This window comes from Apus apus, chromosome 2, assembly GCF_020740795.1.
Source record: "Apus apus isolate bApuApu2 chromosome 2, bApuApu2.pri.cur, whole genome shotgun sequence".
Taxonomy (NCBI): domain Eukaryota; kingdom Metazoa; phylum Chordata; class Aves; order Apodiformes; family Apodidae; genus Apus; species Apus apus.
In genome coordinates this window covers 72,088,641-72,354,654 of record NC_067283.1, presented here as the reverse complement: position 1 = coordinate 72,354,654, position 266,014 = coordinate 72,088,641, and the positions used below count along the sequence as shown (strand labels likewise).

Below are 266,014 nucleotides of genomic sequence, written 5' to 3'. Positions count from 1 at the left end.
GGTTCCTTTTATCATATTGATTGTATCTGAGCAATCACACCTTTGTGTCTATTATAAAACAGGAACGTGCTGAAGGATGTCTTTGTGCTAATCAGTTGCTTAATAGAGCTCTAATTTTACTAGATCACTCCATTCAAACTGGGTAGTAGTGCCCCCTCACCACCACCCTTGAAAAGCCAGCTACAACAACTGGAGAATTCACTTCTGCCAGCACATGATACTGGGCATGGCAAAATGGCTGCAAATTATTAGTGTGGAAAAGTTATTTCTGGAATCTGTAATATGTATTATTTATAGACACTTAATAACAGTCACTGGAAAATTGAAGTGTATTTGACCAAGCTGTCTGAGGTTTCTTGCAAGGAATGCTGAACCACTCCAAACCTTACAAGCTCGTTTTCCAAACCTCCTTCCAAATGGCTGTTGCCCTTTGCAGTCCATCAGGGATACTTTTGACCCAAAAGGCACATGCTAGGGCCATCTCCCCACAACCTGCCCAGGGTGCTGGTTTGCAGCACTCTTGCGTGGAGACGTGGGCACCACAGAGCTCCACCTGGCAGCACTTGGCCTATGAGGATTCCTAACCCCTGCTCCCCAAGATGCTGAATGCCAACAATTTGTATTCACTCTGGCTCAGTTGCAGTGGTATCTCTGGGAAAATTAGACGGGTAATCTTGTGGCAGTCACACTCCTTGCTGAAGCAAGGGGTATATGATCTCAGGTGCTGATGGGAACAAGTCCCATCTCAGACCAGAAGATTGTTGTGAAATGTGTTTCTACTCCAACAAATGGTTTCTCCCACAGCTCTGCCATGCAAGTTTACTCTGCCTTTGTGCTGGGGTATCAAATACTTTGTTGAGTGGGAAGGTTGAAACAGAAAACCAAACACAATCAAGCAGCTCCTTAACATCCCAGTTTATTTAAGCTAATGCCGCGAGAAGAGGTGTTACTTTACATGTGATTGCTGAGTCGACGTTCACAAGATGTTAAAGCAGCACTCCTCCCCCCAAATCCAGAGGAGGAACTGCTGTTGTTTAACTGGTGCTGCTGTTTAACTGGTGATTGCATATGATATCCATACCTGAGAAGATGGTGCAGGAGAAATTCTTCTCTCTTCTTCATTTTTTCCTGTTGTCGCAGGGGATTTTTATACTTTCTTAATTCCTTCCTGCCTTCACCATGTATGGGATTATTTACTGGAGCTGAATATATGTTATTTTCAGTTTTTGTTATACCTTCAAACCCATTCTACCCAGCAATCAAGGCTGCACTCTTCCATGGGCAGCGTGCAGTTTTTGCATGTACCTTAAAAGGCCTCTGCTGTCATCCAGTGTTTCAACTTTAGGGGATCCCATGAGGATCCTCTCCTTGACAAACCCTACCAAATACCTGTGTTTCCCACTGCTCTCACTTCAGTAAGTCTGACTGCCCAGTTTTGCCTTCTGCAAGGTGTCAAACCTGGTTGTGGCCACCAAGTGATAGTGTCATCTCTGCAGCAAGGCTTGCTAGCCTTCCAGTCTTGCTTTCAGGCTCTATTATATGCAGATGATCATACACGAAATTACTCCTTACTTTAACTTCTCAGGAAACTGTTAGAAAGGTTCCCAAGGAGGGCAAAGGAGCTCAGGAGTGCTGGGAACCACGTGTACAAGCTGGACATATACAGGCCCATGTGTCTCGGCAGAATGTATCTGAGGCTGCTGAGAGGGTTGGCTGACATAATTGCAAAGCCACACTTTTAGCATCTTTGACATGTTACAGAGTTCAGGGAAATTCCCAGCTGACTGGAAAAGGGCAAATATTACATCCATCTATAAAAAGGGTGAAAAAAAGAAGATTTGGGAAATTACAGATGAGTCAGCCCCATTTGAGTTCCTTGAAAAATTACAGAATGGGTCCTCGTGGAAGCTGTTTCCAAGCATGAAGGAGAAGGCAACTGGAAGAAGCTGATACCTACCTAAGCTAACTCGGCCCCCTCTCACCAGCAGCAGTTCATTGCTTGCTTCATCATTCCTTCCATAGAGACTTTGATGCCTGACCTTACTCATTAAGATCAAGGCAAAGAAGGCATGAAGGATAATCTTGAAGTTTACTTCTAGCATTTGTAAGTAACTTGCCAACCCCACTCAGTGGTGGACCTACCTTTTCCTTCCTGGACTTACCTACCTTCCGCTTCCTAATATATGTACAGTTTGTTATTACTTTCTTGCCACTCTTGCCATCTCTTGCCAGTTTGGCCACCATCTGGGCTTTAGCCTTCCTCTCTGCATCTCTGTGTGCCCAAGCGGTATTTCTGTATTCTCCCTTGAAAGCCTGCTCTCTTTTCCAAATCTCTTGTGTTCCTTTTTTTCCATCTCGGTTGCATCAGTAGCTCACTGTTTAACCAGGCTGTTTTCTTGCTGTGGCAGTTTCTTTGCTTGTCTAGGTGGATGGACTGCTCTTGTGCCTCCAGAAGGCTGTCACTGAAAGTCTTCCAATACTCCTTGAACACCTTTGGGTTCCAAGGAAGACACTTTTGGGATAAGTCCTAACAGCTCCCTGAGCAAGTTAAAATCTGCTCTTACGAAGTTCTGGAGTTTTATTCTCCTATTTATCTTCTTCACACCCCTTAGGATGCTAAACTCTATGCTCTTACCACTGCAACAAAAGCTGCCAGTGTCAGTCTTTGAGTGGTCTGAAAAAGATTCATCAATTTCTCTTTTCCTATCAGGTTGTTCATGGCAGACACCCATCACAAGCACTCCCGTGGTGGTGACACCTCTGATTTTGACCCAGGGTAATTCAGCTGACCTGTCATTTTGCCCATGTCCTCAAATCACTATTTTACATGGAGCATCATAGCCCCTCCTTCCCTTTCACCTTTTCTGTCTTCCTCAAAAGCTCATAAGCTGTTGCTTTTATTCTAAGAGAGCTATTTCCTCAGCCAGTTTCTAAAATGACAGAAAACCCCCAATGTTTCAGTAAGTTCCCCACTGTTGTTCATTTGTCTGGTTACAGGTCTGAAAGCTTTATCTTGTGCCTGGGAATGGGCTTTCAGATTGCCCACCTGTAGGAAGGGGAGGGCAAGAGGCAGGGGCTGGAGCTAGTAGAAAGTGGTGACGCTGAAAGAGCTGTGCTCCCTCTTCTCACTGCCCTGTGGAATGTGGGGAGAAGAGAGCAACTTGCTGCTGCTGGAGATGATCCCTGCCCCTCCAGTGGAGGGAAGCACGGTAATAGCATCCGGAGGACTTTGCCATCCCCGGTGCTCAGCACCAGGTGTCACCCACTGAGACCTGGGTCTCTTTTTTTTCCCCGCAAGGAAGAAAGCAGCTGGCAAATTTTCCAGGGTTCCCATCACATGAAACAGGCCCTGCTTGTCTCTCCCTCTCAAAAATAATCAGTGTATACAAAATGAAGTGAAATTGGCCATAAGCAGCACATGGGGACCAACCATTTCAAATGCAAACACTGCTATCCTAATAGGCTGTTCCTATTGATCTGCACTGGATTTTAAGGGCAGGCCATTTAAACCAAGTCACAATTATTTGAAGCACCGGAAATGAGGATTTAGAAGATGTTTTCCAGCATGCAAGCCTGCCATTACACTCTCAATTATTTAGCCTTTATCAAGCAGCTTGCTTGCTTTATTCTCTCTGGTTTTGATCAGTTCTAACGCTTATTTCTCTTTTAGCATTGCAGGCACTTCTAAAGCACAGAAGTTCTTGCTCCCTGTGGGAAATACAAAACACTCTTTCCCCAAGGACATTTGCTCTTTGCATCGTTTCAGTTCCTCATCGGGTTTTTTGCAAGCTTAGCCACTGATAAATGAGCTAGACAGCAGATGGTAGGACTCATGCTATAACACAAAAAATTTGTCTTTAACTGGGATGTCCACTTAAAAATACAGCTGCCTGCTGGTGCATGGCCAGATTTCTTTCTGAGAACACTCTTTAAATGTACCAGAGAATGGGATGGATGCAAGCAGCTCTAATGATCATCTCAGCAGTCTGCCCGTAAATGTTTCCTGCAACCGCTGTTCTTTTCACCCTCACCCCAGGGACCCGACTTGTCTGCTGGATGGGCAACACTTCATGGCCCCATTAGAAGCATGTCCAGTTCACTTACACAAATAGTAACTGCAAGGGTTTTGTCCTCTTTGTGTGAAAGCATGACATAGAGAGGCAAATGCAAACAAATCCACTTCAATGCTTGGGTTTTGTCAGTTGGGCCAGCCTGCAATATTTAATTGTTGATGCATGTTAAGTCTGTCGTCTTCACAGTCATGTTCTGTGTTAGGTCCCATTCAGGTCTACCACACTAGATATTTTTATCTGCTCTGTATTAAACTTTGCAGCTGGTGCTTTGTTGATGAAAAATGCTAGTAATTAGTTAAGAATTTTTGTTCTTTAGGAGGAGACAGAACATGAGGAAAAGCATACTCAAGAATTCCATCCCTTTAACCATTTTAAAAAGTCTTGAAGACTTGTTTGCTTTTAGATCTCCATATTTTGGTTACTTTGACAGCAGGCATTTCTGCATGACACCATTTTGTTCCCTCACAATGTTGTTTGTTGATTTTTTTTTTTTTATGCTGAAGATGGCTGAAGGGCAGGGTTGCTGTTAATTAAAGATGGAATCTATTTCTAAATAAAAATCTCACATGGTACCTTTACTGGATGGATGGACACACAAAGCTCTGCCCTGCTTTCCTGTGACCAGAACATATTTGCTGCAGGGACTGCAGTGCCACTGACATGAGTCCCTTGGGGTTCATGCAGATACACGAAACAAACCAAATCACAGCAACAACGTCTTTAGGTCACATCTGAATGAGAGCAGCTGAATGTATTTAAAACAGAAATAACATGCTTGGGTTTGGGTTCTTTTTTTCCCCCTCCCTAGTTTTCTTTCCCTCTCCTAGGCTTATCATTCCCTTTTCGGTGTAAATACAAAGGTCGTGGTTTTAAGTAGGGTAGGTGACTCATTCTCATGTTTGACCAATGTGATCAAAATGGAAACTTAGAAGTGCCAGTGTGGTGTGTCTTCCCTGCAGCCAGCATGCATGAAGAATGCCTTTGTGGACATCAGCCATTCTGAGCAGTGCCAGTATCATGGATGATTGCTTGTGGACTTCTGACTGTGTGCAAGATCAAAGAAAATGCTTTTAACCTGACAGCATTGTGTAGAAATCAGCAGGTTACTTCTTGCACATAACATCTTTAGCAGCCATGTATATGTATATACATAGGAGATTAGACTACGCCTAGCGTATTGATAACTCCTCAAGACTGGGATCAACCAAATAAGCCTTCCCAAAGTGCTGTGATGATACCTATTGCCTTGCCCATTCATGGAGTGTGTGAAAATGCCAACACTGACTCTTAAGGCTCAGTGGCAGGAAAGGCAGATTGAGCCCCAGTCTTTGTGACCTCCTCCAATCTGCCTGGGAAACAGCTGTTTGAAAATGACCTGAAGTTGGAGTTGCTGCTACCACCAGAGGTGCTGGTCCAGCTCATCCTCAACCACCCCTACAGAGAATAAATTATTCCCGTGCTCTTCAAATACTTCTTTTAGTCTGTTTCACCTATTGACCATTCCTTAAGTGAAATATATAAATTTTGTGCCAAAAGCCCAAGAGGTTACTGTCATGGGGCTTAACAAAGGTCTATAAAGAGGGTAACTGGGATTCTTCAAGGAAGTGTAAAGAATATACACATAAACCAGAAAATGTACCTTAATCCCTGAAGGTGCTTTGATATCTTTATCCAATGAGGATAAGCAACCACAACAAATAAGATAACTGAAATCAGAATGGAAAGAATAATAACATATGAACAGATGCTTGATGGTCTTAAAATGAGATCTTATCAGCTGTGAAAGTCAGTGGGACCTTGGGCTGCACACACACAATGCCCATAGTTATATATTTTATCAAATTTTGTCAGACTCTGGAGCTCAGTGATCTGGGCTGCAGCCAGCCCTGTGTGCCACTCACTAACATGCTTTACAAGAACAGACATTCAATTAGTAGAGAACAAAATCTGAAGAGGAAATTATTTGTTTTATCAGTCCTGTGTCAGCTAGAAATTAAAGCTTTGAAGTCAAAGACTGTTTTGTGCCAGTATTAAAGCTTTCTTATCTGACTCTTGTCATACAGGGGCAAGAGTTGCCTCCATTTTAAATCTTTTCCTAGAAGTCTTCTCATTTCTGAGCTGCTTTTGAGAATAGAAATTCTGGGGGAAAAAACCCTTTTCTTGTGAGAGAAAAATAATCCCTGAACTTTAGTGTATTGAAAATTACAATAGGGAAGTAGTTTTTGCCTCTTGAGTCTAACCAGGACATACTTCCCCAAAGTGAGAATTGCATTGTGTGTAATAAACTTGACAAAAACAAAAAAAAAGGCAATTCCATTTATAGCTACTATAACCTCTGCACTTTAGAGTCTGAATGATGAGACAGCATTAAAGATGGAATACACTTGTGCATATTTTGCCATTGCTGTTTCTGTAAAATACAATGTATGAATAAAATTTAGCTTATATGTGAAGAGTACACACATATCCTAAAAAGAAAAGCATTAATATAATATTGTTGGCTTGTGAACAAAGACTACCTATTGAGGCAAAAAAATGGCATGGGAATGCAACACAGCTACAACAAAAAATTAAATTTTTAAAGCAAACATGGGCAGCCTAGTAATACCCTGATAGACTTTGATTGCATTAGCAGATACCACACACAGTGTTAAAAAAAAGAATATTTTTGTTTAGATTCAAGCTTCATTGATAACAACAGAAAAAGGACTTGGTTTTGCCTATGACAGTTTTAATGGAGCAGAGGCTTTACATACTGTTGGTTAAAGAGTGAATGCTGTGGTGCTATGCCAATACTAAATATTAATAAGATGCAGAAAATACACATCATTGAACACAAAAGAAAATGCATTCATTCTGAAACAATTTTTCCCCTGTTTTCTCCAAAGTTACATGCATATTGATTTAAAGACAATGGCACCAGAAATACTTCCTTGCTGAAGATTTTTTCCTACTTTCTAATACCTTGACGGCCTGTGGTGAGGGGTTTGATGTCTCATGGGAATCTGGTGAGCCTCAAATGTTGAGTGACCACAGAGGAATCTGGCAGGACAGAAGGATAAATGGTGAAACAGAGGGAGACCCACCAGGGACCTCAGGAGAAGCAGAGGAAAACGTCAGTGATGGATGAGGATATGAAGTTCCGAGGAGGAGCAGCTATAGAGGACACAGAATTAGTTATTGGGAGAAAGAAGCAGCAAACTGGGAAGGACGTCAACCCAAATACAATGGTCAAGTCATGTGCAGCAGCATGCCTTGAGGTCAAAAAGTGGAATGAGTTCCTAGTCCAAAAGGTAGAGACAGAGGGATGGCCAGAAGGTCCTCTCTGACCTCTCTGAAGCTGCCACAGCCCTCAGCAGTTATCCAGATCCCATTTGATATGTCCTTCCATCAGTGCTCCTGGTGAAAGACCAGCATTTCTAAAGTCTGTCTTCCAAATAAAAAACTTCCCTGGAGGGCACAGTAGCAGCACATCCTTTCAGCATCGTGGCTGTGCCCAGCAGTGGGTCTCCAGGTATGTCCTCCGAGAGGCAGCACTCATGAAGGTGTGACCTGGTTACACCACACTTGGTTTCAGAGCACATTATCTCTTCCTTTTCTTTTCTATACAGAAACAAATCTTTACACCAAACAACAGCATCGAAATCACTCACTGCACCAGTCACTGAACTAACATTCAGGGGGTCCCTTGCTCTGGCAGAGGATGGGGAATGTCCACATGGGCACTGCCAGAGACACTGCCCCACACCTCCTCTGATACTCTGGCTGTTTTGTTCAGAGCTTGTGCAGCTATCACTGCAAACCACCATGCTTCCTTGTATAAAAAGAGATGGTTAGGACCTTTTTCAGTTCTGTTTCTGATGCTTATAGGTAAAAAAAAATAATTAAAAATCAGTTGGCTTCTTTGTGTTCAAACCAATCTCAATAATCCAATTCCGTAAAAACAGGGTCCCATTACACAAAAGTCCAGGCTGCTCTTTTGCCTCGTAGACTAAAGAAGGCCTTAATGTCCTAAATATCAGGGAATGACCAAAGGTGGGTGCAATGTTAAACCCACTGTGTATGGCTCTATAAAGAAGAAAAAGCCTAATCTCAGGGGTATAGCCTTACTTCACCCCGTGCCTTGAGAGGTAGCACATACGGAGGGCTTAAACCCTCATCCCAGTAGGATACTACCTTGTTTGCTGCATTTTCAGTAGACTTTGGTCTGCTGTCTGTCCTCATGCGAGTTTACAATTCAGCTGTGAAGATTCTGGTTCTTTTCACAAAAGGTTTTGTTGTAGACCTCAATAGGTACAAATTAAGTAACCATGGCTCTGCTACAGAGAAAAGAATCAATTACACTTTTCAGATTAACAGTGAGAAAAACATGTGTCTGCAAAGAGCAAAACTTGAGGTCTTTCTTTTCCCTCCCTAAATGGATGTTAAATTAGAGCAGCTTATTCCCTATTAAGACCAACACAGTATCAAAGATGTTATGTCAGGGCAGGGCTCCTGGATTTTGCAAGCAGCCCAAATATGATATTCCCACTTAAAGCATTGGTTGTTCCCAAGCACTGCTTATGTGACTGGCTCTCAATTTTGGCCCATGTCAAGAAAAATGCCTTTGTAAACACCTCACAAAATCCAAGTCTGTAAAAAAAAGTAATAATGTTTCCTCACCTGAAATTTTTACTCCAGCACCAAACATCGGCTTTGCTACCAGCCCTTCCGCCCCTCCCACCATTGCCTGTCCTCTGCTGCTACCTCAGTGGCTACAACATTAATGTGGCAACTTGGTGATGATGAAGGGACTCACCTCCAACAGTTTTACAGAGAATAAAGATCTAAAGATGTGTTAGAATTATGAACAGGGGACTTCTTCACAGGTGAAATGCTAATTGACTTCCGGGAAACTTTTGTCTGGCTTAAGATTGCTTCTCTGTTTTCTGTTTTAACACATGGTGATGCTCACTGTTCAGCGAACATACATCCCTGTTTAACACACACTGATGTTTCACCTAGGGACTGTTTAACATACAGTGATGCACCAGTTTTCTGGTGGATTTTGTCCCCCAGAGCAGTTACTTTGCTGCTCTCTGCCCAACTGATGTGGTGTGACCCACTCCTCTACCTGTCCTCTCATTTCAAACACTGCCCAGCAAATAGGACCTGAGCAGCAGACAGTGGAGGTGAGCTTGTTGCACCACTGTTGAAAAGTCCTGGTCACTGGTTGCCAGTTGGGTGGAAACAGTTCAAATCTTTCCAAAGTATTTGACAAGGTCACGATGTTTTCAAAGAGCTTACTGCTTTTGCTCATTGCATCTACATGGAAAGTGAGAAATTATCCGTCAGTGAATTTAGGTGCAATCTGAGGGCTCTATTTTCCCACATAACTTGCAATCCTACATGAATTTGATCATGTTTTTGATACTCATACCTCCTCTGGCTCTGACCTGTATTCACTGAGCCAGCAGCTGCAGCTCTTCATTGTCACATCCTTGTCATTACTCTTCTGTTGGTGGCTTTCAACCCCATAACGAAGTAGAGCAGAGCATGAACCCCAGCTCCTAGCTGCCAGACCTCAGACATCTTGCTACAGGGCCACTTTTGTTCAGGTTTCAAGCTAAGGTGTCAGCCAGTGAGGTGAGTGACCCAGGAGCCAGCACATGGTCCTTCAAAGGAATGCAGTGCAGTGTTGGAGGCATAGGACTCTTCTTCAGTTTCACAGAAATTCTGGGAGTCTGGCTGACATACAGATACAGGAACCAAAAGGATCCTTGTGCAAACCCTAGTGCATTTCTTTGATAAGTTTATGAAGGACTGAATCTTCTCAAGCAGTAACCAGATGTTCAAGCAGTAACCTCCTAGACTGACTTCTCACCAGTCTCCAGGGATTTACATTGCACAGTCTGTATAAATGTATTTCCTTTGTTTATGTTGGGTCCTTCCAATCTTTTAATTTGCTGAATATTCCCTATTTGTATTACAGAGAAGGAAAAGGAGAAGCTCCTGATCTCTCTTCTCCAGTTAGCTTCTCATTTCCCACGCTCACCCTCACGTCGCCTCCTAGTTCTCTGCTTCCTAAGGAATATAGTCTCACTCCTTCAAATGTCTCTTTGATTGGAAAGGTTTTTCATTTGCTACTTTTTGTGAAATTCCTTCCAACCCTTGTGATATCTTTTCTGAAATATTTTGACCAGTGAATACAAAATATTATACCTGAATCTGCCCAGTGCTTACTAATTTTAAATATTATTTAAATGCATATATTTTAACTTGCAGCCCGTTCTTTAAACTTCCTACCAACATGTCAGCATTTTTGACTGCATATTGAGCAATGATTTTCACTGAGCTATGCATTGCCACCTGGGTCACTTTATGAAATTGAGGCAGTTATATCAGAGCCCTTAAGGTGCCTGAATTGCTCTCACTACTCCTCTAGTGTGTATTACTTTACATTTACTGAGACTGAATTTCATTTCTGCTCATCTAACTAGTTCGTGTCTCTGAAGATAAATAGCAAAGTATTCCAAGAGGGCAATTTGCTGGGAAAAGGCGACCTTATGTTAGTTACCAACTAGCCTGTTAAATGAGGAAAACATCCTGAGGAAAACATCCCAAGGAAAACAAAACTCTGCAGACTTCACTGAAGGAGCACACTGAGGTGAAAAACCTTCTGGTTTTAGACACTCAGATTTCATATGTAAGCAGTGTAAGAAAGCAGTGCCCTTTGTGGCCAGGAAGACAGTGTTGCTTGGATTAATGAAAGATGCCTTTTGCTTGCGTAACTGGAGCTGGTAAGTTCCTGTAACAGCCTGATCTTAAAGGTATTTTTCATGAACTACAACAGATGGAGCAGTGGTGCTAGCTTTCTTTTTCTCTTTCCCAATGTCTGCAGTTTTGAGTTAAGTAAGAAATGAAGGCTTTGTCCTAGCTATGCAGAGAAAATATCTGTGCAGGGATAATCCCGGCGAATGATATTCAGACAGTATGCAGATCCAGCTTTTCGTGAGGATTTATTAACACAGATTTTCTGCAAGCCAGGAAAAATGAAAAAAAAAAAAGGTCAGACAGACATTTTGGGCATAAACTTGCCCTTCTGGCAGTCTTGGATGGCTCGCTGGGAACACCCACTCCTCCATACTGTCTAGAGTGAAGAGGTCACTGGGGTGTTTCTGTGCACTGTAATGACTTTTTACAGGGATGACAAGCCACCGTACACAGCCTGAAAGCTACTTGCTTGCTAACAGATCAACTATTTATTCTGAAAAGCACCAAAATAATCAGTAAATGATAACTGTGCATCATTCTCTGATCTGCTTTGTCTCGTTACATTACATCACCAAGGCACAGTGTCACTTGTGCCATTAAAGTGATGGTATTTAGGATGTGAGTGTGTTCAGGCTCACAACAATTCTGTTCACCATGATCTTTTCTCCTCAGTATACCACCCCCTTTACTTAGAAAACAGTTTATAGCTCCGAGCTCCTTCTTCCTTTTCTGGGGGGGCTAGGGAGGTGGGGAAGGGATGGGATGGCTTACTGTGAATATAGCTCCAACATGAATGCCAGGCATCCCCTGTTGAGCATCCCAAGTATTGCTGATGCTCACTGGCCAGTAATCCTGCTGCAGGCAGATGTAAAAGGGTAATGCACCCAGAAGCTTACCCAGGCTAGTGTCAGGGCATCCTCCTGCCACAGCCACCTTTGCCATTCACTGCCCCACAGTGCTGTTGTACCTTCTGCACTTGCCTCTGCTTTACAGAAAAGCTATTTTAGAGCCTGCTGAATTCAGGAATGTTGATCTATTTCTTATCCTTCTCCCTGTAATATCTAGTTGCCGTAGTTACCTCATGTATCTAAGGCAACCAGATGTTACAGAGAGAATCACTGAAATAGCATCAACAAGTGCAAAAATTAAGTGTTGTAACAAGTTTGCCAGTGTGAAGCCTCCCAGGGCTGTTTCCTTCTCAGCTCTGTAATTTGCCACCTCTGATCAGACCTGCTGGCCCGTTCCCACCTTCCTCCTCCAGCCGTTTAAGACCCCCCTTCCCCTGGAGCAATGGCAGTGGGATCATTTTATCAAGGTTGTACTTCTGGGGCCACAACAGATTGAGGCTGCTGAAGTTGGGAGCAACAAGTGTTTACAGGTAGGGCAGAACTGGAAGCAATGACCAGATTTTACTCAGTTTGGGAAAAATCCACTCGCAAAACAAGGAGAGTTTATCTGATTACCTGGTTTCACGGAATATGAAAGTGCTTGCAAGTCGGCCAGATGGTTTCCGCTTTCTAAGTAATGCCCCATGGAGTACGTGGTGACTGTGGGACATCAACAATATTGCTATTTTCACAGTTAGGTTTGTCAAACTCAAAATATTAGGCAGCTTATCCCTGTTCTCACCTGATTAAGAATCCTACTGAGCCAGCAAGGAGAAAAGAAAATTGTTTCTTGTATTTCATTATTTTCCTTTATAAAGGAAAAGGTGCAATACAGCACACAGGAGGCATCAGAAATGAGGGAAGCACAAGCTGCTGCAAGAAATGACAGTGACTATACACATCCCAAAAATAACTGTTTCAGGGTAACTACTCTGGGTAAGTAATATTTACAAGCTGTAAGCCAGTCCCAAAGGAAACTTATTTCCCAAGTGTTAGGGCTCTGTGCGAGTCACAAAACTTTTTAAAGATCAGGGTGTGGGAATGGTTAAGTCTCCCTGCCAGCCTTTTCACCAAGCCACATGATGGATGGAGAGGCACCTGCATACCACTTTGTAGAGTCACACGATGGGCTGGAGCTGTGTCACCAGGCTGCTGTCAGAGGTGTCCCCAGAGACCCTTGAAGGGCTTTTTTGAACATGTGGCCCCTTCTAATCTTCCTCTGACTGCAGTGCTACAGGGGCAGCTTTGCTTCTGCTCCCAGGTGGCACACACAGGTAGGGCTCCTGCTCACCTGACACCACCTGTGCCTTGCCGGAGGGTACCTGCTGGAGGTGGGGGGATGTCATGGCACAAGGGGAACCCAGAAAAAAGAAATTCCCTTGAAGAGGGTGAGATGGGGACAGGCTGGGTGAGGTTCATCAGTTCTGAGCTTTGTCAGCTCTTTGTGTGCCTAAATTAGTTTGTTTTAAACATGGGGAAAAAAGGAAAGAGAATTCAAGTTGGAAAAAGAATAGCTGAGCCATGTGAAGTTTTGTGGTTCTTATTTAGATAAATTATAATGGGAAAGGCAGTGTTAAACAGATGAAAAACAACTATGCTAATTGTGGATGTATTGCAGGGAAAAAGTAAAATTAATTCTCTAAGATGCTACCTTTATTCCATCATGAGTCTCATCTTACAGCTGTTGTCTTTAACTCCCTAATTTTTTCAAAGCCTCCGGTTTCCATGTGAGGGCCCAAGGAGGGCCCCTAAGCAATTAACTTCACATAGTAAAAGCACTTTCTCTCAAGGTTGTAAAAGCACAAATTAGACATAATACCCTTCTAAGACATGTTTCTCACTATTCAAAGCAGCAGGTGCTTAGTGTTACATTAATTTAAAAATCATAATTAGCGTAACTTGAATCCTGGACCTCTTCCAGTTTAATTCATTATATTCCTGCAAACGAGTCCCCTCCCCCTCCCCCACACTGACTTTAGGTGAGTGCAGCAGGCCAGATTTCCAGCTATCCCAGCCTTTTCTTATGCTGTTCAGGTGCAGGAAATGAAGTGTCAGGGAGCTGCCTTGGGGGTTTCTGTATAGCCCTTGTAATTGATTTATGGCTGACACAGCCCATGCTCCAGCTGCTCACTGGCCATTAAAGCCATGTTGGTGGCCCACAGGTGGCTGGTATAAGAGAAACCTGCCTTCAGCTCCTCTCATTGCTCTGTGAACTCCAAGAGCTAAGATCATCGGAAGCTGTGTAATGAGGCCTCTACTGCATGCTTTCCTTGCTCTCAAGCTGGTGGATCCCCTTTGGACTGTCTGAGTTTGATGGAAGGTTTTTTTCCTATCCTGCTGCAGTTGGTGTGAGTGTGCTGGTGGGGCTGCTCCTGCCTGAGTGGGAGCTATAGTTGTCATCAAGGAGGAGGTATTGCAAACACCTTCTATTTTACTTGTTGCAGGGAACTAAAAGACCAGGATGAGTACTGGATAAAGTAAGCTGGACTGTTGTCACCAATGGAGTAAGGAATTGCCTTGATTTGCCTTCTTGGAAGCAAATTGGTATCACTGGGAAGTATTTTATGTTGGAAGATGTGAAGTGCACTGTCTCAGTCTGGGTTGAGGCAGGGAAGGGGGTGGAAATGAACCATGCCTTGATTGTTGAGAACCACAGTCCTTCTCAAGAGACTGTTAACAAGCAACACTGACAGCAGAGAGTATTTTGCACCTTTTGCCTGTGTTTCCTCTGTGGGAAGAGGTGAGGAGTTACAAGGGAGGCTCTGAGGAGCACTACCTGCTGGTGCATGCTGTTGTACATAGGAGCCAGCAGCCTGGTTACACAGCCAGTCAGGGTGGGTCAAGCCCACCTCTGGTTTTACTGGCTTGTTGCTAAATATCAGCTGCCTGATGTAACACTTGCTTGGTACAGCTGCTGCTTAGCAGAATATACCTGGGACATGAGAAGAACTGGAGGGGAGATGAGGGCAGGAAGGACTTGGCATGTTTTAGCTGGTATTTCAACTTAGTTGAGTACTGGACTGATCAGAAAGGCACAAAACAGCCATTGTGTAAAACTGGCTTCAGAACTCACTCTCCTTCCAGGAGAAAGCCATAAGGTCAAGGTGAGGGGAGATGAAGGCCTGGGGGATGCTGAGGAGGGAGCTCAGTGCTGGAAAAGGCTGGAGGATTTGCATTCTGACACGGAGTAGAAAACATGAAGTACCATCGTTTACTGGGTATTTATGAAATTGGTAGGACATACGTTAGGTTTGCATGAGCAATTAGTGCTGATTAGCAGTTCCCTCTGCTGGCTGAGCTAATGAAGTTACTCCTTTGGTTCCACAGGCATATTTCTCATATTGCAAGTGTGCAGTTCAGCTGAGCAATGTGGTATCTCCACCTATAAATTAATAAGGATGGCTACATAAAGCAGTGTCACAGGGGAACTGTGCAGCAAATAAAAATGTGGTTTGCTCTACTGCCATCAGACTCTTTTTCTGGTAATCAAAAGAGCAAAGCAGCCACGAGACTCTTGTTCCAGAAGTGATTCTGACATTAATTTCCCTGGACCATTCAGAGCCATTGCCAATGGTGCTTTGTTTTGGGTTGCTTGCTGCATCATTTTGCAGGTTTCTTGGTATGAGTATGTGTGCACATGCTGTTAGTTATGGGGCTTTGAGCAAGGATATAAATCTACTCATTATTTCAATTTTATAAAATATTATTTTCAGAAAATGCATTTTTTTTAATGGAGAAGAATACTCATTTTCTTCAAGGAACAATAAAGTAGACCATTAATTTGTCTTCTATATCTCTTTGGCAAAGTGGAAATGTGATGACTTACCACAACATTAACAAGTTATGAGCTAATTGGTATAGATCTCTGAAGGCTTATGTCACCCTGAAATAAGAAACGAAGTCAGGTTGTCAGCATCCAAGCCACGTTTCCTTCTGTCCAAATGGCTCTTCCTAATGTGGTTCCTCAAGGAAGGTGTGCTCACTGTGAAGCCACTGTCTGCTCACTGACTTAAACAATATATCAGCTGGAGTCACAGCTCAAACAATGATCCTATGAAAACATCTTTACAGACAAATTTACAGACCCTAACCCTTACCTTCCATGGATTTAATTTATTTATTTTTTTTTAATCTGGCCTGTGAATGAGAAGCCCTGGTTTCTCTTTACAGTTGTGCAGTTGATGCGCTGGGTGCTTTTGGTCAGCTCTGTCTGCTTCTGCTCTCTGAAGAGCAGGGTTAAGGATAACTTGCTTGTTACAAAGTACTTTACAAATAGATTTAAAGAAGGCTATGGAAACTGCTAAGTAGTTGTTTTCACTTCCAGGGAAACTGGCTCAAGCCCAGTGTCTCAGGCAGCTGAAGGTTTTCCATGAGGAGATTCCTGTGGGTTTTTGTGCAGAGATCTCCTACCTCCCCTGCCACCGCCCCTCACTGTCCAGCCAGAAGATGGGCCCAAGGCAAAGAGACTGCCTTTTCCCCCTGCCAGAGAAATCCTGCCCCAGTCTGGCCCAGGCTGCATATCATTTGAATATGTGCTTCCCATGCCATGGCTCGAGTTCCTCAGGAAAACTTTAGCTACGTCCAAAGTAATAACTGAAAGCAAGCATCCCAGGCTTACTGTGGGAACAACTGGACGCTGCCAGAGAGAGCGGCTGCTGTGGGAGGTGAGGACAGCCAAGCTAAACAACTGCTGTCTGGTCCCACGTCCTCCTCCTCCTCGAGAGCAGCAGCCTTCCCAGCACTTGCCATGAGGCAGGGATTGGGAAGCCTTACTTGTTTGCCCTGCTAGCCAAGGGACCACTTGCGTGCCCGGCTCCGATGGTGCTGAGGCTTCAGGCTCTGGCTCACCCCAACAACATGTGATGCTCAAGTGCACCTGGCTTCATCCACTATAAATTGCTTTTGCTTTCTTACTTGAACCACGGGAATTAGCATGCTGGAAACCCTATTGGGCCTGATCAAAGGATATTTAGATTGTTGGTGTTGAATAAGCAGAAGCAGTCAGTCAGGTTGTGAGTTGAATGTGTTCCCTGTCTTAAGGTGAAACATTTGGTCGAGTCATAGGAATATTTTACTAACCTGTTAAGAATAATTGCATTGCTTTTCTTGCTAGGTTTTCACCAGTACATTAAAATCGTATTTCTGTAATGGCAGGAAGTTTAATTTCAGGCAAGGTAAAATGTCATACCATTTTTTTTTATTTAAAATATTTTCACATAAGGTGTTGAGCATTGTTTACAGATGCCTTTTTTAACCATTATCAAATGAAATTAATTTGATTTATGCTACTAATAATATTAACCAACCAGATTATAACGGTAATAGAGCTATAAATTCAACCACTTCTCTACAAGTCTTCATCTGCTTTGCGGTCCAAGCTACCACGTCCTTTGTGATAAAGACTAGATTATAGCTAGTTAATCACCTCCAAGTAACTCCTGGTTTACTGAAGGATAATCAATGCTCAGCTTACAAATTTCTTTATACATTGGGCTAATAAGCCACTAAAATTTAACCCTCCTGATTTAAATGGGTCTGGAGGCTTGGTTATAGCAGAGAAAACAGAGACCAAGTAGAGCAAGCATATGTAGGAATACTTTCTTGGTGTGTGTTTGCTTTCTGGTATGTACCCACACTTTACATATGTCAGTCACAGGTGAAATCCAGAAGTCCCCATGTGAAAACTGAAAAGTATTAGTATGCAAATGGAGAAGCACCAGTAAATAGTCTTGTCATTCCCAGAGTCTTAAATGAAAAGCGTTAGTACTTGCTGCACATGTGTCACAAATGTTTTGTGCCCAATCAAGCCATTTCAACCACGGTTGAAGTGGTTGAGTGTAGGTTTGGTGTATATAGATACACCAAATCAAGACTAAAAGAAGCACTTCCCCTTAATTAACTCTTACCATTCTATGAACTAAACAATGTTTGAATCAGTTGCTCCCTGGGATTTGGTATTGAATAACTCTTATGCCCTAAAAGGGATTTTCAGCTTTTCAGAATGGGACAGAGCTGACTCTGAGATGCTCATAGTCAGAAAATTGAGGAATCATGGAATGGTTTGAGTTGGAAGGGACCTTAAAGATAATCTAGATCCAACCCCACTGCATGGGCAGGGACACCTCCTTCTAGATCAGGTTGCTCAGAGCCTCATTCAACCTGGCCTTGAATGCTTCCAGGAATGGGGAAGTGGGATGACTGTCCCAGCAGGGTGAGGGAGGAGGATTCAGGCCTGGAAACAGGACGGGAAGGAGACAGCATGCAGGCAGGGACATGCTTGGCAGAGAAAGATGTAATAAGGTGCAGTAAAAAACTTGTGTTGGACTTCAGGGACAGCCATGTGCTGTCAATAAACCTGTGTGTTTTAGAGAGAAAAGGAATGAAAATTCATTCTAAAGACCCGAAAAAAAAATATTTTGGAGCAAAGCTGTATTTAATTTGGTTATAATGCCCTGAATTGAGATATATTTCAAGCTGACTGAAGACTCCTGAGAATGGCTCACAGAGGAAACCTGATCATTTTTGGCAAGGGAAGAAAAACTGTCTGTCAGAACTAAGTTCTCTCAGCTGGCACGTTTATCACCAGAGATCAATGAAAACCAGAGGATAAATAAAAGCAGATTTTGAAAATGAATGGATAGACATTCAGGCGCCAATTTTTTATTATTTTTTTTCTGAGTCTCTTATTTTTCTGCTGTAGAGAAAATTAAATTTAAATTTATTTTATTGACAAGCCTGTATCTTATTTGCACATTTGAAAGACTGATAAATGAGTAGCTAGTGTTGCATAGGTCTTAGATTTGCTGCCCCATCCAACCTATTAGATTACCCCACTAGATGCAGGCACATGAACTTGGTGTCTTTCAAGGTGGGACACAATGTTCTGCTCTAACAGGAAGCACATGCCCTGGTTTTTAACCACATAGCAGGACTTAGAGGGACTAAAATTACCTGTGTGCCAATAAGTTTATAAAAGTTAACTGTGTTTTCCTGGGGTGACTTGATATTTCTAAAGGAATGAGAGAGTAAACAATATGTTTGTAATTAATAATAAGACTTTGAAATGTACTTGGAAGGTGGGTAAACCTTTGGAGGCACAGAGGGCAAGAGTGCCCCAGGCAGACCTTGGCAGACACAGCTAGATCACTCCCAGGATTTTATGCAATGTGGAAGTACCCTTGATTATTGTCCTTGCATGCATCATCTTGTATTTTTCCTTTCTTTAGATTCAAAAGTACTGGAATAGCTGTGCTCCTCTCCAGTGTCTGCCCCACCTGACCTCTCACTGCTGTGCTCTTTTTCCTGTACTACATAGCATAGCATTTTATTTTCATCCCCTTCAATATTATTGCCATATGTTGTCCATCTTCCATTTCTCTGTCGAACCACTCCCACTTGGCCTTCCTCCTTGATGTTGATTCTGGATTCCTTCCTCCCTCTCTCTGCTGTCTCCTGTGCTCATGCTTAGAGCAACACCATCCCCACAAAAAGGGCCAGCCCTCTGAGCTGTTCTCCACTAGACACTGCTATCTCCACTTTCTAAAAAGTTAATGAAATGAACACCATCAGGTTTCTGCCAATGCCACTTTTCCTACTTCAGTGGAGTTCACTGAAGGCGTGCACAAGGCTATTTTATTAACTGCTTTCACTAGCTACCTTAAAGCACCCTGCATCTTTTATGGTGCTGATAAAAAGAAAGGACAAGGGCTAAGCCACTAGGGTGCTGAGACCAGCACATCTCACACAGATCAATATCATTTCATTGGTTCCATGTATTTCCTCAATTATTGCCCATTGCAGCTGGCCTTATGGATGTGCTGTAAACTCACCATCCTTTTGTTCTGGATTTGTGCTGAGTGCAATGGGATCCACACCCTTGACTGAGATCCCAAAGGTTTCCTGCTATTAAAGAGTTAAGAAGAGTAAGAGTAGTTGAAATCTATCAATTGCCAACTCTTGTTACAGTGCAGTAAGTTTGTAATACAGAATTCCAATGTGGGAGTCTTTTATTCACTGGTTATTCCTGTGCTTTTTGTATATAAATGTATGCTTTACTGTGAATGGCTTATAATCCAGGCAGGTTTGTATCCATATTTTCTTCAAAGCAACAGCAAATCAAGAAAAATGCGGTCAGTGTGAAAAGGTAGAGTGTTTACTATTCTACTGAAGTCTTTAGATATTACTAGAAAGGTGTAATGCAGGGGGGAAATGAGCTTGGATGAAACAAAGGCTTGATTTAGTGAAGTGTCATGATAGAAAAGAAGTCGTATTTTTTCTGGTTGAAAGGAGGGATCTTATTGAGACTGTGTCTTTAATTTCCCCATAATATTTGAAGCAGACTCCGAGTGTTTAATGAGGTGCAGAACACAATGACAGCTATAATTTGGCTAATTAAAAGCGCCAGGCAAGGATCCTTCCTCAATGACAGGAAAAAGCCCACTCATTTCTCTTATTAGTTCATTGGCAAATCTGGATTTTCTCATCAGCATGACCTACTGAAGTACTTCTCTGGCCAGATCAATGTCTGGGCCCATTCCCAAGAACATATCCCAGCTGTGTGATGAAGTGTCATGCAGAGACCTGCGAGGCAGCTATGCACCAGCTGACTTTGCAGCTGAGGCTGTGTGGTGGCATCCTCTCAGGTCCCAAGCAGTATCAGAGGTATTGGGAGGCAACAAGTCTCTGCCAGTTAATGGATTCTCTGTTAGTCTGCACTGCCATGTTTTTGTTGCTCTTGTTACCTGGGTCAGCAGATTTAGACATAGCCTGCATATCCATATGCTCCAGTCTAACCATATATGGGTTTTTTTAATACTTTTGCTGGACAGTTTATTGTTATGTCTAGTAGAAAAACATCGCATCAGTTTAATCCCACCACCTCTCCCTAGCCTACCTTCCTTCACTGCTTTCTTCCCTCTACATACACGTTCATTATCCAGTTCTTCATATTCCTGTTTTCTACTCTAATTTAAAACTAAGCTTAAAATTTGGTCAAAGCAGCTTTCTCTTCTTGATTCTTGTTTCCAACTTCAGGGAAGGAAGGTTCTCATTTTTCTGAGCCAAGTCTGAGTTGAGAGTTACTGGTCTGAGTTGTGCTGAAGCCTCTGTGGCTTAAACCAGGTGCTTAACATCTCTCAGCACCTCAACTTGCTATCTGCAACATGTGAGAAAAAAACAACAAGCATGCCTGGCTTAGATGTTCTGACCTTTACCATGTTGCTCTTTGCAGTTTCTTGTAAGATATGATGAGGGAAGGTTTTGTAGGGACATAAAATGCTCTTTTCTGGGTGCCATTAATGGATTAGCAGGGTGTTTTTAGTAATCGCTTATGTTTGCACCGATGAAGAGCAGGTGTAAAAAGTAATGAAGGTGAACAGTGGCAACCATTTTGTGCTCAGATTGCACTGCTAAAAACATGAGTGAAAACCAGGGACTGGGTCTCCACAACTTTGTGGTAGCATGACAAGCTATAAAAATTACTTCCCTCCCCCTGTTCATTTTTATATCCCACCCTTCTGTCCTGTGTATTTTTTACCCTTTATCTCCAAGGGATATATCCATTACCTCTACCCAATAGTTCAGTTAGTTTAGTTTATCTGATGTGTATCCATGTCACTCTAGCCTGACCACTTATCCTGCCTGCCTTCCCCTGTTGCTGAGCATTCCTGCTTTCAACTGGTGGCTCTCAAGTCCCACTGGAGAGCTACTGTATCAGAGCAGCCCCTTCCCTGCCTGTTGGCATATGAAAATGATTACTCAGACTAGAATGCAATAAGTTTTACTGTGCTAGTCCAAAGAGAATGGATGCCTCTTGGAGTAGCAAAGCATTCATAACTTACTGTATACTGTATGTATAAGGAATAAATTCCTCAATGATGAGGCTTAACCATGTTCATTTCAATGTCTGCACCTTGAAAAAGAAGACAGCAATTTCCCACTGGTCCCGCAGGAGAGCGTTAAGATTAAGTAAGTCAAGTTACTCTGCCTCTTGCAGCTCTTTAAGTAGAGCAGGATAACTTACCTGTACATTAGCACATACCAATGCAGTATATACCCATGCCCTTCTATTAATGTATCTGAAAAGTGAGCACAGATAAAAACACTTGAAATTCTCTGGTTTTTCAGTATTATGGCTGGGCTGGGATTCAGAAAAGACTCTGGATTTGCCTGGATTTAAGCAAAGAACATTGAAAATAAAGATTGAATAATTAAAGGTATGTGTAACAGGGGATAAGGCCTCTGCCAAATCAATTTCAGGCTTAAATAAGCTCAAATGTGATACCTAATAACTATTACGTCTGTGATGTCTGCTTGGTGGTCTCTGCAAAAAAACACAAGTTTTGAACTTGTAGAGATTCCCAGTGTACAGCTAACAATAGGTCCAAACCAACCCACGCTGACCCAGGCCTGCAGATTTCACGTTGGCTTAGAAAACATTTTGGGTGTATTTCCATGACGTTTCCAAGCTGGAGCAAGCATAGTTCCAGCCAGACACTCGCTTTGCCCCAACACAGTTTGTCTGATGGTGAGCTAGTTCAAAGAGCAAAACAGAAAATTGCTGGAAACAAAACTGAAGTTGCCAAGTTCAAAAAGTAAAATAAAATCCAGTAATATTTTGCTCACTTCGCAGCCTGGACCAATTTTCTGTTGGATCAGGAAAATACCAGCAGCTGATGCTGTCATCCTGCACCCTTACAGAGCTGAGGCATGTGGATGGGTCAGACATGGGAGCAGTGCACAAGCCTCTCTTCTAAGCACTAAGCATTACCTGGCAGCTTTTCTTGCCCTGTGCTTTCTTCTTAACTTTGCTCTCCTTCTGCACAGCCTTACCATCTTATCTGCCTTGGTGTGGCTGAAACCTGGACATTTAGCCTCCCGCCCCCACAGCTAATTTCTCCATAATTGTGTCCTGTAACTGATGCAACCTGCTTTCCTGTCAGCTCCTTTTCCCTCTGGTGAGGTCTGAAATTTGAAAAACATTTCCCCTCCCTCATGCTAAAGACAGAATGAGGCTAATAAGCAGCATTTTCCACCAAAAATATACATGCTTGTTATACCTATAGAATAAACAGTATCCAGAGCTTGGTACTTTTATGGACTTTCCAGAAGGACAGCAGTTCTCTTATGTGAAATTATGATCTAAAGGATGGGACAGGGTCTATTTCTTTCAGTGGTTCTGGTCTTTTTTATAGGCTTTTTGGCATAGAAAGCTGCATCTGTAAAAGCAAACAGTATCCAATACTTACAACGTGGGTGTATATACAAGCTTCATTTGAGACGATACTCCCCATGTTCTGAGTTAGTTTCATTTAGGCAACAGCAATTTTGCACCCTTGTAGTCACGTAAATGGGCTTTTAAGAAGACATGAGGATAATTTGTAGCTAGCCTCAGGACAAGATTCCCTCCCACCATTTGGAAATGTGTTATCAAGCTGTATTAGGCTTGGAAACAATTTTTATGCAACAGAAAAAGATTGTGTAGAAGCATCTATTGCAAGATTGAAAAATCCTGATGTTTTACTTTTGCTTGTGTCCTGCTTGCTTGGCAGTAAGAAGGTAATGCTAGTTTTCTGAGACCATCAAGAATTTAATCATAACTAATGCATCCCTACAAATAATTTCAAGTTTGACAAAACAACATTTTTCAATGCAAATTAATTTTGTAGGATGTTCTCATTGGTTCCAATCATCTTGCTTCCATTTTAAGCTCTTGGTTTTTATGTGGCTACAGTACAGTAAAATGCATCTTCGTGTTGACTGTTGATGGGGTCAGGCAATGCAGTTCAGGAATACAGAACTCCTAACATGATATCCTGCTTCTGCTGCCCCACTTACAATTTGATAGAGGATTTGTTGCAATTAATATTGTTTATGAAAAACATTTATTTGAATGTCTGACATAATTTGCTCATTTATACTGAATGCAATGCAGTATAATTTTCAAAAGCTTTTCTCTTTTTTTTGTTTTGTTTTTTAAAAAGTCAAAAGTTCAGACTGCTCTGATCATCTTTAAAAGGGCAGATACTGCTTAGGGATGAATCAGTCTACTCGAGCACCTACGAGCACGGTCTCATGTTATCTCATTGGCAAAGTTCCTGAAGTTGCATTTTCAATCTGCAATTAATTGCACACTGTGGAGCAATTCTACCAGGCTTCTCAGACTAAAGCTTTGAGGTGGTCACAGGAGAGACAAGCCAGTGGGAAGCAAGCTGCTAGGCCTTACCTACAGGGTCTTCCAGCCAATGCATAAACCACTACTATTCTAGTTATATTGCATGGCAAGAAAAACATGCATTCTTCAGATCTGCTGTCCAGGCTTCTCAACCTTCAGATTTTTTTATTGCAAACAGGTATTTCGGCATAAAACAAGATAACTGACAGTGCTAAATTATGTGTGCTAAGTACATATATCTTTGCAGCAGCAATATGAGATGGTGGTCGGTCAGTGTTTGACTAACCAGAGGCAATGAGGTGCAGCTCTATTTCTCACTTCCATCATTAAACGCCCTCCTTTGTTCAATTTTGTCACAGTGCTTTCATCTCCCTGAGTAAATGTGTGTATCAGAGTATCAGGTTCATTTTACAGACAGAGAAAGGCAGACACAGACACGAGAAGGGTTAGTGCCACAGCCCCAGGCAGGCTCTGCCGCTCCTGCTGTGCTTCCTTGAGAGCACACTCTCCTCTGAGGCACTGTCTTCTCTTTCCCCACCCCCACCAGGCCTGCAGACTTCATTTTACTTCTCAGATGTTTTACAGAGCATCTAAATAACTCTCTTCATTGCTGAGCACGATTCCAGTTTACATATTTTTCTTCCTTGATCTCTGTTCACCCTTCTCCTGCAAACATTCTGATTACCCAGTTCTTGTCCTCTCCAATTGCTCCCTCCAGGCATCGCTCTGGAAGGTAGAACTGCTGAAGAGATTACATCTGCTGGGAATAAATTCCTTCATGATGAGGCTTAACCATGTTCATTTCAATGTCTGCGCCTTGAAAAAGAAGGCAGCAATTTCCCACTGGTCCTGCAGGAGAGGGTTAAGATTAAGTAAGCAATGTTTGAAAAGCACTTTGCAGATGGCAAAAAAAAAAAAAAAAAAAAAAAAAGACCAGGCATTTCCAGAGCACTAGCAAGAGGAAACCTCTTATTAAGCTGCATGTCTCCAATTTTGACAATTCTTTTCTTTTTTTCCTTTATGGTTGCAAGCTTCTTTAAAAAGAAAATAAGTGTTCACTTTTTTTGACACTTGCAGTTGGAAATTCATGTCTCTGTCACATTTCTTTGGCTTTTCTCTCGTGTTCATTACTATTTTCTCTAAGTGCTTAAAAAACATGAGGTCTTAGGACAATTGAATTTTTAAATTAGTAAGAGTGTGATGTTCAGAGGAATTGAGGGAGCTGGGAACCTCTTGGAATTCATTAGATGCCAGCTTTAAGCGACATATCCAAGCTAGATGTTCACATTTCAAAGATATTTTTTTAAGTATTTAAACAGTGTCCAGAATTGAAGAAGGGCGATCCCTGGAGAGCCTGTAAAATGGGAGCAGAAAAAGAAAGAATTGGGTAAAATTATCGTGCAGCAGGCTTCTGACACTGATTAGTAATTAAATTGGTAAAAACTTAAACTCTTGCAATGATTCAAAATGCAGGTACAGCACATTCTTTCCCAAGGTGCTGGAGTGACTTTTTAGGGATCCCACAAAAGGCTGCAATAGTAATTAATTGGGTTTAACTGATTTTGCCACCTTTTCTCTGGGAGATGATAAAGCTAGTTGTCAAGATAGAAAAGAATGTTGCATTGTGGACTGTGTGTTCACAACGTTTTCCAATCTAAGTCCTCTTATCAGGGCTTTTTCATCATCTTCAGGCAAACTCAAAGTATTAGTTTGCCATCCTTTTAGCGTCTCATAGCACAGCAGGCATATCAAGGATATAGAAGGCAACATGTGTCACTGACTAAGAGAGGATTTATGAATTAATTATTTCATTATATGTCTTATTACATTCTAGAGGCTTTGATCAATGCCTTAGCCACGGCACAAAAGCAGAGGAAGGCTCAGTTGGGGCTAGATGAGTTTGGCACCAAAAATGGACGATTCACGTAGTATGGCAGAAGAAAAGGAAGTTCTTGAATGGGGACCTGTGGCAAACACAGCAGTTTATGCTGGTCCTGAGCCAGCCAGCTCTGGAAGCATCCTGTCTGTCCTTCTTGGAAGAACTCCAGGCCCCACTTGAGGCAGCCTGACTTCTAAGACAATGTCTTCCCTTGCAGCAGGCAATACTGGGACCTCTACAGGAAAGACACGGAACAGCGTTTTTTGGCCAACGTTGCAGAAGTGGAAGTGGTAGCTGAAGCTGGAGGGACTGAGATTTGGCACAGGTCACAGCAAGAAAACATCAACTGGACTAAGAACAGATTTATTAAAGGAATTACTTTCATAGGCCATCAAAAGGGATCTAAAGGTCATTGATACCCAATGGTGTCTATTTAAGGAGGAAGAGCAACGGGAATACAATGGCATAAAGAGGAGGAGGAAGTGGTATAAATGTAGAAAAACATCAATAAATCTTTAGTTGCTTAATTGAAAGGAAGATGCTAAAAGGTTTTTGACATAAAAGTTTTTACATTTATTAATTAAAACCCAGTCTGTTATAAATTGTTTTTTAGCCAGGCTTTTTACATCTTTCAGAGCCTGTAATGCTTTCCAGGTACCTGGGAAAGAAAGGGCATTCCTCTTTCACATACTGATTACTCTTTCAATGCATGCTAGAGAAAGCTAGGCATGACTAAACTATTATTTCAAAACTTAGTGATGATTGTAGATGATAATTATATCCTGTTGGAAACATTCCCTGAGGTAGGGATGAAATGGGGGCAGGGTGAAATGGGGTAATTTTGTAACCCTTCACTTGTCTTCAATCCTTAAAGACAGCCTGTAACTGAGGTAAAAAAAAATATATATAAAAAAATGAGGCTTTGGGCTTCAACCGTGTGAAACTTCTCTGCTAAACAAATCACAAGCATCATCACTTTCATATGGAAGTTCAAACTTAGCAAATGCTGGAGTGCCCATGCTGAACTGGAGTGAGAATGAGGTGAGTGTCTATGTACGTGTGGAAGATGGCCTGTATCCTCCACACTGAAATTACTCTTCTTCCTTAGAAAAAAAGAAACAGACCTGCTCCCAAGACTGGGCATGACCAGAAAAATAACCAGAAGAGGGCCCTTCTGTGGGAGTTTGTGTTGCCCCAGGGCTTGAGGGTGGCTGAGCTGAGGTCAGGGCTGGTGGTGCAAACACCATCCCGTGGGCTGCCCTAGTAGCTCCAAGGAGCCATTCAGTGCCCAGGGATACTTTAGATATTTTCTGTACAACAGCCCCCTACTTCAGGTTTGCTCAGTATTCCAGATTTTCACACTGAATACCCAATTTGATGCCTCAGTCCTTTAAAAATACTGGAATCAGGGCTAATAATTTCAGTAGAAACAAAAGCTTATGCAGGTTTTTTTTTTGTTTCGCCGCTTTTTTTTTTTTCTGTAGGGTGTATCCATTCTACTGATTCACTGAATTCTTATTTTTTTCCAGAACAAATTTAGTGATGCCTTCCCTCATATACCCCAGATTGTAAGCGATCCTGCTTATATGCCATACAGTCCTAATAAATACACACCAGACTTAAAGAGCTTCCACAAATGTCATTATTTCAAGGCAACCTACTCATTCTTCAGAAGTGGAAAGTCAGAAAAACCTCCAGTATGAAACACCTACCCATCAAGAGATTTCCAATTTCTTGTTTTATTCCCGAGAGGTTGCCAGATGGAGAACTCCCACGTTCCAAGCAGGGATTTGTATCTGAACTGTGTGCTGGACACCCACAACGAGCAAATAGTAAAACTTTTGAGGACCGGTAATTTGAACTATGGGCATCTCAATATAAATACACATGTTGTGGTAGGGAGCATGAGGAAAGTGAAGGCTGCTTCTTTGGATTTACATATTTTCACAACCTACTTTAAAACAACTTAATGTCAGTGTGTAATACCTTCTCTGGTAAGCACTCCTGCATTGTTTTCAGGTTAATGCATGCAGTGGATGCAAACAAACAGCAACAGGGTACCCAGCTGAGCTGAAGCTTGAGCATTCTTGAAACAGCAATGTCATGTGCCCTGAGCCAAACAAATTGTGTGGAGCAGAAGACAAATGAGCAGTAGCAGCTGTCCACCTCATACTTCCAGTAACACTGTGAGCTGTGCTGCTGAGGTGTTGATTTTTCCACCAGACTCCCTCTCATCCATAGGTCCATGACAGCAGCTCCTACTTGAGGAAGATCTCTCCTTTTGTCCTTCAGCCTGGCTTGCTGGCAGAGACCTACAGGGTCCTGGCATTGACAAATTGCCTCTGGCGGTTGCAGCAACAGTTCCTCCTTTAAGGGGTTCAGTGGGACATAAGCCACACTTGGCACAAGGAGGTCTCCCTGGCTGTAGGTGAGATGCTACTTGAGCAAGGCTCAAGCTCCAAAGAACGCTGCACTCTGAGCACTATCAGCAACCGCTTCGCACAGTGATGGTGAGAGCTGTGTGTCTAATTTGGGCAGCAGCAGATGGAACATTTAAGACAGAAAGAGACTGGCACTACCAGCAGAGCAAAAGGAGAACGTGTTCTTTCTGCAGTACAAATCTCACAAGTGACTCATGACTTCTGCAGCTCACACTGACATCCCTTGGTCTTTGTGACTGCACATTTTAAAGGTCAGGATGTAGCTGCTTCTTTCCCAGTACCTTTGAGTCCTTCCTGGCACGAGTTTTGCTCTGAAGAACATCCAGTGCACACGACTTAAAGTTCCTTAAGGTTTGATTGACAGGTTCCCCTTCCTCCTGGCTCAAGTGTAAAGATTATGACATTATGCCAATAAGCCTCTCAAGAGAGTTTGATTCCTGGGTGCTCATTACATACATAATTATCCTATGCATGACTAATATCAGGCAGGCCTGGTGCTGAGGCTCTTGTGTGCCTGAGCCACACCCACATTCCACCTGCGAACCCTCATTTCAGAACAAATTTCAATTAACTTTCATCAGATGTTTAAGGTGGCCTAAGTCTTTTCTTCTTTGTGTAGATGGTTAAGTTTCACTGCTTTACCTTAAGGATGTACTTCACAAATAACTAGAACAGAGACTGTTTTGGCCATGTGCTTAAATGGTCATCTGTCTAATGGTCTGGCAACAAAACTCCAGCATTAGCTGGGCTGTGTGTGCAGATTGCCCACAGGCATGAGATTGTGCATCACGAAAGCACAGAGATGGTTCACCTGTGACCTGCTGGAGACACAGGCATTTCACCACTGTCCTTGCTGGAATATTAGAAAGCCTGAAGCTGAATGGTGTTGGAAATCTCATTGCCTGCCTTCCTCCCCAAAACTGAATTTTCATCTAGATCAGGTAGTAGCTTTCCTTGCAAATTTCAGCTCGAGGTACAAAGTATCCTGGTACCACACAACTTATACTGGATTGAACTCAGCATGATTGGAATCACAGCAGGCTGTGCTCTCTGATGGCAAAATTCCACTGATAATTTCCACCAGCATAGGGAAACTACTGGCCAGAAGATCCACGGATGAACATATCCCAGTGCTGCTGTATCCTTAACTCTCCTTGAGTTCTCTTGATAGCTTGTATGTATTGTTTTACATGGAGAAAAGCAAAGAGATACAGGCTGCCATGCAAACCACAGGCTGGAGCATTGTGCAGGTAAGGAATCCACTCCATTTGCCTAGAAGGTGAAATAGCCACCCCTCCCTCAGCCACTTGGTCATGTTTCCATCTTTCATATGTTTCTGAGCTGCACCCAGCTGAATATAGTAATAATTCACCTTTGACAGTTATGTAAAAGAATGACTGTGGCCTCAGTTCAGCTCCCCTTGAACAGTGAGCTGAAATTTGCAACCACGTTTCGTAACAGTACCTTTATTGGCAAGCTTGCCAAAGGGGCCTGGGATAGGTGACCTTTGCAAATGAATAACCAACAACTTTGACTTTAGAAATAGTTGATCCTGGGAACATACCTTATGCCTCCACTGAACTTATCTTTCAGCAGCTTTACGTCCAAAACTATGTTTAAACTATTTAGACTGTGTTTAGAATTGTAGGTTTATTCCTGCCCAGAATGCTAACATAATTACGACCATGGGTCATCTTCTGCACTTTTCTAGTCATATTGAATATAAAGTCCTAAAAATGCCCATCTTGATTCCATAAATGCAGTTTGTAAAAATGTCATTTTTACACATCTTTAGTTTTCAAATATCAGCTTGTTCAACTCCTGCTGAAAAAGAGGACCAAAGAAAGAATAAACCAGATCAAATAGAGAGAACACATCAAAGCAGTAAGAATGAAAAAAGGTAATAAAACCCCAGTGATTTTTCAGGTTATGTTTTTAGCAAATTTCAACTTGTCATGTTTCCAAGACCTTTTCTTCCAGATCTCAGGTCTAAAATGTAACCTCCTCCTGTTTCAAGAAAGGTAACACGCTACAAACAAGTGCAAACTATCATGAAATAAATTACAAATCATGAGTCAGCAAAATTACTCCAAAGCTTTAGTGGGGAACTTTTTTTTCAGGTTGTTTTTTGTGTGACATTTGTGTTACATTGCCTGAAACAATTCCCTTAAACCTAGGGAGTTTGGCTGAGAGACCTGACACTAGTTTGTGTTACTGACAGTGAATGGAACACACAAACTTTGTATAAGAGGTGAGTGATCTTCCTACATTCTGGGAAAAGGAAGGAAATGAGAAAAGGAAGTTTCTGTTTCCCTATTTATGTAACTTCTACCGTGTAGTATGGGGATCCGTGCAAAGATCCTCATTGAGCATTTGTTTCAGCTCTTTGTAAAAGTGAAAACACTATTAGCAGAGACAGCAGCTGGGGAACAGTATGAACAGGAAAAAAAAATATTATATTCTGATACACATAAAAAATAGATATATCATACTCTACATGAAATATATATATACATATCCTACAGCCTCCCTATCTGATTTTTAAACGGGCCACAGATTAATCTCATTCACATCCTTACAAACCAGGTTTTATCAGATCCTCAGTAGTAGTTAAGGAACAGAGACTATGAAACTGGTTTTATGTGTTGCCAAAATTATTAGAATGTCTTTGTCTTGGTCAGAAGTCAATATTTAAAAAAAAAAAAAAATTGAAAAAACCCAAACCAACAAACACAACAACAAAACCAAAACAAATGTGTATGGATAGTGTTGAAGGCTACTTTATTAACTCCTTCTTTATCTTCAGCATTCAGTCCAGTGTCCCAGTGTTGCGCTTTTTATTCTTCTTAGTGGCTTTCTCCCTTCTGAAAGCATTGCTGGAGAAGTTTTAGGCCAGCTGAGCAAAAAACCCAAAATGCCAATGACATCTTTGTAAGAACTTAGGAGGCTGTTACACTCAAAAGACCTGTTGTGTCTGCCTGTAGACAGACTGGTGACAGACACACAGAGTACTGGAAATGGGGGCTCCTTGGCTTGTGTCTCTCTTGGTGTTCTTCAGAGCTCATGCAGGCAAACCGTGATGGTCACAGCTAGGCATAAAAGCTGAGCCAGCAGCTTGCTGCAACCAGGTTTATGGAGGGATCTATCAATAATGACACTTCTACATCAGCAACGAAGCCTCTGTGTGCTCAGGAGGCTCCAAGGCTTTGACAATTTGTACAGGGGTTATGCTGTAGAGGTGAAAAGACAGCAGGTGGAATAAGACTCAGAGAAGTCCCTAGTCCTAACACTGCAAATCCAGCTGAGGCAATGACATGGCATGTTGCTCCACATGGTGCATTTTTGGCTCTTGACCCTGGGTGCTCGACCAGACCTCTGCTGCACTGTAACGAGCACCACTTCCCCAAGCAGAGGGGCAGGGCTCCCACACCAGAAGCACTGCCCGGCCTGCTCCTCTGCCTGCTCTGTGTTGCATCAGAGTTCACTTGGCTTTCACCTTAGAGAGAGATTACAGACATATTTTCCCCTCTAAGGCTTTGTACTGTGCTCAGCCTAAGTCAGCATGTCTGTGGGCCCAACAGCCATTAATGATCTATGCCAGCTGTATTTTTTTAAAGAAAATCAGATTAAAAAATCTCAAGGGCAGCTTGAATTTTATAGTGACCTCTCCTGTTGTGCTGCCTGGTCAGTGTTTGTGCATTTCCCTATGGTGTTTTTCTTCCATCCACAGCCCTGAGTTTCACTTTCATTTCTCTTGGGCTCTTGAGTTTCAGTTCTCTTTCCATGTTGTCCTCCTCCTTCTTGCTGCTGCTTCCCTCAGCTACTGAAATATTTGGAAGTCAACTTGGAATATCTTTGTCTTCTCTTTGCTTTCTCGTGCTATTCCTTCTCCTGCTGTGGTTTTTTTTTTTTGTGGTTTTTTTTTTTTTTTTTGTTTGGTTTGGGGTGTTGGTGTTGTTGTTTTGCTTGTTTCTTTGTTCTGGTTTCTTCCTTTCTTCCTTCTTCCTCCTTCCCTTTCCTTCCTTTCCCTTCCCTTCCCTCCTTCCTTGACTTCACATCTTTCCAGTGTTTTTCTCAAGTACCATACTTTAGGCCATTAAGACAAGGAAAATTAACACGGTCTGAATTTATGAAACTAAGCAGCAGCTTAGGAACTATTACAAATAGAGATGAACTCATGTATTTTCTGGTCTTGGGGTGTGTACTTTCAACCATTATCCTCATGCGTGCACAATCTTACACTTGTAGATTTATGAATGGATTAGCAGACCTTTTTCTGTCATCCCCCTCCTCCCTTTTCTGCCAAATTAAATTCCCTTTTCGCTCTCCATGGTGTTATTTGTTTGGAACTATGTCACATTTTATTTGAATCACGTATTGTTAACTTAGGAAATGTTATTTCTAACATTCAGATCATTGTAATTCTGACCCTGCAAATTCTATTCAGACTAAATATCTGATCAAATTACTAAGCAGAAGCCTCAAGCCTTGCTTCTGTGCTTCCACAATTCCAGCTTGGCACATCCCCTGGGAGAGTAACAGTAATTTTTCTTTGAAAAAAAAAAAACACGTAACGACGATATGTCAAGAAATGCTGCAATTCTAGAGTTACTACTTTATAATGACAATGTAAGAAAATATTATCCTAGGGTATTATGATAGCTGCTTTGACTAATAATTGTAGGGATCTGGAAAAATTCATCGGTCCAGCTGGGCCCTAACCAGCAAACAATATAAAATAAAGGAGGATAAATGGGGTTATGGGACTTCCTGCACCTATTCTTCACCTTCTCATCCCTGGGATCAGCACAGAACTGCTAGCAATCCAGGATGCAAGGGCAGGACTTGACCCCTTTCCCACTCTCCACTGCATTCCTGATGACACACGTCCTGGAATAGGCTGTGATAATGGTGACAGCACGGGTGTGATGCTAATGAATATGGGGAGCTGCAGTGACCCAGGTTTAAGTCCATTTGTATTGCTAGGAGAGGACTGAGTACCAATTAGGAACATATAAACCTAAGTTATGTTACCTATGTTAGACCTTTTTTTTTTTCTTCCCCCCCAATAAAATGCATTTGCTGCTGCATGGATGGATAAATGCAGGCTGTGGTTCAGTCTGTAACTAGCACGCAAGACTGCTCTTCGGCAAATCCAGCTATGCGTATTATTATAATCTGTGTGACATTTACTTCCTTTTTTAATAAGCAGGCTCTTTCATTGTAGCACCATCAGCTTCTGGGCAGAGATAAGGGGGAGTTAGCATTAGCAGTTTATACTCTGTTGTTGTTGTAAGCAGTTCAGGGTTGCTGCTTTGCATAATTGTAATTAAAACAGATTTTATTCTTCACTGTTTTATTCTGCAAATCACAGGCTTGATGCTGTTTTCAAATGCCTTTATGTAAATGTGTGGGAGGCGAAGCAAGGAGCATTGCAACTTTCTGATTACTCAAGAGTACTGCTTAATCTTCTAATTGTCGCCTCTTTGTCGTCGTGGGTCGCAACAGTTGGGCGCAGAACGGGGAGGATGAGAACGAAGCAAACCCGCTACCTCATGGCAGACTACCCGTAAGCCGTTTTGCCACGCTTTTTTTTTTTTTTTTTCCTGAAACATTGCCTGTACCTCCCTCCCGTAAAGCTGCCTGCCGGGAAGCTACAACGCTGCAACAGGAGCAACTTAACAATGACACCTCTTCTAACGGTTCATCGTTTAAATGGCACGAGGGACGCACAAGCCTGCGGCCGCGGCGTTTGCCGCCAGCGCTGTGCCCTCGGTGTGCTGCGGCCCGGGGCCCAGTGCTGCCAGCGGGGGATACACCCCGGTGCCTCCGCACGCCGGAGCCGAGTCATCAGTCCGCACGTGGCTTTCTCTCGGGAAAATCTTGCAGCCAGCAGCAGACAGGGAGAGCTGGCCCCTCCGCCGCTCCCAGGCGAGCGGTGGAGCTGCTCCCGTTTGCGTGCCGAACTGAGCCCCCCGCGGCAAGGTGAGGCCGGGCCGGACGCCAGCCCGCGGCCCCCGGCCCGCCCGGGGGCGGACGGGCACGACTCCCGCCCGCGGGCGCGCCGGGCAGCGCCCCTCCGCCCCGCTCAGCCCCCGCGGCCGAGCACCGCCGCTTGGCACGCGTTCCCGCGGGCGGGCGGCAGGGCGGCCTGGGCCCCGGAGCCCCCGCGGGCCGGTTCCGCTCCCGCGGGGCCGCCCCCGCAGCCCCAGCCCCGCCGGCGGGCGCGGCGCGGCGCGCGCTGACCGAGCGCGCTGACGCCGGCGGCGCCGATAGGCGGAGAGGCGCGCGCTCCCCCCGCCCGTCCCCCCCCCACCCCCTCGGGCCGCTCGGGCTCGCCCGGGGCTGCCCGCGCTAACGGCCGCCCCCGCCTCGCCGCGCGCCCGCGCCGCCGGGAGCGCGCGCCCCAGGGGGGAGGGGGCAGCGCCGCGGGAGCCGCCGCCGCCGCCAGCCCGTCCCGTCCCGTCCCGCCCCTCCCCCACCCGCCCGCCCGCCCACTCCCCGCGCGCGCTCCCGCCCGCCGGCCGCGCGGCCCCTGCGCGCGCCTCTCCCTGCCTCCCGCCCGCCCGCCCGCGCCGGCCGGGCCGCGGCAGCATGAGCGGCTCCTCCTGAGCTGAGCGCCCGCTGCGCCGCGACCCTGCCCCGCCGCCGGGCCCGGCCCCGACGGATGCTGGCGTCCCCCCCGTGCCGAGGATGCTGAAGATGAAGCTGCCCCTGAAGCAGACGAGCAACAAGGCGGCGGCGGTAGAAGAGGCGGCGGCAGCAGCAGCAGCAGCAGCCGCGGGGCTGGGGCTGAAGGAGCCCGGCGGTGCCCTGGACTGTCACCTCCAGCTGCAGCAGGTGCCCCGGGCGCCGGCCCGCGGGGGCGCCGCCGCGGGCAGGGGGTGCGGGCTGGAAAGGCCGAGCCAGCCGCACGGCTTGGGGCCGGGGCCTGCGCCTGGGCCGGGCCCGCCGCCCCCCCCCGCCGCGCTCGGCGCTCCGGGCGGCGGCGGGCCCGGCTCGGCGGCGGCCCGCACCGACAAGGAGACGGTGTACGAGTGGTTTGGGCTGGTGCTGGGCTCGGCGCAGCGGCTGGAGTTCATGGTGGGGCTGCTGGACCTGTGCAACCCACTGGAGCTGCGGTTCCTGGGCTCCTGCCTGGAGGACCTGGCCCGCAAGGACTACCACTGCCTCCGCGACTCGGAGGCCAAGGCCAACGGGCTCAGCGACCCCGGGCAGCTCGGCGACTTCCGCGACCCGGCCGTGCGCTCCAAACTGATCGTCTACCTGGCCCTGCTGGGCTCCGAGAACCGCGAGGCCGCCGGTCGCCTTCACCGGCTGCTGCCCCAGGTGGACTCCATCCTGCAGAGCTGCCCGGCCCGGCGGCCCCAGGCGAGTGCTGCCGAGGAGGAGGGGGGGGCCGCCGAGGAGGAGGACGTGGTGGTGGTGATGGACGGAGCTGGAGAGAACGGGCAGGCTGGCCTAACCCCCGCCCAGGGCCTGGGCTTCGGCGCGCAGGAGGAGCTGCTCCTGCTCTTCACCATGGCCTCGCTGCACCCGGCCTTTTCCTTCCACCAGCGGGTCACCCTGCGGGAGCACCTGGAGCGGCTGCGGCGGGCCTTGTGTGGGGACCAGGAAGAGGAGGGCTTCGGCCGCCACCAAGCTCAGGTAACGCCAAGTCCTGCTCTTTCCGCCGCCCCATCTTGTCGGGCGGTTTCCCCCCCACACTCCTTTCACCCCCGCCTGATTTTCCGGGAGCCGGGGGCGGCCACTTGCCTTTCCCCGAAGCCCCCCCTGGGACGTCGCCCCCTCCTGCCTTATCTCGTTGCTCGTCCTGTCTCCTCCCAACCCTGGCAGTGTAGGCCCCGGCTTCCGAATCCTGCCTTGCTGGAGCGCAGAGTGCTGCTGCTGCAGCTTCACTGGCTGCCTCGCACGCTGTAGGCCGCTGGAGAAGTTGTACGGTGCCGAAGTAGGAGCGACAGCTTGAGCAAACTTGTAAAAATAATAATAACAACGCTAGGTAGAAGCCATACGGCCTAGGAAAGCGTTCTGTAGGGGCTTAAAGCAATCGAACGCATTGAAGTATTTTTAACCTGGAACCTGCTCTTTCCATTCCCCTTCCCTCCCCAGATGAGGCTTAGTCTTGGCAAGGATTAGGGTCTCTCAGGGGCTCTGAGGCTGGTTCTCTGAAAAGCCCCCATCAGTAAAGTGATTGTAAATGTTTTTGGAAGGGGTGGTCATCGTTCCCCTAAAGGAGCAAATTTAAATGTCACAGCTGGAGTTTCTGTTCAGAGTAGAGCTGATTTTCTCGGTGGCTGTCAGGAAACGGCAAAGCACATCTTGAAAGCAGATGTGCCACTTGTTGCTAGAAGGTGGCTGTCACCCAGAATGAAGAATTTCAGTGGGTGGCACTGAAGCATTGTCCTACACAGCAGCTACGTTTCAACTCGGGTTTCCCCTCAGTGCCATTCATTGCTGCCGTCTTGATGAACGTTGGCTTTAAAATCTGCCCCATCTTTATGCAACCAAGCTATCATCTTGGAGCTGTGCAGTTTTTGGTCCATTAGATGGCCTCTCGTGCAAAGGGGAAGAAAGGGCTGGAAGGTGGGTGTTCATAACGCTGTTACACGGAACACATCAGGTTGTCACCAAGCACTCAACAGAAAAAGGTACACAATAGTAGGAGTTGGGGCTTGGGGCTTTTGTTTACAAGTTTGCTTGCAGTGCTGTCCAATTCAGCCACTCCTAAAAAACTGTTTTGCATTGCCTGCCATACGACAGGAATGGCCCTTTTTTGCTGTTAAAGACAAGCTGTGCTCTTGAGGAGTACGTAGTGGAGAGAGGGGATGAATTTCTAAGCCTTCAAATAAGTAAATGCTTGGATCATTTTAAGGCCAAAGCATATTTGTCAGGTTATAAAATAATGCATAGATATTATGGTACTGAAAATCATAATGACTTTGTGGTATAAGTCCAAAAAGTGTTTATTTTGGCTCACTGACGTTAATCAAGTCTAGCTCTACCCGAAAATGAATCCTGGAAGTCCATCTCCAGGGGGAGAAGATGGAGTTGTAGGAGGTGGTAAGATGGGACACTGTTCTTGCTGAGTTTGAAGTGCTAACAACTGGAAACATGCTTCCTGCCTGATCCTGGCACATCAGTTGTAGCTGCTCAGTGTGTCCCACCAAATACAGTAGGAGATCAGGTTCTCATGAACTACGAGAATTCATGTCTGTTTTGTGCAGCATGCTGGCTTGGGTGTAAGAGCTGCCTTCCAAGTTACGGTAGTTTCGTTTACTCAGGGAACATGGAGAGATCCGAGTCAGCTTGGCTGAGAATGCACATCACATAGTCCCTAGTCCATGCAGGACTGAAAAGGCATTCTTTCTGTAGGTTTTTTTTCCTTTCTTCGTGGTTAAATGGTAAATTCAGCGGAGCCTCTTCTAGCAAGTAATGGCTGACAGGGAACAGGAATTAATGGGTTTCAGCTGAGGATTTTCAGCTCGCATTCACAGGAACGGTGAAATCTTTGGAGATAAGACACTGGAGGAAATGGAGTTAGTAGCATGGTTAAAAAGTTCCCTGGCAAAATGCAGCTGTACTGTTAAATTTGGACTTACTTTAAAATCCTGTCAGATAAAAACCCCACAGGGTTTTTATCCTCCTTTAAGCTCTGAAATTTAAGTGCCTTCAGGGCTCTGCATCTGTGAACTACAATGGTTCATAAAGAGTTCTTTTGATTTTTTTTTTTTTTTCCCTTCACCTGGCCTCGGGTGGGAAGAGCTGGGCTCCCTCTTTGGCTGTAACCTTCTCCGTGGCCCTGCAGCAGCAGCCGTGCAGCAGCAGCAGCCGCCGCTGTACCCCGCCCGCCCCGTGTCCCAGCCCTTCCCAGCCCCGGGCCGTGCCGCCGGGGCCAGCCCGCAGGCTGCCGCGGGAGCAGGCGGCTCCTGTCACGTTTTGCTGGGGCTGCAGCTGGAAGAAGGGCCTGGACTTTTTCCTCTCCCCCTTAAGTAGGGCCAGCCCGGTCCTACGGGGGCAGAAGAGCAGATGCAGGGTGAGGGGCCCCAAGGCAAAGAGCGCGGCGACGGCCCGGCGTGCTCTCCCTGAGGACGGCCGGGGGGAGGGGATGACCTCTCGCTTTGTTTGCGGGGAGGACGGATCGATCATGGCGCCTGCTTTGCCCCGTGAGGGCACAGCCCCTCTGCCTCTCCGCCCTCCCGCCCGGCTCCTCGGCCGAGGCCGCCGTGGGAGAGCCCTCCCCGGGCAGGGGCTGTGGGGACTAATGGTCGCGGCTGCTTCCCGCCCCCACTCAAGATGGCGGCGGCGGCGCCTGCGCTCCCGGTCACGTGCCGGCAGGGCGGTTTCCCCGCGGTTGCATAACGGGCCGGGCCGCAGGGCCGGGGGCTGCCCCCGCGCTGGGCCTCCTGCGGCCCCTCTCCTGAAGGGGGAGCGCCTGGGGAGCGGGAAGACCCGGGGGTCGTTGTGGGAAGGGCCTGTCCCGAGGGGAGCAGCGGTGTGCCCGGTTTACCGCCTAGGTCAGCCACGGGAGAAGGTTCGTGCTGAGAGGCTGCTGGCTCAGCTCTGGCCTTGCCTTTCTTAACACTGCCGGGCGCTCTCAGCTCATGCCTTCTGAGCAGCCTGCAGGTGGAGAAGGCTGTTGTTCACATGGCCCTGAAATAACACGTACCTGTGGCAAGCAAGGGTGATACGGAATCAACCTACAGAGGTGATGCAGGTCAGACCTGGAATCGACCCAGGTGGTTTGTCAGCTGTAGATTCTGAATTCCACCTGTGTTGTTGTATGTGGCATACCTAACAAAATGACTTGGTTTGTGTTTTCAGGGACCTATGACATTTAGCTATAATGAGCAGCAGACCTTGGGATATTCACCTACAGGTTGTAGGTGATTTACTAGAACACAAAGCGGTTCACATTTGCCCACGATGGGGATTATGTGTTCTGGATAGGATCTGTGCTGTCTTGATAAGGCTGAGCTCACATAAAGGTTGCTTATTGACAAAGGATTAATAGAATTGCTGCTCTTTTGGGCTTACGGTTTTAATGACAGTTTAGGAACTTAGCATCTCTTGGTGATACATTTTAACAAATGTAGCTGGAAATGGCTGATGAGTGCAAAGTTGTAGGAGATGGGACTGTTGAGTGGGATGGGCAGAGGTAGAATTGCCTTATAATTGCATAAGTTTTGTTTCTTTAAGAAAGTCTTTTGAAATAGTTGTTTATTTTTTTTAATTAAGGTAGAAGCACTTGGTACTATTTGCAGATTTTTAAATTAAAGTGCAGCTTTTAGTAACGTCTTTCAGAAAAAAGTCATTGTTACATGAGCTGCGCAGAATATGAACTTTGAATCTAAAGTTGCAGTACAAGAGGAAATCGGCATCATTCACATCTGTAGTCATAAAACAAGCATTAATGTGCAAAGAGTCTGCTGTATGTATTGCTTTAAGTAACAGAACACATAGCTTAATTTTTGGGTTAATTGTTTAATGAGTGCATCAGTATCAAAGCTTTTTGACTTTATTGCCTGTGTTGCTCCATCTCAACACAGATGTGAGATGTGAGATCAGAATGCTGAAACATGGAAGGAGGTCTGTGTATGTGCTAACATAATAGATGCAGCTTGTGTTAAGACACCGGAACATTTTATCAGGCATACTTAACAGTGATATAACTAAAGCTCTGTTGAAGTAGGTGATCTCCTGGAGATAATAGTTTGCTGAATAGCATTATAATTAGCTGGCTAGAGGATTCTTTACAGAAAAAAGTCTCTACTTACAAACAAAGGGAAAGTTTCTATTTACAGAATATTTTTCTTAGTAGGCTTCTATTTATAGGATTTTTTATCTGCAAATTAGAAGAGTGGTTTTATGATTGATTTTCAGTGACTTGTAGTAGAACTTAATTTTAGAATTCAGTAGCTCTCTCTGAGGAAACAAAAATACAGGCAATCCCATTTTGAAGCTGCACCATATAGTCTTCTTAGTGTCATAAAGTTGAGTATAAGGAAAAGGGTGTCTTCAGAGTCTGGCTTAAGTAAGTGACAGGAAGATTAAAAATACCATTTTACTCTTGGCAAAGATTTTTTTTAAATGGTGGTACACTCCAGGAATATAGTAGTGTTACAATTTTCATACTGAGATAAAAAGAATTCCAGCTCCCTCAGTGAACCTAACACCTTAGACCCTGAGGAGGAGTTTTTCTGACTCCTAGCAGAAGTTAGGATTTCCAGAAATGTTACTGGAAGTCTTCTGGAAAGGAAATCATAACTAGATAAAAATGCCTAAAATGAAAGCCTAAATATGTGTGCTCATGCTCCAAGAAATTGTGGACTAAAAACTTTCACTGCTCTCAGTCATTTAGTTCTAAATATGAGGTGTTAGGATAAGTTTATAGCCACACCCAGTCCCTCTATTCCAGGATGAATCAACCTCTTGCTGTTTTCTCTGCCAGTTTCTTCGAGATACTCAATGAGCACTGGGGGCAATGAAAGTATACCCATGGCTTCCTAATGCTTGCACTTAAATCACTGTTTTTAAGCTGGAGTTTGGTTTGCAGAGTTGCCCAGTGTTGACTGACTTGCAGGTAGCAGGATCTCACTGGGCTTGGAGGACCAAAGACAATCTCAGCCCTTTCTGAAGAGCTGCAGAAAAGGATGGCAGACTGCAGCAGTACGATGGATGTATCAGTGAAACCACTGAAGTCTGTAGAGTTCTGTTTAGTTAAATCTGTCACCTCATTTACTTGCCAATATCAGTGTCTAGCCATAGCTGCTCTAGAAAACACAACAGTTGATTCTCCATGAACTATAATTAACACTAAATATCTGCTTTTCCTCCCAGACTTGGTGAATTTCTGTAGTATCCTCCAAGTCTAAGGTTTTGTACTTTTCAAAGACTGAAGTTTGCTGAGGACAAGCTCAGAGATCTGTCTGGAAATTGCATTCTTGTGTGAGCTTCTTGCCTTTCCTTGACCTCTTAATTTTGTCCTTTTTGGGAGAAGAAAGTAAAAATACGAGAGTGAGATAAGAACATGACAGATTTTGTTATTCGGATCTGCCATACATAAAACAGTACTTCTAAACTATGCTGCTTGTAACTTGTAAGTTAATGAATTGGACAAAATGGCATATTACCCTCTGCTGTTAGTTAAAAATAGTCATGAAGGCTTCGTCTCTTCTCAGTACTAACTGTACTTCAGTGAACCACTCTTGAGTAGCAAATGCTTGTTAAATATTTCTGTCACTCTAGGCTGTTGTGAGAATAATTTTTTTGATCAGTCTGAACTAGTACATTCAAGTAGTGTCCTTATTCACTCAACAGACAATTGTAAAGTACTGAAGTTGTAAAAAGCTGTTGGATGAGCAGCCAACTGGCAATGTAGTAACAACTGAACTATTGGATTGCTGTCTTTAGCTTCACATTATCTACTTTGTCGTGGGCTGCCTAGGTGGGACTGAAACTGTGGTTTAAGTCCGGTTAAAAGCTCAGATGCAGATGAGAGTTAGAGAAAGAATGTGCTGTGTTTCTAGCCAACACAGGGGATGGTATTCCCCCAGCATTGTAAATCATTGCTGTAGCTGACATATCTGGTACTTAAGTTAGTTGCCACAGGCCTTGATAGCGGAAGTTGTTGATGCTGCATAAGAGGTTGGTATGCCCGTTGTCTCAAAATTGTCATAATTTCACAGTGCTACCAGTTAGTCAACATGGGATTGCTGAAGCTGTCTGGTGTGACTTTTCTCCCTGAATCAGCTGATATTTTTTCAAAAGGTTTCTGTCTCACTCTTAGTGTTTTGTTGCTGCCTCTTACAGGTGAAGTCTTAAAATAGTTTCACTGGACAAATATGCCATAAAGTACTCTTGGGCAGCTGTGTGTTCTCTCTGTGCAGTCCAGCATACTAGATAAAAGTTAATAGGGCAGTTGCACATTATCCGTTTGGACCGTATGTTCAGCCAGTCAGACTTTTATTTCTCATGCTATGGGATTCTATGTCTGGTCCCAGAACTGCAAAATGGCTGAGGTTGGCTGTGACCTCTGGAGGTCATCTTGTCTACTAGCTCCCCCACTCAAGCAGGGCCACCTGTAGCTGGTTACCCAGAACACGTCCAGAGAGCTTTTGAGTAGCTCTAAGGATGGAGACTCCACATCATCTCTGGGCAACCTATGCAGTGTTTGTTAATCCTTATGGTGAAAAAGTGTTTCTTAATGTTTGGAGGGAACTTCCTGTGTGTCATTTTGTACCCATTGCCTCTGCTTCTGTTACTGAGCACCACTGAAAAGAGCCTGGCTCCACCCTCTTTGCATCCCTCCTTGAATTGTATGTATATATGTTTTTGTAAGTCCTTTTCCGTAAAGTCCTTTCTAGCTGGTTGGCCTCAGCTTGTGTGGTGCCTGTAGTTGTCCGCAGCTGTAGGACTTCGCACTTCCCTTCATTGGACTTCACGAGGTTCCTGTCATCCCGTTTCTCCAGCAGCAATGTCAGTTGGGCAGTTGTCTTCAGTCTTGCTCTTGCATATGGCTAGCAGCTTCTCCAAGACAGCAGTGGATTTTTTGTGTGGGATACAATCTGTTGCATCAGCAGTTCTCAACACTAAATAGATTTTGAAGCATTGCTGTCCGGTATGTTTACATTTTGAATGTTAAATCCATGTGCTGGATTTCCATTTAAGTATAAGATGACGTGAGTGTTCTATCCCTATATCCAAGCAACAGCATGAATTAGATGATAGGGTGCAGACACAGTTGCACACAGTTTTGAGTAAGGCTTCCTCCTTGCTGCTGATGTCATCAAGAGAGGGTTAAGCAGCACAGAAGTATGCAGATGGTTTCAGCTGATTGTTGCTCTTTAAGAGGTGACGTTTAGGCTTTGTGCAGACATAGCTACATAGCTATGGATCTGTGTATCACAGTTGTGAAGCATTGAGAGTGGTAGCTTGTAAGGATTGTTTTAAGCAAATAATGACTTTGGTCTTGTGACTGGTACCACATGCATTAATGACTACTCTGACATCACTCAAATTTCTCTGAGGTACAGATGCTGTCGTTGCTAATTTGTGATCATAAGTTAGACCTTGATTTTTCCAAGATGCCTTCTTTCATCTGGTTTTGTTTGCTAGTTCCCTCTTGTACATGAATGCAGTTTGCATGTGCATAGCCTAGTGACACATTTACTGAAGTTCCACAGAAAAATAAGCTTTCATATTTGGACATGTGAAACTAATCAAGCTGTCCAGCTGCTGGAAGCAGGTTTCCCTTGCTAGCACTCATCAGAGCTAATGTATTAATAGTTCTTTTATGAAAGTGCAAGGCAAACATCAGAAGACTTATGTGCATCAATCACTTGCTCATGCTAATTAGTAGGCTATCTGATAACAGATTTGTTACATATTGCCAAACCAGTACCAGCATGATGTTTTTTGATCAGCCATCTACATTAATAGAAGGCAGAGTTTGGACATCTGTCATGTGTAGACTAGCTGAGATTTTCTTAGCTCACATACAGTACTTGTACAGAGCAGCAACCTTCCAAGCACCGTGGCTCTCCACTTTAGACATTTGATGCTTGTCTTTGCAGTCCCAAGAAATATCCCAAGTGATAGGTGGTTTTTTTTAGTATGGTACTTGCTTTCAACCATATGAGGAAAGATGTCTTGGATACAAAACTCAGGTGTAGGTTGTGAGAGCAGAGAATTTTTAGAGTGCTGTCTTAGCTCATTTCACTTTCAAGAAGAAGTGTAGTTAATCCTCTAACCCATCACAAATGTCTGTGCGATTATCAAATTAATTATCAGGCAACTGGTTTGGGGCCACCCACGTTTCTTGCTTCACTGTATTTTAATCATTAGCAGCAGCACTAGGAGCTGCAGTGAAACCTTGCATGTGAAAGCCTTGCCACAGTGACAAAGGCTTATGCAAGATTTAACCTTACACTTGCATGTGTTGTGTGAATGCATTGGCCGGCAGTGACTAGCACAATTAGCACTATACAGCATGTCCATCGACAGGAGCTCTTCGGCAGCATACCAGTTTTAAAAGACTTCTGTTTGTGGTGTGACTGGCACTGAGCAGCAATTCACGATGTCACTCTTATTTAGCTCTCCAGACTGCCTAGACTTTCCAGCCACTTGCATGCTAGAGTTGTTTGCTCTGACAGTGCTGCTTGTATTTTAGTTACTTGACAGTGTTTGAGGTAGGACTGTCCCAGTAGCTAACGCCAAATGTGAAGAGATGTAAACCAGTTTAAGTTGGGCTCTGGAGCCATCAACAACTCCCACAGGCTGTAAGCTGTGAGGTAAAAGCATTGACAGCCCTGCTTTACCCTCCTGTCTACCTCCTGTGTTCCACTAGGTATTGGGAAAGCTATCATTCATAGAACACATGCAGTACATGTTATTTCAAGTGACTAAACTATGAACTTTTTTACTGTAATGATGATTTATGAAGTCACTGATGTCAGAACTTGTTTAAATACAGGTTTGAACCATTTTATGTTTTGCAACGTAACGGGAGCCTTCAAATGTGGATGTAGTTAGCCTGGTACAGAACACTGCCATGGACAGAAAAGTAACCATTCTAGAATAATTATCTGCAAAAAATAGTTGAATACATACAAATATGATGTATATTCTAGGTGAGAAGCAGTTTTCTAGTATTGGGAAGTGTAAGACCAATATTTAATTCATTTTTTATGTGAACTGAGCAGAATACATCTTTGAAATAGATTTTAATCCCACACCTCTTTTCTAAAAATGGTTCACAATTTCTTTGACTTCTTAACTATCAATTATTTATTGAAAGAGGCTGTAATTTATTTTTCCATTAATCAAAACAAATAGCCTAATTTTGAATGCAAAATAAGGTCTGACTTGAAATTTTATTTGGTTTAGATCCTTTTGTGGATTTTGAGAAAAGGTCCTTGATTAGGTGGAAGTTTCAGCTTGTTCCTTAAGAAGAATTAAGCACCACCTTCAGCTTTTACAATCATGATTTCAGAGCTGGAAAAAGACATCTGAGAAAAGTAAACCAAATTGAATAATTTTAGAGCCTCTGTCAGAGTTAATCAAAATGTCTGTCATCTTTTGTATACAGTGCAGAAGAAAGATATCAAAGCTGCTTTTGGCAAAGTGAGTAGCTATATCTTAAGGAAGACCTTACTTGTCCCAAGGAATTGACATAGACCTTCACTAGAAATCTGGTTCAGTTGTTTGATTTCATGTCAGGAGGACATTCACTGTCATAGTAAAATATGTGCTAAACTTGTTAGATTGTTTAGTTTGGACATAGCCAGTTAATCATAGTAGTAGTGCTTTTTATGGACAGTCTTAAATGTGTCACAGTTCTAACAGAGTAACTTTAATGCTCAAATTCCAGTGGTTTTGTGAATAATGCATGTCATGGAGTTAAAACTTAAAATGTGAAGTATATGGATTTGGTTTTGTCCACAGTTGTTAGGAAATGTCTCACAAAACAGTACCAATGACAGAGTCTTGGCTCTCCACAGCATGCTTTTGATTTTTTTTTGCTTTTTAATTAAACTAAACTTGTGAATTTGCTAAAGCTGTTAAAATGCCATCTCATTGATATACAGCTGTTTTCCTTTCTCATTCCAAGTCTGATGTTGCACTCGTAATTTCTTAGATGTTTGAAGCATGAAATACTGTTTTGATCAGTTAAGTCTGCTAAGATTGTTTACTGAGTGACTGGGGACTGGTGTGAACTTTATCTTGAAGAAGCAAAGCATGCTCTATGTTTTAAGTCTGATTGCTTTGAAACCTGAAGTTACTGATGCTTGGTGTAGGACACTAACCATAAACAGATGTAGATGAAACAGCTGAAATGTTGTTCAGTTCACTTGCTAGTTGTGTACTGCTGTTGATGTGACTCATGAAAGATTAACAGTATCCTCTGGGCAGGCTTGATGCCTGCATACTTACTAGGTCCTAAATGAGTTGAATGTATTGGTAGGAGTTGCTACAGTTTGTAGCTGGTTTAGTAAGACAAGGACAGCTTTAGTTGGTGCATCTGTCAAACCTGAAGAAGTTAGTTGAAGAATTCTCAAACTGCAGGGTGATCACAATGTGTTTTGACACCTCTGTGCTTTCTTATTCTGGTTTGCCTGTTGCAACAATCTTTGGGTCCTCTGTACCAAACAGGGTAACTAGTCTTGTCTGTTAGTGTGTCCTGTTGCATTGTGCAAGCCTTCAAGAAAAAAAATAAATCGCATATTCTGGCACTTAATTCCAGAATCTTATGCTGCTTATATTTAAAAATTAGTGTTGTCTGAAGATTTATATTTCTCTTCTACCCATCTTTTTGAAGGATTTTCAGTGGAGCAATGTTCTTTATCCTGAAAGAGAGGAACAGACTGAACTTTCAGTATACATGTACTCCAAAAAGTATCAATTTCTTCCAGGAATTTTGTTTTATAGAGCTACTAATATAAGATAGATATTTTTTTATATCCTAGTTTTCATGCAGACCATTTCCTAAATATTTGTGGTGTGTTGAATGCCCTCTATTTAACTTCCTTCTTTTGAAATATTTCACAAAAAACCTACTCTCTGTTTTAGCTTCCAGTTCTTAATAAAAAACATTATTTGGTTGATTGTGGTGTTTAACAGAGAGCCACTTTCTCTCCCTTTCTGTGCCACTGCTGCTACCAGCAGTGTGGCATTTGCATGTTGATTTCATTCAGGTACTTGGTAAGCTCATAAGTTACGCTACTTGTTACAGATAAATAGAGGAGTCTTACTTAAAACAGATTCATCCAGAAACTTGCTAGTAACTTCCAGTATTTCCTGGTTCTTTTTTGCATGTATTTTTTTAAAGAAATGTGTAATTTCCTTGAAACATGTAATTACACTGGTCAATTAGCAAAAAGAGTTGCATCTAAAGTAATTGCATAGTGTAAAACATGTCTGAATTTTAACTTGGTTGGTTAGTTTGTTTTTTAAAATAACCCTGGTTGTTGAAGAACATGTAATTTAATACATAAATGTTTTATCTTTGGGAAAAAAAATATATAGGCTTTTGTTGCCCTAGAGAAACCACTTTAAGTTCATGCTCATCTATTACTTTTCTCTAGTTTATCATTGTTAGTTTAGTATGCTAATATACATTGTATTGAAACAGTAGTCATTCTTGGCTGTTTTAATACTGTGTGTAAGGAGGGACAGAACAGGTGATGATGTAAGACTGATAACATGGACAAATGAATAAGAGAAAAGTATGAGCTTTCAGTCTGTCCATTCCTCTGTGGACGGGAGGTTGTTGGAGGCAACTGTTCGCGTTTTGAATGTTTTTTAAGAGACTCATGGATTTAGCTGTTGGGACCATATGTCTTGATAGACTGTCCAAAGAGTTCATGATTTTCTACATAGAAGAGGTGGCAAGCTGAGATATAGGGCATTAATATAATTGAAGAGAATATTTAGAGCGTAGTGAATACATGACTTTACAGATCAGTAATTGAAAAAGTTCATACAGTAAATGAGCACTGAAGTTCTGAGCTAATGATCTTGAATTGTCCAGCTTGAGATACCCTAAAGGCTTGTGATCTGTCCCGCCACCCTGTTCTGCTTCTAAAATAAGGTCAGTGAAACATTGGAGGTTATAGCTGACATTTAATACATAAATAAAACCAGTAAGAACCAAAATGGCTAATAACCACTTTTTTGACACTGTCAGGAGGTTCAGGTTTTTCTCCTGTAGAATACCAAATAAGGAACTTTTTTTGGTGATTTTGCTGATTAGAGCAAGCTTTGATAATATCAATTCTATTAAGACACTTCCTTTTATTTCCTTCTTAATTTAGAATGACTTTTCCCATGGTGACTGCATGTCAAGGAATGAGACCAGTATGCTAGAACGCACCACAGCACCTCATGATGGACTACCAATGGCTTCCCATAGACCTCAGCGAGAAGGTATGTTGTCTGAGATTCCATGTGAGGAACACTTCTAGGATTATTTTGAATGCTAAACTCTGCTTGGAGATGTAGAAGTCTTGCCCTCTGTCTTGCTGTTCATCTGAATGAGAAACTGCAATGATTGGTGAGCATAATAGCTTCTCCGCTACCTCCTTGGACTTTTCTTTATTATAACAAGCTGTTATTTTTGTTAGCTGCTAACTACTAGTGACTGCCTGCACAAAAATTGCTTGCAAATGGGGGGGAAAAAAAAGAGGTAACATTAGAGACCAAACAAGAGAATTTAATGCAATTTTATTAACAGTGTTTGGATTTTTTTAAGAAAAACTAAACATGAAGATACTGTGTAGCAGTGGATAGCTTTTGCTACTTAATTCAGTTGTATTTCATCAGTCTTAAAAAGAAAAACAAGAAACAAACGCATATTAGGAGGTTTTATGAAAGTGGTAGTTTGGAGAAATGAGAGGCTTTCCATAGAAGTCAGTTGTCTTTTGGCTCTTTTGGGGAGAATGAGAACAAGGCTTCAGAATGTAAACAGAACTGTCCTGTGTATTTGACAGCACAGTTTCTTCTCTTTGAATGAAAGAGTGTTATTAAACACAGATTTATTGTTACCCATTACTCTTCATTAAGATTAGTGAATCACTTGTCTGCTCAAAATTATACTGTCCTGCAGATAGTGAAAAGCTGACAATCTGGGAAAACTATTGCTATTCCTTTTGTCCTCATACGTGTCTGTTTGTCTCTACTGTGAAGATTTAATTACATTTTTGAAGGCAGGCAATTTGAGAGTTTTAATTCCTTGCAAAAACACAGGGAAAGATTATGGCAGATTACAGACAACGAACCTGTTTCAAATTCTTTCATGGAGTTCAAAGTGTTCATATTCACAAATTGGACACACAAAGGGGAGACTTTCTTTAGCAACGCTCTTGAATTAAGTAATGGAAGCACAGAAAATTTGAATAATTGAATCTAGCAAAGAGCTTGCATATTTCTCAGCATTCGTATTATGTTGAGAAACTGCTGTGAAGGATCAGATATTTTGTGATATTTGCTGTGTAGGTATGTGATAGGCAGAAGTCTCGTTACTGTGTTAGAAATAGCACAGATACGAAAACATATTTTTTTATTCTCAGCTGTGATGAATATGATTTTTAGAAATCCTGACACTTAAAATGGAAGCAGTGTCATGTATACGTGCTTGACTTAATCATCCTGAATGCTTGTGCTGTGTCCAAAACAGATACAGAAATTAACACACTTCATTGGCTTGTACATTCAAATATTTTTTCTTGGTCTAGCTGTTTAGAGTATTTAAAATGTGATTATGGAAACAGAATTTTAAATTGGTCTACTGAAACTGTGGGACTAAACCTGTGCATCAACAGCACTGGAATTACCTGTTGTATCACCTATGAAGCATGCAACAGCAACAAAAAGAAGTTAAGGAAGTTCAAGGAACTACATTGTGTAGTAAAATTTCTTTATAATTGAGGACAAATATATTTAGCATTGGGAACACTCAATAGTTTAAAACAAACACAATCTCACTAGAAAGAAGCTTGCCTGTGAATGTTAAGTGTTCGTTTCCATAATTATGTATGCTAAATATATGCATGTAGTGAAATGCAATTTAAACCACTGTTTTCAGCTCCAGTCATGGGAGTCAGCTTTTTAATTAACTTATGAATATAAACTCAGCTTATGGTATAATTTTTAATATTGGCCTGTAAGAAACTGTACTGCACCAAAACTCACATTACGCCAGTCCTTTTTCTAACATAGTCCTTTTATCTATACCAGGCAGTTCAAAATTAAGGTCGCTAAACATCTGACTTTTCATGGTATATAGTTGTATGTTACTGCCTAGCAGATTTCTGTCCCAGATTTCTTTGACTTGTAATACCTGATCTTCATTAACTGATGAAAATGGAGTAATCATCTAGTGATCTGACTTCCAGGTAGAGGTTCACAAGCAGTGTACACCAGTACACCCAGTATTTGTCAGTCTCTACTAAAAGAATTGGAAGCCGAAACACTATCACTAGGTTTATATGCTGGCTTATTATTCTTTTAAGGAAATGGCCAATACTTAGTTATCTTAGAGCTGTCATGTTTGATGGGGATGATACTTTAATTGTAACTTTAATAAAATTAATTTCAAGATGTTTTAGTTAGACAAAATGGTTATTAGCTGGTCTCCAAAAATAAGCTTTGTAACATACACTTGTGGGAGGTCAATGCTTTTAAATTTATTTTTTTAAGTGTTATGAGTAGTTCCAAATCCCATGTAAACATGCAGTTAAAAATTGAAAGTAAAGGAAACTTTAGCTGGTAATACCACCTTCCCCCCACTCACCTGCAAAAATAAAGGATTTAAAAAACATTGAAAGGAGGCATTAATGGTGTAGGGCTAATCAAACTGTTTTGCTTTTTTTTTTTTCAATACATTTTTTTATGTAAAGATGTGTTAATGCTTTAAAGGAATAAAATTATATTGAATTCGTAGGCCAGCTTAAGAGGGAAAGTGAAAAGCCCATCTGGGCTACATAAGGATTTTTATGTAGAGTATTATCTGAATAATGTTACATGCTGTCAAGAAGATCTCCTGGCCCTGAAATCCATGTGGTGCTGCTGCTTACCAGGTCACAGCCAGGACTTGCCTTTTCCTGAATTCAGTAGAAGATGGGGAAGGAATGTTGAAGGAGCAACTACTTAAAAGTGTATTTCTTCCTTATCAATTCAATTTAATTATATTCTTTACAGTAGGATTGTAGTAGCCTTCTGCTTCTCCTCCTGATTTTGTCTCCTTCAGGCCTTCCCCGAGTGTTTCCTTCCACCTAAGTGTCTTTCAGAAATGTGGTTCCTCTGCCTTAGTTTGCTCTCATTCGTACTTGATGTTTCAGAAATGTGCATGTGGAAGGCACTGTCACTGACTTTTGTTAGCAATTCTTGGAATACAGCTGCAGGTTTATTTCCTGTCGTTGTCTTTTCACTTGCAGTAGTTGTATTGTATTTATTTATTTAGTATTGTATTTATTTAGACTTTCAGTCTAAATAAGCTCTTGAGTAATGCACAGGTTCTCATGTTCTGCAATGAAGGGCTTGTCGTCGGGCCAGAGAAGTACTTTGTAGGGAACCAGGCTCCACCTGCCCCCCGCATTTTGTAAAATAGAGTTTGAGAAGTAGTGGGGTTGTGCAAGCCAGTAAATAAACGCAGTGTTTCTCAGAGTAGCTTGGTAAGTAGTTACCTTTTCAAACTGTAATGTTAGTGTGTGAAATAAGGTGTTTTTCTTTCAGCTGTACACATTGAGAAGATAACCCTGAAAGGAGTACCAAGAAAAAGGGCTGACAAACATTTGGAATACACATTCAAAGTAAGCAAATAGCCTCCAGAATATTAAACTATTGTCTTCATGATACCTCTGTATTGTATACAGCTTGTTTCAAATACCTGCTCAGAAGGCAATGAAATCTTGGAATTATCCTATAATTATCTCATTCTGTGTGCAGATCAGATGTTTTATGTAGTTGTGGGCATAAGGTGGGAAGGTGTATAGCACCAGTCATAGCTGGATGTGTGACACCACTTCAGAAATCTTGGCTTTTGCTAATTTTCGATTAAGCGTTGCAAAGAATTCTAAAACCAGTGAAGTGTTTGCTCAAGTGGCATAGGAGTGCAGTTCTTGTGCCTGCAGCTATATGTTACTTGGAGTCATATGGTCATCTTGGATCTCTTTTCAGGAATGTTTACCATCAGAGGATAGTTCCTGTGTTTTCTGACAAAATTGGTTTATTTTTGAGACATTCAGGTTGCATAGTGCCATGTATCCGAATATCAGATCCTGACAATTTATTATGGAGTTACTTTGTTTCTTAAGGTAAAAACAAACAAGTTAAAATGCCAACAAACTTGGAAGGCCTACCCAGTATTGCCTTCACATATTAAAATAGCCAGAGGTAACATTGGAAAAAATTGTCAGTTAATTTCACACAAAACCAAAACACTTCTTCTTACTACTTTGAAAGAGAATCTTTCAGTATTGAGGTCTGGTATAAAGGCTGTAGGTGTTAAATAATAGCTACTGAGACCATTGGTGATGATATTCTAATTGAATAAAAGTAGTAATTTTCTTAGCAAGGGCTGACTAACATGAGTCATTTGGCCAATAGTGTGGGTCTGGTATTTTACCAGATTTGAACATAACAGTTACATTTTATCTTTTTTCTTCAAACAAAATAATGTTTTAGATCAAACATTATAACTGACCATTTGACATTGGTCATGGGAGCTCTTTGAAGAGGCAAACTTCAAAAAATGCCTTTTTTTTGCATCCTCTGAAAAGTGATGTGTTGATATCAAAGTTTGATATTATATTCTCTAAATGAATGTGAATTACAGAGTTTTGTCTTTTTTGGTATTACTAGGAGCTTAAAATTGGAATTAAATTTACACGTATGCTATTTATGTTTTTGAAGTAAGTAGGGACAACAGACACCTTGTTATGGATCATGTCTGAAGGTGAAATTGGGAAAAAATTCTGTATTCTTCTTGTGTTGAGGACTGTGATGTGGAATGTAGCTTTCAAAGTCTTAAAGGTTAACTTGCCCCACTATTTCAACCTTGTTGTAGATCTTTTGTCTGAATAGTCTGAACTGAGCGCTAGGTCAAATACAATAGTAGATAAGATAGATGGGAGAGCTTTGTACAGAATGCCCATATGGAATATTAATATTGAAAGTCACAAAACTATTTTGAAAATTCAGCAGGTAGATGGATTTGACAGTGGTTTTGAATTTCTTTGTTAAAGGGGGAATGTGGAGATATTCTGGGAAGTATTTGAGTAAACTTGAAACTCCTCCACCTCAGTTCTTTTAGGAAAGAGTTTCCTCTCTTCATCTGTGCAGGTATATACTGTGCTCCTCACTGCAGATCATGTTGTGCTTGCCCAGACACTGCTTTTTTAAGGTGATAGCTGCAATTACAGTGATGGCTTCCCAACTGAGGGCACCAAGAAGAGTTGGCATTTCTGGGGAATAAGTTGAAGTTAGTTGGTGGTTGACATTATCCTGTCAACTCTTGGGAGTAAATGAATGTTTATAATTGCTGTGTCTACTCCCATAACACAGAATCTTCCCATGCATGTAATGGGAATCTTAAGCCCACAAGTGGGCTTAAAGCCAGGCAGCGCTCATCTAACCAAGCTTCCTACTTTTTTTTTTTTCTCAAAATATGCATGTGAAGGTGCTGTTTTACTACTTGCATGTTGTGTCAGAACAATAAGCTACTGAAATATTATACAAGCATAAACCAAAATGCTGTCTTGATTCTTGAGTAACTTGTTAGTAACTTGCAGTACTCTTTCTGAGTTGTACCCTAAAACAACTTTGATATGACCATGTAAGATTCCAGCCTGAGGCAGATAAAATTGTTTTACTGGTAATACAAGCAGAGAGACATTTTTTTTCCCCCTTTTGTTTTGATTCATGAAAATCATAGCAAGAGCTCAATCCAGTGTATATGACCTTTAGTCCTTGCCTCTGGTACCTGGCTTTTGCAGTTAATGATACCTGTTTGATAAAAGTCCTATAATTACAGAGCCTTCTGCCTGGCTTCTTTCTGAGTCAGTACTTCAGTAATCTTCAGGGACTTCATTGCATTCACCTCAATTTCTTCATCCTCTCTTTAGCCACAAATAACATGAAGGTGATCTTAAAATGTACACTCAAAAGTAGTGTAAGTCTTTGAAAAAATACACCATTATCCTTGTTCTGCCTGGTATTTACTTATCTGCAAGTGTGAACTCATACTGAGATCATGATATTTATGGAAAAGTTAAGATTAGCTAACTGCTGTGATATTTGGAAAAAGGAACTTTCCTCATTCTTTTATCCTTCCTTACTAGGTAACCTGGTCCGACCTTTCGGTGACATGTGTAACAAAAACACACCAGGAGCTTCAGGAATTCCTGCTAAAAGTATGTATTGAAATATAAAAGTAGTGTTACACATCAGGCTTACAACTTCTGAAGTAGTCTAGGAGAGCTGTGATTTCTGGGGTGTAATTACACAAGCAAAAGCATGCTAGCAGCATATTTTACTTCATTGTATTAACCATTTAAATTACATATATTGCAGTAGAGCAGCTTGACAGATGAAGAAGCTCAACAGAATTGGGGAGTTCTGCAGAAGGAGTTAGTCTCATTTGAAATTGCTCTTGTAGTTTGAACTACTATAAAAGTGCCAGATGAGTTTTTAATATTCCCCACAGAGTTAGTGTATATGTACAAGCACTCCTCGTTTGCTTATTGATATCCCTCTTAGAATGACATTAAAGAGCATAATTTGTTGTTTTTAATTAATGAGGCAGAACCTTGAGCATCATAGTTCTTAATGTTACTGTTGTATTAATCAGTAGAACCAAGGCAGGTATATTCACTATCACAAGAAGCTAAATTTTAGGAAAATCTAGTACCTATTTGTGCATATGTGCATTTAGAAGAAATTAAAAGTTCTCAAATGGTTCTCCTCCCCACACATAGACCTCATGTGAGATGACATTGAACTGTGTGTTTCATTGCCAGAGTCTGATATTTTGGGTTCCACCTATTCTGGGAAATTCTGTATTTCAACTCTTCACTGTTCAGGGCACTAACAAAAGATCTGTTTTGGGCATGTTTTGATGGCATGTGGTGTTTCTTAACTGCAGTGTTAATTGCAAGGGGAAAGATAGTTAATTTACAAAGGTTGTTCACTGAATTATCCACATATTTTCCAGCATTGTAGAAATGAAGCAGTAAGCATTCACTGCTGTTTTAATCTAGATGGAATGTCTGTTTCCAAGAGTTCCCAGAGCTTGTTTTGTGACAATTTGAATAATGGATAGTATGTCTGGTGAATTACAGATGGCATTATGGGGTGTCCCACAACATAGGTTATGTGCATCTCCTGCTGAAGAGAACTTTAAAAGCAGGGCTGTCATACAGAATCCTGTGCAGCTCTGGGATGAATATGCCTCCTGTTCTACCTGTGAAGTAAAGACACCACAAGTTTCTGAAATTACCCTCTAATACCTACTTGCAGCCTGGAGGAGGACCCAGGCAAAAAAGGCAGGATTTGAAATGTTGAAGAGCTGTGCAGTTTCACTGATGGCAGCTCTTCAGATATGGAATGTTCCATGTGCTGGCTTGACTGCTACAGTGGAGTCTAGATATATTAGAAGGTGGCAGGACAAGAGGAAGACAACCACAGGCTGCTGTGAGCTTGCTGAGGTGCTCTGTGGAGAATGTGCACAGCTGAAAAATATATTTGGTTTGTGTTGGTTTGATAGCCATAAATAGAAAAAGAGAATTGTTAAATAAAGCAGGATAAAACTTATACTGTGCTTTAAAAAGCAGTGTAAAAGTATGACTGCTGTCCTGTTCATACACAGGTGCATTTTGCTTTTTGTTATTCTCTTTTCCAGTCTGCATGGCATTGTTAAGTAGTATGCTTAGTTTCTTGGAGACAGAAAAGAGGGTCAAAATACTTGATAGGAAATTCCAAGATTGTGGGTGATAGGAGCAGGATAACTGTAAAAATTGTTTCAGAATAGAAGCATCTATGGGGAAAGGTGAGGCAGTAAATGGGATAATGTGGATGCTTTGTATTTAAAGAGTGTATTCTCTTAGGTGGTAAGCTTAGAAAGTACTTTACATGTAGGAAATTACCCACATATGTGGAAGGACTATAATCTTGTAAGTAAAAAGGTTATCTCATTACCTGAAGTTTAAGTTAAGCATCTAATCTTGGGTTTGTATAACTGAATCTTTTCATTACAGAATGAATTTAATTGATTGTAAAGAAAATTCTGAGGAAAAAAGTTGTGATTGTTTCTGGAGGCAAATTTAAATAAAGAGAAAAACAACAGTACAGGAGGTTTTTAGTACCTCTTGGTTAATAATGACTAATTCTTCAGTCAGAGTTCTTCAATAGTCTGTATTGGTGCCAAAGAGGTCAGTTAAGAACAGCTGCTTCCAGCACTTCTTTCTGCTTTTATATCTAACACATTTCAAGTGCTATAGCGCTGTCCTAGTCTAATACTAACAGCATCTGTATAGATTCCAGAAGTTCCTTTTATGTACATTACCAAGGAATTATCTCATTTAATCTAGCTAAATGATGGTTATAAGTACAGTGCATTCGATCCTCCCTGATAATTTTTTAACATTATTTTCAGACCTACTTTGTGTGAAAGATTTAAGGAAATCAACAAGAGCTGTAAATTACTGGGGAAAAGAGCGTAGCATTGGTAAACCTCTGAACATAGTTCTTTCAAATAGAGCTTTAAACCATCTTGCACTTGGGTTTCATGTGAGGCTTTGCAGCAAAGCATTTCTCTAGCAAAACTTAAATTATGATAATTTGTTGAACCTTCAGTTTGTAATTTACCTTACTGAAATGGGAGCAGTAGAGTTTCTTGTTGATACTAGAAGATATAAAGACTGATGCTGAACAAATATAGTCTTTAAAATGTCAACTATTCATTTTTTAACATTAGCCTTTTTCTCAGCTCCCAAAGGAACTGTCTTCTGAAGCATTTGACAAGACTATTTTAAGAGCACTAAATCAGGGTTTTCAGAAGAGGGAAGAACGAAGGCATGCTGATCTTGAGCCCATAATCAGGTAAATATTTTAGCAAATAACCTGAAATGCATCACCTGAAAAGTGATTGAAGTCAAGCTAGATGACTCCCGGGGACAGTGGAAATTCTGCTACCTAAACACAAATTGTGAAGAATATGGGAATGCAGTGATAAAATAGATACCCTTGACTTTTTTTTTTTTTCCATGAAATTGAGACTTTTATGTAACTGTAATGGATTACTTCTTTAGAAGTAATCATACCATTATTTGTCCTGAGTAATAGTTTTATACCAATGATTGACACTTATGTGAGGGTCTTACCTCCATTATGCACAGGTATGTTTAGAAATACTAGAAACAGTAACTCAGAGCACCTATGTTTTAATTTTATGACAGGATAGAGTTAGAGACAGAACAGAATTTGAAAAGAATAAACAGGGATAGTGAATAATGTTTAAAGAATTAAATGTAGCTTACATATTTGTAAAAAAATGGTCGTTACCTCATAACCTATTTGTTATGAGAGTACTTGCTGTTACGTGGGATGCCTTGGTCAAGTCCTATAACTCAGAACAGCCATATGAATTTGGGTGTGCCTCCCTGTTTTTTTTGTTTGCTATGGATGTTTTATTACATTCTGTTTTTGTCAGGGTTGTTCAGTCTTGTTCAAAGCAACTTAAATTATTCATCAAGTTAGGCAGTGTCTCTTAAATTTGGATACATGTTGAAAGAATGAGGCACAGCTTTTCAAACTCCTGCTCAGAATGTACTGTGGGTCCAAGCCTCTGGGTTTTCTCTTAATAGCTTAGCTAGAGAAGATATGGAGCTTGTGTGTGCCTCAACCTCCCCGTTCCCAATTTTATTTTATTTTGACCTATAATATTATTTGCCTGTCTTTGTTGGCTTGACCGTCAAGCAAAAAACTAAATCTGTGTGAACAATTTTGGCTAATAAACATTCTGGTTTTAAATTGACAAACTTGTTAAATAAAGGTTGACTGAAAAGAATATACCTGTAATACAGGTCGTAGTATGGAACTATAATTACAATTTGCAAGTTACGTTGTGGCCATACTGGAATGCTACGTGAATAATCTCCTGATAATAACATTACAGTATTCAAATTTATTTTCCTTACAGTGTCAGTTTAGTATAAACATATACTTATTTGGGGGTATTAAGTATATGCCTAGTTGCCATAAATTGCTCTCCCTGCCGCTCCTCCAAAAAAATAGAACTTCCTGGTAAACAGTAACTGAAAGCTTGGTGTGAGAAGTAGAAAACATTCATTCTTGGCCTATTTTATTTGAAACTAATAGTTTGTTATTGATCTCTTGGGAACAAACACAGACCAGGTCAGAGCAATATTGAGAATACCACCCCATGCTCTTGGAGACAATTATGAAACTCAAATATTGACATTATAGGTGAATTCAACTTTGTATATAAACAAATAAACATATTTAAGGAAAAGATGCATGGTTTTGGAAAATGAAGTGTGTTCTCAGTTAACAACAACAAGAAAGTTGAAATATAAGGTCCAGTACTTTTTGACTCAGTCCAGACTCCTGTTTGATAAATTGTTACAGGTGGCTTGAATGTTTGAATTGGGATGGCTCAAAAGTGATACCTTTTAGACAAACAAACAAAAAAAATCATACTGCCAGTGCCTTGTACTGGCTGTACTTCAGCTTTACACTGGCACTGGACAACAAAGCTCAAAAGTAGCACTATCATTGTTTATGCTGACCGTGCAATTTGAAGTGTTTGGACTGCCTATTTTGCTCTTAAATGGTACAGTAGTAAGGTTTTGTCTTCTTCCTGTAGAATATTACTTACAGTTTAATAAACTCTTGCTTAAATTTCAGGCAGCTATTTTCAAATACATCGCAAGCTTTTCTGCAGAATCAGAGAGTATACAACTTCTTCCAATCAATTTCATCAGAATCTTTGCACACTCACAGTAAGAACTGTCCTAATACTGGTTTGTGTAACAAAAAGTCTGTAAAAAGCTGTTCTTCCTTCCATGTCTAATTACAGTTTCTAATTATATAATCATGTTACATTGTATTCCAGTAGTTGTATTTGAACTCCCCGCCAAGGTATAGTTGCTTCAGCAGATACTCATGCTTTTGACAGTGGGAACATACTATGTAGCATCAGCTTGTGTTCTTTTTCTTCCTTCTCATCTGTACCTTCATGCTATTAAAATAGGTAATTATATAACCGAGTTACATGCAACAGCTGGAGACTTTTTTCTTTTAAGAAATCCTAAACTTTGGAACAAAAAGCTTGAGCTGTCCCCCCCCAAAATCATATACTGTGTTTTATTCACTTTCTCTTGTAGATTAAGCATTTGTTTTGATATTTAAGCTGTGTTTTGTTTTGAGTATGTAGTACATAAATTATGGGATGGCCCTAATTTCAGAACATAGAGAATCTTGTTCAGAGCATTTACATTTGCAGAGATTTCCTTGGTAGACCTCTTACCTACTTAAATATTGCAAATTGTTTGTGTGACCTAAGTTTAGCTTCTCTGTATGGTTGCCTTACGACACAATCTTTGTTTCTGTTTAATCTTTTCTTCCTTTCAGTTCATGTTACACACCATGACAGTTAAGGCACTGATTTTGAGGCTACTGCCTCAGAATTTGCAGAAGATTTTAGTAAAGAATATATTAAGTTGGAGTTTTCATACAGACTGCTCATATATGCCTGGAAGGAAACAGAGGAATGATGGCTGACTAATTTGAAATTATATGGGAGATCTGTGACAAATGTGCCATAGTGAGAGAGAGGGACTGAAATTAGGATAGAAGCTGTAACATTTGGGAGCTTTGTGAAAATGTTAAGCTAAGGAGGTCCAGGGTGGTTGTGAAACTGGCTGGAATTTACTGCTGTGTAAATTCTGACACCTCTTTTGTACTGAAAGACTACATGGGGAGAAAAGAGTTTCCAAAGTCCAGAAAGTTTCGTGTTAATGATAGACACTGCAGAGGGTCTGCATATTTTAGTCTGTAGACTACATCTAGGTGGGAAAGACTTGCACATCCATTTTTGTTCGTGGTTATAGTTTGAAATGGTGTGAAAAAGAATCAGTGTCAACCTCTGTCACAACAGACTTGACTGGGTTAGTGCAGGGTGGAAATGATCTACAGGATAGGTAGATCAGAAGGGTAAAATGGACAAATGTCAATTCTGCAGAAGTCTTGCAAACTATGTGATCATAAATGGGAGAACAATTTTATAATAATAAGTAAATAATAGGTTGAGTAGCTTAATTGTTTAGCAGAGAGGAGGAAGAACTCCAAATGGAAGATGACTGAAGTGTTCAAACACCAAATAGTCATAATGTAAAGAAGATGATCTGTTCTCTGTGAAGGATAAGACCGAGAGTGCTGGGTTTAACTTGCTATGAGGAAGATTAGGACCAGGGGCAGGCAAGAATCTGGTGATTACCAGGCAAGTCCAAAGCAGAGAGGCAGGTCTGAAGTCAAAGCAGAGAAAAACAAGTCAGTAGGTCAGGGTTCAGAACAACAGGATCAGTGGCCAGGCACAGGCATCGTTGCTGTGCACCCCAAGCAAGGGACTAAGTTCAAATGTGGCTCCCAAGCCAAAGGATTGAAGGCCCCAGATGAGGCCTCTGCCAGTTCTTTTCCCAGCAGTATCACCCAGAGTTGCAAAACTACACTGTATCAGATTAGATCTTCAGCCCAGGCAGGTGAGGTGCCCTCGGGAGGGCAGAGGTGGAGGTTCCAAAGCCCATTGGTGTGGTTCAGGTGACATTCAGTTAGTTTGGTAAAGACAAATAATGCGGTAATTGTAAGCATAGGTGTTACTCTTCTGAGAAGGGGGAATAGATTACTTGTCTGGGGTTGCTAACAATCATGTTTCCCTTGGTCCAGGCTAATGGGGCTGTACTAGGTCAAAAGTACTCACCCTGTTAATTGCCAAAACCACCGCGATTAAGTGACTCATAAGTTTTTTTTATTCATGGCTTTTGTGTTTTTCTAGGTTTCTTGCATGGGATACCTGGAACCTAGCTAATAATTCACTTGCAAGTTAGCCCATGGTGGCATATTGGAATGTGGTGATAAGTGTTGGGGGAGGAAGCACATATTTCAGAAAAATCTCATCATAGTTCTCAAATTGCATGTGCAGAATTAATTGGCAGACAGGGCATTTGTGGCTTAAATTGGTGTCTTTGGTTGCTACTTAGAGTTGGGGATAAAAATATCTCTTCATGGAAATAGAAAAGTATTATTTTTCGGAAGGACATGGTTTTAGTAAAACCTATGTGGAAATAAATTCTATGTTCAGTGAATGGTACCCTAAATAATAGTTGGGATCTCACATTGAATAATATTTTCAGTAATCATAATTGTGCCACCATGGTTCCATTAAGGAGGAAATCAATTAGCTCCCTCCTAGTTCCTAACATCAGGCATTGTAGACACCTTTTCAGGTTGGAGTAGACTTTAGGTTCCAACAGACTTTACCAGAGCATGATCTCTGGGGACTTAGCATCTTCAATACAGACAATATTCAGAAGGCTCTTCCTGTCAACATTTTAAGTTCCTAAGTAACAGTTTTCAGATGCTTTTACCTGCACTAACTTGGAACTTTCTGAGAGGGAAAGAGTAGTCTCCTAGAATTAGGTTCATTACCAAACTAAGTCCCTTTTCAGAGCATGACAGTGGATATTTTTGCAACAAAACTGAAAATATTATTGCCACTTTTTTTTTCCATCCTGTCTGGCATAAAGAGGCAAAAATTGTGTGTGAAGACAGTGTTACAGGCACTAGAAAACTTTAGCCCAAATTTGGTCTGTCATACCAGGCAAATAATTTGACAGTGGAGGAGTGTAACTTGTTGCAGAAGAATCCTGGTAACTATTGTTGGTCTCCTTTCATTTCTTGCTGTAACACAAAAGGATTGTAAAAAAAAATCTGAGGTGTGCAGGACAATAGGAATATTTCCAATACTGTAATCACAATCTTAACCTTTTGAAATTGCACCCTAGTTTTAAAATTGTTTTGCACACTCTTTTCTTCAAAATAAAAGTATCTCCTTTACTCTTGGAGATTGCCTTGTTTGAAGGAGACTATGTTCAAATTATTGCCACATGCAGACCTAGTAAGTTTAGTCTTCAGTTTCCCCAGCCTTCAGTGTAGTGCAAGCATTCTGGAACTGTCCAGTTGTTCAAGATCTATAAAGTTACTACGTGAACTTTATTCTCTGCAGGTAACTTACAACCCTCTTTGAAGACGGTTAAGGCACCAGAACACTTCAAGGAGGACAGTTCAGAAGCTTCAAGTCAGGAGGAAGGTAGTTGTGTACTCAAAGGTGGTTCTTCTCTGAGAAATTTTGCCACATTCAGTTCTGGAAAATCACACAGTAGCCTGATTTCTTCATTGGTGTAAAGCTGAGAGATTTGATTGAAATCTGCCATGTAAAGAATTTTTGTATGCTTTCAGCAGTTTCCTTAGGAGGTTGCTAATTTCAAGGAGTGGGAGTGTTCATAGACAGCTCAGAGGCAGGAGTTCACAGCTGGGTTGAGCAACTAGGAAGATATACTTTGCAGTTTACTTGAGTCAAGGTTGTTTGTAACTTTTAATGTCTTTACCTGTTTTTCAGTAACCAGGGTTTGAAGTTGAGTGCAGCGTTTTAAGAGTCACAGACTGTTTTGCATTAAGTGTACTAAATTTGTCTAGCTTTTATTTTTACTCAGGAAGGGCGTTCAAGTTTTCCCTCTTCTTGCTCTGTTAGGACTGTGGTGTTTAGGACTGGTTACAGTCTGATAGCTGGTGTTTTCCAAATACCTCAAAAACAGTTCACATGTGGAAGCAGCAGCTTAGTGGCTAGTCCATAATTCTTTTCTGAGAGGAATGGGAAACCAGTTTTGCATTGTTCTCAGTAGCAAACAAGTATAAGCCTCTGGTAGGTGGAAAGGATGAGAGGTGGGACAGATGGGTGAACGTGGACCAGTGAACACTTCTACTGGCTGTCACAGAATGACACCACCCATATCCTGTTACACATTACTAACTAGTAAGAGGCTTTCAGTTGATCTTGCGTGCAATCGGTAATCCACATACGCAGTTGAGACAGCTTTTATTACTTAAAAAATGTATTACCATATTCTTCTTTAGCATTTAGAATGAACCAAATAAATTTACAATATATTTGGAAATTTCTCTGATAGTTTTTTACATACTGTCCTTAAAAAAACCAAACAAACCCAAAACAAAAAACTGTTCACCTGATGGAACTACAGTGCATTTCAGAACAGCTTTTGTGTCATTTTAGTGAAGTCCTACCAGAAGTTTAAAAATTGTGAAGAATGTTTTTTTACAAATAATAATTTGGGCTTGTTAGTAGCATTTAGTGGAGTTTCAGGCAAAATGATAGCTACCAAAAAGGGCAAGATCAGCAGTTGGAGTTAAGAAAAACTGCTTTGTTAAATATTAATGGTTGCCTTGAAAGGTAGACCATGTCTCTAGAGTTCTTGCTTTTTATTTCCTCTTTTTGTGTCAAATGTAATTTGTAAAGCTTTACTTGCATAGTGAATTTTGAGGTTCAGAGTGCAGCACATCTGTGTAAGACTTGTCTTCATTCACTCTTCAGCATGTGTGACGTATTTTTGAGATCAGTTTTAGCAGTTGAGAAAAAAATTACAAAATTCTCTACTTTTCTGACTGAGTCCTTTCTCCATCCTTTCATACTGGATGATATTCAGTCACACATTTAGTCCTTACGTTTAAATACAGAGGTGAGCAAAGGGTTGTTATAGTTTATATTTTTGCTGTTTCATTCTTCCGTGAAAGTAGGTGTAAAGAGCCTTTATTATACTGTCTGTACAAACTGATCTGTCCTCTATACAACACCTGTTAATTTCAGCACTGTAAATTAAGCCTAGCCTATTCAACAGAGATGTCTTCTGCTAAGTGTCTAGTAGATGATGGAAAGATGAGTTTGCTGAATTGATCTAAAAGAGGAAAAGGTATTGCTGTTGAAATTATGCTTTGTTTATTTTTTTCCAGATGTAATGCAACACACAGCAGTCCACAAGAAACATAATGGAAAAAGTCCTGTTGCCAAGTAGGTACTAGGATGTAATGTGACCATGCTACATTTCTGAACTTCATTTGTTAGTGCGTTGAGAATTTGTGTTTCTTTCTAGGTTAAAGCTTGTTCGTGGGAATTTTGTTTGGTTGGGGTGTTCTTATTTTGTTTTTTTATTGTTGGGGGGAGTGTTATTAATTTAATCTGGGTTAGATAAATATTTCAAAATATCCTATTTGTAAGCCTGTAGGTCTAGTTAATTTGAAAGTCTTTTTTTGCAAATTTTGTGAATCTTCACCGCATGAGTTGATGTTTTAATTTGTGTTTAGAAGCTGAGTAACATAAATTTGTGTTGCATGTATTTTTCTTGTATGCAGACACACCCATGCATATACTGAACATTTCCAGTGCTGTTGATTTTAAGCTCTCCTTCAGTAGCTTCAGAGATGACTTTATAGGAGGAACTAGTCCATTCTTTCCCATGCTCAGTAGCAAAAGCATGTATACCCTGCTGTTTTATGTTCATTGTAAGTGGGAGCACTTCTTAACTGTATTAAAGTAGTTCATATATGCTTTCAGATATATGAGGTATGTAATGTGCATTTACCCGTTAGTGTATTTTGACCAGAAACTTTGCATATGCTTGCACATTTCTGTGCAATACTTCAACTACATAAAGAGAAAAAAATGTATACAGTGTTTATTGTGGTTTACAGCCTTGTTCTGTGTTGTTTTATCTGTAAAATGTCTATTTCTTTGGGGAGAGGGGGGTGGATTACCTGGAATTACAATAATTTGAATAGCAACATAGCACAAAACAATGTTGGTTAAGGTTCACAAATCTTTAACAGACAAGATTCTTGTTAAATTACCAATTGGACGACTTAGTGGTTTGTTTCTGTTTTGTTTTTTAACTCTCCTACTTACTTTCAACTTATGTTTCTTCAAGAAGAGAATGTCATCTTGTCAATTTCTGATTGTACCAGTGGATATACAGCCTACTATGAAGTTGGAAGAGTAGGATCCAAACTTACTAACATATAGTTACTAATAAAAAAAATGTATTTTTCTTATTCATTGTGTAATAAAGTATACTAAAGCTGACTGTAGTTTAGGATCTGTCTCTCAGATAGAAAAGACACAAGCAGACCTTTCTGCAAACTTCTGTGATAGAAACTCATTTTGCTAGCTGTTATTTTCAGTTTATTTAAGAGGGGAAAATGTGTTCACTACTTGACTGCTAGAGGTCTGTTAGTCCTCACCTGTTCACGTTGTGAGTCTGTTTCTAAAAGCTTTGCCTGCTATTCATGGGCTCTAAAGAAATAGCACTGAAATTTTTCTCTTTTAAATAAGTATGAAACTGTCTAGAGCCAAGGGCAGTTAATCTCAAATAGCTTTGGTACATTTCAGGAAAATCTGGATATTTTGTTTATATTCAGTATGGCAGCCTTACTCTTGAAATGATCCAAAAATGTACTGGTAGGAATGACATGGGTATACAGAATAAAAATTCAGCAGTATCACAGCTTACATAAAATGACTGCAAATTGGGCAGCTGATTCACTTGACTCCATTCAGCAGAAGTTTCTAAAGTGATATTGCTTATATCTCTGCAGTCAGGGACTCATGTCTGTATTTTGGAACCTTCTTGGGTTCTCATAATTTTCATCTAATGTTTGTAATGTTCTGCTGTATGTCTTTTAAGTAGTTTGGGCACTTATTTCCAGAGGTATTTGGTAAGTAGCTGCTGGAACTATAGCCTGTCTCATGCTTTGCAATGTGCTAGATTTCTGCCATTGTGGAACTGAGTAACTTTTCATGTAGTAGCCATCATGAAGCAGCTTGCCAACAGCCCTGAATTAAGAGGCACTTTAAATTATTAGCATAAGTATTTTGATAAGAATTTAAAAGTGTTTAGGGCAGGGGTTTGTATGATAGATGGAAAGTTTATAGGTCCGTGTGGCCTGCTGACTTTATCAGAACCCTGACTGGTTTTCCACCAGTCTTTGTTGACCAGTACTCTCAGACCTAGTTAGGTACTACTTCTGACCAGCTGCTGCTCAAAGAAGCCTCAGGGGACAAAGGCATTATGAGGTCCAAAGTAAATGCCTCCACAGTGCATCAAAAACATTAATAATATTCAGCAGGACATGCAGAAACACCCCTAATATCATAAAGCTAGTTTGATCGAAATCTGGTGGACTCTGCTTGAAAGAAAACAGCCGAGTGGTATAGTTTCCGAAGGTAAAGTTGAAAGTAAAATTACCAAAGTTTTCTGTGTCTACATGAAACATCATTGCAAAATATACCATGATGTGTATCAGCATTAAAGACCATATCACAACTGTAGCTCTCAAACAGCACTTACCATTGATAAACCACAAAGAAACACTAAAACTAGCTACAAATGAGCCTATCACCTACCCTGTATACCACAGGGGTGACTATATGGTCTGTTTAGTTCCCAACCTTTTGAGAACTTTAGGAGACCTCTGATACTTTCTAGAGGGAGCCATCAGGGAGTATCCTCCTACTGGAGTTGGAATTCAAACTGTTGAATTAGTCAGAATTTAAGCCTGGACTCAGGCTAGTGAGCTCTGCCTGCCTTGGGTGCCAATATGTCTGTCACAGTTTAACACTGGGCAGGCAATTAAACACATTGCTCTCTGCTCTTATCACACATCCTACCCCTCTCCTGAGTAATGTTCACATCACCACCAAGGCTGCAGGGCAGGCCCTGGAAAAGTCTCAGACTTGATTGCTGGAGTCAGCAGCAGGTGGGAGCTGGATGCAGGAACGCAGGCATTCAGGAACATGGATCGCCATCAAAGTCGGATGAACAGACGGAATCCTCCCAGGACTCCAGCCATGAACAAAGAGGGCTTGACCCTTGTGATCCCTCAAATTTATACCAAGTATGATGTGTATGGGATGGAATACTGTGTTTGGTCAATTTTGGTCTCTTGTCCCCTCCTCTCCACAGGAGGGTCACAGGTCTGTCTGACTCCTTTACTCCCTTCTCGTCCTGGAGCATAAGATGTTTTTTGGAACCCAGCAGTGCCCTTGGTTCTGCATCCCATTCTCTAGCCATAGCTATAAACATTGAGAGTTATCTGTCCCAGAAGCGGACGCTGACTGAGAAATGTGCCTTTAATTTCTGCAAGTGCAGCTACTTGGAAGAGACTTAATCTAAAAGTAAAACCACTAACAAGAAAATTAGTTCTATCCTGGTTTAAACCAGGACACAAACTCCCCTTTCACAGGACTGTGCAAAATTAGCAATCCTCAAGGTAAAAATATAAAACAAGATTACTTTTTTTTTTAAATTCAAACAAACACTGCTGCTGCATGTTCTGTAAGTAGCCAGGTGCTCCTTTTCTTAAATGTCTCATGAATGCTGAAATAGGGATTACAAAGTAATTCAAGCTTTGTCATTAACAGTGAGGAAGAAAGAATAATAATTCAGCATATATTTTTATTTGAAAGTTTCCTCACATGTGGTATGAAAAAACCCAAATACTTTGTGTGCATAAATATCTATGGAAATTCTTCTCTCAAGTACTGTTTTCTATGAATTTTGTTGTTCTGAATTTTACGTCAAATTGTCATAAGACAAATGAAGAAGGAGCTCCAGTTATGTCCAAATCATCGGTATAACTTTGGAGCGCAAGAACTTCTGTAATTTATGTGTTTTAAATCTCTTGAGAATTTCTAGAGTTTTCTGGGAGCAAAATGCCAGTTTTCCAACAGGATGCAAAAATGTGTATGTTGGTAAGAAAAGCCTGCAAGTTTGTTCACATCATTGTAATTTTTGTTTTTTCCTTTCAGCAGCACTGGCAGTGCAAAATGTTCTTCACTGGACAGCCTTAACGTGCAGCACTCTGAGCAAAATGGGGTATTGGACTGGAGAAGAAAAAGCTGCATTGTCCAGCAGCACCCAGAGCACTGTACAAACCTACTTGACCAGGTGTGTTGCTGTTTTGTCATGAAACCAATATTCTGGGACATTTGAGAAGACTGTCCACTACACATTATTAGGGTTGGCTTTAAAAGATTAAGAGCCTTGCTAAAATTGTACCAATAAGTATCAAAGTTCAAGTTGCTGCTACTTCATCTTTGAAAAACCCATCATAATTACTTACCTCTGTCTCATAAAATTGCCTGTATTGTTTATGAATTTGTAAATAAAATTTCCCAATAGGCTCTTAAGTAATCAGAAAAGTTTTAATGTTTCTAATCAGACATTGTCCTGTTATTGTAATACTGTAATCGGAGAGAATTTCAGAACTCCTGGAGAGTTTCTGTGTTATTGCAAGGAATAAACTAGAAGCTGTATTAAAAACTGAACCATACTAATGCTACAGTAGAGACAACAGGTTAAATATATTCTTTGTCCTTTACCTACATTATCTAAGGAACTTTAATATTAATCTTTGTTGAAAAAAGCTAATAGCTATAAGTGTATATGCTTTTTGTGAGATTTGTCTCTCTTGGTTCATCAGTTTTGGTTTGAGTATAGTAGAGAAGAATAATTATTTATAAATAAAATCGTCTGCTGAAACTGGAGGAAGGAAGGTTGCTCACTGCTTGCATCTGAAGATCCTTGAATATTATAATTGCTTAATATTACTCTTACTCTACATGCAGAATTCGGCTGTTGGTTATTATGTGGGGAATAGCAAGCCAACAAAAGTGGTTTCCTTATTTCATAAAGCAGGGTAATGAATTGAGGTTTGCTTCTAAAGATGAAATGGTAGACTTCATCAAAGCTCAAAATACTGTAAGCTGGAGGCAAGAAAAACATCAGCATACTAAAGCAGAGGAAAAGCTACTTCCTTTTTAAAGGATGTCCAAACATGGCATATTTGGACAGAGATTATTTCTGAGTTTTCATAGTTTTTAGTCATTTGCCAATTATATTACTAACGGCTAGTGATAGTACACTTTATTCTAGGTCATATTCTAGAGTTTAGTTTAGGAGCAACCTCATGTTTAAGGCTGGATACCTGCCTTGTCACTGTGTAAATTAATCTGCCACATGTACTTCCCATCTCCCAGCCATCAAAGAATTCCGCTGAAATCAGTAAATTCTGTTGCCCCTTAAACCCTCAGGTTAGCCTTTTTAGCAGGTATGTGATGAAGCACATTTGTTTTTATCCTCAAGAGGAGAGACAGCATGCAAACAGTAGTTAGATTGGAAACTGGAATATTTCCTAAGTGTTCTGCTGATGATGATAAATGATAAATGCAAGACAAGATACATTATACTAAATGCCTGGATGCACTGCACAAGTAGTTATTTGTGTGGTTATAACACCTGTAAGTGCACTAGTCTTGGGTTCATGGACCTGTCAGTCTGGAAGGGGTTGGCTTTTGTGATACAAATTCTGTTGTTTGACTTGAGTCTTTGCATTTTCTATCTAGCATACAGGAGAAAAACGAAGTCTGTCTACAGTAAGCAAGAAGAAAGGAAAGCCACAGCTGGAAAAGTAGGTTTCCAATGTAACCAGTAATGCAGAAACAGTGTGTAATGCATTCACTTTGATGAACAGAGTCTACAATCAAATAGGTTATTTTGCTATTGTGGAACAAGAGCTGGCATAGTTTAAGCCAGTCTACATAGAAATCCTTATTTTATCTTCTGAAAAGAATTAACTTGAAAAATGGGATGTAATTGCATGCATTCATTTCTCAAAATCTCAGTTGTTATTTAGCAAAAAGATGAAGGAGCAGAAGCAGGTTCTTAACCAATAATGAACTGCCTTTTTTTCCCCTCTGTATTTATTTGAAAGTTAAAAGATGTAAAGCTGCCCAGAAAGCACTGAAAATCAAGTAAGGATTGACAGCAGCCTTTAATGTTACGCAGTGGGTGGTAACTTGCTGTGATGTTTTATTGAAGATAATTTGCACATCGGCAGGTTTCAGAACTTCCTGTGGGCTACACAATCCTGCACTGTGGTAAAGTGCAAATATTTCCACCCTTATTTAGTACTCTGCCTACTTCCAAGCTGACTTTCTGTCATTTTGATACTCTGTAGCCAGATGCCTTTTGCTAGTCTGGTCTATGGCTGTGTTACAGGAATCAGCTTTCAAAGACAACTTCAATATCAGCTGCTTAATTTCTTTTTTGTGTGTGTTTTCTTTTTTAGATCTTTATTTGTAGAGTTTAGTAACACTGCTTACAGTTTAGTTCCTGGTGTATTGCAATAGCAGCCTTTACCTGTTTATTTTCTATATTTGTTCTTATAGCTATTAAATACACAATTCTGGCCTGGAGTCGCTGCCTTTGTTTGCAGTGGCATTTGTGTGTTTATTCATGGTTGGTTGTACCCAGGCATTTTGGGGAAAAAAAACAACACAATGTTACAATTATTTACACAGGGATAAAGCAAAGAAAACTGACTGCCGGCTGAATAACAGGACTAATGGAGTTAGACTTGCAGCATCACAGCACATCCGTACAGGAACAGCAAAAGGTAAGATGTTTTTTCCCGAACTGTTTGTAGTAAATGGAATCCCAAACTTTGCTGATTTGTTTGTTGTTCTACTATAAAGGGGAGAGATCACAAATCTGAAATCTATTTTGGTGCAAGTCAGCATGTTAGCTGTCTAGCCTGTGCTTTGGCTTGCTGTATAGAACATGCTAGACTTAGTCTTCTGGATGCAGTTGCTTAGTGTGTTTCTTTTCATGTGTAACTGGAAAAATACTAGTAAAGTCTCCAAAAGTTGCCTTATGTGGACAAGTAGTTGCAGAAACATTTACTGTTGGCCTACTTCTCTATGAAATTTAGTAGTCTCAGTGTGCAATGATCCTGCATTTTGTCATTAGTGTTCTCTTGGCAGCTCACTAGTTTCTTCAGCTAGAATGGCCCATGAGAAAACTGTATGAAAACCCTCTGGTGAGAGCCATTGATGAGCTGGTGTGTAAACAAGTGACACAGAACTCTGTCTGCTGCCCTAACAGGGTTTTCAAGTTTGGGTAATCCAGCAAAATGTAGTGTCTAGGCCAAGACTCATGTACATCAGTTAGTTATAAGACAAAATGGTATTTGTGTTCCTTTAGTAAATTGATTCTCCAAGCTTTATTACAAATTTCTGAAGGGCTGTATTATCCAGTGACTTCTCCATTTTGGTATTTTCTGAGCTCCCAGTATCAGTTGTCACCTTGACTCTCTTAAGCTTAGTTTTCATGACAGAAAGCTGAAAAAGAATTTGCCTCTTTCTATACCATCTAATTGGCGTAAGAGTTAAAAAGGGCTCTTTAAAAGTGCCTTGTCTTGCTCTTGCTTCCACTTGAATAAGTGCAGTCTTGAATAAGTTTTAATTCTTCTCACTGCTTCTCTCGCCTTTCAAAGTTCCAAGTGGTTCCCATTCTGAATTATTGTCTTGTGTTTTATGGACAATTTTTATTATCTTCTACAAACAGTATTTGACTAAAACTTTGAAGAATTCAGAGTTCACAAACTTAGCAAAACCAGGGTAGTTTCAGAAAGCTATAGCTAAGGGCTGTACAAGCAGAAAACATACTCTACAGGAGAGCTTTACTATGTACAAATCTGATTGATTACTTCTCTTGTTGTCGGGCAAAACACACTGAGCTTTAATGAACTGATGATAACTTTAAAAGGTGGTGCGATCTTGTGTGGTGTAGTGCAAAGTTAAACAGGGAATACAAATGTTTTGCCGTAGGAGCTCTGTCCCCTCACTACCCACTGCTGTAGATACGAAACTGCCTGCCTGATACCGTTGGCTAGTTAAGACCACCTCAGGAAGAAACAGGCTTGGTTTTAAATGCTCTGTTTTGAGTCAGTAACTCCTAACTGTATCATGTTTTCTTCCATTTTTTTCCTCCCTGCTTTTAGCTTTTTCTGAGGCATCAGTTTGTTACACTTGTAACTTGGAAGATTCGATACTCTGTGACTAGCACTTATGACTCTTGCTTTCAGTGATGCGAGGTCAACACTGCCGCTTCAGGTTATGTTAGATATTCAAAATGTGTTAAAATAATTTGACTGATTAGAGGTTTAATCCAGGAAATTATTTTAAGAACTGAAGCATTAAGGCAGCTTTTTGTTGATTTATCCCTACCTGTTGAACTTGTAATTAATAATTTATAATATTGTTATAATTTATTAGAAATAATAAAATGAATAATGGTGTTCTAATTGTTGTCCTGGAGTTTTGCCAACAGCAGGATAGGGGTTTTCTTGAAGCTAGTTCTGGCATATGTTCTGAGGGAGGGTGTATCTGTCTTGCTGCTTCACTTCTGAGGCTGAACATACTAACTATCTACTTCACTAATGGGATCTAAACCCACCCTGAAAGCTGCTTTCCAGCAAATGAGTTTCCCGTGATCCTGTGCAGAATCTAGAAAATGATTTTACCACTTTTCACCACTAGAAAATGAGTTCACCACTTTTTCTTTAAATAGACTTTGTCATTACAGTTTGCTTAAAGCCTATTCTGGAAGAGTAAATTGTAAAAAGGTGTACTATTTAGAGTGTTGCCCACTCAGATAGTTTTCTGCCTTTGCTGGTATGACCAAGGGGTGTTGCATCTCTTTTAATGGAAATGTTTGATTGTTGCCATTCAGAGGAGATTAGTATTGTGGTACAATGTGTTATAAGCATCACAAAATATATTAAAAAATATAATTTTCTTCACTGCTCTGCACAAATACTAATTTTCAGTGTCACCATAATTAACACTGAGGATTCAGTCATCGCAAATTTAGGAACAAGACCAGTCCTGAATGCTACAAACACAGGGGACAGATGGAATTAAGTAGGAAAAAATAAAAATCTGAGCTAGTGTCAGATGTGAGCAAACCAGAGTAGTCTCACTTTCATATAATGAGATTAAAAATAAAAATGCCAATTTTTATTTTTAGATCTGAATTTGGACGGTGGATCTGGTCATGATACATGTGGAGAAACGTCATCTGAAAGTTACAGTTCTCCTTCTAGTCCACGACATGATGGGAGGGAAAGCTTTGATAGTGAAGAAGAAAAAGACAGAGGTTGTATTTATGGAGAGTGTGCATGAACAACTTTATTCTTGGACTAATCTTTCTTTTATTAATTTTAATTAGTTTCTCAATTTTAACAGCTGCTTTTATATCTGAACTAGCCATAGAATGCATTTTGCTTTGTAGGCTTTGTGACTGGACAGTTTGAAGGCTGTTAGGTAATAGCAGGACTGTTTAAATACTTCTGAGTTTTAAATTACTACATACATGTAGTAACTTTCTGACCTCAGTGGCATAGCTCTCTTGAGAAAGTTCAGCAGTACAGTAAATGGTAAAAACTTTGGCTGAAAGGGACTGTTTTTATATCAAATTACATGTGGCATGTCTGAGAGGTCCTCCTTTTTGTATTGACAGTTCAATTTGCCACCCTTCCAAATTTGTGTAAGCTGGATTAATATCTTCCTAGGTAGATACAAATTCCTAATTAGGTGTATGTCCTGCTATCCTGCTCTTCCCATTTGCAGATATACACAAGTCAAAGACAAGAGTAGCTAGTTGGACAGTTTGATCTAGGCAAGAGATGGTGATTGCCCTAGCTTGATTTGGGTGAATGAAAATAAACTCAGAGTTACTGTAATTCAGGAAGATATAACTATCAGTTTTGTCATCAAGCTTAGAATGTTTTATATTGATAAATTAGTCCAGGGGATGACTCTGTATTATGATTTCAGATTTGGTCTTTGGACTGACAAATGGTTTTGTCTCCACAGATACAGACAGCAATTCTGAGGACTCTGGGAATCAAAATACAACCAGGTTTACAGGCTACAGTGCTGTCAGTTCATCAAGTTTGAACAAATCATCTGCTCAGATCTCTTCAGTGAATAATGAAAATGGAAGCCTTTCAGAAGATCCTTTGAATGCAAAGTTTCAACATATTTCCTTCATGCCTGCCTTACACTGTGTAATGCACAGCGCTGCCCAGAAGCCTGAAGCAGTTGTCCCACCACCCATATCTGCAGATGGTAAAACGATGGGAATGCTTGTTACCACACCGGTTGCTGTCTCGCCAGTGAGAGAATCTGCAAATTCACCTCCTGGTGGAGGGGGCCCAGTGACCTCTGGTGAACCTGAGAAACGCCTTGAGCTGATGGCTTCCCCTTTGCCAGTCCCATCCACTTTCCTTCCACATTCTGTCCAACCTGGTAGCCCTGCTTTGCATTTGGCAATACATAGGTTGAAAATGCCCTCTCCGCAGGGATCATCGGAAAGTTGCACAGTTAATGGACCACAGCAACCAACAGGAAATTTAAGTATTGGATCACCAAATACTGCCTTTATCCCAGTCCACAATCCAGGTAGTTTCCCAGGATCCCCAGCTCCTACTACAGATCCCATCACAAAACCTGCATCCCAGGTGGTAGGACTGAATCAAATGGTGCCTCACATTGAGGGAAACCCAGGAGCAATCCCTCAGCCTACCAATCTAAAGGTAGTTCTTCCAGCAGCTGGTCTCTCCACAGCAGCACCACCACCTCCACCAGCTTCATACGCTTTGCCAGGCAGTCCCCATGCTACCAATGTATTGCCCAACCAGAATACAAATGTGCTAAACACTGTACCGACTTCCTCACCACCTCAGTCTGCTGGTTTAGGTGTTGGTCAGGTCCAGTCCACTGTTCCTCCTGCAATACCTACACACACGCCAGGCCCTGCCCCTAGCCCGAGCCCTGCTTTAACACACAGCACTGCACAGAGTGACAGCACATCCTACATAAACGCTGTTGGAAATAGTAACACTAATGGGACAATGTTACCTCCACAGCAGCTGGGATCTGGTCCTTGTGGTTCTTGCGGACGTAGGTGTAGCTGTGGGACCAATGGAAGCCTTCAGATTAATAGCTATTTTTATCATAACCCGCTTCATGGACAAGTCTACAGAGTTCCGTCTTTCTTCACTCTGCCATCACTTTGTAATGGCAGCTACCTCAATCAAGCACATCAAAGTAATGGAACACAACTTCCTTTCTTCCTGCCTCAGTCTCCATATGCAAACGGGCTTATGCATGACCCAGTGATGGGGAGCCAAGCCAACTATGGTATGCAGCAGATGGCAGGATTTGGGAGGTTCTATCCTGTATATCCAGCACCTAACGTAGTTGCCAACACAAATGGGTCGGGACCCAAGAAGAATGGGAACGTTTCATGTTACAATTGTGGTGTAAGTGGACACTATGCGCAGGACTGTAAGCAGTCATCCATGGAGGCCAGTCAACAAGGTAATCATGATAACTCCCAGCGGACTTGCTTTTGAGTTTAGCAGTTTCTCTTTACCTTTCTGAATGTGCTGTTTCTGGTCTTGCGGAAAGGTGTGCGTGCGTGTGTATGTTTTGTGTAAATGGTTGTGCACTAGTGACCTGCTCTAAAATTGCCAAGTATCTTATCTCTGCCTGAAAATCTTGTAGAACAGTGCAAAGGGAACAGGGTTCACTGTGTGAAGTTGAAAACGGGCACGATTCAGAGGTGGGAAGTCAAACTATATCAGTCATAAATTGTCATTCTTCTTTTTTTCACCGGTTTATTTTTGGCATTGTTTTTAGAATTGCACGTTGTTTCAGTTTTTCCAGTCCTATTCAGTGGTTTTTTTGAGAGAATTGGTTGGCAAAAAGTGAAGGATATCAATTACTCTGATAAAAACCTAGGTTCTTAAAACTTGTGAGAATTTAAAAAAACCCCAACAGACTGGCTATTGGATAAAGTAACTTTTCTAAAGCTTGCCTTTACACAACCAGCCATCCTTCTGTGCCCCATCATGCAATACATAAATGAAACAGGCTTTAACTTTTCAGACAAGTTGCAGCACAAAGGCAGGAACCAATTGGAACTACAGATCTAAGGAACAGCTTCAGTCTTATGTGCCATTTCTCTCTCCATCCAGAAGCACGGGGGAAAAGTAGCGTTTGCACAGAGTGTAACCTACTTTTGATTCTTGGCCTGTGCCCATTCTGACTTGTTTGGTCAGACTGGAACAGGAAAGACAAACCTGGATGGGGGTTGTATTTTCTTTGCATTTTTCCAGTAGAGGTAAAGTCCTATATCTACAGTCTAAACCTTTTTTAAACTTAAAAGAGTTTTAGCAAGCAGACAAAAGAAAATAGTATAAAATCTTAGGACCTACTTTAAAAGGACTGGAGGATGATAGTGCCTTTTGAAGAGCATGTCCATTTTGATACCTTGTAGTGGTTTTGTAATCCATTTTCATTGTGAGCAGTGACTTAGTAGTTCTCTTTCCTGTTTTAGGCACTTACAGACTGAGATACGCACCTCCCCCTCCCCCTTCCAATGATACCTTGGATTCTGCAGACTGAAACAAGTAAACATTGCCTACTTAAAGTGAAGCTTGGGAAATTGGGGGAAGGTGTGTGTGTGGGAGGGGGGGTTGGTCTTCTGGTTTGGGACATTCCCGGTTTTATATTCTTTTGGAATTTTTCATTGCTTTTGCACCTCTGTTCCATACACAAGAAGAAAGCTGAGTCCCTGGTCTCCTCCTGGTTCTACAAAAGGCTTGTGTAATGCATGTAATTCAAACACTCAGCCAAAACAATCAAAAAGAGCATTTGAACCATGCTTTTGCACTGAAGACTTGAGACATGTGCAATGTTTACTGCGTTGTTTGTTTTGTTTTGTTTTGTTTTTAAAAAAAAATGTCCTCTGACCTCTGACATCACTGGTGGAGCAGCCATATGGTGAAAGAAGAAACTTGGTCATGTTCCCCACCACAATCTTCTTCCCTATCTCCCTGTTCTCCTTATGCTGCTGTTTTATTTTCTTGCCCTGTTTGTCCACGTGGATTCGCTGGACTTGCATGAGTGTTTATCAATTCATACAGACCCTGCCCGTACTCTAAATTAATGCTCATGAATTGAGAGGAGATGTTCAAACGTCTGTTTAGGAGAGTCCAAAGGAACACACAATACTGTATGTGTACTATATCTGATAATAATACATATACATGGCTCTTGAGAGTCCCAAATAAAGGAAAATCCATGGAGGGGCTGAAACTGTGTGGACTGGAACAGATTTAGAAAATGAACAAGCTTCAATTGACAGATTTTTCTTCCATTGTAGCTTTTTAGCCTGTATGTTCAGCAACAAAGGTGAAAAAAATGGTATGAATGTTGTACTCAGTGTGTTTGCATTTGTAATGAAAGTTGACAGCATTGTTTTTCCTTTTTTAAAGCTATTCTACATCGTGTCAAAACAGAATGAAAGTTACTTGATTGAATATTTTTTCCTAAACTATTACAGTGTTGCATTGTACTTAGAATGTAAATGTTTTATTTCAAACTGAACAAAAGCTATGGTTTTCTACAAAATAGTCAGGTATTAGTATTAGAACCTGTCTACCAAATAGCAAAGTCACTATTTTATAACGATTTACCACTATGCGTAATTACGGTAAAATGTGAAAGACTGAAATGAGTGTTAAGATGGTATTAATCATGTCAGTATCATGAGTAAGTAAGTTTAATGCTGCTGTATTTTTTATTTTATTTTTCAAAGCCAATATATTTACTAAATTGCTTCCAGGTAATATTTGATTTCCTAAAGTGCACTGAGGTTATCTGGAAGATGAGTGTATTTTTTGACTGCTGCATTCAACACCGATGAACAACTACCACTGTATATCCATAGGGTTTGGCATTCCTCACAGTTCATGGCAGAAATGTTTTTTCTTAAGATCAGACCTGGTGTCCAGTAGAGGGATGAAATGAAATCAATCTTTGGTTCAGCCATCTAACAAATTGCTTAAACAAACAAAAAAAAACTTGAAGAAAAAAAGCTTGATTACTACATTTCTTCATAGGTAGCATTTATATTTATAGCACCAGTGTACATTTTGAAACTTTTTTCTTGGAGGGGGGAATGGGGGGGGGGAGGTAGATGAAAGCTTTAATTTAAAAAAGAAAAAAAAAGTTTAAGTAGTAAATGAAAATTATTTTGATTAAAATTTTTATTTGATCTGGGTATTTTTGGACCACTTGAAATGAATGAACTGCGTTTGAGTTGAAGTGAGGGTGTTAAACCACCAATGGACTTGTATTGTGAATTACCTGCCAGTTGTACTTTATGGAACTTATTTTATGATTTAAAATACTGTACTGTAAATAGGAGGTATGTTACCTTCTCTTTATTTGTATGTTTACCATATACTTTGATATTTGAAATGTACTGGAAAGGTCACTTATATTTCTAGAAGAGATTGGATTTTATGCAACCTTTTTCCTTGAATTAACAGCAATAAAAAAAAAAGTAAAAAAAAAAAAGTACCTGTGTGCAAGTACTGTCCTTTATCACTGAGAACAGTAAAGTAAGTGTGATGTTCTGTCTCTGGGTATAGGGATGGGATTACAAAGGGTTTTGGCAAGCTACCATTTTGGTTGGAATCTGTCACTTTTAAGACTAAGCTGAGAGTATTTGACTCAAGGTCAGTCTTTCATCTGAAGTCAGGATACTATCTCCTGATTTAAATCTTCTTTATGATAGATCTCTCGAGAGAAAGAGGATGGCCTTGGGTGATAGGCTCAGGACTTTGACCATAAACTCTTCAGAACAGTTAAGTGTATCTTACAGTCTGATGGCTCCTGGATTTGGGATAAACTCTAGTTTAAATGTGCTGGTTTTGACTGCAGTGCAAATAATGTGTGTGCTAGTCATGTAGTAACTGGAAAGCGATCTTTCTTCCATCTGCTAAAATAGATGGAAGGCAACAAGAGTTGCCAGGAGTAGGGAAGAAGCTTAGAAATGTGCAGGTCACAGCTGAGTTTCTGGTATGAATGTACCCAAATGTGCTTGGGTTGTACTGAGAGAGAGAAAGGTACCAATGACTGTCACCTCACTATACAGACAGTGCTTCTGATTGCTGCTGCTTAGCAGCAGCTTATCTACAGAGCTGAGAACCACAGCCTATCTTAGATCTTTATCCCAGCTTACTCCCCAGAACAACCTGCTTTCTGAGAAACTAGCCAACATGAGGAGAAAGCTCGAAGTTGCCAATGAACCCAACCTCTTATCTTCAGGGAAGTTCCATCCATAATAAGTGGGGGAGTTTTTAAACCAGGTGTCATGCAGACATCATCATTCTGCTTCCATTTATTGTCTTGTGTTCCCCCCCTGGACACAAGGGAGTGCATGTGTATATATATGCACACCTGTCCAAGTAATTTGTTGATGTATTACCCTGGAAATACAATCTGCTACTTACTGTGCCATCCAGGTTGCTGATACTCTTGTGTGCCTCCATGCTGCAAGCAACCTTGAGTTTAACTGGTCCCAGCTCGGATCAATCAATTTAAAACAGTAAAAATGCATACCCTGGCATTTTGCCACAGCAAACAGTATAAAATGCTGTATTTTTCTGATGCTAATTTTGCTGGAGACCTAACAGCACCCATACTTGCTGTCCTCTTAGGCTGCACCACTGCTGTCTGGGTGATCAAGTGCAACTGCATTTCAAGAGAGATTCTCTTTCCCACTGAGTGGCTTGGAAACAGCTGAAAGCCCTAAAGATACATGAGAAAATCCCACTTTCTGGCTGGCCTGAGCAGGGGCCAAGCTGTCCAGGGGTGACTCCTGGTTTTGCATTCCCTGCTGCAGGTGGAAACCTACTGTTTCTTAAAACTTTGGTCCCTAAAGCTGCAAGAGAAAATGAAGGATGGAGCAGACATGGACAGGATTGGAAAGATGAGAGCATAAGGGAGTGCTGTGATGAATGCTGCTTGCTTGTGAGTGAACAGATGGCCTCATTTTCCCAGCCAAGTGACCTTAGGATGGCAGCGATGGCCTAATGCTTTGGTGGGTCTTGACTTAGCTGGTACTCCTGGAGAGGTGAAGGAGCAGAGGGCACATGCATTGTGCCAAGGTAGATAAAAAGTAACACGTGCAGAAAGGTACACAGAGAACTGCAAAGCTCTGCTAGTGTCAAGCTACTCTGCAGAGAGGTGGAAGTACCATGGTAATTGGTTTCAGTTTTGCTCATGGTGTGCTGACCTGGGCCTCTTGCAGCTGCCCTCCTGCAGCTGGGTTGCCTCAATTCTGCACATACAAGAAAAGCAGCTTTGGGCAATAGTGCCCTCGGGGCTGGTGACTGCAGCTGCTGGAATCAGGCACAGGATATATAAAGGGTATGTAGAATGCACTTGTGCTTGGGAGGAAGAAGGTGTCCTAAAGACATAATCCCAAAGTTGTACTGAAGCTCAAGTGCTGTCTCAGTGTCCTGGACAGGCTCCAGGTACTGAGCTGCAGTCCTGTGCTCCTCTGACCAGGGAAGGCAGCACACGTCTCCAAGCGCTGCCTCAGGCAGAGCACGCTGCCTCCCCACCCCTGGCTGCAATATGTCTTAGTGGTTAACCAGGGTAGAGGAACTGGGTTCTAGTTTTGATCCAGCCTTTGAGATAACAGCGGTGGTAAGTGGTAATTATTGCAAACTTATCACCTAGCAAAGGGAAACACATCCTTTCAGTTCGTCTTCACAATAGGTGGCAGCATAACTCTGCCAGTAGAACGTACGGGAACTTCTGAGGCGCCGAGTAAGATGCTTCAGTTTGATTTAGTTTCAGCATCGTTGGGCCAGCGAAGTAAGCTGACTTGGGAGATTTATTTGGCTTGTGATTTTGTAACATTAGTTTCTGTATGGCTTTCTTATGTTCATATATTTTCTCACATGAAGAGCACGCTAATTGTTGTCTAAAAAAAATAAGCACTCTAAATGTGTATCTGAAGTATTAACTACCTAGAGCTAAAATAGCCCAGGTCTCAGAGTGAACACTGAAGACCCAGAGTTGCAGCCATGTGGAAAGCCACGTCTTTTTATCTATTGAGCTTTAAAAGGGTTATAGGTACTTGCATTCATACAATGAGGAATGCTTTCTGAGGGCCATAGAGCTTTTTTTTTGGCAAACTAGTGAGTCCAGTTTTCTTTCAGGATCATGTCTCTTATTTATGTCTCTCTGCTTAGTCTGAAGGTTCACAGATCAGATTATTATCTGGAATATCTTATGCTCAGGAACATGGTGCACAAGAGATGGACCATAATAAACCCATTATATTTAATACTGATACATGCTCCCCGAGTAGTGTAAAAGGGTCACTGTTGTACAAATGGGTCAATAAAACAATGTACAAAAGGACAGGCTGAAAAAATTTGCTGAACTTGGTAAAAAGGTAGAATAGCTGTGTCAATCACTAGTGCATTCATTTTCGAACTTTCCTCTTTGATCTAAAATGACCATTTTTAAATTGACTTCTAACAGATGTTTTTGCCAGAGACAGAGGATGGTGATGACTAGTAGAGTTAAGAATTAACTCTGACTTCACTGATTGGTGTGACCGAGGAAAGATGGGGCTTACTTGCCATTTAATTTGATTTAACGTACATGTTAGACACTTCTTAGAAAAAACAGTATTATACATAATAAAATACTACATTAAAATAGTCTTACTTCCATAATTTGTAGTTTGAAAGTTCAAACCATGGCGATTTCAACAGCTTCAGATTTTTTTGTTCTGACTGGAACTGAGTTTAGAAACTGATAGCATGTCTAGGTAGAGCGACAGCATAAGGCATAAAATTAATTGTATTACTATCAAAGTGCTCCTTTTAAAATTATTTTTTTTACAGGATATTCGTAGCTGCAGCAACAGAGCAGACAGCTCAGCAGTGGCAAGACCTCTGGATAAAAACATCATGGAACTGACTTTAATTGCTCCTTAAAGACCAGATCAACTCTGACGTGCGTATTGGCAAGGATTTCTAGATATTTCAAACTGAGCATGTAAATCCTGACCTCTGCTAATATAAGAAATAAAAATCTTAGATGGAAAGATCAGTAATGATTGAAGAGGGGAGAGGAAGGCAGCCACAAAGAACAAAAAATTACCAACAGGCTTGTTGGGATTTGCTTGAGATGAAACAGTTTTCACGCATCACTCGTTTCTTACTGCAGCTCAGGTGCATTTCATAGCAAAGAACTTAAAAAGATTATTTCATTTATTTGGTACAAAACCAGCTGGATTCTGCATTTCCCCACAGTGCAGCTGACCATGTCAGGCGTGCCAGATGAGATGGGCGCTCCCAACAACCTACATAATGCTAATTTATGTGGACTTAAAACAGACTTCAATAATAATTTAAAGTCTTCCTGTGTTCATAATTTTTCTGGCTGTACAGAATTGTCAGCTAGCAAACACGCCCCTTGGAGTGTTGTCTCCCTTTGATTTGTTTTCCATTTTTAATTTACTTGTTTGCCTTTTTTTTGTTCTTCCATCTTGCTCTTGCCCTAATGCACCTTTTAAAGCCTCTTTTGCATGCATGCTAGAACCATGCACATGATGGAGGGCCATTTGAAATGCTTTAATTCCTGGTATACAAAACCCTAACCCAAGTTGCTGGAGACTTACAGCAGCACTTTCCTAATTTTTCTTCTTCACCATGGAAAAGAATACGGTAGTGCTGTTACTGCCCTCTATTGCCAGCAGGTTCCTAGCGCTGGTGCCTGCATGGGGACAACCAACGCAACTGCCGTGCTTCTCCAGCTCCTGGTGCAGACTCGGCAGATCCACAGAGGCAGGGCAGCACCCGGCCAGCCATGGCCAAAGACAAGGGCACTGCTGCCCAAAAACTGGCACAGGATTGTAAAGAAAGAGGTTGCTGATGTTCAGTTTCTGAAGCTTTTTTCAGGCAGCCAGGTGACCTCTGTTATCATTTGCACCAACAGCCCCCTCGTTTCTGGTAAAGACCACAGAGGCAGGAGGTGTTCAACAGCTGGAGGACTAAGTTCACTTCAGCAGTGACTATCCTGTGGTTTACAGGTGATACATCACCCTGCATTTAGCTGGTAATCTGCCCTGACCCCTTCTGCTCCTTCCCCCTCCTGCAGGACAGTGCCACCCCTTGGCCAGTGGCAGGTGAATGTGCTGCAGCTAGATAGTTTTAAAGCAAGTTTTGGTTAGTGCCTGGGTAGGGGTGTATAACATGGCACACAACATGGCAGAAGAGCCAGTGCTGGCACCAGGGCCCATGGCAGGACCAGGACTGCTTGGCAGTGGTCGGTGCTGCAGAAGCTTCGTGTCCAACGTTCAGTCATTTCTGCTTTTTTGTTCAATTTTAAAAGTGAAAACCTTCCTAACCAGTGGTCTTCTGGCAAGCAAGGACAGTGAAGTGTGGGACAGAGCAGGCCAAGCCAGCCCAACAGTACCAATGGTGTATATAGCCAGAGTGTGGGACTCTAGAAAGGTGAATCTGTTATTTTGGCCCTTTTGTTTCCCCCTCAAAAAATCCTTGCTTTTTTGCCTTAGGTTTTCATCTTTCAGCTCTTCAGTGCACATTTTAACCAGTTTTAGACAACTTCCATGCTGAAAAGACTTCAGGCTTACTCAGACAGAGGGAAGGCTTTGTGAGCCCTCGCCCCTCCCTGCTGTGCTTTGCCACTCACCCCCACTTTTTCAGTGTTTCTTTGTTTAGAAATGTATCTAGTTTCTTTCTGAACTCTTTCAAGCCCTTTAATCCCATGACGGATGTGGGTAACGTATTCCATATGCTCCCTTCCCTTTGGTTGTGGAGCTCTTCCCATCTCTGTCTCTGATGGAGGGACATGCCAGGCTCCTCCTGTTGCCACTTGAAAGCTGGGAAGCGCCCTTGGCCCTTTAATAAAATTGCATGAAATTAATTTTGCTTCAAACACTCTTTCTCCTGAGCTGTACACAGCATCGCTCTGCTCTAGGTGTTTGCATATCTTGCCATAATTGTCTCATCACTGCCAGGATGTTATTTTTACAGCTGGCCATGCCTTTGATACAAGGAAACATCAGGGTTTAAAAGGAGAAGAGCAATGGTGTGTGTGTGTGGGGGGGGAGACACCACAGCTGTCTGCACCCTCCCAGAGCAGGGAGCCCTGCTCTGCCCACCCGTCATGTAGAGCACCAGTGGGGTGTTTTTTCAATAAAGGAGAAGGAAAAAAACAAGCCAAAGCTGGTGCAAAAATGAACAGCTGGCATCATCAGGGCCTTGGGAGCACTAATAGGCCTTAATGAGCCTGCCCAGCCTCCCCTGGGGCCTCCACCCACCTTGCCCTGGGCTCGGCAGCTCCAGTTCAGCTCAGCTGGGGGCTTTGGTGCCTACTAGAGTAGTGAAGTGGTAGTTGGGTCTTCTCAGGGGGTCCAGGCAGGAGAGGGGCACACCTACAATATGGGGCTGGGGCCCACCTGGGAAAACCCTGGACCTGCCCCACCACTGCACCTAGTCAGAAGCTGTCGATGGACCCGTGCCCAGCTGCTAGCTCTGCTGGGGGGCTGCAGGGTGGCTGAGGTCACCCTCGGTTGTCAGCTTGTTCTCCTGCAGCTCCCTGCTGAGCATGATCCAGTGTCTTGCAAAGCTCAGCTCTTCATCTTCTATGGGTGTCTTCTGCAAAACTCCTTCCAGGTAGGAAATGGTTTCCTTCTTACTGGTTTTTGTAACAGCTGTAGGTGAAAGGACAGTGGGTGGCAAATGAAGAAAGACGGAGGTCATTCTGTCTGGTGAAGACACGTTTGTAAGTGCTTTATAATCGCAGCAAAACGCAGCTGAGAAAAGGGAGCAAGAGACTGAAAGAATCAGACTAAAATTTAACTATTAGTGTCACTATATCTTGTTTATATAAGGGTGGCTTGTGTTCAAATGCAGTCCCAGGTACTGTTGGGCTAACTTCTGTCACACCACAAAGGGAAAGCCCAAACAATAGGGTGCTGATCAAGCCAGCTGTGTCCCTCCAGTGCAGTAAGCAGGGCTTTGCACCTACACTCCTATGCAAGTATTTTTGCAGCAGTGTGGGAGCCATTAAACCGTGTGGTTATGGATTTCACCTCTCATTTGAGACCTATCAAAATAAGGTGTTTTTGTAGTGTGCCTGAGGCAGCAGTGACAGCAGATACCACTCTGGACTATCATTGCCTTATCAGAGAAAGAAAAATGCATTTTTCTAATGTACAGATACCATAGTCTTAGCTAAAAACTCATTTGCCAGTGCTTGTCAGCCTGTAGGGTCTAAAATGTCACTTTTCCCTCCCTGAGACAAGGAGCAACAATAATCCTTTGATACCAGCTTACAAATGGGAACACAAACGCATTTTGAGTGAGGGCGATTTCATTGCCAGACATGTTTCCAGCCTAGTGACTGCCTGTTCCCAACAGAGGGCTTTGCCCGCCCTTTGTTTTATCTATTAAGGTCAGAAGGGCTCCAGCTGGGCTCTCAGGGGAAGGGTATGTGGATAACACCTGGGAGAAGCAACCTGGGCTCAGCTGGGCACAATTATTCAAATTAAAGGCAAGGTAATTTGCTCCTTTATCTGTCTGTTTCCACTGCACTGCTTCTGTAGGATCTTCTCATTTTGGCCTCAAACCCTGCTGTGTTACTATTTCCCTTGTTTTTCCTTGTACCTGTCTGCTTCCAGTGAGGAAATGGGGCCAGATGCAAAATCCCTGCTTCCAGGTCTGCCACCAGGGGTGTTTGATAGAGCTTTCTCTTCTCCATTTACACCATTTTCTTGTGGTTTCCCTCCCTTTCATCCCCTTGTAAATGCTGTACTGTTTGTCTGCCTCAGTGTGGCTACAAAGACCTTGCTCTATCCTGCTTTTCAATTTCAGTGGCTGTAAGTTATTTTTCAGAGCTATCTTTTAATTCATTTATATATTTTTATTCTGTGTTGTTTATTTTGGCATCATGTTATGGTGATGTCATATTTTTGGCTTGAAAAGCTTTAAAAGTTCAGAAAATGTAATTGAGAATAAGCTCACTCTCCAGATTTGTTTTCTTCTGAGCATCGAGCAGATTGGCTTTATCTTCTCATGCATGGCAAGCATCTGCCACAGTGAGAAGATGAGGAAGATGAGGCCCACCTGTGTCTGGGGTACAGGATGTTGTACAGGAGTGTAGGTGTGGCTTCTGTCTCCAGTGGGATTTAAATGGAAACTCAGGTGCAGGCAAGGTGGTCACTTCAGCAGTCCCTGGAGCTAAGTGGGTGGCAGGAGAACAGCTAATGTCTAGACTAGTACAGCATGAGATGGAAGTTTGCAAGTATTCAGGATGTTTCTGCTGCCCCAGAGACCAAACCAGAGCTGAACTTGGCTGTGTTACAGCCTGTGGGAAACACAAGGCTGTAACACGAGCAGTGGTGCAAATCCCACCTGATGCAACAGACAGATCTTGGTGGCTCTGCAGTGGCCTTGACCTGCTTGGTCTGCTTGGAAACTGGATATTTCTCTTCCTTGAGGTATTTGGGGCATCTGCTTGGGGTGAAAGACCTGGGACGAATGTGCATGTCTCCTGTATATCCTGAGCCTTGTTTTCTGTCCCTGTGTTGCCACCACAAGTAGCTGTGGATGACACAGGTGGCAGTGAGACATCCAATGCAGGGGGCTGAAGGAGACCTTTGCTGTATGCCCTGTACAGTGGAAGCAATGGGCAAAATTAACAACTATCAATTTATATAAATTTGTGATCCAATGTTACCAGTTTTTCCCCTCAGTTGTGCTGCCTACAAATGGAAGTGCATCTGAACAGAGGTCCACCTGCTGGAGTCTGATAGCTGACCTTGGCACTGATACTTCTAATGTGACTCATTTCTCCTTCTGGTGCTACGTGCTCCTCTTCTGTTTCTCTTGCTTTTTCCTTCATACCGAGCATGCCATGTCTCTTGTATGGGGGGCACATGCAGCCATGTTCCTCACTCTCTGTCCTGCTTGGAGGGAGAGCTGTCCTGTTCTGCATCCTGCCAGAATCCAGCTGTGGGGATGTTCATGGTGTGGGGTTGTTTTCCTTCTCTTTTTAAGCCTCTAACAATGTAACTACAGTATGTAGAAGAGTCCCAAAAATCTTGTTATCTGAGCACTTCAGAATTCTCTCTATAATTAATTCTATCCCTCAATGAGATGCAGAGATGCTTTTGTCCCCTGATTGTAAACAGAGGTACAAAGCTGAAGGAATTGCGTTGTTGATCCTGGAGAAGAGAAGGCTCCAGGATGACCTCATAGCAGCCTTCCAGTACCTGAAGGGGCTACAGGAAAGCTAAGGAGGGACTTTTTACAAGGGCCTGTAGTGATAGGACAAGGGGTAATAGTTTTAAACTGGAAGAGGGCAAATTTAGGTTGGACATTAGAAAGAAATTCTGCAGTGTGAAGCTGGTGAGATGCTGGAACAGGTTGCCCAGGGAAGTTGTGGATGCTCCCTCCTTGGAAGTGTTTGGGGCCTGGATGAATGTGGCTTTGAGTAACCTGGAGTAGTAGGAGGTGTCCCTGCCCATGTAGGGGGGGGTGGATCTAGATGATCTTTAAGGTCCCTTCTAACCCAAGCCATTCTATGATGATAAATCACATTGTCTGAAGCAGACATTGGCTTGGGCAGAAACACAGGCGAATGGTGCTAGGAGCCCAGGGCTGCTTCCATGTTCCTCAGTCAGGCCTGTTCCCTGATCATGAGATGGGGTGCATGGCATTACTCAGCCTCATGCAGCTGGCCCCTCTGCCCCAAGGTGCACGGTGGCATCCTCATGCTGCCTCTTGGGTGCCTGCCTGTGCCTCCCTGGCACTGCTGCCGAAGGGGATGCAGCTGGGAGCCAGCAAGGAGATGCTGCAGCATGGGCTGGTGGTGGACCTGGGACCTCTCTGTGCCTCCTGGATGTAAGTACATCCCTGCGTCCATGATGTAGCCAGGTGAGGGTAAGTCAGGGGAGAAAAGGGGGACATGAGAGCATCTGAGTTAGATGCCAAATGCAAGTTTAAGAAGGAGTAAATCTCCTCTTTTAGGACAACATAAGACTGATGAGTTACTCTATAAGCAAATAGAAGAAATTTCTAGACCAGTAGCCCTTGTCCTTATGGGAGATTTTGACTTTCTGGGCATTACTAATCTCTTACTGCTGTGCCAAGAAGGTCTTGGAAATTCTGGAAGTTTGTAGGAGATAACTTCTTTTCACAGGCATGCAGTCAGCTAACTAGGAGAGATGCCCTCCTAGACTTGCTGTTTGTGAATAGAAAGGATCTTGTGGGAGATGTGGTGATAGGTGGCTGTTTTGGCCACAGTAATTGTGAAATGCTCAAGTTTGAAAACTTTAGTGAAATCAGAAATGACAGCAGAGTTGTTACCTTGGACTACATGAGAGCAAACTTTGAGCTATTCAGGGAGCTATCTAGCAGAGTATCCTGGGAATCTGCTCTGGAAAGCTTAGGAGTTGATGAGTGCTGGTCAGTCTTTAAGAACCACCTTATAGAAGCACAGGAGCAGGCAACCCTGTTGCATTGTGAGTCACCATTGCACAAAGCATCTGGTAAGTGGAGGCAGTAAGCAGGGATGGAGGGCCCCTGGCACTGAGGCTTGAAGGTAGCTTGACATTGTGTGAGCTGCTCTTGCTCATCCTGGCCAGGTTTTTGCTCAGAAATCTGAGACAGGTGCTTCAAAAAACAAAATTAATTAATTCCCTGCCTTAGACCTATCACAGGAACTTCCTCCTGTGTTGCTGGATACATCAACACAGCTGCTGGGAGGAGGGGCATGCAGCACTTCAGCTGCACCAGGGGTCATGAATCCAGCACCCTCTCCCCCAAACTTAGTCCCCTCTTCCCCTCTCTGAAAGCTGAAATAAGAAAAGCTCCTTTAAGTGACAAAATAACAAAATAAGTAACTGCTGCTTTGTAGACAAGACTGGCTGCTCTGTCTTAGTGCAACTGAGAGGTCATTTCTGCAAAGGCTTCCAAAATCTGTTCCTAAGAGCTATGGGGTTGTGTTTATAGAATATATGGGCAGCTCCACCATATGCTTAGTCAGAGATGAGGTGTAGGTTGTGTGAGCTTGGTTGGCCAGAAATAGAAGGCAGAGTTAGCCCTCGCTGTGCGCAGCCTTTATGAACGGGGAAATGAGTACAATGGTAATTGGCTTAATTTCTGTACTGCCTCCAGTCTGCCTCGCAGAGGGGTTTTAATGCTTTTACTTGTGGCAATTGCTCCTGCAAGTCCTGGGTTGGTGATTTTCTGAGTGGGAGCATTGGCTTTCATTTGCTTCCCATTCAGGGTCTCTTTGCCAGGATAACATCCCCCCCTGCTGCCCGTGCTGCTTCCTTGGCTGCGTGTGGTCCTTTTGCCGAATCCTGACCTTTTTTATTTTTGGTTAACATCAGAATGGAGCTGTGGAATAATTGCTCTTTCACTTTCCCCTTAAATAGGCCATGCTGCTGGTCTGCATAAATGTTCTCTTCATGCATCTTCCAGCTCTGCCTCGCAGGCTTCCTTGGAGGGGAAAAAGAAAACCCAACCCACTTTCTTTTAAAAAGATGTCTTTTCTTTCTGATGAATCGCCCTTGCTCTGTGTGATAGCCAGCAATTGGCCCTAAAGGATGAATGCTAAGCAGCTTTGCCAAGGTGCAACTCAGCTATAAGACATCCTGTATATCTGGGACTGTCCTGGAAGACCTTGAGGGCAGGGGGATTGAAGCTGGGGAGGGGGGAGGGAGGCCACCTTGGCAGCTCCACCCTGCTCAAGCTTTCGACCTAAAGCCAAAGCCAGGTTTTAGCCAAATCCCGGTGACACAGGAGGGCGAGCTGCAAATGCAGTCAGTCTTTTTCCAGAATTAAAGCCTTTGCTGTCAAGCTATTCAAAGGCAAATATCCCAAGGCTGAAATCTGCTGGTGTGCACTGGCTCCTGCTCCGGCCACGTGCCTCGGCTCGCCTCAAACCTGCAGCCAACGAAGGGCAGGGAGGGATGGAGGGAACCCTGAGGGAATGGTAGAGAGGAGCAAGGCAGGCTCTGTAAAGCTGGCAGCAGTGCCCCTGCCCTGTTCCTCCTTGCCTTCCTGCCCAGAGGCAGATGTGATGGTCTCAAATGCCATGGGATTTGGCCATGGACCATGCAAAGCTCTGGCTCTACCATGAAACAGCACCAAGGAGACTTTCCTTCTTACTGAAGTACTTGCCTGCAGAGGTCACACAACAGATCTCATCTAATAACATTTACATGACCTGATCGTTTATCAGAATAAAAGCCAGCTCAGCCTTCAGTGCTGGTTTGCTTTTATTACGACGTTTTCCCTGATGCACAGAGGCCACCCTGAAGGAAACACGTGGGTAAAACTGGGCTGTGTGCCATGTTGGGCTGAAGCCCATGTCATTCTCACAGAGCCAAGGTGGAGCTTGTCGTAAAAAAAAAAACCACCAAACCAAAACAAGAGGTATAAGCTGGGCCATGGGGGAAAAAAATAAAGCATGTGGAAGAGGGAGGATGAGCATGGGAGCAGCCTGGAGGGGTGAGGAAAATGGTGTGCAAGAAGCTGCTTGGCTCACCTTGCGTGACTCTGCACATTTGGAGGAAAAAAGGAGCTGCACAAAAGTGTGGCCTGAGATCACTGCTGCAGGCTGTGCCTTGCTTTACAGGCACTGAGGCAAGGACAAGCAAGGGTTTTGTGTTTTAAAATGGTGAAGAGGAATGTAGGGGCTGAGGGGACATGCTGAGACTCCAGTCTGAGACTGCAACTCCTACCATCACCCACAGCTCACTGTAGGCTTCTGCTATAGACTGCCCTGGCTCTGCTAGGGAGGTCATTAGTCTGCATTTTGTCCTGCTTCTCCTGGGAAAAGGTTGTTCCAGAGCCTACTTGCTCTGATGATTAGAAACCAGATAAGAAGATGGGTGCAGCCACGTGGGGTCAGCTGAAGGATCCTTCTGAGTATCATATGTCCAGTGTAAGTCAGCAGTGTATTTAAACATGAGAAGCAAAATCTTCTGCATTAGGAGAAGGTAGAATATAACCAAAGCAAACAAACCTCAGCCTCTCTGAAAGAAAGTGAACAGCATTTGTGAAGCCACATCTAAGTGTATTGTGTCCAATTGTAGGGTCCTCAGTACAAGCAGAGCATTGACACACCTGAGCAAATCCAACAGAAGGATGCGGCACCCTAGGAGAGGATGGGAAAGATGGGTTTGCCCAGCCTGAAACTGAGAAGGCTGCAAGGACACCTTACTGCTCTCTGCAACCACCTTACAGAAAATACAGAGCCAGGGTAGTTTTGGAAGTGCATGGTGAAAGGATGAGGGGCACCAAACAGAAGTTGCATACAAGGAAATCCTGGTTAGACATTGGGAAATAATTTTCACAGGGGTGGTGGTCAAACCATCTCCTGCAGATATGTGCAAAACTCTCCCAGACAAAGGTTTGCTCTGACTTCGAAACTGGTTGTGCCTGGGGTAGGAATTGGGCCAGATGGTCCTTTCCAACCTTAATTATTGAGTGATTCTATGTTTTCTTTATAGGTACATTTAATTTTATTTTTTTCATTTATACATATGCCTGTAGTTCAAGCAACTATGAGTGTAATCAGTGTTGTTCAACACCTCTCATAATAAGACCTCGTTTTGCCTTTCTTGTGCTGCTACCAGACAGCATCAGTTTAGGTTGAAATTGTCAGAGCAGCTCTTTTCACAGCATCTTTTCTTCTTTTCTTCCACTACATTCTGATCTTTCCCTTTGCTGTTCCAGTTTACATGCTCTAGCCATTTCAAAGAATAAGATTTCTTATTAAGAGCGATGAAAAAGTGATGACCAAGATCAAGGTGGTGGCTTGGAAACCGGGCAGCATCTCCAGCAGTTGTGGCTTACAGGGTTATCAGGCAACTGACACAGTAGCTATGAGGCTGGTAAAGAATCATGCTGAAGCTCAGCTCCTGGGTCTCTTTTCTGCAGTGGTCCTCTTTTCTGGAAGGTGGCACTGACAGCCATGTGTGGGTGTTTATGAGTACCAGCTGGTGTTGGTGGGTGCTCCACCACCTCCAAAATCTGGCCCCAGCCCCAGGGTTTGGTGCCCGGAGGATGCCCGTGGCTCACACAGTGGCTCTGTGTGCACTGGGGAGAGAGTCCAGCCTCTTGGTGTCAAGAAGATCAATTGAGCAATTACAAACTAAGATTGGACAGCAGGCCCAGAAGGAAGTCAGTCCTTCCCCTCTGCCACCTGCAGAAGGTCAGTCACTCTGAATTCACTGCTCTTTGAACATAATTGCACCATGCTTGGTTAAAATGGCTACAACCTCTGCACAGCCCTCCCTGTGCTGCTTTAACCACATTTCAAATGAAGCTGGTGGGGCTCCAGGGCATGAGCAAGCCCTGTGGCATAACCATCCATACTGTTATTTTTGCAGCCTGTCCTCTAACACTTTAATACAGAAGGCAGCACTTAAAATGGACAGTTGTACCCGAAGGACCATCATTCTCAGTTGTGAACCCTTCATGAACCCAGGAAAAAAATCAATAAGGGTTTTAAAAAAAAAACAAAACACAACACAAAAAACCCCACAACAAAACCCCAACAAAATTATATTTCATCTCCTGTGTGTCAGCAGATCTGCAGAGAAGCTTTAGGGTTGTTTTGCATCTGGGATTAAAAAAAAAAAACAAAAAGTTGTGGTGTAGCATTCCCTGTAGGGGAATAGGTTTCATTTTAAAACTTTAAACATATATGGAAATCTTAGGATAAGCTTCTCAAAGATTAAGTGTTCTGGCATGAATTTAGGAAGAAAGACGAAAAGGCTGGGACTCAAGAGGCTGTAGGATTACTGTCTCCTCTACCACCGTGCAACCTGTGGTGTGACCACCTCCTCATTTAAGCCAGATCTTCCAGGCTAACTTCTGCCTTCCAGTTTCAGTAGGAGCTGAGGACTTAAATACGGTTAAAAGGTCTGTTTGCCTGGTTTTCTCTCTTTCATTGCTACCTGCTCATCTTGGAGGTGTTGCAAGAGCTCTGGGACAAGGACTGGTCCCTATGTGTTTGTAAAATTATGAGCTCTGATATTTATTGCTCTTTTCTGGGGGACATTATAAAGCATCAAGTCACCACGTGCTAGTGTCCCATTTTCAGCTGTGTCTGGCATTACTGGCCACAGCTTGAGGTGTTTGGCTGTAAATAGAGGGGCACCAGTGTTGCTGACCCTGCGTAGGCTACAGTGGTGGGGTGCAGCCAAGGGCTGTCCCCTCCTTTTTTGTTTTAAATGAAAAAATGGAAGGCTAAGCTTGACTGGAATGAAAGGAACCCATCATATCGGACTGAAAGCTCCTGCTGCCACCAAAGGCCACAGTAAGAGTGGCCACTCACTTGGTTCTGCAGCCCAGGGCAGTGCTGGTGACTCCCATGTGCTTTTGTGCAGTGGTGTCTCACTCAGTCCATTCTCTTGACAAAGCAAGACACCATTTGTGGCTGTATCCCTGCCACCCCTGGGTACAAAGCTTGGCCAATGCATGGGTGGCAGGAGTTGGTTTTCTTCTCCTCTTTTGATGTGACATAAATGGGAATGACCCAGGGTTTATGAATCCCAAGTGGAAAAAGTCAGGAGTGGAAAGCAGAGCTGGTCCAGGAGTTGCAGACCTGACAGGTGATTTGTATTTTCTTTTGCAAGATTAATTTTGAGGACAAGACTTGTGGGGTCTGGGTACTTTAGGGCAAGGGCTGGTCATCTTTTCTGCGTGTAAAAGCACACCCACCCATGCAGCTCAAATACAAAAATAAAGTAGTAATGGACCTACGTCAGCTTCTGACCTCATTTTCCTCCTGCTTTGCAGGAAAAAGAGGATGGTTCCCTGTCTGCCCAAACAAGCAAGCAGTGTTTGTTGTGTGTGTCTGTACACAGCTGGGCAGGGAGGTTTGTACAGTGTACAAATGTGCTTGTGCTTGCAATACAGCTTTAATTGCACAGTTGTATTGCAGATGGAGGTGACATCAAATAATATTGTGTAACAACAGAAGGTTTTTCCAGAGTTACACAACAGTTGGATCCTGTGCTGGAGATCAAGGAACTCAAGTTGATTTCAGGTAATGAAGCACACCCTAGACACTGGAAACTTTGGACATTACATACACACCCCCACACCCCCAGAAACTGTCCTGATATAGTCAACAATATTTTAATTGGTTTTGCATCAAGATTTAATGTGCTTGGCATAATTGAGGGAAGAAAGACGACACATCTGAACTAATACTTGGTGTCTACTGTAGTGGAAAATGCAAAGTACCTAGCAGCCTTTCATGGAAGTCCCAACTGTGAGCAGCAGGGGAAAAAAGAAGAAAGCAGCAGCAAAATCCCAGCTAAGGGCATCAGACAATGGTGACATCTCAACAAAGCAAACTTTTACATGTGGTCACAACGAAGCCTATATTTCCCATCTAAAATATCCAGGGGAAGCAATCCTTGTCAAACCTGGCTTTCCTGAGATTTATCAGACATATCCAGGGCCTCTCACACTGCCATTGGACCATATCCTAGGGAGGAGGAGAGGAAGAGAGGAAGAAAACCTAAAAAATGTTAACTGCTTGTATTTATCTGACTTACAGAAAGAGGGGCATTTTAGAAGAAGCACCCTGGTGATCTCTGGCTTTGAATTCTTCACCTGTTGCTTCTAGAAAAATCCTGCCATAAAACCCTTGCAGTTGCAGCATCTTGGTTATTTGTAGGAGACAAATGAAGTTGCCATCTTCTGATGTGTCCCCCAGTAGATACTCTTCTTGGGGACAATCATGTCCAGGCATAGACACCTATATTCAGCTAGGAGCCCCATAAGACCAGACTAGGAGAACTGAAGTCTTTTCTCTGCATAACACACAAAATCACAGAATCACTTAGGTTGGAAAAGACCTTTAAGATCATTGAGTCTAACCATTAACCCAACTCTACAAAGTCCAGCACTAAGCCACATCCCCAAGCACCACATCTAGATGACTTTTAAACACATCCAGGGATGGTGACTCAACCACCTCCCTGGGCAGCCTGTTCCAATGTCTGAAAAACCTTTCAGTGAAAAAGTTCTTCTTAATGTCTAGTCTAAACCTCCCCTGGTGCAGCTGGAGGCCATTCCCTCTTGTTATGTCACCAGGTATCTGTGAGAAGAGACTAGCACCTTTCAGGCAGTTGTAGAGGGCAATGAGGTCTCCCCTCAGCCTCCTTTTCTTCAGACTAAACAGCCCCAGTTCCCTCAGCCGCTCCTTATAAGACTTGTTCTCAAGGCCCTTTACCAGCTTCATTGCCCTTCTTTGGACACGCTCCAACACCTCAATGTCTCTCTTGTATTGAGATGCCCAAAACTGGACACAGCACTTGAGGTGTGGCCTCACCAGTGCTGAGAACAGAGGGACAATCATCTCCCTGGTCCTGCTGGCCACTATTTCTAATGCAGGCCAGGAGGCCATTTGCTTTCTTGGCCACCTGGGCACACATTGCAAGACTTTTCAAAAGTGCACTGTTGGTAGAGGACCCTTGCTGCAGAGGAGACTCAGGGAGGACCTTGTCACTCTCTTCAACTACCTGAAGGGAGGTTGTAGTCAGGTGGGGCTTGGGCTCTTCTCTCAGGCAACTAGTGACAGGATAAGAGTGCCTGGCCTGAAACTGCACCAGGGGAGGTTTAGGTTGGATATTAGGAAGTACTTCCTCACAGAAGGGTTGATGAGACATTGGAATGGACTGCCCAGGGAAGTGGTGGAGGCACCATCCCTGGACGTGTTCAGGAAAAGGTTGGATGTGGCACTTAGTGACATGGTCTAACCAATGTGGTGGTGTTAGGTCATAGGCTGGACTTGATGATCTTAAAGGTCTTTTCGAGCCTTGGTGATTCTGTGAAACACCCCTGCAAGGCAGCACTGGTGGAAAACATAATTTGGGGGTTTCTAAGAAAAATACAAAAAAGCCCCTCCAGCTCCAAAAGAAAAAGGACAGGGTTACCCAGAAACCCAAATTGCTCCCTACTCCAGGAAAATCAGAAAACTATTTCTGCCATGCATGGGAAGCCAGGGCGCTCTGGCACCAGTCAGGTGGGGAAAATTAACAAGAAGGAGACCACACTCCCAAGTGAATCCTTCAGCCACAGATTTCAGCCTTCAGCCACCAAATGCCCTGCTAAGGTGATGCTCATGAAGATGGGGATGTCTGCTGATAGGAGGTTTCTTTGCCCCAGCAGCTGTGGCATGAAACTTGTGCAGATATTATGAGTTGCAGATGTGCGTCAGGACTTTTACATTACTGCAGTAAAAACTCAAGTCAGGAGTTGTCCTACATCACAAGAGAGGGTTCACATGAAGTCCTGAGGTTTCACCTCTTGTTCGCAGTCTGTGAATTTTATATCAGCTCTCTGTGATTTAATTAAGCACACAGCAGCATGGTTTTATAGGACAGACCAAGCTGCTCATAAAATGTCTTGGCAAGAAAGAATTCTTCTCAAGATATACAGAGAAAACAACAAGGGTTTTTCCACAACCACAAAATAATTGTTCTAGATATATTACTGTACCAAACAGAACCCATTCTCTTTATACCTTTTGTTTCTTGGTAAACACAATGCTCACTGCAATGAAGAGCATTTGAAAAGCAAAATCTTGCAATAGATGATGTTATCTGAGGTATTTTTGTGTTGAGAGAGCACATTAAGGACAGTTGCTCTGTGCTTCATGGCAAGCTCAGAGAATAATAAATTACCATGAAAAATGTTTCTATTCCAAAAAACAGTGTGTATGACCATCAGTCAGAACCTGGCTGTACTTCCTAATGCTGGTCCAAAGAAACCATTTTATGCTTTTTTGGTAAAATTTTGAATAATTTTTACTTCCCTGAATTTTTTTTAACTTTTCTTAAAAAAAAAAAAACTTTGCAAAACCCCCTTCCACATCCTGACATCTGAATTTTTCTTCAGAAGAAGCACCAAATGCCAGAGGATATTACCCGGATTTTCAACATATCAGTCCAAATCTGCATTCAGCCTCAGGCAGGCCAAATTCCCATTAGCACTTGAGGTCTAGCCAGCCATACAATTCTTGCTTCTTCTTTTTTTTTTTTTTCTTTACTTTTTAAAGCTGATTCACCATTTTTGTCACCCCAGCTCACCGGGTCAGCTTAAGGATTGTGGCCAAACGAAAGCAGTAACTCTTTGAGCTGATACCCAGAGGAATGGCTCTGGCCGTTCAGCTGGGAGTGGGCAGCATCATCCCTGCTACAAAAGAGGATACATGTTCGTATGTGTTACAACTGGGACAGAGAGGCTAGAAAACTGCTTTCAGATGGTGCTTGTTGCATGGGTACAGCGTATGTGGGAAAGAAGTTAAAACCCCCCATGTTGTAAGTTCTTGTCTTCCTTGTTTTCTTTGTCTGAAACCCTAAATGACCCAGACGGAAAGAAAAATCTGTGCTTTGCTCTCCCGCAATTAGGAGGGAAACCAGTTCAAACTGTGTGTGTCTGTGCGTGGCAAAGGGAAGACTCGTGCTCCCTGGTCTGCCCCCGAAATTACTCCTAATAGGACTAAATAGTTTTGCAACTGGGCTCCCGGCAAGTGCTAAACTGCCATCAGAAGGCACACCTGCAGACTACCACCCAAACGCCAGCGTGCTTTCCCATGTATCATGCTATTGTTATTACAATGGAAAATAACTAGCTGTAAACAAATTATATGACTCAATACAGCCCTTTAATGAGTTTAGTTGAATACCTAGTGGTAGGTAAAAGGTAAAACAACAGCACTAGACAAGTCATTTCTGGACCCATTACAAGTAATTTGCAAGCTCAGGCATCCCAGTTTTGCAACCTCACTCATCTTCATTTCCTTTTAACCCTACCTACATCTTCTTGGCAGTGTCAGTGCACTTGAGCTTCTTTTTTGAAATGGTTTGCTTCTGCTGAGCTCTCTTCCTCTGGCTGTGCTTGCGCAAGCATCAATAAATGTTTAACTTCATCAATACTTATAGCCTGGAGTAAAAGAAAACACAAGTCTTCCATGGACAGGGATTACTATTTCCCCCTAAATTTGCTCTTTTAATTATTAGGTGGAGAAAGGAGGCTTATGCCTGCCTAAAGGTGCGACTTTTGTTTCGTGCTTTGGAAGTGCCTGGATTTACTGCTTCTAAGCTTCACCAGGCAATTTTACCAAACCAGAGCACATTTCTGAGCCTGTGCCTCACCGCTTATCCCCCTGCCTTGTGTTTTTGTAATCTCCCCTACAGCCAGGGAACTGCCTGGCAGGCAGCTGCAGTACACAGGGATCCTGATAAACAAAAATGAAAGCTAAGGGGTGCACTCAGCAGGTACCTGTTTGGGCTGCGGGAGCCAAAAGATGTGCGGGCCCCTGGCAGGCATTTTGATGAGGGGGGAGTAGGGGCCCAAAGTGTGGGAGCTGTCAGGAGCTTCAGACTTCCTGTAAAGAGAGAGGAATCCACATGCCAGTAAGCAGTTGTCAGGTAAAGCAGGACACCAACGTATAAGATGCTGGGGAAAAAAGGCTGGCAGCGAGAAGGGAATGCTGTGCCATTTCAGGAGTAAGGCAAGGCAGTTGTCCCAGGTCCTCGTCTCTGTGGGTTCAGGACAGGCAAGGGGCTTTGCTTTATAACACAGCCCTGAATAAGAAGGGACCTGGCCCCACCTGTTGTCAGCACCATGAGGACCCCAGTGTGGAGGTACAGCAAGCTCTGAGTGTACTGGGGCTTGCTGGGGGTAGCATGACAGAGCCAGAAATGAGAGTGTGCTCACGGGCTTCCCCTCCCTGGGAATCTTGAAGCTTTTTCAAATCGACAGCCTATTTCCTTGCCTTTATAGGATATTTCCTTGGCGTGTTTCCTGGGACTCTGGAGAAAAAAAACCAACAACAACACAAAGCCAATCCTCCAGCACTGTGGCTTAGGAAAATTATGCTGGCTCAACTTATCTTACCACTGGGAAACACTGGCTTCTCCCAGAGTGGTGTCTGCTACAAAAGGAAGAAATAGAATAAGGAAAGGGATGGAATAACAAAAGAGGAAACACAGACTATGCTACAGTAAGAGCTTGTGAACATTTACCTACAAAAGCAGCATGTGCACCAACCCATGGCACAGCCAAGGTGAGTGGGGCTGACTGTTGGGTTTCTGCTGGTGTGGCTGCAGGCACCTGGAATCAGGAGTTAAACCCTCTTCAAAACCTGGCTTTCCTGTTTGGGAAAAGAGAGGTGCACAGATCACACAAAATGTAGGTCAGGCCCATGGGTACGTCCTGGGTGCTCTGCGGGGACTGGTGGGATGGACTAACCAAGTTGCGCAAAGTGAAAACATCTCGAGGTCCTGTATAGCTGGCCTCTCTTTGTATTGCTTATTAAATAATTGATGAATGCTAACTGCCTAACCTACTTTACTCCTTTTGCCTACCATGGCATTGACTGGCTTCTCCATTCTTTTTTTTTTTTTGAGGAAGACAGTGTCTCACAACAAAGCAACGATTTTAGGTGTGTGGAATGAAAAAAAAAAAAGATACAAAAAAGGAATGGAAAACAGAGACAGCCTGAGGAAGAGGGAAGTAAAACGCAGGCAAAAGAAAATATAAATTGAGTGGCAGGACACTATTACCATTTTGCAGTACTATTACCGTTACAGCAATGCCTGTGGATGAAAGTGTATGGAGAATCAAATTCATTTTCCATTCCCTCCTAAAAAAATTTTGGTTTCACCCTGGGTCCTGCATATGCATGAATTTTATTGATACAAATATAGGGAAGAATTGCAGAGGAGCTCCATTTTATATGAAATATCTCACTGCAAAATTTTAAAATTCCATACTAATTCAGAGTATATCTAGTTTTGCTGCTATAAATGCTCATGAAGAAGAGAGAAAAGGGGGTGCAGGCAGGACTCCATATGGCAGGAGCATTCTATATGACAGGCACCCCAGTAAGGTTAGTTGATGCACAGTCCTCCTTGTACTCCTGAGAGAAGTGATTGCTGAGCCAAGGCTCTCTCTGGCCTTGTTAAAATCAGAGAGACCAGATGAAAAGAAATAAAAAGTAATCCACAGTTATGCTGGAGGAAGCACCACAACAGCCCTTGCTCCAGTATTTTGGAAGTCAGGGTTCAGTTTAATCAAGCAGAGGACTCCTGAGCAGAGCTGCTCACAGCACATCTGGCCATGGGTAGCTGCAGCTCCATCAGCAAAGAGCCACTTTCCTTTGTTATTAACAAAATATGGTTGGGATGGGTTTTTTTTTGTCAGCCAAAGAGAAGAAAGAAATGGTGGGTAAGTGGCAAAGAGCAGCCACTTGCCTTTTCTAAAGGTGATGTCCAACACCTGTACATCAGTGTTCCTGTGACCCACTGCCTGCCTTCCCCCTGCTCCCTGCTTTGAAATGGCACAACAGCTCTGGCCTTAACCATAGGGCTGAGCCCTGAGTTTCCTTAGGGCTGATTTATGCTGCCCTACAAGAGTGTTTTCACTCTGAGCCAACTCCTTTCAATGCAAATGGCACTGCGAAAAATCAGCCTGGTCAGTCCTGCAAGGTAAGGTGGGTGAACATCTCATGACTGGGACAACAGCATTTGTGTCCATGGATGCAGGTGTTTGTTGTGCCGCCTCTGTGAGCAAAGCCTGAGCCCTGCTGTTTCCATGAAACCTGCTGATTTATTACTTTATTTTTAATGACAGGCCTCAGGACATGATTCACTTATTTGCCCTCTGAAAGCTCCGCCTTTTATTCTCTAATTCTTGTCATTTTCCATTCCCAACAAGAGAAGGAAGTGCCTGGGAAGAGGAGAATTGGTGAGCCAACAGGCAGCACACACAAAGCATCACCCCAACCTGCAGGGGCAAGAGAGGGCCAGGGCGTAAAGTGAGATGGGATTAGCAAGGCCAGATATCCTTCTGTGGGTGCAGATCTCTACTCACTGAAATAAGAAAGCTTCACCACTTTCCTTTCTGTAGGAGAAGAGTTTAGTGCCTTTTAGATGCTGCTTCTTCAAAACACCAGTTGCATGTGGGTGGATAATGTAAATGCCAGCAATGCCAAAGGGTATATGTGTCTCTAATATGGAAGGGACAGGGGAAAGAGTTCATGCAGAAGTTAATTATTTGCAAATCAGCAGCTATACTTCGACCTCAGATACTTGAAGACCTGGCTAATGACACCCCTGGGTCATGAGTAGTTAGTCATCTGTAAGGCTTGATGGAGGATGAGTCAAACTGTGACCCTCAAGAAGGACAAATAGGGTGCCTACCTTTAAAGCTGGGAGGACAGAAGATTGGCCAACCTCTTTTCAATGCCCAGGAAAAGACTGGAACAAATAATCAAATGGACTAGTTCATACTTGGTGATGAAAGGAATGAGCACTGAGTGATCAAAAGCAAATATATTTCCTTTTCCAGCCAGTCACTAGCCTTAGAGAAAGGAAAGAGGCAGTAAATGTCATGTATCTTGACTTCTGAGTACTTTTGACAGTGTCCCTGACATCATTCTCATAATAAGTAAGCTCAAAAGAGAGATTTATGAGGGGGTGGCACAAAGCTTGTTGGAAAACTGTAGCAAGAGGGTGAGCAGCAGCAGGCGCGGTGGCGAGATGTACCAGGAGCAGCAGGGCAGGCTGGCGCCAGGGCTCACACCACTTGGCATTGTTGCTGGTGCTGCCTAGAGCTGTGGGGGCACTTTGCTGGTCTGCACCCCCACCCCTCGGGGTGGGATGGGGAGAAAGAGAGGGCACCATTCAGAGCAGGGTTAAGTTCATAGGAAATGGTGCTATAAGGCAGGAACGACAGACAAATCCAGCTGGGCAATAGCCTGGCTGGCAGGCGGCCAGGCAGGACCCTGACTTGTGAACCAAAGCCTGGGAGCACCATGTTTCTGAGACAAAGGCAAACACCATGCTGGGATGTACAAACAAGGATATAGCTTGCAAGGTGTGGGAAGAAGGCCTGTTCTGCACCCTGCAGGGGCAGAGCTGCAGCTGGAGGTCAGGCAGTTGTTTTTGGGGCATGGCACTCCAAGAAGGAGCACGCCTTGGTTGGACACTGTGTGTGGGGCAGCCTTGGGGATCACAGGGGGCCTGGAGAACATCACCTCCAGGGAAAGACTAAACGTACTGTGGTTCTTCTGCCTGAAGAAGGAAAGAAGAGTATTTCAACATGTTATTCTGCTCTCTGCCTGTGGGGCAGCAAGGAAGTTTCTGATTAGTCACCGGGAAATAATTACAGCTGGTGAGGGCAGCAAGGCAGAGGACAGACAACAGCGATGGAGGCGGTGGAGTCTCCATCACTGCATATCATCAAAGACAATCTGTTGGAACAATGTGGGCGCAGTATATATATTTTTATTTACATTATACTATAAGTAATATTTTTATATGGCATATATAATATCTTAAGTCAATAAGAGACAGTAAATATCCCAATAGGATCCCTTCCAGCCTGTGTGATTTACTGAATACTGCCCAGGCTGAAATTCTACACATTACACATTGTCCATAGGAGAAAAGTCACCTGTGCAGAGTGCAGCATGGATGTCAAGTGGTAAGTGTTCCCTGCTGCAGTGCACTAGCCCATGCTTTCCAGGGCACAGGCCACATCCAGCTCTAGGGTGTCTGTCACAGGCTCCAGTGAGTCCGGATCTGTAGACAGTGAACTGCAGCAGGGCAAAATCTGAACCACCCTTGAGCAGCATAAGGCCAGAGACCCTGCAGAAAGATTTACCCACAGATCAAGGAGGTAGAAAAACCAGTATCATTTTGAGTTTAGAATTCCTTGACCAAGATTTGTACACTTTCAAATGCATCCCCCTTTCTGAACAAGGGAGCATGGAGTTTAAACCCTTACCTAACCACAGGACTCCATGAGCCAAAGCTTTAAGAGGAACTAATCTGTGACTCGTGCTGCAGCTGTGGCTGCTGGACGTATCTGCAGTTGTCTCTTCTCTTGCCCACATGCCCAGAGCAGCCCAAATTTGACACCTGATTTGGAGGGTGGCCTCAGGTGCTGCAGTATGTTTCTGAGGGGCTGCTGGAAAGAAAAAATTAATTGAAAATCTCTTTAGCTGTGGGTGCATAGCTGGTCTGTGCCACTCTGACTTGGATGCCACTACAAACAGTGACTACATTCTAGGAATTACACTTTGAGCCTTAACATTTTCACTAGCTAATGAAAGGCATTTTGACAATTACGTCAAGCATAAGGGAAACATCTCTATAGTTACTCAGTAACTAAGATACTTTGTCAACACAGAAGTGGCAGGGTTCTTATTGCCTAGTTAGTTACTCAGAAAAATTGAACTATTTACAACAGAGGCGTTCAATATATTGTATTTGCTTATGCTGCATTTCAGTGGTACAGCCATGGAAATCAAGATGCCTTAATAGCCTAAAGCTTGTCATGTTTGAATCATGGTGGAGCCCCTTTAGAAAAAAATAATGCCTGCGGGGAATATTTTATATGCAGCAAGTGTATTTTGTTGGATGGAGAATTAAATTGAGGTATCAGAGAATGCTGATATTGTAAAGTTACTGATCTTCAGCTTCCAATTTATTTCTGAAGACCTGCACCACTGTGCAGGAAACTACATCAGTGGGGGCATTTGAAGGCCCCTGAGTTTATTCAAGTTAAGAGTAAAAAAAGAAATTTCTGGTAAACAGTGCAGAAGAAAGAGTAAAGGTTATTCCCAGAGGCCAACTTCTGTCTGTGGGCTGGGGAAGTTGCCTCCTCCTGAGCATCAAGAAAATGAAAAATGATCTGTGAGAAAATGGCTATTTAGGAAGATCCTTTTAAACACGGATGCTGGCATACTGCTGGGAGGTTGGCTCTTTTTAATGCTTCACTACTGCCTTTTGATTTATTACTCGTACCGTTCTCTCTCCCTCTGTTTTAAAATGAATGAAAGAGATCAGCTGTGACAAGCAGTATGGGGAGAGCATGCACAAAAGAGGCGAACCTTTAAAGTAGGAAATAAACCACAGGATTCGATATTCTGCAGTTGGATTTAATTAGGATAATTAATCGTTCTTTCGCAAGGGGAATGAGGTATGCAAAGCCACAGGTCAAAGAGAAGTGGCTTGATGGGGCTGAAGGGAGGAGGAGGAAGCCACCGGCTCCACCACGGGCTGGTGAGAAGCAGTCCCCTCGCTGTGGAGGGTGGCATAAATCATCGCTGTCTTTGCACAGCTCGCCGTAACCACATGCTCCTCAGGCCTCAGCTGGTCCACAGCTTCCTGAGCTCACACTCACCTTCCTCTCCTCCAGCAGCTCCCAAACCACGGGCACTGCCTCCAGCTGCTCATCCCAGCAGCAGCTCACCCCTTCAGAGGGATGAGAGGGGCTCCCTTCATTAAAATACCTTTTAATTGGCAGCAACCATGGACTATTATGCAAACGAATTTCACTGAAAACAGGGAAAAGAAGAAACCATGGGAAAGGAAATTACAAGGTCCCCCGCTGCTCTGAAGTAACTCCCTTGCTTTTTCTAAAGTAGGCTGCATTAATATTGATCTAGCCAGGATATGCCCTACATTCATTCGCAGAGACATTATAAATGTGCTTAAAAATGAGAAATCAATCTTGTTTTCCTGTGCAGTAAACATGTACAGCCAAGAAGGCACACAGATAATGCAAATCACAGCTCTCAGGCTTACCATTTAAACACTGAGTCAGAAAAAGGACTCTTGGGGAATGCATGAAAAAAATATCTTGTTACTTATTTGTTTGTTTTCAGGTATTTCTATTAATCCCTATACAGACCACTTTAAAAACTCTTCCACTCCAATCCCAGTTATCACCTGTCTTCTAACTAGTTTTCTGTATTTTGCCTGCTGAATTTTTTTAGGTTACTTTTTCATAAATGTAACTCCAAGCAAGGTAAGGTGTAACCTTAGGCATCTCTGGCACTTTATTGTTCTCTCCACCATTAGCCTTCCATCTGGCTGAGCACTGCAACACTGCAACTGGGAAAATCATATCATTAGGTTGCAACAGCAGTAGAGTTCCTGCACTAGAGAGCCACAGGGTGGCTTCTGAATCACTAGGTGATTAATAATTAATATGTAATTGTTGGGTAATCTGTTTAGACAGTCACAGTGTAGGAAATTTATTAGTATTTTCTCTGGAGAGTGCTGCTACTAAAATAATGAAACGTTAACAAGTCCCGTCTTGTTATAATCCTACTGAGATACTGCAAAGCTACCTCATCTTGCTATACGCTGTAGTGAAAGATTCTGCCTTTTTACCATGCAAAGTGTATGTGAGCTCATAAAGTGGAAGACGTGGCAGACGTTAGGTGACAGAGAGAAAGATTTGCATATTCAGCTGGATTTCAAAAGAAAATGATTCAGCTCTTTTTTAAGTATCTGATTTACGTTCTTTGATCTGCCATTTCACCAGTTCCTCTGCCAGTTTAATTAGCTTGATTCATTATTTTCAGTTATTTTCAACTTCATTTACACATTCTAAACATGAAAAGCACTTAAAATATTTATGTTTTTGCAAATAAAAAAAACTTTAAAAATGCAGGGTCCTTTCTCATAATCATAACTCCAGTACAAGGTGAGGCAGTAATGAACAGAGTAGTCTTTAGATGGTGAAAACAGTATGTTTAAAGGCTTGGTAAAGGCAGGAAGAAAAAATTAGTCAATTGATCCTTATTTCTTATAATTACTCTTCATGCTGACTGAGCTCATCACCGTTGGCCTTGAAATGAAATAATTGTCATGCTACATTTCAAAGCTGTGATACAGGATGTGCTTTTCTGTTGCATGATGTTGTTATATGTGGAGATACTCACCTGTACCATGAGGATGCTGAACCTAGAATATTCTTGTGTTACACAAGTGTTCCTTCTTTGAACACTGACCAAAATATGCCAAACTTGTTAATTTATCAATTTACTCTTGGCAACTAATGGTCCTGTGTTAAAATGCTGGATATTTTTATAATGAGCAGATACTGCATATTATAAAACATGTTTTGTTCAGCTGTACGTGCAATGTGACTTGTATCCACACTGCAGAAGCCATCCAAAAATATAAATTTGCTTATTAAAGGTAGCTGCCAGGCTGTACTACATGGAGGAGGAGAAGCACCAGTTTACAGAATGAACTGTCTTCCAAAAAAACAGTTTCACCCAAAGAAAGGGAGCTTCAAGAATAATGCAATATTACAGCTGAAGTGCCAAGATAATTGAGCCTGTAACATCTACCTAAATGTAGTGGCACCAAAAATAAGCACTTCTGTCCATGTTGCTATTCCTTGTTAAAGAACAGTGTAAACATGTGCCATGACCCCCAGCACATTGGGGATTTGGGAATAGAAGAAGCTTGCTAGCACAATTACCCTTCTTCTGCCAAAAAAGCAACTTTCCCAGGAAAACTTTATTAAAAACATTGTTTGAGTTGCTTTCCTACAACTTTTACAAGAAGGAAAAAGGGATCTTGTATTTAATTAGTCCCTTTAATAAGGGATGTTCTTCTGTCTGTTTTATAGCTGGAACAAAGGGTTAGGGTGTTTGATTTTTGGCTTATAGTAAAAAATGGTATTAAACTCATCCTGGAAGGAAAACAGTATGAGGGCAAAATAAAAAAATCTTTTGGGTGTTATAAGGACTAACTTTTCTAAGATATTGTTCAAGATTTTCTTTCTGTTGCAAATTCCTGTGGAGATTGATTAACCAGAACCCGTATTTTGCTTATTCTACTCTGTTGTGATTTTCCCTGGTTTGAAGCAATGCGAAGCCAGTCCTAGACCCTGTTCAGCAAAACTAATCAAAAACACATGCTGCTAGTTTCTTCTTCCACAGAATAAACACAAGGTATGTTGAAAAGGCAGATATTTAAAACTGATTAAAAGGAAATAATTTTTTTGCACAACATGCAATTACTCAGCCACATCCCTTCCTTCCTGGTATCACCACAACCAAAATCTTAGCAGGAGTTGAAAGAGGACTGACAATACATGCATTAAAATAAACAAAAGCTTTGGAAGGGATTTACACTCTTGTGCTTCTGAGGAAAAGACAGTATCCAACCACTGCAGTTTTAGGAAAAGTTTTCTGAGGCTAGTTATCCCATACCACCTACCATCGGGCACCCTGCATCTTTCCTTCAAGTGTGTAGCAACAACCATTTTGCAGCAGGACACTATCTAGGAGGATCCCTAGCCCAATCCACTCACATTCCTGAGAAGTTATAGGTAGAAAATCTTACAAAATGTTTACTAATAATTTCTGTATCTCAACCCTCACCAAAAAAAAAAAAAAGAGCCTTTGGTTAGGCATTTGACAGTCTGTTGTTAATGCTTGTACAATTTCTTGCTGTGTGACTCAGACTGTTAATTTCAGCTTGTCAAGTCTTGCCTCACTTAGGTATTGTGCATGACGAAGCCCTGGGAGATGTCATCTCGCTTTGACCTTTGCCCTGCCCCGAGAAGGATGACCTCCAGAGGACGTGCAGAGGTCATCCACCTTAACGCACCTTCCTCATCAATACTTCTGCTCTGTGGTGAGATGTGTTCACTGCAAGTCTAGCATAGAGCCTTCTCAAAATCCTTGGGTTCCTCCTGTCCGCACACACCTTCAGGGCTACACATTGCTCATGAAGCAGCCTGCTTCTGTACCTGCCTGACCCCTGTCACCCCACGGTGACTCTGGCCCAGTGTGACCACTTCCCTTGAAAGCTGGTCCATTCCACTGAGGACAGGAAGAGAGTCAGCAGAGATTTTCTAGTTGCTGCTTTCTGCATGTTCCTGCACAGCTCCCCAGAAAGCTCCTGAGTCTGGCTGCTGGTTTTGGAGAGCTACATGGTTTGTCTGGTCTGGAAAAGGTCATTCTCAGAGTATGTTATGAAGAGCAGGCATGCCTGAAGGTAAATGACCCCTCATGGCAGCAGAACTCGGGCTAAAGCACCAGAAAACAAAGCATCACACTGTGAGAATGAGGAGACTGCTTGCAAGCAATGCCACCATGTGGGATAACGACGTGGTAAATGGTTTCCACCAGTCACCTAAGAATCTACTGCAGGTTCTCCGTACACCGTGCTATCTGATACAGAGAAAGTCTAACAGGGCAGCCAAGAATGGTGGGACACAAAATATTTGGTTATCACTCAGAAATGCACGCAGCCCAGCTGGGCTAAGCCACAATGGATGTGAGCCCTGCCAGTTTGGAGAAGATCTCTGCAGCTAGCTCTTATTTGCTATCGACCAACTGCATGGAGAAAACATCACCACTGTTGGGTTTAAAAAAAAAATAATAAAACCTGACTGCCCGTAGTCACAGCTAGCTCCCTCCCTCTGCCTCTTCAGCTGCAAGGAAAAGCTTCACCGTGTGCTCCAGGAGAAACCTTTGTCAGAAAACGCGTATGTGGGAAATGGCAGCCTCTGTGTCGGCATCGGCTTGCGACAGCACGCTTGAAAGCTTCAGTTCCTGGCAGTATTGAATCCCAGACCCACTACTAGTGCAGAACTGGTCTGTTTGGTGTGGCAAAGAAACATGTCAAGTAGGTGGAAGCTGAAGTGTGTGATGCTATTATGAAAACAGTTTATTGGTGTCTCTTGGCAGAGCAATGTTCCTAAAAATCCAGCTAACTTTCAAAGCACCACATATCCCAACTGCGTGGGGGCCACTGATGTGTTTTCACATGTTCATTGCCTGTCTTCTCAAGAGGCTGATGAATATTTTAACCACAAAACATGTCTTGATCTGTGGAATAGGTAGGTCACAGACACTGAATATCTTGGAGAGTATACTACCCATGACACTACCTCAGTATTTATGTTCCTGGAAAAACCAAGACCTTAATCTGCTCAAGCAATAAGAAGTCACATCAGTTTGGAGACCCTGGCTTATCCTTGTTCTGACTGTAGTAGGTCAAGTCTCACCGACCTCTCAGCTCTGTTCTTAGTGCTTACAGAACAGCAGAGGACACCTTTGGAAAGCTGAAAGCAGGACGTTGCTGCCTCTGAAACAGTTTGGATGCCAAATAAATACATGTGACTGTAGTTTGCTGTGCCCTTGGCAATATCTGCAAAGCTAACAATGCAGGTTTTCAACTCCAGAAAACCCGGATGCTAAAATATTAGCTGTTCCCCCCTTCCTGTGGCTCCTGTTCCTTCTAGTCCCAGGCCAGCTTCTGCACAGACTGACAACACAGAGCAGGGCCTTACAGTGTTACTGCGTGGGGAGCCATATGATCTACGGGCTAAATGGCAGCCACATTTTCCTGGAAACTTTGATTAGACTCATCCATGAATACTGGGCTCATTCCCATCATTCCATTGTATTACTAAGAGGACTCTTAATCCCGTGCAAGAGCAGGGCACAGCCCCATGATTACACAGCCATAGCTGAAATGGCCAAGCCAGTGAGGAAGGGAGGGGTGGAGATGTTAAGCTGAGGCATATCTGGTAGCTGAGGCACTCACGTGCTGCTGGCACGGCACAGGAGAGGTGTGTAGCTGCCCACCTGGAAGCCAGTGGGCATTTTGTCATGAGACTAGCTGAAGAAAAAAACTCTTGCTCTTCTAGATTTAGCTCCTGGTCCTATTCATCAAACAGAACTCAGATCTGTTCACTACAGGTTTCCTGAAAGCCTTTCTGAGAGGGCTGCTTGGGGAGCTGCAGATGAGACAGTGAGTTATTTTTGAGTTAACTTCTAGATTGATCCTGCCAATATTTTAATTGTATAGGGCTTTATTTTATTCATCTCCTTGGAGGATTTCTATGTTTACTTTTGACAAGAGACAGCTTTGGTGTTGAAGGAATCAAGTCAAAAAGGTTCCTTCAAAGGGCATAATATGCATCTTTGTTTATAATTCCAGTAAATTCCTGTAGATGCAGCTGTTGATAGCACTCTATACTAGTATAAATCATCAGTAACACATATTTTGAGAATTTAGCTTCCACTTAGCTATTCTCACTTCAGTGCTTATGCCATTCACAAATAAATAGCATGTATTTATGTGGTAGATTCGGAAGGTGTAACTCACAGGATCAGAGAATCAGAGAAGCATTCCCATTACCTGGCTGACTGTGCAGCTCCAGCTGTACTGGCACACTGGAGTGCACAACACACTGTGCAGAAGCAGCAAATACAAGTGAGTAAGGGCATGAACTTCCTAAGCCAACTTCGTTGCCAAACCTGCTGTTTAGTAGAAACATATCCTCAGTCTTGCATGAAAGGCTTTTATGTACAGCCCTTGAACAACAGACTGTACTCTCTAAGACATTTACAAGCAAATTAATGGGAAATGACTAACCTCATGAAAAGCTGATACCAAAAATGTCTGAATCTCCTGGGTCACTTCAAATACTCCAGTCATGCTACTTAAGACGAGACAGTCTGCAAAATCATTGCATTCAAGTCACTGTGTTGGCTGCAGCTTAATGAATCCACATTAATCCATCTCTATCAGTAGTAATGAACACTGTACCTTGAGGAGTTGCGGGACTCTAAAACAAAAAGGGCTGAAGACATCACATAAGCATGAAAGATAAAAAGAAATAATTACAAGGAAGGATTTATAAAGTTCTGGAAGATAATTTTTTAATGCATAAATATCTAGCAGGCAAGAAAACTCCTTTTCAATAAAAAAAAAACAAAACAAACCCCAAACAAAACACATAGCTTAAAATGGAGGAGCTGAAGACGCAGTAAGAGGATTAGTGTATAGGAGCTGCTGAGTGCATTGGCAATTACAAGGTCTAGCTTTGCAATTAGTATCAACACAGATGAAAAACAACATCTGTAAAGTACCGCTTTAATTTTAATACAGCATTTAATATAACACTAGAATATATAACAGACTTGTAATTAATCTGAGAAACAAAGCTGGTGTTTCTTTTTCTCACATTTGTCTCCTTGTGCCTGGCTTTCATCTGCATGGTTAACTCAGTGTCAGCTGCTTATTACCTTGAACAGCAGTGGAGAAGCTGCTGTTTACTTCTGTAAATTGCCTTCTTCATACATGATGGGAACAAGAAGCTTGTGCTGGAGAAGGAATTCCAAAATTTGCTAAGGAAGCTGCACCTCCCAGCTGTTCCACTGCGATGCTAACAACACAGCCTGTGCACGTCAGAACCGAAAACATTTGTGTCATTGAAGGTTCTCCACATTGTGCTGCTGGTGATGGCTAAGGAAAACCTCACCTTGATGAAAACATTACAGTTTACCTCTACAAGAAACTGAAAGTGGCCACATATGGCTCGTGAGTAACGCTGTGTGTCAGGCAAACAACGGAACAACGAGATTCTCCACCTGGGTCCAGCCCCTCTGCCCAGAGGAAGCTGGCATGGGAATCTTGTTCAGGAAGAAGGGAGCTTCACAGCCTTGTGCTCCACCTTCGGGACACGGGGACCTGAGTTCTGCCCACTGCCTTGAGAGAAGTTTAATGGGCAGCCAAGAAGGTACTTGCCTCTTTTCTCACTTCTTCATAATATGGAAATAATTACACTTACCAACATTTGTAAAGTGTTTTGTAGTGCATTGCTAAGGAACACGTAGTAGGGTCAATATCACTTGTATGGAACTGATTTTGGAATCAGAAGTGTAGACCAGCCCTTGCTGAAAATTAATTAGGGGGCTATAGGTACAAATAACCTTCTGGGTAATGCCAGACCAGTGCTTCTGAATGTATAAACAGGGCAATTGCAAAATAATTTACAGCCTAATTCTATTTCAGGCATCAATGAACAGACATACCCAGTACAAGAATAGTTCTTAATCATATGCTTAATCTAGGAATCCATCTAAATTGAAGAGTTTCCTTGAACAAGCACCATCTTAAATGCTTTACTACACTGAAGCTCTTACATAGCAAGAGGAGCACAACTAGCATGGGACACATACACACTGCTGTGCTCAAGCTCACAGCTGGAGCAGAAATCAACATAAATTTCCAGTTCCTTGCTATCTGCATATCCAATTTGCTCCTACAGTTGTCACAGTTGCACATATGGATGAGGGATACAGGTGCATACCATGCAGATAAGAAATTAAGAAATTAAATTAATCCCTACTGATAAAATTAGTATTATTTCAATAACAGCTTCCATATGATAACATTAAATTTCTCTTTACAAAGAATGATATTATATTCTTTAATTTGAAATGGTCCCTTTGCTCATCCATCTCCTGGTCTTTGAATTATTTGTACAGAGGCAAATGTTTTATTTTTTGCTTCAGCATTCTGACATTGAAGTAAGACTCTTGCTTCCTTATCTGTAGGGAAATTTTCCCTTACTAGAAAAACAAGCTACTAAAGGAGAGAGCTGAGTAAGCTCCTGATCATTTTGCAGGGTTGGAAGGACATTAAATTCCTCCTTTCTAAGCTCCCTCCCCACCTTCATGTTAACTGGAATCAGTAAGGTGATTCATACCTTCTTAAAATACAAAAGAACATTTAACAGCACTATTGATGATGATAGCAGAGAAAGTATAAATATAATCTTTCCCACACTAGTATTTCTCAGCACTCATCTCAGCTTTTGATCCAGAACTGACCTGTCAGTCAAGTTTCCAGTAGTCAAGGACTGGGGATTAAGCAGTTCCTGTTTAATGAGGGCATACTATTCTGAAATTACATCTTTGAAAACAAAACCCAAACTGGGTAATCATTACATATTTGATATAATTTTAAAATTCTGAGTATAGTTCATGGCAGAACTGAGTCTACAAAGGCTCTGTGCTGTTTGTGCTATCCCACCACTGTAGACATTTCAGAAAAATTAGACAGTAAGCCATTACTGAATTGCCCAGCAAAATATTAATTATAGCCAAACCAAGGGGTTACACAAAACGAAATGGTATGACATGTTAACAAAGATCAGAACAGAACTGGCAGTAATATGAATTGAAGCTGGACCTGATCCTCTCTTCCACATTCACAGTGAAAGAGTAAGGAAACCCGCAGACATCAGCTGATGCCCGTCATCCGTCCCTTCTCTTGTGAGACATCTAATAGCAGCGCAGTGTTTCCCCGAGAGCTTTAGAGGGATTTGTGAGAATCGGGGAAGGCAGGCTTCAGAAGAAGCTGTACAGGAGATACCATACTCCAAGCACCACTGCAGTTACCCTCTCAGCTCCACAGTTGCCCATGGCAGCCTAATGCCTCCTGCCACAGCTGTAGTAGGTGCCTGCAGAGATGTAGGCAGTAAAGATCACAACAGCTTCAGCCTCTGCCAGGATTTCAGCTAAACTTGGGTCTGCTCAGTTGCTCAGGGACCCTCTGGCTCTGCTAACTCTGAATGTAACATGGCCTACAAGAGTTATCCTGTGGTTTCAAGATCTTCTGTTCTTTTCCTGCAACTGTATGTAGGAGTGTACAATCCCTTCATTCACTACAAGGAATTTTGGTATGGACTCATTTACAGTAATCTGTATTAAGTGGCTTTTTATTCTCTTATTTTTTTGTTGACAACTCCTATAATCAGAAAGCCTTTCTTCAAGATTGCCAGATTCTGGTTAGAAAACTGCAGATTGCAAACCATCCTATTTCATGTTACCTATCTTCCAAATAGCCGTCATCAATCAAACTTTAGAAAAGGGAAACGTGGATTTCACCCTTCCACTGCCTCTTGACAAACACCAATTTCATAATCTCCATTCCCATGTCTCACAACAGCAGTTAATCCTTATCAAAATTCACAATTCCAGGAGAGTTTAAGAGTATCTATCAGCTACTGGGAAACAGAGAATAGCCTAGTTTTCTCATAAGCCTGTGAATTCAATTTAAATATGCATATACTTACAGATTTCAAGCACAATTCCCTACATAAAGCAGAAATAACCAAGCTTGGAACTACTAACATTTGAAAACGTTGGGTCATGCCATCTTCATACTCGGGAAGCTATCAGGAGCCACAGTGCAGTCCCTTTTGTCCTTACAGCACACCTCAGGGTGCACAGGCTGCCGGGAACCACACTGCAGCCTTCTGCTCCTGAACAACTTTCACAGGACAGTGATAAATCCAACAGTTTTTCCTCCCTCAGGACTTCAGTAGCGCTACTTTGTTTTTTAATTGCATAAAGCCCTTTGTTAGTAAAGCCGCTGGCAGTGGTGAGTCGGCCTGGCAAGAGGGAGGGAGAGTGAGGTCAGCTCAGTCCCCAGCTCTCCTCTTGAGTTGGATTGCAGATGGAGGCAGCTCTGTGCAGGCTGAGAAACCTGTGGCGTCAACCCAGAGCTGGACCTACACCAGTCCACCCCATGGAAGATCTGACACAAGGCTACTGAAATGACCTGAACTCTGTGTTCCTACACTATACATGGACTATCTTGCCGGAGGAGACAAAAAGGGCTTGTTTAGTCTAGCAAAGACAGTGAATACTAAGTCGGCCAGGGGGCATAACTGCTGCCTATAAGCACCTTGGGGGTAAACAGGCCGGAGTTAGAAAAAAAAAAAGCAGCTCTTTGAGTCAAAGGGCAATGCTGGCATGTGAGCAGGGGGGTACAGACTACCCCTGTGTAAACTGAAATTGAAAATTGGAAGTTAGTTCCCAACAGTGACAGCAGGGTGGCCCTGGGATAGTTAGAGCTGAGGACAAGTAAGTTCAGCTCATTTCAAAATTATGCTCAACTTATTTACTTAACACGTTACAGGGGCCTCATTAATGTGCAGCACTGTAGGATGCAGCATTTCCAGTCATAAAGGAGAAAACTGCATGTCCCAGCAACACTCTTCAGTTCCACATTCCTAAGCAAAATCTGAGAATATCTGTGCTCTAGATTTTTCCCCAGTCTGTGTGCATGAACACTCAGGTATTTGAACAACCAGAGAAAAGCACATCTTGTCCCTCCCCATTCTCTTCAACAAAGAGAAGGGCTGGAAACTGTTTTCTAGAAACTCTCTTGTATTTCAAGGATTGCTGTTAACAATAATGTCCCTAGAGCTTCCTCTCACCTTCTTCTGAGTGTGTCTCCAAATGTGTGTGTTTGCATGCCGAGTATTTCTCTCACACATTTAAATCAGGAGACCCAGAGTAACCTTCATGAAGTAGGTGCCATGAGGGTGGTGCAAAGCAGTAGAAATAAATGAGAAGGTACCAAGCAGCCAGAAACCAGATCTCAATATAATCAGTGCTGCACTTCTGCTGTGTGCTGCTACTGTCCAGGGAGTCTTTGGGCACCAGTTTAAGCCTTTAATGGCCAAGTGCTGCCGTCATCTTCTATCAGTCTGTGCTCTGGACATGGTCCTAGCTCTCTTACACAACAGGAATTCTGAAGACGTTCTTGCTGGAGATTGCAGCTCCAGATACAGGCCAATGAACTGCATCATCAGACTGTAATTAATTTACAGATTGTTCTGTTCAGAAAGCGTGTGGTTTCCGTATAAAGGTAAAACATCAGCTTTGCTGTTATAAAGCCATTTAAAAAGTAGTCACATATTTCCATCTCAAGTTCCTTGGGTAGTACCTGTTTCCTGAGATGTGTTCTACTTGCTTCTGCAGGGTATGAAGATAGTAATGTGGAAGTGGGGAGAAATGTCTTATTAGGAAAGGTAAACTGTAGTTTTATTATGGTTCTGGTTTATATATGATTAATATATCATACATATGCACTAAAATACCCCACCAACTAAAAATACTGTTTCAGTAAGAGTTTATTTAGAGGTTTGCAGCAGTGATTTATCTTCCCTAACATTGATGTAACTGGTTAATTGCCCAAAACTTCCATTTTATTGCAGTCTATAGTATTTTGGATTAATACCTGGCAAGATGTTCCACTATGATTTTACAAAATGTCTTAAAAGATCTCTGCCAGTTACAGTCCTATCCAGCGGACATTACTCAGCTAAAACATCCCCAGGAACATGAGATTTCTCTGTATAAATACCGTAGTATGGTGTCCTTACATTATGAAAACTCACGCTTGCACACTGCTAATTGAATTTATCTGATTGTTGTTTTCCTTTTCAGCAATTCATCTACAGTCACATCGCGGGTGGGGGGTGGAGGCCTGTGTGTGGAGTGTTGCTCTTTAATAGCTGTTTCTAAACAATTTTCGAGACAGAAGTATTTTCACTAATTTTAGTCCCTGAAACGCAGGGACAGAGTAACAGCACTGAAACTTTCTCCGTGAGCCTGCTACTCAGAAAGCAGCTTTCTCTTGCACGTACAGATGTATTCCCCGCACACATCTCCCTTCTTCTCTCCATCTTGGATCTGAAGAAACCATCTTCCTCCTCGGAGGAAGAGGAGATGGCCAAGGCTCGGTGCTTGGGTTCTGCGCTGAGACAGCTCACCGGGGAGAAGACGTCAGCTCGGAAAGAGCGGGCAGGCTCGCTGACCCCGCAGCACCGCTCCGCAACGCCGCGCAGCGCCGGCCTGCCTTCCTCACCAGGCGCAGCACAGCGGGGACTGACCGCAGGCGGGTCTCGCCACACGCACACTGCCGGCTCTACCGCCTCCCTCCATCCGCTGCTTCGGCAGGGCCTTCTGGCAAAGGGCACAAAGTCCTGGGACGGTTTTACCGGGGTGCCGGGCTCTGCCCCGCCAGGGGCGGCCAGGCCAAGCGCCGGCACTTCCAGCACGTTCCAGGCTCCCGCACGGCCGGCGGGCTGAGCCCCCGGGGCGGGGCGCACAGCGGGCGGGCAGCCCCCGGCGGAGGCGGAGGCGGGGCGGCGAGGCAGGCACGGCGCGGGCAGGCGCGGCCCGCAGCACAGCCCCCCCCCCCGCCCCGCACCCCCGCGGCCGTTGCGTCGCCGCGCGCTCGGCCGGCCGCCCCCAGCGCGGGGCAGGGCGGGTCTCTGGGACAGGCAGCGGCGACTCCCCCGAGCCCGAGGGAGCCGGAGAAGGGGCGGCCGGGCCGAGGGAGCCCCTGGGAGAGGATGAACCCGCCGCCCCCGCCGCGGGCCGGGCCGCCCGGCGCGGCGGGAACGCGGGGGGGGCGCCGCGCGGGGGCTGCCGGGGCCTGTAGGCGGCGGGCGGGCGCGGCGCCGCGCCAGACTACACTTCCCAGCAGCCCCCGCGCGTACCCCCGCCCCCTACTTCCCCCCCCCCGTCCCGCCCCAGTCACGCTGTGTTTATTGGCGAGGCCCCGCCCCGCCGCGCGAGCGGTGGCGTCACCCTCGCCAGCCTCCCCGGCTCCGCGCGCCCGGGCGGGGGCTGCTTAATATTCATGAGGCGCGGGGCGCGCGGCGGGCGGCTCCCTCGCGCGCTGCCTGCCCTAATGGCGCTGGCGGCGCGGGCGCGGGGCTGAGCCGGGCGCGAGGGCACCGGCGGCATGCGCCCCGCGCCTGCGACCTGAGCCCCCCACCCCCCCGCACCGGCACGCGGCGCCGCGCTCCGCTCCCGCCCCCCGCCCCGCGCCGCCCCGGGCGGCCCAGCGGCCCTCTCGGCAGGGCAGCGGCAACGGCGGCAGCTCCGGCCCCGCCGGCCATGGAGCCCGCGCAGCAGCAGCAGCAGCGGCAGCAGCGAGCCAGAGAAGCAGCCCCGGCGGCGGACGGCGGGCGGGGGGAGACGGAGAGCGGCTCCCCGGGCAGGAGGAGCCCGGCAAGGCGCGGCGCGGAGGGCGGCGTGGAGCCGTCGGGCGGCGGCGCCGGGCGGCTGGACGGTAAAGGAGCCGGCGGCCCGCGGCGGAGGCGAGGGGGAGCCGGCGGCTTGGCTCCCCCTGCGGCCCTGGCGGCCGGCGGGACTCCGGCGGCCCCCGGCGGGGCCGGCAGCGCCAGCTCCCTGCTTCTGCGGCGGGGGAGGCTGAAGAGGAACCTCTCGGCCGCCGCCTCCTCGCCCGCCGCCGCCGCTGCCCCCGCCGCTCCGCTGGGCACCCGCAGCCTGGACAGGAAAGCGCTGCTGCTGAAGCCGCCCCGGCAGCTGCAGCCCCTGCAGCCCCCGGAGCGGGACTGGGTGCGGCGGGACCTGCAGCGGGGCTGCGTCCATGTCTACGAGCGGCACATGAACTGCTACCTGCGCCCGGTGCTCTGCACCCTGGAGACGACGGCGGCCGAGGTGGCCTCCCGGCTGCAGCAGCTCGGCCACCGGGGCGGCAGCAGCGTGGTACGGGTGCTGGGCAAGGCGGCCGCGCCGCCGCCGCAGCCCCCGCCCGAGCCGCCGGCGGCCCCCGCCGCCGAGACACCGCCCGAGCCTGGGGCGGAGGGACCGCGGCCGGAGCAGGAGGAGGAGGAGGAGAGGCTGAGGAAGCGGCGGGGGACGCGGAGCGGACTGGCCGGCGGAGACGGCGGGGAAGCAGCGCGGCCCGGGCTCCTGCCGCTGGGCGGCAGCGCCGAGGAGGGTGACTTGGCCGGCGGCCGGCCGAGCCCGGCACCCTCCGACTTCAGCCCCGGGGCGCCGCCGGCAGAACTGTACCTGGCGGGGCCGCCGCTCTCCTGCCCCTCCCTGCTGGGGGAGCTGGGGCCGGCCGGCTCCGACAGCGAGAGCTTCAGCCCCAGCGCCGAAAGCGTCTCTGACCGGCTGGACCCCTACAGCAGCGGCGGCGGCGGCGGCTCGTCCTCCTCGGAAGAGCTGGAGGTGGAGCCGGTGCCCCCCGACGGGCTAGAAGCAGGTGCGGGGCCGGGCCGGGCCCACCCTTGCCCGGGGGAGCTGTCCCCGGGGCGGGCAGGGGGGGAGCCGGCGGGCGCGGCCGGCGGGCGGGAGCTGCCGGCGGGGGCCTCGCCGCCGGGGCCGCCCGCCCTCTACGTGCAGCTCCACGGGGAGACCAGCCGGCGGCTGGAGGCCCACGAGAAGCCGCTGCAGATCCAGAACGACTACCTCTCCCAGCTGGGCTTCCGGGACCTGTGGCGGGTGCAGGAGGAGGGCATGGACTCGGAGACCGGCTGCCTCATTCGCTTCTACGCCGGTGAGCGGGGCAGCGGCCGCGGGGAGGGGGTGGCGGGCAGGGGGTCCCAGCCCGCGCCGCCCCAGCCGGTGGGGGCGGCGGGGTGAGGGGAGGACGGGCGGGGGCTGCCCCGCCGCCGGGGCTGACCCCGGGGCTGTCGCCGTTCCTCGCCGGCGGAGGTGGTCGGCGGGGAGGGGCCGTGCGGAGAAGTCCCCGGCCGCGGCGGGCAGGGCTGCCCCGAGCTGGCTGCCGGGGGAAGCCGGGGTGTTAGCGGGGCTGGGAGGCTCCCGGGCTGCCCCGGAGCTGACGCTGCGGCGGGGCAAGCCTCCCCTCCCCTCCCCGCGTGGGGAATGGAGGTCGCTCATCTGTTTGTTTTGCGTTTCCAGCAGCGGCGCTGGGCGCTGGAGGTTAAACCAGCCTTAACCTTTCCCCGATGAGGAGGAGCGCATCGGTGCCGCTGCTGGGGAGGGAAGGCGGGTGGGAGCGCCGGCAGGGCGCTCCCGCTGTCGGTGGCTGCTCCGTGCTCCGGGACCGCCTGCTGAGGGGAGCCGAGGGCAAGGCGGGCTGGCTCGGAAGGGGAAGGCTCGGCGCAGTTTTGCTCCTGAAATAGGTTGCATCTGTGCGGGGCGCGCAGATTCCTGCGCTGAGGAGCAGTGCGTGGCTGCAAACAGCATCCTGTACTTGGCTTTCCCGTTGGCTAAGCGTAGTGGACTTCACTGAGGCAGTAAGGGAGGAAAGCATGCCAGCACAGGACGTAACCTTTGACAGCAGGGTGGTCGAAGCCTTTATAATGAAAAGGCAGAAGCTTTTGAATGCAACTTTGTTGTTACAACTTACGGGGAGAGTGTTTGGGGATAATTGGGTGAAAAAGTTAGCTTCCACGTTGTAATTGTGCAACCTTCCGCAGTTTTAGAGAGGTTTAAAAATACCTCGTGTGTCAGATTAATTGGTATGCATAAAATATTTACTGTAATCTTAGAATCTTTGGGTTTCGACTGTCTTCTCGGAGAGATGGACAGATTTATATGGCCAAGTGAGTGTTCAAATACCTAGTGAGTCTTCCTTTGAAATAGGTAAATGTGGTATCCAAAGATAAGGTCATGCTAGCAGAGTAGCAAATGCCATCCATCCCCTTGCCGACTTGGCTGAGCAGAGCGATCCTTCACTGAACCGTGAGAATTCAGTGCTTTAGCTCTGAAAAATACAGAGACTCTTCTCGAGTGATTTCCGCTGAATGTCAAATAGAGGCGGTAATGGTGGGGTGGGAATGCTAGATAAGGGCCCTGCTGTATTCAGAAGAGAATGTGGGAGTGGTGGTGAGTGGTCAGTTCAGCTTTTCTTCAGATTTCTTGGTTGTATAATGACCCCGACATAACAAGTGCAGACAGTAGTATTTGTTCAAGGGATTGACAGAAGTAGGTTAGATATGTTGGAGTTGGAAAGGAGCTAAAATATCTTTTTTCAGATGATGATGGTGGTTCGTGTGTTTCTCTGTGTTGAGGGTGGAAGTCAGAAGGGATGCTGGAAGGGATGCTGCTTCTTTTATTTTAAAATGGTAAAACCATGTGCCTCCTTTCCTATCAGGATGTATTCTAAGGAAAAAATAATCAGAAAATGTAGCCAAGTCTTATAGTTACGCCTGATGGCAGGTAGCTTCTATGCATTAAATTATTCATTCTGTGTGTTTAATGTGGATGTTCCAACTGTTTTATTTCAGTGTCTCGACTTGGTTGCTAACGTACCTTGTACATTTTTTTACTTCTTTGTACAAAGCTACTAAATAGAAATGTATTTCTATAAGCATAGGTAGGATTAAATTAATGCAGATTGCTTATGCAAGTTCATGTGCTAAAAAGTATGCCTCTGTACTTCAAAAGTGCAGTGTTTTTTGAAATCCTTATCTCTTTGAGGGGATCTCTGATGAACATCTCAAACACCTGTGATCAGGTGCTTGTAGAAGAATGATTGCAGCATATAATGTACTAGACCAGCCAAAAACGACTAAGAAAATATTACTGACAGGTAATAATTCTGATTTTGTGTAACTGTCTTAGCAGGTTATCTCTGCTTCCTTATTTTATATCCTCCCCCACTTCCCCACCAAAGATGTAAGGTAAAAGGAATACACATCACATTTAACTGGAAAGGGGAGTGGTTTCTGGCCCCGAAGTTAGGGTGTTTTGCTTAGGAGAGGTATCTTTATATAAATGATCCTCCAGGACCATACCCTAAGGAAAGCTTTAAAACAGTGATTTCCTGTTTGCCTGGGACTTCATTGGTTTAAGCAGCGTGGCTTGTCCCAATGGATACAGAACCACTAGCATCTCTATCCCTGTAATTTCCTGCAAGCTGTCTCAGTACGATTTGGTGATCCTGGTCTTGTACTGATGCAAAACAGCATAAACCTAGGCTGGATTTACTGCATTGCTTCTCAAAAGAATTCTTTCACCTAATCCCTTTGGAGTGGGGTGACAGAGCACAGTGGAGACTTTTGGGCTTTTTTATTTCTGGGGAGAGATATTTTAAGACTGGAAGATTACTATACTGAAACTTAACATTACAAATTCCAAATAAGATGATATAGCAAATAGTTTTCGTGCTCACTGCAGGTCAGTAATTTCTCTAGTTCTGGAATCTGGAAAACAAATATTTAAAAAAAAATTGTTAGGACAACTGCAGAGAATCAGGATTTTTTTACTGTGACAAAACAGCTTTTGTAATAATCAGCAGTCAGCATAAATTCTGTAAACAAACTATCTGTTCTTTTAATGCAAAACTCCAAATTTAAAAGCCCCCAAAACCAAAATGTCGTACTAGGAAGGTAAAACTGCTTTCTGTACATTTCCTTGGTTTGTTTCAAAGTATAGTTATTGCATCTTTATTTTATAATCTTCTCTCCTTTTCTTACTTGGTCTGTGAGCGTGCTTGATTTCTTCAGTTTCTTGACTCTGAGCATTAAACAGATAACACTGTTGCTAAAGCAAAATCCCTTACAGCTTTAAGGGTCTGATCCTACTCTCTGTAACATAGGTTTGAACAGAATTGGGCATTAGCGACTGGTCATGCGTGTCAACTTTTCTGTCAGTTGAAATCTATCTGAACAAAAGATACCCTTCTCGAAGTTTGAAATACTTAATCTCTATTTTAAAGGATATGGTTAAATAGCTTTCTGCTGAGATATTTCATTACTGAGTTATGGAACTGTATAAGGATCCATAGTGCAATTACAGTCATGATATTGTCGCTGGGAGACCGATTAGGTCAGACTTACTAAACTGTTCCTAAAACCATAAGAGTGGCTGTGATCCAGAAGTCTTCTCACAAACAAGTTATAATATTCCTTATTGCTCTGTAAAAATAATTTTTGTAAAACATCAGTTGTCCCATTGGCCTTGACTTCTCTGTAATTTGCAGGTAGAAGGAAAAATAGACTAATACACTGATCTCATAACTTAAAAACTGCTTTAACTACTTGTTAGTTGTGAGACTTCAGATGAAAAATACATGTGAAATCATATTCAGTGCTGTGTTCATGAGCATCTGCATGGCAAGGAGCATGAGTAACCTGATCTTGGTCTTGAAGACTGGTTCAGTACAATGGGTGTTAGAGGCTTTTTTGCTATAGTACGGAAAGATGATGTTATTTGTGATGCTGGCACCTGGCCACCATTAAATTCTCTTCTCTTTGATGTGACACAGGGCTTCTGCACCTTGTGGTGTCATTAAGTATATCGCTTTTCATTAGATGATTGCCTATAGGCAGAATACTAAGAAATGCCAGATGTAATTAGGGATGTTAATTTTGCAACTGGCTTTCAGATAGTATTTGGAAAGAGATGCTTATTGCTCATGTGACTGTAGAAAGCTGTGAGGAGAAATGAATCCAGCTTTTTCTTAAATTTCATTACAAGAAATGATCTGTCCAGTATGAAGATGAGTGAGGAGATGTAGTGTCAGGATCAGTGGCAGTGATCCAAAAATCGATGATTTTTTTTTTTTTTCTATGCCCTTGCTATTTGGGGTCCCTATAAGACTTCCAGAAACATGGATGGAGATGTTTACTCTTGCATGAAAACACCATAGGCCTTGCATGCTGAGCTTTGTGGAATGTGATGTGTGTTGAATCACTATCTGCTTGTTGTACTACTTGGTGAATAATTTAGTTCAGCTATTCAGTACATTAGTAAACTCAATTTAAGGTGATTAATTGCTGTCTAAGGCAGGAAAAAGTGCAAAGACAGACCTGCTTCTTCATTGTGAGGGTAGGAGAGCAGCTGTGCCTTCAAGAGCTTCTGCCTTTGGAACACTGACTTAGTTCTGAAATCCAGTATCATCTTTAACATGAAATAAATTAATTCACATAAATGTGAATGGATGTGTTTTTTTTACAGATGTGATTGCAAAGCAGAGGTCTCTGTGAACTTGTCTGTAATCCAAAAGATAAACGACCTCTGCCCAGGGATGTCATGATTGTTTTTTTCCTTCCTAAGGTGACTTGGATATACGTCCTTTCACCTTGTAATAATTAATGTGTTGGCATTTTCTGCAAAGAGAAGTAATACCTAAAACTTGCCACTTTGGGAAACGATCTCATTTCAATTTCACAGTGTGTTTAAATGCAGTTTGCTCCTTGGTGGGACCAAAGTAGTGAATTTTCTAGTCCTGTTCAGCAGGAACATTTCAAACATCTGAGGTGCCGTTGGCTGGTTCCACCTGTCCATGTGCACAGCTGCTTGCTTATCTCCTTGCAATTGGAATGGTGTCTCTAAGGTAAGGGGGTTTGAGGCTCCAAGGCCCGGTGGCCTCCCCTCCTTTGCAGGAGGGGCCCTGCAGATAGGGCTGGAATGCTGGTGGGACCACAGCTGAGCTTTGGTATGTGACAGCTGTTAAGTACAGTGGGTTTTGCAGCTTTTAAATTCTCTCTTACTCCTGGCTAGCATCCATAATTTAAGTATGTGTGAAGTACCAACACCGAGATTTCAGTGTGATGTACATAAGAGTTGCTATTTATACTAAATATGTAGTACCTAAAGTGGTTGTCCATGTAGGAGCTGAATTTCCTCACTGCTGCAACATGGAATAAATCATTATCTTTTTTTTTTCTCTTTATGAATATTGATACTATCCCTTGTTCCATATTTCTCCATCTATTTCATTTTTTTTTTTTTAATTTTTATTTTTAAAACTGTGCATAAGCATCCTCTTGATGATGAAATTGCTGGTATACCTAAAAGCCCATATGCAATTAAAGCATCCATCTGTTCTGTTAGGACACTGACAGACTGCTGTGCATCTAAAGCACTATGTGGTTCTTGGGAAGATACTACTTTATCGTGTAGAAAAAGAACCATTCATTTGAGACACTGTTAGCAACTGGTATGTGCTTCTTAAATACCAAAAAGTACTACTTTGTGTTTTTATAAAACAACATAAAGATAGATTTTGTTGTTATCCAAATGATCCTCTGGAAAATACACGAGTATAAAAGACCAATATTGAGAAGGTCAGTTGGAAAAACATATGCATACAGAATTCCATAAAATAGAAGCTTAGAGATAGAAACCCTGGATTGCCACTTGTTACACTTGCTATTTAATTTGGAGGGAACCTGTACCACAAATGGTTACAGCTGTAAGGGATGGTAAGTTTGAATGAACAGTTTAAGCACTTAGTGCCTTGATTTAGCAAAAAAAAGCTGAAGACTGACTTTCTGTTTGCATTGGACAGCAAAAGCGAAGACACTTTGACTTCAGTATTTCATTATTTCATTGCATGTTCAATGTGGCACACTGGCATTTTAGATCAGATAAATCTGTGAGTGTACTTGTTTTCAGCTTCCCTTGACTCGGTTTTATTGCTCTATTTTAGAACTTTTGCTCAAATGAGGATTTGCACTCTGTGAAGCCTTATGTCTTAAATAGCCCTGTAATAATTTTATTTTTTGACCCAGAGAACTGAATGTGGCATTGAACTTTGTGGCTGTTCTGGTAAGATCTCTTTTTTGGCATGGATTCCAATGAAATACACTTTGATGTTTGGAGTCAGCTGCAATTGACGTAGGGAAACTGATTCAAGTAAAAGATGTTTAAGAGAAATGCAGCTGACCTTTGTAAACAGCTAACAAGTTTTAAACTCGCTGAAAAATGAATGTGTCTTAACTTCTTCTAGATTTGGACCTAAGACAGGAATTCTGAAACACTGAGCTCTTCACAAGATACTGAAGTTTATAGGAAGACAATGTCATCATTTAAAAATAATCAATAGCCTCTTGTGATAATAATCTGTAAGACCGGAAACTTCAGTTAAAATTCCAAGTGCGTGGAGTGAGAGTTGTCTATAGATTTGAGGTAGTTGAGCTCTACAAATGTGATTTCAGAAAGTTTCTGTGAAAATTCTAGATTTTCAGGTTCCTGCTTCACTCAAAAGTGCCTTGTTTTATTTTTGTGTAACTTTTGTCCTTCAAATAGCTTTTCTGGACAGTTGAAATAGTGACAGCATTACCTTTATGGAGGGAATATTTTTTACATTTTTCTCTACAAAATATCTTGTATTTGCTGTAATTTTTTCAAATTAACCTGACATTTGTCCAGCATGCTATCTTCACATAGATACAATTTTCCAAAAAATAACGTGTGGCAAATTCTAATTGACAGTTTTTCCACTGATTGCTGTTAAATACTGGAGCTATCTTACATATTGGAGAACTTTAAACTTAACCCTTTTAATTTATGGTACATTTGAATGACAGTTTACTTTTTATCATATAGCATATACAACAAAATGTTCCATGCAAAGAATAGACATCACTTGCCTGTTGGAATGCAGCAGCTGTCTGCACAGCACAGAGGGATGTATGTAGGTTGTAAATGAATAACAATATTGTGTCCTGCTGAAATTCTGTTCAGGATTTTGGGTAGGGAAAATTAATAGTAAAACCAATTTTCTGGGGTGTCCGTGCTGGTGCACCCACTTTGGTATTTGCTTTTTTAAAAAAAGCAGTGGCACTAATTGCCGTTTGGAGGCCTGTTATCACAGCTATGGTCACCTCCTCCATACCCACTGCCACTGTCACATAAAATAATTTCAGTTACCTAAGTGGACAGTCCGAATTGTCTAGGCCAGTTGCCACAATTGGGATTCCTCCTGCTTACCTGTTCAGCTAACTAGCTGGTCCTCACCATTTGGGTCTCATGTCTGAGTCTTTCTCCTCCTGTGGTTGTGGTTAAAATATGTGGAAGAATGGGAATGTTGCAGCGTCTCTTGGGAGTTTTTTGTGCCCACTCCCTCCTTTATTTAGAGGGCAAAAACTGTTCTTTGAAGAATATTGCATTTTAAAATGACAACTGTTAAATCAGGAACAAAGATCTCCTGGAGTGAAAAATCATTTAATTTCACAACATAGCATGCTATTCTTTGAAGCTTTTTCTGTTGATGGGGAAGTAAAATTTCTTCCAGCTGGCTTTGACTTATTTGGAGGGTTGCTGAAAATACTCATTGCCCAACTAACTGTGTTCTTTGATTTGACAGCTAAGAATAACTATTTACATATTGATGTAAAGTATACTGACTTTCAGGGGGCTTTTCTCTCCCATTTTTTCTGGCTTAATTCTTGGTGTAGAAGGAAAATGAAATTGTGTAAATGGAAAAGATTTTTAAAGTTTAACTCCACATTTTTTTGTGGGCCAGAGGGAAACCTGGCCCTTCGCAGGGTATTAATTGTCCCTGGTCTTGTCCAGTGGCCATGGGAATCTTCACTAGGTTCTGAATTGTATTCATAATTCTCAAAACCCTGTAATAGCTGCGTGAACCGGTTCCTCTCATCTGCAAGCACTCCAAGTGCCATGCCAGCTTATTTAAATAAAGACAAAACAGTGGGCCTTGGTCCAAAGGGTAACGAGCTGGAATGCCTTTGAAGTTCAGGACCCTGGGCTGTAGGTGCGATTTACATAAACCTCATTCTGTAATCTGAATGCAGTTTCTCTTCCTGTTTGTTCCATTTATGAATCTTTGTGTCCAAAGAGAAAGAGATAGTGAGACCTGTAATTAAGATAAGTAGCAGGCCACTCCTCTTCTGAATGTGTGCTCTGATGAGGAGAGAATTTTAGATAGCAGCATTAAGGGTAGAACAAAACCTGTGATTCAGGCACCTTCATTTGATGAGGATAATGCCAACCTCTTTCCTTTGAAAAAGCTGCATGCTTCTTTAAACAATAACTATGCCTAGTTCAGCCTATTAATTACTTTAAAATAAATGATACAGAAAAGCATAGAGGTCTTATTAGCAGCTATTTTATTTTTATATAAGCCATAGATGGTCTTTGTCTAAGCAGCTCTCATCAGTTTTAAAGGTACCTTGAAGCTAGTAAGTTTCTAAGCAGGCAGTGAGTTTTCTGATCAGAATTGCATACAATAAAATTTTGTTGTTCTTAATCAAACATTTGCCATTGCTTCCTATCTGATCCTGTCTAATATTTTTTTTTAAAGCAGATAGTAAGTAGTAGCATTTGGTTTGTGATGAGTCCTGCTAGCAGCAAATCTAACTATATATGCAGTCTGCTTGCTCACAAGATGACTGGTCAGATATACCAGAGACTTGTTATCACCAGTTATTTTATGAGTATTAACTCTATTTGTAAGTGATGGAGGAATGCGTTTTTCTTTCCACTGTTTGTTACTTGGTGGGACAGACAAACTGACCTCTAGGAGATGACAGTCTATTAGCATTAAGAGGCAACCTAATATGGTATGTCTATTGGCTTTCTGCATTTGCTTTCATGCTCTGAAGCTTGCCTCTTGGAATAAAAAAGTTAATGACAAACCCTGTTAAAAATGAAGTGGTGGAACACCTGGAAGAAGGCTGGCATGTATAATATACTGCAGTTAACAGGGTAGGAGTTCCTCTTGGTGTCCTCTGGTACCAGTATTATGTGGCTCCAACCATGAAGGCAAGATAGGTTGCAGGCTGCAAATGGGATATTTCTCTATGTGAAGTTAATCGCATATATGTGAGAGATGCAATTTAACATTTCAGAAATACCAGCAGGAGCTTGTTGAAAACTTGTTCAGTCCTAGAGTTGAGGGTTTTTAATGTACTGTCTTGGTAAAAGTGTGGAGCTCATATTGTGTTGTTGTGGGTTAAAATTGTAATGGTTAAAATATAGGCTTGAGTTTATATCCTTTCAGGGCAAGTGGTCAGCTTTCTTTTTTTTTTCTTTCTTTCTTTTTTTTTTTTTTTTTTACTCCCTCTTGGGTATTCTAGCTAATAAAAGAAAGGACTGGTGAAAATGGGAGTATGAACTGTGAAGTGTCCAAGCTCTGTGAAGTGGCTGAGGACATGTCTTATCTTTTTTTTTGTGGCATGAAAATCATGTCCCTTATCTGTATTAACCAAAATAGAATCTGTAGCCCGTGTATGCCATGTGAATAAATGGAAGATTAATGTGATACATTTCAGACTCTTAAATACAGAAAGTGTTTCCATTTCATAACGTCAGAACAATGGTATCATCTGTGTAAGTACATTAATTCCCCTTAAGATTAGACTATAGCACTGAGAACTGCTTGGTTTGTCTCTTTAATCTTCTTGGTAAAACTATGACTTTAATTCCTGCTAATACAAGAAGAGTGCATTAATTTATTTCACTTTATTTTGCTTTGCAGATTCCATCTTGGAAGTGTCTCTTGCAAGAAAAATGTTTCTGAATGTTTCTTTTCTTAATCCATGTGATAAAGATCCTAGTTTATTTTGCAGCTTCCAGCTTTTTCCTTCATAATTGAAAACTAGAACAAAAATATGTTGATCAGTATCATTAGATATGGTAACACAAACATTAAAAGGCTTTGTATCCTACAGTGGACTATGTCATACCCCTTCTGTCAGTGTCAGACTAAGTGTTGCTCTGGAGAAAATGCACTACTAGAGCCTGGGGTGTATATTCTATTTAATTTGCAACACTGGGTGGGCTGTGCTCCTTTGTATAGTGCTCCACTGGAGTGTAAGTAGTTTCAGCACTTCTTACTGCTTCAGTTTTACATTAATGGAAAGTGTATTTTGGGTTCCTGGCAAATAACTGCTGTTACTTACACTGTAAGTTGCCACCTGAGTTCTGAAGAGCACTATCTTGAGACTCAGCATAAGTCAAATGTAGATACTTTTAGGCTAGAATACACGGTTGATTTTTTTCCCCCAGTCTATTATCTTTTTGTTTTCTCTTTTTTTTTGCCTTTTTTTTTTTGTTCTACTTTTTTTTTTGTAGGAAGTTTTTGGGCATTCCTGACTCCATTTGCCAGCTCACCCATTTTGTAATGTTTTAGTCCTCTTCTTAAATATTTTTAGGGGTTTTCTCTTCAATGCCCATTTATCAGTATGGCTCTTTGTGTTTCTCTTCCTCATATCTGTAAGGTTATGTAAGAAATAGTACCACTATGTTGCTTACGGAGAAAAGCATTCAATCTAGCATGGCTAACCCAGGGCTGCAAAAATAAATAAGCAAAATTCTCCCCAGACAGCCACAACACGTAGCTACAACAAATTCCCCTGTCTGTGTAGTTTAACAACGTAGGGTTAGGCAATGATGTAGTCCAGAGAACTAAAAAGACCAGAGCCTCAAAGGAATTTAAGTTGTATTGTACCTTGGTATTACAGGAAAAGCATGTGAGAAGTGGTGGGTTTTTTGTTGTTGTTGTGTTTTTTTTTTAATTATTAAAAAAAATCCCATGTCTCATGTATGTTCTACACTCAGCAGTGCATCTCTTGCAAATGTTGGATTTTACAAGGCAAAGGTTGTGGCCTGTATAATGTTCTAAAAGTGCTTGTCTGTAAGAAGAATTTGTAAAGTGCTTATGAAAGAAAGAAAAATGGCTAATCTTGCATAGTAAGAATTACAGCAGACAGTACAAGAGTTCATGCTGTTACAGCCCTTGAACCTAAAATTAGATGTACTGAATTTCAACTTTAGAATGGCTTGTAAACAGTGGTATTACATGTGGCACATCCAGAAGGCTTATTCTTTTTGAGAATGTGTACAGCAAACGTGGAGGAGATTCATCATTTGGCGCTGTTTTCTTGCTTGCTGTCACCAGCTAAGCTAGGCTTGATCCAACTGGTGAAGTTAAAAAACAAAAACACACACACACACAAAACAACACACAAAAAACCCCCAAACAAACCTTGCTGAAATGTGAAAGAAGGCACTGCTAAGGAATATGCTACAGGGAAAGTGTAATCTCCTCTTGCAGCCCTTAAAAAGGATGGATTCCCAGTAAGCAGGTTCTGGAAACTCATTCTACAGACTTATGCCCAGGAGAGGATTGCATATGTGTACCCCTCTGTTCTGCTCTCATGAGACACCACCTGGAGGACTGTGTACAGTTCTGGAGCACCCAACCTAAGGACATAAGGAGCTGTTGGAGCGAGTCCAGAGGAGGGCCACAAAGATGATGAGAGGCCTGGAGCACCTCTGCTACAAAGACAGGCTGAGAGAGTTGGGGTTGTTCAGCCTGGAGAAGAGAAGGCTCCAGAGAGACCTTTTGGCATTCCAAGTACCTGAAGGGCTGCAGGAAAGCTGGGGAGGGACTTTTTAAAAGAGGACAAAGTGGAATGATTTTAAGGTGAAAGAAGGCACATTTAATAAATTAGGTATTAGAAATTCTTTACTGTGAGGGTGGTGAGACACTGGAATAGGCTGCCCAAGGAAGCTGTGGCTGCCCCCTCCCTGGAAGTGTTCAAGGCCAGGTTAGATGTGTCTTTGAGCAACCTGTTCTAGTGGGAGGTGTCCCTGCCCATGGCATGGCGGTTGGAACTAGGTGATTTTTGAGGTGCCTTCCAACCCAAACCAATTTACAATGCTTGTCACTGGTAAATGCAAGAACACCTGTAATTCTGACAGGTGTGCGCTGTTCTTATGCCTGTATGTTGTCTTTATTCTGTTAGGTTCTTGACCATATTGCACTTAAATAATTGATTAGTTGTCTTTTCAGATGTGGCATTGTCACTTAAGTTTGTTTGGATGCTGTGCATGTTGGCAAGCCTTAATCAGAGATGTTACTTGAAGCTTTCTTCAGTATGTCCTTTGGCCATTGTGCCTTGGCACTCTATGGGGTTTTGGTGGCACTGGTCATTTTTACATTGAGGTTTCACTTTTGCTTAGCTGTTTATTGCTCATATCCACTATTTTTTCTACACATGTAGGGCATGTATTCCCTTGAAAATCCTTTGAGCCTCTTTCCGTATACCTGGCTATACTGCTTTGCAGCAAAATGTGTAGTTGTTCAAAGATGGTCAGAGGCTAATGACTGACCTTCATACCTAATGTAGATGCTGTCCATATGAAAACAAATGAGTTGGTATAAATTTGATACTAAACTTTTCACAGCAGAAATATCTGAATATATTGGTGTTTTCATACACAGTAGCAGGAGAATAGCGCAATACCCTTGTTTCCCTAATGAAAGATTAGACAAACCTGGTTGTGTCATTTTAACATAAATATCCCATTTTTTCTTTTTGGGTTCTCTTGAGCATTTGCTTCTCTGCGCTGGAGTTTCTGTTGTCCTTTTGGTAACTCATCTTTAGGAGGTGAATACCCCCGTGGTAGAGTCTGTGTGCAGGCATGCCTGGCTGCATCACTTTCAGTGTGAATATTTGTTTTCTTCCCTTCTTGTGTGTGAAAGGGATGGTGGTTGCTAGTTATAAGTCTCCTTAAGGCACATCAGCATGACCACTAATAGGAGCGTTTCCCTGTGTCTGGCGTTGATGGAGGGCTGTCACCTTTGTGGCAAGGCACAAGGATGAGATGTTGGTGTCTGTAGAGGTGTAGCAGGCCGGGTTCCTGAATTGTAAGCAGGGCTAGCTGAACTGTAAAAATTAGTATGCTGTGCTGTGGGTTACTTTAATCTTTCCCACTGCGTGCTGGTCTCACCCTGTCCGTTTTCTTGCCCGTGTGTGAAGCTGTGGAGAGGTTTGGTGAGCAGCAGTGCTCTCAGTAAGAGGAAGCTGCTTTGATTTTGTTTCCCAGTGACCTGTAAGGCAAATTGCTGAGTGCATGCTTTCCTTGCCAGTTACAAAGGGAACGAAGATAGCACACGATTGTGAAAAAAGTAGAGAGTTTGTCATCTCGCTGTTTGCTATCTGTCGTTACTCGTATTTTAATGTGTGTGCTTTAATTTTTGCTGGCGGCGGTTGCAGAGAAACGAGGATTTGAGTGCCGACACGTGAGTGCAGCTAGTCAGGGTTGAAGGTACAGCGGTAAGCAGAGCTGTAGCTCCACGGCAAGTGTCACGAGCCTCCCGGTGAATGCAGAGCAAAGGTAAAGAGCCCGAGGGGCCGGAGGAGCCCGGTTTGCCTCCCGCCGCCGCGGGTGCCTTCAGCCCCGCGGGGAGGGGAGCGGGCTGGGCAGGCACTGGGGCTGCTTGTTCTGCACGGGCGCTCGGGAAATCGGGTTTCTTTCCTGCGCCGTCTAATAGATTCAGCCTTTTATTTTATCATATAATTAAATAACCAGGCCTTTGTGCGGCTCCTGAATTCCTTTAATTTAGCGGCAGCACAGAAGCTGAATTCAGAGCATTCATGGGCCTGTACTATCTCCCTGACTACTTGCCAGGTCTATTCATGCTGTTCTGAGTGCAGGAAGTTCTCACATTCATTCAGGGTTGGGGGGTGGAAGGCGTTGTGTGGTTGGCTTTTTTTTTTTTTTTTTTTTTTTTTTTTTCTCTTAAGCAAGGGAAATGGTTATAAGGAAAATTCTTCAGCGATTCCCTGGGACCAATTTACCAACTGTTAATCTGTGAGTAAATAATGGGAACAGTTTATACACTTGGCAGCTCTTGAGAAAGAGCAAAGAATCATGAGAAGTTCACAGTCCACAGCCCCAAGATAACTGAATGCTTTGGTATGTTAGGATTTGTCTGAACAGGGATAGAGCAGTACTTTTTTGTTAGCTCATGTAATCTTACATATTCTGAAGTACTGAGTTTGATGAGGAAAACTTTACTCTGGCATGTGGTAGCTGGCTGCTTATACTTGTTCTAATTAAATAATTCTTTCTCTACTCAAGTTTTAATGCTCTAGCCAATTCATTTGTTGCCTTTTACATACTGTTACTAATGCTCTCTCAAGGAGGGGATGAGGAAATGTATTTGCCATCTGGTGAGAGGGAAACTGGTAACAGTGGCTTTCCTTTGGTTTGAGGGAAGGGTAGAGATAGAGAAGATGAGAAGGTGAAACAAAACTGAGAAGGCAGAGTAAGTGGGAAGTAAAAAATGCTTTGTAAACTTAAGCATTCATTTCACTTCCCAGGAACTCTCCCACGTCCTCTAATCAGTGGTATCTAATCTTTATAACTGGATACCACAGTGATAAACAGAATTGACATATGTAAATTGCACAGGAGAAAGGAAAGTGACTTCTCAGTGTGGGTTTTCTACTGGTACAACTGATGTGTTGTGGGAAGGACACAGCTAACTAGGGTGAGGTATCAAGTATTCGACAAGTTACATTTTCACCAAAATGAACAGAATTGAGATATTACTGACTCTCCTGCAGAATTGGTGTTCACTTTTAAACTTACATGTCTGGGTCCTCTGTTGCAAAATAGAAAGAGAAGTGCTTGATAGAACAGTGGGTATACACCATTTGGTAATCGAATAAGCAGGAAAGTCCATTGGTGAAAACCTTTTTATGTGTAGGGTGAGCTACAGCTAACATATTCCATCTGGAAACTGAATTAGAGGTGGGGAACTCAAGAGTTTCTGACTCATAGAATCTGCTGAAGGACATGTTTTTATGCTGGGGTATAAAAACTTGCAAGACAATGTATCCTTAGAAATAATGTTTTAGACTAAGATTACCTTAAGGGTAAGTGATCACCTTTATAAGATTCCACCTGTATTGGGATCCTGGCATGCCTAGGACTTGAGTCCCCTGCTATGAAACTTTCTTTGCTACTGTATTGTTGCTCTACAGCTTCCAGTTCTCATGAAAACTGACTTTTGAGTTGCATTGTTTTCCTTTGAAATTTCTATAAGGAAAAGCACTGCTCTTATATTCTGACAGGGAATATTTGGGCTCTTTTTGACCTTTTCTCCTTCCGTCCTCTAGCTTGCAGTTTTGAGGGATGAGTCTGAATTCCTCTTGAGATTAAGTGTGTTGTGAATGAAGTAGTTCTTTTAAGGTGCCTTAGTTTCTGGAATTGCAGTCTAATAAGAACATTTATGTATGGTTTATGGCATGTTACCACATGTGCAACTGTGTGAAAGTAATGCAAAATGTCTGAAGCAAAAACAAGGAAGCGAGGAGTGTAAAATTACTGCCATTTGATAGCCTTTTTATATTGCTAATTTTTTTCTGTAGAACTATGAGGTTTTTATTTCTCTTTTGTATTACAAGTAATGGTGCTGAATATCTGTGGCAGCTCTTTCCTTTTAAAACAGCTTACTATTTTAAGATATAAAAGTACTGTGATGGCTTTGCTTTTTGCAGATTTGTATTAAAAACCTTCTGCTTGCCTATATGTGTCAAATTATATATAAGTTCTTAATCTCTTGAGTTTAAAAGGTCATTACTTGAACTTCTTTTGTGAACCCAATTTCATCACAGGACTAAAAAGTGTCTGAAAGTACACTCTTATTTTAAGGTTGGTTTTCTGATATTTTTTAATAGCTTGTTAAAGTCTTTAGGAAAAATTAAGATAAATAGCATCAGCTATTCCACACCGTCTTGAGTGGTGGAGGAGGGGAGCATGTCAGTTTAGGGAAGGCCTACAAGATAAAACTTCTGTTGCCAGGCAGCCCAAGAAATGAGTTGGCATCACTCATTTCTGAGAGCAGATTATGGGTTGATGTTGGAGCTGAGTGGACAATGGAGAAATAGAGAAAATGAAAGTTTGTTTCTGCTTCTAGAATACAAAATATTAAAGAGAAGGTGACTATCTTTTAAAGTCTTAATTGTATTGTGAGTAAAAAGAGAGCTGGGCTGCACTGGAGGTGTTATTTCCCTTCTATTTTTTTATTATTATAGCATGCTATAGTGAGTTAATGACTGCTGTTACAAAATGGGGTGTTCATGAAATTATACTATTGCTCCTCCTAGCTGTAAGAGTTGCAAGGAGATGAAGACTTAAGAGTCTCCCTTTCTCCTGTAATGCCAAGGCATCTTGTTTAGCTTCTGGTTTATGTGAGTTTTGCATTTGCCACAAGATGCTTTGTGCAAGGTACAACCACCTGCAAATGCCAGTCTCCGTAGGATTGTGGTGTTTCCTCTGCCTTTGTCATCTGGTATTAGGGTCCCATCACACAGGTAAACTAGCAGTCAAAGGCTTACTGTGTGGATGAGCTTTACACATAAAATTTTTTTTTTTTAATTAAAGCCACTTCTTACATGTCTCCTACATGTGGTGTAGGATTTGCTCTGTTGAAATATATGCCTTTGTAGGATTAAACTCGTCAGCGTGTGTACGTTCAGCAGAATGTTATAAGATAGTAATTAATGCTGTAACCATCATGTGAATGGAAAATATTTCTGGAAACATGTCTATATATCTAGATACTTTAGAGGATAAAATTAGGCTTTGGAATTTCCCTCTGGTCCTGTTTGACTTAGTCAACTCTTAGACATTTTTATTACGGCGATAATGGTTATCTGCCATTGTTCTAATGTCACCATTGCCCTGTCCTTTGCAAGAGCATAATGTGCAAATGAGTAGCAGTTGGTGCAAATCAGGACAGGCAGGTGGAGGTTATATTCTGTTCCGTCATCTGGCAAGTTTCCGTAATTTTCTTCAGTTTCCTTGTGAGTTTAAAAACTACTGTGATTGTGGTGTGTTCTGATTTATGCAAAGTGTTTTTGTACTTCAAACCTTGAAAACTGAACATATATTCATTCACTGGTCTTCAGTGTTTGCATTTTGTAATGAGTATAAAAGACACTGATTTACATTGGACTCTAGCTTCTAGGATTCGTGTGTCCATACGGAATGAAACTTAACAGTGTAATCTTACTGATAAATGAGTGCTGTGTTCTTCTGGTCTACGTATTTTTGTGGGGGGAAAAAAAACTACTCGTGCAACTCTAGTGGGTGCAACATGTCATCTGCTTTTATTTTTTTTAATGTATTTTTAAAGTTATGTTTAACTTTTGCTTAAGTATTTTGAGATGATAAATTATTTAAGAAGGCTTTGGGCTAGATGGCAAAATTTGTGGTGCTGGATCCTTTCCATATCACTGAAAATTGTGAGCAAGGTTGTTTTAGCACATACATTTCTTCCATAGTTCTCATCTCAAATTATGGGGGAGAAAATGGTGAATTGCTTTTTTTTTTTCTCTTCCCTTTCATTTTGTTATTTAATCTCTAGTAGTAAGCATTCCTGAAAATAAAAAGGAGGAAATGCTATCTTCTTGAGCAACCGAATAGTAGAAAAAATGAGGTGACAAGGTAGCATTTTTTGATGGCTGCCTATGAAAGAGGAAGCATGATGGTTTGATAGAGCAGTGGCAGTTACAAGCAAGGTAGGTTCTAAGATACCTTTGGTAAAGCATGAGTGTGATGAGACAATAGTCTCTCTGGGCTGTACATGCTGTTCAACTTTGCTGCAAATACAAGCCCTGAAATGCTCTGTCCCAAGAGTTCTGGAGTGCAGAGTTCATTCTGTACTGAAGCTTTTCACCCAACGGTATGTGTGATCTGTCTTTCTGCATCTGGTACAAGGATTCCTGCAAGTCACAGGAATACTAGCAGAAAGTCAGCTTCCTCACTGAACAAAAAAAAGGGGGGAAAACGTATAGCAGAAGTATGCCAGTACTGGAATGACTCGCCCTTTGCAAGCTGTCTTTGCGTGGGGCGGTCCTTTTGTGGGTTTGAGTGCAGCTGCCTGTTCCATCAGCCCTCCCCGGCCTTCTCCTGGCTGGGGGTTTCTGTAGCGCATTCAGGAGCGCCTGGGCTTGGGTCCTTCTGTTGGGAGTTCAGTCTTGGAAGCTGGGGGAGCAAGCGCTTGCGAGGTGGAGGTTTTTCTTACCTTTCGCACCTCTCCTCGCTGTGCTATGACCCTGACAGGACGGGAAGGCACTAGAGGAGCAGCTTGTGTCCTGCAGCGTGCGGGTGGGCAGTGCTGCAAGCAAGAGCAGGCACCTATCTCTCCAGCAAACCTGCCAGCAAATTGGCTGGGCACTGTCTTGCTGCCACGTGCTTGTCCAAAGCATTCTTCCATTTTATCTGACCTCTGTTCAGGTTGTGAGTATTGACACAGATGTTTGATGTGGCACTGATGTTAGAAATTTCAGTAGTTTGTATTATCAAGTTGCTAGGCTAAATTATCTCAAACTTCAGGGGCTGAAAATATTTTTTATTTTTTAAAAATAAAACTTCCTGTTAGTTTCTAATCCAGTGTGTGATTAGTTGCAAGAAATCATTGGAGTGCATTTTCAGAGTCTTAATTAGCTGAAGGAAGGATGAAGTTGCTTGAAAAATAAGTTCAGATTTTGGAATTTAAGGATTCTAAACGTAAAATTTAGAAGAAAAAGTAGAGGAGGTAGGAGGGGTTTGAAAGGCAGAAATTGCTTCAGGTCCTTGATTAAAACAAAGAAAATACGTTTGTTTTTTTAAAAAACTTTTTTAAGCTTTTTTTTTTCCTTAGCTTTCGTAACAGGCTAGGTATACACTGCCGTTTGAAGATGTTATTCTAATTTTTTTACACTTTAAACCTTAATCAGGCTTCAGAGCATTGCTTTCAAGCTCAGAGGCAATTATCTAGATTACTGAGATTAAATATTGGTGATTTTTGGCGTTTTACCACAGCTCTTTTTGGCTGTGTGTACTTTCTACTGCAGAAATAAAAAATGCGATCATAGGGAAGGGAATTGCTGTTGTAGTGGTTTTTAGGGGCAGACAAGGGGGGATGAAGAGAGCAAATAGAGAACTTCCTGGGGGGGAGAGGTGGTGCAGGCTGCTCTTCCATCTCGATTGCCTTATTACCTGTTAAAAATTACTTTTAGTTCAATGGAAGAACAGTTCATGCTTTTTTTTTTTTTCTTTTTTTTTCCACAATGCAGCTTGGGAAGGGTTCTTGATTGTTTTATTTTTTTAATTGTTTCTGAAGAGCTCTTGTGTGCTACGCTGAGCTGCTGCTCTTGGAGGCTCTGGGGAGTCTGTCACTGTTTGCACAGCTTAGGGGAAAGCTGACCCTTGAGAGCCGAAGGCCTGGTCTGTGCTGAATGAAGATGAAATCTGTTTCCTTTCAAGGTATTTCTGTACTGAAGACAGAGCTCTGTTACATTTCTTCTAGAAAACTTCCTGAAGCAGCTGCTTTCCTAAGGCTTGGGTTTAGGTGGGGCTTTTTTAGCTCAATTCTTCTGGATATTGGTTAAAAAGAGAACAGGTTACCTTGTGCTTGTCACACTGCTGTATGTGGTTAAGTAAAACGTGTGTCATTTGTGATTTGAAGCACCTTGTTACTGTTTATTATTTATTTCAGTCCACAGAAATATATAAGAGGGTGGACAAGCTTTCTGAAAGAGGGATCCTACTTTCCTGCTTTGTCTGAGTGGATGTATGTGGTGTTGCTGGCTTGGGTTTTACTGTGACGGTGTATGTAACAATCCTGAGCTTGGTTAGCATAGTCTCTTTTTTCCTGCCTGCTGTGGACTAATATACAGTATTTTTTTCCAAGATTGGCGGACCTTTATAATTAATAATGAATGATACCAGAGTTTTGTACCAAGGAATGTGTTTTGTTTTGTTTTCTTCCTTATCTCTAGTTGGAGTAACAAGACTTTGCTTTGGAGTTGTCTAGAAGTGGTGCCTGTTGTTGAGCTTGATGCAGTTGATCTTATATGTTTGTGTGGGCCTGATGCTGTTCACCAGGGCATGCTGCTTGTAGGGTTGCTGTCTGTAAGCAAGTTCTTCCATCCTAATATCTGTGAGAGACCGAGTATGAAAAGTGTTTTGTGGAGTTAGATGTGTAGTGTTCAGCAGTCAGTGCTTCTCATCATCTCCTTTTTACAGTATTAGTACTTGGAGGCTACAAAGAAGTCTTAAAATAAGGTGTTACCTTTGCCTGTGGATGTCTTTTCATAGCTGAACAAGGAGCAGCGGTTTATTAACTATGTCCTCTTGTGCATCTGCATTTTGTTATTAAAAAGGTTCTGTATAATCGGGACTGCAAAACCAGATTATACTGATGTTACATAGTTTTTAAAACATCTCAAAAATCTTATTTTTGAAGCGTGTTGAGTAAGGAGTTTTCCTCTGTCTCTAGCAGTTGTTGAATTCTCACAAGCTTCTAACTTAAGCCTTCTTAATGTAAAGAGGTAAATATTTAGATGATACCTTTTTTCAGTGAGTGTCCTCACTCTGTCCTCACCTCATGCTGCATACCAGCAAATCAGTTACAGGCTGTACTTAGTAATCTACTGAACCTGTACAGTTATTATATATTAAGTATGATGATAATGTGATTTTAGCATTGATTAATAAAAAAAAAAATCTAAACTCCAGGCTCCTTCACCTTGGTTAATTGTAATGTCTAGATGCTGAAAAAAGACAAGTTGCATGCAGTTCTGTGGTTAGCCCTTTGTAGGGTTACAAACAGAGAAAGCTGTAGCAAAAAATTCAGTCTTTGCTTCTGGAAGTTAGACACCCTTCTTTAAGCTAGGCTTTTTTGTATAGGAATAATAAGATATGTATAAAGGCAGCGCCTATAAAACTTACCTTCTAAAGCAAGGGGAGCTGCATCAGTATGATGGGTAAAAAGCATTTTCCTTCCTATTTTTACAAAACTCATCAAGGAGAAAGTTGATACTCTCTTTTGTTCTTCCAGGTGCTGGCTTGTCACCTTGCTCAGAAGGTTTGCTTGTTGTGTACTCAGTGATTTGAAATAGGTTTGGGTCTGTAGAAGGCTTTCTTACTGTAGAGTATTGCATGATGTGGTACAACTAACAAAAACGTTTTCAAAATTCTTAAATGACAATTAAAAATGAACTGCTGATGTGGAGGCATTTGAAATAAAGAAGACTGAACTTCTAAACACAAAAATTGAAGGTTAAGCCTGGATGCCCTAACTTGCATAACTTCTAAAGACTTAAGCTCCAGGCATAAACAAAACAATCCGTCCTGCTCTTCTCCAAAGAAGCACTTGGTGCAGATTAGAGAATTGCTTTAGGGTAACTTGTGCGCAGGAGTGGTTAGTATCATGTTGACATGTCTGCGGGCATCCACTGGATCCAGAGGTCAGCAGAAAAGAATCAAAGGTAGGATAAACTGGTATAATATTAGGACATTGATTAAAACTAAGCATTTTGCATTACTGGTACTTGTGTTTGGAAGAAGTCCTTTTGCGTTGTGACGTGTGTTTATTTTACCTGGGTGACCCTTTAAGAAAAATGTTCCTCTGGCTTGCCTTGCTGTGAAAAAGCAAGCAGAGCACCAAACAGAAAATTGTTCTGCAGGAGGAATTCCTCTCTGTTAGATCTTTTGGAGTTCCACATTTCAGCTAGGTATCTGGGTGGTGTTTGTGGTATGGGGGTTTTTAGGGGGAGGGAGTAAAAAGCCTTATTTTGGCCAGCATTACCTTGCTAAGGTTTATCTAAAATTCATCAGCTTGTGTGAATTGACTGAATACTAAGTAGTGTTGCTGTATAGAATAAATATGTAACCCTTTTTGCAGCAGTTTTGTTGACGGGGAGATGAAATGCTCACGCAGAGAGTTGACTTCCAGCATAGAAAATGTTGGCTGTCAAATGCAAATTTGAAACACAAATTAAAAATGGGTTGTTATACTAATCAGATGTGCTTGCTCAAATTTAAGGCAGATGTATCCTGAGAGATTTAAGAAGGTTTTTCAGTCTGCATTGTAGTGGGAAAAATGTTTGGCTATATCCTGTGCAGTGTGTTCTCCCAGAAGTAGGGTGAGATAGAGAACAGTCTGCTTGGCTAACTGGGCAGCAGGATAGCTTGGACAGCTATTGTAGTAGGATTCTGTGTATTCAGAAACTGTTAAAAAGAAGTTGGGTTTGTCAGTTACAAGCGTTGCTGTAGAACTTCATTGCCCTCCCTGAAACTCACCTTCAAACTATAGCCAAAATTTATTCGTGGTTATTACTTGTTTGTTCTTATGCTGAGATTCTAATGCTAATAAGAAAAAATGTTTAAGCATAAGGACTCATTTCAAGGCAGTAACATAAGAGAGAAAAAGAAGATGTATGTGTTACGTTTTCCTTATATCCTTATTCAGACCTATGATGAGATCTATTGTGAAGACTAGAAGAAAATGGCTTTCCAAACACAGTACTGGTTAAGCTGTTTATGTATAACAGGGTAAATAAATGTTTTGGACTGATCCTCTCACAAGTACTGCATATAGTGCTAGTCTAGTTCCAGGTCCTTCTTGAATGCCAGTAACTATCTTAGAAATGGAATACTTCAGTAATTGAGAAATGAATTTACAAAGTTGGTGGGGGGTCACTTATAGATGCTAGCGAAGTGGAGGTTGGGGAGGATTTGATCTAAATGCTTGCAGTTGAATAGAAGCCAAAACTCAAAAGTACTTTCATCCCACGTAACACAATGTTATGTCAGTCATCTCTGAACTGTGAACTGAAATGTAAGCAAAATAAATGTGATTTCACTCTGACGTAAGTGAACATTTGTTAGAAGTATGTATCTCAAAGTTTTTCAGCTACTTCTTTTAATGAGATTTTCAGAATTAACCTGCCTTGGAGATAAATGAGCTGTGCAGGAGAAAAGCAGACATTAGTTTGAGCATGGTATACTTTCTTGTCAGTGCTTATGTCCTCTCTCAGTACTTAAAATCTTTCCCATTTAGAAACAGGTTTTTTTCTACTAGAGGAGATACGATTCTGACATTACTCTGCTGTCAGTGGGATGAATTTTATCCCATTTAATGTAGCTTGATTATCAGGTGGGAATTATCAAACTTTTGGAAAAAAGACTTTCTTCAGAGGACATACTTTTTGTCAAGCACAGGGTCAAATACCTCTACACTGAAAACTGAAGCAAAGGCATTGGGGTATGGGCTGCCTCAGCCTTATGTTCGTTCTTCCACTGAATCACCTGCTCTTCTTCCACTGAATCACCTGCTCTGTCCAGCCAGTCCCACATTTTCCTTGGTCAGTCTTTTGTGAGTTACATAGCACTAGAATTGTATTCGTTGCCCTTGTTGTCCCTTGCAACCTCAATTCCAGGTGAGCTTTGACTTTCCTAACACCATCTCCAGAAGCCTGGGCAGTGTTCCTGAATTCCTCTAATGGAGCTTTGTTCAAGACTTCCTTGTTTAAGCACACACCCTTTTTTTTTTTTTTATGACATCGATTTTTATTAACTTGCAACCTTTGTTCAGCCTTTTCATTTTCAACGTTTGGGCAGCATACAAAATGTCTTAACAGGTGAGCTGTGGGGGCAAAAGGTTCAGTGCTGTCTGCTGCATTGGTATCAGTAGCAGGGTGTTGGTTTCTTGTACAATGTCGAAGGCCATTGAAGTGTACCAGAACTGTGCTGGGAGGCAGAATTGGGTGACTTCCTTAAATAAATAAAAGTAATAGAGGGGCGAAATGTGTAGCATCCTGCCACTGTATTTAAAAAGAAGAAAATAACAGTAGTGTGCTTGTGTATATATATATATATGTTTAGGAAGGAGCAAAAATACAAGTATAAAAATACAAGCTTAAAATCAGATAAATTTGTTTGTCTTGCTTGCTAATGCTTAGGTCTCTGACCTTTTTGATGTACCCAGGAACACAATTAATTCTGTTGCTACAGAGACATCATTTTACATGGAGTAAGTTATATAGGTAAAGAGGAAGTTGGGATGTCTTAGACATTAGACTTACCATGAGGGTAACTAAAGCCCTCTTCATTAGGAAAAAAGGGCAAAGATTCATTTTCATAAATACTTCTGTAGGTGTTGTTAATACTTTGTGCTTTCTAGCTTTTATTTTATACCGTGGTTTGTCTGGTTTCTTTTACCTTGTTTTGTCTAGGCATCTGCTATCTGCAGAGGATAATAGGTTTTGTGAAATAGACAAATACCTTGTCTACAGAGTTTTGTTTCTCTTACAAAAAAAAAGCTGAAGGTTCAGCTGTGTTAGCCTAATTCTGAAGAGAGTGGACTTAAGTAACAAAGCAATGCCAGGCTGGAGTCTTCAGATAATGTGTGGCATCAAACTGGTCTAGCAAAGCTGGAAGTGCTTTCTACACTCGATTTCACTTTCCCTTCTCTCTCTCTCCTTTTTCTGTGCTGTGTTTTGTGGTGAGTCAAGCACTTAACAGCATCAGGATTTACATATCATCATGTAGAATGTTCTCTGCCTTTTTTCTTTAAAACTGGTCAAGGACCAAGTGCTTCCTTCTTCCAGAAGATTGTATCTTTTTAACCGGGATGTTCCAGACACATGGTGGAGGAATATACCCTAGCAGAGGCTGTTAGTACATGTAGAAAATGTGATGCTGCAAGAAGGCAACACTGGAAAACCAAAATAAATATAGCAGTGGATCTTCTTTGTTCTGGTGAGTCAGGTCTGCTTTGCTTCTTGGACTAATTGTACCTTCCTAGTTGTTTTTCAACAGAGTTTGTGTAAGTGCTTTATCATGATTAATGTTAAACTTGTGTGTTTCTTTCATTAGTAATAAGCAGAATATCCTTATTTATTCTTTTTATTTATACATTTTTCTTAATCTCAAAGGATTAATGCAGTATGAGGCTGTACTTCAGTAGTTCTACGAACCCAGTGCATTAACTTTTTGTAGCTTAACCGGGAAGCCAGACAGGCTTTGAGACTTGGGATCTTCCGGCAAGGATCATCTTTTGCCTTAAAAGCTTCCTTGTAGGAAAGATGTCTAGGGCTGTTTAACTCTTCTTGTCCACCTTGAGTCATTTTGGTGAAGGGTGGGGATGGTGCCTAGATACTCTCCTAGAAAGATAAAATTATCTAAAAGGCTTCTAAGGATGTCTGGATAGTTTCAAGTGTAGTTGAAGCTAGCAAGTATCTTGCAGTAAACCTCTGTCTAATGAGGCTCTTGAATTTTTGTTCAAAGATCGAATAGATTTAAATACTTATTACTGTCTCCTACTGCTGGATTCATTTGGTGCTTGAAATGTTATCCTTTGCTACCAGTGTGACAGGGCAGATGCATCCTTGAGGCTGTCAGTTCAGTCATGGACTCAGAAGTTTCTCCAACTGAATTCTAAATTGGTTACTTTCATAAAAGATTATATTAAGAGGGAGGAAACTTGATTGGTGGATGAGTGATAATTTGGCCAGCCAAAGAGATGGATTTACTGTGTAGAGTCTGCATGAAAAGCTCAGGAGCAGGGAAGTAAAGGTTATATAGTAGAGGTACTGCACAGCACAAGCAAATGGATCTGCTACTTGTATATTTGGAAATAGACTTCTCAACTAACTCCTCACAAATGAGCTATGTGTGTATGCGGAACTTGGCTGAATATAATGCAGAAATAATTGGAGACAGAATTAGACAGACTGTTTTGAGGCTTTTCCAGGAGTAGAAAGCAGGAGGAATATCATTTGTATGAGTGGAGCTGAGGGAAAACGGGATGCTGGATCAAACGCATCTAGCTGTGAGATGTCCTTAGAGTTCTAAGGACTACTGGCCAATGTTGGGGCTTCTACCCTGGTTTATACATGTAAATGTTATCTAATTATAAAAAGAAAACTCGACTTAAATTGTGAAAGCTGCATATTAAGAGAGGAAAATTCCAGGTTACGAATCTTTGTATTGCTGAATTGGCAATTAAGTCTCCTGTGAATTAAAAGTTAAGATTCATTAGCGTTCCTGCACAAAAATGTTTTCTCATCCAAGTTAGTACGTATGTGTTCATGCAAAATTTCTTTCAAGCTGTTCTGAGCAAAACTTTCTATGTTACTGCATTATTTGCTTGATATTTTTTACAATGTGGTGTTCTGCCTTTAAAAGAAAATAACTGTTTCAGACTTCAAGAACAAATATCCCGAAGAGCTTTGAAATAACTTTATGGAACATTGGCAAGCCTTGCAAAAGCATTCTGCTGCTTTTGCAGCACTAGTTTGAACTGCAGGACTCATCCTCCAGCATACAACTGTTGTAGGTTATCTCTTATTCTGCAACTGTTTCATTGAAGTAAGGCAGTTTTAAAGGTATGCGGTGAGTCATTTGTATATTGAAGTTCACCATGGCTTTAACCACAGCTGCATCTTCTGTAGAGCTCTTGTTCTTCGTTTTTACTACTTAAAAATATACACAGAAGATAGGTTTTAATAGCAGAAGCTTCAACTGGATAATCTAGGCAAGTAACTTTGCATACTCACAGAAAACACTGCATCTGGCATGAGTGCTCTAGACAACCTTGTTCAGGTACTACTTAATACATAGGATTAGTGTGGAGTGGCCATTTATTTTTATGACTTTCAATTCTGTGAATAGCACCCTTGTCAGAAATGGAGGTTAAATCAGTATTGACTGAGATTATAGTGTCTGTTTCCTTCCAGTAGTTACCCTTTGATTTCACTTTCAAATGTTCTGTGTATTCTTTAAAACAGCTTACACAACTCTTGATAAGGGGTTATTTAATCTTTATAAGGACCTGTCTAGGATTTATCTTACCTTGGATAGCATGAGTAAGCACACTGTCCTCGGTGAGCTGTGGTAATTACATTTTAGATAAACCAGTTGTGTTTTCATCAGTTTACAAAATTCATTATTTACTGCAATAGAAATTATACTGGCTTTACTTTGATAGCTTTGATAGTAATGATGTTCAATTTGAGTACAGGTGAATTGGGTCCTTTTTTGCCAAAAAACCCTACCTGTCTGCCTGTATCTGTTATCTTGCAGGGCACATAACTGACTTCATATCTGTGAGACTGTGTCAGGAAAGACTGGAAGATTGGTCCTCACTGGCTTCTGTCACTAAACAAAAATCAATTTTAATTGTAATATATGACTAAGTACAGAAATCTAATTTGGCTTTTAAGTTTATTTTCTGACTGAGGTAACCTGTATCTCCTGTATCCTTTGAAGAAGGACAGAAGAGTGACACCTAATGAAAGCCACCTGAAGTCCTTCTGCAGTGGTTTGGCTCAATTTGTAGCTATGTTCCAAAGTAATGAGACAATATTACAGCAAACATGGAGGATTAACTACTAAAATAAATCCATTTCATTGACAATATTAATACTTGTAGTTTAACACATGATTAAAATCTTCCTTTTAAATGGGACTCATGTCCAAGATTGACAATTGTTTGCTGTTCGCGTTTCCTCAGTGTCTTAACAAAGGCTTAGATGTCAGTTTTATTCAGTGTTTCCTTGAACCTAGATTAGTCCACCAGAAACTTACTGTAAACTTAAAGTAGGAAGTCCCAGTTGCCTGGCCGTAATGGGTTAAAACTTGATTGTGCTTCACTGGGTTGTGAGCTCAGGAATTTCCAGGAAGAGAAGAGATCCAATCAAAGTGTTCTTTTTTTGCTTAAAAAAAGAACAAACAGTATTTTGAAGGTGTCACTGCACAAGTTTTAAGCTCTTGAGAGAATACTTAAGCTTGTCTGTTTAGTGGTGAGCATAATTGATTCACCTTCTTATTGTGCAGAGCGTAACTCAATTATGGTAGGAACAAACAGTGTCTCCGGAGATACAAGCTTGAGTGGATATATGAGATCCTGGCCTCCATCCAGCAGATGATGCCATGACTTCTCTTATTGCTGGTGCTTAAAACTTTACACTAGAGTCCTGCAGGAATTAATGCAAACAGCATGGAGGGGCAACTGAAGGTATATCTGTTCAGTTGTAGCTGCCTCGATAAGACATTGCTGTCAGCTTACTTACCTCTGCTGGGTATGCAGACAGTAAAGGGAGGGATTCTTTTTGTGGTGGCTTTTTTTGGTTTGGTTTGGTTTGTTGTTGTTGTTTTATGCATGAACTTTGTTTCTGGGATCTTTCTACTGTTGGGTCTTGACTGCAAAGTCGGTGCTCTTTTTTTCTTCACAATTGTGGGTTTACCCTGGCTGATGTCAGGTACCCACCAAAGCTGCTCTGTCACTCCCCTCCTTAGCTGGTTAGAGGAGAGAAAATATAACAAAAGACTTGGGGGTTGAGATAAGGACAGGGAGAGATCATTCACCAGTTACCCGTCACAGGCAAACCACACTTCCTCCCTCCTAGATTCAGTGTCACTCCTGATTTTTCTACCTCCTCCCCCCAGCGGTGCAGGGAGACAGGGAGTAGGGGTTGTAGTCAGTTCATCACATGTTTTCTGTGTTGCTCCTTCCTTCTCAGGGGGAGGACTCCTCACACTCTTCCCCTGTGAGGTCTCTCCCACAGGAGACAGTCTTCCACAAATTTCTCCAACATGAGTCCTTCCCAAGGGCTGCAGTCCTTCAGTAACTGCTCCAGTGTATGTCCTTTCTATGGGGTGCAGTACTTCAGGAACAGGCTGCTCCAATGTGGATCCCCCTGGGGTCACAAATCTTGGCAGCTAACCTGTTCCGGCATGGGCTCCTCTCTCCACAGGTCCACAAGTCCTGCCAGGAGTGAGCTCCATGCTGGGCTTTCCATGGGATCACAGCCTCTCTTGGGTATTCACCTGCTCAAGAATAGGGTCCTTCATGGGCTGCAGGTGGATATCTGATCTGCTGTGGACAGATGTCTTTTCCCCCTCCTTCACTGACCTTGGTGTCTGCAGGATTGTTGCTTTTGCATATTCTCACTCCTCTCTGGTTGCAATTCCACAGTTGTTTTTTTTTTTTTTTTTTTTTTTTTCCCCGTTCTTAGTTATGTTATCCACAAGATACTACCACCATCACTAGTGGGCTCAGCCTTGGCCTGCAGCGGCTCCATCATGGAGCTGACATTGGCCCTGTTGGACACAGGGGAATCTTCTAGCAGCTCCTCACAGAAGCTACCCCTGAGCCCTTCTGCTACCAAAACCTTGCCGTGCAAACCCAGTGCAGCAGTCTAAATGTATTAGACCTATTTCATAAAATGAGTATGTTGCAATAGTCCTGAATGAACTTAGTGCTAGCTCTCCTCTCAACACTTCAGCTGCTGGTTCATGGATATAAGGTATTCTGGGGTTTTGTTGTTGTTTTAGTTACTTCCTGCTAGGAACCAAGTTGTGAGATTCTTGACTATACAATATTGAGGTTTGCTTCAGAGCAACTTCTGAATCCTTTAAGCAGAACAATTACTGTCCTTTTCTGCAGTAGTTTTTCTTTTGTGGCTCTTAGTGTGGCTCTTTAATCTGCTGAAACTAGCAGTGTGGCTGAAGCATGACCTAAAGCAAACCCAGACTGCAACAGACATTGTTTTTATTTATTTAAAAGCAAACAAAGAAGATTATAATGGAATTATGGAATAACTTAGGTCAGAAGGGACTTCCAGGCCTCAGCTGGTCCCACTTCCCACTCAGAGCTGGTTGGGTCTGATTGTTGTTCAAGGTTTTGCCTAGTGAAGTTTGGAATAATTTCCATGGAAGTGAGACAACCTGCACTTGGAACTTCGTACCACTGATCACAAGCCTTGAGCCTGGTAGTAGCGTCCAATTATTCAATTCATATCTCAACAAACTAATTGAGGATGCCACAGGAGATGAAGCAAAAGGCTAAAACAGTAGTAAGCAACATCTGCTGTTCTCCCTTTGCCTGTCCAGACACTTCTCATGTCCTAGAATACAATCCGATTGGTTTGGTGCAGTCCAGCATCATGCTGGCTGTTCCCAGTCACATCCTTGTCTTTCATGTCCCCAGAAATGACTTCCAGGAGGATTAGCTCTGTAGTGACTTGGGTTGTGCTGACTGACCCCAGATCTTGCTTCTTGGATATGAGCATGGTATTTGGCATCCAAAGAGGATGGTGGAGCTAATGAGCTCCAGAGTTTTTCTCCAACCAACATATCTATCATTGTATACCAGTGGGATTGCCAGTGAACCTGGAATTGCCTGTTGCAGTTTATGCTGCTAGCACCTAGAACTTCTGAAGAACTGGCCTTTCTAGCCTTCAGATCTGTGAGCATTATTTCACCTTTGTCATGTGGTCTGACACTTTTTAGGCTTAGTTTTTTTCTCTGAGAACTGACTCAAGAGTAGCAGAAGTGATGTCTTGGGCATCTAATTTTAGTGGTGTTTGGTTTACTGGGAAGATAGATAAACCATGTTTGGTTTTATTATGGAGCCACAGTTCTCTCATAAAATTTCTGGAGCCCAGTTATTGCTAAATACAGAAGTAGTTTGTTTTGAACCTGTTATAAAATGTATAGAGAGTGAACTCAATTAATGATCTTTTATATCTATATACTGCTGCAAAGGCCAGCTTGTCCTAGATAAAAGTACAATATGGAAATTGTACCTGTGTTGCAGAAGATCTTAGTAAGAGCGGTAGCTGCAGGTGGTTTGGATCTAGATGTACTTCTTTATAGGAAAACCAAAAATATAATTGTCTCCTGGCAGAAAGTTGTGAGAGAAAAAGGTTAATGAGATCTTGGGATTTTTGGAGGGAGAAAACTCACTGTGGAAGCCTGACTTCTACTAAAATATAACATTTACTTTTAATAAATAAAATTTATTAAAATAAATATATTAAAAAAAAATGTGTTCAGAGAATCTTCCAACCCCTATGATTCTATGAATAACGATGCAGATAATATGGAATAATTACCTGTTAAAGTTGCAGTTATTATAGTAGTCTGTTAGGAAGTATAACGAGTAGGAAGGGAAATACAGCTTTTTTTTTTACTATGTCTAGGCTGAGACTTTTGATATGTAGATATTAACCTTGACTAAGGGTACTCTGATTATTTGGATTTGTAAGCTTGCTTAAACTTGTGTTTGTATTTCTGACTGCTTGGAAAAATTGGTTCCCCTTTGTGAATGTAATTCTGGCTTCAGGGGTCAACCTCTCAAAGCTGAGCATGGGTAACTTCAATAGTGCTTGTTTATTCTGTGTGTGGTGTTAAGGTTGAATTTTTAATTCTATGTTCAATCCAGTGTGCCCTTCTGGAAAAGCATGTGTGTTGCTGTTCTGCAAGAGTCCAAACAAGTATTTTTATCCAGCTGATTGCATTCCATCAGCCACTGTGCAATCTTTAAAAGAAAAATTAGAGACTTAAATATACTAACCGCAGTAAATTAAATAGAACAGTGAACTTCCTTATTTGGAACTGATGATGTTTAGAAAAAAATGGTTATTAATGTTAAGCATGTTTCTGTAATAGAGGAAAGGGTGAAGTGTGTTTATTGATGTTATTTGAGTTTGTTGTTTGACTTTCTTACTGTCTCTGGGTGAGATGTTACCCAGGGATGTATACTGTAGATATTTCTGAAATCCTGTCATTTGTGTTGTCCTCTGAAGATGGGACAGGAGATCTTGTAGTGTGGGATACATGTTGCTTTTTCATATGTATCTAAGTTAGTTGGGTTGCTCTCCTTAGCCAGGAGCTTAGGTGTGCAAGTAATGAGGAGACTGGCAGCTCACACCAGTCTAACTATTGCTTTTCAATCTTGCTCTTCACATAAGCAAGGTAGCTTTTAAAATGATGGTTGCTGTTTTAGAAGATTGAGTCTGATCTTGCCTGGCATTGTCAGATAATGGTTTTCTCAATTTGAACTCTAGTGTGGGGGAATATGGTGTTTTGCTTGGTTTAATGTTGGTGTTTGTTTTTTTTATTTTTTTTATTTTATTTTAAAGTGGATGTTGGTGAAGGATTTGTGTGAGTTTGTGAGTCTGTGATTTAGGAAAAGTAAAAATTGACATGGCTGTTGGATGCATGGGGAGTAAAGGAATCTGAACTTCTCACCTGAGACAGATGTGGGAAGGTAACGCCTTGTACTTTTTTAAATTGGGGTTAGGCTTCAGTGTGGATGAATTTGTGAGGTACAGAAAAAAGATTCTTGTGTAAATGCAGATTGGTATATCTCATTTTTAGTCGGTTATAGACTTGAGTCTAAAATTTGTTTCTGATGATAAACATGTATGGGCACTCTTCTTCTGCACCCAGCCTGTGCCTCTGCTGTGTATGATGCAAATTTTCTTACTAGCAATAGATGAGAAAAAATTAAATATTCTTCTGTTGCTTGTTTTCTGGCCATGTATGCTTATTGCCTCTTAGATGAAGTTTGGATAAATACACGCTCAATAGATAAGTTTCCTGGGTCAGGTCTTAATCCTCATGCTTGGTTTCTTGTCTGTGGTTTCTTATGAATAGTACTTTGAGTTCTGTCTTGAGCATTTTTCTGCTGTCTGTTCTGTGTGTGATAGGCTTAGATAAATGCTAGCTTGTAACACTGATGGTAACAAACAGCTATTGTACTCTGCTCTCCAGAATGAATGTGGACTGTGTTCTGTAATTACTCTGGGGTAAAAGAGGACACTTGAGTTCTTAAAGTAAGCCATTTTCTACTGTTTTCCTGGTTAACAGTCATCCAGGCTGTAGAGAGCGCTTGTGTTGTCACTTCATGCAGTAGAGTATGATACAGGTTTATTCCAGTCTACTCTTTTTGACTTGTCCAGCGGAGACCTCAATGTAATTGCATGTCATGCAAGTTTATGTTTTGTTGGGTTTGGTGAGGTGTGTTTGACAGGAAGTGGCATGTTACACTGTTTTAAACTCCTACTGTGGCCTGGGACTGATGTGTCTTCTTTATTGATGTGTGGTTTCATGTGGAAGAGTTCTGCATTGCACCAGTTGAGCATCAATACTTCAGGTTCCTGATCTTCAGTGGATGTTGCTAATCGCTATTTTCTCAATGCATGCAACAAGCATGATGGATCTGACTTCCCAGAAGTAGTCAAGGTGTTCAGTACATGCTATCCTTTGATACCTCAAATCTTGGGCATTAATTTGTGTAGTACTTTGAGTTGACAGGTAGCAAGTGTGGTATGGAGGGAGCAGGAGTATGGTTCTTGGTAGCATTCACAACGGCTATGTAATAGCTGGGAACTTGGGTTTCTCCATTCCAGTGCTATGTTATTTTCCTTAGCTGTTACTCTGTATGAGAACTAATGGGTGCCCATATGGCATGATGGATGCCTTGCACAGACCAGAAAGGAATATTTCATCCCACCTTCCAAAAGATGTGTAGTCTACTAAACAGCTTTTTTACAGCAAGTATCTCAATTTTCAGAGAATACCACAGCTTCCAAGAGTTTTTCTCCTTGAGGGAAAGAGGGCTTGGGCTTCAGACTCTGCAACTGACAACCTGGAGTAATCTAGTTCCTGCTTACCAATCTGGGGTGGTCAAGGTAAGCTGTGGATCCCATTCTAAAATGATCCCTAGCTACTGGGCACATCTAACCTTACTGCTTAGATTTTTGATGTTAGTTATTTGCAGGCTTTGGCAGCCTAGCAGCTAAGTAAGAGGTTTGTTGTACTGGGGTGTTGAGGGGGTTGTTAGTTTGCTTGCTTTTTTTCTTCATCCTGAAATGTTCCTGACAATAACATCTTCCTTGTCAGAATACTTTGTGACAGGGTGAAAACACTGAGAGTGCCCTCCCTGACCGTGGTCTCTAATCTCGGCAGCCTTGAAGTGCCCATTATCCCAAGAAGAAGGTCTTGACCACAGGGTTGGAAACCCTGTTCCTTGAGGAATGGAAGCAGTTTATCAAAGAAGAGTTAAAAGAATTTCTGGTTTCTGCTAGTAGGGGATTTGAAGGCTTACAAAACTAGACTGTTTCCACAGGTGGTCACAGGCCCTCAAGCTAGTCCTCTGGTTCTTCAGGGTATTTTCTTCTGCCAACCTTCTCAAGCAGGGGAAATGCAAGGATTGACAGGGGCAGTGGCTTCTTTTTTGTACATGGGTTCCTCCTTTCTCCAGACATCCTAGTGCAAGGAAGCTTTGTTGCTCTCATGTGAGGGTGTTGACAGGATCAGGCACTGCAGAGTTTTCTCCTGTCGCTGCACACTGTGAGAGTGCTGTGATGGAGAGCACTGTGGGACACTGCCAGGCAAGGCTTGTCCCCTTGCCACGGGCTGGCACTGTTGAGTTGTTTGAAGTCCCTTCTGAGAGGAGTCAAGGGTGCAATATTAGGGCAGTTCTGTTCTGGTCTCTCTGGGAGAGAACATGCTACTCAGGTTTTCATGATCAGTGTTAGAGGCAGCTGAGATGTCCATAGTGGTACTGGTGGATGTGAGCTGCAATGGCTGCCTCTGAAGATGCCTCTGCTTTTATTTTAGGTAGTTAAAGGCTGACCCTCTCTTTAGGGCATATGATTAATAAGTACTTTTTTGTTTTGATTGATTTAATCCTGTAATTTAAAAAAAAAAAAGAGAAGGATTTTTAATAAAACACAGTCTGCAATGTCTGTTTTTACATCCTAGACAGCAAGTAGATAGTGGTCTTTGAAGCAATTAAAGGACTTAAAACCTTTTCCATTTTATGGCTTGTACATTATAGTCAAAACTGGTAGTGAATCCTGCATTTGTTTGGCAGACAGCTTTCCACTGTAAGAGAGAATGGTGCAGTTGCTGGTAAAATGGCCAAACTGTTTGGGCTTAGACTTTCCATACAGAGTGTCTGTTTTAATCTGAATTTTTTTTAGAAAACCTCAAGAATCTTCTTTTAGGAAAGATTAAGGCAATCAAATTTTGTTCCTGTGGAAGAGGTGGGGCTCTATGTGTGTATGGTGAAAGGACTCCTCCAAGGAGGAGTGTTAACAGCTTTAGCGCCGCTGTATTCTGAGGAAGTAGAAATTTGTCAGACTGTGTGTGTCTTACTCTTTCAGTGAAAATCTTCAAACTTATGTATCACTTCTCAAGCAACTGAAAATCTTACTGTACATATACTTGGAGGAACTGTAGTTTGGAAACTGCATTCTTGAAAGACAGCAGCTGTGGGAAACATGGAGCTTCTGCCCCCCCCGCCCCAAGATGCTAAGAGGATTTGTCTGACTGCATATAGGATACAAAAAGTGCTGCTTTTGTATAGAATGTAAGTGAAAGCAAAGATATCCTCTTATCCTCTTCCTCTTTTTCTTTTTTTGTTTGCTTGTTTTAGAAAAAAACTTTTTAGAGGCAATATTGGGGGTTACAAGTTTGACTTGCTTGCAAAAGTGAATGAGAAACCATTTTGGTATTGCCTCTAAATTAGAGGCATTTTAGACATACATTGTATGTCTGTGGCTCATGTTCTATGGCTAGACTGTTTGGCAGGTTATAGATTTTGATTTCCCAAGTGTGTAGCTTCTATCCCTGTATTTTCATCTTTACTTAAATGTTCAGCAAAGGTTTTGAGGTGTAAGCAGTTTCCTTCGATGAAGTGTCTTCAGTGATGTGTTTTGCCCATATTGGAATCTCATTAACTTTTATGCATATTTTAGGTTTAGGAAGTGACTTATGCTTCACGCAGGCTTCAAACAGTGTGCCAGTGATAAACAGTTTCTCATGCCACAGCTGTTGGGCTCTGCAGAGTAAGGATGTTTCATCCTAAAACAAGAGGAGGAGTCATTTCATGATTTCTGGCCAAATACTTAATGCAGTCTTACAAAATGAGTGAGCTTGACATGTGTTTATTGTGGGAGAGGCTCCCCTGATATTTATTATTAAAGACTGGAATTTAAGTCTAGCTTTCTTGACCATAAAAAAAGAAAGTCAGTTCCAGGTTTCAGGATAACCAATTTTTAACAAGAATTTTTTTTTTTCCTTAGTTAGGCTGTTTCAGCTAGGCTGTTCCTGGATTTGTATTGCTGCTGGAGTTTCAAATTAAGACCCTGAATTTGTAAAGACTGTCCTGTAGAGATTTTTAGACTGAAAGTATCTTGAGATTTGGAGGGAAGAGGATAAATTATCTTGCTGTCTCAGATCTTTCAAATTAATTTAACAATTCAGGCACAGAGCAGTTGATTCAAGCCTTCTATAAGACAAGTGGGCCTGATGAACATACAGTGTGATTTTTTTTTAAGCGTTGTTGAAGTTGTAATACTCAGCAGAACTTCCAGAAGTAATTTTATTTGTACACAAACCTGGAAAAGATACTAGTGTCTTGAGCACAGAGTGGATTACACGTCAGAACTTAACTGCACTCTACAGATTTATCTGGTTCTGTTTTTTTTTTTTTTAAATAAATGTGTGGTTTCTCTTTAGATATAGCTGCTATAATTTAAAAAATGGAATAGGATTGCTTTGAGAAACTGAGTAATGAAATAATGGAAAACAGAAGGACTGCAGAGAGAAATCAGTCCTTTGAGCTTCTCTGCAGCTCTTCAGTGAGGAAAGAATGGTATAAGATGTCTATGAGAATTATTACTAGTGCATGCTTTTGCTAAGTTAGCAGTATACAGGATAATGGGGAATTCTAGTAATTGGTACCTTTTTCTATTTAAGCTTGCAAAGGCTGATGACAGGTTTTTCAGTTTAATTGCAAACCCACATCTGAATGTTCTTAAAGAACTTGATAGTACCACAAGCTGCTGGGATAGTGATTTCTCTAGTACAAGATGAAGTTTTGCCAACAATGACGTCTTGCCTGCTATGCAGAGGGTCCTCAAGATTGTTTTATGAGGAGGGTGAGAGAAACTTGGATGGATCTTAGCAAAATCTTTAACAGGGAGTGGATAAAAATCTGAGCAAACTCCTCCTAATTTGCTCCCTGTTGTTAGATTTAAGATCGATTTTCATTCCCTGTCGAATACTTTCTTCAGCTTTTGTTATGACACAATATGAAGACCAGATTTCTCTGAACTTGCCAGCATAACTAAGCCAATATTGGGCAAATTCTTAAGCTGCTTCGTGGTTTGTTTTCAGTTACTTACCGGGGAGACTGCTGATACTGAGAAGAAAAAACATAGTGTGTTAATCAGGGTTGTAAAGTTGAAAGAATAAAGTTTTTCAGGCCTGAGAATGCTGGGATTTAAATAGATGCTTACAATTGTAAAGTGAAAGAGGAATATCAAGTATGTTTTACGTATAGGTAGAAAGTATGATGAGAATATGCCAAAGCTTGCTTGTTGTTGTAACTAAACTCTGCTTTTGTAAAAAAACAAACCAAACCAACAAGAAACCCAAACATTCTCATTTCTAAAACTTTGAACTTCTTGAGTAAAGTGAAGGAACACTGTGCTGTTCGGTAGTCCTCTTCCAGTTGTATACAGAGTTTTTCGAACACGGTGGCTAAAGGCGGTGTCTGCTTGTTCAAGACATAAAGTTTATGTGCCTTGTGCAGCTATGCTGCTTTTTCCTTTATTATTATTATTATTTTATTTTCTATATGCCTCTTCATTCTGTATTCAGTCTAGTCATCATTTGCTGGAACCAATTGTTACATCTTGCAGAAAGATTGCTCAAAGCAGGTGACAAAAGGTGAGAGACTTTTTCATGCTTTGAATTATTCAGTAGTGGGTCTATAGTTGACATTTCTAATATTAATGTTTAATAGAGGCTTCTGTCCTCTGGTAATCCATCTGGATTGCTTTATTGGGGGATGGATCTTTTTTTTCATCTAAGTAATGAAATCAGTTAGTTGGGAACTTTCTGCAGCCTTCTGTGGAAGGCTTTAGTCTGAATGTCACCTACTTGCTCTTAAAGTAGCATAGCACATAGATTTTAATAATTACAGTACTGGCTGCTAGCATGCGGCAAGCACACCTGGGGTGGTCACCAGCCTTTTAAGGGGGCATTATGAAGTAGCTGTTAGTGGTATTTACTCATCTGGAGAGTCTCCTTTCTAGTGGCCTGCCACCTCTCTCAGAGCAGTTTTTCATCTGGGATCCTCGAGTAGCAGAGCTTCAGTTGCTTCTACAGAAATGCCTCTCAGTGGGGAGCGGGCTGATCACTATTACTCCACTGGCTTTATGTGCAGGGCTTGGTTGGCTTTTTGGCAAACGGGAGAAAACATGTTTCTGTGTGTGTGTCTGTACTCTTGAGTTGAGGGTGAGATAGCATCATGGGCAAAGCTGAGGGAAATAAACTGCTTAGCAGTGCCATCTGCCCTCTGGGAAGTTGTAGCTTGTATGCCTGATGTGTCTTGTAGAGCAGCTTTTAATGAAAGAAAACCTTAATATGACTGTATATAAAGGCAAACCAGTATTGGAGGAATGCACCTGACTTTTTTTTTGCTTATAAACACATATAGTTTGAATCTGCAAATAACAAACTTTTATGTTAGAGAAACAGCAGAAGTCTCAAGTCAAAATCTGTTTTGTAAGACAATCATGTTTTTCAGTGCATAAGGTGCTGTACTGATAGCAGATGGGGAAAACAAAGGTTGACAGTTGTCGCTTGAAGACTGGGATAACTTCTGGTATTTTTTTCATAGCAGCTGAACTCTAGAGAGCAGAAAAACTGCATTGAGAGGTATGAAAGAGAACAGACAGGAAAGATGAAAGAAAAAATATGCCTAAGCATACACTTTTTTTTTTTCTTATTGTAGGTTTGTTTTGGTTTTGTGTGGGTTTTTTTTATTTGTTTTCCTGTAGTTGTACTAAATGTGTGCAATTCCCATAGCACAAGAGCCACACAGACTATGAAAGCAACTGTTAGTATTAATAAATATTGGCTTGAAATAGTGTCATTTGTCCCATCTAAGTTGCAGTATTTTCTTCTTCTGGAGAGTGGGAAAACAACAAATGTTACTTACTTTCAACTGTCAACTTTCAACTGTCAGTTCAAGAGGGAAGTAGTCCAGTGTGCACTGCTTTAAATGTTGTGTATGATAGCCACTTTAAGCACTTCTTCAATCACTGCCAGCAGAACAGTTTGATACTGATGAGGAAATCCTGCCATGGAGACTGCAGTTTAAAATGAACCAGCCAAAGTCTGCAGCTGAAGAGACTCTTGCTCTTTGTCAGGAGAGGCGATGCACTGTGTCTGGATATCTTAAAAATATCTGATGATCCACATGAAAGCTGCATATCAGTTGTGAAAAGCTCTAGTGCTACATCAGTACTGCAAAGCCTTATCAACCCTGTCATAAGAAAAGTAATTGCCATCTTAATATGTATTGGAGCATCATCTTCGAAGGTTGAAAACATTTTTTTTCAGTAATAGCATATTTTGCATACTTTTTTTAAACTTTATTTGAAATGTGCAATGCTGTCTAGAGATAGGCTTCGCTGCTTTGTTTTTTAGTTTCCTGTTGCTCCAGTGCGAATGAGCTATAGAGGTGCAAGAACTGCAGGAACAGACTTGCATGTAAATTGTCACCAGAAGGAAGCCACTGCTGTCACGGAGTCCCGAAATGCCCAGGTTTCATGCAATTATTACATAAATTATACTTTAAAAGAGTGCTGTTGCAGTCAGCACTTGGAAAACTGAAAGGGAAGCTAATACTAATTTTTTGGGGAGTGTGTGTGATTGTCTACCTTTATCAAGTAGTGTAGAAGACTTCCTGTGCGCAAATCAGGCTCGTCATGTCAAGGGAACAGTTTGTTGACATGATGCTGTATTTGTGATACAAGTTAGAGATGCAGTGACAGCTGAAGCTGGGATTGCAGGCAGGAGAGTGACTTTTCAGTTAGCTTCCTAGAAACAAATTTTTCTATATCCTTGTTTTTTATCAAGGCACTTACTGAGTTACTTAAACCGCTTTTTTTTTTTTGCAGTTGTTTGTTTCTTGCTTTCTAGATCCTTCTTTTTAATTAGATGCACTTTAGCAAGTCAAGATATCAATTCTTAAGACAGTGGGAGTAGTAAAACTTCAATGTCTGAAGGAAGGAGCTGAGAAATGAGAGATGAGATCCTGCTTCTACCACTGACTCATTGTGGCCTGAGGCAAGGCTGTCTCTCATCTTAACCATCTGCAGAATTATGAAGATGATACTTTTCTCACGGTGGTAATTGGTAGCATGTGAGACAGTTAATGTGGTACCGATGAAACAAGTATTTGGTGAATCTGAGGAGTAAATAAGACAGAGGCTGCTAACTGGAAGATATAATTTTATCTCATTTCCAAAGTAAGATCCCCCTTTTGAGGTTAGTGCTTTATACAAGTAAACTCAGGTGTGAATGCTCTTTTGCAGAGTGGAAGACACTTGTGTTGCAACCTTTCTTTCTAATTGTTAAGTTTGATAATTTTAAGAACGTGGAAGGCCTGATGTTGCAGCCTCAACGTGTTAGCTACTGCTCAATATAGCATGTGACTTTTTAAATTTGAGAGTTCATGCCAATATTTACAGGTCTAGTGACTTCAGTTGATACTTAGCAAAGCTTGTGAGCTCTCATTAAACACATAGCACAGTAAGAGATGTTTGAATAATGAGAGATGATGGCTGTAATGCCTGTGAGAGGCAAGAACCATATGCCACACCCAAGGCATGGTGAGACATCTAAGTGGTATGAGATTTTTTTTTGCAATTGCTCTTAGTATTGTCAGAGATGATATACGACTTCTTTTGAGTTACTGTGGCTTTGGCAATTCTCATTACAATGCTCTTACCATAAATTAAAATGAATTTTTTTTCAAAACTGTTTTCAGGGAAACAAGTAACTGATGACAAACAGTAGACCACACCAGGTTCATAATGTATTTCTAATATTAATCCAACTTCCAGATCCTAGAAAAGGCAACTAATTTGTTCCAAAGTCCCTTCCTTAGCAAATTCAGAAAGTGGTAGTTGATGGGAAAAAGTCTTTTCTGAGAACACGTGAAAAGATGAACAACAATCATGTGTAATGTAGCGTAAAGTATGAAGTGGAATGTGTGCTTCCATTCTGGTCTGGATTTCTCAGTGTTTGGAGTGTGACTAAGGTCAGAGGGTATAAAAATAGGATTTATTTTGTCTGACAGTTTGTTAATTATGTTATACATGAAGATTCAAATCTGTCACATTCTTCACAGGAACATGGAGGCATTGGGGGAAGAGATGGCTTTGGTAGAAGTAAGCTGTTTGGGACGAGCTTGCGTTTTGTGGGTGCACATGTGCATTGGGATTTTTATGGGTGTAAGTTTGCTATCTCTGTTCAGTTATCACTTAGCATAGTGGGTTCCTGTGCTATGATGAGGGTTTCTAGATATTACGAAGTGAAATAAGCATGTAGAAACAGATGGCTTAGATGAGAACTGTTGGGAACAGAGGAGGCATTAGCAATGCAGTTGAGAGCACAGTGAGTAGATAAGAGTAGTGAAATAACTTTAATTGTAAGCATGTGGCTTTTTCCTTTTTTGCTTCTCTAAAGATATCAGAAGGGTTTTGAGCTGGTCTGCAAAGACTCCTTTGAAGTCACTTAATTCTCTGGGATTCTGCATGTAGAAAGTACATCCTTTTAAACCCTATTGACTTTCCTTTCAGAATCACAGCAGTTTTCAAGAATAGTCTATCCATGTAAAGAAAATGGGTGCACTTTAGTCCCTGTGGCAGAGGGTGTTGTTTCTTAGCTTCACAATACCAAATGGAAAAGTGTGAGACTTCCCTTGAGCTGTTTTTGGTTTCTTTTAGGTTCCTGGCTTTCTTGCATGCTCTTAACTTAAAATATACTTTATATAAAGGAGGGGGGACTGAACATAACAGCTTTCTATTTAAATGGAATCTTATGGTCAAATCTGAGCAAAGGGGGAAGAGATTTTGAAGTGAGAAATCAATCAGCCATGCAGGTAGGACTGATACCATAAGCTGTTTCCAAATTTCAGAATGACCTCGTAGGTTGGTTCCTTTCAGTTGCGTTAAGTTGGCTACTGTTGTAATTAGTTTCTAATGGTCTAGATTCCTGAAAGGAAATGTTTATTAGTGAAGCACATCTGGATTCTGGTACTTGAAAAGTTGTTAGAACAACCAGATGCTTTGTAGTTAAGGCATTGCACAACTGGGAGAATGCACTTCTCTATACACTGAAACTTTTTAGCATGTCTTTGAAATAATTGTAACAGAGTAACCTATTACTTTGGTGGATAATGACTTTTAGCTTGAGGTGTTGTTATTTTTTGACCCCAGCCTTTTTAGATCTTCACAGCGCCTGGACTTGAACTCCATGTTTGCTTTAAAAAGGTTTCATGTATTTTCAGCTCCCTACTGATAAGCAAGGTCCTCTGCCATGAAAGTGAAGAACAAGTGATGAACAGCATGGTAGAAGGAATTTACGAGCTAATCTAGCTTGTTTAATCTATACTACTTTACATAAAGTTTTGTTCTGAAAGACTTTATTTTCTGAAAGTTCCTGGTACCTAATCAAAATCACAGTGTGCGTGAGTGTGTGGAAAACGTACTTCTGTCTTTTGTAGGACTCTTAAGGAGATCTTAAGTAATTTCACCATTAACATATTTTGCTTTGTCTTGTAGTCTAAATATGCATAATTTCAACTTTTGTCACTGTATATTGTTACATATTTCCCAGACTGGAAGAAAGTTCTTGAATTTTTCATCTAGTATAGAGGAGACTTGAAGACTGCGTTGCCCCTTTTGCCTTTTAATAGAGTAGATCAAACTGTTCATTAATTTCACTTAAAGGTGGATCTTCAGTATTTTTTTCTGCTTTTTAAAAATTTTTTTTCTTTTTCCTGACTCAGATCTCATTTCAGTCTTTGAGCTGTGGATTTCAGACCTGGCCATAGTATTTCACTAGCCATTCAACCAGTAATACACCACTATGAATCCTATTTGCTATTGTCTATTTATATGCTCGAGGATAAAGTCAGCCCCTTTGACCTAACAACCCGGAGCTTTTCTGATTCAGGTGGGAAAACAGACCAAACTCATATGCCTAAAATTGTTATACAGAGATGTGAAGTCTGACCTGTTGTCAAGACCACCATGTAATTCTGAGGTTAGCTACTGAAACTACATTCTGCATGGGTGTTTTTCTGCAGCTGTCTGGAAGTAAGCAGAGGTCTTTCTGAATTGAACAGCTTCAAAATATTTCATGTACGGACTGCTGGCTGGCCATCCTTAACCAAAAAGATAGGAATTTCATTTAGGCCTGTTAATAGTTTACTCTATGCCAGGGTCAGTTACTTTTACAGAGTTATGTTTCTCAACTACTTGTAAACCTATCCTGCTAGAAATAGTTTTTAAAAAAAATTCCCTTCCATTCATAACTTCTACCTAATTAGATCTTCTGTTGGCACCACAATTCTCTCTTTGGCTGAACTGTCTTCAGGTCTTGATCACTTCTCTTATGCATCTTTGTGGGTTCATAGTGATGTTCCATTAGAAACACCACCCACAAGACTGGTAGTCACCAGTCAAATAGCAGTAGCAGTTGGTGAGGAGGTGATCACCTACAAGTTAATCAGATGCATTCTGGTTGTCCTTGGTACACTGGGCTCTGATGCCTGTCAAAGGGGTCAGCTGGTTTATGATCTGAGCCTGCATGATCATCCATGGCTTCACATTTTATGCATTGATGGCCACATGGTTTTGTCCCCTCCCGCTGATACAGTTGATTCTGTATTATGACCAGTCCTTTTAGTTATTTGCTGCTCCTGACTTCTGTAATTCTAGTTGCTGAAGCCATCCCTGCTGACCTGCCCCGCCCCCCCCCCCCCGGCTTGCTCATCTTGAGCTTTCTGCATCTTTTTATGACCAGTCGCTCTGATACTGTCTTACTCTGCATGCTATGAAGAAACAAAAAGCCTGCTGAAAGCCTTTCTTTAGCAGAATTGCCATTTTCAACTATACTTGAAAAAGATCAATGTATCTGGAGGGATGAGTTTACATCTATTTGGATTAAAAATGTGTTGGATTTGCTATGAATGGACTTATTTTACCATCTCCTAAAACAGTATGTTTGGAGATTGAGCTTAGAAGGCTGGCTCCCTTGGGTAAAAGCAAGGCTTTCCTCCAGTGCCACAGAGCTTTCCTGATTATTTTTCTTCTTCCATTTTTTCAATGGAAATAAGTAATAGCTGAAAGATGTGAGTGACATGCAAGGGTGTTAATATTTTTAGGAGAAAAGGTGTGTGGTTTTTTTGTTTGTTTAAGCTTCACAGTGGTAAGCTGTCTTCAGTAACTCATCAGAAATGTTGCTTCTCCCAAACTGTTAATAGGGATAACATTGGTACATAGGCAAGCTGGCATTTAATAACATATGCTGCAGAAGTGCTTGTGAATAATTGGGATTGGGTTCCTGCAATGTTAGGCATTGTACAACATATTCATTCTTGCCCTTGAGACCTGTGTATAGGCAAGACAAAACCAAGGAAGTTCAAGCAAGCATAAACAAGCAGAGTGGTAAATGCAGTGGGGCAGGTGTTTGTTAGGCAGCTGCTTTGCTTTCTGGTCCTGATTAAGTGTGAATTAATGGAAAGAGGTGAAGGCAAGTTGCCGGGGAGCAAGAGGGAAGGGTAGGAGTAGTCTTGCAGTCTGTTTGGAAAAAGGTTGATTTGGAAAGAGAGGAAATCACATCTGGCATAAAGAACTGAGCCATAGCCTCTCAGTCTGCTAGAGAGCAGGCTGGAGGAAGAAGTGGAGCCACGGTCAGGTGAACTCAGGAGGCTGGTGACTTCCTCGTGGTCTGAAATGATTGCACTTCAAGATCCACTGCTTCTGTCCTTTGGACTGTGAGAGCTGTTTCCCCAGCTTTGCTTACTCTTCAGTTCGAACTGTGGCAATAAAACTATTTGTAGTAATTAGAAAAGCTAATCCTTTATGAGAAGCAGAGGCAGTGATGATACCACTTACAAGTTGTCCTTATGCACTTCCTGGTGGGATGAAAAGCAGTTGTTTATTTGTGTGGTTCTCCCTCAACCCTTTCTCCGTACCTGTGTTCTTTGATATTCAAAAAATAAATACCTTCTCTGCTGCCTAATTTACAGATGGCTGCTTAGTGACAAGAATTATTCTGAGTTCTCTTGCTTTAACTCAGAGAGGTTGATCAATATGTGTGAAAGGATGAGAGCCTTGAGTTTTTTGTCTCTCCTGGCTTCTCGCCTAGCTCCCACCATACCAGCAGTGCACCTGGTAGTACCCATGCCAGCTCTCTGCAAGACACAGATTCCCCTGGGGCCTCCAGCCTCTTGAGGGACTTCCCTCTGAATCACAGTTGTCCCTCTTGTGGTGGCTGTGAATCATTATTGCCTTCCGAATGATGGAACACTGGTCTCCTGTGGTTCGCTATAATAAGATGAGTCACTGAATGTTGTCTAATCACTGTTGAAATGTCTTAAAGTAGTTTTCTTATTTAAATTATTTATTCAAAAAGTGATGATAACAGTTTTTCATCTGTAAGTTACCATATATCTAGTTTTACATAATCACTTGCTGTAGCTGCAGATGCTTCAGAGGAATGAAGCCTGCCTGCTCTAACAGCCAAAGTCTGTTTTCTTTAGCTAAGAAGGTAACTTCAGCATAGCCGGTATCATTAAATTGTCATTTGTTTTTCTGTAAGTTTGTAGGTCAAGGATATGATGCTTCTCTCTTTGTGTGACTATGGTATGTACATGCTTCTGATAGGAGGTGAAGCTGGAGCCTTTATAATTCTCAGGGGTAGAAAGATGATCAGAAATTGGGGGTGTTTCAAACTAAGGAATTCCAGGTCTGCCTCCAGTAGTAGCACCTATCAGTACCTTAAAGACAACAGACTTCTTACCACGTATCCTTATAACTCTTATTTTTCCTTGAAAAATGGGAGATTATGGATGTTATGCTACTGATTGCATTTAAAACAATGCTTGAAATTGATTTGTGCAAGCTACCTTGAATGTGACTGCCATTTCTTGTTTGGATTTGATGCTTGAGAAGTGAGACAAAGAATACATAGGGAGTTTTTCCTAAATTCTGTTAGCCTCTCATCTTGGTTTGGCATAATTTTTCTGTGTTGTAGGCTTATTGTCATTCAATGACTAGTGGGAATGGATGTGAGATTCCAGGACAGATTTCACTAATGTTGAAGGGCAAAGGTGATGAATTTGTCCCTAAAGAGATGCTTTCTTCCTAGCTGGTGGAATGATGTTAGTGTACATACAATGAGGTAATTAAGGATTTCCAGCTCTGAAATGACTGAGAAAGTACCTGGTCCATTTTTCCTTGCTTCTGGGAAAAATGAGTGTCCTTGTTCCACTGCATAGAGCGTGGATCAGGCTGCTATGTGTTACCTCACAGTCCTGTGATTTCTCTGTCTTTCATTCTATATTTTAGTTGTGTTGTCAGTCCTTGATTAGCGTTGAAAGAAAGAAGGCTGTCTTAAACACTCTCTCTCAAAGTCCAAAATACAAATGCCCTGTGTAGTAGCCTAGAGCCGAGAAGAAGCAAGGGTTTTATCTAACAAAGCTGTGAATCTTAGAGCCTGGTAGTTTAGTGGCTTTCTTTTATTTCTTATGCTCATACCTTAGGATAGGAGGGTGGGGTTATGAACAGTGAGCAAGTATGTGGTTGCATGAGAGGGTTTTTTGGAGGGATATTGTCTTCAGGGTAAGTACTAAGTTGGGTTCACCTCTGACTTGCAACAAAGAAGAAGAAGTGCACTGTGGCTCTACTAAAGCAGGAGTGCTGCAGGGTAGGAAGGGCATTGTAGTCAAGGCTGTAGGCCTTCAGTGCATGGAAAATTCCCAAGTCTCTGGCAGGGAAAACGCTACTAAGCCTGGTACAGTATTTTTGTTTTTCTTCACTCTGTTTTCTGTAGATAAATCTGTGCCCCTTGGAAGAAGTATAATTGGCCCAAGACTAATGGCAACTGTAAAGCAATCTCTGTTATGTTGTACTGTTGGTGCTAGGCTTACTATTAAAAGGCAAGCTTAACCAAAAATGGGATATACAACTGGGATATACTAGTAGGGAGCAGTGAGTGTTCCATCTGACTATTCAAATTAATTCTAAGCTGAAAGAAGGAGTTTGAGAGTGAGCAGCCTGGGGGCACAAACAAATTGCAAATGGAGTAATGATATTTTAAGAAATTTTTGAGTATTGGATTAAGTAGCATGCTTGAGGCATGCTAGTTTGGATGAAAGCTTGGCTTTTCCATGGATGATGGTTTTAATGTTTCTTACTTTTTTACTTTAAATTTTTTTTACACCTTTTCATTAGGTTTGGGAGTTAAGCACATGTAGCAAAGTTGCCACTGTTCCTTTGTTTGAACCTGCAGCTAAAACAAATTTTAGTTCTTGAAGCAAAATTGCAGACTGCATAGTTTGCCCCTAGATGACTAATAAATTTTAAAAACTAATCAACACAACAAAACGAATCAACCAAAACCACCAGACTTACAGAGCAAGGTGTCTTGATGTTTTGAGGGCTGCTACACAATGAAATCCAACTGCTGCACTTTTCTTCACATCAGTTTCTGTCTTGAGACCTATTAGGTTTAAACTCTTTGCAAGGTATGTAACACAAAAGTCAACTTGAAGTAAATTTGAAGATAAACAGTTGGACCAGGGAGCACGGAGGTGCCGCCCCTGACCTTGCAGGTGGAATGGAATGTGTCTGTTTACAGGAGTGTAAAAATAACCACACCAGGACACAAATTGTTTGGACAGAAATATGTGTATGGCTCTCTCCTCTTACTATATATCATTCTTATGCAAACTTTCTTATAAAACTTTATCTGCTAATCTCTGTGTTTATTAATCCAATATAAACTGAAGTTTGAATACCTGGTACTTACCTGAAAGACTCAAATGATATCACACAACCCCAGGCACAGGCTGGGGAGTGAATGGATTGAGAACAGCCCTGAGGAAAAGGATTTGGGGGTGTTGGTTGGTGCAGAAAGTCAAGTGTACCCTGGGCTGCACCAAAAGAAGTGTGGCCAGCAGGTCACAGGAGGTGATTCTCCCCCTCTACTCCGCTCTTGTGAGGCTCCACCTGGAGTACTGTGTCCAGTTGTGGAGCCACCAATGCAAGAAGGATATGGAGCTGTTGTAAGGAGCCCAGAGGAGGGCCATGAAGATGAGAAGGCTGGAGCACCTCTCTTATGAAGACAGGCTGAGAGAGTTAGGGTTATTCAGCCTTCTCAGAAGAGAAGGCTCCAGGATGACCTTATAGAAGCCTTCCAGTACCTGAAGGGGCCTCCAGAAAAGCTGGGGAGGGGCTTTTTACAAGGATGTGTATTGATAGGACAAGGGGCATGGTTTCAAACTGAAATAGGGTAGATTTACGTTAGACATAAGGAATTCTTTAGTGTGAGGGTGATGAGACACTGGAACAGGCTGCCAGGAGAAGCTGTGGCTGCCCCATGGCCTTGGACACTTCCAGGGAGGTTAGATGTGGCTTTAAGCAACCTGGCCTAGTGGGAGGTGTCCCTGCCCATGGCAGGGGAGTTGGAACTAGGTGATCTTTAAGGTCCCTTCCAGCTCAAACGATGGTCTGATTCTGTGATGATGGCTGTGTTATATTCAAGTTTCATGGCCTTGCTTTTCTGTGATTTTTCTAGCTGATATTTTTCTCCTAGTCAATTGATACAATAGCACTCTTTTCTGGCATGGCATTTGTCAGGGCACTAAACCTATGGGCAGGGAGCCCATAGAGCATTCACAACACAGAGCTTGAGCTCCTTTTAGCACATTCATGTAATGTAACTTTCTGTGTTGCTCTTCAATTCCTCGTAGTGGCCTCAGCTCAGCAGCCTTTCTACTTCAGAGGGTGGTTTGACACATATTTAAACCGGCAAGCTATGGTGCAGGAGGGTTGTTTGTTTGAAAAGAGTAATACAGAGAGTTTTGTTGCTAAGGAATAGAGAGACCTGTTGGAATTGAGATGTGGAATGTGCTAGCTTTACTGCTGGTCTATTCAGTGATGCCTTGTTTCATAGGCAAACATCTTGTTGAACAAGTTTTTCCTAATAAACACGACCTATGATATAATGAAGACTTATGGTTGATTTCTTCCTTTTTGAAACACTATCTAATGTAGGCTTTGTGATACTCTTTTATAGTTAAGTCACTGTAATCTAAAATTTCTTTTGTGGAAGTGCCTGGGAATTTCCCTAGCAGTAGTTTGGAGACCAGTGTGTGCTTGGTATCTGCCCTAAGCAGTGTTTTGGCATGGGAAAGATTCAGATTTACCCACATGGTTTGGGTAGGTTACTTGCAGCTGGTTGTTGTTCTTTACATTTTTTGAGTTTGTTCCCAAATCTTAAAGATTACTTCAAGTATAGAAGAATGTGATTTGGATGTTGACATGCAAATGGATGTATTACTAATCACATGTAGCTCCAGAACTTCTTGCCCGTTTTCCTGCTACAGGCCTGGTTAACGGGAGCTTCTCCTCTGTCTTCTGTTGTTGCAACTTAAAACCACTCATTTACCATCGCTTCTGCAGACTGATTGCAGTGTTATAATTTTGTGTGGTGGGACGAATGAAGTGAAGCTTTGTGTAGTGATTATGGTGTGTTTGGGGATTTAGATCAAAAGTACTTGGTTCATGAGATTGACATCTTGACCTATTGTTATATGTGAATTTTTTTACATGTGGGGGAAGCAACCACTCAGCAGTCCTTTGTGACAGGAGGAAGAGATAGGAAAGTGTCTCAGAGGTGAATTTGTGAGATAGCAGCCCTGTGGGGAAACAATTCAAAGTCCCTGCATGGAAGACAGAACCAGACCTTAGTCATCTCTCTGCAGAGTCCATGTGACTATGCCTGCCTGGACAATAAAGACAAGTGGCTGCAGCAATTTCCAAAACTCATGTTAATATTGTTGATGCTGCTCTACAGAGACCTGGTTTATGCGCTTCACTGTTGAAATACTATTATAAGATTAATATACTGCTTCATTGGTGTTGACAAAACAGCCCCTGTAGCAGCAATAGAGCAACCTGGGCTGGCTGATCCATGCAACAGCAGAAACATACAGTGTTTCTTCTTAGAACATGCAAAGTATGTTGTACTGAGTGACTAGCATACTTCATTCTGTCTGGTCTAGCTGATGTTGAATATATGAAATGCTTATCCCTGCTTAGGAGTTTTAAAAGTGGCTTCTCCGTATATTGCATTAATGAAGAAGTACTTAAAATTTTAGCTGTTTGCCTCAAAAGTTGTATTTTAAGGTGTTAAGACCAGTTCAGTTCTAAAATAACTTGTTGCCTTACATAGGAAGATGAAGTAGATTGTAGTGTAACAGTTTCTGAGGCTCCTACATTGATAATCCATTATCAGACAGATTTAAAATTCTTTTTTTCTCCACCCTCACTTAGTGAAAGTGACTTTCAGTTCAAGGGAGATGATATTGTGGTTCAGGCTGCTGTATGGATGTGCATGCTGGTATAAACGTAAGCATGCAGGAGCTATTGCAGTTTTAATTTGAAAAAAAAATGAGACAGTGAAGTTGGTAGCCTTTGAGTTCCCCCATTTAATTCCCAATCTGCAGAGTGCGAAAAGCAGGAAATTTGTATTTTTCTTTTTTTAGAGACTTAAAAAGTTTAACACTTTGAAGTATCAAAGGAGGACAACTGTTTAGGTGTTGGGCAGCTTTTTTTTCTTTTGGTAGTTGGAATAATAAATGCTTTATAAACACCTTATACTTTTCTACTTTATCATGTAGCCACTTACTGCATTTTCTGTAAATTTGCAATTTATATGATAAAGCAGAATAAACTTTTTCCTTTAAACAAGGAATGCAGTATTGCAGTTCTCTGTGTTGTTTTGAAACCACTGATGAAATAAAATTGAGTTTTTCTCTTCCGATGTAATTTGACTAACCCCTGCTAAATCTACTGACACCTTGCTACTTGTTCACAAAGCATACTTGACTTTTTTTCACCTTGTACATGAAGGGCATCTCACTGGTGCTGTTGCTTCTGATCTTTGCCTTTGTGTAATGCCACTGATTTGGTGTCTGTTGAGTTATTTCTGTTTGCTTTTCTCAGTGGGAGTTGTGGAAGAAAAGTGAAGAAAAGACATGAAATCTTTCACATGGCAGGTTTTTAGTAGGAAGGCTGAAAGATGAGGGGAGCAGACTTGTGTTTCAAACCCCACTTCAATTTTAGTCAACATAGTGAATTGCAGCTGAAGTGCAGTTTTGGGCTTGTTGTCACTGGTAAGTTGGTCTTGCTGTCCTGTGCCCCTTATGGAGTGTGAATATCGCCCTTAATGTCCTTGCAAACAGTAGTCCTTTTGTTGCTTTAATAACAAAGCCTGAGATATTCAAGAGATGAAACATCTTGAAGCTGTCCTCTGATCATGGAATTTCACTGTTGGATTTGTACTGTAAAAAGGAAACAGGCTATGAGACTTGGATGAGATTTTGTCATTTGAAAACAAAATCTGACTCTATTCAGTTCACGAAAGCTATATTCTCTTTGTCATCAAACACAGTGTTAAAGTTTGGCTGAAGTTGGTGTGAAATGCAAAGTTTTTGAGGAAGAATGCCAAAGAAAAGATAAATGGGCACTAGCAACCCAAATCCAACTAAGTTTTAGTTTTATTTGTTTCATAGTAGCCTATTTCCCAGTGTGTAGCATTCAGTTGGGACACAAACAAGGACTGTATGTATTCAAAATCATGTTATCTCTGACTGCAATATATGTTAATTCAGATGAGATTGTTGAGGAGCAATATTTTCACATCTGCTCAGCTGAGAGCTCCTCTTTCTCTGCTGCTGAGTGGAGCAACGTTTGCTGATGCCACTTCTAAGGTGGCTCTGAAAATTCTGAACACAAGCAGCCTGCAGGTTTGGGTGGTTTATTTAATTTGTTGGTTTTTTTTTTCCATTATAAGGTGGTGAAGTTCATCACCACTTTGAAGTTGCCAGCATAGCTTTAAGAATTTTGTTTTAAGTTAAGGCTATGACTCATTACTCATTTTTTCTGGCTAAAGAATGTACAGGGTTTTGGGGAGAAAATGATAGTTTATGAATGCTACAGAAGAACCTTGTCTTTGGGATACCACAAAGATTTTTGTTTGGAAAACTTCAAATTTGCAGGTGGTGCCTTTTTCTTGTGCTTTCTGAAGAAGTTTACTTTTATGTCAGGACTAAAACAGCTTTATTTAGTCCTTAATGAAATCCTGTCCCACAAACTTTGAGACTGGGCTCTCACATAATCCCTGAACTTGGGGATGAGTTGGGCCATCTCCTCTTTTCATCAAAACTGACAGCATTACACATAGACTCTTTTTGGTAAGGAAATACAATTTGTTTTTAATGCATCTATTTGGAAGTTCTGTTGCAAGTTTATTTGATGCTAAGCTTTGAGTAGCTTACCTTAAGAAAAAAAACATTATTGCAGCTGGATTTTTAGCTGCAGAAGTTTGTCAGCATCAAAGCCCTTCAGAAGGCAGGCTGATCTGTATCCAGAGGACAGATTTGCATTTCATTCCTCAAAACCAGTGCTGTGGAATCTCATCCATGTTGTCCGAAGTAAAGACATGTTTCACTTGAGCTTGGTCTTGTTTTGTTTAATGCTTCTGTCTTTCACTGGCGTTTCTAGAGCAAGTAGTAATTTAAGTATGCAAGTAGGATATAGGAGCTGTTTCCTGGTTGAGAAATAAAAATGGGCAAACTGGCTGCAAGCTTTCTAGCTTTGCGTAATTCTGTGGTGTTTGGGTTTTTTTTATTTTAAATTTTTTTTAATAGGTTTTAATATGCTTGAAGAATGAAGTACCACATAAGTATGAGCCTGAAAGAGCTGAGTGTTCAAATAGGTCTTTATCTGTATGCTTTTCTGATAGCTGAAATCATGTGGGTGTCATTACTTGTTGTCGTATTGCCACTTCTCTCATCATTACATGCATCTCCCATTGTGCATGATGGAGGATTGCTGGTTTCTTCACTCCTGAGAAGGAGTTTTGTGCCCTCCTGGTGGTCTCTGCCAGGACAGTGGTGGCATAATGTCAGACATCAAAATTTATGTTTTGCAGGAGATGGGATAAGAAGCAAAAAAACCAGGAAAAAATCTAAAACAATCCAAAAAGCTTCTGTAAACCATATATAGAGAAGCTTGACACTTTCAAATCTGGAGCAATATCTTCAGAATAGATCTGCCTTGACCATCTTAAAGATCTGGCAGCTTTATGGTACTTTTCGACTGAGGTGGCTGACCTTGGAAATTCATGTTAGTGCTAGGAAGAGTGGAGCACACAGGAGACTGAGGTGAGGAAAGGTCTATGGCACTGCCATTAGTTTTGGTGTAAAATTACTTCTTTTTACGTCTTAGCGTCCTGTGACCTGGCATATAGCATTTGTATTCCAGGTGCTAGGCTCGGTCCTGTGGCATGTGGAAAATAGTTTCATGTGGCTGCAAGAATAGAACATACCAAAAGGAGTGATCCAGAAATAGCCAGGCTGTTCAGAGAATTGGTATTTAAGATGTCTGGTGTATGTTAGTTCCTTGTATTAATAATTTTTAAAAAACCTGTGGTGTTTTGTTTCTTTTGGGGTTTGGAGTGGGTCTTCTGGAGTTTTTTTTTTCATTTGCTTCTTTCTTTGTACAACAACCTGGCTGAAGTTACTGAATTGGCAGGATCTGTACATGAGTGTATTTAAGCTGGGGGATCTTGTGCTTTAAGGGAAGGATGGAAAACTTATGCAAGTTGAGAAATGAAGTAGTACTCACCCCTCTAGGTCCTGAATCACTGTCCAACAAAATCTGATGCTACCTCTTGTCTCCCCAAGTTCTTAATCTTAAATTAAAAGAACAAACACTAAATATAGAGTACCATTTTTTTGTTTTAATGTCACAGGAAAGGAATTCCTGAAACTGCATGGCTTGCCTTTTATGGATTTGGTACTTCTAAAAAGAAGTCCAGGGATGCTAAATGGAGAGACAGAATTGGGGGTAGCATCTTACTTCCAGGGTTTTTTGAGGGCCAGTGACTTGCACATTTAGGCATCTCTAATCCTGTTGTGTATATAGGTGATGGTGGGAGCAGCACTTAGTGCTTCAAGAAGTGGGCACCCCCTAGAAGAGCATTGCCTTGTTCCAAGCTGTTATTTGCTATTCATTAGCTTTGTCTCTTGAACAGCATTTTCTTTCTCCAATAAAAACTGAATTGAGGGAAATTGCTTTCTTGACTACGGGAACAGAGTGGAAGTAAGTCCTCTGCTGCTGGTAGGGTTTCTTTGGGAAAGGACATCTTTACTGGCAGTTCAGACTGTAGTCTGTTTCTGCACCTACCAAAAAGCATTGTGGCCTTGATATATAGGGACTTGGTAGGAATCATCCCTGTGAACTAAGGCAGTAGACTTGAGAGAGTTTTTCTGATAAGCAGCACATATTCCTGCTCAAATACAAACTGACATGACAGCTTCTGCATGATTCTGCCAGCCCCTTCTTAGAATGTAAGTGCTCACAAATAGGTATGTGAGAAACACTTAAAATAATAAATTGTTTAAGAAGGCCTATAGGCAGGTAAGTAAACTTGGACCATGTTTGGGGCCCCAGTCATCTTTGAGAGTCTCATTGTGGGAGGGTGTGAGCGAACTAGTGTGTGGGGTGTGCAGAGCAGCAGGAAAGGACATTGGGGCTACACTGCAGTTGTGTGGCTTGTGCTGATATTACGAATCAGAAATTTCAGTGACCTTGAAAACACTGTTTGCTTTGCAAATGGCCAAGAATGGGAATGAGTTGCTTAAATTTGTCATTGTAGTCTGACCCAGAGCCATGCATTTTCTTAGCTGGTTGCAGAAACACTGCTGGAGCACCTCTCCTAAGATGACAGGCTGAGAGGGTTGGGCTTGTTCAGCCTGGAGAAAAGAAGGCTCTGAGGAGACCTTACTGTAGCCTTCCAGTAACTGGAGGGGCTACTGGAAAGCTGGGGAGGGAATTTACAAGGGCATGTAGTGATAGGACAAGGAGAATGGCTTTAAATTGGAAGAGGGTAGATTTAGGTTAGATACTAGGAAGAAATTCTTAGTGTGAGAGTAGTGAGACACTGAAATGGGTATCTCAGGGAAGCTGTAGGTACCCCCTCTGTGGGGGTGTTCAAGACTAGGCTGGATGTGGCTTTGAGGAACCTGGTCTAGTGGGAGTTGTCCCTGCCCATGCAGGGGAGCTGTAACTAGGTGATTTTTAAGGTCCCTTCCAACCCAAACCAGTCTGGATCTATGGTATAAAATGTTTTCCTCTTTACAGTATCAGATAGGGAAAAAACCACAAAGGCAATTTGCCTTTTAGATATTGTGATGCCTCTCTCTCTGTCTCTCTCTCATATATGTATGTGTGTATGTGTATATATGTAGTGAGCTGTGGGAACAAGGTTTACAATCCCAGATATGATACTATCACCTTATAAACTAATACTATGTTGTTTAGTAACAGTCTTTACATTCTTGCACTTCGCTAACTGCACATCCATAACCTGTGTGGTCTCTCACAGCAAGCAAGTCCAGAGGGTAAATTGTTGCTTGTTCTGTGTGGAAAACTTTCCATCTTAAATAGGTGAATTGAAAATTATTCTCAACAGAAGAGCTCTGAGATTGTACTCACTAGCTCAGGGGAAGCTGCTTGCTTTCTTCAAATCCAAACAAAGAGCAGACAGTGTATATTTGAAAGCCTTTTTGTCATGATTCAGATCACTTGTCCTAGTTTCCAAAGGCGTACTCAATAATGTCAGCTTGAGACTTACAATGGGATATGTCGGTATTTATTCTACCTCTTCTCCACTTCATAACATCCTAGTCCCATTATTTCATCCCTGCTCTCCTCCCATTGTTAAATAGCTTGATTCTGTCATGTTGAATAAATATCTAAATTCTGTCCACTGGAGAATGGCTTGGTTTTATCAGCAGATATAAATGACCCACAACTTCTAGAAAATGGAGCAGCACATTGTTGCTGCCTTTGTCTGGCTGTGGGCTACCCCACTGCACAAACCCACTAAAACAGAGGTGAAGCAATGAGAACTACAGCTTCTGGTCTCCATGGGCTCTATCTTTTGTGCTCTTAAATGAGCAGGCAGTTGTGTCAGCCTGACACCCGTGGGCTATACTTTGGCCACCCATGTGTTCATATGTCATGGATGATGGTAAAATGAATTGTTTCAACTGCTGATTGCTGCAGACATGCTGAAGTAGCATGTTGCCTTTTGTAAATATAATGTGAAGCTAATGAAGCAGATCAGAGAGAAGCAGCCTTTACATAATGCCATTGCTTCAGAACTAATATGACTAATCTATTTGGACAACTAACGGTGAACTTCTGAATGGTTTATTGCAGGATGCTTGAGTAACTCAGTTAGAAACAACAACCTTTGTTCTGGCATGATAATCTTTTAATATGAACAAGTGGCTAGGTTCTCTTCAGAAGTTAAGCTATTTTTGTTTTAGAGCAGTGGGATGACAAGTCTTGACACAATGCATCAGTAAAAATATACGGAGAAGAATACCAACCAAACGTTATTGCTGGAACAGGTTACATGTCTCACCATCTGTGGATACAGAAAAGAGTGAAGAATGGGACTGGGGATGCATAGTGATGCAGGATGCATGTTGGGGGACAGATAAAACTGCTGCCTATAGAAAGTTCGCACTTTTCGCTTGAAAGAAGAAGTATAGATATTTTGTAATTTACCCATAAATTAAGAAATTAATAAAGACAAAGCCCTAAGTGACATCGTCAGTTTGCGACAACTCGGTATACTTGGGTTTTCACAGACTGTAGAGAAATCTGCGTTAGTTCCGGGTTGAGGGGTCACGTGGTTGAATGTTTTTGTATTTTGTAGATTCACAGGGTCCTTTTACCTTTCTGGTTGTGTGTAGGCGCAGCACCTAACATAGAAGACTGAATCTCTAATGGTACTTAGGCTGAATGCACTTTTTTCTCCACGGATTGGTGAAATGCTGTTGGCTTGTGTGCTTTAAAATGCTGCTTCTGGTGTGCTGTCCTACAGTGCTGGCTAGCTACCCAGGAGTGGAGACAATAAGTCAAATATATGTTTTATAAAGTATTTGTTCTGGTCATAAATTGAAACATTCTTTTGCCAGTAAGGGTGGTACTGTTGCTTTATGCTTCTTCTGTTGAAGCTTAGGTAGGTGTTGTGTTTGGTTTTTGTTTTTTTTTTAATACCTCATAACAGGACAGTACATCAGAGGCAGATATCCTGGTTAGGTGGGAAGCATGGAGCAGGATTGGAGCCTGCAGCATTCCCTGTTTTTCCAGTGTGGTACAGCCTTTGTTTTTCTCAGGGGTATATCTGCAGCAAGAAGATATCTATGCCGTGATGGGTAAGTCTTGTACTTGATAGCATCTCTTATCTTTCAGTAGTATACCTTAGAGAAATGTGTTTTAAACGTGGTTTGCTCCTCTTCTGTTTTCATTGAGTAATAAATTTAGTCGTGCCTTGAAGAATGGTTGTCCTTTAGCCCAAGGAGGAACGTAGAAGAGTAAACTAAATAATGGCCTTATTAAATAGAAATGTTATTATTTATTTAAGTTGTGTAGGTAAAGCTGAAGGTAACTTGATGAGGAGTTCCGTGCTTGGAAAAGAACAGATTTCTTGAATGCGCTTTTGTTCATCATTGTGGTGGTTGGGCCAGATCTCTCTCTAAAACTGCTGCTGTCACATGCTTGCCTTTCTGCAGGCTTCCTTTATGCAAGACTTAAAAACCTGTGTGATGCATCTCTGGGAAGATTATATTTAGTTACAGGGAAGCTACCTGTTGCAACTATTTCCAAGAAATATAAAACTAGTCCTGAGCTACTACTAACTGAGGTTATCAATGGGACGCTACCTAGTTAGGAACGGGAAGTTTGCAAACAGATTTCGAAGAAAGTCTGACTTGATATATGGAATTGTATTTACTTTGGTCTGAAACAATTTTTTCCCCTAATGAGAGTTGAATGAACACAGCTGCTCTGTTTGCAGCTTGCACAGAAGGCTTTAAAAGTAATTTTGTCTGTGTGCTGTTTTCTTCTTTTTCTTTTTTTCCTTTCTTTTTTAGTTCATGAAATGGTAAGCAAAGCAAAACATTTAGAAGGTGAGAAAAGCTAGGGACAGAGGTTTGCATTTCAGTCCAGTATCCTGAGGCCTAGCACAGTACTGTCAGATCATTTCCATGTTCTCCACAAGCAAACTTTACTGAAGGAACATGAGAATTTCCTTTCCATGTGTTGAATCCTGTGTGGTGAAAACTTGATACTTATGTGTGGATTCAGAATGTCTTTTTGCATTAGCTTAAAAAGTCTTGGAAAAGAGCACCTTCATGTTTGTTACTAAGTAACTGCTTCTAGAAAAAAATTAATGCCTGTACAGTTTTTTAAGATGTGGCCTACATTCTTATTTTAAAATGGCTAAGTTAAGTAGATTTGACTTTCAAATTGAGCTGATGAGATGATACCTCTTTCAGCTTAGACCTTGAAGAAAAAATTTCCTCTATAAAGAAGCAAAGAAGCTAATCCAAAACAAGCTGTGTTTCCTCTAATGATCAGGTACTGGCTGGTGGACTTACGAATTTATTTTCCAATGACAGTGAGAGGATTTTGAAACGACATGATGTCCTTGGACTCTGCTTCATGATTCAGTAAGAAAAACCTCAGTGACAGCTCCTTGGAGGTGAAATCCTCCAGTAAAAAATACAGACACAGCCCATTTTTTGGAAAAGAACAGTTGGTTTTGACTCATAGCGAGTTCTGGTTGACTTGATGTGTGCCTCTCAGAGTATTAGAATATGCTAGCAAACTTTCCTCAGAGGAATCTTACACGTTTTAACACGTTTTTTCCAAAGCTTGTTATGACAACCCTTCAATTGATTATTTCAAATTTGGAAATCTGTCAAACATCCACGACTGATAGGCACTCATGATTCCTGGCTGAGCATTGGTCTAACAATGTGCTTGGTATCATTTTTACCATACATTTAAAGTAGCTTCAGGAAAACGGTTTCTATGATATTAATTAACTTTGATCTTGGTTTACCCAATGAGCCTTTCTAACAGGACTTTGATCTGTTCATTTCATCCTTGGGAAACACAGCAACCACTGCTGAAGCCAGCTTGTGGAGACAGGGGTGAGTTCTGCCCTGGAAGTAGCAAAACCTGAGGCAAAGGAAAAGCAAAAACATTTCAAGGAGGGAGGGGAAGAAGTATCAACTGACAGTGACTATAGGAAAAGAAGGTATCATTCTCTCCAAGAGAAGAGGCCAAGAAGCTTGCGGGAATGATTTTTGTTGAAATGCTAAGTTGTATAAATGTTTGAGTGCAGCTACTGTGCTTGTTCAAAGCCTCTGTGTTTAGGAACAGTCAAGACAACTGTACGCTGTTGTAGGAAAAAGGCAAATAATTCAAAGTAAATGTGAACCAAAATGTTTTTAAATTTACCTCATGAGTTTGCACATTATATTAACAATTCTAGTAACAAATAGTTCAGTGGAGCAGCAAGAGAAAGTATGTCTAAACAGCTTTTTATACTAGGAGTTAGTATGCAAAATGCAAATTGGATGAGGTGAACTACTCAGTCCCTTTCCCCTAATTACATATCAGGTCAGTGGCTAACTTTGCTTTAAAAACCAGTGGGAGGCCACTACAAAAACTCAGATTTAGGAGTAGGACTTTGAGCAAGACAACCCAGGACAATCAGGGTAAATGTTTCGCTTTCCTGCCTTGGAGGGCCAGTTCTCCATCTCATCCCTACTTCCCACTGTGCCTTTGCAAAAGGTTCCCCTCGTGCATGATGTCCCTAAGTCTTCCTCTCACTATCCATCCAGGTTTGATAGCCAAACTGAAATACTTATGCCAGTGTCCCTTGAAGCTGAAAGTGGTTGTTGATGATCTTGGTTGCCTTTTCTGTCTGCCATCAAGCAGTTGGTTCCCCAAGGTCTTGGAGAGTTGCTTCTGCTGATGAGAGCAGCATGAGTTCCCTGCCCAGTGCCCCAAGACAGAGAAAGCCCGCTTCCAGGGCCTCCTCCCTGTGTGCGTGCATGAGCACAAGCACACATGCATATGTGTGCACACACGTGCACATGCAGGCATATGCAGCCTGTGTGATGGAGCCAGTGGCAATTTCCAGCTCAGTTATAGCAGAGCACAGATTCAGCTATTTGGGCAGCAAAAAGCTGAACAGCTGTTCCCCATTTTCTTTGGGGGAGGGGTGGGGGCACAATTCGGCAAACTTGGCCTGTTGCCTAATGCTCTGAGTTGTGTTTACCAACACTAATTTGTTTCTCATGTGGGCAGAGTAATGGACCACTTTGGGAGACTTTGTGAGTCTCTTGTATCCTGCAGAGTGCCATGAGTTTCATCAGCTGTTGAGCAGCAGGATTAATTTAAATTGCTGGTGATAAAATAATTATGTCCGATTCATATTCTTGCAGTGTCCTTTTTTAGAGTAACGTCTTTTTGTGTATACCTTCCAGCTTAGTATGTTAGCCTAATGAGTGTTCTTAAGTGGGTTTTTTTTTTTCCTCCTCCTGCTTGTTTCTTGCTAAAGATTTAAGCAAATCTCTTTTCAAGCATGTATCCTTCATTTTCAGGTTTATGCATATCCAGAATATGAGTTCACCGTAGGAGAAAATAAATTTGATTTCAGTCTTAATATTTTACTGGGTTTGGTGAAAAACATTCAATTGAATGGTGTTTCAGCTCAGATTTCATTGTCCTTTACGTAGCCAAATGCAATCTGTATCTAGAAATCTGCTACTTAAAATGCCTAGATATTAGAATATCTATTAAAATCGGTTAGCTTGGCAATATCGTATCTGAAACTTCCATTAAAAAAAAACTCCAATATGAATACTATTCATCTGAAGTATAACAGAATTATACCAGCTTGGAAGCTGACAGTGTTTGGCATTTCTTACCCAACATGCTTCCCTTGTGCAAAGTAAGTAGTTCAGTTGTAATTAAAATTAGTGATTTTTTTTGCTCTTAATAAATTTCACTGAACAAATTTTTATTTCTGCCATATTAAAAATGAAACTGAAGTGCTGACAATTCACAGATTAAAAAAGAATTTGCAAGTATAATGTATTCTTGACCTCTTTCTTCCCTTTCTTGTTGGGGTGGAGATGAAGATATTTGGAACATAAATAGATAGTGTCAAAAAAATAAATCCTCAGGCGTCTCAGTTCTCTCTCTAAGGCGGGTGAGTGGGCAGAATAATAAAAAAGATAGTGCTTTGGGAAGGATTCCTTTAAATATCTATCCAAATACTTTTAAAACTTAATCCTGCAAATGTTTGTGAATGAGAGCATCATGAACTTTTCCTGGATTTTTTTTCTCTGACAGTGAAGCGTTGTACATGTTTTAGAGCAATCAGTTCTAGCAGTGAGCTCTAAAAAATGTCTTTAGGTTGAGGACATCTTGCTGTGTCCAGTCATGCAGTAGGTCTCTGGAAAGGGGGAGGCAAAGGAGGGGATTCTGATCCACCTTCCCTTGTTGTTCCTCCCTATTCAGTTTAGTAAGGTGGTCGGTGAAGATAATGCAGGAGAGGATTTCTGCCATTGGGGTATGGGTTGTTTGTATTCCTCTGCATGGAGGTGACTTGTGAAACAGCTCTCAGAAAATAAAATGTGATGTGATCCATTCCTTTGTGAGGACCTAGGTACTTAAGACAATTGATCATTTAGAGTATGTGGATCAAAATAGAGAGCCTGCTTAAATAAGATCAACATAAGATTTTAGGGTTTTCTCCTGATTGCAGAATGAAAGGTTCAGTACAGTTTTAATAATGTTACAATGTGCTAAACTTCAAAATTACATGCATAAGAGGGGAGTGGTTTTGATTTTATTGGGATGTTTTTTGTTTGTTTGAGATTTGTTTGTTTTGGTAGGATTGGACATGGATGGAAGGTAGAACAGCTTGAGTTGCTCTGCTTTTTTTTCAAAGTAAACAGTTTAAATACATCATCTCTAGAGCCACAATATTTTTTATGCTGGTAAAGAAAGCATTCATTACTATGTCAGGAAAGAGAAATACTGTTATGATGTGGCCACAATCAATACACTTGAACAGACTTTCTTGTGCTGTGTATTATACTGAACACTGTCCAGCTGGACTGCTATTCTCTGTTGGTATTGAGAGGTCTTGGATTCAAATGCCAGTAAAGAAGGTCCTTCCCTTTCAGGATGGAGTCCTCAAATACCTGTAGGCACTTCTGGCTCTTTGGTTATTTTCACGGAAAGGGGTAAGCTTTGAGAAGTAGCCTCAGCTTCAAGTTGATCCTGCCAGTGTTGTGCAGAGTACTCATTGTGAGAGTATTTATGAATCCCTTTCTAAAATGATCATGGATCAGAGTTGAAGTGGTGCTCTGATGAATTTTTAAGTTCCTGGGGTTGTTTTTAGCACACTTGCTTTCCTGTCAAAGCTGAATTTACAAACTTGTTTTGATTTCTCCTAGATAACTTCCTGACTTAAAAGAGAATTCAGGAACTCTAAATCAGACTCTGTACTTTTAAAACTGAACTTTTGTACAGGCTTTTTCTACTCTTGCTACGGATGTGGAAATTTTAAACATTTTTCTTACAGGGACGTGTAGCATGATACAAGAAATCTTATAGTGCAGTCAGCCTTACGAGCTAGCACTTGTGACTGAACTTTCACAGACCCTTGGAGTGCTTTGGACAGAAAACTGATGGGGTTGGGGATGACTCAGATGTGTGATAGTTGATTTAATTTAAAAAGGGAATGGAAAAAGCCAATCTCTTCTGTTTTTTTCCTCTCCTTTGTAATAAAACCATATGACGTGCACTCCTAGACAATTCCCATATGCTATCCAGTTACTTCTAGCCTCTGTGGTAGAAAAGAGAAGAAACGGTGTCAAACCCGATATCTGTGGGCATGCGATAAATCTTTTCTGCTTCTAAGGGTAGAAAAGCATTGGGAAAATGTTCCCTTTCATGTTTCTTCATGATATAGATCTCTTGCTCTCCCCGCTGTTTCCTTCTTCTCTCTTTATAAAATCAGCTTTCCTTCTCTTGTCTTTGTTTTTTTTTCTCAGCACTGTGGTATCAAGTACAGAGTCCTGATACAAGTTGCCTTGTACTGCTGTGTATTTCCATGCGTTGACATAAAAGTTTAATGTATGGCAGCATAATCCATCCTTTTTCATGTAAACTTAAAAAGAGCAAACACTTGAATGACAGAAGTTAGTTTAGAGTAAATCAAAGGCTGCATGTTCTTCAGCTGCAAAACAAGGGTGTTGGCTCTAAGCAAGCAGAAATTGAGGCAGTGAAGTTTTCCAAGGGGTAACTCCTGATCCTGTCTCTCCTTTTCCATCATCCAGGCTTCTGTGTGGTTCTTTGAAGCTTCTCTTGCTGATAAGAGAGAAGTGAAAAATAAGGGCTGTTAAGGGTGTTGTTAGGAACAGTCTCCAGTTACGGAGTTGTAGGACAGAGGGGGAAAGAGGCAACCAAAGGGGGTCCTCCTGGCTTATTGCAGCTCTCACTTTCAGCTGAAGATGTACTCTGTGCCACTCAGTGAACTCAAAACTGTAAATCAAAAAGGCTCTTGCTTTGACTAGCTATTTGGAAAAAAGGGCGTGTATAAACCTTTTATGTAAAATCACATGTACGTACAAGTATTGGCTTCTGTTATGTGGGGAAAGCTGCCAAAATATGGACACAAAACTTATGAAGTAAACTTACCTACCAAGTTATGAGCAGACTGGCTGATATGGTGGAGTAAGATAGGCTTATAGGGACGTTGCCCAGCCAGAATTCCTTCTAGTCATAGAATGAAAATTGCATGTTAGTGAAGCTGAATTGAAATGTTCAGTGTTTCAAGATAGAAAGATAATTCTTTCTGACTAATGTGCTCATGCTTTTTCTCTTTGGGTTTTGTGTTTTTCTGTCTTTGTCCAACTTAAAGCAGTCACTCAATTTTTACCTACTAGTTACTTTTAAAATTTATTAGGTATTGTGGCTTTTGATTGTAGGTTTTGACAATTCCAAATCTATTATCCTGCCATTCTTTTTACAGTGCTAAACTTAGTAAGGATTTGACCAGACAGCATATACATCTTGAAGCTTCATTTCACATCACAGTTATTTGGGATTTATTTTTTTTAAGCTAGACCTAAATGAGAAATGCAAGTTATAGCCTTGTAATACTGTATGGAATTGTTTTGATATAAGCTGGTTATCAGCTGGGTCCTATGATAAAACGAGCTTAGATCTTGATGTATACAATAATGCTAGTACAGTAGTCTGTTGTAGGAAGTGTCATATTTAAAATGTTTTACAAGGATTTAGTTTACCACATGGTTGTAGGTATGTTATAGAATGCATGACTTGTTTTCTGATGAAAGAGCAAGGAAAAAATCGTTGTACTTGGAACTCGAATAGTTCCAAGTCATTTGAACAGTCATTGTGTGGTTAGTGAAATTTTAGCCTAGAATACATTGAAATATGGCATTTGTGTTACATGTGAAGTTCATATGAAACAATCCTTGCCCTATTGTGTCCTTGTTCCTCTGTATTTTTTGTAAATGTTTGGCTACCCACATCTTCCATCCTTAGGGCACGGTGGGAAGGTGCAGGGTTTGGGAGGGGTTGCTCGGCTTCTGCTGGTAAGGAGCACAGGTTTCTACCTTTCTATCATAGTACTAAGACATACAGATGAACTTCTGCCAGGGGCTGTCACTGTTCCTTCTCAGAGGAATGTGCGTTCCAGTAGTTATTTTGAGCTTACATTGCTGTGCTCCATATTGAGCATCTAACGCTGATAAAACCTGAAAGCTGCTGTTATTCTCAGTGGAGTCATTGATGCAGTTTTGCTCTTGAATTCCTTTAAGACTTCAGCTTTGCCTAAAACAGTTAGTTAGCTCAGAGCTTTTGCCAATATGGCAATTGCTTTAGACAGGATAAGTATCCTTTGGGATGCCAGGGATTTTATTGTGCTTGTGGCTTTATTGTGCATTGGGAGTATAACAAGTAGGATTCAATTTTGCATGACTTCACAAAATAAATGTATTTCCAACATTGTGTTCAGCTGTGCTTTATGGTGGCTGAGTAAGGGAGAAAGGGGGAAGATCAGTTAAGCAGCTGTTGGGTCACATTCTACAGAAGCTGTACACGCTGTTATGCAAGTCATGGTGGTACCGGCAAGTTCGTAGGGCCTAGATTAATAATCCCATCTGATGAATTTTAACCTCTTTATTATCAGTGCATACAACTGTAAAACTGTTCAGAAAGTTGAGTCTCCTGAGGCCATCTTAATAAGGAGTAATTTGAAAAGTGTTGCCAATGTATTATTTTAAAATGCATATAAGGGATGTGATCAGATGCCAGCACAAATCTCCTCAGTATAAGACTGTTTTAAATTTACTTTGAGCAAAAATACTTGGTAAATTATCTCACGTAAAAACTTCTTCAGTATCTCCATTAAATCAATCCTAAGTTCAAGTTGAGAAAGTTGTTCTGGATAGTGCTTCCTGGAATGCTCTAGACCAATACTGCAGCTTTTCACAACTTTGTTAAAGCACAGGAGGAAGATGGCAGTTTTTCTCGATGGTTTCTTCTCAGGATATTTCAGTTATCTTTCCTTGCAGAGGTGGCATATGGTGCTTTCCCAAAGGAATTGGTATTGATTTTTGCTGCTCAAGAGAAAGCAGCTCTCTCGCCTTTATGAGCTTTCTTCAAAATGAAGTATTTGGACTTACCAACATAATTCAACCCATTGTATTTCTAATGCAAGCAGAAGTTGGAATATCAAGAGTGCTTTGAGTGCCTCATTGTTTTGCTGAAATAAACAAACCTGCTTACAGGTAACTTGCTTGAATTTCCAGCAGACAAGTGAGGCAGATGGGAATGTGTAGGGCTGAGAGTTTAAATGTGAAGGACCTTTCTTTCATCTGCAGGACTAGTCTGTAGGGATAGATGAAGATGGGATGAAGAATTTGAGAGTAATTGGGTTTTCAGTTTGTTTGAGGGGCAGGGGAATTTTTTTGGGGTTTTGCTTACACATGTTTTACTCAACTGTAAAATCTGTTGAAACACATCGGAGGAGCTAGATCTGGAATTCTTTTGTTACAGTCAGAACAGCTGGACTGCAAGGCTTTGGATTTGCTATTTCAAGATAGTAATCCACATGAATTTCCCCTATTCTTGCTTGCTTTTAATTGCAGATATCATCCTGTTCACTGCTGTTTATCCTACTTTAGGGTGGTTGCCTTTATTGGTGACCTGGTGTTCATACAGGTTAACAATGAGTCTTAAATTAGTTCTGCTGAATCATTTCTATTTTCCTTCAGAAGCTTCTGGCTTATGAAGGTTGTTGTTTAGCTTTTGACAGTAAAGCTATTGCAGCCTTTTTCCACTGATAAATATGCAACTCTCGATAGAAATGCTTTTTGAAAAAAAGTAATCGTTGTTAAATTTTGCCTACACTGTCTTAAGTGTTAATATAACTAGTTTTAGGGCTCGTGTGTGGAGGTGGTGAGTCTTGCGCAAACAAAATACAGGGAATGATGGAGTGAACAAACATTGAACTCTGTCTTAGTGGGGAAAAGAGAGGGATGTTTTCTGCATTATGAAATTCATAAAAACTTTCCTCCAGTGAGGATTTAATGTAAATGGAAAGCAAGATTGTTGCTATAAAACTAATAAATATGTTTTATTGTATCACATCATATAGTGATAATGCTTGTCTTCAAGGGTGATCTTCCTGTAAATTAGGAATATGTTTCACAAAGAGTAAAGGCTTGTCTGTGTTTTACCCTGCCATTTTTGTCACATAGTGAGCATTTCTTTAACGAAAAGAGCTGAGTGAACTCAGTTCAGTAAAATTCATCATTTCTGGTCTGCTTTTGTTTCTCAGGTGTAAAGGTAATGGCCTTCAAGTAGCAGAGCTTGAACTGCTATTTCCTAAAAGAAACATAACCACTTCAGAGCTTTCCCCGGTTCTCATATTAATACAGAGTGCAGCTAAATGAGGGGTATGATGACTAAGTTCTATGCTAATAGATATATGCCCATAAGAAGAGCATAATGGTGACTGAATCCATCTTCCACAGAAATACAGCATCAGTTGAAAGCCTTGAATTAAATCTTACAAGAATTTTGAACAGCCAATTTAGGTTTGAGTGCAAAAATTCAGCTGTTGGTTTTGGAATGGTTTGCCAAGTGAAATTCTGCTATATAGGTTCTTGGTCTGTTGCCTTTGCAAAGGCATCCCCTGTTGGGTGCTGATAGGAGATATGAGGTGAAACTTTGGTCTTAGTTAAATATAAAACCTGCAAATTCTGTGCCTTTGTTCTTAAATGACAACAGCATGAGCCTTCACAAGGACAAATACTTCTAATATGCATGTAACTGTAAGTAGGCTTTCTTCATAAGTTTAAAATGAAAATGAGAACATTACAATAGTATCAGTGTTTTTACTTGTTCTTTTCTGCTTCCTTTGCTGCCCTCTTTTTTTTTCAATCCAACTTGCTACTTTTATTTTTGTACATCGCATTGCACTGGGCCTTGCCTGAAGTCATCACCGCTGTTCTTAGTTTGACAAGAATGTAGGGGGAAGCAGCCTTAAATGACTGAGAAGCTTCAAAAACATTTCAGGCAGTAGCTTCATGTGTATTTAATGAAAAGGTTTGAGCAAAAGTAGAAATCTGCAGAGTGATCTGGCAGCAAGGGTTCAGCGCCAGCTGTTGTGGCACAGTTTCCCAAAGGGTGGGCAAAGACATTCAAGGGCTTCCAGTGTTTTGGGCTAACTGAGGCCACTTTGCACTTAGATCTAGGAAAGACCAGTGCTGAGCCTCAATTTGCAAGCAAGGTGGGTGTGAAGTGTTCCTGATTTCAGGCCAGAGGGATGGTGGGGATGGTGCTCCAGGTATGAACCAAGAGGCTGCCACCCATCCCCCCCTAATTTCACCCCGTCCTCTCCAGCAGCAGCCACCGTGTTACAGCTCTGGCCCCCATGTGCTGTTTCTCTGCTCTCCTTGCTGGACTGCTCACCATGAGCTGTCCCCAAGGCCTCAGTCAAAAAGAGATTCAAGAAATGGAAGCAGCCTGTTTAGTCTGCAAGGGCTTAGGGACAGCTTATGAAGAGCAGCTGATGCAGTAGGGTGATGCAACACTGGCCTGGGGCCAGGGGCCCAGCGGCTTGCAGATGATGATGACCTCTGTAGCTGGCCCAGCTGTGGCAGGAAAAGGACATCCGTGAATTAGGCACTCGGAGTCATTCCGTCATTTCTGAAAAGCCTCAAACTTAGACATTATTCCTCCTGAATAATTAAGCTGCTTTTACCACCCGAGATGGCTTGGGGTGGGCAGTCTCTCCAGCTGGCTGCACCGTGCAGGTCTTGGAGAATTTTTGGTTTTCATTCTGTCAGACCAATATTTGTAATAAAAATAAGACCCGCTGCACAAAAGTGGACGTGTTTCTTATGTCAGCACTTCTCCCTGCTCTTATTTTGGTAATGTCTTAAATCGTTCTTTAGACGCAGACTTCATTTGCTGTACTTTCCAAATGGGGCGGGTGGGGGAAATATTAAGTACTTGCAACTTAATCAGCCATATAGCTGCAGAGAGGTTTTTTTCAAAGTACTTTTATGTCCCATAATGAGCTGGTGTTTTATAACTTCTGATGGTAATGTATTCCATATGCCTTCCATTGCTGGGATAAAGCGCTTTGCTCTATAATCCCAAGCAAGGGGCTGTGAGTATTTAATAAGGTTTGAAGTCTTTGCACAAGGTGGGATATCAGCATGTTGCATACCTGGAGCTTCCTCAGGCTCCTCATAGTAAGGTCTTAGCTCTTCAACATAATGGAAAGATCACTGGTGTCCCATCCATGTTTCCTTTGAAGTACAGGTAGTTCATGCTTCTAACAACAGTCCCACTATTTCAATCAAATTCCCTGCTTTTCCCTGTTCTAAATACCACTACTTTCCCTCCAGGACATGGGACAAACTAAAACGGAGAGGAATTCAACCATGAATATCAAGATAGCCAAATAAGTGGTCTGCTCATAATTCCTTGAGGCATCTCCTGTAATGCATTGCACAGAACAAAAGTCCTGTTGTGGGGGTGCTTAGGAGTTACTGTAGTCTTGGAGTCCTGACAGGAATGAAAAATAATCTTTTTATGGTTTCTTGCTAAAACTGCTCTGATTGGGCTTAACATTTGAAAAACATTTTCTGGTATGTGACTATTCTAGATGTTCTGGCATATTTGCCTCCACTCTGATTAAGGCAACAATAATTATCTTAAAAGTTTTTGGCAGGATTCAAATTTGTGTTTCAAGTCACAAAGGATCATCGTTGCCGTTTTACCTGCATGACTGTTGGCTTCACTGTAATGTCAGAGGTCCCTGTGCAAACTCATCTGCTCCTTCTGGGTATAGTTAAAACCAAAGAAAAATCTGAATATGAATCCTGTGGTGTCTATGAATCCTCTGCTGTCTTCTGAATCTTGAATGGGAGGTCTGCAAAACAGATTGAGGAATGTGATTTCAGAACTGCTGATGCTTTTACTGAAAATAGTGCTTTCATTGCTATTGGTAGGTTACCTCAAAACCATCTGATTTTTGGTGGTTATGCTATGGTTATGCCGTAATTTGTGGTCCTTAATCCTCAGCCTTAAGGCATTCTGACGAATTCCAAATTACCCCATCCCTCCTGCGAGAAGGTCATGTGCGTTCTCATTTTGTTGTTTTCCAGGCCATACCTGCCAAAAGGCAGGTGCATTACTGAGTCTGTTTCCTTGTCCGCTGCTCCCCAGCATGTCAGGGATGACCTCTCTTAGAGGAGCTGCCCGTGGGGCAATGTGAGACTCACCTACCTGTTGCTTTCCTTGTTGAAGCAAGGAGCAGCCAGTGCTGCAATTGTCTCACGCTGTTTCCAAGTCCGATCCTGCTTCTGTTGTGGCAGAGCTCACTGTTCATCTAAACTTCTCCTGCTTTTATGCTCTCCTGGCAGCAAGTATCTGGGCTCTTTAAAGCTGCAGTCTGTCCAAGCTTATCTTTCAGTAGGCAAGGCTGTTTCTTGTCAGATAGCTTTTGCTCACAGTTACCTGCAAAACTTCTGTGGATTTAGGGATCTGGTTCCGTGACTAGTTGGCATGTCCTTGAATAACCTGTACTTAAAGTCCAAATAAGCCAGCAGCTCTTGACTTTTTCCCCCCGTCCTCTCCTTCTGTGATAATAGAACGCTGTGATACTATAAAATCTTAATGCTTACAAGCCCTTTAGCAGGGAAGCTGAGTATGTGAGCAGAGTGAGTCTAGGGCAACAACGTGATTCAGTATTAAAAATACATTTTTCAAGTTGCAGAGTCACAGAATTGTGGAAGAGCCCAGGTTGGAAGGGATCTCGAAAGATCATCTGGTTCAACCACATGGTTGGTCATGTAGTGAAGTAGACAAGAATAGGAAGAGAGAAACCATTTGCTTTGATGAAGTAGGCCCAGTATTTTATTTCTCTATGTTCTCATCAGGAACCTTCTAGCTTTCATGTAGCAAGGGCTGGGAAAAAGCACCTTAAATCCTTAAAGTTTGAAGGGGGTGTTTAATTTGGTTTATATTTGCAGGAATAACTGAATATTCTTACCCTGGTACTTTGTTCATCAGATCTGAAGTTTGAGAAGAAGTACAGTTCATATGTAGCATGAATACTTCAAGTTCTGAAGTAGCTCTGTTCTGGCTTTTCTAGTAAACATTTACTGATTATACTATTGTTACTGTGACTTGTGACTTAAAACCTCCGTGAATTTATATAAAACTTGAAAGAACTGTCTTTTAGAGACTTCTGAGTAGTTTTACAGGTCCAGCTGTTCCTTATTTCAGTAGCTAGTCCAAGAGAGTCTGGTCCTAGGCATCAGGTTTCTTGGGCTTCTGATTGTTATTATTTCCTGCCCTGAAACTTTCCTGAAGGCTTATTTTTCAGCACCCTGTGTGAAGTGCAGGCACCCAGTGTGGTAGTCATTTTACCACTAGAGTAGGCAGGGTAATGTTACTTTTGTATTGCTCCTGCATTCTGTTGTGTTTCCTGCCAAGTCTTGTGGCTGCAGCACTGTAGTGGAAGCTCATACTCTTTGTTATCCACCATAATCCTAAAGAACTTCTGAGGTTTGGTGTTTTACAGGACACAAATCTGCCCATATTATGTGCATATTATGCCTTTTGTTCCTGTATGGGTAAAGTTGGATTTGGCTATATTGAAATGAATGTTGCTGAATGAGCTTGGTTTCCCAAGGGATTGAGGTTGTTCTTTGCAATCCTCAGGGGTTCATATTGCAGTGGATTGTGCTTTTCCAGTGAAGTTAGAATACAGCCAGAAACAGGCCCCAAAAAATGACTGTAAAATGTCACTTTTGAGGTGAAACTGCCCACATCCCTGACAACTATTCCGTATACAACCATACTCCTAATATTACCAGGCTGTTTTTACTCCGTTATACATATTTTATTGTTTCTGTGTGTGATTAATTCTTTAATCAATGCTTTGTGACATGGCATCCATAGTTCTGCATAACTAGGTAGATTATAATTTATTCTAGCAACCAGATTCTTTATATTCCAAATGTAAAGTTGGATTTAGCTTTAGAGTTTAATTAAGGTTGAGTTGCTCTGGTTTACTCACTTGTATTCCCTATCACTCTTTCTGTAGCTTTGCATAGAATGAATGTTCCCTTCCCGTCTCTTGTGTTGGGCAAAGTATTTATCCACAGCTTCTGTTGTTGGATTTGAATTTGCTTGGCAGTGAAATGTCTGCTTTCTTGAGGAACCTATTTTTCTATTAGATGGCGCTACCCTGTGGGCATTGAAGTTTTAGTCTTTTAGCTTCAAGCAACAGTGATGTTCCTGCAGATCCAAACTGGCAGACATCAGTAGCCTAAATGCTAGTGTTTAATAGAGCAGAGCAAGGCTTCAGGGTAACTATGCCAAGTCTTGGCTCATTAAACCAGCAGGAAGATTCAAGAAGGCTGCTTTTAAAGATAAGGGCAAGAATTGGCAGAGGGTAGGCGGAGGTGAGAGAATGGCAGTGGGTAGGCCATGTGGTGTAGGTCTTGTCTTCCTATAGGCATTCTCAAGGCAAGACCAGACTCATTGAGACAAATGAGCTGTCATACAAGCAGGAGTAATAGCAAGTTGGAGTAGTAGTGTGACAAGTGCAGCACTTGTCACTGCTGCAGTTTAATTGACACTGATCTGAAATGCCAGGTTTGAAAGACAGAATCAATTTGCTGCTTTTCTGGAGTCCTAACTAGTTAATAATTCCTTGGTTTTTAAGAATTGTGGTATAGATTAGTGTAGGAAAATGAGAGACTTATCTTTCATCATGATGGGGAAGCTACTTGGAACTTTGGTTTGTTTATCCAGGGGAGCTGTCTGCCATAGTTTCACCAACACTGGTATGCTTCCAGAATTGTCAACTGGTTTAATTTGAATGTGGTTGCCTCTTGTCTCTGTTTGCAGAAGATTTAGTGTATTTGGGTGACTCAGATCTGGGCTAGGATGTTTAAGATTTGATAGGGTAACTTGATGTGGATAAATACTTCAGATTAGAATGAGCAAATTGTGCTTCTTCCCATTTATCTCTTAAAAAAATTAGGTCCTGTAAGAGCAGAGATTAGATGCTTGTCTTTTTTTGCCAGTGCTAATGATGGTTTCCATAGAGTAGAATCTTATTAATAGATTAAATTAGTAGACTCTGAGCCATTTGAAGTAATTTAACAGATTTGGTCTAATTGGTAGTCTTGCTAATAATTTCAATTATTATAAATAGCTAATTCATTGCAATACAGACAAAAGAACTTCACTCTTTCCAAAGCTCTACTCAGACTGAAGCAGGGCCTTTGAGGGATTTTATCTGGGTTGCATCTGCTTACATTGTGACTGAGTGTACTACCTCTGCTGTGGAGTTCCTACTGAACAGGGTGGGCTGGAAAGAGCATGAACTGTATTGTTGGAGAAACTATTGAAGATGTTCAAACCATGATCTTAAGGCTGCGTAGAAGAGACATGGAAGCATAAAGGTGTGGGTCAGCATGTAGTACATCACCCCTTTTGCAGTTACCAAGCAGTCAATGTGAACTCAACTGGGATGAACATTGAATGTCCAGGTCCTGTAGAGAAGACTGCTACCATTATTTGGTACTTCTGTGACTATTGAAGGTCACTCAATGTATTGCAAGACCATGGTCTGCAATCCATGATACCAACTGGTCATATCCCTCTACCTGTAAAAGAAACCTGTAGTAAGCTGACACTAAATTACCTGTTTGCTTGGTTTAGAAGCTGTGTTTCATTTGTCACACTGTGGTCTGTAGCTTGAAAACTTGCTTATGAAGTCTCAGGTTGACTTGAGTGAAAGAGGCAAAGATTTTCCATGATTAAGTGGATGCTTTTGTTTCTATTTCAGGAAAACCCCACAGCATTGGCAGCTCCGAACGGATTCAGCTCTCAGGAATGTACAATGTTCGAAAAGGGAAAATACATTTGCCAGTCAACAGATGGACAAGACGCCAAGCTATCCTTTGTGGAACATGCCTAATTGTTTCATCAGTAAAAGAAAGCCAGACTGGAAAGATGCATGTTCTCCCTTTAATTGGTGGAAAAGTAAGAGATTTTATTTTATGCATTAGATTGCCTTAATCTCTGTCTTTTTAGGCAGAGAAGATTACATTAAATTATGATGGTTCCTAGCCTCTCAAAAGCTTCTTTCTGTAAATGGGGTTATCAAAGTATGTAAATTACTTTTGATGATGGTCAGAGTCATATTTAACAATTGCCAACATTTGGAGTAAGAAAAGCAAAGCAAGGGTAACACATTCAGTTTCCTTTTCATGTGTACAATGTTAAATGTTTCAAATGTGCAATAGCATACAACCAAAGGATACATGCAGCTGTGTTGTGTATGATCTGTACCATGCCTCTTTGTCCAGCTTTTATCCATGTTAGATTACTCTAAGATCTGAAAACTAACCAATAAGGGCATGTGCTTGCTTTCAACATGGGACTTTTTTTGAGTATTCAGCATTTTATAAAAAGTGGTCTAACATAAGCTAACAGCAACAACCATATTTACTTTTAAAGAGCTGAAACTGGACTTCTTTTTCTATTGATTACATCTGAAAAACAAGAGGTGCAGTTTGAACACAAGGAGAGTTTTTTCCTGGGGAGAGTGACTGAGCACTGGCACAGGTTGCCCAGAGAGGTTGTGAAGTCTCCTTCCTTGAAGATATTCAAGATTCATCTTGACATAGTCCTGAGCTACTAGACGTAGATGGTCCTGCTTGAGCTGGGGGGTTTGAACCAGGTGACTCCAGAGGTCCCCTTTCCATCTCAACCATTCTGTGAATCTGTGAAATTTTAGTGAAGGCAGTAAGATTACAACATGACTATTTCAGCCTAAATAGTGTTTCAGAGTACTATTATTGGCTTGATTAGCCAAGATAATGGGAGGAGAATCATTAGGTTGAGAATGAATTTACAGCTGAAATAATGTTCTTTTACCTTGCATACTGATAAATTTGATTCTAAAGAGTCATTGGGAGAGAAACAAGCTTCACAAAGTTATATATGCAGACTAAAGTTGATTCATTAATATTCTATATTAGCAATGTGGAAAGTAGTCTTTCCTTCTAGGAGCTGTTTTTCCTATCTCCTTTCGTAATTCTGCATGTGATTCTTCAGCTTTTCCCTGGAGGTACTGAAGTAGAGATATTTTCCCTTTAGCAGCAGTGGTTGAACTCTGACAGTGAATTTTATTCCTGGCTGTAACACACTGGAGAGGACAGGATTCAAGTGTCCATTTGCCTTCTCTTTGAGACAAAAAAGGTGTTGGGTTTTTTAATTATTTAAAAAGAGAAGAGATTGCGTACACTTTTTCTTTAATTGCTTAATATGGAATTTCTAAGTTGTTTTTGCACAAAAATACCTTGTGTAATGTAAAATATGCTGACTTTGTTAAGCAGAAAGTTGACAACCAGTTTTAAAAGAAGAGGAGAACTAAGCTGAGAAAAAAGTACTTGAGAGCTTCTGCTGACAAAGCTTGGGAGGAGGATGCTTGGCACATAACTAAGTGTTTTTTATATTATTGCTCAAAAAATATCCTTCCTCAACCCCATAAATACTCCTCACTTCCTGGTTTGCAAAGGCTTTCCAGAATGCAGTGCTGAGACACTGAGACCATAAGTTGTGTGGGACTTACCGTGTATGGTAGCTGAATGATGTATTCTGGGTGTTTTTTAGCAAGTTGAGAAATGCCAAAAAATTTAATTGGGCTGTAAGAGAAGCATTTTTTTAAGCCTGCTTTTAATAACCCAGAGTATAAATTGTACTTCTTTAGGTTGTATAAAGACAGTCTTAAACGTGTTTCATTGGGAAACCTTTTATGGTCTCTCTTAAAATATTGACGTTCTTGATGGTTTTCTCATTTGGTTCCTTTGTCCTTCTGGTCTTTTTCCTTGCTTGTGTAGATTCCATGAATATTTGACAGCCAAGATCCATCTTGAGTGCTTGAGAGGGTTTTTCCAACTCTACTTGAAGTGCTCCTCTTGGGCACACTTTTAACTTTGCCCTGGGGAGTTCTGTAGATGCTTTTGATTCTAGTTCACTAACAGTTTTTTGTCTCTACTGTAGGTGGAAGAAGTGAAAAAGCACCAGCACTGTTTAGCATTTAGCTCCTCTGGACCTCAGAGCCAGACCTACTACATTTGTTTTGATAACTTCACTGAATATTTGCGATGGCTTCGACAAGCATCAAAGGTGAGGAGAGTGCTAATTCCTGCCTCAATAGGATGTTAGTAGTGTTTCCCCCAGTTCTGTCTTCTCCATGAAGTAATATAGTCCCTCTTCTGGGTTCATTGTCATAAACTGTTACTGTTAGCGGTACCTAACAAAACCTCAGTTTGGGAGCCCTCAATAACAGCAGACAAGGGAGGTGAATTTTTCTGTGTTTGTATTGAGACTTTGTTCTACCACGGTTGTGTAAACAAAGTGCTGTGCTGGACTTTATCCCTTTTCTCACCTTGATCCAGCTGGACAGATGGAGTGAGATCATTGGAACAAAAAGGATGACAAATACAACTGTCAAAATTCCAGTTAAAAAGCTTTGTTTCAGTGTTAATAAAATCTAAAATTGTGCTGGATTTAAAAAATTTGCTACTTACACACTGCCTGAAGATTGAATTGCTAGAATTAAGGAATATTTTTCTGGCTTGGAAATGTTCAATCTGTTTTTAGTTTTATAATGATTTGATTATTTTTTTTAATAAGTAATCGTTTTATGTCAGTAAAAAGATTACTAAAGCCTTCATAAACTGAATTTTATACTGTGCTTAGACCACAATTTCTTAAGAGAATTCAGGCCTTGCATTATTTTGTTTGAATCTTCTGGTCCACTTTGTGTTGTTGAAAGATTGTTTCTGTAATTACCTGTATTATCTCTTAATGCCTGTCACTTTTCTGATAAATTCTCTCTAAAATAATTTACACATCTTGAATGACTGATTTTTTTATTTTTACCACACAAGTTCTTTTACTGTGCTGTCAGCACTCTCTCTCTCTGGTTTTCTTGTTGGGCCTAAACTGTCTATTAATTTTATACTTGATGGGGCTGTGTGTTTATGCTCTTTATTATGTTAAAGCAACTTGCTTTTATGTATTACTACTTAAGACACATTTGTAGCACACTAGATCTATTTTATGTTTTTAGATTGCAGGAATTATCCAGCTATTGCCAGTGGTACAGCCAGGGTTGTTGGGTTTTATTAGAGGTTTGATTATTATGTCAAACTTTCCTTGAGCAGTAACTGTGGCACCTCCCAACACATACATCGTTTAGAGTGTCCTTTAGATAATATTTTTTTTTTCTAGTAAGTTTAAAAATTATCTTTAAAGATGCTGTTCTGGCATCCCTGCTCAGGTCTGTTAAGCCTCAGGGTAAAAATCCCCAAGGCATGTTGTATGAGACAGTGGGGCATGGTCTGTCAGGTTTTTGAGTTCTTGCCGCTTTGTCACTCTCTGGGATAGCAGTGCCCTTTCATCTCCAGAGGCTTTGACATCAGATAAATGAAAGGCAGATCTAATGAGAGAGGAAAACAGTGGAAAACAATGAACTTTAGAAGTAGAGATAAATGGCCAGAAAGCCCCTCTGAATTACTGGCAGCATAAGCTTGTTCTGTGCCATGCTGTGCTTCTCTCTTTCTCTCTGGTTCACCAAATGACTAACAGCATTGGGACGATAGCCAGCATGAGAACATACCCCCATGCACTCATGAGATCCTCCCATTTTTCTTATGTAAGAGTAGAAAGAAAATACATAGTTTGCAGTATCTTTTCAGCTGTCAGAACTGAAGGAACCCACTATGCTATTCGTTTTGTTGGTGAACCATGCTTTGAGGGAAAAAATAAAATACTGCCTTTTCCCCAACTCCACCGCCCAGCCCCCAAAACTAAGGCTCAGCATTCTGGATTCATGGATTTTGAAACAGTACTTTGCCACTTCAAGTTGCTTTTTTGTAATGCTTGGGTTTTCTACCCTTACACTGAAAAAGACAGACGAGCACAATTGTATTGACAGTTGTCTGTGCAGTAACATTGCTTCTGAAGAACAGAAATGGAGAAACTAGTAATGCTGCAAAAGTAACTCAGATTTCCTCATGTCCAACTGCGTGATTGGGCACTGCACCGTCCCTGATTCACATGTACAAATAAATGAGAAAAAGTTTCAGCTTCAGCTCTGTCATTCTCACTAGCATTCTCGCTCAAGAAAAAAACAACTAGCATTTATATCAGGTACTCTGCCTCAGGTGTTTGGACACCACTCAAGTTCAAAGATGTTGAAATATTCTTCCTAACCAAGAAAATACCATGTAAAGCGTTGTATGTCTAAAGGCAAGCTAATTTAGGGAGAGAAATGTTATGGCTCCCTAGCTTCTAGTTGTTTGTTGTGGGCTATGTCACATGGTGCTTACATATGCTTCTTTAATGGTGGTGCTGTATAGAGTACTTTTGTGAATTGTTATGAATAATATTTAAGACTGTATTTTAAATCTAGATTATATTTAACGGCATTCGGTTTAAAACCTGCATTTGTGCTAAGTTCAGTGGTAGTTTTTCTGCAGTCCTTTGTGGTCTTCTGATATACGCTGCTGGAAACTGAGGCTTCTGATACTTTGCAAGTGTTGTGACAGCTTTAATTATAAATTTTAATACACAAGGACATCCTTGGTAAAAAATTTCAATTAAAATCACTCAATTCAGTTTTTAACTATGAAAAAAAGATTTCACATCTGTCTTCTGTATACTTCAGAAGAGCTAGATGATGATGTTATTTTAACTTTTAAATAACAAGCTTAATCTTGAGAGGAGACTTTGCAAAGAATGCTTGCTCTGCAGTCTTTCTCCCCACAGAATACTGGCAATGTTGACTTTTTAGTGGTTTTCCAGAAAAAGACAAATGACTCCTGCAATAAATATTTGTATGCTAGAGAAGTTTTGAATCTATGTTTGCAGAGGCCATTTAATTAAAAATGAGCATCACTCCTGCATAATCTGATTAATTCTAACAGTCAAATCTATCTTAGACAAGACAGCTCTTATGCTCTGCCCCAGCAAATTTTTGGAAGGGGTTGGTGAATAGGTGTTAGGATTGGTTTTCCTGTATGTGAATGTCCTGAGGTGAACAGAACTCCTGTTTTCAGGACAGAGTGAAGTTATTGAAAAAAATACTGACCTAAATATCAAACTTCATGACATACTTACTCCAAATAGGTCAATTTTAGATATGCTGATTTAGCTTCAAACAGAATATTTTTAAAAGCTGGAAATGTGACTTGTTTGTTAATATTGATAGTTCTGTACCACAGTGCATTTCTTTCCTTTTACTTACCAAATATTTGAGTCCTAATTAAGGAAGCTGAAAAGGAAAGCAACAACAAAAAAATTAATTCTTTGTGACCTAGTAAGTTCATTTTGTTGCCAAGTGTTGAAAAATAAGCATATGCAACTGGGAGGGGGAAGGAAGGAACATCTTCATGGCTTTAAAGAATTTTGTTTGCATTAAGTTGGCATGATGTTCTGGAACTCACACAATTATCTGCAGGGCAGCTTGGATCTGCCACAGTTTACTACTTGAATGTCAAGTGCAGAAGGACAGGCAAAGAATGTGCAGCTGACAGTGAAGAGGACATGAGGAGGGCTTTCCTCATTTGCCTCTTCCAAAACCTGAAAAGCTTTATTGTAGCAGGAGAGAGAGAGGGAGTTTTATGTATGAAGTGTTACTGAGCAGTGGAACTTGCTGTAGTGAAGCTTATGTTTGGGGTGTGCTGGTGAGCTCCTGCTGTTGACACTTCCAACACCTAAGCTTAGTTTAATATTTTTCAACATGTGAAATTGCTGTTTAAGTGTTGACTGGTTCACAATTCATGATATGGATTGTTTGGCTGGAGGAACAGGGTTAATCGTCCTCCATTTGCCAAGGCATACAATTAAAATGGGATGTTGATGTCTGCCTCAGAAATTCAGTATTGCAGAGCTTAACCAAGGACATATTATAGGGTTTTATCTTCTTGGAAATAGTGTACATCACTGGGCATGTTGAGACATGCAGACCCCACAGAACTTCATCCCTCTTGGCTTTAGAAGAGCAGGAGGTATGTCAACAGCTTCATGTGACAATTGTTTCTGGCTCTAATGCTCTGTTCAGTTGGGCAGATAGGGGAGGAGGTATTGAGAGACACAGCTATAGATAATGCATGACTGCCTCACATAAGCTACCTGTGCATGGCCACGCTCTACACACAGATAGGTAAAGACGTACAGACACACGGCCCTGTGTGTGCACACACCACTGTCTGCTTCCCAGGCTGAGTTGCACAACTGTGGCTGTAAGGACAGTGTGTTTAGTGGGAAAAAATCAGTTCTGTGGGGTTTAGGTGCCAGGGTGGATTTGCATCTATACACAGAAGAACCCTCCTGTTTAAAATACGCTGAATATCCAAAAACAGATCCTTGATTTAAAAGCTATGGAACTTAGGAGTTCTTCTGCGTGCCTTTGTACTTTCCCTTCCCTGTTTCAGTAACCTTTGTCTTCAAGTCTGCAGTGGAAATGTATGGTGTTCCAGATGACCCTAGCCTGCTGTGAAAAAAGAGTAAATTATGATGTCAGCATACATTGTGTTTTAAAAGTGCTAAAAATAGCAAGAATAGCAAATTCAAGAGAGACGGGTGTGCAGCCATGTTGGTCTTATTGCTTCCGTATCAGTGCAGAATGCCCTCTTAATACATCTATTTCCACTGTTAAACTAACAGACAATAACATCAGATTTTAATTTAGTTTATACTGTGCAAATGAGTAATGCATTAGCATCTACAGCAGTAGTCTCAATCTTTCTTCAACTTGTGTAGAGACCTACCTGAAGCAGCAGTGCAAAATCAACTTTTTAGCTTTTTTTCCTCTAAAGTTACCTAGTTCTGACCAGCTGCCTCAGTGTTCTAGCGTTTTTTTTTTGTCTAAGTGTGATGGTTGTCTTTGGAGACAGTGTTGTGAAATGCAAGTCTGAACTGTGTGAAGAGGATGAAGTTGATCTGATTCTAGTCATGATTTTTATTTCTGCTGGGGAAGAAGTTCTGAGTTCTGACTGCAAACAAGCTTAAATCTGTATAATTTAAAAACTTAATTCCTTAAGCAGTTCTGCAAATATAGTTCCAAAATAGGAGACCAAGACAATGAGCTGGTGCAAGTGTTTTTCAGAAGTGGTGCTGAGGACATGCAGTGAGCAACAGTTAAGCATTACTGCTAGAGAGGTACCTGCCTGTAAGCTGTGCTTCATCCACCTTTAAGCTAGTGAAAGATAATCAACTGTAGGACTGCCTATTCTTCAGTACAGAAGATTCTGCTCATTTATTAAAGTGATGGGTAATAAGCCGTATCCACTTGTGCTTTATCTTTATTTCATATACTGACATTGGACTTTCCCTTGTCAGGCATGGTCAACCAAGAGAAAAAAGACTAAAGTACAGCTTCAGACTTCACTGTGGACAGACTTTGCAGAGCTTTTTAATAAAAAATGTAGCCTTCAGCCTGTAAAGAAGGCTTAAAGCCACAAGTCTCATCGTTAAAGTAGCCCTACATTGTTTTTGTCTTGGCTTGCCCACTAGCTGATAGACCTGTTTAATATGTGTTTCTAGATACTATGCAAGTTATAATGTCTTTACAAAGTTCATAATTGCAGGGATTTTTATTAGCAAATCTCAGTTTTCTCTGGAGAGATTAAGAACAGGATATCTTTTACCAGAACCTAGACCACAGAGCAGTGCTAATGGCAAGTCTAGGGAAAAATCATATGCAAGGATAAAGTAAAGTTTATTTTAAGGTATTTGGGATGTTACTTGTTATAATGCTGCCAGTTTAGAGTCACTGGATGCAGTATCTTCTCTCCAGGTGTCTGTTTAGTCTCCTAAACCATGGATATATTTATTCTGGAGGAAAGCTGTAGAGAACTTTACCTTAGTTTTCATGACATCTAAATTTCTAGATGAGTATTTTTGCTTTTAACTTCAGCTGTTGGTTATTAGCTTAGGCAATTCTACAGATAATTATTGTGTGCAACAGAAACGCTCATTTATGTTGCAGCTAGGAGTTTCTGAAATTTTCCTGTAGCATAGTAGTCTTAGTTCATGTGCTTGAATGTAAGACTGTGATTCTGGGCTGCCATGTCTGTGTGTGTGTTGGGGACAGGGTGGAGGTCAGGGATGTTCTGGTTGCTGAGAGGATGATCATGCAGTAGTTGGAGGCTTGAAAATGAGTCTCCATACTGGTGTGACCTAAAAATGAGTTTAGTATAATGCCGAAATCAGCAGCATCTTTTGAAAACAGCTTTTAACCAAATCCAGCTTTTAACCAAAGGCTTTACAAAAAGCTTGTTTTTTTTTTGTGGATAACAACAATCCAGGTTGTTTCACATCTGTGAGACTAACAAATGCCATTAGCCTGTCTGCAGCTGTTGATGCGGTGTCTAGTGAAGAAAAAAGAACCCTGAAAGTTTTTTCTCATCTGTCAGTGGGGCATCTCTTGAGCTGCTCCTTACTTACAGGAAACGTAATGACTCTAAGTTTAGTACAAGGAAACCATCTTTTCCTCTACTACCATAAAATGACAATATTGAGATAATGCTTTCTCTAAAAAGAGATCCTTAAAAATAAACCCACAGCTTCCTTTTGGCAGTGATCACAAGAATTCAAATATAAACAAAGCTCTGGTTTTCATGTGGAACTCTACTTCCTTTTTTGCGTGTGTGCGAAATCTTCAATAATTGGGACCTTTGTTCTGCAGTCATATCTGGTCATTCTTGCTGTGGGTAGTTTCTCGTCATCCCAAGTCTGAAAGCCAAAAATTGGGCAAAGCGAACTTGAAGCCAGTTTTGTTTGTCTTTTGATGGTAACATTTGAAGGTGTTCCTCCTCTTTTCCTGCAAAACCTGTCCTTTTGTGCCTTTTGTTGTTAGAGGTTACTTGATATTTTAGAAATGAACTTCTGAGTGTGTTTCAGTGTAATCTCTCTCTTAATGGTTTGGGAGGGAAGCTTGATGTTTTGGCTCAACTGGTTAGTTTTCCATGTCAAAATAGATCTGCTGATTCCAAAGTGGTGTAATTGGTGACTTCAAGCTTTTCTCTCGACCTCTATTGTAGAGAAACTATAGCTTCAATATTATATTTTTTTCTTTTTTCTTGCTGAAATTTGGAGTCTGTGGTCCTTGTTTTGAACTTGCTATCTTCAGTTAATAATAGTATTGAAGTATTGCAGCCAAGAGTGAGGATGGAAAACTAGGTATCGCCCACACATCTGGCATAGCTTTCAAGTAACATCTTTTGAAGCCTCTAAATCAGGTTCTGATATTCTGGAAGCTGAATTTGTGCAGCTCTTGCATAAATACAAGAAAGCATTGCTATGGCTTATATCTAGAAGCTCAGTGAGGTATCACAAATACTGCCTTTTAAGGTGTGTTCAATTCAGGAGGATCCCAAAGTATATTCAGGAATCTCTGGGCGTAGGGGGGGGTGGGAGTGAGTGGGGGAATTAAGTGTCTATGGTGAGCAGATCCCGTGAGACTGGAGGGGGTTGCAGGAACTGACACTGCACAGTACTTTGGTACCTATAAGGTGATAACAGAGTTGTTCCTGAAACTGGATGACTGTAACACTGAGGGCCTTTCCAAGCAAAGTCTAGCAGGGAGATAAAAGGAGAGGAATTATTAGCAAAAACTAATTTTAGGGACGTTTGATCTCTGTAGGCTTCTTCTGTAGTCCGTGAAGAAAGAGGGAGGTCTCCAGGGAGAAGAGGGAATAAGCACTGGAGACCAGTTTTTGGCCCTGGGCCATTAGAGCTATATTTGTGATATTTTTAGAATACAGACACTTGGGTCAGGAGGCCCTTCTGAGTTACTGTGAAACAATGGCATGAAAAGAGTTCATCTCACTGAAGAATTAATCAATATGATGCAGCTGTGTAGGATAACCTAAGTTGGAAGCTAGTGCAACTTCTTATTTTAGACAAAGCCACGCAACCCTGTCAGTGTGGCACTGGGGAGGCTTATACAAGTGAACATCTATTGAAAGTCTCACTGGCAGGAGTCTGAAGTATGTGGTAAATGCTGGTAGAAGGTACTTGTTAGAGGGCTGCTCATTGTGAAGTCTGCTTGCTGGCAGTACAGCAGCTTGTCTTGGTAAAAAATTAAGTCTAACACAAGTTGTTAGAAGAAAGAGGAGTATTTTTAAATTTTTGTGAGACTGTCACCTGTTTTGCAATATTTGCAAGACAATTTGGTTTTTGTCAGGCTGTTGTAACCATGTTAATATTCCTTGCTCCACCGAACAGAGATTCACATGTCTGAATTATAAGTAGCTTAATGCTACAGCTAATACAAGTTGCATCCTAAGCTTTGTCCTTGCAGGGATCCTATCCGTGTGAACATCCCAATGTGACTACACCAAGGTAACGGTTTTGGTATTGCTCCTTGTGTAATGTTGGTACCAAGATCTGGTCTTTAAAAGAGCTCTTTTCCTCCTGGAGGAGCAAGAATATTCATATTTGGGTAGTGACTTCACATAGTTCTAGACATTCCCAAATGTCAGGTGACAAATGTAACTTTTTATAAACAAATACCAAGATCTTGATGCTAAACCTGGGACATTGTCTTTCACATCTATGAAATGACTTCTATCATGAAGGGCAAAGGAGTGCAACTTCTGCTTAATTACCTCCATGTTTCCGCCTCCACACACATCTTTGCTACTACTGTTTTCAGTTAAGTTGTCAGAGCTTTGCACAAAGGACAGAAGCAGAAGTGAGATTTTTGCATGCCTCATCCCTGGGAGTGTTCAAGGCCAGGTTGAATGGACCTTTGAGCAATCTGGTCTAGTGGGGAGGTGTCCCTGCTGATGGTAGGGGGTTTGGAATTAGATGATCTTTAAGGCCCCTTCCAACCCAAACCATTCTGTGCATCCGCATGCTGTATAAATCTTTGTTGGGAACTAAGGAGAGGAGAGCAGGGACAAGTTAAATCACCTTTGTGCCCTCGAGTCTCTCTCGCGCGAGGTGTTTGTACCAGAGGCTTTTAGCTGCATCTCCTGCAGAGGGGAGATGGGGTCAGAAGTTCGTGCCCTATGAGCGCTGCCCCTCCGGCATGTGCTTGTGCCCTTTGTCTTAATAGGCAATTATGGCTCTTCAGCATTGCTGATTGGGTTCCTGAGTCTGAGGGATGTGCTTTCCAGCCGCTGTTCAGTTTTATGCTTTCTTTGCAAGTCCCTCAGCTTCAGCTAGCACATACCTAATTTCAAGTTTGAAAGAAAGCAAAAAGGAGAGGCCAGAAAAGCTTATTACATTTTCACCCTTTGGACTGCACCCATTTTAAAAGCTATCACTGAAAACCAAACATACATGGCTTAAAAAGTTTTTTGTTTCCATCCCTACTCCCCTTCATTAAGTTTTTTGATGACAGCTTGTCTACCAGTCTGAACATTTCCTCAGCTCTTAGCTATGGCTGAGGGGACTGATGTGTTTCCTGGCCGTGGAGCTCAGTTTAGCAGAGGGAGACCTCTCTGCTGAGTGGGCTTCCATGTTAAAATAGAAAGCAGGATTAGGATTTGAAACGAGGTTAGTTCTGAGGTGAGAAGAACCTGTTTGCTCTAAGTGGTTAGTTTATATCTTTTAAGCCTGTGTATTGCTGTTCAGTTAAGCTGTATGCAGGCATCAGTGGGATGTGCTGATTATCAAACTGTTTAAAAACAAATCCTAAAGGAGAAAAATTACGCTGCCTTTGCATTAGCATGTCTACAGCAGGTGTAATTTAACATTGTCAACTCCGTTCAAACAGACAGGGAATGTGGGCTGTTTAGTTATTTTAATTGTCTTCTGTTGAAATCTTAAATAGTAATTTCTTATCTGAATAGTGCTATAAGGAATGGGATGAGGGTAAACAGGAAAAAGACATAATTATGTTGGTTAAAATTCACACCACAGGTCACACCAAAAGATGTCCTTTTGTAACAAGGCTTGTGTTTGTCCTTACAGCTGGGTCCAGCTGTGTCCATTGTCAGCAACAGATCATTTTTGTAGTATAGCCAAGGCATTAAAACAAAGACAGTAATCAGTCTTGTTGCATAGCTTGGTGACAGAGGTGGCATTATACCGATGGATGAAGCGAAGTGGGTTTTAGCCCTGTGTAGTAAGAGGAGGCAAGAATATTGGTCAGTACAAGTATTTTTCTGTATTTTTGTTGCCAGCTGTTATACAAGTATTGAAATACTGTTTCCTTCTTAAAAATGGTAATAAAAGAATTTGAGTCTAAACACATTGAAACCTAATTTATTTAATGTACTGCTGGGTTTTGTGCATTGTTGTTTATACTTTTAAGTACTATTGTGGCACAAGTAAAACATTCAAAAGTGAGTTTCCATATCTGGGAGACTCCTAATTCTTTGCCGTTTGTGTAGCTCTTGAGGGAGAGTAGCAGAAAACACTTTCTCCAGGAAACAGAAAGAGCTACATGTTTCATCTTCTTTCTTTATAATTGGGATGCTTAAGGATCCCAACTGAAAAGTGGACTTCAAAAAGTACAGGATCTTGCTGTGTGTGTGAGGTACCCTGCTGTCAATGTGTTGCATGTCTTGCTCCTCTGGCAAAGACAGGTGTTGACTCTACAGCTTATGATGTAGCTACCAGAACTGAGAGGGGGCTGTCTTCCAAGAAAGTCCTTGCCTCAGCCACTTCCCCCATGTTACTACTACTGGAAATACAACAGAGGTTTCATGTGAAAAAATTGTGAAGGGTATATGCAGTTTAGAGTGTGAGAAGACATTCCAGAGTAGTTGGTCTGGGCAATGGCTCCTTCTGTCTGGGGAGCTGGGAACTGTGCTGCTTGTGGCTTTATTTATATTTATGTCTGTAAAGTATATAAACCAGTTACACTTCTAAGTTTTGTTTTTTTTCAAAAAGAAAACACCAGACAAGCTATGGTGAGTGCTTGATGCAAGTTCCACATCTATCTAGAAAGCCATTCCCTCTGGCATTACTACTGCACTGACTCTCTTCACTATTTCTGTTGGCGCATGGGTCTGTTGAACCCAGCCCAGATAACTTGTTGGGGTATTTATTTACAGTGGCATGTCTTGGGGGCTTTTTAGTGTTTGTTTTGGGTGGGGTTTTTTTGGTTTGGTTTTTTGTTTTTCTTCCAGTGGAAACCCTAATTTCTGCAGATAATGTGCCTTCCTCCAAATGCTTTTTTATTCTTTGATTGTGAGGGATATTCTAGTCAGCATTTCCTTATCCTTTATCAGCTTATCTCTGCAGTGATTCCCCACAATGAGTCAAGGAAACCCAATGCTTTCTTGTGTCATCTTTTTAAAGAATACTTTGCTTTCAGTAAACAATAACACACACAAGCACAATCTAACTGCATTTAAGTCAGTTGAAGGTGATTGCAAGATTGAAATACTCCTTTACTATTTGATTGGGAACAATAACATTTGAGAATTTCAATATGCAATGTCAAAGCAGCTGATGCAAGTTTCTGGTGAACCAAAGGAAGTATTGTTAAAACATTGCTGTCCTTTGTTCTTCGTTTTTCATCTTGTTCCTCTGTTCTCTAAGAATTTGTTACAGAACAGTATTGAGCAACGAAAAGAGAAGTCTTTATCCCTGCTTGTGAGAATAACTTGTGTTTGTGTATATGAGTATTCCCTATGACAATTCAGAAGTTAATTCTCAGAGTGCTGTTTTGCTAACCAAGACTTCAATAAAATGACTTGATTTCAGAACTAACACCTTTTAAAACATGGCTTTACCTTTAAAATAATCTCTGTGATAGAGGCATCATTCAATATGTCAATTGTATGAAAATCTTAATTAAATTATTGGTATAACAGTGATTAATTAAAACAAAACAAAATAAAACATAAACAAGCAAGCAAAAAAATAATTAGAACATTAAACTTGAAAAAAAAACAACTGAACTTTTAACTAGATTTTTTTATAGGGCTTGACAATTCTAAGAAAAGTTTGGCATCTTTTTTTGAGACAAGGGTAGAATTTCAATTTGTTTGGCTGCTTTGTCATTGTTCATACTCAGAGTTACCAATTCTGGTACTGTAGATACTTTCAGAATAACATGTCTTGCTAAGCACTGCTGGGTTGCTTATTGATGTTCATATCACATTCCAAACAGGTAGCTGGAGCAACAGTGTATGTAAGCATGACACCTAAAATTACACCTTCTCCTTTTTAATTTAATGGGTGTCAGCACTTTTTCATCTAGTGTGTTTTCAGTGTGATGAGAACTGTACCGTACTGGGCAGGTTCTGGCACTGCAAACAGACTGAATACTTAGCTTTCAGAAATGTCTTCTTAGAATAGCCTATGAATAATTTTTGTCTAATGGTACAAGGGGAAGAAAAATAGAAGCTACAGTAACAAAAGGACTGAACTAATTGAGTAAGAAAAATTTGAGTGTTTTAATGGATGTGGGAGGACTGGATTATTAACGGTCGCATTAGAGAAAAACACTGCACCGTCTGTTCCTCTTGAAGCTTATGGCTGTGTGTTTATAATAGGCACCACTTATCCTGGGGCCTGTAGAGCTTGCATTGGAGAGGGGAAAAAAAAGGGAAGAAAAAACTCCTTGGCTTTCCTTTCAGTGACAGGCTCCTTCACTTATGCCAACAAAACCTGATGTCTCTAGCTTCAGCGCGCTTTATGACAAGGGCTGCAATCTCTTGCTCAGAAGGATGGGTGGTGTCTCCATCAGTATTCAGAAGGTCTTACAGAGTGTCACTGGGCATTGATTCTGAGGTGTTGCTTTCTTTTTTTTTTTTTCTTCTTTGTGTTCCATTGATGTAGTGTTTGTACTTCCAGAATCCTGGCATGTAAGACCAGTAAAAATGCCAATGACAAAATAAAATCATTGCTTCTATTGCTATGAGCAGCTGATAGATCATGTAACCATTTGAGCACTGTTTGTGCACTCTCAGAAGTCTGAAATGGTGGTGAAGTTGTTTTCTTCTCCTTTAATATAAGATGTGCCTGCTCCAAAAATGTCTCCGGCATTTGACCCCTGCCCTTGCAGGGTCCCTTGCCCAAGGGACCCTCCTTGCCCACCATCTGCACTGCCTTATACTACTGTATGGTGGTGCTTTGTCATGTAGCTAGCTCGACAACTTTACTTCATGAAAGGATATTTTTAATAGTATTGGCCAGGAAATAAAATAGTTCTACATTGCAGTTTTGTTTGGGGATTCTTGAAAGATAAAGACTAGTAAAATAAGTGAAACAGCAGGATGTAGTTCACCTGGCTGTATCCTAGGGGAGTTGGTAAGGGGCAGAGTTGCTGTTGAATGTGTTGCCTGTAAATCTTGGTGGAGTGATGCTAGCTGTATGTAGTGCTTGGTGGTATGATTTCTTTAGCTTCTACAGACTCTGTTTTTCCTTCCCTTTTCTAGAAAGCAGTATTAAACCCCAAATCTCAGTTTTGTTTTTGTCACATTTTTATCACTATTGGACAGTTTTATTATTCATTGAAAAGAGATGAGTGCTCAGTGTGTTGCTGCTGCTGTTGTGTTATTTTTTTTCTCCAGTCAAATATAAATGGGATAGCTCTCTTTTTCCCTGCCATTTAGTACCTGCTTTTGACCTTTGAAACCAAGACAGAGTGATGACAGTTATCCTGTGACTTCATTGATGAAAATGAATAATTTTCACTTACTAGTTTGACAAACCTTTATGCTTTTCCCCCTGCTAGTTATCTCTGGACCTGATTTTAGCACTGAGGCAAAGCAAGAGATCATGGCTTAACTTGCAGCAGCGATGTAAACCATTTTGGATTAGCTATATATGCTGGCACTGACTTTTGCTGGGGTTAAAAGCAGTTTCTGTTGTGTTAGTGGAGGGGAAGGAAATGCTGATGTTGTATTACAGTATTAACATATTTGTGTACCTCCTGACTTGCAGGTTGCATCACAACGCATAAGCTCAGTGGATCTTTCATGCTGCAGCCTGGAACACCTGCCTGCCAACCTGTTTTATAGCCAAGACCTCACTCATCTCAATTTAAAGCAGAACTTCCTGAGGCTAAACCCCAGCCCATCCACAAGTAGACCGCTTAGTGAACTACAAAGGTAAGGTGATACAGTTCAACTGGTCTTCTTCTGCCCTTGGAGCCAAGTGACCACTAGTCTGCATGAATTTTCCTAAAAAAATGACTAGCATCCTCTTTTTGGAGGATTGGCCTGGTTGTAATGCTTCAGAAATTGGTTAACTCTGTGTGTTAGAAGCAAGCTAGATTTCAGAAAAAACATGTTTTTCTTGCAGATAGAAGGCTGTTTTCGATCCAAAATGCAGTTTTCAGAATGTGTTGTTTTTATCTACCTACTGAGGCCAGACTATAGTTCTTTAATCTTTGACTCACAAGTGAATGTAGGTTGGCAAGCTGCCCATCAAAGGGATGTGTCCCAGGTAGAGGCAGCACTGCATGTGACTTTGCTTAAAAGTTTGTCATTACCCTCCAAGCAAAGAAAGCTCTGATTTAATAAATTCAGCCTAACTCCTGTCTGCTCTCCACTCTGCTCAACCCTAATTCTTCTTTCCTAGTAACTGTGACCTTCCAGCTGTTCTTTCCATGTAGCTCATCCGAGAATGTAACAAATGGGTAGACAGCAGCATGATCGGTGATCTGAATGATTTAATGTGTGTCCTGTGGAATCAGCAGGCTTCTTGTATTCAGAAAGATTAATTTTTCCATTCTGAATATAAAACTGATTTTCATTTTAGTGGTAACTGAATTGCAGAGTGCCTGAGGATTGTATTTGTGGATGATCCTGTTAAAACAAAATGTTTTAAACTACATTTTTAAATCCCTTACTCTTTGAAAAACAACCAAAAAATGCAAGATGGGTTATGCAGACTGTTGTATTTTTATATAATTCTAGTTTCGTTCTGGAAAAAACAAAAAATCTGGCGTAATGGAAGATGAATGAACCCAGCAGGTCTGCTTCACAAACAAAGCAGGCAGTGATTCCAAGAGCTTAGGAACATAGTCTGGAGACGAATACTGGATTAAATGTTTCTTGGATGTCCATATAGGTCTCCAAATATCAAGTGGAATTTTAGCATAAATTCTGTGATGAACATGGACAAGTAATGAATGTATTTATTTTAACAAATTGTTATCATTTTTCCTTTTTGAATACCAGAGTGCAGAAGACTTGTTTATATTTTGTCCATGTACATAAAGCTAATTCTCTTTGGTATTAGAAAACATAAGTAATGCGATGGGCAATACTTATTGTCTGTTTAATGTTCTCTTGGGTACTCTAATTGTAGGAATAGCTGAAGAGTCTTGCTTAAAGTTAATAAACTGTTGAGATTTTTTTTTGCTAATGTGAACCTGAATGTGCAAGAGTGGAAGAGTTCAGGTGACCAATTAAAACTCTCCTATTTTTTGAGATTCTGCATCAGGAAAATCTGGAGAAGTAGCATATAACTGAGGTGGTGCCAAACTGATTGTCTCCTCCTTCTGAGAGCTGGTCCTATTCTGTCAGTGAATGATGGTCTGCTCTGCCTCCATTGCTTTGAGCTTGTCAAGAAGGCACAGGGGGCAAGGTCTATGAACTTGTGGAGAAAAAAATAAATAAATTATAAGGAAGACTACACAGCATTATTTCAGTGGATTTGATCCACTGTCTGGTGAACTCCTGCCCCTTGGCACTGACCTTTCGTTTGTCACTGCTGGTGTTCTCCAACCTTATCTTCATTCAGCAGAGGAGGCAACACTCAGGCGCGTAGCTGGAAGCTGCTGTTGCTGTCCCCTTTGCTGTGCCAGTCGAAAGGACTGTGTGAGGTGGTAGCTCCTGATGAGGGTTAGGAAGAGCAGTGCTCCATTGGTTATGTTTTGCCTCCCAACAGCAGCAAAAGCACAAGCCTTGCCCAGGAGTGCTCTGCAAAGCCATGCTCCTTCCTGCCCTAAGAAACACAGGGCTGGCTTCTCCTCCTTGGGGTGGGAAAACCTGAGTTTTACTTGTGCTACCAAAAAGCTTTGAGCCAGCTTTTCTGTAGTGAGTAAATACACCAATGTCTATAAAGAAGAAAACACTATCTTTTTTTAATTACTAGTGAATCTCAGTATGAAAGCATGTGATAAGTAAAGGAAGCTCTGTCAAAGTAAGAACACAAGCTGTTTCTTGTCTGACTTTTTTTTCCTTTAAGTCCAGTTTCATATAGCCATTTTCAGATCTTTTGGGGGGTTACATGAGGTAAAACTTGACTGGATAAACAAAAAGTCTTCTTTTGTTCACCCATGTTCTTTCAAACCACTGCAAAGCAAGTACAAAATCTGCTGTTCTGATTTGGTACTGTTGGCTTTTATAGCAAATTTTCAGTTGCAAAATGGCAGCTGCACACAGGGCACAGCACCAGTGAATCAAGTCCAGAAGTATTTAAGGCTCCAAAATAAGCATGGACTTGGATGTTGTGAACAAAATGCATTGGCGTTTATATACCTACCCTTCCTGGTACAATTTTCTATTAAAATCTGGTTAGCAAGACAGTCTAGGAAAATTTGTCTTGCTGTAAGCAGCTCTTGGTGCTAGCTGTTCCTCTTAATAAATTGCATTAGGTGGTAATTTAACAAATGCTCATGAAGGATGGATTTCAAAAGGAGGTATGTCAAAGAAGAAAATACCAACTTCTCAGCTACCCGCTGAGTAGACTTAAAAGCATCTGGGTCATAGTAATGAGATGCTGACATATGCAGTGACTTGGCAGGTGAAGTCAGGAATGGATTGGGAAAAAACCCAAATTCCTACATTCACTTATGCAGTTACTTCTTTCAAAGTTACTTGTTACAATAATGTAATTTGTTGAATTTCTGAATAAAGTATTTAGTCCTACCCAGTGCATGGCATTAGTGAAAAATCTCCATCTCAGGAACTAAATTACTGGTAGTATGTGAAGGTTCACAGAGGTATAAATGCACTTTTTTTCCTAGTAGCTACACTCTCACTTGCTTTTCATGTCCTCTCAAACTTCTCAAGTTTTGTTGCTGTAGCTGCACTACAGCTGTGAACCTCTGTAACTGAACTATCTGAACACTGAAAGGTATAAACATCTACCTGTATTTTTTCCTACTTACCAGGAAATACATATTCCATAATACATACAAAAGCAGGCAGTCTGAAAATTTGTGTTGAAAAAAAACACAGCAAACATTGGTAGTTGCTCTTCCTTACAGTAGCTTTTTTAAAATGTTAGTAAAGAATGATTGTCTCTTGGGGGAGAGAGGAGATTCTCTAGGTGAAAGATTTCCCACTTGTTGCAGTAGTAGAAGCAGCTGACATGTCTTGTGATAATATCTCCATTGAGTCAGAATTTGCCTTATAGCCCTTGGTGTTTTCGCTCCTGTATTCTGCAAATGAAGTGACTGAAGACATTCTTTTGTCATTAAGTTGTAATAAATTTCATTGCTTACACTTTTTTAATGTTGGTTGGTGGGGTTTCTTTAACCGTAAAATTGAGATACATAAATGGGTGCTGTGTTCCCAAACCTCACTTTCCCCTTATCTACAATGCAGCCACACAGCTCTTGTTCTGAAATGCCAAGAGGAGTTTTGTGGAGTACCCATTGCTCTAGGTTTGGACCAAATGAATAAACCAGAGGGTTTATTTACTGTTGCTCTGCTTCACTGGGCTAAGTGTGCTCTGTATTTATATGCAATTGTTTCAGTCAGTGCTGTTGGAAAGACCTGTTTGCATGAGGAATACTGTTATATTGTTAATATTGAAAAGTTGTCAGTATGGGGATTTTTAATATCAGCCTGTTCCAGATTAAAAAAAAAAAAGGAGAAAGAGGGGATTGTAATAAACCACGAAGTTTGCTTTAATGATAAATAAAATTAATGCTTGCCAGTTTTATCTGAAGAACAAGTTGTTATTTAGACTGTGGTTGTTAATTATTAACAGTGATTATTAATATTTATCTTAAGATATATTTTCTCTCCCGGAGTCTCTTTAGAAATTAACTGTCTTCTCTGGCATCTCAGCTGAAACTCTTCTGAGCTGGTGGCAGTAACTTGAAACTTTGAAACTGCATTTATAGAGTATGAGAAGGCTAGAGGACTCTTGAGACACTGATGCAACTGTTTCTGCAATCCCATGCTATTTCCAACTGCAGGATAGCTGGTTTTATCTGAAAACCCAGAATTTGGAGAATCTTCAAACCAAACCCTTCTTACAAGCCCGTTATGCAGTAAGTAGGTAATATGAAATGCAGCAATTGCTCAGAGAACACTTAGGTTCCTAGGTAGCAAGGGGAGAAGGAACCCACCAGACATGCTTGCTATAAGTCAGGGTTAGATGTAGTTTGATCCTAGCTTTTTGTTAGAGATTGAGGACCAGTGAAGAAAGGGTTCAGCCTGCCACTTGGTTGGTCTCAAAACGCATTGAAGTGCTGCTTGTGATTATTGCTTTTAGTTTAGGAAACTGAGGTTAGCAAAGAAAGTTGAATGAATTAATGACATGCCAAATATAATTTTTTCCCTCTTGCCAGGCCCCACAGGGTACTGTCAGTAAATGCACTGTAAAAGCTTTCTTCTCCCCTCACTCCCTCTTTGTTTTGTCTTGGTTTTGGGGGTTTTTTTAGGGAGCTCTTCTGGAGAGGTATTTGCTTTTAAATGCACACATTTAAATCAATCCAGCTAATGTGGGGAGTGTGCTACCACAAGGAATGGAGTACCGTTGTGTGCTCCACTCTGTGGGAAGATGCTGGGAGCTTTCTCCCACAGTCTGATGGTCTCAGAGCCAGGGAACTTAATTTTATACTCCTTTCCCTCTTTCACTTGAAGCCAAAGACTGAGGTGTAGCTATCTAAGCAGTAAGGCAAGAAGTAGAATTTGGCATGATGTTGACAACCAGCAGTCTACTAGTAACAAACTCCATCCAGTGTTTGCTGTATTCTACTGCTACATTTATTTTCTCAGGTCCGAAGCCTTAGAATATTTTTTTTTCCTATTTATAGTACTACAGAAGACACTTGGAATATGTGTTTATATAATTTCACTGCTTTTATTTTACTCAGTTTGTAAAGACATTGAAGGAAGGGTTTGGTTTTGTTAGTGTCTCTTTCAAAATCTTCATGACTGGTTGTGCTCTGCACAGCTCCTGCATGCCTTTCTGAACTCAAAGTGCCATCGTGAATACTCAGCAAAAATCAGTGATATTAGAGTAAAGAAAAATAAATTACAAAATCAAGTGGCCCCACAAGTGACTAAGTGGGGAAGATTGCAAAATGCCTGAAACATATTGGGTTTTTTGGATTATTTAAATCTGAACAGTAGGAGAACCAGAGATGGCACTAAGAAATGTGCTATAAAATAGCATTTTAAAAAAATAATGTAGTCTAAAAGTAGAAATTGCAATTATTAGTTGGATTCAGTGTAGTGGAACTATTAGGCTAAGTACAGCGAACATATTTATGGAATGCAGTTATTGTGCATCAGCCTAAACCAGTTTACTTCTCTACTGCTTTCTGATGCAACTTCCAAAGTAAGGGGTTTCTTTTCATGTATTTTAACATTTTTTTGTTTGGAAGCCCACCTATATCTGTTGCTTTCCTATTTCAAGTATAAATTTCCAATATAGAGAATATATTTTCACTTTTCTCTGTGGAATTTTTTTCTTCCTCTGGGGATGGTCTTTCCCCCTGATGAAGCAGTGTGCCCTAGGTAAATGCAAAAAATTGAGAACTTTCAAGTACAGTAATGTCCCTTCCTTTTATATCCACTAACAAAACATCTTTTCTTTTTCTTGTCTTTGTGGTCCTCTGACCAACTACGTAATAGAATAAAAGCTCTATTGTCTTGAGTTTGGAAGTAGTCTCAATTTGACTTAACAGTGTGATTATTTGTGTATTTTGAAAAATAACTGCCTAGATTTAAGGTTATTCCTTTTTGTTCAGTGCAGTCTGGGTTTTTTTTTTTCTTTTTTAATACAGTCTACCAAATAATTTTGATACATAGACTCAAACCTGTATGCCAGAGTTGTGCCTTTTATAGTTTTACATGTGAGTAGAGGGGAGAAATATCAGGATGACTGTTCCTAGTATGTTGACATAAAGGGTAGTGAAGATGCCAACATTGCAGTTATTGGTCTCCTTTTTCTTTTTCTTCCATGGGATTTAAGAAAGGAATAAGGAAGTAAAAATTCAGATAAAACTATGTTTTTATTTATTAATTCAGCTAAAGGATAAATTGATAATTAATGGGCTAGTTTCTTCTGACTTGAGCAGAATCAATCTTTGCCTTCAAACTAAGTGACCCTTTTTCCTGAGATGACTTTACTCTATCTGTGTTTGTCTGATGTGACGTGAGCTGCTTGGTTTCTGGGTGAACAGGAGTCTTGTCCAGAGAAACCAAATGGAAATTACCAGCAGAGCTCCTCCTTCCTCATCTCTCTCCTATTTGTTGAAGACTCTTCTGTGGCCCAGCTGGGGAGGGCTGCTCTTTACCTCACTTAGGCAAAGCCTTCACCTGCAGCATCCAAGGGAATCTCCCCAGCGGTTACGGAAACAAGTCTACCTCTGTCCATCAGTCTCGACAAATTAAGCAGGGCAAGAGGGCTGGAATACTTCATTTTAGTCATAAGGTTTTTACCACCTTTCTGGGAAAGGAAATGGCTGTGACATTGTTTCTGGTGCTAGACTAGCAGCTCCCTTGGGCAGTCAGGCTGTGGATGTGGAGTCTGATGCAAGTGCAGAAAGGCAGCAAATTGGACCTTTTGTTTCCAAGGATGAAATCGATGTGTCAGGTTTATATGGAAATTCTCTTTGTGATTAAATTTGTGGCCAGAGTAGCAGGTGTTCACGAAGATGCCAAGTGGGAGTTCAGCTTGCCACAGTGATGCTAGACAAGTGCCATCAGAAATGCTCAGAAACGGTGCAGAAGCCAGGGAGCAGTTCTGCTCAGCTTGAAATGATATTCAGCTGTAACCACAGCACAGTCACAAGACAGCCCAAATACAGGAGATAGTATTGGCAAAATGATTATTTTCCTTAAACTAAGGCCCTTGTTAAGCCATGTCTTCTGGTTTGGGTGTAGTAAAGCACTGCTGTTTAATTGCTTTTGGTAGGAGCAGGGCAAGACTGATTTTGTCAGATGACTCTGTTATGGCTGCATTTCAATGGCAACCAACTGGAATATACTATTCCCCCTCCTCTCTTTTCCAAACGCAGTAGAACACAAATGTGCTGCTATGTAATGGAAATTCTTCTGCTGTGCACATTGTGTAGATCTGAATTTGAAATTAGCGTGTCAGTTCATCGCTTTGCTGTAATACAAACTTCTCTTTTTAGTCTCTCTCTTCATTTTGTTTGTCAAACTAAAACCACTTCTGAAGGGGCAGCTTTGGGATGAAGTAAGTGGGCATTTTTTGGCTCGGTTATGGCAATAAGTGTTCAGTCATATTGCATGTTTAAACCCAAAGGTTGACATGTCAACATTTTACTCGAGCTTAAAGTAGAACTGTTTTTTGGATCAGAGGAGTGAGTGTTTATATATTGGTCATTACAACATAAATCCTCGTAAGCTAACTGAACACAGCATGTTAAGAGATGCTTTTCTTTAGGTTGACTTTTGTTAATATATATTGAAGTCTAGAAACAGGGAAGGAAGGAAAACAGAAAACCATACGATGGACTTGGCATGAGGTTATTATACTGTCATGCCTGAAACGAGCAGTGTTGTGCCCTTTCTTCTTACCAGCAATGCCATGGAGGCAGCATCGATGTGTGCCTCTGCTTCTGATAGGAGTAAAGATTTGGGTGTGAGGAAACAGCAAAGATGTTTGTTTGTAGCATCTATTTAAAGCCCAACACTGTGCAAACTCAGCAGCAACAGAAAACTTCAGCTTGTAAAATGCTTCTCTCCTACATTATTTATATTGATGCTACAAGTGACACTGGTGCTACTAACTGTAAATCTATCTAGATAAAAGAAGAGCTATAAACAATTCAGTATTTTAAATGTGCAGGTGGCAGTGCACCAACCCATTTGCAATGTGGATAGTAGGAAGTGAGTGGCCAAAGATGAGAAGCAGACATATATCTTAATTTTGATTGTCTGCCTGGCTAAGTAATGTTCTGTACTTGACAGTGCTCCATGTGGAGAAATGCAGTTTTAACATTTTGTAAATGAACACGTTTGCAAAGGAGGAAAAAAATACCTCTTTCCTTGTCTTAAATTAATCTCTTACCTTTAAATAAGCTTATGGTGTCTGTCTTTCACCTTTTCTTTAAATGTGCTTTAACAGTTAACTCCCTTTTATGGATTATTTGACATACACTTCCATGTGCATTTTCAGCTTTTGTATTAAAATATCCAATACTGGATACTAGTTACCCTCCCTTTCATACTGTATAGGCTTGTTAACCAGTTCAGTTTGTGTCCTTAGTAGATCACTCAAAAAAGACCCTTAATAAACACACATTAAAACATGCATTAGGGTAGCAGAGATGTGATTCAGATATATTGGGGGGTGTGATTCCCCTGCCCCCCAGGCTGAGGACAAGTATGCACAAGAATGTGTGCAGAAAATCTTAAAGCTGAACACTGCATTGGAGTTGATTAATGTATTTCTTTGCTTCCTTCATCACCCACTCTGCCCTTAATCCCAGTCTTCTTTCCTCTAAGCATTAGCTTGATCTTTGTAATTTTATCTCAAGATTGTGTTTGGGGTCTTCTAGTAGGTTGCAGTTTTCACTTGTTTAGTGGGCAAAAGCTTTGAGATTGTTTTTCTGAGACTCCAGAGTGGCCCAGGTAGAGGCTGTAGCCTCAGTATTGGTTATTAAATGAGTTAATTATATTTCATGGTTGACTTGAAAATTGGAATGGTTGCAATTTGGTGTTTCTCCAGCAGCTTAGTTATTTTGACTTAATCTTCCTATCTTCACTACTAGTTTTGCACTTACCTAAATACTAGGGAAAAAAAAATAAATGTCTGAAGGCCCCAGAGACCACTACTTAGAGCACTCCTGTTTGTATTGCAGTTGTTGTTGAGGAAGATGTGGGACAGCTGTTCCACCTCGGAATCACCCCAAATTTCAAGGCAGTATATCTGCAGCCTAAATCTACAGTTATCTTCAAGATAAATGCAGGATTGTGGGTTTCAGTCTTCTATCCAAGCCTCCTTTTTATTTTACAGTTCTCTCTCTAGAGATATCTTTAGTCATTGTTTCTGCACAGCAGCATTTTTTTCCTTGCAGCAGTATTGTATAATCATAGAATATGCTGTGTTGGAAGGTACCCATCGGGATCATCAAGCCCAACTCCTGTCCCTGTGTAGAGCACCCCAAGAATCACACCATGTGCCTGAGAGCATCATCCAAACACTTCTTGAACTCATGCAAGCTTGGTGCTGTGACCACTTCCCTGGGGAGCTTGTTCCAGTGCTCAACCACCTTCTGGGTGAAAAAACTTTTCCTGATATCCAGCCTAAAGCTCCCCCGATTCAGCTTCGTGCCAGTTCCCCAAGTTCTGTCACTGGTCACAGAGGGAAGAGATCAGTACCTGCCCCATCTCTTCCCCTTGTGAGGAAGCCATAGACTGCCATGAGGTCACCACTCAGCCTCATCTTCTCCAAGCTGAACAATTCAAGTGACCTTAGCCACTCCTCATAAGTCATCCCGTGCAGACCCTTCACCATCCTTGTGGCTCTCCTTTGGACACTCTACAATAGCTTCATGTGTTGTTTTTTTTTTTTTATATTGTGGTGCCCAAAATTGCACGCAGTAATTTAACTGCAAGATTTCTTATAGTCTCCATCTAACTCTGTTCCAAACTTCTGCCTCCAGCATGGCACAAGGTGTTCAGAATCTGTGATAACTCTGACCATAATTTTTCCATTTTTTTTCTTCTACTATATTTGCACCAAAACGCCAATAGAGAGCACAGCAATTCTTTGGTTGCTGCAAGTCTCTGTAAAACCTAAGCGTATTTGTAATCTTTAAATGTATTTATAACCTGTCTTTTGGGGTAAAACCCACACTTCACTTATAGCCCCCATGAAAATAATATATGAAGGCACTACTTACATTTTCATGTTGAGTTTTAGTCTGTGACATTAGTTTGATATCAGCAGTGCTGAAGGTGTGTGCCACCATCCTTGGTGAGGATTTCTAAGAGTTTTAGACATTAAAATTTTTTAACCTGTTCAATGCTTGATGTGTTTTCTTTCTGTGTTTTCCAGTCAAGGGGGGGCAAAGTGCTTTGAAGTAAGAATGTGCTGGACTGATGGGTAGGCTGTGGATACACTGACACATGCTATCAGAGATTACTTTCATGTGGAATAGCAGTGTTCATAGGTGCAGTTTTGCTTCCATTGCCATGTTATATAAAAGCCTGCTTGCACAAATAAAGGACTTCAGCCTTAATGAAGAGAAAACAAAGTTCAAATAAAATGTCCTGGCGTAAACCATGCTGGAGAAGAAACTTCCTCCCATCTATCGGAATCTGACACATCTTTTCATTCATCCTTTTACTTGCCTTTAGGCATACCTCCCAGTGGTTGTTAGGCAACCATAATAATGTTGCCGAACATGCAGCCTGGCTAATTGGATTGTCCCCTTCTCAGGTTTTTTGTTCAAGCTGCCTTGGTCATCTTTAATAAGGCAAGCACATGCAAGTTGCTTCATTGGCTGATGTGATAAACCAAGGAGCTTTTAAGAGTCCCCTGACACATTAAGGACAAAATTTTGAAAAGTATCCAAGCTTTTATATCCTACTTAATCAAGAGCGTAAGAATTTCCCACTGTCACTGCAGAAGTCTTCCTAAATTGTGCTTTAATTCAGCACGCTTCCCAGTTGTATTAAACCCAGCCTATTCTAATGAGAATTTTTGATTGAAGGGCAGTATCTACTCAAATGAATAGAGCTAAGCTGCATCACAAAAACTTAGTGTACAAAAAGTCTGAGAATTTCCTGCACCTTGTAATCAGTGTCACTAGGGTAATCTTGCAAGCAAGAACTGTGTTGAGAAAAATAGCAGTGTTTTAGTACAGGATGAGATGCCACTGAACTAACTGCATACATCCATAAGGATGGCAAGGGTTTTGCTCTTTGTTACACCTGCAGGAAAATATACTTAGTGTGTTGTTCAGGAGAGCCTGTTTCTTTATGCCAGCTTAAGGTGAGTGAGCTGTTGCAAGTGGTGTTGAACTTGTGTCAATTAGTTTCTGTGGTTGTTCTGAGTACCTAAACTGTAAATGCATGTAACTTGCATTTATATAACCAAACTTACCTTGAATTAATTTTTTCAAGGCAACTTGTTGAGATTTATGCTCCACTTATTTATCTCCTTTTTTTTTTTTCTTCTCATTATAGATTCACCAAATTGAAGAGCCTTAACCTATCCAATAATAATTTAGGAGACTTTCCAGTGTCAGTCTGCAGTATCCCAACCCTAACTGAACTCAACGTGTCCTGCAATGCCCTCAGAAGTGTTCCTGCAGTTGTAGGCGAGATGCGCAAGCAAGTACTTTCTTTATAACTTAACGTGCACAGCCTGATTATAAAGGCAATAAGCAGTTTCATGACTCTCCACGTAGTTTTACTATAACAAACAGTTTAAACTCACTGGGTTTTGACAGAGCAGGCTGCCTTGTAGGTCTGTGTGAAAGCAGTTGCGAACTGCAGGTGGAGGGGAAGCACCCTCTGTGTCCTGAAGCTCTTCCAGATCCCAGTGTTTGACACAAGGGTCGCCTTCATGCTGAAGAAAATCTTTCAACATTCTTGCTTATGTGCTTTAGTCATTGCAGAAGTGGCAGTTCTGGGGATATTTGAAGATACGATACAACTGTCTTAGCCTGCATTTCATAGTTGCCAAGGCTTTTAATTATTTTGTTGCTATCTCCTGTAGCAGATGTTAAAGCTTTATTCCTTAACATTTTTCTTTCTTCTGTCCTTTTGTATATTTTATGTCACTGTAACTGCAGCAGATTTGTGTGTATATAGGAAGGAAATGTGATTTAACAGGTCACTCACTTCCTTCACTCTCCCTTCCCCTCCCCTGCTTTTAATAGCTTGCAGACTTTTTTGCTGGATGGCAACTTTCTCCAGTCCCTTCCTGATGAATTGGAGCATATGCAGCAGCTCAGCTACGTGAGTCTGTCCTTCAATGAGTTCACCAACATTCCAGGAGTTCTGGAGAAGCTGACTGCCATGGATAAGCTCTGTATGTCAGGAAACTGCATGGATACCCTGAACCTACAAGTGTTAAAAAGGATGCCTCACATTAAACACATCGATCTAAGGTAGGTATTTGGAAAAGGGGAAAAGCAAGCGAGTCTAAATTATTGGTGTTGAAACAGTTTCTCCTTGGCTGTCGAATTGCCACGGGGTATAAATCTGTTGTGTTAGTCTGTTGGACTGTGTTCCTGGCAGCATTATGTAACTCGTGGCACTTGCTGTGATTTGGCACTCTCCTGTGGGGAAGAGGTAGCATCGAGCAGGGTCCTCAGATAGGAAAATGAGCTTGGGGGGAAATAAGTATTTGCACTGAAAGATCAAAGGAAACAGAGCCTGAGAGACACTGGTGATTCCTGCAGTTCTTGTTGCTGCAGTGCTAATATAATGTAAATTATAGTCCCTGACCCAAAAAAGCTTCTGTCTGAACTATTACAGATGCATGAGATGAAGAAAAGGGCAGTCAAGGTGAAAAGGCAAAAATAGTTATTACTATGTCTTGGTATGTTAAAAAGCCTAGTCCACCACAAGTAACGTTATTTTATTGATGCAACCAGCAGGCTCTATCTAACCAGATCCTTATTACAAATGGCTCTTGCATGAGTGTGTTATTAATTCTTACAGTTGTTGGGGAAGCCAGCTTCTGCAGTCAGCTGGGCAAGGCTTGGTTCAGAGCCTGGACCATGATGTCTAATTAATGATGAATTATGGAACTATTTAGTTTAGCTATTCAAACTAAAACTTAGTGTACCGTACTGCTGTGTAGATCTCAGACTTTGCAGTCAAGGAAGGGCCAGCATGAGTTAAGAAAACAACTCAAATAAATTGATATATTCTCAAGCCTTTATGGCGTGGTAAAAATATGTCTGTGTGTGTGTTTGTATGCTAAAAGATAAGAAATAAATTGGCCCCAGAGTAGGGATGCTGTGGAGCTGGCCCTGAGTCCCAGCCCTGTCGTTCTCTGCCACATCCTTTCTGCACTGAGCAGTGAACAGTGGTTCTTTGTAACACTACCTGGAACAGTACATGTCAAGTGTGTTTGTAAACTGTACTTGCTGCACAGTGAAGTGCTGTGCTCCAGTGAAATCAGAAGGAAGCACTGAAAATGGAAAAAAATAGGCTGTGGTGTTGGAGGGAACATATTACCCATTTTCTTTTACCTGGAAAGTACAGCTACTCTGAATGCACAACTGAGTGCAACTCTACAAAAGCAAGAGCCACAACAGAACTGTAGGTGTTTGCCTTTATCCTCACTAGGGAGGCTAATGGGCCAGCAGAAGTTACTGTGTTCATCACAGTGATCTGGTCAGAGCTGGGAATTTGAAACTCTTTGGAGTGCTCTGCAGACTCAAACATTGCTAGGTTATAGATAATCTCATTCAGTTATCGCTTCTGGGGAGTCTGTTGAGTATTGGCAGCGTTCAATGCACTGTAGCAAAGGTGTGATAAAACCTGTTCTCTTCATCTGATGGACCACTCATCTTGGGTTTTTGCTTTGTTTTCATTCAACAACCCTATTCAGATCTCTGAATTTGCTTGTTGTGGAACATGGCAATACAAGGGGCAAATATATGGAAATTCATGAATCTCAGTTTGGCCTTGCAATAAGGCAAGAGACTGCAGTATCTGCTGGTTACTTGTATCTGCCAGCTTCTTCCAGCAGATGTTTATGATAAGCCAGCAGGAACTGCAGAAGCTTTGTTCTTTTCTGAACTATCAGGTACAAATAACAGCCAGATCACCTTTTATTTTTATAGACACAGTAACAATAATACCTTCTTGCAGAGCTTTTCATCAGTAGTTTTCAAAATAGTTTAGAAAGAAGCTTGGTGTAATAATTCTTTTGTCACAACAGATAAAACAGCAGAGCAGATCAATCCTGCCTTTAAAATATCATAACAAAGGGGAAAATACTAAAAATCAACCTTGATCAGAACCTGGAGACATGCTAGTTTTAATCCAGTGCAACTGACTGTTGAGTGAGCGTTGGTTTGTGATTGGTGACAGCCAGCATGGCTTCACTAAGTGCAAATCATGCCTGACCAATTTAGTGGCCTTCTGTGACAAGGCTACAGAGATGGTGGATAATGGCAGAGAAACTGACATAATCTGCCTTTGACACTGTCCCACATGACATCCTGGTCTCCAAACTGACAAGACATGGTTTTGACAGATGGACCACTCAGTGGATAAGTAATTGGCTGGATGGCAGCACCCACAGAGGGTGACAGGCTGAGAGAGTTGGGGCTGTTCAGCCTGGAGAAGAGAAGGGTCCAGGGAGACCTTATAGCAGCCTTCCAGTGCCTGCAGGGGGCCTACAGGAAAGCTAGGGAAGGGCTTTTCACCAGGGAGGGCAGGCACAGGACAAGAAGTAATGGTTTTAAACTAAAAGAAGGGAGATTCAGGTTAGACATTCAGAGCAAATTTTTCACCATGAGGGTCGTAAGGTGCTGGTTACCTAGGGAAGTTGTGGAAGTCCCCTCCCTGGAGGTGTTTAAGGCAGGGTTGGATGAGACTTTGTGCAGCCTGGTCTAGTGGGAGGTGTCTCTGCTCATAACAGAGAGGTTGAAACCTGATGATCTTTAAGGTCCCTTCCAACCTTAACCATTCTATGATTCTATGGTTTGTCATCAAGAGTCTGCCATGTAACTAAATCTCTTTCTTTTTTGTCTGCAAGATTGAATTCAATTAGGAGATTGGAGGCTGGTGAAATAGATTTTCTGCATCATGTGACCCAACTGGATCTCAGAGACAACAAACTTGGGGAGCTGGATGCAACAGTTTTTAACAACGTTGAAGTGTTACACTGTGAACGGAATCAACTGGTAACCCTCAAAATCAGTGGTTATTTTCTGAAAGCGCTGTATGCTTCCTCGAATGGTAAGTGCATTTTCAGGGCAGCTGCAGTGTGGTAATCTGACCTCTGGTTTTGTACCTGGTTCTCTGTGGGATGTTTGTGGAGTGCAGCACATGTCATCAGGAGGAATCGGGAGGCTCTTGACATAACCCTTGGATAAAAGGGTTTCACATCACACTACTGGTAGTTCTGAGCTTCAGAAGTGACTTTCAAATGGCACTGGGCCTGCTGCCTTGGAGGTCTCAAAACTGTAAACATCTTAGAATTTGGGCTGAAATTCCTCTATTTCAGCAGGGAGGGGTCTTGAAGTTGTCAGTTCTTTGGTTTCTATTAGTCTCTTGCTTCACTAAGGCGAATAGGGAATTTATTACTTCTTCTTGGAGTTGAGAAAGTTGGATCGAGTGGCTGTTTATGAGACAAACTAAAACTGTATGTTTTTTCTGTTATACTACCTCTAACTGCTTACTCTGTCCAGAAAACTACAAAAACTATAATGAGTAACTGCATTTGTATTTGATAAAATAATGCAGTCTTCCAGTTGAATAAATTCTGTGTTCCATGAATAAGATTTGTTTGATCTGTCTCTGGAAGCTCCTGTTACTTAAAATACTTAGTTTTTACCACAATTTTTATTGTTTGGAGTAGCTTGGTATGGAATAAACAAAATGAAAGCAAGAGAGCTGTGAATTTGATGAACAGTCTGAACAGCCTTAAAGGCTGTCACCTTAACGATATCCAAGCCTATGCCTTCATTAAGTATTCATGCGAGGATCTTTGTAGCTGAGAAAAGTTAACATAATATGAGCATGTGCTGTGCAATGTGAGCTGAGAACCCAAGTCAACCTATATCTTGCAATCAGCTGCCTATTTGATCTTTCTGTTCTTCCTGGCTATCCTCTCTTTGCACCTTCAGCCACCTTCTTTTAGTCTCTTCCAAAGGAACTGTGATGCTTGTTAGGCTTTCACTTTAGTGGATTTTCTGTAGGCTTTAATAAATGTATGCTAGTTTTGTTTCAACCTTAATGCCTAAGCATTAGCTACCTAAAAACCTTAGGATATTAAATACTATTGAAACAATCAAAATACAACATTACTAGCAGTAGTTACGATGCTGTGAAAGGTCTGTAAGGCAGTCTGCAAACAGGAACTCCACAGGGATGCAAAGGCACATGTGTTGTGTTGAAAAATACATTGAATCTTGCCATGACCCGAAGGTATTCTGTAGCTTACTGTTCCAGAGTGGAGAGTCTCCCTTTCTGTGCCTGTACCACTAGTGACCAGTGAAAGGAAAAGCAGAGCAGGTGTGTGAGTGTCTAATTTGGACAGAGAGTGGCAGAGGTGAAGTTACAGCTCTAGGACAAAAATGGAAAATATGAGAAATTGTTGTGAAACCTTAAATATCCTCCAGTTTGTCCTCTCTGATTAGTTACACGGTGTCCGTCATAGCAAATACAGTGTATTACAGCAAATGTACTCAGACGTAATAAACTAAACAGTTCAAAAATTACCAGATCCTCAGAAGTTTTTTAGGTTATTGACTTGTTCTGAAATCTCTGGATATTAGCTGCTTAAAGTAATTCTTATGGAACAGCCATTTAGGTGCAAACTTTTATCACTGCTTTTGGTTTTATATATATATTTCCCCCCCTAGAACTTGTTCACCTTGATGTGTATCCAGTTCCAAATTGCCTGGCTTATATGGATGTTTCTAGGTAAGAGTATGTTTTATTCTTGGGCCTGTAAAATACACAACAATGAGGCTTACAGAAAAATGACATTCCCTGGTATTTTACTGGGAGGGAGTGGGGAGAAATTAGGCTGATTTTCAGAGTTAGAGGATGGGCTTTTTCCTACTGGCCAGTTGCTCCTGGTTTCCTTTTTTTTGTGCTAAAAGCAAAATGTGTCTTCATAGTTCAAGGAAAAGAGTTTCCCTGATTTAAACATTTCTTATCTTATAGAGATACAACATGATGATGCAAATGTGCACCAACATGAGACATGTACAGAAGTTCCCTTCTAGATATGTCTGTGTAACAAGCCCAGCATAGGTGACAGTTTGACAATTCAGTCACCAGTTGGGCAGCTCCTGCCAAGCTGTCCTCTGCAGCCCTGGTTTCTGCTGGGGTGTTGCAGTTCACATTTGAATGCACCTGTAAATCTCACTTTAACAAGGGAGGTGGGATAAGAAAAGAAACGGAAAAGGGGCTGTTTTAATTTGTTTTATAGTTTAATGAGTGAAGCAGGAAAACACTTTATACATTTGCTTAATGTGTGTCTTATTTTAAGGAATTACTCATCTTCATGTTAAAGGGATAATCTTATTAATTTAAAAGCCTGCTTAAAGCACTCTTAAGCAATTGAGGGTGATCTTAACAATTAGTGAGTGAGTAAAGCTGGGCAAGTGGCCATCAACTTGAAGTTCCGTCAGCCATGAGTTACACCCTTGATGCACCTAAATGTAACGCACAGGTGTGACTAAATAAGTGTGATTTATTGAAAAACATTCTTTGTAAAGCTTTGTTCTCCATCTCCATTTAGCTGTAATCAGTGCAGAATGCATGATTTTGTTCACAGAACCCTTTTTTGCGCTTCAGTTCAGTGGTGATGTTGTGACCAAATGGGTAGAGTGTCTTTAGCTCCTTGATTTGCTTGGTTTTTGGGAAATCCATTTGAGATTGAAGCAGTCTGTCTGAGGGTAAGAGGGGCTGGCTGCTATTGCTTATTTTGATTAAAGGCTATTGTGTGAATAAAGTATAGGATATAAGTACATTAATATAACAGTCCTAGTCGTGAACTTCAAGTCTGTGAGTGGCTGAATATTACTTGATGCTCAGTTTTGCATCTGCCTGTGCTAAGTGAAGTAGTGGTTGTGTGAATGCAAATGCACACAATCTCCTCTGTGTATTTTGTACTGTTAATTTTTATCTTTAAGGCAGGATACACAGGTGCCCACTGTGTCTAGCTGCATGTTTTCAGTGCAATATCTGGAAAAACTTACCCCAAGAGAGCTTAATTTTTCGAAGGGTTCATTTTGTGAAGATGAATACCAGAAGAGCAAAATGTTTGACTCAAATATACACCAAAAAAAATATTTTGCTCTATTCAGTGAGGTAGCTGACGAGTGCTAGAGTGGGTTTCAGGATTGAATTTGAGGGCAATCAAAGAGAAGTGTGTTTCAATCATGTAGGGTGTGGATATCCTCTCAGGCGTATCTCACAAATTTTCTTCTCCATGGAGCTACTCCTAATGCTTCTTCCGCAATAAGTTGGAAGCAGCTTTTTCCATTTCCTTAATGGCTGCACATCTATGCTGTTAGCTTTCTTGTCCCCTCACTCAGGACCTTACTGCTCTGGTAGTGCCCATAATGGAGGGTGATACAGTCTCATAGGCAACATACTATGTAGCAGATTTATTCCCTGCAGATATCTGTATCTGTCTTGAGGCTATATTCTTAATAGCCTTTACATCTTGATTATCATGTTCTTTGTTTATAGAAATCACCTGGAAAACCTGCCTGACTGGGTATGTGACAGCAGGAAACTGGAAGTGTTGGATGTTGGCCACAATCAGATACGTGAGCTGCCTGCTCGGTGAGTCTCGCAGACCAGTTGCACAATGTGGAACAGTATAAGCAATTTAGAAATAATTGCTGACTCAGTGCTTAGCTTGTTCCAGTGACTGTCAGTCCATTTTTTTTTGTTTGATTTTTTTTTTTTTTGTTTTTACCTTGGGGGTGTCATCATGCCTCAAGCTTCCACCCAGCCTTTCTTCTTACATTTTCATGCAGAGAAAACATTGCCTTTGAAATCCAGGTGGAAGTTTTGAAGCTGTTCATGTGGCTGTTCAGGCAGGAAAGACCTTCATTTTTAATACTGAATATTAAATATTCATAAATATTCATATTCAAAACCATAAATTTGCATGACAGTTTAGAGATCCAGAACTTGTAACTTAGTTTCAGTGGTGCCTAGAGACTCCAGTTAACAGCCCTGTTTGAGTAAAAAAGGGTTGAAAGGAGAATATAAAGCCTCATCAAGGAAGAAATCTCCTGCAAGTACAGCAATCACTTTCACTACAAAGATTGTATCTTTTCCAGGAGTCTAAACTGAAAATGCATAAATACAAATCATAGGAAAGAAGTTAACAGGAAGGAAAATAGGAGTTGAGTTCAAATAATGAATGGCTCTTAGTAGTGGTTTTTTTCTAGAGGGACTTGTTCCAAGTGAGTATAGTGATCAGGTGCTGGTATTTAGAATTTTTAAGTCCCTGACTTCACTGGAAGAGAGCTGTCATTGTTGTCTGCTCTGTATGCTTTAAAAGAAATTATGTGAAAGAGGGAGAAACATACCAGGCACAGAGGGTGAAATTGCGTGGGGATGTGCGGAGCCATTGAAGATTTGCAGACTGTTGGTATATGGTGAGCTATTAGGTATTTTCCTTAGGGAGCTGTACAGCACAGAAGAGCATCAGAACCAAAAAGGATAGTTTTGTCTGGGTCAGATGAATGTGCCATATGGTGTAAATGGGCGGTTTTAGTGTCAAAAAAGGGAAGAGAATAGATTTCAGAAATGTAGGCAGGAAAGTATTGAGAAGAAAACTAAGGGGATAACATGCAGAGTATTATCCCTCTGTTTTTTCACACAAAGTGAAACCACACCTACTCAGAAGGTGGGGGGAGCAAAAGTTCATTTGCCTTTCGTTTGCACTTTATAACAAGTGACTATCAAAGCATTCCGGTTATCTTTGGGAGATTAATGATTAGCTGAAATTAGGTACAGTCAACATCCCACTTGTCTACCCTGCCATCTTATCATTAACCCCAGAAAACAGCTTATCTTTGAAAGCTCTTCTTTGTAGTATGTGTTTGGATAGCTTAGTTCCTAATAAGTCAGTTCCATTTTAAAGCCCAGTTCAAAACAGAGACTTGAAATATCTGTTAAACTTTGGGAAAATTGAGTCCAGATTCAAACGCAAATGGGTCAGGGCTATAGACCTACTGTTAAGTACCAGGTCCAGTAAGTTTGTTCATGTGCACTGCTGTGTGCTTTTCCTCCTACATAGAATAGCACTCTGAAAACCTGTGAAGTGAGTGAGCCAGGACTCTCCTAGTATGCTTGCAATTCTAACAACAAATGTTCAAGCCTTGACTGACCAGCAGTTTCCTGGAAAGCTGAAGGTTGCACCTAATCATAACAAACTACAGTGGATGCTGTTTGTGTTTGCCTCTTGAAATAGAAAAACTATTGTTAAAGAGTTGAAGCAGTCGAGATAGAGGACTGTGTACTAGTTTGTCTCACAGAAAATAGGAACAATGTATACTGTGCTGTAATGCAGCCATTTCTGCTCTAAAAGTACTGAATATAACAAACAGGGTACTTAGCCTTAGCTATGCAGGACAAATTGTCATAAAACTAACATTGCCAGAGATTTCCCCAAATAAAATGGAAATGCTTCAATTAAGAGTTGCCAGAGTGACCTTACTTCTAACAGTGAACAGATGTGTATATGTACTGTGGTTCCTTTCAGTCTGTTGTTTTTTTGGGTTTTTTTTTTTGTTTTTTTTGTTTTTTTTTAAAAGATCTATCTGTATTCAACATTGTGTTCTCTTGAACAGTTGCTTACTAGGGGAATTGGTTGAATATTTTTACCAAACCGTGTTTTCTTAGAAGATACTGATGCTGAGTAATGTGCTTGTCCTTAGAACTTTTAGAACCCATCAAAACTTCCAGTGGGAGTCGTGCAAGTGGGAAGGCTGCTCATAATTAGGAGCAGTCCCTGTGCTCTGGTGCCTCACCCAGCTTGAGATCTAGGTGGCCCAGGCTCGTCAGGAGCTCATTTAGTTAACTGCTGGTGGTTCAACCTCTCTCTAGGGATCTCAGTTCCTTTAGTGCTTGTCGAACTTGGAAAACAAGGGGGTGGAAAAAACCAAACACAAAACCAAAAAAACCTCAAAGACATAGCTCTTCTGAATTATTTATACGATACATTTGCATGGAAAAGTTAATTGCTAAGGTTTTCATCCTGATTTGAACTTTTTTTTATTTACAAATGATAATGACCCCACTCATTAAAAAAAAGACAACAAAACTCCAAAAGTGATTATTGTTATTTTTTTTAAGGTGTGGTCACCCATATCTACTTTTTCTTATAATGTTTGGTGTTGATGATACTGGCCAGTCTTGGTTAGGAAAGGAAATAGAATAGAAAGGCAAATCCATAACTGAGAGATGAACCAAGTGGAAGTGGCGTGAAACAAAAATGGTTAAATCACAAAAACATAATAGTTGTGCTTATCACTGTATGGTAAGTCTTTTCGCCCTGTGTTGAGCCTTCTGGAATGATACAGCTGCCTTTGACTTGTGTCCATAGTCATAACTCAGACAATCCAGCCAACTGAGATAACTGTTAACCCTGGCATACAGATACGAAGTATGACTGTATCTGTCAAGGGGAAAATACTCAGCATACTTCATTGATTATTTTGACACAATTGTCTGATGTCCTGATATATTGTAGGGAACAAGGGTGGAGGGTCTTTATGTGTATTTGGGTCATTGTAACAGAGGGAAGATGATTTTTGCTTTAATGCTGAGTAATTTGAGTGTCTTTGAAACAGGTCAGCATGATGCACAGGCTCGCCAGATTAAACAGCACAGTAGCAGGAATGTAAGAGAGGTGGCAGATAGATATTATTTTTTTTCTTTGCTGAAGGATGGTTCCTGTTCAAAATCGAGAGTTTCTCTTTTTTTTTTGAGGTCTTCAGGTGCAGATTTAAAACTTCTTTATTATGCTGTTTATACTGCAAATTTTACCTTTACTATTTGATCAAAACAGTAGTTTTCTCTTTTCTCTTTCTGTTGTCCTCTTCCATCCCTCTCGTTCTCCACTAGCCCCCCAAAACATGGAGTCAGGGAATGAGACTCCGGGTCATCTATTGCTTGTAAAAGCTCAAGAAAGTAAAGCCGATTAGATAAATTTCATTCACTGTAGAACTGGAAAGGAGGCTTTATGTTAGTCAGGTATTAACAGAAAAGGAAAATGGGGGGTGGGGAATTGCATTGGATTATGAGTCAGCACATGATGAATAGAGCACTTTGAAGCTTGTGGGGTGATGGGTGATTTCACCCACACTTACGAAGTTCTTCCATTAGCTAGGGGGATCCCACAAGTGCCATTTTTTGCAGCCATTGTTAGCAATTACCTCCTTCACTGTCTTGCTCCTGTATTCATGTTTTATACAGTGCGGTAATATAACCCTTTCTCACTGCTTTCACTCCTGAATCATCCTTAAACCTCCTTCCCTGTCTCTGAGCAACCTTTTTAAGAAGTTGGTGGAGAGTGGGAAGACATTCTTGGATCTGTGCGTAATTAATACCATGTCTGCTAATCAGTTGGCTGAATCACTTTCTTGCAAAGAATTGTGATATCACACCTAAATTCTCAAAGCAACTCTTTGGTTTAGATTTTTCTGATTTGGGGTGTTTTTTTCTTTCTTTAAGGTTGTTTTACAATAGCAGCTTGCGTAAACTGCTGGCAGGACATAACATGTTAGGAAGGCTACCAGATCGGCTTGAGCGAACGCAAGTGGAGGTCCTGGATGTGCAACACAACCAGCTCCTTGAACTGCCATCTAACCTGCTTCTGAAAGCAGACAGGTAAATACAAAGAAATTTGTTCTTAACTTGCATGTAAGGAACCTTGGTTTGTGTGTTACTTCCCAGCTGAAAGGGTAATGTGAGGTTCCCCTAAATTGGAAGTTGCCAACCCTTGTGTGGTAAGAACAGATGTCTGCCCAACTCACCAAAACACATTCTTTTTATTCTGGTTTTGTTGCCTTATATGGTTGCCTCTTTTCCCCACCAAGCTCCTGCTGAACACCTACTTCTTGAAATCTAGCTGTAAAATGAAGCACATGCTATTTTCTACTGCATGCACTGAGATGGGTTAGTGGCAGTTTCTTTAAATACATCTTTCTTAGTCTTGTTTGATGGAGTGTGAAAGTTTTTTTTCCCTTTCAGTCAGAGGCTAGAACTTATTTATACTTGTCAAACAAAACAAAATCTGTGCATAAGGCTGTCAGAATAACTCAGTTATTCCCTTGTCCTTGCTTTGTGAATTTTTTATGCCTTTGAAATGTTTGTCATTAATTTAGCTGGTGTCACCAGTTGATCTGCTTTCTGGATTCTTATTTTTATGCTGCTGTTTCTTTAGTCTTAGTCTTAATAATATTTTTTCCCAGGTATAAACCTATTCTGTGAAGTGGCTCTGATTGAAATATTGGAGGTTGATAGGATAGTTTGAGCATAGTGGATGGGCTTGCCCCACTTGGTGTCTGCGTTCCTTGCACCTCTGCACTTCCCCAGATAGTCATAGGATTTCTGACTGTTCAACCCATGCATAATTTAACAGACAGTGAGATTGTGTGCTGTGGAGTTTTATTTCTGATCCTGACTGTAACAAGGGAAGAGGCTACTCCCGGGTGTCTTGAGTGATGGAGAAGGAAAAGGAGCAGTGATCTCACTGTCACAGCTCCTCGCCCAATTAAGCGTATTGCGAAACCCTTGCCTGTATGCTGTTGTTCATGCTGTCATGAACCTCTGGTTAAATTTCTTGGGATTTGCAGCTTTGGGAGTTGGAGAATTCTTGGAGAAGAAGTTGGAGAAGGTTTACGGTTGAGATGATTTCTAAATAAGCTCTTGACTTCCTCTTGAACAGTATTGTTCTGAGCAATTTATCGTTTAGGTTAAAAATTATGTTTCAAAAGGTGAACTTTACTGGGACAGGTTTTTGATTCTGGAAACCAGCACATGATTAATTTCAGCCTTGATTTACTTTAAATAATCTTCAAAATAATTTTTGTGTTTTGAGTTTATTGGTTTTTTTGAACAACACTATTGCATGCCTGTCTGTGTTTAAGCCTCTGTAGGGTACCACCTTTGAAACAAATTATCAGCAAAGTTATTCTGAGGCTAATTTGTTATTTCAGCTGAGACTTTTCATAAAAGTGCAGTCAAAGCATTGAAACTTAGCAATATTGCTACTGTAATAATTGGAATTATCTGGCCCATTTCTGTTTAAAAGTGGTGAAACTCATAGTCTGTTCGTGGGCAAGGATGTTTCATATCAGCAGCTGTAATTGTCTGGTGGATGACTTTTCAAACTATTGTACATTAGAGACTGAACTTTAGAAATGGAACCTTGTAAAAATTGCTTTTTTACAGGAAGTTGCAAAATTAGGTCAATAAAAAAATCCTACTTACAGATCCCAAGTTGAAATTCCGATCTGTTAACTTGGAAAGGAAATAAAAAACATTAAGTTTCAGAAAGGTATGTACTTTTCAGTAAGGTTCTTTGAAAGCAAAGAGAGAAATAATTTTGTAAAACTGATATTAAAACCTGGTTGTAGATCTAGGATATAGATCCATGCAATTTTGGCAGTGAGAAAAAACCTGAATAAATTTTTTGTACTGCAACTCATCTTCTTAAACTGAGCTGCAAAACTATAGACAACTTTTCATTTTCTTCTTGTGACGCCAAAATGAACAAGTACCAGCTAAAAATAGAACTCCTGGTAGGTTTTCAGAAGTTACTAAATGTGTGCTGAGAAGAGGTGGAATTGAAAAATACATTGAATAACAGTATTAAATGGCTAATTCAGACTTGGGGATTTTTCCTCTCTGCAGCTTTGATGTTCTTCATCTTTCAAGCAGTACAGGACACAAATTTTCAAAGTCTTCTATGGGTGTTAAAGTCATGTACCATTGCAGGAAATGAACAGTAATTACCCATTCTGGCATCTCATTGCCACTGCAGTCTCACTTGCTCATTGTGATAATAGAAGCAGTTGGCTGGGGTGGGTTTTTTTCCTCCTTGTTCCCTACCCCTTTACTGGTTTAGATGACTTGGCTTGTCCTTGCTGGTGCTTCTGTGACTGCTGCAGAAGTCATAACTGTGAAGGAAAACAGCATTGCAGATTAGTGCACAATGTCTGAGCTTTAGGTTTGGAATTTCCTGCAGGAATCATCTTTGTTTTCAAATGTTTTCATCTGGCAGCAGCTAAGCATCAACATAGATGGGTGTGGGCCAAGGAAAGGTGTTCAGGGGGTTGTTTTGTTCTAAAAAGGTAAAATGCTTCTCTTCTCCAAGCATTCCCTGGGAAGCACAATCTGTACTGCGAGACGTGCCAAGAGAACTGGGTTCCCTGAGCGGTCTGCCATGGTCTCTAACCAGCGTGTAACGGGCAAATCACTTTACCTTGCAGAACCTTTATCTCTCCATAAAATAGCTTACCTTTTGTAGTCTTGAAAAGATTAGTTTTGTAGTTTTTTGAAGTTACTCAGCTCTGTGCAACTGACAGATGATATCTTGTCTTGATTGGAAGTCTCATGCTGTGAATTATAAATGCTTTCTCCTTCTCAGCCCTGAATATTTGACAAAGTGGGTGTGAAGTGCCTTGGGCAAACTTCATCACAAGCACTGGTGGGCTTTGGCTTTGACATCTGGAACATCTGAGGAAGGGAAGGAAATCGGTACATTGCACGAAGAGAGAACATCACTTACATAAATAAAAAAAGAAAAACTGAAAAACTTCTGTACTCTTAAAAGCAGAATCAACAAACATCACTTTTCTGCTTTAGTCCTTAGAAAAACAATGAAAAGGTGTCATTGCCTGCTAAAGAGTATAATTTAGGGGTATTTTGTTGGTCTGGTTTTTAATTATTTTTCTATTTTAAACTGTTTCTTGAAGAGAAATCCGGGACTAGCCTCTGAAATATTTCTCTGACCAAGACACAACTTGGTTCTGTTTATTGCAATGAAAGTATGCACATCTTGATCATGTTAGCAAGGCTTTCTCTTGTAGGGTGGGGATTTTCTTGGCAAGATGAGCACCACTGAGGCAGCCAGATAATCTCTTCATTTCTCATTACCAGATGCATGAATGCTCTGTTTTTGCAGCAAGTGCTACAACTGCTGGGGAATACTCCCAAGCTGAGTCCTGAACCTTTTTTTGTGCGCCTGCATTCCAGCAGCCTTTAGTTTGTATCCAGTGCTTCATCTGTTGTGGTGCCTTTCCTGCTCTGTCTCATTCTCCTGCACACTTTTTACTGCCTTCCTTAACCATGCTGCAAACTGCTGTTGGATTGCATGAAAACAGTTCTACAAAATGTTTGATAAGATGGGCAAGGTTTCAAGAGTTTTAGCAGAGCGTGGTAGAAAAGCAGTGGCAGTGGTCAAAGGGCATTAAAAAGTGAGACAGTGCTGAAGGGGGAGAGTTTGCCTCTTGCCTAAGCTTTCTTTCCAGTTAGTATGAACATGTTCAGTATAAATCCTTAATACAGCCATCAGGCTGTTTAAAGTAGTTGTGGGGTGTAGATGTAGCTGTGATGTGCACAGCTTAAACCCTGGGCTTTGTTTTCTTACTTCTGGTAGTGGCCAAGCCAATGTCAGCTACTAAGAGCCTATCTAGGATCTCATCTGCATGATTCTTGTTTTCGGCTTTGTTCAGCTGTTCTTATCTGTTTTGATATTTGTTTGCTTTGATTTTATTTGTTTTAATTTGTTACGGGTTTTGTTTGTGGTGTTTGGTTTTGGTTTTTTTTGCTGGAGTTTTGGAAGGTAACCCAGTTAAACTTGCTCTTGTTTGATATTTGCTGTTTCCACCCACTGTGGCTGCTTCTTTTTGATGCAAGTATTCAACCTTATCATGGATGCAGGAGAAGTGGGGGAAGAAATAAATTCAAATGAATGCAAAGAGCTATTTGAGTGTTTGATGTACATACTTTTGTTGCAGAAATCCATTTAGCTGCCTTTGTTTTTTTGCTGGTAGGTTAGTGTTCGCAAGCAGATGTATTAGAAACTGGGGAAATCCCAGTTAATGAAACAGCTAAAGATAGGTTAGAAAGTACGAGCTGAGCAGACACCAGCAGTTGTGGTGTTTTTGGCAGACCATCAACAGGAAGGGGATTCACTTGAGTGTTTCTGTCCTTTCAATTTTTTTTTATTTTTTTTTTTTGAGGAGCAGCAATACTCTTGTTTGCATGGGCTGGCAAAACTGCCTTAATTTTTCCTCCCTCCCCCATTCTTTTTCTCCTCAGACACACTTAGCTTACAGGATTCTTCCTCACACACCTGCTGCCACAATTGTGAATTATTGTAGGATTAGGTGATCAGAAATTGAGGGCATGTCTCTGCAGAAGGGACTTGGAAAAATTTTGATTGCTCTGCGCTGATGGAGATCTTGGGGCACAGGCCAAACTGGAGATCTTGATTTCTCTGCATATTCTCTTTTTGCAGCTGTAGTATTCTTTCCAACTCTTATCAGTACTTTCAAGCTAAGCACAGTGGTTTTGATTTGCTTCTGCTTTGCTATTGGATGCAGTTATCTGTCTTGTTCCTTTTAATGTTTAACATTCCTAAGATTTTTTGCAGGACTTATATTTTCCAGTGATGGCTGTGCCTTATGAGCAAGCCAAGTTTGCCAAGCTGCCTCAGAACACACTGAGGAACTGAGAGATGCTGTAATCTCACAATTGTCTATATTCAACTTTTGTGTGTGCTAGAGGTAGTGCGAAAAAAATTTTGAACCTTGTGGAGTTTTCGGTAAAAGATTTTCTTCCTCTGCTTTTGGAAGTTCAAACTCAGATCAGAATCTTCTGGGTTTAGGTAGAGAATGCGTGTGACTACATACTAGGGCTGTTTTGTTGAATTGGATCTAGGTCCTTGTTTGTAGCCTATTATTTGGGATGGTCTTCTTTCTTCTGGAGAAGTTAAATCCAGCAAGGGATTGTACTTTAATACCCCATAAAACTCAAGGTGACTTATTCCAGCCAGAGATCAATGTTTATATTATTACCCCAGAGGAGAATTTGCAGCTTGTCAAAGGTGAAGGATTCTGCCATCTTCCTGCCAGCACCTTCGTTTCTTTCTTAATCTCCAGCACTTCTTTAGTACTTGTTAATTCATGCTCCCCTTGCTATATTATACTCTGGTGTGTGTGCAGGCTGCTGAATTCAGTTTTTTGTAGTGATGCTGTACTTTTTTCATGAGCTTGTGGTATAGTGCGTGGGTGGAATTGGAAAGGGAAACAATTAATTTTGGACTGAGCTTTAATACTTGACATTCTGCTTCCATCTGATAAGCAATATGAGTGGGATAACTTCAAGGAACATGAATCAGTTTAAGTCCATGCACAAAAGAGATGGGAACAGTTGTGCCCAAAAGTAAATTTCCAGTCCTCTGGAGGGCATTTGTAAGATGTGCCTTCTAAGGTAGCAGCTGGCGTGTTGCATGAGGATGAAGAAATAGGGGAGTTGAAATAACCTGAAGGAGGACTCCAGTATTAAATCATCATGAGGGAAAACCTAATGGGCAAGTACAGATTTATTCTTTATTTTGGACATGAGATGATCGCACAGAATTGGCAAAACTTTGGCAGTAGAAATCTGCTTGTTCTGCCCAAAGAATGGTGTCCCTTTGTGTTTTGTTGTGGTTTTTTTCTAAATCCACAGACTCTCTTCACAGAATGATCATTTAAGAATGTTTTTACCGGTTTTGTATAACAGCTGGTCAAAAGGAACATGTAAATAAGAAGCATACTTTATTCTAAAAAGTTAATTTACTTTTAATGGTGTCATCTAGACATCATTAGACATAGTATATGACTGTCCTGAACCTCACTGTGGAGTGCTACCCAGCCGAGAGATGTTATGTCTGGTGTTAGACAAGATACCCTGATACCACAGGGTTCTCCTTCTATTACTCGCCACCTAAACCTTGTTTGCAGCACTGCACTAAGCTGTAGGTCGTGATGATGGGATTTATTTTCTAAGATGTTGTGTCCCTCTCTGGAAGATTTGGCAAAAGTATGGGGGGTACAGCACAGCAACTCTCCTCCCTCCTTTCCCCATTGGAAAATATATGCATCAAAACTTATTTTTGTCAGGAATATACAGATTCGGGCCCCTTTTAAATACCGGTGAGGGGAGAGCCTGAAATTTCATGTTGTATTCCACAAATGTTGAAAGTTGATTAAAAACAAAAGAGCTTTTGTTTGATTAATTTTTCTTTTTTATTTAAATTAGCTTCAGTGTAGTCGACTGTATTAATTTCAGCTTTTCAGAGCAATGTAACCTTTCTTACTTGAAGCTTTCAGCTGGATGTTGGGCTAGGTGTACTTGAGAAAACTTACATTCTTCTAAACTTCATAGCCATAAGTTGCTCTCTAGGTTATCTGTTTGTTTTTATTAAGCCTTTCCTGGTTGAGCTGAAGATGACCTCTTTGTACTATAAGTGGTATAAAAGATAATGTGGCTTTAATTCTAATCAAAGTGCCTTTTTTGTGGAGAAGGAAGACTCATGCATATTAGGTTGAAGTTGCTAAAGTGATGGTTGTCTGCTCTTCAGCAATAGGTGTGCTAGCTGGTGTTTGTTCAAGTACAGGAGCTGTTGATGTGGTATGCTTCAGTTTAATAATCCAACTTTAAATGAGCTTAATATATTTTTAGCTTATAGCTTAAGGGTGAAATTGAGTGGCATCTTTTGGAATAAATAATGTTAAAATTCCTTTCAGCTGCTTTTTCCTTTCTCTGTATTAATCTTCCCTCTCCTCCCTTACTCCTCTGGAGTCTTAACCAGCCTTGTGAATAATGAATGAGCCTGAGGATTAAACTGTTTCTCCAAAGTGGACTCCTCTGTTTGTATAAAACAGCTAACCTAGTTTCAGTTCAGTGCTGAGAGATTTCTGCTTCTAATGGAAATAGTGTGGGTTTTTTTAATCCTTTGGCATTCCACGTGACTCCTCTGTAGCATATCTGACCCTTATTTGCTGCTGAGCAAGTTTCAACCAGCTGCAACTCTTGCAAATCCATTTCATTCATTAATAGATCTTAAAAGGTCAGCATGGATTCCTGCATGCATGGGAGAAGCTGTCGATATTTTATGACCGAAGCTCGATGACAGGAGTGCACCTACCTTTTGAGTCCTGATCAGTGACTTTATAGGCTTCAGCCAGCTCATTTCTGAGTCTTGTTTCTTGACTGTAGCTTTGCCCATTGCAGCTGACTGTTCCTGTTAGCTGGTACAAGCAGTGCAGACTGGCAGGCAAGCACTTTCTTCTGTATCGCAAGTTCTCTAAGGCAGCCTTTTCTGAAAAGAGGAGGAAGGAAGAGACAGGTCTTATTTCTGTTGAAAGGCATGTTTGTGCCAGGGTTGGTTACTAAAGAATAAATAGCCTTATTTTGCCATTTATTTGGAATTGCTTGTGTGAATTGTAGCCCTTGAGATGCCTACAGTGTGTATTCCTCCAGTGCTGCTGTGATCACCTAAGTCCCCTAATGAAACATGACTCCTGCGCCCACAGAAGGTGACTAGCCGGAGGGGGCAGTGCCTGTACCTCAAGAGGGTTTGTTCCCATCCTGGAATAAGTTATTTGAGGGAGGAAAGAATAACTTCATTTCTGTGCTTCTTCAGTCCTTGTTGCTTGTGGTGGGACTGCAGTGACAAGGGCTTCTGCTGCTTTGGGGAGTTAGGGGATGGGCACTCAAGAACTACGAAGAGATCTGCCTGTCTTGCTGCATACATCAGCAAGCAAGTACATAAATTTTTAAACTTAATTTACTATTAGTGCTGTCTCTCTCTAAAATCTAAAAGACAAATTACTGCTTGGTCTTAGTTTTTTTGTGACTGGTGCATCTTTAGTTATCCAGATATTCTAAGAATACTTTTTCATATTTTGTAGTTGCTTCCTGGCCTGCAGGTTTAAACAAAATATTGTCTGCACCCTAGCCAATATTTAAAGTACTGAAAAATTGGCTGGCTTTTTAACCAATTATTTCTTTTAGGCACTCGAAGGGCAGCTACACTCATGGGTTGTTGATGATGAATTCAGAATTCATTTTTATGTGGAATGAATATGGAAATGATGTGGTTTGTTATTGCTGTTACTTGTAGAGACATCTGTAGGACAGTTGGAGGCACTGAGGTCTTGATAATGGGTAGAGGCATTTTGGCATTTTGCTGATGTTTGTTAGTATGAATGTGTTCGTTTAAAAACATTATCAGAAGTTTTGTTCATATAATGCTAAATTTTTGGTCTTTCTATTAATTGTTGACAACTTGTTGCTTTTGACCTTTTGCTTAGCTTAGCTTTGACCTTGCCTAATTTAGCTTTTAAAAATAGAGATTTTTTTATTTATCCTTTTAGACAAAACCTGCAGGATGTTTCACTGAACTCCTTTATGCGACTTCTCTTTGCAGCCTGAGATTTCTTAATGCCTCTGCCAACAAACTGGAAATGCTTCCTCCAGCCACTCTTTCTGAAGAAACCCATAGCATCTTACAGGAGTTGTACTTGACCAATAACAACCTCACAGATAAATGTGTACCCTTGCTAACAGGCCATCCACACCTGAAAATCTTGCACATGGCTTACAATCGCCTGCAGAGCTTCCCTGCCAGGTAAGGACGTGGTGTCACTGCCTCTGGCCCAGCGGCGGGTGGGCATCGTGAAACATTTTCGCATCGAGAACTAAATTGCGCAGCAACGTGGTGGCACAGGTTGCATTTTGAGTGCAGGGATAGTGCAGTGGGTGGATTCACCTGCTGTGACCTCTTGCACCTTGCTGCCCCCCCTTGCATTACACAGACAAGTGAGTGCTGCATGTTGGTGTGTTTTGATTGCCCTTGGAATTCTTTTCAGCTGGATTAATTCAGCACGACCGCAGTATGCTTTTGAAGTCAAGCAAGGTCTTCTGTTCTCCCAGGTTTGGTCCCTTTGCTTACATCTGGTGGCCGTCTCCTTAAGAGAGATTTGTGATCATAGCAGTCTGAAAGTGTCCTCTGGAAGTAGACTAAAGTCCACTGGAAAAAAATGCTCTCACTCCAGAAGGAGATTCTGCTTTGACAGCAATTTCTGTACTTTCAATTCACTCTGTTTTAATCAGAAGTCTTTCAAGTGTAGGATGTGTGCTGTAAAGCTGATGGGGTACAACCTTGGAAAAGAGATGCCAGTAAATAAAGGAAGAGACATCTCTGCCCTTGTGTGATATTCTAAGCAGCTGGACTTCCATGGCAAGGGGGAGGGAGGTAAATTAGGGAGAAGAGCTGAGTGCGTTGTCAGAAGATGGAAGGGCAAATCTGAGGGGAAGTGAGAAACTAGGGCTAAAAGGAAGGAAGAAGAGTGAATGTGAGCTGGTGAGCAGGGGGAATGTAAGCGAAATAAGTGACTTGAAAAGTAGCATTAACAAAACATTAACAGAAGAAGCACACATTTTGTTCTCCAGCTGTGTTAGTATCTGATGTGAGGAGAGGTGACAGATACTGCTGTGAACAAGGACCAAAGTCTGCAGTTTTATTTTCTTAAAACAGTTAAGACCACTGCTCTTATCAGCACTTCAGAATAAAATAAAATGTGTCTGTTAAGAAAAAAAATTATTGAACTCCTGTTTTCATAGCAAAATGGCCAAGTTGGAAGAGTTGGAGGAAATTGATATTAGTGGGAACAAACTGAAAGCCATTCCAACAACCATCATGAATTGCAGACGTATGCATACTGTAATTGCTCACTCCAACTGCATCGAAGTCTTCCCTGAAGTCATGCAGCTTTCTGAAATAAAGGTAAGGTATGAATGTGTTGTGAAAGAAGCAAGTATAATGCAACTTTACCAATTCTATTTACCCTCAGGTCTTAACTGCTACAAGGTAGTATACTCCCAGAAATTACAAAGATCTGAAAGCTGCGTTGTCCTCTGAGGTTATATACAAAATATTTGGCCCTATGCTGTCTCAGACTGGAAGCGAAGAATAGCCTCAAAATCTGATTTTATGCTCACCTTCACCAGATCTTATCTTCTTTGCCAAATAAGTGTTAATTGTCTTCCTGTGCCAGTCTTTTATGATACGACTTAAACACTTGGCAAGAGCTACGCGTAATTAACTCTTGCTTCCTTGGCAATTGGTTGATTGTGTAGGAATGGACTTTGTGTAGAGCATGTGTAAAAACTGCTGAAGCTGCGAAAAGGGGTAGGCCTTGGGGACAGAGATAAATTCCAGGAGTGCAAGATTTGAGAATTTAGTCAAGCTACTTCAATTTTCCTAATTGCAGTCATATTTTGAATAAGTGGAGGAATGCTTAATCCATCTCTTATATGTGTTTCCAGAAGTAATTCTGTACTTTTCCTGACACTTGTTTTTGTGGGATGCATTCTTTGCTTGACCACGCTGAAGAGCACTACAGCTTACCTTTTGTGAATCAAGTTCCTGCTTCTGGCCTGGCTGTAGTGCAGGGTATTTTGTGCTGCAGGCTGGTTCTGCTGGCCAGACCTGAGAGATGGTTAACTCACAGCATACAAATCTTGTGATATGGCAGAAAATCCGTGGTTCTCCCAGGCTGAGAACTGATTACCTATTCATGGGCTCAGAACAGCTGAAGTGTCCTTAGGGCATTCTGTGAAGTCAGAAGGCCAAGTTCCCAGACTGCCATGTGTGCCTCAGTGTCTGGGGTCAGGCAAAGCAGCAGGAGCAATAATTCTGTTGGACAGCAAGTACATGTAAAGATGAGCTTTGTGGTTTTAGCCAGGAAATCTCAAACAAACTTGTGGGTTTTTGAATACTCCTCCCTCTTTGGAACAATGGCCTGAGGAAGTGGAGAGCCATTTAGAATTCATCAGAAGTAAAGCCTTTTTTCTTAGAGGAAGAATTGGGGTGGGGGAGTGAGGCTCTATGCGGTAAACTTTTCTTTAAAAGTATGAGGGTGATGTCAGCCAGAAAAACCCAGATGAGGCTAATGTAAACATGCTGGTAGAGAACAATCAACTTTTTCCTTTTCGTGCATTTTGGGGAAAGTTGAATGTTTTATAAAAGCATCAGTAATTAAAGTGTTACTCTGCCACAGTGCTCAGCAGAAAAATGCTCTTGGAGGACCTGGCACTTTCTTCCTGCTGGTTCCCTATGGTTATTTAGTTCTCGTAGCAGAAGAAAGAGGCACGGACATAACTAACTGGGACTGCAGGGGTAGCGTGCATGACTCCATCTTAAGAGGACACAGTGCTCTAGTACTCTACCTTTGTGGACAGAAAATGCCCAGTCATTACTCAATCCTGGTTTTTTTTACTTAGATGCGATGAGTTTGTATAGTTGCCAGATGGAAAGGTGCCTTCTTGGGTATGGAGGTGGTTCTAGCCTCTCAGTGATTTCTCTTGGCCAGGGTTGGTGTTTTTCAGTTTGGAGATCAAGCCTGTACTTCCCGTTTGTGTCCATAACTGGAGCTCCTCCTTAGGTATGCGAGAACATTCAGAATGTGCCAAAGTAAGTTCAGAATTTATTCTTTGAGTATGGATTTGGTTTTGAGGTGAAATAATGCTGCTTGTAGCAAAGCAGAAAGTAGTATAGTATCATGTCACCTCTGCAATTATATCGTATTTGATGGTTAATTTTAACTGAGGTGGCATTCAAACCCTCTCAGCTTCTTAGGGAACACTGTTACCTGAGGTAATGGGTGTTTAACTTCAGTGTTTAATTAGCCTGAGAGGCTGATAGGTTATGTTTTTGGAGTCAGTAATACTGGAACAGTTAGTAGCAGCAGTTACTGTGCGGTCTGAAATAATTTCAGAAGGAAAGTTAGTGTAAATTATGCTTTTACACTTGCAGTAGCTCTGGGATTTCCAAACACAAGGTCATTTTAGTGATGCAATGGTCTTTAAGCCTTTTTTACACACTACAGTCAAGGCTACAGAAGTTGTGTTGTTCTCTCTGTTAAAGAGCTTAGTGGATGTCTCTGAGCTATCTTACACAATAAATTTTTTAGGGTTTATATTGTATTTTATGACAGTTATTTGTACTGTCAAAGTTAGCTTTATCATTGCATACTGAAATGTATTCTGCAATTTGGTTGAACAGCTGGAAGCACACACACTTGACTCAGTACCCTATCAGACTCTTCCTTACAGTTGTTCTTTGACTTCAGTTTTCTTCCCTTACAAAATAATAAAGGGCATTTTAAAAATTAGCCAGCATCCTGGTGTTCTTCTGTAGTCAAGCAGTTGAGCAGTCCTTACTGCTTGAGCAGAGCCCAGAAACCCAGGTTTGCTTTTCCCAGCTGGGACCTGACTTGACTTTTATCATCCAGTTTTTATTAACTGATGAGTTGCTTGTCTTTCATAGTTGCCTTGCTGGGCTGCTGCAGCGAGGGTGATACAGAGGTTTCTTCTTCTGGCTTTTGGTCAAGCTTATCTTCCACAGGAGCATTACCTTGAGATCTGAAATAAGTGAAGTTCTAGTTACAGTACCATCTTACAGATGAAACTCAATCTTTGGTAGTTTTTCTTCTAATCAATAGGTTAGTATTGGTGCGGCCACCTCCAGTCACAACTGGAGATAACTTAAATCCTTTCCAGCCTTGAAAAAAATGGTTACAAAGCTCTAAATGCAGTTTAAGCAAATGCTGAATATTAAGCCCTGCCTACCAGCTGTCAGGTCCAGTGCAAAATTCTATGTGCTGTTGCAGGAGTTGTTCTTCTGGTGCTATGTGGGTGGGACTAAATCATCTTGCAGCAAAATAATGCATGAGGAAATTGGGACCAGTTAGGAAATACACTTTCCTGCTTGTCCAGGGAGTAGAATTTAACATAGATTTGCTGAAAGTCCCTCTTAGCCTATTTGTGAAACAGCACAAGTCACACCTAAGAAATCCTAACCTGAGAAATAACCGGTCTTCACTGGTGCCAAGGACTAAAGGATCTGCTGTAGAGTGTTGCTACCTTTGGAGTATCAGGCATTTAATGAGAACAATGAAATTACTTCACTGATTATTGTGCTTGTTATTCCAGCATGTTCTTCCATCAAATTCGTAATGACACAGAGTTGTTGAACACAGCAAGGCCCGCTGGCAGCTTCTTTAATCTGCAAAGTAATTACTGGCTCTCTGGAAGCAGCAAGGAGTTGCGCAGAGGAAAAAAGCTCGCTGGAATAACTGTTCTGTTAAGCTGTCTACTATTTTGTTTGCGTGACAGATTTAAACTCTGATTTCCTTATCAGGCTTAGATAACGTCAGCAGTTTGTTCTTCATAGATAATAAGGCCTCCATGCTGGACAACCTCAGGTTTCAAGATCTGGATCGGAAATTTGTTATTTCCATTGTGTGTATTTAATTAAGTGTTAGAAGATTTTTCTTTTCCAGCTTTAATTAGGTTGTCTTATACCTTCTTCCAGCTCAGGACCCAATTTCTTTGAATATACCCACAAAAACGAAAGTGTCTCACTTGTGTATCACTGGAATTGCATGATGGTCAAAATGTGCAGCTAGGATAAGCCTCCCTCCACCCCTTTCAGCTTTTTGTGCTATTAAAGTTTTTGAAGTCTTTCTCTTTTTGCAGGTTGGAAGTAGAAAATGGTCTTTCTGAAAGATGTTGATAGTTTTTCTATCGTCTGTTAAATACCAGTCTGCTCTGTCTTCTCAGATTTTTTTTTATTATTTTTTTTGTGTGTGGTTTTTGCTGCATGCCACAGTGGTGGTCCTGTAATAGGGTTTGGAGAGTTTGTTTTGTTCTAAAATGCTGTATTTTTTCTTCTGTATTGACTTCCATCTGGATACACAGCTTTAAGCAATGTTTGTTTGGGGATTTTGTCATTCTGGTGCACTTGCTCTGGCTAATTTGTACTTCGCTCATGGATAGCCAGCAGGTTTCTCTGCTGTTTTGTATCGTATTTTTTCTGAAATACTTAAGCTGTAATTTTTTCACTAATTTTATTGTCTCCATGTTAAATATGAATACATCGAAGATGACACAAATTTAAACCATGTTTCAAACTGCTCCAGTATTTTTTTCCTTTCTCCATCTACTCATCCTCCCCTCCACATGAATTCACAACCCTGCCTGTTTTAATATCCCTTGGTAACTACTGAATTCCCAAGAGCCTGCTCATACTCATGCTGGTTTAAACTGACTTCAGAGAAGAGACTTATGCCAGTGGCTTAGAAGTCCCAGTTGTATCCATCTCTATTTTCTTTATCTATTAAAAGACTGGTTTAATCAGTAACATTTTTTTCTTAAATACTTGAAAATATGTGGACCATCTTTGTGAAGAACAGACAAAACTTACTAGTTTTGTAATAAGATGACACCTGGCCAGAGAGGGAAACGAAGGGAACATATTTCTAGGTGTCCCAGACATCTGGTGAGATGGCTAAATGCCATATTAATTTATTTTGTAAGAACTGCTTTCTTGAGTGAATGGTCTTAGGTCTCAGTTGCAGTGTTAATAGTTCATGAAATAGTGCATTGCTACATTTATGGTTTTGATGATGGCTGAATTCTCTTGCTTATATTTGGCTACTTTCCTTTTGCAGTGTGTGGATCTAAGCTGTAATGAACTGAGTGAAGTCACATTGCCTGAAAACCTGCCTCCGAAACTACAAGAGCTGGACCTAACTGGAAATCCCAGATTAGCCTTGGATCACAAAACCCTAGAGCTGCTGAAGTAAGTTACCTTGCAGAGCGAGGAGGGGGCAGAGCAGCTCCTGTCACTGGAGTGTAACAAAACCACTATACACAGAAGTGTAACTCTCTTGGAAGAAGTACAGCTCCCTGTTGTCAGTGGATCAGAAAGTAACAGATTATGTGAATAGGTCAGAAATCAGTGATTTGTTTAAGACGGTGACTTGACCTGCTTCAGTGCAGTTGCTTTCAGCTGTAACTCCTGAAGGGGTCTGCCAGTCTGGTGTAACCACTCTTGGGCCAGTTTGATCTCCATTTTACTTCTGACATTAGATTCAGCCAAAATACTTGGTTTATTCCACAGTAGCTGGTTACTTTATATTTTTTTCCTCACATTCATTATTGAGCTGCATTTTACCTCTTCACATACTATTTCTTGTTACCATTCATACCTCCTCTCTGCTTTTGTCCTAGCATTTTTTTTTTAATTCTTCAGATTTGAAGCTTTCCTTAAGACTTGCATCTCCCACTCTGTTTGCAGCAAAACTAGTTCCCTTGCTTTGGAACCATCTGTTTCCTTCCTGTCCACCTGTTTGTTTCCTGCCCCAGGACTTTAGTGTTAGCCAAAACTGCAATTCAGCAAGGGCCTTGTGCCTCCTTCCACAGTGTGCTGGGAAACTGTTGCACTAAACCAGATCACTTGTGGACAGTAGGGCTGTCAAGCTTTACTTATGTCCTGGAGGGAGCTGCACCAGATCAAGTTTCCTTCTAAATCTCTTTGAGTCTTAAATATTGAATGATTCCCAGAAGGGTTGATTCAGTTTTTAGGGGTTGAGCAGTTGCTTTCACGTTGTTTGCTTTTCAATGGTTAGGATCAGACAGTGGAGTGGTAAACCTCATCTATTGTGCAAGCAAGGGAAGCTTACAGTGTGAGTTTGCTTTTAAAATCTGTGGATTTTATCCAAGTTAAATGGAAATTTGAAATGATGAGTTTTCACAAATAAAAACGAGTCCATGTTCTGCAGCAGACAGTGGGGAGAAAAAGGGGAGTTCTATTTTAAGAGCTGCTTTATTGTATACTAGTGACCTTCCTGAATAAACAGTGTGTAATGTTGCTCTCGTTCATAGGGGGGAAAAAAAAGTGTATATTACAAAGCTAATTACACTGTGTTGGAAGTTGAAGTGAAATACCAGGTTTTCTTGTGTATAACCCACCTGACAAGATGGGCAAGCCAATGTCTTGCCACTTTAGTATTCAGGCATCATGACGTACAGCAGTATCCTACAACAAGTATAAGTCCTAAGTAGTAGAAGAGTAGTGTGGCCCAGTTTGAATGCCTTCTTTTCACTAGCATATGCATTGTCTCTTAATTCACAAAAAACCTTTTTGCTCTTATGTATGCATTTTGTTTGGTTATTTGAGTTTTTTTACTCCCATCATTCTTAAAACCTCAGGTCTGCTCTCTTCCCTAATATTCATTAGCCACTGTCACGTGTTGCAGGCCTCCTGAGGGGCTTCTTAGTGTCTGTATTGATACATTACACTGACTTCTACGGCATACTGCTGTAGTTGACTGTGAGGGAGGAGGTCTTTCTTTCACTCTTTTTTGTGGCAGGCACAAAAATATTTGTGCACTTGGTACTTTTTATATCTTCCTTCTGCATGTGAAAGGCAGCTTTCCATCTGCACCCTGGCAGGATTCTAGGAGGTAGTAGGTTAATATGTATTCTCAGTACTGGTGAGAAGAGTAGTCCTGTCATGCATGCTTGCTTTTTTAATATGTATGGAGATCTTAAAGGAAGCTTGAATGCTTAGGATGTTGCCAAGTGATTTATTTGATCTAAGAATTTTCAGTAGCAATTAAAATGAAAAAGAAAGAAAAGGAGATGCTGCCACTCTGCTGTTTTTTTGTTTTGTTTTTAGGAAAGACCATCTAGTTAAATTTTAACAGCCATTTTAAATTAGGGGGAAAATAAATCATGTTGTCCAGAAGCCTCAGCCCATATTCTCTGCATATCCTGCTGGCTATCATTCCTTTCTGGGCACATGGTCTATTTGTAGTGGTGCCGATGAGGAAGCTGAAAGCCATGCATTGAGGTAGCTTTTTTCACCACTGCTGGGAAGCCTTGGGACAGCTCTGGGTCCTTGACCTGCCCAGAAACCAGGGGTCAGTCAACCCATTTAAAACAGAAACAGACACTAAAACCTTTTTGATGCAAGTTCTTCTGCCCTGGAGGATAAGTGCCTTGTGTGAAAAGTCTGAAAAGAAGGTGTATTTGCTTGTGTGTGTAGTGCTCTGCAGGTGCAGACAGAATTAAAATCTGCTACTTTAGAAAAGATCCAGCTTTCCAGTTTGATTTGGGCTCAGATAAGCTTTTCTAATGCTTGTGGCAAGGTGTTTGCCTCCTGTTTGTCACACAGAGAGCTGCAAAATCATGGGCTGAAAACATGGGGATTCAATGCTATTTATGCTATTTGTTTGCTTTTAATCTGCCCTTGCTGATATATATCCTGACTATTAGCATGAGAAGAAATGGAACTGGATGTGACAGTACTTCAGGTTATTTGAGGAAGACTGTGCAGCGCTGAAAAGACTTTTCTGTGTGTTCAGGTCAGGTGGGGATTTGGATAGAGAAAAATGAATGCTTGGAGTGAACAGTTAGACCTTTCTGCTTGTGTCCTTTTATGATTCATTTGGTTCATGAAAGGTTCGGGTGCCTTTGAAGTGTCGGCAGCGTGTGGGGAGCTGGCTTTCCTTGCCTTTGGAAGAGACCAGTAGGGAGCAGGGGGGAGGTCATCTCTCCCAAGCAAAGCAGGGCTGTGAAGAGAAGGGTTTAAACTGAGAGGGCTGGGCCCTTTTTAAAGCTTTACTACACTGTGTGAGATATCTGAAATACTGGCTAAAGGCTATGTTGGTAGTAAATTGGAGGGTAGAGGATCAAGGGCCTAAGTAAAAATTGGAATGTACAATTGAAGGGGGCAAAAGGGCTGTGGCCACAGTTGGGACCGCAGGCTGGCTCTTACAGGTTGGTGCAGGAGCAGGGTGGAGTGGGATTTCTAGTTTGTGTGCATTTTCATGGAAGACTGTTACTACATGTTGCTGTTTCTGAAGATTTTTTCTTTCACCCCCCCCGCCCCCTTTTTTTTTTTTTTGCCTCCATTTTGGGGATGGTGTGGGTCATACAGAAGGATTAATATGAGTACAATTAAAAGAGCCTGGAGACTTGTTGAAATGGGTGGGAGAGATGTATTAAGTTAAAAAAAAAATCACTCCCTTGTGCTTGCTTTCATCAGGCTAGTGACAAATTTGCCTTGTATGCATACTGGGCCAGGTTTGAAACAAATACCTCAGGGGTGAAGGCAGGGAAGAGAAAAGCTGGCTAAGCAAAAGAGTGCAGCTGACACCCTCACAGAGCCTCAGTTATTTACTGCTCTTTTGTTCTTTTTTATACAGACACATAAAAGTAACCACTTCGGATGCCCTGCTTATTTTCCTCTATTAAATGTATCACTAAGACCTGGGAAGGGAAAAAAGGCATTATTTTCACATTTTTAAGCAAGATCATGTCAGCACTTGAGTCCAACTTCTCCCCTTTCCTTTCTCTTGCAGCAATATCCGTTGCTTCAAGATCGACCAGCCCTCGGCCGGTGACGCCTCGGGAGCGCCGGCGGTGTGGAGTCACGGCTACACTGAAGCGTCGGGCGTTAAGAACAAGTACGGACTGGCGTGGGTTATATACAAAGAAATCCTGTTTCCAGGGAAAGTTTTGGGGACATTCTGGGCCTCACAAAGGCAGAGGCCATGCCATGACTCTATATTTGTAGACTGGGCCCCTGCCTGGATCTCAACTTTGGTCTTTGTTAGGGAAGTTGCTAAGATACAAGTGTAACCGACACATTTTGTCTATGCAGGACTCCAGTACTTGGAAAAGATCTGGATGTTTAAAAGCATTTTTCCTCTTTGCAAAGCTTCTTTATCTTCAACCAAAGGATGTTTACCAAGCAAATCAGAGATACTAAAGGAAGAGGCAGAATGGCCCAAACTCTGAATATTCATAGTGTGCAGAGCTCCTGTGACTAAGGCAGCACTTGACAAATAATGTACCAAGAGTCTGCTAGTCTCTGTGTTGCTGGCAATGTGATGAATCTTTCTTTGTTCCTTAAATACCTTTTTAGAAATCTTCTGCTACCTAGGTTTCTGCAGCAAGTGCCAGCAAGCCTTTACTTACTTTTAACTGATTTAACACACAACTTGGTCATTGGCATGTTAAATCACAAGGGTGGCTTTCCAAGGAGCAAGTGTGGTTTCAACTGATGTTTTGGGCATACTTTTTCCCCCCTGTTTCTGTAAATAAGAGATTTGTTCACAAGCTAAAAAGGAGGAAAAATACTTAGGCTTGAATTTCCAGTACAGTTTTCCCTGTATCTTAACACTGTTGGGTGGGCCTGACAGTTCAGAAAGCAGTCCTGAAATGCTTGTGAACAGAAGCGGTTAAAACTATCTCTCAGACCAGGCTGTACCCTTCTGGTCAGAATCACAAGTAGAGAAATTAATAGTGGGTAACAATAATGATATTCTGCTGCTTTGCTTTTTTACTAGGCTATGTGTGGCAGCACTTTCAGCCAATAACTTCTGTGAAAACAGGGAGGCACTTTATGGTGTTTTTGATGGTGACCGCAACGTGGAAGTGCCGTATCTGCTGCAGTGCACCATGAGTGATATCTTAGCAGAAGAGCTGCAGAAAACCAAAAATGAGGAGGAATACATGATCAACACTTTCATTGTTATGCAGAGGTGAGTTGGATCTGAAGCCTGGTTTTACCTTGTATATGCTCACTGGGCAGTTTGTTTTCTGTAACGTCAGATAATGCTCTTGCTTCAAAAAAATGTGAGAGAGGAAAAAACCCTTGGTTTCTCCTATGGTGTTTTAATTTATTGTGTGCTTAGTGAATATTGCCCTCTGTTTATTTCAGGTGTGGGGAGAAAAAACTCAACACCTCCCCACTCAAAAAAAAAAAGATACCCACCTGCAAAGTTACTAAATGCTCATGACTGTGTGGTAGGTTGAGGTTTACTCTTGTGTGGTATCTTCTGCAGGTCTTACAATTTACAATTGGCTGCAACCAAAGCAATGGTATAAACCTCTTGGCCAGCTTTTAAACTTTCTTACTACTACTGGCTGCAAAGCCCAGGCTGATCCTTTCTGTTTCTCTCTACCGACTCAGGTTATTTAAGGCTACACAGATATTTAAAACATGTAGTGTGGGTCCTTAGAAACGTCTATTTCCTGGCATCCCTTTGGCCTTAGAATATTATTTAAGCAGGACCCATCCAAAGAGGTTGTGATATGATAGTTTTGAGTGTAATAGTAGCCCTTGTAGTGGTTTGGAAACCTGTGTGCAGGCTGTTCTTGACAAAAGAAGAAATTGTGCTTGGGGAGGCATCGAGTGAGGGAAGAGTATGAAGGGAGTTAAAAGAGAATGAAGAGGTCAGGGAAACAAAGGAGAAAGAAGAAAGCAAATAAGCAGCTTGGAGACTGAGGAAATGGACAAGGTTAAAAGTAGCATTTCTCATCGTTCAGTTGCTGCATGTTTGGAATGGAAAAATACTCAAGTTCTGGTATTGGGAAAGATACAGAAGCAGTAGGGGCGTGTTGAACCTTATAAAAAGGAGATGAAATGCTTCCTTTCCATATTTGCTTGTAATAGCGTCTTAGACCAATAGCTGAGAAGATGGTTGCCATATACTTAAAATATCAAAAAATAATAACAAGTTTGAGTGTCAAAAGTACTTATTCAGTGGTTTTGTTTACTACTAATGCAATTTCACAGCAATGTGGCATTCCTACAAAAAGCTGATGTGTTTTTTGTTGCTGTTTTGTGGCTTTTTTTCTATTTTGGTCTCAAGTCAAAATCAGCTAACCACTTCTTTGGAGAACCAGAAATAGTATTCATTCCAGTTGCATTTAACCATTCATTAAGGGTTATTACATTTACATGCAACACTCCTCAAGTGTATTTTTAAAAAATAAAATCTAGAGCTTCAGAAGCCAAAGAACCAGCTGCATAATACGAACCCCCTTTTTAAGCTCTACCTGTACTCATTTAGTAGTCCTCGGTACTTTCCTAGTCCTCTCTGTTTCTCTCAGTCTGGCCTTTAAAACAAACATCTCTAAGGTATAGAGACAACTGTGCAATTCTTTAAACTGCAAAGCTGTTTGTTTTTTTTCTAAAACTGAGCAGGTTATCTGTATATGTGTAAATAACACACTGCCTGAGAGTTGCATGTGATTTCTCTGCAGTGCTGCCGTAGTGTCACTGTCTTAACAAAACTGGAGGCTTGTTTCTGTCCCAGTGATACGGAAGAGTCAATGCCCTGGGTGCTTGTGGTTGCGGCTGTTTCTCTCTAGAGTCCATAACACTTGTTTTCCAATTAAAGAACAATCATTGTTTTGTTTAAATTCCAGGAAACTTGGAACAGCTGGACAAAAGCTTGGAGGCTCTGCTGTCCTTTGCCATATAAAACATGATCCCATGGACCCTGGTGGATGCTTCACCCTAACCTCAGCAAATGTGGGGAAGTGCCAAACCGTTCTCTGCCGGAATGGGAAACCTCTGCCTTTGTCCAGGTGTTACGTGATGAGTTGTGAAGAAGAGCTGAAAAGGATTAAGCAGCATAAGGCCATTATCACAGAGGTCAGAGAACAGTTGGGGACTGTTCCAACTTGCATCTTCCTTGGAGAGTATTTGCACAGCAATGCATGAAATTACATGTCGATACTAGTAACCTCTAATGGGTGGTGTTAATGGTATGGGTTTTGGAGTTACACTTTTCCTTTCAAGGTGATTCATATCAGGCAATCGAGTTACCGTGCAATCAAGTTGTTTTTCCATCTCATTGCCATGCTGGATTTTGGTGAGCTTCAGAGACTGAGCAACTGTGACTGTGGTGCATTGAAACAAGAAAGCAGACACCCTCCTCCTAATGGGGAGAGGAATTGCTGCTACATTGGAGCTGTCATAAAGAGCCTCTCCACTTGAAAATGATGAAAAGGCAGAGCACTTGGAGCAATGCCATCCTTCCCTTAGGAGACTCTTTGCTCCTGGCAGGGTGACTCTGCTGTCTGAGTTCCTACATTCCCAGAGCTGCCCTTTGACAAACAGAGGGCATTTGCCTAAAAGGAAAACCCATCCTGTGCTCAGTTGAACCATGAGAGAGGAGAAAAATGTTGATTCCCTTCTTACAAGCGTGAAGCCACCGCTGTCAGTTTTGCTTTGCCTTGTGTGACATACGCATTAGAACAGAAAAATACTGAATCCTCTGAATGGTGGAGGAAAGGACAGAAAACTCCCTGTGTGCCTGTGAGCAGGGTGTGTGTGTGTGTGTGTAGGGCTGCATGTGTGTGTGGAATGAGTCATGTGCCTGTTGATCTTGCCAGGGAAAGGTGACGACTGGGATCTCAAATGTGACAAGTTGGAAGGGAGTCACTCCCAACATAGTGTGCATCAACCAAGGCATGCTGGTTGTGCTGTTCCATAGAGGAAAAGGGAAATTTCTGCACTGAATCTTCAGATGACTCACTGATTTTGTGCATGTTGGTGGCTTATCACTGCTGTCAACCTGCTAATGGGGAAGTTAACAAGCCGACAAGGTTGGGTTTTTTTCCTTCTGGCTGATTTTAAAGGGGAGGCTTTTTTTAGTTTTTGTTCACTTTTCAGTGGTTATCTGCTTTATCATAACCACTGCAGTCATGAGGAATATCAAATGAGTGTAAATCCTCACCTTTGTTATTATTCTCAAACATGCAATTAGCAGGGTGCAGCTATCCTCAGCAGGCTTGACAGATAGCCAGGCTTGCTGTTTCAGACACTTGCTCTGCTTATTCTGGCAGCTTGGATTCTAACCAAGACAGGATCCTGGGATTTGGACATGCATGGGATTTACTTCTCAAATACGTCCCTTTTTACTGATGTTTTCCCTTCAGATATCATTCCTCCTCCCCTTGGAAATGTCATATCTAAGTGGAAACGTAGTAAGTAATTGGGGCGTGTAAAACATTTCACTACAACTCAGTTGACTGAGAAATACAGACTTGCTCTCTGCTGCATTTGACTTGCATGCTTCATTTAAAAGTCATATGTTATTTTTATTTTTTTAAATCAACTTTTGTTTCTGAAGTGATGAGCCAAGATGTTACAGCTGCAAGAGAAGAGTCATAATTGAATTACTTGCCTCAGTATCAAATGGAGCTGTGTGTGGTTTTGCCCTGTATAAAGCCAGATGATATCGTGGGTGGGGGATGGGTAGGTCTGACTCACTGGTAAAACATGAGTCCAGTTGGCTCTCGCAGCTGGAGGAGCAGAATAGATGGCTCTTTGTTGCAGGCTTGTGCTTTGTTGGTCTGTGCATAGGTGATGCTGATGACAAATCAGCAGGGTGTAGGAGGCGTAGCGCAGGATTGGAAACCAGCCATTTCTGTGCTTTAATCCCAGCTCTGCCACCTCTTTGCGAGGCACTTTGCCTTCCCGTCTTCTCATATGTAAATGGTAATGTCGGGGGTACTGCGGAAACAGCCTCGGTGTAAGGCAAGGAGATGCAGGTGCTGTGTATCCGGATCTGCTTTGTTTCCAATTCCCTCTCCTTTCTAATTGCAGGATGGCAAAGTGAATGGTGTGACAGATTCAACAAGAATCTTGGGGTACACCTTCCTTCACCCAAGTGTCGTGCCGCGTCCTCACGTCCAGTCCATCACCTTAACTCCGCAAGATGAGTTCTTCATCCTGGGGAGCAAGGGGCTGTGGGACAGCCTCTCGATGGATGAAGCAGTGGATGCGGTCAGAAACGTGCCTGACGCGCTGGCGGCCGCCAAGAAGCTTTGCACTTTGGCCCAGGGTTACGGCTGCAACGACAGCATCAGCGCTGTTGTGGTGCAGCTCAACGTGACGGAGGACAGCTTCTGCTGCTGTGAGCTGAATGGGGTCCCACCCCCCAGCCCAGGCATCTTCCCCCAGTCGGTCAACGTGGTCATCAAGGACAGGCCCGCTGACGCGCTTGGGATGCCATCTTCGAGCAGCGGCATGGCTTCGGAGATCAGCAGCGAGATCTCCACCTCGGAAATGAGCAGTGAGGTGGGCTCCACGGCCTCCGACGAGCCTCCGCAGGTAGCCATGAACGAGAACAGCCCGGCCTACCCGGGGGAGCAGCGCTGCATGCTGCACCCCGTCTGCCTCTCCAACTCTTTCCAGCGGCAGCTCTCCAGCGCCACCTTCTCCAGCGCCTTCTCCGACAACGGCCTTGACAGTGACGATGAGGAGCCGATTGAGGGGGTGTTCACCAACGGCAGCCGCGTGGAAGTGGAGGTGGACATCCACTGCAGCCGAGCCAAGGAGAAGCAGCTTCTCCAAGTGCCAGTGGAAGCCAGCGATGAAGGTATCGTCATCAGTGCCAATGAAGATGAGCCCGGCCTTCCCAGGAGAGCTAAATACTCTGGCATGGGCACGATAGGGCGGCGGCGGGGCAACGGTTCTGTGGCGCCACAAGAGAGGAGCCACAACTTAATTGAGGTTGCAGCGGATGCGCCGCTTAGAAAAACGGGGGGTTACTTTGCTGCTCCGGCACAACCCGATCCCGACGACCAGTTCATCATTCCACCAGAACTTGAAGAAGAAGTCAAGGAGATTATGAAGCAGCACCAGGAACAACAACAGCAGCAGCAGCAGCAACAGCAGCAGCAGCAACAGCAGCAGCAGCGGCAGTATCCAATGGACCACCTGGCAGACTATTACGATACACCACTATGACCCACTCTATATTACTGCTCAGAAATAAACTAACAAGGAGACTTGAGTGCGGGACCCAGTGGGCTGGCATTACAGCAGGGGTTTTTCCTTATCCTATTCCTTTATATACTTCCTTTTCCATATCCTGCCACTACAGATAACTGCAGCTTTTCAGTTTTGTTAGGTTTAATATTCATTGACTTTCTTCTAGGGACGCTTGACCGGTAAAGTTTAAAATAGTTAACCTTCCCTTAACATATCAAGTGTAAAAACAAAAAATAAAAAAAATTAAAAAAAAATAAAAAGGTTTAATATATTGCTGAGAAACAGATGATGATGTAATATTTTTTAAAATGGCTTGTTCGTTTTGTTTGAAAAGCAGGGCAGTAGCCAGTGCTAAATGATTTAAGTAATATTGTAATACTGTATTTCTTTGAGAGAAAAGGCTTTTTTGGTCTTGAAAATGATAGACATTTGTAGAATACGGAGACTAACTCCTAGGAGTTGCTTTACTCTTTCAGGTGACTTAAGTCACTGAGATTCACTAATTTTCTCTGAGAGAACAGTTGATTGGGAAATTCCTGTAAATAGCTCAGTGTTGTATAGTGATGCTTACATGTTTTGTAGCCTTGGCATAAAGGACACAACCTGAACAATTGACATTTTTTTCTTAAGCGACTCTTTGGGCCATGGTCATGGAGTGTAGTGGACTGAGTGGCTGTGTAAAAGTTAGCTAGAGCCAAGATGGTGTAGACCATTTAAAGAAACCCACTTTTTTCCTCTGGTCTCTTTCTTTCCTTGCTTTTACAGACTCATTTTGTGTTCCTTACTCTTGCCACAACCAGCATGATTGTATAGAGCTCATTTGCTGTAGAACATTTACATACCAAGAGTTATATTAAAGCCGAATGCACAAATGAACATGTCATAATTTTTGTTATAATAAATATGAAATTTACACCTGATGTCTGCTTTTATGTCTGAATAGCTGAGCAGCAGCTTTCAAACAGTAGCTTGCTGTGGTTCAGCAGCCTGCTGCTCAATTCAAACAGAAAGGTGTGGAAACTTTTTTCAGCTGGATCACATTTTTACACTAACTCCAGAAGCTCATGCACACTTCTAGAATTCCAAGACCATGCAAAATAGCCTTTAAAAGATACAAAACAGCTCTCTGAGGAATTGGCCTGTTTCTTCTTTTTTTGTTCTCTGTTCTAGTTCCACACTATTGAGTTGCCCTTTTTCACAGTATTATTAAGAATGCCAGAAGACTGAAGAGGAGGAGTGGTTCTCTGGCTCCATCCCACTGGGACAGAGTAGCTGAAGATAGAAATGAAGAGATACAACACACTAAGCAAAGGGAGAAGGAAAACATTGGATACAGAGAGAAGAGGGAAATATAAAGAGAAGGTGGAAAAGTGAACTCAAAAGCTACCTATGTAAACTCAGATTTGCTCAAATGTGTTGAATGAATGTAAGTTCAATGGCAGTATGACTTTGCTAGCAAAAGGCCAGTTTTTGGTGTGATTCTTGTGGGAAAGGAGCAACACCCTTTCCCAATGTTCCCTTCTCCAACCAACTGCTCCATTTTACTTGTTTGTCTTAAAAAAAAAGCTGAATTAGTGTGTGATCACGACAGCATCTTGCTCCTGCTTGACATTTAGTCTGTATTTCAGGAGAGGACTGTGGTAACAGGCTTGTTGTCCTTATTCTGTTCTAGCTTGAAATAGCCAAGTTAGGACAGGTTTGCTATTAACAAGAGATTTTTGTGGTTCTTTTTCTTAAATAATAACTGCAGAGGAGCAAATATGAAAATACTTGGTTTGGTAAATGTTTATAGCACTGCCTACTGTAGATCTAGAAGATTGTACTTTATTGTAATTTGAGCTTCAAAATATCTCTTTCTTAAAGAAAACTCATTAAATAATGTATTTGAACAAAAAAAAAGTTTATGGTTTATTGGCTAGTAACTCTTAGGTGTTCTTTGGTAAACAGTCTGTATAATTCAAATTTTGTTAAATGATTAATGTTTCTCGTGTGCTTGGAAAACATTATCTTTTTGTTCAGATATCGCTTGAGGCTGAAGGTGATAACTAGCAAGGGCACTACCATGGCCTAGGCGAGTGGTTACAAGTTTAGGGTTTCCTGAGCAAGCTGGAAAATTCTCTGTACCTTAAAAAAAAAAAAAAGGGGGGGGGGCGGGGAGGGCACAATTCTTTTCTGCATAGCACGTGCTGCTGGTGGAGGAGTAATCTTGCTGCTGCCATCTGTGGTCTCATGATAAGGTGCTTCTGGTATGCTGTACACGTGGTACCCTGGAGAGAGGAACAGCGGTCAGAGTAGGATGGGAGGGGAACCATTTCACAGGAGCTGAAGTTTGTCCCTGTGCTGAGACTTCCCACTCCCTGCTCTGCCCTTTTCTCCTGTGAATAGAAGTATATGGCCCCAGGCTTCATATAGACTTTGCCTTCCCTTCGTTTGAAGGACAAACTCCCAAGACCTTGTCATCCCCCGTGGCATTAGCAGGTTACAGGCAACAATGCAGTTTTCTCTCCTTATACGCTTGTCTTGCAGCGTAGATCATCAAAACTGACAGCCCACCCAAGCCTGCCCCTTTCAGCATGGTACTTTCAGTAAAGGTAGCGATGGCATTCTGGAGTCACAGCTTTTGTAGCATCAAAGTGACAGGATTTTGGCTAATGAGGGTTGTACCTTTGGATTTCTGGTCTGCCTGAAGACACTTGTGTTTGTAGCCTGTCTGAACAAGTCATAACGCAAAGGATTTGATGCATTCATAGGGGTCACTTCATCCCCCTACTGGGCTTTCCGTACCGTGAACTTAGATCAATAGGTTGGATGGCTGGGAGCATCTTTGGAAGGTTTTGCATTTATTTTTAAGCAAGGGCAAAGTGTATTTAGTTCTGGCTTTAAACTGGGACCTGGAAAGCAAAGTAGTTCTTGCAGCTTGTGACTTTTCTAGACTTCTCTGTCGTCTTCCACAAAAGGTTAGTATGTTTGTACGTCCTGAAGACTGAAGCTGAAGTCAGTGGTTTTATTTTGGTGAATTATTATTGTACATGATTTTATGCTTAAGTGCACAGTATATTTTACACATTTTTGACCTGCTGGGAACTCTCTGACTAAAAAGTGGATTTATTTGCAGACCTTGAGAGCATCAAGCAGGGGCAAAGGTTGGGAGCTAAAAAGAAAGGAAAGCTTTCAACTGAGGAAAGTGTAGAGCTGTATTACATTTGTAATCAAACCTTTTGTGTCCTTTGAAACTTGCTGATAGCCATATCTGAGACAAGCAGAAATGCATGAACAGGAGGAGGTAGATGGCTGGTGGCAGAAGATTGAACATTATTTCATGGAAGATGACTTTAAATACAAAGCACATCCACATGGGGGTGGGTGTTAATGAAGTGTTGCACATGCCTCTGGAGGTAATTTCTGCAGCTTTGCTCTAGACATGGATTATGTCTTTTGGGTTCAACCTGGCAGGTCTGGGCTTGCAGATGTTCCCTTGAGTGGGTTGGTGGGGATAACCTAGTGAACAGTGTACCGATCTGGGGTGCGGAACTGATTCAAGTAGAGCAGTAGGATTCAAAGGAGTAAACAGAACAGTAACTTCAGCCTAGCCAGCCTGATTTCCCTGGACGCTGCTTGCTATCAATGAAGTGATGAGTTTTTCTAAGAGGAGAGGGCCGTGAAGTCTTCAGCTGAGTAGTTCTTGGAACCAGGACATCTTGGTGTTGGTTAAGTGACTGTTTACTTTTTTCTGTTATCCCTCTTTGCTGTCCTGCTTGGTTAATTCAATTGACTTGCTTCAGGGCCAATTTACTGAACTATTGTTGGGTTAATTGTTTTGTGTTTTACTGATTGTTACTTACAAGCTTGCACTGCTTGCAGGAAGGATTTTACAGAATGTGGCATGAACCAATTTGTTCCTCTTGATCTCTTGCCTTTTGGTGAGGGGTAGGCTACATACTACGCTGATGGTGGCAGTGTTCAAGCACCCTGTGTAACAAAACTGCTGCTTCTATCTGAAGAAGAAAGTTACAAGTCCAGCTGCCTGAGAACAAGTAAAACCCTTTGCAGCCATTTCAATGAAAAGGCAAGGGTGGAAGATCCCTAAATGTTTCATAGATTAACAGCAGCTCCAGAGTAGAATCAGTATGCCATTTATTTAAGACATCAGTGGGGAAAAACGTTCCTTCTTTCCTCTAAGTCCCTGGTTTAAATGATTGGTCCCTACTTTTCCCTAGCCTTTTTTATTTGTATTTCCATTCCTGTCGAGTTCAGCAGTTCATCCTTTAGATCATCCTTTCTCAGACTGCCAAGCTGGGATTCATCTGCGTTTGACTTAAGATACCTCACCTTACCTTTTATCTCCCACAGTGAGCTAGGCTTGTCCTCTAGGTTATGAGTGAGGCAGGGTCTGAATGGGGCAGACACTAACTCATTTTTTTCTTTAATTTCTTACTACTGTAAACTGAAGGGAGATGCCTAATCTGCAAGAGCTGATCAGGATCGTGATGGCACTGTGGTGGTGAGGAAACTGGTGTATAACTACTGCAACGTGACAGAGACCTATGACAGGAAGGGCTGGCTTGCTTCCTAGCAGGGAGATGCTGGAGCAGATGAGCCTGCCCTGATGCTTTCTGCGGTAGGACAACCAGAGATCCTGCTTTCCCAGCAGAGCATGTGGTTTCCTGTACCTCAGGCTCAGGGGAGAGGATGGAGTCAGCAGGACCAAGGTTAGGAGATAGTGCCTGCAGGTGGATGTTTCGCTGCCTATTGCTGCCCTTTTCCCCATTAGGATCTCAATTCCAGTGTCCTGTTGCTTGTCACAGTCCCTGGCACCTTTTTCACATTTTCACCTGAGTATGTTCCTCTGTTACTTGTCAAAACAGAAGCCAACAACCAGAGAAGGGATCCTCTACTGGCGATTCTGTAGAATTGCCTTTGGGGGCTCATGTTTAGGGTATGTAGGTGGCTTTGGGTGTCCCAGGACCCAGCAGTGGCATGGGATGGAGCTGTGGAAGCCCTTGGGAGCCCCTGGTGTCAGCCAGGCTGCAGCCCAGCAGCAGGAGAGCCTGAATGCTAGACGTGATGCTCCCAGCACAGCAGGCTCTTCTCTGATCAGATTAAGCACAGCTGCACTGAGAGAAATACGTGTATTTTAACAGTAAAGTTGTCAGCATTGACTCACAGAACAGATGGGAATTGTTTTGCTAATTAAATGTATGCTGTCGAATATTTTTAAGATTAGGACGCAGATCTACGAGAAAAGGCAAATACAGATGAAGTATGTAAGTTGGTGACTTATGAATAGCATGCTTTTTTGTTGTGATCTCTCCTAAGGAGACACTAGCACTTTGTAATAAATAAATAAAAGTCTTGCAGTAGTTGCAGGTGCACCTGCACTTAGTGTTTATCTTACTCCTGAAAAGCATCATATATATATATATAATTTCAGAATATATGCTGAAGTATTGTGCATGACTATATATTTAAGTACTCTGCTCTAACCTTTTTAAAAGTGAGTGGCAAGGGAGAGCAAAAACTGCTATGTGTTCTTGAAGATGAAAACTGATTGATGGGTGTGCCCCAGTGGCCAAAGCTGGCTGTTCTCCTGAAAGCAGCAAAGCTCCCAAAGCTTTATGAGCCCTATAGAAACGTCCCCTGTGGTAGGGCCATTTCATGAGGGGTAAAGAGATTATCCTGTTATCTCATTTATGTTGGGAAAATCAACTCGGGTACCAGCAAAGACTCTTCCCAGCATTCTTGGAGTGCCTTACCATAAGAACATGGGAAAAGGAGCCTGTAGTCCATCCTGGCCCCTCTGAGGAAATGGGGACTTGTGGGGAGGGGATCTGTAGCAAAGGACCTTCCCTTCTAGTGATCTGTGGCTTGCATTTGTTTGAACCAGCAGTGATCTCCTTGCGAAGATGATCAGAAATGGCTTTCAGGCCTCATGTTTGGTTGTTTGTTTGTTTTTCTGATTAAGAACCGAGCCTTTGTATTTGAGGTAGAAAAAGGCTCACTGCTGCCGTATGTTCATTGAAAACTGCAAGAGCTCCCCCTTGTGTTACCGCAGGACAGGACCAGAATTCCTGCATCCCCTTCTTTGGAGGGTGCCAGTGAAACGAGAGCATCTCACACCCTTGGGTGCCCCATCGTACAAAATCCCGCAGGAACACCAGGAAAAGCCTTCCTCCAGCTGCACAAACGGCAGCAGGGCTAGCACAGCAGGTGGCTACATGCCAAGGACTCTGATGCACTGTGGAATCTCCTGAGTCTCAGAAGCGATGGCTGCAAGTCTAAACAAGGGTGCCAGAGCTGGGGAAGCCAGGGAATCTAGGCCTGCTACTGCTCAGTGGAGCATCCACAATGCTGCCGGGTATGAAGATGGTCTTAGCCAGCCCTCTTGTAGTCTTAGCAAACTGGCTATGAGATCTGGATTGGAGCACACTTTATTTATTTGGACCAATAACTTGCCTAACCTTGACCATCGGAGCCGATCCACGACCGCATAAAAATCTGAATCTGATTTCAGCTGCCCAGCGCCATAGGGGTGTCTTGTGGGTGAGTTATTTCTGTGATCTGACAGAAGGAAAACACTCTATGAACTGTCTGCCCCTCTGTGGTGGCTAGGCATGCCAGCTCATCTCCACTTAGAAAGTCTTAAACTCATTAATTTTCTGTCACCACCTCTTCTGGTGTTCCAGAGCTTCCATCGTTCTGTGCTGAGAATCTTGCCTGAAAATGCTGAGTATTTGGGAGTTGCTGTGGTAGGTCCCTCCCACTTGCAGCTGAGGGCTGCTGTGGTGTGGGCGAGAAGTTGTGTGGGGGTGTAGATGATAGTACAAAGCTCTGCTTAAATCTATAAATCTGGGTATGGTGGGAAGCTTATGAGTAATGTATATGCAGTGCACATAGTGCCTTCACAGCTGATGAAAATTCCAGTTTTCATTAAATATCTGGCCAAGTTAAAGCTCTTAACTTTTTTCCTCCTGCACTTCAATTATCCTTATTTATCTTGGAAGTCAGTATGGTATAGCAAAAATTCAACATTTTCATATATATGCCTCACCACCTCCATTATATAGTTTCTCTTGTAGTCTTGAAAACAATACATAATCCAAACCATAACTGAGTTTCCTAAAGCCTGTTTAAAACACATGGTCCTTACCTGTATTTGCCACACGAGCCTTTCTGAAAAACTAATACTTGTAGAACATGTAGAATCATAGAATGCCAGGTTGGCAGGCACCGCAAGGATCAATCTGGTCCAACCTTTCTAGGTACTACTATAGTTTATATGAGATGGCTCAGCTCCTTGTCAACATGCATGGTCTCCCCTCACTTGAGCTCTACAACACGGCCTGAGAGTTACGGTAAGTCTGGTAGCAGGTGCAGGTCTGCCTGCAAATGGCATCACTGGAAATCAATAGACCATTTGTCCTAATGAAGGGCATCCTGTGACTTGCCCGTTTGACACTGTCACATGCCAAAACCAGTTACATCAAGGGCTCTGACAACCCATGGACCTTGCACAGTCTCATGTTTTATTTATGATGGGTGATGGTGAGCATCAAAGACACTTTTTATGCTGTGCTGGCATCAAGCTGCTGCAGTACACTGGGCGCCACCTTTTCTTGAAGATAGATGTTGTGAAAGAGATAAAGAAGGACAAATGTTACAGCTGTCATTAAATAATATGGTCATAGTCCCCTCCAATAACTCACCTGAGTCTTGAGAAAGCAAAGGAGATGCCCAAGTTCTCCAAATGTAATTGAGAGATGGGAGGTCTCAGAGGTCTGTTTGTATCTATAGCTTAACTTATGGTGAATGTAAGTTGTGGTGGAAAATCACCAGAAGAGCAACTTTAATAAAGATAAATCTGCGCTGGGAGTAAAATACCTGGATTAGGAAAGCACAATTTATATTCAGACTGTTCTTTGGTACTCTAATCCCTGCGTGTATTCTCATCATGTAAAAGCAGTTTCTCATGTAAACTGAGATCCCAGCTTTTCGTAACACTTAAGCCTTGAGTTCAGGTTCTGCTGTTGCACAACCAGTTTGTGCCCTTTAGTTGTTTCTCCACATTGGATGCACTCAGACTGTGCTGAAGACCTGATGGAAAAAGCTTGAATCATGATAAAGTTTAATATATTCTGGGAATATTTTCTTAAACACATGAAAAAAAAATTAAGCTTGTTGTTTATGCTTACTTGGAAATTGTCTTTCTGCAGATGGGTACAAAGGTTCCTCCTCCTTACAGCTGGTCAGCAGCAGGAGGGCAATGCCCTGACACCAGCAGATCTTACAGCAGTGCCAGACATACAGTTCCAGATAAGGGAATTATTTGGTAAATATAAAGGTTATGCTAAGCCTATTTGGAGGAGTAAATAGCCTCATCTCCCCCTGCCCACATTTTGCCTTTTATGTTGAAAAATGATGCATCATTGCATGTTGATTTTCTCTGTTCTGGAAAAGATTTTCCCCAAAATGAACTACTTTTATGAACTATTATTTGAATAAAAGAAACATTCAGGGAAATGAGTGCTCAAAGATACACTCCAACATACTGGAAATTTCATGGCAGTTTACTCAGTGGTGTGATGCAGAATTGGGGGCTGTGGATTTTTTTTCTCTTTTCTCCTTTTTTTTTTTTTTTCCTTTCATATATTCACCCTAAATATTTTATGCCCTTTGTTTCCCTCTCAAAATTAGGGCATACAGAGACATTTTGTCAAAGAGATATTGTTTCTCTCTGAGGCCCTTCTATGGGGAGGGGACTCCTTTATGGATAATTAATGGGCTGGTGGGCTCAGCTGGAGGCTTTCCTCTTAGACTGACTAAAGCTGTTAGCTTCTGTGTTGAAGGAGAGAAGTGCAAATTGATGGTTCAGCTCTGAAGGGGGCTGGCTGGGAGTCTCACAGGTAGCTCTGAGATAAATGAGCTACCTGACTCACCCCAGCACCTTGCACCAGAGGCCCATCATCTGCGGTGGGGCTCTTCTTCTGTCAGGATGCTCCAGTTCACCCTGCAACCAGCATCCATTCTCTACCACCTCCAGGGAATGGATTGGTGGCCATTTTATTTCTCTTTTTGAAGGTTAGGAATAAGCTTGGTGTGACAGAGGACTTCCTACTGCACAGGGGTCTGGTCCCCAAGGCTTGTAGGGTAAGAGAGGCCATACTGTCTACCCAAAAGACAACCTCTTAGGGATCACTGTTTCCTTCATAGCAGGTGATAAGCTGATGGTGGTCACAGCGGGCAAGCTGGATGTGCCCTGAGAATCCCTCACACCAAAGAGAGACAGAGAGTGACAACTATGTGCAGTTCTTTGGTTGCAGGTGAAACTAAGGTGTGTGTGTGAGGGGCTGCTTCAAAGCAGAAAAGAGAAACAAGTTGAACTTCAGTACTGACCCTGAAGGTTGCATGCAGATTGCATACCTGGACCAAGCAGCATGGAAAGGCTAAAAGAAATTATAGGGCTGACAGGAACCATTTGCCATTTACTGGTCCAAATGCTGGTTATAGTCCCCTACTAATTGGCAGACCCTGTGCAGAGGTAACAGTGGGGCACAGCCATCTGCAGCAGGAGGTGGGAAGGCTAATCTGGCCTGGAGGGTAGGACCACCTGCAATGGCAGCTGGGGATGACAGCCTGTTGCTGCCTCAGTGATCTGTGTGTGCCAGAAAATTTCTGCTCCTGTATTGCACCTTCCCAGCTTGCATAGTAAAGATTTTCAAGTCAGCTATGGGCTACCAAGCATGATCTTGTTATGGATGGGAAGCAGGGTTTTTTGGATTGCTCTGATGGTATATGGCTCACCCTTCACCCTGAGGGGAAGGAAAGCATCTTCCCTGCCTTAGCCTTCTGAGGAGTGCTGGGATGTTCCAGTCTCCTCTCCTATACTTTCCTCTGTGAAGGTGAGTGGAGGAAACAGCAGTGATGTTTATTTCCTCCTTGTGATTTATTTCCTAGTGATATTTCTTGATGTCAGGGAGGGAAACAAATGCATGGCACAAAGCTTTCAAGAAGCTAGCAGTCAGCAGGCTTTGGCTTTCTTTGTGGTGCTTCAGGACCTCAGCAATTTTGAGGATATGACACCAAGCTGAGTTGATATGCCAGGTATCCTAGGAAAGGGATGCCATCCTGAGGGACCTGTCAGGGTCTCAAGGCTTGAGAAGTAGGCCAAAGTGAACCTCATGATGTCCAACAAGGACAAATGCAAGCTCCTGAACCTGGGTCAGGGCAATCCCTGGTATCAATACAGGCTGGAGGATGAAGGAATTGAGAGCAGCCCTGCAGAGAAAGAACTGGCAGATACTGGTGGATGCAAAATTGGATGTGGGTCAGCAATGTGTGCTTGCAGCCCAAAAAGCCGTGTCCTGGGCTGCATCAAAAGAAGCGTGGCCAGCAGGTCAAGGGAGGTGATTCTCCTCCTGCTCCAATCTTGTGAGGCCCCACCTGGAGTGCTGTGTTCAGCTCTGGAGCCCCAAACACAGGGAGGACCTGGAGATGTTGGAGCAACTCCAGAGGAGGGCCATGAAGGTGATGAGAGGGCTGGAGCACCTCTCCTGTGAAGCCAGGCTGAGAGAGTTGGGGTTGTTCAGCCTCGAGAAGAGAAGGCTCTGGCCTTAGAGCAGCCTTCCAGTACTTAAAGGAGCAAATAAGAAAGAAAGAGAGAGACAGACTTTTTACCAGAGCTTGCAGTGATAGGAGAAGAAATGATGGTTTTAATCTAAAAGAGGGTAGATTTTGACTAGCTATAAGGAATAAACTTGAGGCTGCAGAGTCTGGAAACATGAGAGGATGGTGACTGCAGGGAGGCAGCCTGGTGAGGAGCTGAGAGAATGTGACTGGGACAGACTGGATGCTCAGGGCAGCGAGCTGGTCCTAAGAGTCCCCAGCACCACCTGTAACTGGCAGTCAGTCTTTGACTCTTCCTGTAAAAAGAATAAAGTTGCTCCTGTTAACAGGAAAGGGACCAGAAATGGCCTATGGAGAACCCAAGTGTTCAAGGCAGGAACACCAGAGCAACAGTCCACAGGAAGCCGCACTTTTTTGTAAAGACCAAATTAACTTGCAACAAATGACGCCTTCACCACGTACACAAAAGACAGAATTGATGCTGAGGACTGCTGCTCTGGCATTGCAATGGCAGATGAGCATTCAAAAATGAATGGGGCAGAGTAAGGACCCTT

The 266,014-nt window shown here is 41.6% G+C and overlaps 2 protein-coding genes across 5 annotated transcripts; both read left to right on the top strand.

Moving 5' to 3' along the window:
• Positions 1-34,774: 34,774 nt before the first annotated feature.
• Positions 34,775-76,480, top strand: ZCCHC2 (zinc finger CCHC-type containing 2). Of its 4 annotated transcripts, none has more exons than XM_051610052.1 (14): positions 34,775-35,852; positions 48,017-48,128; positions 51,435-51,511; positions 54,041-54,112; positions 56,686-56,798; positions 58,626-58,720; positions 62,002-62,085; positions 63,801-63,858; positions 67,654-67,789; positions 69,247-69,311; positions 70,204-70,298; positions 72,713-72,841; positions 73,561-75,069; positions 76,091-76,480. In XM_051610052.1, exons 1-14 carry the CDS (start codon positions 34,899-34,901, stop codon positions 76,156-76,158), a joined length of 3,567 nt encoding a protein of 1,188 aa, XP_051466012.1. In that variant the 5' UTR covers positions 34,775-34,898; the 3' UTR covers positions 76,159-76,480. The 4 variants fall into 4 exon arrangements, with proteins under 4 accessions (XP_051466012.1, XP_051466010.1, XP_051466014.1 ...); XM_051610050.1 differs by having other exon boundaries at positions 67,651-67,789; XM_051610054.1 differs by lacking the exon at positions 62,002-62,085.
• Positions 76,481-116,907: 40,427 nt separating this feature from the next.
• PHLPP1 (PH domain and leucine rich repeat protein phosphatase 1) lies at positions 116,908-255,760 on the top strand. The gene is made up of 17 exons (XM_051612782.1): positions 116,908-118,372; positions 191,368-191,564; positions 193,590-193,715; positions 207,453-207,619; positions 218,867-219,013; positions 219,565-219,795; positions 222,405-222,607; positions 224,236-224,296; positions 226,079-226,174; positions 230,084-230,239; positions 238,839-239,039; positions 240,035-240,197; positions 244,927-245,057; positions 248,626-248,730; positions 249,616-249,810; positions 251,483-251,711; positions 253,671-255,760. Exons 1-17 carry the CDS (start codon positions 116,959-116,961, stop codon positions 254,814-254,816), a joined length of 4,968 nt encoding a protein of 1,655 aa, XP_051468742.1. The 5' UTR covers positions 116,908-116,958; the 3' UTR covers positions 254,817-255,760.
• Positions 255,761-266,014: the final 10,254 nt, after the last annotated feature.

Bases quoted from the DNA above. Each gene is read 5' to 3' on its own strand.
- PHLPP1 (XM_051612782.1), top strand. From the start codon at position 116,959: ATGGAGCCCGCGCAGCAGCAGCAGCAGCGGCAGCAGCGAGCCAGAGAA. The intron at 240,198-244,926 runs GTAAGGTATGAA...TTCCTTTTGCAG, and splicing joins TGCAGCTTTCTGAAATAAAG to TGTGTGGATCTAAGCTGTAA. The intron at 251,712-253,670 runs GTCAGAGAACAG...TTCTAATTGCAG, and splicing joins ATAAGGCCATTATCACAGAG to GATGGCAAAGTGAATGGTGT.
- ZCCHC2 (XM_051610050.1), top strand. From the start codon at position 34,899: ATGCTGAAGATGAAGCTGCCCCTGAAGCAGACGAGCAACAAGGCGGCG. The intron at 35,853-48,016 runs GTAACGCCAAGT...TTCTTAATTTAG, and splicing joins TCGGCCGCCACCAAGCTCAG to AATGACTTTTCCCATGGTGA. The intron at 63,859-67,650 runs GTAGGTACTAGG...TTTTCCTTTCAG, and splicing joins GGAAAAAGTCCTGTTGCCAA to CAGCACTGGCAGTGCAAAAT.